This window comes from Lynx rufus, unplaced genomic scaffold (assembly GCF_022079265.1).
Source record: "Lynx rufus isolate CCGP_SWC_20201006 ecotype Redwood Valley unplaced genomic scaffold, mLynRuf1.p SCAF_47, whole genome shotgun sequence".
Taxonomy (NCBI): domain Eukaryota; kingdom Metazoa; phylum Chordata; class Mammalia; order Carnivora; family Felidae; genus Lynx; species Lynx rufus.
Genome location: NW_025814864.1, coordinates 162,698 through 384,440, shown reverse-complemented (window position 1 = coordinate 384,440; position 221,743 = coordinate 162,698). Strand labels below are relative to the sequence as shown.

Here is a 221,743-nt window from a genome sequence, read left to right as displayed (position 1 = left end):
GCTTGGGATTCTCTCTCTCTCTCTCTCTCTCTCTGACCGCCCCCCCCCCCCAGCTCATTCTCTCTCTCTCCTTCTCTCTCAAAGTAAATAAATAGGTTTTTTAAAGAGCTTTTCTTTGGTGGTTCATATTCCCATCACTTCTCTACCTGAGCAATGTTTACATACACTCCACACGGCTCTTTGGGTAAGTTGAACGACCATGGGGCCTTTCCTGTGCTGGCGGGAAGGGCTCTGGCAGCAGAGGACGTGCCCCGGAGAGGCGTCCCTGTTGAGAGGTGCTCCTCCTGACCAGGACCATGACCACGGGCACAAGCAGCGGGCACCCACCCAGCCAGCCTGTGTACACACGGTGACTGGTGCGTCTGCCTCGGGCTCCCAGGAGGACACACGTGCACACGCGGAGGGCTGAGCCAGGAGAGGGGACCTGAAAAAGCCAGGGGGCACGAGGGCCCGCCCCCTGAACATCTCCACCCCTCGCAGGCCTGGGAAGGCAGGGGAGGGATGGGGTGACCCGCGCCAGACCTGTCACCCACCCAGCAGGGATCCCCGTGACCCTCGGCTTAGAGGACCAGGCCTGCGGAACAACGGAGGGCAGTGGGCTCACGCGGTGAGTGACTGAAGCCCGTGGGCGGGTGCCGTGTGCTGAGAACCCCACAATCTGGGGGAAACACAGACCTGTACTCGAGCACTGGATGGGGGGGGGGCTCTGTGGCTCGTCCGCACAACAGGGAGCCGTCAGCAACTCAGAACCACAGTCTTCCTCTGTGGAGACGTCCTGTGTCACCTCCACAGCTGGGACTTCACCCCATCCCCCCTCCTGAGCCCACTGCCCTCTGTGGGGACCCGCCAGTGCCCCTCCGCCACCTGACGCCCGGCTGACCTGCCCGCCAGGCAGGAACAGGCCGTGTCAGTTTGTGGTCTGAGGTCCTAACTCTGCTGGTCTGGCTGCTGCCCGCACCCCCCAGCAGATGCGGGGGCCCGGAAGGAGGCGTCTTCCCAGATGAGGTGACCCTTCCTCATTTCTTCCCTCGCAGGCCCACAGCCCTCTCCCTCCGGGGCCACCTCACGTGCCCGCAGGTCCCCACGCGGCTCTGTGCTCCTTCCTGTCCTGCTGGCTGGGCTTCACGTCCACGCTGGGCAAGTCCCTGCCCCTTGGGCCCCAACCTGTGTGCACACTCAGCACCCGGCACAGGCAGAGGCCGTGCCAGGCACGGAGAGACCCTGAGCGCGTGTCCCCACCGGCAGGACAGACAGGCAGGGGTGGGGTAAGAAGGTGTGGCCGGCGCCCCTACTAAGCCCCTGGGAAATATCTGTGGAGCAAATGAATAACCAAGGCACCTCTGGGGGGGGGGGGGGGGACAAGGATCCTGCCCGGGGTCCTTCAGGCAGGCATCTTCATTCTTGCTTTGTGTTTGGGGGTTTAGTAAACACGTGTTCAGACTCTACCCAAGATACTTAATACTCACCCCTCAACACGGAGAGTTTCTGATGAGGGAGCGGAAGGCAGGCTGCCAGGCCGAACCGCCCCCCCTCCCCAGGTGGGATGTACGATGTCCCTGGACTCTCCTCGCTGCCCAAGAACAGAGGGAAGGGGGAAAACAAAGGGTTGCCCATAGGGATCACAGTCCTGCAGGACCCGAGTCTCCATCTATTTACAGATATCTTAGTAAATCTCAAGAAAAGGCAATCTTATCAACAGCCTCATCTCCAGAGACCCATAGACTCCTGGAGCCCCAACATCACCGTCCGCAGCGACGTGGGAACAAAGGCAGGAGGAAATGGCAGGGGGAACTCAATGTCCCTACACCTGCAGCCCATTGGCAAACACTGGAGGTGGTGTCTCAATGCTGATGCTTCTCTAGAGGGAAAACCACCTTAGCCTGACAGTAGCCAGGCCTGCAGGATCCTGGGAGTCTTCTTTAGCATTTGAAAACCTCACTGGAAACTTCCCTGGGGGGAGGGGGGCTCACCTCTCCCAACCCCCAAGTATGTAACCAGTCTCTCCTCACGGTGCCCTGGGCGGCTCTTCCTGCCCACGGTCCTGTCCCTGTGCTTTAAGAAAACCACCTCTTTGCACCAAAGACGTCTTCAAGAACTCTTTTCTGGCCGTTGGCTCTGGACCGCACAAACCCCACCATCACCCCAAACACCTCACCATTTTGACGACACAGAAAGTCACTTGATCTGAAGTTCACAGAGCCCTTCCCTCCACGACTAGGTCGTGAGGTTGCTTGTAGAGGTGACCCTTGACTTGTCAAGGGCAAAGTGGAAAGCTTCGGGAAATTGAGGCCTCGGAAAGCACGGCAGAGTGCAAGTCCCCAGGAGGAGGAGCAGGTTTGGGGTGGCTCTTGCAGCCCTCACGTGGGAGTGACTGAGAGCATCTGGTGGGTGTCCCCCTCCCATTTTGGCAAAAACACTGCCTCCCCGACCAGAAGCGTTCTGTGCAATGCCGAGCTGAGCAAGCAGTTAGCCAACAGAGGTGAAATCATTATTCGGCCTTGCCAGAAATGCCCCGTAATCCTTTAGGATAAATTAATCACTTCGGGAACAATAGTGTGGGCCGGGGCGGCCGTTGACTAATGCACACAATCACTGCCCGCGATCACTGTAAACAGCCTCGTCAGCCTGCTGTGGAGTGAAGGAGGCTATTTTATGAGAAAATTCGAGCGCCCTCCTTTGTAAAATCAACATGACTTCAGAAGAGTCCCTCTGTCCAAGTAGCACAGCCGCTGACTGTGTCTGAACTGTGAACTCCCGCCTGGAGTCAGAACTGGGAGGTTCTTGCCTCCTTTCTGCCTGAAGGGCCCCCTTCCTTCCGACCGGCTGGGACCGGGCAGCCCTGAGGCACAGGCCCAGGGCCAGGTCGAAGTGTCTTCCTATGGGAAGCCCTCCCGCCAGCCAGACAGGTAGGGCGCCTGGTGCCACCCAGACCTGCTTCCGAATCCACCTCTGGAGGCTATCAACTGCCCGACTTTGGACACACGGGGCCTTCAGAACCTGGAACCCCATTCGGGGGCAGGAGTTGCGTGCCCAGGAAGCAAGGATCCAGGTTTGAGCGTGTCATGGGGTGGGTGTCCTAACAGGAGGGGTCACCGGGGCCCATGCTCAGCTCTGCCAGCCTGGACTTTTCTCAGGAGTTACTCCTTCCTTCCCGGCTAAGGGAAGAGACACCCGATGGTTTTGGAGGGGAGTCTAGGTCCCCTGTGTGTGGGCTGAGCTCACATTCGTGAACTCCCAGTCTATGAGTCACTGGTCCAGACTGGTTGGCCGGGGGCCCCTAGAGCTCCAGAGGACATGGCCTTCTATGGTCACGGTGGTTATCGTGACACGGAAACTTCGTGATTTCATCCCCAAACCACACTCCACTCCACAAGGCAAGAAAACCACAGTGGGAGAGAAACATAAACACTGTTACAGGCACTTAATACTTAAGTTCCTGTGTCTGGCGGGATCAGCGAGAGAGCAGGGTGATGCCGTCCATCTGGCCTTACCTCCGGGGCAGGACCCCAGGCTCGCCCCCTGGTCACACAGAGCTGCGGTCACATTTGGGAACCAGAATGGCTGGTCCGCGGGCAGACCCTGCAAACACGGGTTGTGAGCGTAAAGCTCTCTGTGCGTTAACCAGATGGCTCAGCCTCGTCCTGTTTTCCTTCCTGATAATTGTGTCTCTGGAGCTACGTGGATTGGAGCCTGAGCGTATTTCGAGAGTATACCGTCTGAACTACTGTATGGAAAATGATGGGAACAAAGACATTAATACAAAGCAATTTTTGCCAAGAGTTAGCTTTTCTCCATGGCCTGGCCTCCAAACCTCACACGTAATGTCCACCTCGTAAGTCAGAGGTTCAAGCTTTTCTATTGTTTTTCCTTGTCACTCTGATCCGAGAAACAAGAGGTCAGAGTGATGGTCAGTGTCATTTCAATTTCCCAGGCAGTTATTGTGGATTTCCACAGTGGCTTATTTAAGCGTCTCTGCAGCCAGAGCCGTAAGGACGTAACGTTGGTGATTTCGGACCCAACAAACGCCGGGGCTACGCGTCGCACCTTCAATGAATTCACGGAGTTTCATTGGGCAGGTGCTGTCCTGGGACGGGGACCCTGGCAGGCTGGTGGGGGTTGCACTGTGTCCCCAAGAGAGGCGTGTTCAAGTCCTAGGATGGCTGCCTGAGGATGTGACCTTATTTGGGAATAGAGTCCTGCAGACGCGGTTGGGGTGAGGCTGGAGGCCAGCAGGGTGAAGCCTCCTGCTCTTACAAAAAGAGGAAAGTGTCGGGAACAAAGACACCCAGAAGCGCCCTGTGGCCGGGGGAGGGGGGCCCAGCGCAGCTACTGACCGCAGGAGCCCAGTGACCTCAGTAACACCTCAGCTGGAAGAGGCAGGAAGGGTCCACCTCTGGAGCCTTCAGAGGGAGCGGGACCCTGCCCACACCTTGATCTTGGACTCCTGTCCTCCGGAGCGGAGAGAGGATTCATTTCTGTTGTTCGAAGTCACCCAGCAGCCGTGGGAGGTCATCCTTGGCCCAGAGGGCTGTTCCAGGTCTGAGAACAGCCGCGCCCTGGCTGTGCGTGGGGGATGGGCCGGCGTGAGTGGGCTCTTCTGCTGGCCTTCCCTGGACTCTGCCTCCCGCACCTTTACGTGTTGCTGATTTCAGTGTGTCCTTTCCGGGGCGCCCGTCCTTTCGGGGCCCCTGTCCTTTCCGGGGTGCCTGGGTGGCTCAGTCGGTTGAGCGTCCGACTTCGGCTCAGGTCACAATCTCATAGTTCATGAGTTCCAGTCCCACGTCGGGCTCTGTGCTGACAGCTCGGAGCCTGGAGCCTGCTTCGGATTCTGTGTCTCCCTCTCTCTCTCTGCTCCTCCCCTGCTCACACACTGTCTCTCTCTCAAAAATAAATAAACATTAAAAAAAAATTTTTTTTAATCAGTGTGTCTTTTCCCTGAAGCGAACCTTAGCTATGTGTGACAGCTTCTCTAAGTTTTAAGTCCTAGGAAATGACTGAACGCGAGCACGGTCTTGTGGACCCCCACCTGCAGTGCAAGGGTCTGGGACAGCCCTGGGGGAGGCCTACCCCTCGCTCCGTGTGGCCCAGAGCAAGCACACAAATGGAGACTCGGGTGGGGCCTGGTTTATGTGTCCCCTCCCAGCCCATCATTGAGCCCCAGCACACCGGTCCCACCTGCAACAGCCACCAGGTAGCCTAGGACTGCTTGCTCGGCCCTTCCTTTGGGAGAGGGTCAAGAATTCTTAGAACATGGGGCAGGGCTTAGACTCCGGCTGGCACGTTCCTTGATCTGTGTGTGGCCCCTTTTTATGGAAGTGCACCCTAGAGAGGGCAGGAGTCTCGGGGGCCCAGGCTGCAGCAATACTGACGGGAGGCATAACTGTTCATAAAATGGTCCACGGGGAAGACCGCTTGGGCACACGACTTCACAAGGGCGAGCCAATACAGGGTCACTGCCACCCCACCAGCGGGCCCGGGTATGTTGGGGCTCAGCCAGAGTCTAGCCTGTTCTTGTTTTGTTTTTGTTTTTTAATGTTTATTTTTGAGAGACAGAGACAGACAGACAGACAGACAGACAAGCATGAACAAGGAAGGGGCAGAGGGAGGAGACACAGAATCCGAAGCAGGGTCCAGGCTCTGAGCTGTGGGCACAGAGCCAGACGCAGGGCTCAAGCCCACGAACCATGAGATCATGACCTGAGCCAAAGTTGATGCTTAACCGACTGAGCCACCCAAAGCAATTCTGGCCCATTCTTTTTTTAAAGGTCAATCTTTATTTAAGCTAGCTCTAGATCCTTCCAATTGTTAGGCATTCCTTCAAAACCACCAGCCAGTTTTTCACTTAATAAACTGTAGGATTGATAAATTTAGGCTCTTCTCCCCAGTCTACAGATTGACCCCATACATATTAGGGATGGGCATTCCTTTTCATCATGTTGAGTCATGTCCCCCCAAAAGAGAGGTTGAAGTCCTAACCCTGGGAGCTGTGAGTCGACCGTGCAGGGAAATAGGATCTTTGCAGATGATCAAGGCAAGACAAGGTCACAGGGGTGGCCCTGACACCCGGAGACTGGCCGCCTATTAAGAAGGGACACACAGGGCTAAGGGGACCTGGGATGATGAACGTGGAGGGGTGGAGGCGGAGGGGCAGAGATGGGCGGGCGAGTCTGCGAGCACCTGGGGGCCCCAGAAGCAGGGAGACTCAGGAAGCACCCGCCCTCGGGGTGTGGAGGGCGCACTGCCCTGCCTGCCGGCGTGGGTCTCAGACCTCCCGCCTCCAGAACTGGGAGAGAAGACGCTTTTGCTGTTTTAAGCCAACCAGTCGTGGCACTTTGTCCCGACAGCCTCAGAAAAGTCGCACTACCACCGGTCGTAACTCTGTGCTCTGTTGGAACGATTATTTAGGAACCACAGCCCCGGGCCCTGTTTTATCTCTGGATAAACGTGCTCCCCTTCTTTCAAGGCCCGTCTGCACACCCCCACTGCGGGCGAAACGACACCACTGTGAACACGTGCGTCATTTTATTGAGAAAACCAGGTCACTCCATGGACAAATGGGTCCAGGGTGGGTTTTTCCAAAGTCCAGGTTACTCCTTTTGACAAAGAGACCCCCCCCCCACCGCACCCTGCCCTTACCCCAGCCAAGCTGCCTCCTCATTCAGATGAGCACGACGCCATGCTTCACACCAGATCATCCAAAGGCTCTTTTTAATTTGAATTTCGAAAATGGGGCGGATGACGGAATATGCCGGCTTAGACTCAGGTCAGGGCAGCCGGGCGTGTGGCCGAGTTTCCTGCTTGTCGTCTGAGCGCGTGCGTCTTGGCCGGGCGGCTCCTCACGTAGGCTGCGTGGCACTCGGCCCACGTCCCCGCGGGTTCCTCCGTTCGTGAGGTCCCTGGTCTGGACTCGCTCCGCCGTCCACACCGGGGAGGCCTTGTAGCCCACGGTGACAGCACGTGGCCGCTGCCTGGCGGGCGGTGTGGGGGCGCCTGGGCCCACGCGCTCAGCACTGGGCGTCCTGAGTCGGTCGAGTCTTGGTCGTCTTTAGCTCAAAACAGCCTACAGGCCGAGGTGGCCCGTTTTGGGGTGCTGTGCCTTGCTCCCCTCCATGTGCCCGAAGACAGATCCTTTGGAAGGAACCCAACGTCATTCCCTCCCTGCCATCCCCCCCCCCCCGCGCCCCAGGAAGACAGCCTGCCCTCACAGGAGACAGAGAAAGGCCTGGAGGTGCCCCCCCCCCCACGCAGCCTGCCACGGGGCCACGGACGAGAACTGGCTTCCTACGTGCACGTGGTGTTTGGAGTCGGCGAGGAAGGAAGTGTCCCCACGGGAGCCTGGAAGGCGCTGCTGGTGCCCTGACCCCACTTCCAAGGGTGGCTCTTGGGCCCTCGAGCTGCTGGGTCTGAGGCCTGCGCGACCCTGACAAGGGTTTTCACCCCGACGTGCAAACAAGGACAAACGCAGGAGTGCCGGGGCGGAGGGAGATGGGAATCAGGCCTCGTGCTTTCACTCGCCTGTGCCCCACACCGGGAGCTGGTGGGCTGGCTGGCGTGGACCTCCCGCGTTTGGGTGGAATGCTCTGCACCCCTCCCTGCCCGGTCACCGGAGGAATGTTCCAGAAGGAATGACAGGAGCCGGAAGCACCGTGGGCTGTGGATGCGGGAGCACCGGTGGGGGCGTGGAAGCCAGGCCCCACGCGTGGAGAGGTCAGAGCCAGCGTCTCCCTGGGGTCGGCTGCCCGCCTCACTGTCTGATGACATCTCAGTGGCTCTGGGCACCAGGGCCACCGTCTGCGGCAAGGATCCAGCGACCCAGCAGAATTTATCCGCGTCTCCTTAAGTAGTGCTTTCCTGGACTCGCCGTCGGAGTGGCCACTCACCCTGATTGTTCTGGGGTTCGAGCACGTAGCCTGTTTCCATAATAGGGGAGAAAGAATGATGTTCCCTCAGCCCTTCATGTTCTCGGCTGGGGCCGCGGCAACGAGACAGAGCAACAGGAGAAAAACAAGTTACACGTACCCCTTAAATAACAGGAGCCACGCAGGGAATCCTGCACGGGTAAGAATCTCTGGTGAATTTGGGGCGCCTGGGCGGCTCCGTCGGCTGCGTGTCTGACTTCGGCTCAGGTCGTGATCTTTCGGTTGGAGGGTTCGAGCCCCGCGTCGGGCTCTGTGCTGACGGCTCGGAGCCTGGAGCCTGCTTCGGAGTGTCTCCTTCCCTCTCTCTAACCCTCCTCGGCTTGTGCTTTGTCTCTCATTCAAAAATAAACAAACATTAGACAAAAAAAAAAAAAAAATCTCTGATAATTTAGAATCATCCTTCTCGCCCAGCTTGGAGAGGGAGACAAACGGAGATTTCCCCGATCATCGTTAAGTTCGCTGCAAAAGGGAAACGCGGCTCTGTGGGTAGAGCTTCTCCTGGGTCCCATGTTTCTCAAAATATTCAGATCGAAACGATCCTTGTGATGAGGGAGCATAGGGCAGGCTGAGGGCCCAGCACAGGCTAGCAGCCCCCCTCCAGGTGGGATGTGTGTGACATTCCTCAGCCACTCCCGGTGACCAAGGACGAAGCGGAGGACGGAAAACAAGTGGCCAACTGACAGAGATCACAGTCCTGCAGGGCCTGGGTCTCTATCAGTTTACAAACGTCTTGGTAAATTACAAGGAAGAGGCAATCTTATCAATAGCCCAATCTCCAGGAACCTATAGACTCGGTTTCCAGGAGCCCCAACATCACCCTCCACGGTGGGAACAAAGGCAGAAAGAAATGGCCGAAGGAACTCAATTTCCTTATACCCTGCAGCCCACCGACAAACACTAAAGGCTGCAGAGTAGGAGGTTCCTCCAGAACTCCCTGCTGTCTTACTGCTGAAGCTTTGCTAGAGGGAAAACCACCTTAGCATGACAATAGCTAGGCCTCCAGGATCCTGGGCGTCTTCTTTAGCATATGAAAATCTCACTGGAAACTTCCCCTGGATTTGACCCTCCCTGACTCCATAGTATGTAACCAGTCTCTCCTCAGGGACTCCTTATGATAAGAAAAGATAGGATAAAGTAAACAGAGAGGGAAAGGTTAAGACCTGAGGTCCCCGGGTGGAAAAAACACGCACTTTGGAACAATGCTGGGAGTGTCTGACCACAGCAACCCCCCTCAGGCATAAGGCTTCTCTTAAGAATGTTAACAGACCCCACCTACTCCCCTTCTGGTTTCCCTCAGGCATTTGAGGAAAGACCTAGGTGTGGCCACAGACCACCTCTCACAGGATGGAGTCAAGCCCATCAGGAATGGACATGCCCTGGAGCCATCAAGCCAATAAGGGTAGGACCCGAGAAGGGACAAGCGGTGGGGGTGGGGGGATGGCCAGAACCTGGTAAAACGAGGACCCTCCCCTATAGCCGGGCATTCACTTGCAAACGTCCCCTCTCGGTAAAGAGAGCTTTCCTTGATTCTTCTGGTCTGATACTCTAATAAACTTCTCTGCTGCTCCGTGTGTCCCCTCTTCCCTCCGAGCTGCGAGACAATGAACCCCGGGTATTGAGGTAAAGAATCTTGCAAACTCAGCGCAGTTCATGCCCACGGGTCCTGTGCCTGTGCTTTAATAAAATCACTTCTTTTGCACCAAAGACGTCTCAAGAATCGTTTAGTGGCCAATGGCTCCAAACCCCAGCATCACCCCAAAAAAGTCTCATCAGGACTTCAATACACTTTCCCATCGGTCCTGTTTCCCACATGGTGTCACTTAGGCCAAGTCACCAAACTGGGCCTCCAAACCTGACCTGACTGCAGTTTCAGCCTCGCCTGAAAACAGAAGTCTTGATGGGTCAGACAGAAATTTTCTGATCAGCACCAATGAAGCCGTCCCTCTGTCCATCACTCAAGATGGATTCTCCATCCCCACCCACCCACCAAGGAAGTCAAGGTCACACGGGCCTTCTCCACCCCCCCCCCCAAAGGAAGTCAAGGTCACACGGGCCTTCTCCATCCCCCCCGAAGGAAGACAAGGTAGCCCAGCTAATGGGGCCCCTGCCCTTCCCCCTCAGGGAAGGTGACCTAATAACTTCCTTGCCCACCCTCCTCCCCATAAGACCTTCCATTTTGTGCAAGTGCTCCCAGCCCCCTGGACCCGCCTGATGGGATGAATCCCTTGACCGAGCCAAGTGGATGCGCACATTTACGAGGCTGAGTTTTGTTTCTTCCCAGTCTGTATCCTTCTGCCCTGAATTTGCACAGGCACCCCCCCCCCCCCCGACCCACAGAAGCCAGGCTTGCAAGCTCATTCTACAAGCAGCCAGTCTTGGGAAAGGCTTACTAAGGCCCGTGAACCTAGTTTTGTACCAGGAAGGATGAGGCGCAGGAGGGATAGGGGGACAGAGGACACCCATCTGGCGGCCGACCGAAGGTTAGAGGCGGTGCAGCCTCAGGTGGGGCTAAGAAATGGAACCATCTCGTTTTCAGCGAAAGACACAGATCAAGGTTCAAATCCAGACTTCAGGAAGGCCTTTTCCATCTGGAAAGTGAAGGGGGATTCTCCCTTTATTCTGCAGGAATAAAAGAATTTAAGAATGTGGCCATGGGCTAATCTTCTGTGCTGTGCATCTGAGAAGCCTAAAGCATGTGAGAATATTTTGGAATCCACACTTAACTGGATTATCCTTGGGAAATACTTGTGGCAGCATAGCGACTGACAACTTGTAGTTCAGGAGCAATGGCATGTGTGTCCCTGAAGGGATTGTGGGACCTCCAGCTCTGGGGGGGGGGCGGGCTGTGGGACCTCCAGCTCTGGGGTGGGGGGGGAGGGCTGTGGGACCTCTAGCACTGTGGGGGGCGGGCTGTGGGACCTCCAGCTCTTGGGGGGGAGACGGGCTGTGGGACCTCCAGCTCTGTCGGGGGCGGGTTGTGGGACCTCCAGCTCTGGGGTGGGGGTGGGGGCTGTGGGACCTCTAGCACTGTGGGGGGCCGGCTGTGGGACCTCCAGCTTTGTGGGGGGCGGGCTGTGGGACCCCCAGCTCTGGGGTTGGGGGGGCGGGCTGTGAGACCTCCAGCTTTGTCGGGGGCGGGCTGTGGGACCTCCAGCTCTGGGGTGGGGGGGGGGAAGGCTGTGGGACCTCCAGCTCTTGGGGGGGGGCGGGCTGTGAGACCTCCAGCTTTTGGAGGGGAGACGGGCTGTGGGACCTCCAGCTCTGGGGTGGGGGTGGGGGCTGTGGGACCTCTAGCACTGTGGGGGGCAGGCTGTGGGACCTCCAGCTCTGGGGTGAGGGGGGCCGGCTGTGGGACCTCCAGCTCTGGGGTTGGGGGGGCGGGCTGTGAGACCTCCAGCTCTGTCGGGGGCGGGCGGTGGGACCTCCAGCTCTGGGGTGGGGGGGAGGGCTGTGGGACCTCTAGCACTGTGGGGGGCGGGCTGTGGGACCTCCAGCTCTGGGGTGAGGGGGGCCGGCTGTGGGACCCCCAGCTCTGGGGTTGGGGGGGCGGGCTGTGAGACCTCCAGCTCTGTCGGGGGCGGGCGGTGGGACCTCCAGCTCTGGGGTGGGGGGGGAGGGCTGTGGGACCTCTAGCACTGTGGGGGGCGGGCTGTGGGACCTCCAGCTCTGGGGTGAGGGGGGCCGGCTGTGGGACCCCCAGCTCTGGGGTTGGGGGGGCGGGCTGTGAGACCTCCAGCTCTGTCGGGGGCGGGCGGTGGGACCTCCAGCTCTGGGGTGGGGGGGGGAGGGCTGTGGGACCTCCAGCTCTGTCGGGGGCGGGCGGTGGGACCTCCAGCTCTGGGGTGGGGGGGGGAGGGCTGTGGGACCTCTAGCACTGTGGGGGGCGGGCTGTGGGACCTCCAGCTCTGGGGTGAGGGGGACGGACTGTGGGACCTCTAGCACTGTGGGGGGGGGGTGCTGTGGGACCTCCAGCCATGATGGAGGCTGGGTCCCGGCCATCGAGGCACATCACATTGGTGCTGGAAAAGGTGGCACCACATGGTCTAGGCTGAGATGCTCGGGGGAGGATGTCACAGCAGCTGTGGGAGTTGGGCTCCAGACGACGTAGCTCTAAGGGAGCGGGTAACATCTATGAAAACCAGCCTCTCGTTTTCTAGATCCTTCTGTTGCTAATCTAGCACCTTCTTCAGTGTCTTTGGTGTCTCTGTGATCAGGAATCTACTTTGGTTTAATGGAAAAAATGTTCAGCCGGTCCATTACTTTTCCCAAATCTCTCTGCCTGCCCCAACTCAAACCAAAAATGAGTTACAAATCGTGTCATCTGAGCCTTTTTGCACAGAGGGACGTTGTGTGCCGTCCATACTCAAATCAAAAAGGAAAATTCCTCATTATTGCAAAATGCCTGTGGTTATTTTAAGACTGGTCTTCCGAGAACTTGGAGAGCTTTCCTTACGGTCATTCTGTGTGTGGAATCACTACCAACTCATCTTACAAAGAAGGAAGTCCGCAATTTTTGTTCCGACAAGTGTCTGTCGTGTCAGTTTGGGCCGCAGCTATAGACTTGGGGCTCAAACAACAGAAGTGGATTCCTCACGGTTCTGGTGGCTGGAAGTCTGAGACCAGCGCCTGACTGGTCCAGTGTTGGGGAGAACCCGCTTCCTGGCTGGCAGATGGCCATCTGGAGGGAGCCTCATGTGTTGGAGAGAAAGGGAGAGAGAGAGAGAAGGAATCACATCACGAGAGGGCTAATCCCATCACAGGGTCTGCGTCCTCGTGACCCAACCGCCTCCCCGAGTCCCCCTCCTCCCACCATCACACCGGGAGCTAGATTTTCAGTGTCAGAATTTGGGGCACACCCATTTATTCCATGGTAATCCCCAGCAGACAGTGCGACCCACTAATTCCAGAAAGTGGGAGAATGAAGCGTCTTCTGAAGGCCCCAGCCCGTGCCGGGGAGCAGACTCCCTAGACTCTCCAGCCTCTGTCCACTCTCGCTCTCAAACTTGGGTTATGACGGTGGCGGCATCGGATGGATCCTTCTATCGATTTGTCCTATGCCTGGAACAAGTTGCTGACCCACCCTAATGTAACTTAATGAATTTGAAGAATATCGTATGGAAACTAGGACAGGAAATGCCAGAGACCTTCACCAGCCTCCAGAGGGGAAGAGACAAAGCGCCGGGGGAGACGGTGTCGCGGCATCAGCACATCTGTCACCAGTAGCAACACCTTCACGACCTCCTTTTCGTGTGTGGTGTTCTGGCCAAGGGTTTAATCTCTGCTCCCGCCCTGGTCCTGCCATGGGCCCCTGTCCCGGTGCCCCTCCAGGGACAAGCGTAGGAGCACGTGGAGAGGAGAAAGCCCACATCCGCCTTCATCTGACCTTTTTGACCCTTCTGTAATCTTCCCTCCCATTCCCTTGTTTGAAGTTATGTCTGAAAGGGGGACGTATATTTACCAGGAATGAATGTTTCCAGCAAAGTAAACTTGCACACATTAGAATTTAATAGAGGGTAAAATAGAGGCCTGCTTTCTCAAAATTTGGAAGTAATAATTTAAAAAAAATTTTTAAAATCTTTATTTTTGAGAGAAAGAGAGAGAGAGCATGAGCGGAGGAGGGGCAGAGAGAAAGGGACACACAGAATGTGAAGCAGGTTCCAGGCTCAGAGCTGGCAGCACAGAGCCTGACGTGGGGCTCAAACTCATGAACCATGAGATCACGACCTGAGCCAAAGTCAGAAGCTTAGCTGACTGAGCCATCCAGGCGCCCCTCGAAATGATAACTATGTCTTTAAGTACGATGCAAATAAATTCTATAAACCCATCTATTTTTCTCCTCTGTCAGCCAAGTCCTTCCATAGGTATGAATCTCAAATGTCGCACTAAAAATACACATTTGTTGGGGTTCATCTATTTTTAAAAGACACAAAGCCATGCACTGTCACTAGTAGTGATTTATGCTCATTTTCATCGGGGGACGGATTTATTCTTTCAGCAGCCAGAGCTCCAGCTACGTGTCCTGTGCTCACGAACTTTCCCGGTTGACTGAGAAAACCCGGGCACTCTCTGCCCTTTAGACAGTTTAGCAACAAAAGGTAAAAGTCACGGCAACAGCTGACTTTAGACAGACAAAGGCCGAGCGCGTGGGCCTCTGACCCGAACCTGAGCTAGTTACCGCGAGTCACCGCAGGAGCAGCTGACCACCCAGGCCCCGGGCGGCGAGATGCACCTCCTCGCCGAGTGACCGGGTGACCGTGCTTTGCGGACGACACGTCCTCCCAAGGCCGTTTTCCATCCCCCTGCGTCCAGGTCCAACCCTCGAGGCGGCCCCCCGGCCCGAAGTGCGGGCTGATTGCCGAGACACCGGCCTGGTCCCTCCCGGCCCCGTCTGGTTTGGGTTTAGCCGCAGGGCTGCTGAGCCCCGGTCTCCGGGCACCTGTGGCCAAGCCGCTTTCCCTGGCGTCTCCCAGGCGGACGTGAGATACGCCTGTTCATCAACCTCAGCTTCTTTTCCTGTGGCTCCTCTGTCATTTGTTACAGGGCCCCCCAGCCCAGAACCCAGAGGGCAGAGTGACAATTACGTCCCCCTCCCCTGCGTCAGCCGCCCCTTCCTGGACCGTGTGGTGCCTCCAGGCACCTCCGCGGGAAGCTGTGTTCTCGTCCTCAGACCTTGACCGGCGCTCGTGTCACGAGGGACCTCGCCCGGGAGGGAGCCACACTCCCCTTGGCCCTCCGTTCTTGACCGGCCATGTCTCATCAGCGACCGGGATACGTCCGCCAGAGCTGTAAGGCCTTGGGGCCGCACCTCGTCCGTCCCACCGCTCGGAAAGGGGGGCCGGCCGGGCCAGGGCGGGTCTCCAGGGTGGGGGTCCAGAGCGGGGGGCAGGTTCCCCCACAAGGCTCCTCAGGGTGCTTCCCGAGACCTGCTCCCACCTCAGCCAAGCTGGTCCTGGGGTGGATGCTGCCGGGCCTTTGTGGGGACACGCGCGAGCGTCGGGGGGGGACGCGTGCTAGGTGCCAGTGGCCCTTCCCCCCCTGCTCCCCAAAGGTCTCTGGCAAACGAACGCCTCCTGTTACAAAAAGAAGCTAGTCCCAACCCTGAGAACACGCACGCTGTGACTGCTGGCCGTTTTATCAGATGCTCAGCCTCTTGGCGTTCGCTGCCTGTGTTGCAGGAGCGCTGCTGGGCTGGGGGCTTGTGGGGGGGTTGGCAGCTGCCTGGGGCTCACAGACCTGTTGTCTCTTATTTCAGATCTAGGGGCAGAGGGGTGAGCAGGTGTGAGGCGGGCGAGGGGGGTGCTGGCTAGGACTGACCGCGCCCCTGGAAACAGCGCTGAACCCGGCCCGCTGTTGCAGTGCTGGGACCTAGGACAGTGCAGTGAACACTCTCATGTCCCAAGCCCTGGGGACAGTTCCTGCACATTTACCAAATCCTAGCTGGTCCCCACCAGCTGACACCAGCTCCCTCTTGACGCCCTAAGGTGTAATTCTTGTTTCCCGACTCATCTGTACTCTTCTCTCTTCCCTTTAATGTTAAATTAACGTTCTGTCTTTATCATGCTCCCCCCCACCCCTATGTTTGTGCATAATGATGAGGTTCAGAGCATGCTTTCCCAGAACATGGCACTTGGGCACACTGGGTATTTTTTAAAGTCTTTTTATTAAATTTTTAAATGTGTATTTATTTTTAAGAGAGAGAGAGAGAGAGAGAGAGCAGGGGAGGGGCAGAGAGAGAGGGAGACACAGAATCCAAAGCAGGCTCCAGGCTCTGAGCTGTCAGCACAGAGCCCGACGCGGGACTCGAACCCAGGAACCACGAGATCATGACCCGAGCCGAAGTTAGACACTTAACCGACTCAGCCACCCAGGCGTCCCTTTTTAAAGTCTATTTTTATTTGTTTTGAGAGAAAGAGAGCGAATGCATGCAAGTGGGGGAGGGACAGAGAGAGAGAGGGAGAGGGAGAGAGAGACAGAGAGAGAGAGAGAGAGAGAATGAGTGAGGGAAGGGCAGAGAGAGGGAGACACAGAATCCGAAGCGGGTTCCAGGCTCTGAGCTGTCAGCACGGAGCCCCACACGGGGCTTGAACTCACGGTGAGATCATGATCTGAGCCGAAGTCGGACGCTTAACCCACTGAGTCCCCCAGGCGCCCTTGAGTATTGAGTATTTTAAAGTGGAGAAATTTGGGGACAGCCGTCTCAGGAAGGACTCTACCCCCCGCCCCCAGCGGGTCGGCCCCTCAGCGAGGTGCTCACCACGTCCCAGCGAAGACGCACCCTCGTCTCCAGGCAGAGGGGCTCAGCGCAGTGCCCCCTGCCGGTGACTCAGCCTGTAACAATACTCTTCTCTGGTCTTCATTTCCTTACTCAGGCTCCTGGGTCTTATCAAACTCCCATTAAATGGATTTGTAGGTGTTTCTCTTTTCAATGTCTTTTCTTGCAGAGGCAGCTAACTTAGCCGGGAATGTAGGGGGGTGGGAGGGAAGCTACCCCCCCCCCCAATGTTTAGCTTTGTTTATTTTCTTATGTTGTCTTGCTCAAAAATTATTTTGAGACAACGTAAGGCATGTGCACAATCACACAGGAAGAAAGCGGGTGTCGGTTAAAGAAAGAGTGGAAAGCGGAGGGTTCCGAAGGGCACACGGGGCCAGAGACCAGAGAGGACCCTGATGTGCCGGGATGGGGTCCCAGCATGCTCCCCGAGGCCGGCCGGCACAGGCCAGGTCCTCTGGGGCCGCCTCGTCCCGGGCTCGGGCCCTGGATGGGGGACAGGTGTGTGTGTGGGGGGGTGGGGACACGTCTGCTCTGTCCGTTTGCAAGGAGGTAGCTCCAGGGCGTGGAGGGCTTTGTGCTTAAGTTCACGGTGTTTTTCCACTTTTGTTCAGAGTCTGTGCAGTGACCCATAACTTTTTTGGGTGTCATGTGATGGAAATATAAAGACAAAGTACAGAAGCTAGAGTTTTCCCTTAACGTGTATTTTAAATCTTACCCCTGAGACCCTGGCTCCCCGCCTTGCTCTGCTGTGCTGAATGTCTGTGGCCAGGGACCCTGGAGGTGGCGGGGGCGGGGGGGGGGTAGGTGCGGGGAGCTGGGAAAGCCGGGCATCCTCTGTGCTTTGGGCTGGGGGTTCCTTGTGTTCTGGAGGGTGGGGAATGGACAGTGGGTGTCCAGGAGGGGACTGAGCAGGAGTCTGGGCTCCGTCTGGGGTCTGGGGGGGGGGTCCCTAGGGGCCCAGCCCTAGAGCGGCCTCCTCTCCAACCGGCTCTCCTGCCCCTCCCCCTCTGCCCCTGTTCTGTGTCCTCCCGCTTTTAACACCCTCGGGGCAGCTCAAGACCTTCTAGAAACCTCACTACACTCAGGCTTTTTATTTATTTACTCAAAAAATTTTTGAAGTAGGCCAGCTTCAGACAAAGGGGCCAGAGAACAAAGCGTCCCCGACATCTCTGCCCACTCTCTTCTTTGCCTCCAGGCCCCCGGAAGCCCGTCATTCCCCCAACCTCTCCCTCTGCCTCCAGTGTCCCCCTCCTCCCTCTCCCTGAGGCCGGCCCCCCGCCGCCCACGCAGGGGTGCGGCTCACCGGGTCACCTTGACGGACCCCAGCCTCACTGCCACCCAGGTGGTTACCCTTCTGTTCCCTGCACTATTCACTTGTAGCATCACAAGCGTCTCACTCGTGAACCTTTGTCACCGATGTTTCACGGCTCTGTAGCATCCTAAAAAGTGCACTTACCACGAATTGTTCAATCGTTCCTCCAAAACAGGACTTATAAGTTACTTTCATTTGCCTCGGTGCCTGTATAATTGCAATTGTTTTTGGTGTTTTAGGATAGACCTCTGGAATTATTGGGCCAAAAATGTGAATCTCATAAGGTCTTTGACATGACTGCTAAAGTGCTTCCCGAAGTGTTGACAACAGTCCCAGCCACGTTGCTCCTCAGGGGGAGTGGCTTTCTGGTGACAAGATGACAGACTTAAGTCACGACAGCGGCTCACGGACATGCCACCTTCTGCGTCAACTTCGTTTGGTCCTTGGGCAGGGCCTTTGACCGAGCTGCACCTGCTGAGGGAGACCATCCCTCCTGTCCTGGTCACTCCATGAAGCTGGCCCAGATGTCACCCGTGAGATCTCAGACAGCGCCAGCCGGCCGGGTGGGTGCTCAGGTGGCCCTGATGCTTGAGGACGTAGAGGACCCCCCACCCCCTCCCCGGGATACAGTTTGGATTTAACAAAGATCACCCGGCCTCTTCCTCAAATGTTGTATTTTGGGGGATTTTGTCTACATAGGAGGGCGTTTCTGGAATTTTAAAGGGTGACTTTTACCAGCATAAGTGAAGGAAAGGGGGTGATGCAGTGACGTCATGTCTGAAGGGCAACTTGTCTTATGGGTGGTCCTTGCCAGTAGCTTGAAGTTAAGAGTGGGTGACTGAGCAGCAGGGCCGATCATGGGGGGTGACACAGTGCCCACGGAAGGGAGCTGCAGGGGCGCACAGGGCATCGCTCAGAGCACCTGCAGGGGTGCGCAGGGCATCGCTCAGAGCACCTGAGCCGCTGGGCCGTGGCTGTGAGGCTAAGCCAACCTCGGCAGGGTCTGCAAACCCACTGCCCTGGACGCACTGCCCTGCCCTGCCTCCCGGGAGGCAGAGGGCGGCCCAGGGCCGCGCAGGAACACGGCCGTCAGGCCCCAGAGCAGGCTGTGTCCCTCAGGGTGTGGGATAAGGGAGAACCGTAAAGGAGGCTGTCGGCTCGGCTGGAACGTGTGGATACGGTGCGAGGAGGACGTCGTATCGCGTGTGGTAATCGCGCTGTGGTTGTGCGGGACAACGAGCCTGTCCTGGGAGACACCTGCGTGCAGACGTGACGTGTCCTCACAAGAGCGAGGACAGGAGCGGAGGCAAACGTGGCCCAGCGGCCTTGCGCAGCAGCAAGGGGCAGGGAGCGTCCTCAGCCGCGCGGACGGCTTCGAGAAACCATCTACGGGGGAGCCCTCGCGGAGGGAGGCGCCCCCCTAGAGAGGCCGACACTGAAGCCACTGGCTCTGGGGCCACACGCTCCTCGTGGGCCCAGACGCCGCTTCCAGACCCAAGTGAAGACGCGGACCCTGGGTAGAGATCCATCGTGCTACAAATGTGGCAACACCGTTTTTATTTAGAGTAAGATGTGTTAACATCCAGCATGACAAAATTTGTACAAAGTTCACAATTTAAAAATGAAGTATCACTGCAACTCGTGATTCCACACATTTATAGCAAAATGAAAGTGTCAACAAACCCATGCCGTGTAGTACAAAAATAAATCAAACTTCAGTTCCACAGAGAGCACAATAAATATTTGTACAAAATTCTGTCTTCATAAATGGTTACTTAAATTAACTCAGAAATGAATACGAACAATAAGTTATAATAAATAAACTCTGATGACTCACAATAATTCTGTATGAAAGGTCAGCATTCTAATATGTGAGACTTTGTGATCCCTATATAATAGTCACAGATAACTCTTGATTGGATATTATGTACCAACGTTAGATGAGCAGCAGATTTGTGCTTAAAACCCCTTTCCATTGTACATAGGTGATAACGAGAAGAATCCAGAACTGATACTAGCTATTACTCTACTAAAAGCATTACTATATTGGCAAAGAAGCTGCGGACACATCGCGGCAGGGAAACGCATTCGCCCACACGAACGGCAGGGCCCCCCCGGGAGCCCAGGGCCCCGACGGTGTATATGGCATCGGGTGACCGAGAAGCACCTCGCTTCAGCTCTCGAAAAGGCAATTCTGAGCACGGCAGCTACAACTAATCGCACAACAGAAAGAGGGCGCTCTCCAGGGCGGGCGCTGCAGGGCCCCGGGAGGTCCGTCATCTTTCCCAGCTCGTTAGTAACGTCCTCGCGGAAAACTGTGAGCGTTTGTACAGTGGACAGTATAAAGTGCCGCTGGGGGTGTACATATATTTATACACATATATATACCGAGGTTGAGTATTGTATCAGTATTTGCTGTGAGATCCCTGTAATCTCCCTTAGCAACATCGTCGGGTCAGCCGTGAGGGCTCCTGTCATCTTTCCAGGGCCGGCCTCGCGAGGCTGCTGACCCCGGGAATTGCACACCTCCGTACGGATATATAGGACAAGGTAAGTGCAAATAGTCGACTGGCACGTTGTGGGGACAATGACCCTGTAAGTCCTGTTCTGCTAAAAATATTTTTTTTTTATTTTTACAAAACCCATCTTTTTTTTTTTTTTTCATAACAAAATTTTAAAGTACTTCTGTACTTCCTGCATAACATCAAGACATGGAGGGAAGAGATGCCGTCACATGTAACTCAAGTCAACACCAGAAGACACAACACGCCGTCCTAGGGACTACTCGGAAGGGGAGGGCGCAGCAATCAAAAGTGGTCTTATGCATACATATAGTGCAGTCATTGGAAGAAAACAATCAAATCTCCAAGTATAAGCAAGTCTAGGATGATCTAGTGTAAAGCAAAAAAGTGCTGAAGTATAGGTAATTACTCTTAAAATCTGATTGCATTCGTTCTTAGAATAGGTCGTGACAAATCAAAGAGCAAGGCTCTGCAAAGGCCCTGTGGTCGCCGGGTCTCCAAGGGAAGGTGGAACAGAAAGGCCCGTGTGCGGGCACTCGGCGTCGGGCGTCCCCGCTGAGCTGCGCTCCGCCGCCCAGCAGAAAGCGCCCCGCGGTAGGACTCCCGCCTCATTTGCCTTATTCCCCGAATGTGAGGTCATAGTAACAGCAACAACGACAGTAATAATTTCTAAAGGTGGAAAGAGGGGAAATAAATACTCTGAAATTATCTCTGAACTTAAATTAGAGCACACAGGTTCTGTGAGACAGACGCCATTGCAAGGACAGACGCTTCAGAGGGGCACACAGCTCTCGGGGAGATAAGGGGAGGTTGCTCCAAAGTCTACTGACACTGGAAAGGGAAATCTTCGCGCTGTCCACCTCTCATAAGCCCCTGTCTTAACTGCAGTTCCCAGAGGCACACCATGTAATGCTCAGGAGTTAATTTAAAAGTGCTGTTTAAGCTGCTTTGAATCTTCTGCCAAGTTTCCATGGCTTGATGTTGTCTTACAATAAATTACTTATCTCATTTCTTACAGTTAATCCATATGCCATTTCCTTGGAATGCAAAAAACCTCATTTATTGCCCCCACCATACACCATCCTCCTAAAACAAACAAACAAAAAAATCACATAATATTTCCAAGCATTGTTCAAAAATAAAGCATTTTTTTGCAACCAATTCTTGCTATGAAACAATATGCACACAAAATGTTATTTCTTAAATTCCATAAAATCCTCCAACATGAGGCAAAATGATAATGTCTAAAAAGTGGCTGCGGGGTCACCACATGATCATTCAAAGCTGGGTTTTTTTTTTTTTTTTGTTTTTCGTTTTTTGTTTTTTTTGTCCATTTCAGTTCAAAATACTAAAACATTTAATCACTAAAGCATTAAAAAGAATTTACACTCTATTTATTTTGATCCGCTTACCTCTTCAGAAATATATATACCCCCAAATGTGCATACATTAGCAGCTATAAACATTACATGGCATATCACACTATGTCAGCTTATATGAAAACGTACAAAATGTGAATGTATTGAAAACTATTCTGCAGGTACTATCTTTAAAGCAAGACATAAAATCATTATGAAGTCTTGTAAGCGTCACACTGTTTCAAACAGAAATAAATATAGAACACTTTCTGGTGAATCACAGCAGCAAAGAACAACAGGTCTCCTTTTAAACAACATCCCGTCACCTACAGCAGCTGCTCAGACCTGAATTCCTCTTACAGCTTGCTTTATATTTTCCAGTAGGGCTTTATTTTCTGGGCTCTGATAACGATCTTGATTTGTATACATGTCCGTCAAAGTAGTCACGTATGCATCAAAATTTTGTTCATTGATTGGATCCTACGAGATATTAAATAGTAGTTCATACACAACTTTTACTTTCTTAATAGGATATTCACATCAGCATAAAATAGTATCATAGCATAGGGCCGCCGTCTTTTCGCTACTTAAAAGGCCTACTCAGAGCGTAAGGACTTAACCTTACGGGGAGCGCAGGATCTGCCCCACCGGTGCTTCTAGCCGCTAGCGCTACGGTTTTGGGGACGGTGAGCGCAGACATCCAAAGTGTGGAGAACCATGAGCTTAGGCACAGAAGCAGACAGCGACTGCCTGTACGCCCGCCCTCAGTCACTTACCATGTGCGGCAGCTGGATGTTGGCTAGGCTGTGGATCAGGGACTGGCTCAGGTTGGCCAGCTCGTGCAGGAGAGACTCATTCTGCTGCTCGATTACTTTGTTCTCCTCTTCAATGGTCTTCAGGCTGCTCTCCATCGTGGTGATCTAGAAGGCACAAATTTGTGTGCCATGTAACAGGAGGGCGGGCCGTGGGGTGCGTGTGCCCCCACAGCGGCAGGCCTCGGCAGCCCGCCACCCAGAGGCCTGCTTCCCCCAGAAAGGCTTCGACGGTAAGAAGCGGTCGTTTTAAGGGTCCCGTTCTTACGCTTTTGATGCATTACCCTCGAAAATTTGCTAACTCGGCTACGGCAGATTGTCTTTCCGGGGAGGGGCCGATGGGCTGGGCCGGCTTTTATTCTACGTTTTCACAGCTCTGTCCTCAGGCAGGACTATCACCGAGGACCTCTCCCACGAGGACGTCTCCAGCGACTACTCTGACCCCAACAACGCTGGGGCCAGCTCGTCCGGTTCAGCCTGAATCTAATTCTGCCCCCGGTTAAGTCCTAAACTGTAAAGTTACTCGTGAGGCAGGTGGCTGCCTGGTCCACGGGTGGCAGTGGGCCCTCGTCCACCTCCACGGGCGATCGCTGCCCCCTCCCCCCGGGTGGTACGCGGTAGGCGTTCTCCGCATCTGCAGGTGGAGACATGACCGCCTTCCTGGACTACCTGAGGCCTACCGGGCTTCTCTTAAATGAGAGGCTCAGGGGCCTTAGCGCCCCCCGGCCCCGCCTCCAGCCCACAGCCAGCGCTCACTGACCCAGCCCGAGCCGCCCCCACCCGCCTGGGCTGCTGGGCGTGCACGCAGCCCGGGCGAGGCAGGCAGGGCGCGCGGGCGACCCAGGGCACAGTTAGGGCCCAGGAAAACGGGCACCTGAACCCGGTTCTTCACGGGGAAGCCGCCTTCGCCCCTGAGTTACTTGCACCGCCCCTCAAACTCTGCCCCCCCCCCGTTCCTCACGGAGCCCTTCCCTGCTCCCGTTAGCCTGCCTGCTGCTTCCTCGGAGAGCCAAGACCCGGGGCCTAAGGGGGGCCGCGGGCCGCAGCGGGGCGGGGGTACACGGGAGGGCTCTGGAAAACACCCACCCACGAGGCTCTCCTGCAGGGATGCGCACCGTGTTCCCACAAGACCTCGGTTACTCCCGCACCGCTCATCAGCTCGGGCCCAAACTAAAGTGACCCGCCCCGGAAACACGTGGAGTTGGCCGCAGGTCAGGCTGCTGAGCAAAAGCAGGCTCCAGCCCCGCCCACCTGCCCCAGCCACGCCTAGCTGCCCCAGCCCCGCCCTCCTGCCCCAGCCCCAACTTCCTGTCCAGCCCCGCCCTCCTGCCTCAGCCCCGCCTAGCTGCCCCAGCCCCGCCCTCCTGCCCCAGCCCCAACTTCCTGCCCCCGCCCCACTCTTCTGCCCCAGCCCCGCCCCCTGCCCAGCCCCGCCCACCTGCCCCAGCCCCAACTTCCTGCCCCCGCCCCACTCTCCTGCCCAAGCTCCGCCCCCTGCCCAGCCCCGCCCTCCTGCCCCAGCCCCGCCCTCCTGCCCCAGCTGTCTGAGGGTGGGGCTCTCCCCTGCTCTGGGAGGGGCTGTGGAAGAGAAGGAGGCGGAAGCGGAGACCTCCCCAGTCCGTCCTGGAGCCAGTAGGGAAGCGGCTGTCGTGGCAACGCCCAGCGGAAGAAAGGCCAGAGGTAACTCTGGTAGAAGGGGCCTACAAACCAAGAGGCCTGCACTGGTGGGGGTTCCAGGACTGGGGGTTTGGGCAGCCGGCCAGCAGCCTGGTTCTGCTGCCCATGAGCCATGTGGTCTCGGTCCCCTCCCTGTCCTCAGCTTGGGGACAAGGACACAGGTGTCCCTATCTGACAAGCACATCCTCTCTAAATGCTTGGGGAGCATCTAGTCACTGTGGCAGAGCTGGGAGGCGCCGGGAAGGCCTGTGTGTGTGCATTCAAAATCTAGACAAGACTTGAGTGAAAAATGAGATTTATAAGCAAAATAGACGTAGCTAAGAATCACTGATTTGAGAATATTAGAAACATATGTAAGTCTTCATACTGTTCTGACCATTTCAAATGGAGAGACCGCCACTTTCGGTCTCCAGTTCTGGACCTGGGACCTGGGGAGAGGCTGGGGTCAGACCCGCCACCCAGAAAATGATCGGAAGCAGCAGAATCTCTTTCCACGCTGAAGACTTGCACGCAGCCCCAGCGTACGAACAGGCGAGGCAGCACTGGGCCCAGAGCCGCGGGCTCGGTCCCTGTCTCTCCGAGTCACCTGGGCAGGGCCTCAGGCCTGGATTTGCTGGGTCGGGGAGAACAGCAGGGAACGGACCATCTCAGTGGTTCGTCCGCTCAGACTGCTGGGCTGTGTCCCCTGTGGTGTCTCCGTGCGGCCTGGTGGCCCCGGGAATGCTTGCCTTTACCTCTGGTCACTGACAGGGAGTGAGGGTGCCAGGGGTCATGGGAAACCCAGGGGCAGGACCACCAACCTTCTGGCACTTTCCAAGACAAGGTTGGGAGGCTAACTGTGCCATGGCCAAAATTTAGAAGGCAGAGGCACTCAGGGGCTGCTGGGTAGCGGGGCTCTTGTGGCCACAGCCTCATTTGTCCCTGAGCGCCGACTGGGGGCGGGAGGCTGCCAGGAATGAGCACGTATGCCTTCCTCCTGAGGGACACCAGGTCCGGGCTGCTCCCGGGCTGCTGAGTGCTGTCTCCGTGGCCGACTGACCGTGTCACCATTCAGCTGACCTGCCCTGCACCCTCCAGCCCCGGAAACCGTGGGCTCACGGACCCTGGCTCAGCGTGCTGCAGTCTCTTGAAGACACCGGGCTTGCATTCCAGAGACGAGGAGCCACCGAGGGACAGCAGCCAGGTCAGTGGGATACATGTCGACCCTTAAATTCATTTTTGACGCTGGAGGCGCATGGACGCCTCCAGGAGCACACGTTCCCACGGGATGTCGGAAAGCCCCAGGTGGGCAGTGGCAATCCACACGGGGACAAAAGGACCGGGGAGGGGTGAGACGAATGTGTGCACAGGGGCCTGTCTCTGCTCCGGATGTGCGGGGCCGCTGGGAAGCTCGGGTCTGGGGGCGCCCAGCGCCTGGCCCTCGTCCCTGCACTGGCTCCCGCTGCTGGGCCCCATTTCCAGCGTGTGAGGGCCCGGCCCCTCGAGCAGACACACGGGAAAGCTGCGTTTCCACCGCAGGGCTGGCCGGGCACGGAGGTGGGCAGGAAGGAGGCCTTCCAGCGGGACACGAGTGCGTTTTGTCAGAATGGGGCCCGGCCGGCTGCGGCTCACCGCCCAGGGCCGGTGGGGGGTTCTGAGTCCTCGGGATTACGAGCGCGAGCTGGGTCGATCAGTGTTCAGGCTTCCACCCGTGGGAGCAGAATACAAGTCCGGGAAGGTGCTTTCATTGGACCCAGTGAAACAAGTCACTGCAGGTGGGCGGGCTCACGGGGGCCCCTGTGGCCCTAGAGTCCTCCTGGGGCCCTCACCTGCTTCGGGCCTCTGACCTGGGGCCGGGCACGGCCCTGCATGCGGATTGGTGCTAAGGACAACGCCCAGCTGGTAACCAGAGCGAGCCCTGGCGAGGCTGCCGTGGGCCAGCAGGCTGGCGTGGAAACGGCTCAACAGAACAGTCGCGCCGGAGAGAGGACGCCCCCGCTTTGCGCTTCCTTCCTACTCAGGGGCACCCGTGGGGTCCCCCTGGGCGCTCCGGTGGGGACACAGCCTCCCTGGAGGTGCGATGCCGCCACGGACGGAGCCAGCCCGCTGCACAGCAGAGCTGTGACCCCTACCCGATGTGCCACAGGCCCGCTCTGTAGGCGGCCAGGAGGGGGCCGCAGGGGGAGGGCGTGCAGCCCTGGCTTCCTCCAGGACGGACGTGCCTCGTTGCAGCTGTGACGGCAGCACCCACGTGCGCTCCCAGAGAGGAGGCAGGGCGCCTGGGGTGCCGCGTGGGTGCCGCGTGGACTCGGGGACGGGGCTCGGAGCTGCCGCGGACGGGCCATTGGCCTCGGCTCAGCCAGTCATGTGTAACGGGACAGTGATGACACTTACCCCGTGGACCACTGTGCGTGCAGTGGGACTATACACCACGGCCCCTGCAGCCAGGTATCCAGTAGGTGCTCGATAATGGCTGCTCCTTCCTTCCTTCCTTCCTTCCTTCTTTCCTTCCTTCCTTCCTGACACTGGGCACCTGGGCCTAGGACCCCATGAACGGGCAGCCTTCCTCCCTCCCTCCCTCCCTCCTTGCACTGGGTACCTGGGCCTGAGACCCCACGAACGGGCGGCCTTCCATAAGACCCTGGGGCCAGGCTGCTCCTCTCCGGGAATTATGCTGTCTCCCTAGGTAACACAGTGACCACAGGACATTAGGGCCTGCCGTGTCTCGGGAGGAAAGCAGCTCACGTGCAGGAACGGGAGACCCTCGGGCAGGACTGCTCGCAAAGGGCATTTCACTCAAGTGTGTGTTGGGGCAGGAAGCAGGGGGCTGGCGGTCACTGTGCACCAAGGGTTCAGCCACCAAAACAGCCCACATCAGCAATCAGGACATGGGATGAAAATGGGGTGGCATATAGGGGGAGGGGAGCACGTGACCTCGGCCCGAGCACTGGAGCGTCCCCGGAGCCCCAAGGCTGAGCGCTGGCCTGTCCCTAGGCCCAAGAGCTGGCACGTCCCCGGGTCCCCGGGTCCCCGGCCCGAGCGCACACGGTGGCTAAAATTGAGGGCTTCAAAAACTGTTACCTGAGTCCTGAGTTTGATCATGTCGGCTTCCATCTGGGAGTTGGACTCGTTGAGCTCCTTGATCTCTTCATCCAACTGCTTGATTTCTTCATCGTTTTCTATGCCTGTAAGGACAGAACTGCGTTCAAGCATCATGCGTGTAGACACAGTCACCGTTTTGAGTTTTCTGTGCTCTTTTTATGTTTGGAACTGGGTTTTCTGGAAGAAGAGACTCTTGGGTTTATAGAATAGCCCAGTTTGCATGTTCTTCCAGCCCTACAACCGAGGCACACAGACCCCTCTCCACCGTGAGGGGGCCCCTCGGGGACAACCGCCCAGGGCCCCGCTGCCCCGTCTCTGTCCTGGAGGTGGGCTCACCCCCCTCAGCCCATTTTCAGTCTCTCCCTTGTCACACCATGGACACATCCGAAAACGAGACCAACAGCGTCCCTGCCCTCGCCAGGCCCCGCAGAGCCGCTGACATGTGACCACGCCTGCGGCCCGAGTGTCCGGGGCCCCCTCCCGCCAAGACTCGTGGAGGCTGAGGGGGACTGCGGGGGTCGTCCCCAAAGGGCTCTCTGCACACGGGCCACGTAACTGACACAAACAAGAAAATGCTAGAAAGCATGCATCTGCTGCTGGGACTGCTGCGGCTGCGGGGCGATGGGGAGTATAGGCTGCACCAGCCGCCCGCCCCGCCCTGGGTGCCCTGGGACCGACCGTCAGCTCTGGCCTCGTGGGGCGCCGGGGCCAAGTTTCTAGCTCAGTTGGCTGCTTGCTGGCAGTGGAAGGCGCCAGGGCGGAAAGATCCAGACCCTTTTTCATTCTGGCCTGTGGGTCTTTTAAGGCTGAATGTAGTCGAGGGAAGAATGGTAGGAGTCCCACAGAGACTCCCACCCTTGACAGCCCAGGACTCGGGATTGCCATCCCATGGTCACATAGCTCAGCAGTGGAGGCTGACTTAACGCTCCGACAAGGCGCGCAGCCCAGGCCTCGGGGCCAGAACAGACGCCCTTCTCCAGTCTGCAGACAGAAGGGGGGGCGGCCACCCTGGGAGGGAAGGCCCGGGACACCTGGGGCCCTGGCCCACCCGGCCTCCCCACCAACGCGTCCGAAAGACAAAGACAGAGTGGTGGGATCCACGGTGTCGGGTCTCAGTTGTTGATTTTAGTGAAATGGAAAAGAAAATGGACATCGGAACAGTAGGCGATCTCCCTGAGGTGAACCACATGCGCACGTCTTGGGGGAGACGCGGCCTTTCCTCTGTACAGCAGAGAGAACACGCATGTTCAGCTTGATTTCTGGGTCCACCACCCTTCCTTTCCAGTCTCCTCCACAGACCCACCCCGGGGGCTAAATTGCAAACAAGCAGATCTTGAACCTGTGGAGCTCCCCTCGCCCCCTCCCCCCCCCCCCCCCCCAGAGGGACCAGCTGTGGCCCGCTGACCCCAAGGCTGGGTCTCGTGGCCCTGGCTCCACCATAGAGGCCTCAGCATGTGTCCCCAGCCATGTCTTACAGGGTCCGGAACGTCACCAGCAAAGCCTCCCTGCTCGCCATCCCACGTATCTCCCAAAGCTGTTCACGGGTCCAAGAGGAAATCCTTCCAGCGATTTGAGCTGTTACATTTCCCCCCTTTTTAATCTGTGACCAGACTTCCTCGGCAAGTCTCTCAGCCGGGGTAGGCTGATTGAGTCACCGCATGTGGTCCTGAGCACACAGGAGGGCTCAGCCCAGGGGTGGCTGACGACATTATTGTTTCTGGGGACGTTCGGATGCGCCTGGAGATAAGAACACGGGTGCGTAAGAATCCTGATTTGTAAAGCAGCTAGACTGTGAAGCAGTCTATCTGCTAACACGGATTGGCCACGCCAGCAGCCCAGGCGCGCGGAGAACATCTCTCACACAAACGGACCTGGGGACCTGTGTACCGACGGCCCTTCCAGCCTGTGTCTGAGCTGGTGGATTTCCAAAATGAATTTCGGTTCAGGTTTCTGAGCAAGTGCTTCGTGTGATACTTTCTGTGGTTTTTTAGGTCTGAACAAACTCAAAACTTGGCTTTTTCGGGCTGTATGTCATGTTTCTGTGGATCCAAACACTGCATCAGCGTGAGTGTGGTCTCGTTTCTAAGAGGCACAGGGAACCTTCCTGTTTTGTCCCGACCCCTGAGGGACCCCTGAGGTCTGTCTCATCCAGATTCAGCTGACTTCTGAAAGACACCGTTATTCACGGCGAAGCCTTCTCTCTGGTGCTTGCAGGGAAGGGGGTGTCTCCCCGAGTCCCTCTGGTAATGAGTCTCCGTCCTGTGTGCACCGTGCAAAGGAAGAGCCATCAGCGAACAAAACAACTGGTTTCTCTTACACGTCAAATGAAAGGTCTAGGTTTTTATTTGTGTGTGGTGGCTAAAAGTGTGGAAGGCTAGACCTGACCGTGTTTCGCGGTGGAGCCTGTGCGGGAAGGCTGGTGTAGCTCTTCTTGGGGACCCGTCCTGCGTGGACCCTCAGAACTGTTTGGTCACGACGTCTGACTCTGGACAATTCTTGATAAGAAAAGGACGCTCTGCGCACCTGCCCGTTCCCAGCATCAGCGTGGCACGTTTCCGCTGATGGTGTCGGAGTGGAATTGTGACCGAAACAACTCATCTGAGGTCAGGCGGGTTGAAGATGACCGCGCTGTCACAACGCCCAGAGGACTGTGGGGAAAATCGCACTGGCTTGTTGGAGGCGATGTCAGCGGTAGCCAAATTAAGCTGAAGTTCGTAAAACCCCCCGACGTGTCGACATCTTTCTCGTGGGGCTGCCTTCTAGCAAATGAAAGCTTAGAACAGTTTTGAGAAAGCTCTGAGGAGAGAACGTGGTCTCTGGAAAACGGGTGACATCTTGGGGGCGCTTTTAGTGGTTTGAGTTTTTACAAAAGAGTGTCCAGCATTTCCTACTTTCTACTTAACTTTCCTGGGACAGCCGCAGAGACCACACGACCTGAGATATTTCCCGGACACTGGACGCATTTCTGACCCGCCCCGCTGAGGGGTTTGAGAAGCCACGGCTGTAGAGCCTGGAATTTGAAACGTGACAAACCCGGGACCTAAGTCCGTGTCTTCCCACGGAAGAGTTTGGTGATGAGTCATTTTTGTAGTCCTAAACTTCAAACTCCTCCATGGCAAAAATGGTCCCTCTCTGACACAGTGGTTGTTAAGAGATGAATTAATCTATAAAAGACGCGGGAGTCAGACTCGAGCGGCGGGGGCTAAAGGAAGCGGCTGGATAGCAAGTGTTCCTTGAGAAGCCAGCGTGGTCTCCGTCCGTGGTCACCTGTCTTCAGTGAAAAGTGACAGAGACTGGTTTTTCCTGCTGACAAATAATTGAAGGGAAAAGGAAGAGTGGAAATACCGAGTGTGGCCTAGCGCGGTGGGCTTCCAGTTCTGCTGAACTGAGGAATCAAAAGCGAAAATTCCTTTTTAGAAGTCTTAACTTGGTCCTCTAAGTGTTTTATTGCAAGTTCAGTTTCCAAAGATATGTATTTTCAAAATTGTATGCTGTGGAGCGCTTGAAATAATGGCCATCAGAGCCTTGGACCAAAGAGTTTAGGCCGTAAGATTTGCGAGCGACTTGCACTGCACGGACCAAGCGGCAACTCAGGCGTCATCACCAGAGCGGCCTGCGGGTCAGATCCACTTTCTGACGGAAGTCATATCGTTTCACGTCCAGTAAAAATGCGGCAGGGGCCCTGTGCTGACCTTCCCATCTCTGAGTTTTCTTCTAGGAGCGCGGGATTCACGGACGGACGACTGTTAGTGCGTCTGTGAGACAGGGTGCCTGCCGCGTCTGTCCTGTGCGCTTGGCCGGGCCCCGTGTGCCCGGGCGGTTCCCCCGCAGCCCAGCATCCCGGCCGCCCCGATAGCGGACATTCACCGGTGAGGGTGGCAGGGACAGAGTGGGGGGAAGGTGGACGGGATCTCAGTCCCTTGGGCTCAGGAGAGAGTCCAGAGAATTCCAGCGTCTGGAAACAAATTTCCTCAAGCTCTCCCCATACGCCTGCCCCTGGGACACCCCCGAGGCCCCAGGTCATGGTGCGGTGCCCGCTTCTGCAGACGGAAGAGAGCGACCGGGGCGCAGCGTGCTTGTCCGTATCTCAGGGCAGTGGCACCTCTGCTGGGTCCTCGCCTGCAGGGAGGCTGAGCTTAGGTGTGTCAGCGCCTGCAGCGGGCAGCGGGGAGAGAGGTCCGCCCGCGGCCTCCGTGTTCGATAGATGTCGCAGCCCCTTCCCGCAGCCTGACTTCTGTGACAATCCAGGGAGGAAGAAGGAGGGCTGCCTCATTTCCTTCTGTCCTTGGCAAGACGCGGACAAAGATCCAACAACAACAACAAAAGAGCAAAATCAAAGGCGGGGACAGCTGGGCTGGCGGCGGGGGTGGGGTGGGGGGGGTGGGGAGCTGCCTGCTGAGGGGGCAGGGGGGGCTCTGCAGAGGGGTCTGAGCAGAGGCCACACCTCCTGCTGCTTTGAGAGCCGTTCTGGGGGACAAAGAAATCATGGCGACCTTTAAGTTTGAAAAATAAGGAGAAGGGCGGAGGGGGAGGAAGAAGAGGAAGGAAGGAAGGAAGGAAGGAAGGGGGGGCAGGGTCCCAGATTTCCGCGCCAGAAGGGAGCTTCAAGGACACTCAGAAGAGCTCCTTTTCACTCAGGTGAACACTTGACGGAAGGTGCTGGAATCCCAGCACAGGAGTAGCTCAGCCAACTGAACAGTGGTCTCCTTGAGGCCTGCGCGCTCACGGAAGAGCCGGGCGTGGAGGGAGGGGAGCTTCTGGCCACGTTACCCGCGAAGGTGTTAGAGCATCGTCAGGCCAGGTTGCACTCAAGATATTCGAGAAAAGAGACAGAGACAGACTGTTTTCCACATCTCAGCGGGGGCAACGCCGCGACCAGATCTCTGCACGTGGCAGGACGGGGGCGATCCTTGTGGAAAACGGCGTGTTCTGGCCCGTCCCCGGGAGCGGCAGCGCGTTCCCCCGTGCTTGCCCGCGGGTCAGCGGCTCAGGGTGATGCCCGACCATCCTCGCCTCACGACGCAGCCTCTGCACCGAGAGGAGTGTCCCCAGGGGTCACTAAGAGGTGACTCTGGTCCTGGCACGAAGAATGTCCAGACAGATGAGAAACTCGGGCTCAGGAGGACCCGGGTCGGTCCAGCTCCCACCTCTCATGGCTGCGTGACCCGAGCCGCCGCACCCTGGCGAGAGCACCCGGATCCCGCCTGCCTCCCTCCGCATGGCCCCTCCTCGGGTCTGTTTTCTGTCCTTTCCTTCTCTGCACTGACCCCCAGCCCGCTGCTGCTCCGTCACCGAAGAGTGTGGACCGTCACAGGCCCGACCCACCGGCGGGGGGTGGCTGCTTGACCCCCAGGGCGTCTGGTCAAAGGTCACGCTGAGTGTTTCCGGAAGGGTGGCGGTGGTGGTTTCTTCCCGGTGGCCGGCACTGCTGTTCACGGCCGAGAGGTGTGACGGCAGCGGGCCTGGCACCTCCCGGCGCCTTCCCCACACGGCCTCGGGCCTGCGGGTGACGGTGCGGTTCCCGAAGCTCCGGGAGGCGGCGCTCCACGTGCTGGAGCTCTGTGCCTGTGGCCCCGAGCGTGTGTCCCACAGAAGCGGGGAGGCCAGAGCCCGAGCCTTCCAGACGCACGCATCGTGACCCTGGCCGTCTTCCCGGCAGTGACGGCCGCGTGTTAAGGACCGCGTGGTGCAGGAGGCTCGAGGACGCCCCGGAGCTGCCGTCGGGACCTGGAATGAGTGGTCGGGTGACCGTGACCGTGACCGGCGGAGGCCTCGGGGCCCTGGCCCGGCCGGCCTTCCTGCGGGGGAGGCGGCCTCAGGCAGACCCCAGCAGAGGGGGCCAGGTCCCCGGGGCCGCAGCTCCAGGGATGGGCCCGGGGACTGGGCTCATGTGGGCCCACGTCTTGCACTGCTGGCCGCTGCTCCCAGGGGCCCAACCCGATGGCGGTGCCTGCCCAGGACCCCTGCTTTGCCAGCCTCGGGGTCGGCCCTGCCCCGGCACCCTCCTCGCAGCATCCTCTGAGGAGGGGCCCTGCCCCTGCTCTCCGAAGTGGCAGTTTGCCGAGTGGTCGCAAATACCAGGCGCCGTAATCCCTCGAGTCGTGTTCTACCAAGTCCCGCCAACACCGAGTCAGCCGTCAGGGCAGGCGCAGGTCAGAGGCTGCGGGCCCTGCTTACGTCCCAGCAACCATCGGGCTGGAGGCTCGTTCTACGCGTGTTTCTGCTGAAAGACACCTGGATGCTCGTTGTTGGTTCGTCAGCGCTGACCTCACGGCCACCGGCACACGACGGGCGTGGGCGGGGCTCACCTGACACACGCGTCACTCGCCGCACCGCGCCTTCCCAACAGAACTCCCCCCCCCCAAAGGCTCAACAACTCCGAAAATGCCCCTCTAAAAAGACTGTGAAAAGGAGCCCGTTTGCAGCATGAGCGCGGTCTTGTCCCCTCAGCCTGCAGAGCCACACTTCTCCCGCCACATCCCCAGGGGCCACACACGCACCGCGATTTGCAACTCTGCTTGAACTCGTGAATGAAGGAGGAAGCTGTGAATACTGGAGAGGCTGGGCTGCTTCCTCGCCCTCCCTCCCGTGGCACCCCTGTACTCCCGGCTCTGGCACCCAGAGGTCCTTGCAGGTGGACGGTGGGCCAGCTGGGAAGCTCAGCGTGGAGGGGGCAGGAGGGCGGCTGTCCCCAGCCCGGCCGCTCCAGGAGGGCCTGGGGCAGAGGCACAACGGGGGCAAACTGCTGGGACTGCTGGGGACACTCCCCCTGACCCCAGACGGATGGACTGGCCTCTTAGATGCGGCCAGAACTATCCCGCCCCGGCAGAGACGCTGCGACTGTCTCAGGCTGTGGTTACGCCAGAGGACAGAGCGGGGCCGCAGCTCCTGCCCCCCCGGGCAGCCCGTGGGGTGGTTACCGTTGCTGGCCCGCTGTCGGATGGTCAGCATCTGCTCTCCTGACAGCTTCGCCTTCTTCATGGCTGACGTGGCTCGCGGGCATCCCGACAAGCTGGGGACAAGACACGGGTGGCATTAGTCACGGGCCTCCGGGACCCCCAAAGCCCTGCAGAGAGAACAGTCGTGAGCCACGAGCGGGGCGTGTCGCCGAGTCATTTCGTCAGACTGGTTGCCGGCCACAGGCTTTTTGCGAATGGGAAACAAGCCAGAGCAATGGGTTCCGCGTGGCCCAGTCCCCGCGCACGAGGGGGGCTGTGTCTGCCTGTGGATTCGGGGACGGTTCTGCACGGGGCCCCGGGCCAGGTCGCCGCTCGCCCCCTTCACCGTGTGCCTTCTGGGGCCGCGTGGCTGTCTATGGAGCGACTGTCTGGCTTTGGAAAACTTCCTTATTACAGAAGGTGTCAAACTTACAGGAGGCCTGAATTAAGATCTGATTTTAAACGTACGAAAGCGGAAAGAGCCGATAACGAGCTCACCCCCACATTCACCGTTCCGTCTCACGGCACATCGGGTCCTCCTGCACCCGCCCTGCCTCCAGTAGAGTACTGGGGGCGATCGCAGTTGTGAAAATGGAGCCCCAATATCATGATCTCAGTGGAATGTTTAAAACCCCTTTGCCACTGACATCAAATGTGTGGCCTCTTTGCAAACTTCCCATCTGCCCCCTGACGTTGCTAACACTCTGTCCCCTCCGGGTGCATGTGCAGAACCGGGAATCTGGCCCCTGTGTCTGTCTGACGACCGTCTTCCCAGGCGGCTCCCTCCCTCCTTCTCTTTCTCACTATGTAAGCGTTGAGGACAATTGCATCCGACACGTTCTGTGGCCCCGAGCCTGGGCCTCCCCACCCTTGCCCCTTGGGGGCTCACTCTTACCCGCCACCGTCCGGAGGGACCGACACTGGGGGCCCCCGCACTCGTGGTTCCCCTGGCACTTTGTGTGTGGATGAAATGGAAACTGTACGTGTGTATGCACCTGTATGTCCAATGTCACATTATATTATATCACGTATGTATAATGTTGTATTTCACCCATAATTCAGGGCCAGATGGACCCTGTTCACAGCCTAGTGATGCTGTGAGGGCTTTACCTGTATCTGTGTCCATCCGACACCCGGTGACAGCGTGGCTTACGTGGTTATTAGCAATACCATGTAACGTCTGTGTTCATGTCGGAGGCTTTCTAAGTGTCTTCACACACTTTTCTCACACGTTTTCTGATGGGGATTAGCACCGTTTGGGGGAAGACGTATCCTTGTACGTCACATATTTTCACGGTCCTGCGTGGTTCACGCCGACGTCCAAGCGGTCTTTGGTCCGCTGTCTGTGAGACGTTGGTTTTCGGTGCCGTGCAGAGTATTCGTGAGAAATCACCACACCTGCTGCTCTTCCTGGGACCTTCCCTCCGTGAGCCGTGTTTGCCGATGGTGTTTCCGGATTTTTGGGGCGTGAGCTCCCAGGGAAAATGCCTCTGGGCCCCCGATGGCATGGCGGGTGGGGGACAGGAAGGCACTGGAGGGTCCCCCGGGGTTTAGTCATCTTGGGGGGGGGGTCCATGCTCCTGCCGGGGACGAGCCTCGTGTGTGTTTGTTCCCCACTGTCTGTCACCACAGTGGCCCGTGACCGTCCCTTCACGGAGCCAGGCCCTCAGCTTGGGTCGTGCCTGTTCAGCCCACTGTGGACGGACCACCGCCCTCCGGCTTCTCCAGAGCAGTGTCCCAGCGGCCGCCTCCACTGTCTTTTCGGGGCTCCGCGTCCGATGTCGGCAAGCGCGGTTCGTCCTGCCTGTGTCCGCGTCTGCCCCGCTGCTAGAAAGCGGGCCCGGCCGGTCACCAGCCCCCGGCTCTCGCATCCTGGTGTCCTCTCCTGTCCCCGCTCAGCAGGGCTGTTCAGAGGCCAGCTTGTTGCCGGCCGAGTCTGGTGGCTCCTGGAAGCCGCTAGCACCAGTGTGGTGCCCGCTGGGTATCTCCCCACCCGAGTTCCCCTGCCCTGACGATAGGGTGGTGGGAACTAAGCCACGCGGCAGTGCGCGGTCGCAAAGCAGCGAAGGGGAGGCATCAGCAGAGTAGACCCACCGGGCGTCTCCGGGGGTGCCTAGAACGCTGCTCCCAGACCCGAACGTGCAGCGGAAGGAACACGTCCAAATTCGGACTCCTCGCCCACACTGCCTTCATCTTCCGAGGCTTCTCCTGGTTTTCAGTGACGCGAAGGGCCAGCTGGGGATGGCAGGCCACCGCCCTGAAGCCGGGAAACTGAACCGGGACTCAGCACCGCAGAGTCATCTGTTTTGCTCAGGCCCACCCACCCGCGCACGGGGACCGCATGACCTCATGGGTCAAATTTGGAAGTGTCCCGTGGCACTGAGCTGGGTGCGGGGCGGGTCCGCGGATCTGGTGGCAGCTCACGCTGGCCTCACTTTGTGGCATGTTGACTCCTGGGGGCCCGGATTGCTGAGGACTCAGGGGAATGTCCCACGCCCGCTGCCTGCAGGGAGCGGACCTGGGGGTCTCGGTGTGGCTCCCACGGGGCCCAGTGGGCCATCATGGGAACACCTCTAATTACAACCGCATCGCTCTGAGTGGGGGTTTGGAAAGTCACGGAGTCTTAGTTCTGGCCGCTCTGGGCATCACTTAACTTGTTGCCCACCCAGCTTGCTGCCTCCCCCCCTCCCCCAGCTCCCCCAGATGTCAGGCACAGGGACAGCACCAGGAAGCCCAGGGTGGGTCCAGGCAAATGCTTCAGAGGGAGGAGGGACATTCGGTCAGGACATCGGCCCCAAACGGACGTCCTTCAGGAGAATCTTACAGCTGAAAATAGCTAAATTAAGGGAAAGGCTCCGGAAGGTACGGCTGAAAAGACCCGGGGGCGGTGAGGGTGGGTCGTGGGAGGAGGACAATAAGAGCCTTGTGGGCAGGTGGGGTGTGCTGCCCAGAGGCCCAGAGAGCGGGGGCGGGGGGCCGAGCATTTAGGGACGGAGGACTCTCGGGGACCCGCACGCGGGGCTGTCTGTGGCTCAGAACTCGGCCCGGAGGCACACACCCAGATGCAACCGGCCTCTTTCCAGCCACGTTTTACCACCTGGACACTTGATTTACTATTTGCTGTCTCACCTTGCTGAACGGCCCCCTTCCTGTGTGACTGTCACCTGAGAGAGAGGAGATACACTCAGTAACGGGGCCTGCAGTGTGGACGGTCAATGGTCACAGCCATCCCCACCCCCGCTTCTGCTGACTCACGAGCAGGAGGCTTCGTGTGGGGGGAGGGGCACCAATGTCCCCGCTGAACTGCCTACTGGGCTTCCTGGCTCTCTAGGGTTTCTAGACCACCTGCCCCCAACGTGCGGGGAGGGGGTAGGAGGCTGGTACACTGCCCACGGGAAGGCTGGCCGCCCCGGGGCAGGATGGTCACCCTGGTAGGAGGGTCACCCCGGCAGGAGGGTCACCCTGACAGGACAGTCACCCTGGCGGGAGGGTCACTGCGACGGGATGGTCACCCCAGCGGGACAGTCACCCCGGTTGGAGGGTCACCCTGGTAGGAGCATCACCCCGCAGGAGGGTCACCCCAGAAGGACGGTCACCCCGACAGGACGGTCACCCTGACAGGATAGTCACCCTGGCGGGAGGGTCACCGTGACGGGATGGTCACCCCAGCAGGACGGTCACCCCGGCTGGAGGGTCACCCTGACAGGACAGTCACCCTGGTGGGAGGGTCACCATGACGGGATGGTCACCCCAGCAGGACAGTCACCCCGGCTGGAGGGTCACCCTGACAGGACGGTCACCCTGGTGGGAGGGTCACCGTGACGGGATGGTCACCCCAGCAGGACAGTCACCCCGGCTGGAGGGTCACCCTGACAGGACGGTCACCCCGGTTGGAGGGTCACCCCGGTAGGAGGGTCACCCCGGCAGGAGGGTCACCCTGACAGGACAGTCACTCTGGCGGGATGGTCACCCCAGCGGGACAGTCACCCTGGCGGGAGGGTCACTGCGACGGGATGGTCACCCCAGCAGGACGGTCACCCCGGCTGGAGGGTCACCCTGACAGGACGGTCACCCTGGTGGGAGGGTCACCGTGACGGGATGGTCACCCCAGCAGGACAGTCACCCCGGCTGGAGGGTCACCCTGACAGGACGGTCACCCCGGTTGGAGGGTCACCCCGGTAGGAGGGTCACCCCGGCAGGAGGGTCACCCTGACAGGACAGTCACTCTGGCGGGATGGTCACCCCAGCAGGACGGTCACCCCGGCTGGAGGGTCACCCCGGTAGGAGGGTCACCCCGGCAGGAGGGTCACCCCAGCAGGACGGTTACCCCAGCGGGAGGGCCTGGGTCTGGGTGCTGGGTGGCCACAGAGCATCGGGGGCCCTGAAGCAGGTCTCTGGTCCTGGCTCTGCTGCTCTGGGGGAGACTGTGGGGCACGGTGTCCCCTCCACGGCTGCTCTCATTCCTTCAGGACGCCTTCTCTAAACTCAGCAAGCGCAGATCTGAGCCGAACCCCCTCCAGGCTCGGGGACCTTCCCCTGGGTGTGTGTCCCGCTCTTCCCTCGGTGATTTTCCTTCTCCTGTTTTCTCTCTTTTCCTACCTTCGCAGATCCCTGTGAGCTCCGTAGGAAGCGTCTCGATTCTTTCTCTGTTTTGTTAAATTATCTTCTTTTCTCATGTTTGTAATTTAAGAGAGATTTCCTCGACTTTATATTCTGACCTTGTAACTGAACTTTTTATTTCGCTTGTCTTTGTTTTAAAAAGATCTTTCTTGTTCTCTTAATTTTTCTTGGATTAGGAATATAATAATTTGTTACATTCTGTTTATTCTCCTTTTCTGATGACAAAATTTAAAAAAAAATCTCCTCTTTCCAGAAATGCCTGTTTTCTCTGAGCTTTTCTTTCTCTTTATGCAGTTTCTCTCGATTTCTGTTACGTTGCTTAGCGCTTTCCTTAACCAGTTGGTCGTCCTTGGCTGTTCATTCCCATGGCCCCAGTATTGCCAGTTGAGGCCTGTCTTTGGGGCCTGCGGATGTCTGTCTGGAGGTCGCAGGGGTTGCACACGGGCTGACGCGGTGGCCACAGCAGGTTGGGAGCAAGAGGCGGAGGGCCCCACGCCCCCCTCCATTCCTGCTTCCCACGCACCTGGGACCCCGTCCCTTCTGCTGGGGCGAGGGGCGCACGAGGCCGGGCTCCTGGAGCCCCGCTCTCCTTACAGAGATTTCCACCTGGTGCGATTTTGGAGCCCGCCCCGAATCCCGCCGCGGGGTCCGTGGCGCCCGCGGGCCGCGTGCTCACTTCTGGTCCCCACCTTCCTGGGTCTGTGCACCTGCGTCCGCCGCCTCCACGGCTCCCGCTACTCGGTGCGAGTGACGGAGCCCTGTTCGCTTTCTGCGTTCCCGCTGTTTTTTTCCTGGGTTTGTAAAATGAGAGCAGGTCGTTTCAGCAGAGTTTTGAGATGGTGCAGTGACCGGGATTTTCCCTGGAGGCGGCTGCTGAAATCGAGTGCAGGGAGGACATCTGTCCGTCCGTCCGTCTGTACGGAGTGCGCTCTTCTCTTCTCTTCCTTTCTGTGGGTCACAATGGCCGGGAGCCCGGCCACTCTTCCTCCTCAGCGAGGAATCCGGTGTGATGAGACCCCAGGCGAGGCCACGGGTGAGGAGGCCACAGGAGGACGCCCGGCCCAGGGGACGGAGGCAAACGCTGAGTGGGTGCCCAAGAGACCGCGGCCCCCAGCCCCTCACGGGGACAGAAGGAGCCCCCGAGAGGAGGCGCGGAGTGTCCCGATGGTGCAGCAGCAAGACGGGAGCCGGGATCTGACGGCCACAAGCCGCCACTCGGAGAGACACAGCCCCTGTCCCCTTGTCCCCTTGTCCCCTTGTCACCTTGCTGAGCCCGTTGGGTTTTGTGGTGCGGGAGCTCATCCGAACAGGCGGTGAGGACGCCGTTGTCTTTCTGTCTGTCCTTCTGCTCACTCTCAGGAAGCTCAGAGCGAAATCCGGCAGAGTTATTACTGTGGGTCAGCGGTCCCCTCAGAAAGATATGCTCATGTCCCAGCTTCCAGAACCTGTGAGCAGGGCCCTATCCGGACCTTCGCCGATGTGATCAGGCTGAGACAACGGTATGCCGGCCAGTGACAGGTGTCCCCTAGAAGAGGGACGTGCCCTGTGCCCGTGGTGCTGGAGCGGCCGGGAGGACAGCCCGGAGCCTTTGGAGGAAGCCCTGCCCGCATCTTGGTGTTGGACCCCTGGCCTCCAGGGCGCGAGAGAACACACGCCTGCGGCCTCGGGAGCGTGTCAGGGCGGCCGCGTGCGCGAGCTTCTTCCGTGTTCCCACCCCTCCCTGTTCCGTGGACGGGAGCTTTCCCGAGTGGGACACCGCAGGGGGCAGGCCGGCGCTCCGGCGACACGGGGACGCACCTCGGGAAGGGCCGGTGGCCTCAGTCCAGGGAGGGGGCTGTGCGCGTCCTACCCCCGCTGAGCCCGCACCGGAGGAGGGACGGCGGGAAGGCACCACTGCAGCAGCTGTAGACGAGAACCCCAGGGTGGCTCCAGGGTGCCCCCACAAGGGGCTGCACGTGGGTCCGCATGTAAACTCAAATCGTCCGAACCAGTCACACAACAGAGGCAGGGACCCTGCGGGGAACCGCACCGATGGCTCCCAGCCCCACAGGTTGGTGGCCACAGGCCTGGGTGCCTGTCCCCAGGGTCCTGGAGGGCTGGTCCTCCTCCTGGGCAGCTGCCAGGAGGCTGTGGGGGAGGAGAGGGCACAAGGGGTGTCAGTGGCTCCCGGGAGGGAGCAGGACCCCCCCCCCCCGCCGCCGGCTGGGAGCCCCGAGTGCTGGGTGTCCATGGGGCTAGCTCAAGCCGGGCAGGGAGGGCTGAGGCCAGGGGTGGTGGGTCCCAGAGACCCCAGGACACAGGAATTTCAAGGGACAGAGAGGACAGATGTCTTTGAGCACCGGTGGCCACTGTCAGGTGGTCCCAGTGCCTCTGCCGAGGACGGAGCGCGCGGACCGCTGGAGGCAGCTGGTGGGGCGCAGGGGCCACGAGCAAGGACACCTCGCCCCCGGGCGCAAGAAGTGTGCCCTCGGAGAAAGCAGGGGGTGGAGGCAGGACCCCAGGTTACGTGCTTGCCTCGCGGGGAGGAAGCACGGACACGAGCACAGTCATAGAAGACACACAGGCTTGTAGAACTGTGCAACACAATCACATTCACAAAACTGCTGTATCCCCAAAACCTGCGGTTTGCTTACGGGTTGAGGGTCGTGTCGCGCTGGTCAGAAGTGGCTGGAGACAAGAGGGTCCGCGGGGGCCGGCTGAGCGGCGACCTCTGACCTAGAGCTCCGAGGTCTTTGTGCCGTTTGGTTTTGTGCTGTTCTGTGTTGGTGTTTTAATTCAGATTCACTCCCATCCTGGGACTTTAAAGCTTTTAAGAGTTCCGTTTCTTCGTCTGTTTATTGGAGATAAAAGCGAGCTCGTTTGCGTTATCGGGTTTTGGCTTGCACGTTGGCTTTCCCTACTCAATCCTAACAGGCTGCGTTTCTTGAGGCAGAGACGGTAGGAGAGATTTGTTTCTCTAAAGACCCTGGCGCCGTGGCCCCGACAATATGCTGGTGGGGGCCGAGCGCTCAGGGGGACCCTGGAGTCCCTGCCCCCGTGCCTGGGCCCCTGTCGACCCCTCCCTGGGTGAGCGGTGCTTGCAGCAGGTGGCTGCTCCTGCGGCCATCAGTCTGGACACGGGGGTGGGGGAGGTGGGGGGTGGGGGAGGTGGGGGAGGGGCCTCAGTCCCGGAGCCTCAAGGCACGGGATTCTGCCAAGACCCCGAGTGAGTCTGAGGCGGACAGTGAGCTCCAGGTGGGGGCGCAGACCTTGATACCTTGATTTCAGCCTGGTGAGGGCCCGGCAGGGGCTCCCGCGGCCGGGCAGGTGTCCCGCGGGCAGGAGCAGAGCCGGGAGCTGGCTTTACGGCCCGGGCTGCGGTATCTGTGGCACCGGCTGCTGGTCAGGCCGCCTGGAAGGGAAGTGAGCCTCCAGCAGCCGTCGAGTGCGGACTGGGCCCGGGGGCAGAAAGATGTGGTGCGGGTGAGACGTGGGTCCAGGAGGGAGGGCCGAGCACCCCCCCCCACCCCCCCAGCAAACACTGCACGTCTCCCATCCTCTTCAGGCCGAGGAGGCCACAGGCGTGACCTCTCCCTTCTGACTCTTCACGGGGCCCGTGGGGCTTGCGGTTCCGGGTAGGTGCTGGGCCCACGTTTCTCCCTCTCAACTGCTTCCCGTCAGACACAAAACGTGGAGATTAAGATACAGGAGTCAGACGACAGGGTGCTTTCAGGGGACAGGGGTCAGCACGGGGTCGTGCAGAGGGGACCAGTCCCCCGGGGCGCGTCCGGACCCGGGCCCTGGCGGCCGGCCGCTCAGGGCCCTGAACTCAGATCTCCCGTGCGGTTAGGGGACCGGCCAGGCCACCTGTGCGGGGGGTTCGTCGTGTGCCCCAGTTGGGTCCTGCCCGCTGCTTCGGGGTGTGTGCAGGAGGAGGCTGTGTGGGCGGCTCTCGCCAAGGGCACGGGGCCCACGGCCCCGCGTGCGTCCCCGCAGGGGAGAGCGGTTTCCTCAGCGCGGCCTCACGGTACCCCTCTTGCCGGGGAGCCCCGGCCCCGCGAAGGACAGGTGCCCTGCAGGGTGGACGCTGCCTCCCGGCCTCCTCGGCCAACAGAGCAAATCCAAGGCCTCGAGCAGAACAGAGCGTGGAGGCATCTTTCCGCAGATGACGCCACCGGGTGAGACGGCCCCGTGGTGGCCAGGGGGGCGTGGGGGCACGGCTGCCTTCCCGGACGCGGGCGGGGGTCCAGCAGATCCCCGTCCCGCCTGGCAGGGCACCTCCTCCTTCCAGAGAGCGGCCACCTCAGCCCCTCCTTCCCTCCTCCCCTGGGACAGAAACCTGCAAGTTAGGGGACCTCTCTTCTCATGCTGTAAAGAAAAGCCTTCAGTAAGCTTTTGTGACCCCGAAAACCCCGGCCACGGCCTCCCCGTTTCCTCCTGTGGCAGCAGCGGGGGGAGGGAACTCAGACAAGTGTCCTTGTGACAAGGGTGAGGGCCAGGGGGCCGGGCAGAGTCCAGAGGGAGCATTCCAGAAGCGACAGGCCCCCCGGCTTCCTCCACACCTTGGATCACAGTTACTAGACCCGTGAGTTTTCATTCCTCCAAGCGGTGGAAAGCGGTGGAAGTTGGATTTGTCATCGAGGAACCTCCTTGCGGGTCCTCTGTGCACACGTGTGGTCTTGGAGGGAGGGGCGAGCTCTCAGCCGTGAGATGGCTCGCTGCACAGGCCGCCACCTCCGGCTTGGGCACGGGCAGGGCCGTGCCAGCTGCTGACGCCCCCGAGGCGGGAGAGGTCTGCCCCGCTCCGCCTCCCCCGTGCCTCACGAGGAGCAGGTGTCTCGCCTACGAGGAAGCTGAGCTGGCCAGGTGGCCGAAGTGCTGTTCCCAACGCCTGCCAGGGTTCCCGCACTACAGGCGTCCCGGGCCCGTCCTGCAGGTATACACGACGGTCCCCGCGTGATGCCCCGGGCGGGACCTTCTCCTTCCTGGCAGCGTGCCCGCCGGAGAGTGCCTTCCCTCCTTGGTGTTGGTTGTCTGACCTCTGAATCTCAGGGTGCGGTGGCTCAGTGATACGTACGTTTGTAAAAAATTTAGGGCTTCTCAATACCCCATGGAAGCCGGATAAGGATAGAGCTTTCCTCCTCTTGGGCTCCTAGACTCCATCCCCCAGCGTCCCTTGGGGAGACTCCATCTCCCAGCGTCCCTTGCATCTGGTGATGCTATGGCCTGGGTCTCCCTATGGGATGGATGTGGGGGAGGAGCTGGGTCCTCCTCCGGATCGTGGCGGGAGGTGACTGAGTACAAGATAACTCCGGTAGGAAGCACTCAGCACGGGGAATGATTTTTAATGCAATTCTCTCGGGAAGTGCCAAGCAAAGTGAAATTCTGAAGAAAGCCAGCTCCCTGTGTGGGATGGACTAGAAAGAAGCTGAAAATAAAATAAATCAGGTTGTCGGATCCAAGTGGGAAAGTTTAAGAGGGTCTAGGGTGTGATCTTTTTGAAAAAAAGTTCATTTTGGTCAAGCCCAGTGAAAGATACGACTTAGTTCCAAGGTTGCGTATTTTGTTTCCAGGGTTAGAACCAGTGACTTTAATTCTGTAGACTCTTCCACTGTTCCTTGAAGGGCAGTAAGGTGGAGGGGATACTCACACACAGAGAAGCAGGTTCAACAGCTAGGGACACCCACCTTCCCCCCCCCCCCGCCCCCGGCCTCCCGCACCTGTGCCCCAGGATGCACAGTGGCCTCCCCAGGCAGCGGGGCCCCCGGCAGAGCTCTCTCCCTGTGCCCTGCTTTTCCACCTCATGCCCCTCACCCCCAGACCGTGCTGGAACCTCTTGCCTCGGGACCCGTCACACCTGGAAAGCGTTCCTGTCTCGGAGGAGGCCAGGCTGCTCGGTGCACCCAGTGAGCCCCCTGCTGCCTATTTTCACCAGAGCTCTGACCACCTCAGAAAACGTATTCCGTCACTCACGGAGGCGGGAGACCGTTTCCTAAATGCTGGTATGCGGGGACAAGTGAGGTGCCCTGGATACGTAGAAGGGGGAAGAAGCCGTTGCAACGGAGCAGGGCAGACCCTGCAGTTACCGGGGAGCGGGACACACAGGGCACCCTGCGTGGACAGGGGAGTCCGGCCTGTTTCACCACCTGGATACAGAGGCTCAGGGTGAAGGGGAGCCGCACAGCTCGGAGGAGGGGCCCCGGAATGCAGGAGGCAGGCTGCCTGGGTTCGAGTCCTGCCCCGTCACTTAGACACACAAGTACTTAACTCCTGTGGCCTGAGTTCTGGTCTACAGACCAGGAATGTTTACAAACCGGGCACGTTATGGGGCCTAATTCCATGGGTTCTTATGAAGATGACGAGGGTTAACATCGCAAGGTATTTCGAACTCTGCTTGGCGCACGACGAGCCCGACATCATGTTGAAGGACGAGGAGGCCTTCGTAGGGCAGGTGGGGAAGTGGAGGAAAGAGCATTGTAGGCAACGGGAAGGCGCTCAGAGGCGGAGGGAATGGCACTCAGCAAGGCTGGCAGGGAGGGGAGCGAGGTCCCCGGGCGGAAGCCCAGGCACCAGGTGGGGGGAAGGCGGGTGCCGGCTGGGAATTGTGTCGCTACCGCCGGGTCAGCGGGCTCCTCCCGGCCTCCCCGCCCTTCCCGGCCTGCCTGCACCCCGCTCCCAGTCACCCCTGGGGCCCGTGCCCGGGCTGTGCCAAGCTGCTGCCTGCTTTCCCCTCCCGCACCCTGCTGGCTGCTGGGACAGGGCGTGCCGCCCCTTTGGGGCCCCCTGGGCCGCCGTCCGCTGCCCACCCACCCCTCCTCCTCCTGCCCCACTTGTCGTCGTCCTGGCCGGGCTCCCACCTCCCGCAGCCGGCCTGGGTCTTCAGTGTCTTACTGTCTCCCCCATTTTCCCCTTCTGGTAACACATGGATTCTCTCTTCCCGAGGCCATGCCTCGATCATGGGCCCTGGGGAGATACGTGTCTCCCTCCTGAATCTCTTCTACCAGTGGCCACATCCTCACTCCCCACCCTGACACCTGCCCTCTGCCCTCTGCCCTCTCTCAGGCTGGCTTTGGTCCCAGCTGTCCCCATCCAGGTTTTCTGGAACCCTCTCCACGGCCCCCTGGGAGGTGCGTGTGGCCACTGCTTCGGGTGACAGCACTCGTTTGGCTCACAGCTGGCCTTCGAAGTGACGACGGGGAGAGCCGGTCCGTCCCGGATGCTCGAGAAGCATCTACAGATCACGAGGGCCTGTGCCGCATCGTCAGAAGACAGCGACTTCGGCTTCCCGTACTGCTGGAGGGTTCGCAGTATGTCCTGATAGAAATGTCTGATTTACATGGGAAAGTATCTGGGTTTTCATTCTAAACACTGCTGTTTTAGGAAGACTCGACCAATCCTGAAGAAAAATAAGACATTTCCTATGCCCTTTACATGAGCTCTGCTGGGGACACGGGCTGGAGCCCCCCACCCTCCCTCACAGGGTGGAGAGTTTGCCTCCAACGGTTTCGCGGCAAGCGGGAACTGTGGGGACTGTGGCGCGCAGAGCCCCTGGGGCTCTGACCGTCCCTGTCCCGGGGTGTCCGCGGGCTGTGACCTCCCAGAGGAGGAAACTGGGGAGAGCGACTCGGAGGGCCTGGAGGCCACAGACGCGTGTTCCCGCTCGCCCGGTGCTTCTGTCCCGGCACCGTTAGACATGATCTCTTGTCACCTATGAAGGCTGCCACACTTTGGAGGAAAAGAGGGATAACGGGAACTTTGTGTTTTCCCAGCACAGGGGGTGTATCAGGAACCCCACGTCTCAATGCGCCAAGGCCGTCTTTCTGGAGACTCCTCCTCGCTAAGACCTTAAAGGTTTGGGGCGACAGCTGGCCTGTCACCCCACGAGGCCGGGGCCACAGCCTCCAAAGGCTGAGCCTTCAGACACTCTGCTCAGCTAACGTCTGCACGCTTTTCCAATTCTCGCCCGGGAATTGTCCAATTCTCGCACCTTCTGGGAATCGCATTTTGCCTACCCGATAAAATAAATGAGCACTTGTTCAGCAGATAAAAACTGCAGGTCAATAGACAATAGGGTGTGATTCAGCCTTAAAAAGGAAGGACATTGTGACAGCTGCAACACACGGTGAATCTTGGGGACGCTGTGCTCAGTGAAATCGGCCAGACCTAGAAGGACAGACACTGGCTGATTCCACTCGTCATACGTCCCTGGAGTCGTCTGATCGTGGAGGCGGAGGGTGGACGGTGGGCACCGGGGCTGGGGGAGGGGGTCAGCCTCGGTGTTACTGGGGACAGAGCTGCGGTTTGGGAACACGAGAAGCTTCTGGAGATGGTGGGACGGTTGCACAAGAACCTGAGTGGCCTTTCTGCCGCTGAGCTGTGCACGTAAAGGTAGTTAAGACGGTAAGACGTGCGTTTTACCTCAACGTACACACACCAGTTCAGCTCTGCGCTCGGTTCTGTTCGTCCCCTTTACCCGCGTGCCGCCACCCTGTTCCTGCACAGACGCCGAGGGCCTGCAAAGGCATCTTAAGCGCCCGGCACCTGTGGGGGCAGAGCGGCGCCGACAGGCACGCCGACAGCCCTCTTCCTCCTCGGGGACGACTGAGACGCCAGCTCACAGCGCGAGGATTCGGCCGCCGTGGGAGCGCGAAAGGCAGGGCCCCTGACTCAGCGCCCTGACGCGTCCCCCCTCCCAGGTCCTCTGGAGGCAGGGTCATGGTGGCCAGCGCCATAGTCTCAGCCTCGTGCAGCAGGGCTGGTGGCCCTCAGGCTGGGTGGGCGTCATGGGTCACATCCGGGACCCTCTGTGGCTCCTGCGGGGACCTGGGCAAATGGGCAAAAGGGGGCGCCTTGGGGTCACTGCCTGTCCTGGGTCCCAGCGGACCTCGGCGTAGACCCTCGTCCCAGTAGCGGGAGTGGGGTCTGTCTGTGCACGGAGGCAGAACGGACGCCGTGTGGGCCCCGAGCATGTGAACGCCTGCAGGCTGTGGGGGCCCCTCCGATCAAGGCCAGCCTCTCCCAGGAGACACCAGGCCGCTGGCCTTGGGCCGTAGGCTGAGAGATTCGGTCAAGGAGAGCCATTCGTGTTTCCTCTCTGTCCCCTGACCCTGTGTGAGTTCCTATCACGGCAGGATTCTCTTTCACAGTGAAAACGTAACCTTCCTTTCAAGGGGCATCGAAAGGCTCCGATCCACACGTTCCTGCACATGCCGTGACCCCTTCCTGTTTGCGTGGAGGCTTCTGTTCATTCTGGCCTGGACACGGCTTACCGCATTTCCCCTGGCGTCCTCCAGCCTGCTTTGCAAGAAGCTGGGGACACGTGGCCCGACCGATTCCACTGCCTCCGCGATCTGTCTACACCACCCACCCCGACTCTTCCTCGCAGGGCCCACCGAGTGGCATTTGACTCAACAGAATAGGCCGCTTCTGCTAAGACAACCTAACTGCACATATTTCTTTTAAAATTAAGCGAGTACAACTTAACGGGTTGATTGGCTGTTCTGGAAATGTCCTGATCCCCTTTTGGCCCGGGCATGCAACATGAGGTCCCTGTGCTAAAAACCATCCTCCTTCCCGGAGTGAAGGGCCTGCCTGCAGTCTCTAGGCCAAACGAACAAACCTGCAGATGCGCGTGTGTGTGCAGCTACAGCGTGCGTCTTACTGTGGATCCCTATCCGGGACTTTGGTAAACGCCTGTCCTGAGGCAGAGATGGGAATGAGGCGAACGTCTCAAAACACACTCGAGGGTTTTCCTCTCTTTGCCTCAGGAGATCATGAGTTGGTGGCACCTTTGCACCTTTTCTCTCTAAACGAGCCTCGCATCGTGCTGGCCGTGACCCGGGACAGGCGGCCACTCACCTCCGGTGTGTGAGGAAGCTGCCGCTGACGTGGCCCGACCCGTCACATCCTGGCGTGGGACACGACATGCCCTCCGTCTTGACCGACTTCCAGGAGAACTGGGAGCCATTGAGGTATCCGTCCTTCTGTCTCTTGGCGGCCAAGGGACATCCTGACGCACTGCGGTGGGAGGCGTACTTCCCGGTTATGTGGCCCTGGCCGTCGCACCCAGGAACGGGACATCTGGGGAGCAGAAGACACGCACGTGATGGTCGTGCCACCATATGCCTGGTGGCCTCCACAACGAGGTCGGAAGAACCTGGCTTGAGGAAAAACCCATCAGGCTCTGCTCCAGCAAAGGAAAAGGACAGAGAAAAAGGCCCTGAAAGTGCCACCTAGTGGAGAGCCGAGGTAATTCCTCGCGTGGAAACGCCTGGTCAGCCACTGACCCCAGGAAGGCGGTTTTGGGGAGAATGTCTGTGTTGGGGAGGAATGTTGGATGTCGCAAGTGAGATGCAGGCATCTGTTGAAAAGACCCCCTTTCGGACAGAATCACAGCTCTTTCGGTGGAGGAATGCAAGGCCAAGGAGAAATTGCAGGATTGGTTTTTAAAGGCGATTGTATAAACCCGTGGTTTTTCTCAAGAGCTAGAAAGCGCGTTCTGTTTGGCTGTGTTCTCCCGGGGCCATAAAATAGCCTCCAGCCAGAGAGGGTGTTAAGCAGGAGGCAGAGATTTTAATTAAGTCTCCTGGAACGGTGTCGGCACGTGGTACCCCATCAGTACCTTTTGGGGAATAGGTAGGAAAATCATTGGCTGCAGCTGGAGGTCAAGGGCAGGCTAACCCCGCTCCTGAACCTCCCCGGGGCAGTGACGGCCGTGGGGCCGAGGACGCAGGCAGACCACCAACGGTTACCGCATGGAGGTGCGACTTCAGCGCGCCTCACCGGCCCGGGCCGGCGGGTTTCGCATGCGTTTTTTTAACGGCAGAGTTTACATTCTACAAAATTAGTGTAACCTGATTACTTTGATACGTTTTATGTAATTTTTATAATAATTTTCATTTTTATTTTTTTAATCAATTTCTTTTTTTCTCCAAAGGCCCTGAGATGAACATCGCAGGGAGACAGCCCAGGTTTATCTTACGGAGTTTTGGGACCGGGCTCCGGGCTTCCGTGTGTGGCAAACACCCGGAGGATGTGCTGGAAGCCCGGGGTGCCTGCCCGCCGCTCTCAGGTCCTGCCAGAGAACCGGACAGGGCAGCTACGTGGTTTCCAGCGGACATTCGCCATCGGTGTTACCGCTAACACCTGCCTCTCCCCGCCAGCGCCACCGCGACTCCCACCGAGGGGCAGAGGGACGTTTCCTGGCTCCGCTTCCCCCAAGCATCAGGTGGCTGGAGGTTCCCTATTTACGTGGTGCTCCTGACCGGCAGGTGTGCTCTGGGATTGGTGCCCCATAGGTGGCCTTGCAGGTGCCTGGCGTCCCCTCCCCCTGCCCCCACCGCCCCCCTGGGCTCCCCCAAGGGCTCGCTGCCCTCTGCCCGACCTCCGCGGGCCCTCTGCCCGCCCTCTGCCAGCCCCACACGCGCACCTGATGGGCTCCTGGTCTTCCTTGTCTTCCTTGCTCTGTGCCACCCTGATGCCACTTTTCTTTGCTCTCGGGCAACCTGAAAGACTAAAGAAGGGACACAGCCTCAGGACGCGTCCACCGTGGCGTGGGCAGGCCCCTCCCCGCTGTCGCTGCTCAGATTCTGTTTCTCCAGAAGCTGGAGCTGCTCCCCGTGAACACAAAATTATTCCGGGAGGAGGGACCTTCCGGGGACGGCCCCGCGTGTGCTCTCCAAGTCTTTAGACCCCGTCAGTCCCCTGGCGAGGGGGAGCGCTGGGTGGCTGGGAACACCAGAGAGAGACTGGGTGGCGGGCCCAGAAAAGGGGTAACGCTGAGGAGAAAACACACGCTCCCTCCGTCTCTTCCTCGGCGACCTGTTGTCTGCAGCCCGCTGCCCGGGCCCTGCCATCTGGGGACAATGACACCCGGTGGTCTGATTCCTCTCAAGTGCAGACTTACTGTGAGTCTGCAGAAGGTGCAGAGGAAGTTGAACATGATTATTTTATTCAGTCGTCAAAATTTCGGAAATAGAAGCTCACGCTTATCTAAAGGAAGACTTCCGGCTGGAACAGAAAACTACTCCTACATGTCTGATCGTGCACGTGGGCCAACATGTATGAACTGCACATGTGCTAACTTGCATGAGGGTGTACACGGGCTAACAATAGGCTGTGATATGAGATTGTGCACGAGAACGTACAGAATAAATGCGATTCTTGTGCAAAGACTGAAAAACCAGAAACTAGGCCATTTACGGAGACGCGGGGACACACGGGTGCAGACTCGTCCGGTGCCAACGTGCGGCCGTGGCCCAGGTGGGTACCCGTCACCCCTCCTCCGTTCCTGAGCTTGTGCCGTGCTTCCCGGTCAGTCCTGGCTGACCACGCTGAGTCTCAGGGTCCCCTCACCCATCGCTGCGCTCTGCCCCCCCACCCCAGCATCTTCCCTCCTTTCCTCTCGGGTAAGAAGCAGCACCCCACAGGCAGAGGGCGGGTGCCGGGGTTGGGGCTTCGGGCCCCGGCGCTGCCCCTCCTGTCTCCGTCGACCGGTGTCCCAACCCCTCTGGAACGTGGCCCGTCTGCTACGTCACCGTCTCCTTTAATAGGAATGTGGGAAAGACGAGATGTGCCCGGATCCTCTCCTTCCCGCTGCCTCTGGTCCTCCGTTTCAAGCTAAAAACTTGGAAAGTGGGTGTGCCGCTCCGTGGCTGTCCCCACTGCCGTCCAGCTCTGATCTCTTGCCAGGAAGAGCGCTCTTTCCGGTCACCATGATCTGGAGCCGGAGGGCGCCCGTGGCCTCTTGCAGGCGATGCTCCTCCGAGCCTGTCGGCAGCCTCGGCGTCTGGAGGGCCTGTGTCCCGGGAGGTCGGTGTCGTGTGCTGCCCTCGCTTGAGGCCTGAGCTCACACGTCCCTCGTGCTCCTGAGCCCCCGCCAGGCCCTCTCCCCGCACGTCCTTCCCTTCCGGCAGAGCTCTCCTGAGCCCTCTGCCATCCACGACAAAACTCAAGCCGTGCGTCCTACGACTCCTGGTCACGTCTCTTTGGGCGACGCCCTTCATTCCCTCTAAAGGTTAAACTCCTCGCCCTCAGTTCCCTCCACGTCTCGTGCGCTCCTCTCCGTGGATGGCATCGGCGTCTGCTCCCCGGCCCGAGACGGAACTGAGCTCATCCTTGGCCTTACTTGCCCGGGGTCCTGCTGGTTTTACGTCCCCCGTACCTTCGGAACCATCCCCCTTCTGCCTCCGCGACGCCGTGTCGGGACGGGCTGGCGTCAGCTCCGAGCTGTGTTAAGCCGCTCCGTTTAGGACCTTCCGGTGGCCCACCACCAAACGCCTCGCCGTGGGCACCGTGGGCCGGCCCCGCCCCCGGTGTCTGCCGGCTCTCCCGCCTGGCGCACGCCTGCGCCCTCGCGCGCTCTTCCGGCGCCACTGTCCCCGCCGTCCGCTGGCGGGCACATCCCTCGAGGTGTGTTCCTCGGTGTGGGCGCCCTTCTGACAACCGGCCCTGGGAGCCCGCGGGGCCCCGTCCCCTGCGGGTGTCACTCGCGCTGTGCTGGAAGCTGTCCGCCCACCCACCACAGGCTGCTGAGCTGCGAGTTCCGGGGGCGCGAGAGCCATGTGCTCGGTCGCCCGCGTCCAGTCCCACACCGTGTGTCCAGCCGGGGGTCTGCGTGTGCCCGCGGCCCTTCCTGGCTTGGATCCGGGGCCCTGCGGCCCGCGTTGCTTCCTCCCGGCAGCGGCCATCCCCTCCTGGATGTGCCCGTTACTTCCGAACGCGGCTTTCGGGTCCTCCCTGCGCGGTTTCCTCACGTGCAGCCAGGACACAAATACTAGTCCCGTAGGACAGCGAGACCACACAGGCAACGTGTACAGCCGTGCTCGTGGTACACAGTACGTGCTCGACACATGCTACCTTTGCCATCAGGGAACATTCTGGAACCCTAAGCGAGCAGCTGCTCTCTGAGCCTGGGAGGCTGTCCTGGGGAGCCAGAGTCACGTGGTGGCTTGTGACAGCTCAAGGCTTTGGCACTCTTGCTGCATGTGAGCCATGGCAGGTCACAGGGATCAGGAGCTCCTCGGACCGAGTGCTGGGACCACGCTGGCTGGGGGTGGGGGGGCCGCTGCGCTGGCAGGAAACGGCCAGCCTGGGAAGGGCCAGCTCGAGCAATGGATCCTTGTTGTCCTTGTGGACAGGGCCGTGGCCTCTGTGGACCCCTCCAGCCTCACCTGGCAGACGCGGTCCCTCTTGTCACTGAGGACCGAGGGAGGCAGCACACGTGACGGTGGGCTGGGTCGTTTTTTTTTCTTCTTTTAAGTTTATTTATTTTGAGAGAGAGGGAGAGACAGAGAATACCAAGTAGGGGCTCAAACTCGAACTCAAAAACCGTGAGAGCAGAACCTGAGCTGAAATCAAGAGTCAGACGCTTAACCGACCGAGCCCTCCAGGCATCCGGTTTTGTTTGTTTTGTTGTCGACGGAACCCTAGAGACCGCCAGCAAATATGGATTGTACTGAATTCAGGGAAGCGTCAGAGCTGGTGCAGAGATGAGAAAATCGCACCATGAAAACGGAAATGGAGTGTGCACAGGCCAGAACCTCTCCCACCCAGAGCCGGGACTGGGCGACCTTCGGGGCCCTTCTGGGCGGGGAGGTGGCCAACTCTGAACCTGTTTCCTCCGTGCGAGAGGACATGACCTCACCTAACACCGGCGTGGCCCTGAGAGCCATGGAGGACAGCGCACTGTCCCCGGCTGCCGGCTGAGAGGGGCACCTGGCCTCTGTGCCCCAGTCAGGAGGGCGGCCGGCCCACAGCAACGCCCCAGGCAGGGCCTGACCGCCTGCTTTTCCTGGCGAGGGAGGGGGGCTCGGCATCCACGGCCCCCATTCTGGGCCCCTGCTTCCTGGGAGACCCGGGACGGCAGGAGGGCTGCGTGGGCTCATGGCTGCCTGAGTTGTGGCACCGTTTTAAAGACGTTTTCTCTGTTGTTTGCTCATCGGTGACATTCCTCGCGTCCCTGGGAAGCGACAGTGGACGGTTAACCCTGAAAGCAGGTTCTCTCCTTGTGTTTGGGCCTCGTGAGCGGCAGGCCCGGGGGGCTCCGCGCCAGCCTCTCCTTCCTCAGTGGCCGCCCGAGGGAGCTGCCAGCCGTGTCTGTGCTTCCCCGGGTGGTGGCCTCAGCCAGTGGGACAGACGGCATGGCCCTGTGCGCCGCTTGGACTTTCGGGGCGCTCCTGCGGGGGGGGGGCGCTGGCTGTGCTCAGCTTTGCCGGGAACCGGGTCAGATTCACGTGCCCGGGCTTGGCTTTTCAGGAAACCTGGGCTTTGTGACATTTTATTCATAGGTTTGTGCTCTATCAATACCCCCCTCTCTAACCTAGAAGCTCAGGGAATAAAAATGGGGAAACTGAATTAATACATTACGTGTCACCAAGCCCAAAGAGAAATCAGTAGCAGAACACGCATTTGGACGTGGAGTGACCACCAAATGTCCACTTTTAGCTGTGCAGACACCGTGCTGGGAGTCGTGGTCACGTGAGGACACGGACATTTCTTTTCAAGATAAATTAAAATAAAGGGTAGCGTAGAATGTGCTTGGCGTTTCCCACTTAACTGGAGGGTTTACTTTCACCGAATTCACTCTGGACCAGTGACTTCACACTGGCGGTGTGTTTGCGGGTGTTTTTTCCTGCTCTGCACCCCCCTGACCGCGGCGGGCTCCAAGCTGCCCCCCAGCTGCTCCGCCCCCTGTGGTCCTCGGGGTGGCTCCGGGAAACATTCGGTGACGTCCAGAGACTTTCCGCAGCCATCACGAGCCACGGCGGCGGTGGTGCTGGCGTCTGGCGGGCAGACGTCCCACCATGCGCTGGGCAGGGCGCCGTCCGGCCCCCAGTGTCCGCAGGGCCCAGGCGGGTGCCCCTGACGTAGAGGACGCATGTGAGGAATCCTCCCGGGACCCCACCGTTCAGTTCTCCATTCCTAAGCTGCGCTTTTCACAGATCTGAGCGGCTGAGGAGTGCTCCGGAGTGAGCCCGGGGAGCACGGGGCACGCGGTGGGGTCCCGATGAGGAGGCTGCATCTGCCCTCCTCCAAACCGGGCCGGCAGCCGCTCAGCGTCCCCTGCTCTGACCACTGGCATCTGACCACTCGGGCGGCCACGGGCAGCACACGATCCACCGGCAAGCACCCTCCCTGTGCTGGGTGGCCGGCGGCTAACTCTCATTGTCAGGGGCCTCTGCACCCCCGTCCCCCTGTCCCCCTCTCTGCCCCTCTCTCCTCCCTCCCCCTGTCTCCCCCCTCCCCCTCCCCCTCCCTTTCCCTCTCTCCCCCTCCTCTCCGTCCTGTCTTTTTTGTTTCCTCGTGGGAGGTGCATCCGAAGCCCAGATGCTCATCCACTTGGGGACCGCCCACTTTATGCTGGGAAATGCAGACAGTGACCCAGCAGCAGTGTCAGTCTCTGTATTTGCAGCACCACCTCCCACTGTTGGATGGGCCTTAGCTCCTGAATTCCTTGTCCCGACCTTGGCCTTGCCTGTTCTTGCTCACTGAACAGGACGAGAAATTGGTGCGGTGACCCCAGGTCTAGATCCACTTTTGTGGACCCAAGGTCTCCAGAGTTTCTTTCAGGTCACTTCCAACGCCTGGCCCGGCACCCAGGAGGGAGACTTCAGGCTGCCCTTTGGACAATCCCTTCCCCTTGGGAGCAGCAGGGCCTGTGACGAGTCGTGTCTTCAGCTCTGCTACTGGGGCTCAGATTTTCATATTTAGGAGGCCGGCTCCCAGCGGTGTTGGAACGCCTGCCTCTCAGTGGCCGTCCCAGGGACCTTATTCTCTGCCAGCGACGGTCCTTTTCCCCGTCCTCTTCTGCTTTAGAACGGCTGCTGCTGGGTGACCCGAGGAGTCTCTCACAGGCGGACGCAGGTGCAGGACAGGTGGGGCGTCGGGGGGCGGGCGGTCTGGGGCTGGGAGCGTCTGCCTCCCGTGAGGACCCCACGGGGAAGGCGCCACGTGGTGGTCTGGCGTCTGGTGCATCGGCGGGTGGCACGGAGCGTGCACCAGAGCCTGCTGGAGGCCTGCGCCCGCGCGGCGGGACAAGGAGCGGGGCCGTGCAGGGGGACGGGCTCGTCACGTACCTTCGATGAGAAGCGTAGTTGCCGGTGATGTGCCCAGAGCCGTCGCAGCCGGGGGTCGGGCACCTGCAAACACAAATGCAGATCGGCCAGTTGACTTGAGAGAAATCGACCCCCTCAACACGTCACGTCCTTACTCATCCAGAAAGCATACTCTCAATGCTTCACCTCCCTACCAGAGAGAGACGAGCGGAGCAGGAAGCCCCGCGGCGGGGAGCGGGCACCTGTGCCCACCTAGCGCACCACCAGATACCAACCTTGGCCACCTTCTTCCTTCCAAGCACAAGGACGCTTTCCGGAGCATCAGGCCCTCGGTACCTGCCTCGCTCACAACACCCCCTCGGGCTTGGGCTCGAGGCTGTTGAGTCCAGAGACTCTGACCCCTGCAGACACCCCCCGCCTGCTTCCCTCCCGCTCATGTGAGCCTCGGGGAGGGAGGGGTCGGTGGGACTCAGCCACAGCAGTCGTCCACGAAGCAAGCTTCGTACATGGCGGACGTGCGCAGGGACTGCTCTTTGTCTACACTTGAAACACCGGCACTAAATCGGGCTCCCATTAAAGCTGGGCCACCTGGCTGACCCGAGTCCAGTGAGGGCGGTGCCTGGGCCTGAGCCGTGGGGACTCCATGAGAGCGTCAGGCCACCTCGAGTTGCCTTAGAGCCCCGTGACCTTAACCGACCCGCACGGAGCCCGGATCTCTTGGTCCAGCAGTCCCCATCAGCCCAGACCCTAGAGTCCTTCTGGGACCTGCACCGGCTCTGTGTTGGCCTGCGTTACGGGACACGGCGTTCTTTAAGAACGGTTTCGTCATCACTGCCCTTCCTATGACGTCCTAAGTGCACTGTCTCAAGGAAAGTCAGGTGCACTGCAGACACCTTGCATCTCAAGCTACTCTGGTTGCCATGTGGCCACCGGGACTGTAAAAAACAAGGACAAAAATTAAGAAAAAATTCTTCTTTCTTTCCAGATAGCTCGTAACTCTCAAAAACAACAAGGATGAAGGGACTTAGTAAGAACATCACGCTTGGGTCAGCCCTGTGCCTCACCCCCACTCCGTGAACACCCGAGTGCCTGGTAAGGACAAAAATCACAAACTTCAAGTATTTAACCAGTGTCTGCTGCTTCTGAGGGGTTTCACGTGGCTTTCCGCTCAGAGTCACCGGGGACACCGGATGCTGAGACGGGGGCCAGCAAGTGACTTGTCTGGAGCAGGACGCGGTGGCCCCGCTGCCCCCCCAGCACCGCCGGATGCCGGCGGAGACGGCGGTGGGTGTCACAAGCCAACACTCGGTGTCTGTCTACATCTCCTTCAGTCCTAAGAGAGGGGTCCGTCCTGGCTCTCACGGTGCGCTAACGGCTATTTGCCGTGTCATATTACAGGTTAAAGTTCCGTTTACGGCCCCTGCTGTGAGAGCTTAAAGAGGCAAACGGATCACGTTTGCCACGTCGCCGGTGTGGACACTCAGAACCAGGAGTTTTAAAATATGCGCTTGTGGTGGAACAATGAAGTGTGTGCAGAATCTGTGTGTCGAGAACCACCACCGAAATCTGACTGTTGACCTGAGTTTTGTTAGAGCGACAGCTGTTTGTGTGCAATTAAAGTCTGATTGCGAGGCTATTCTGCCAATGGGTAAGTATTTATTTTCTAAATAATAACTTAAGTGACCGAGCTGAACTGCCTGGTTCCTCTCATGGATGGTGCTTCGTGTGGACAGGCACCCCGCTCTCCGCAACCCCCCCCCCGCCCTGTCCCCGCCCACAACATGCCCCGAGGGAGGGGACTCTGAAGGCAATAAACCTCATTCTGTCTAAGAAAAGCTCATCTTCGTGCAAGTTTCTGTTTTGAAAATGTATCAAGAAACAGAAATGTTTCCTACTAGCCAATAATACACACTTGGCCTTGCTTTTTGCTTAAAAAAAATTCTTCAAACTCTTCCTAATTTAAGCACTCAGCGCAAATTTATTTAAAATTTATTCATTTTAACACGAGTAGAGAATTTTCAATGTGCCTTTTTTGGTGAGGGCTGGAGGAGGTTGACATATTCTGTTCAAATTTAAAGTGAACCATTATAACCAAAATAATGCAAATGAAAATCAGATTTTACTAATTATAAAAAAAGAGAGAAAGACTTTCAGAGTAGATTTTGTGTGTTTAAGCCATTTACAAAGGCATCATCTGATAAAAAAAGAGGTGTTTAAAATGTCCTTTATCACCATGAAAACAACACACAAAATATTGATTTGGCCCGTTTCCGCTGTGTTGGGAAAGAAAAAACGTTTCCAGAAAGCGTCCTCTTGGCCTTCAACGTCAGCCGGGCAGAGGGGGTGGAGCCCCAGGCCTGCCTCAGGCCCTGTGACCCGAGTCTGCTCCCCGAGGGCCACACCTCTGCGCGGGGGCACCGAGGGCGGCCTCGTGGCCTCCACCTGCCACACGCCGGCCGCGCGGCAGCCCGAGACCTTGGCCAGGCCAGGCGGGGGTGTGGGACGCCTTGCTCGCTGCCTTTCTTTGTTCGCTCCCCGTGACGCAGCCAAGGCTTTTGGGGGGAGGTGATTCAGCCTTTTCACCTTTAGGTGGTGCTTCCGGACCACGTAAGGCAGCCCAGAAAGGTTTCTGTCTTGTACCAGCTCTTCGTGTTCATTTTTCTGTTGCTGCTCAAGACTTTAAGGCTTTTTTAAACTCCTGGATTTACATGCCGATTTCCTAGCTTTAAGAAATCTCAGCACTCAAAAATACAATTTTCTGAAGTCGGTGAATGAGGGAGTGATGATTCACCTAACAAAAGGGGTCTTTGCTTCCCAAGCGAGCCAGCTCCAGGACCCTTGATAACGGGGCGGTGTAAAATCGATTTACCAAAACTCGATTTGCATCTACCCATCTAAGAGCACATCTTTTCCATGAAAGGAGGCCCGTGTGGGATAATCAAAGTCCCCCGTGGATAAAATCAGACAGGAGCATGTGCCGCACAGCTTGGGTTTTGAAATGGCAGGAGAGATTGACTGGGTTTCCATGGAAACTCCCCAGAAGGCAGGCACGGGTTCTCTGCGCTGGAGTAGTCGGCCGCCCTCCCTGCTCCCTGGCAGTTCCCGGGGACAATGGCACCGAGTCTATTTTAGGTTCCTGTACTTGGAGATGCAAAGTTCTGTGACATAAAACACTTGCTTCACACATCGCTTCTCTTTCAGTCCAAGGGACTTTTGGTGGCGATAGTCTGAGCAAGCACGGGTGCGGAGATAATCTTAGAGCTCTCCTTGCCACCCGGGGTGGGGTGGGGGTGGGGGATGTTCGAGACAAAAACGTTTGTGCCTTATCTGTGATCTTGCATTTGCCTCGGGGTCTCAGTGATACCAGGAGAAAATGATTTGGGGTTACCGCATGTTATCATCTGGCTGGAAAAATTGGTCCGAAAAAGACATTTAGAAATGGCAATGGGGCGGGGCCCCCGGGGTGGCTCAGTCGGTTAGGCCCGACTCTTGATTTTGGCTCAGGTCATGATCTCACGGTTTGTGAGTTTGAGCCCCGCGGCTGACAGTGTGGAGCCTGCTTGGGATTCTCTCTCTCCCTCTCTCTCTGCTCCTCCCCCCACTAGTGCTATTTCTCTCTCAAAATAAAGAAATAAACATTAAAAAAAAGAATGGCGATGGGAACATCATGCTAACATGTTTTAAAAGGTGTTTAGGTTTTGCAGAATCCAAGTATAATCTGGAAAAACATCAGGACCACTCACAAACTCCTGGACTTCTGACGTCATGGACCCGCTCCTTCTCAGGTGGGAGCAGTGTGGGTTTCTGTTGCTTTTGCAGATCTAAGACGGCAAAGAGACCTGCGAGCCCGAACCTCCCAGAATGCCCTGTGCTCATGGCTGCACTGAGCTATGTACACCAAAACAAACATTCTGTTTGGATCTACACAGGAACTATCACTGATCACAGCCACAATGGGGGTCATAGGATGTATGCCCTAATGTCAAAGCACAACTTAATGTCTCTCCATTAAAATACATAATCCTGGACACCATAAGACTTTGCACTGGCACACGTCCCAGGAATGTCACAGCCTCGTGTCTGCCCTGATCTGTTCCTCCGCGAGACATACACCTGTTACAGTGTCGTCTTCCCGCCCATCTAAAACCCCTGTCCTGAGACCGGGTGGGAGCAATGGAACTCATCAAACCCACGACTGAAGTGTCATCGATTCGTTATTGGTAAGAACATCTTTAAAGTGCCTCCTCCAAGGCGCTATTGTGCCCCTCTCTTTTGAAAATAAATATGAGGATTTGGTAAAGAGTTCTATTAAGAAGGACATCTAGGGGCGCCTGGGTGGCGCAGTCGGTTAAGCGTCCGACTTCAGCCAGGTCACGATCTCGCACTCCGTGAGTTCGAGCCCCGCGTCAGGCTCTGGGCTGATGGCTCAGAGCCTGTTTCTGATTCTGTGTCTCCCTCTCTCTCTGCCCCTCCCCGGTTCATGCTCTGTCTCTCTCTGTCCCAAAAATAAATAAACGTTGAAAAAAAAAAATTTAAAAAAAAAAAAAAAAAGAAGGACATCTAAAATAGGGCGTTTTCTTGCAGTTAAACGGATGCCTGCATCAGAGTGCATGTTACTACACGTTGTGATCTGAGACTGGTGAACCGCTGTGGCTTCTGCCCCCCTGGCGACACGTCAGTGAGGTGCAGGGCGGGTTCCACGCACACGAGCATTTCTTCCTGGGGACCCCAAGGTGCTGCCCAGGCGCCCTTGCCCGGTAGCAGGTGGCTAAGCCCCTGACCCCACAGGGCCAGCCCCTCGCCGTCTACCTGGGGGGTGACGCCGCCCTGAGCGGTAACACACCCTGGGTGCGGCAGCCTCTGTGACCTTGTGCCCGGCGTCCCCCCTCGCTGTGCTGGCAGAAAGACCCAGCTCGTCTCCTGCGAATCAGCTTACAGCAAAAAATATCTGAAGGTGTCTCAGGCTCTCTCCTCCTGGTAAAAGTCCATCACTTATTTTTAAAAGCCTTCTACATAGAGGCAGAAAGAACCGTGGGTGTCTCCGGGCTGCACCGGGAGAGTCTGTGGTTGACCCGCCTCCGTGAACTGCCCTGCGAGGCTGAGGACAGTAGCTAGAAATCCACAGAAACAGACCCTGAGGATCCAGGGTGACCATACAAAATGGTCCAAGGGGTGCACTGGAGTTCTGGGAGGATTTCGTGGAAAGGCCCTCGGCCACGTTTCTTGCTCATTTCTTTCGTGGCAACTCTATCAAGGGAACGTAATTAAGTAAAATGCCAAGTATTAAAAAATATGTAATTTTTTTCTATTGCCCTCAACTTTAAAAGAACTCATAAAAATGTAAGATTAGGCCTCGTCCATAATAGCAAAATATGTTTGTAAATTGGAACGATTCAGGCCACATGTACAAAAGTCTTTGCTTTATTTATATAAAAAGTTCAATTCAGAAACTGCTTTTTATTTTATTTTTTTTGCTTAAAGAGATACGGTTCTAAAAATATATTTATTTTGTTTTTTTCTGTCACGTAGACGGGAAACAGTAAAGAAATTCAGAGGAGTGCAAAATAAAGATATTTTCAATGGAAAAATGACATACACTGATTCTTACGCTACATGTCTGTGATTTTTCTCCCCAAATGCAAAGAGAACAGGTCACTTAAAAGCAACATACATTACTTCTGCCCAATTTCTTGGATATATTACCTGAAGCTCAAGGAAAGACAAAATCTTGCAAACCATTTTTTAACCTGTAAGACATTCATTAATTTTCCCTTTTTTTTTTTTTTTGAAATGCAATATTAAGTATGCATACTTGAGCTTTCTGCAGCCCAGACACAGAGGCCCCACGCTGTCGTGTGGCACTCTCCAAGCGTCCCCCGGCCCCAGCCACCCGGCAGAAATAGCTCACGACACAGCCGAGCTACAGAGTCCGAGCTGTGGGCTGGAGCCCCGTGGACGCTGCAGGGCTTGGGGAGAGGCGGGTCGGGCCCCTCAGCCGTCCCACCTGCGGAGAGGTCGGCTGGGGCGCCGGTCCCGCCTGCCAGAGCCCCTGAGCGCCTGTCCCCCCCGGGAGGCAGTTCCGGGGGAAGTCCCCGATTTGCTTCCCGCTTTGGTCCCCTGACACCTGGTTTCTCCCCATCCCCCTTCCTCCTTGAGGGTCGGGCGAGGGGCTTTCACGTGGCCGTGTAGGACATTCTAGCTTTCTGGAAACCTACATGTTTCAAAGTGTGAAGCGGCCACCCCGATATTAGAAGAATTTAGTTGGAAAACTTGCTTGCTCCCTGATTGTGTGTCACATTTTCGTCCGAGCACTTTTCTCTTTAAATTACACTCAAAAACAAACCAACAAAGGAAACAGACTGTTAGAGGTACTCTTAGCATGATTAAAAAAATTCATTTCGGTCGTTCAGGTAACCTTTCTGAGTGGGTCAGGCCGCAGGTGCGAGTGCGGCCGTGCGGGGCGGGAACCCTGGGCCCCGGGTGGACAGAGCGTCCCGGGAGCTGTGCGGTCGGGAGAAGCAGGGGGACGTGGGTGGAGAGTTAGGGCCGCATCGGTTCCGCGGTGCCCAATAGTTGTGCGGGCCACAGCACGCGGTGCGTGCGGTCAGGTCCAGGGGGCTGGTTCTTAGCCTCAACCCATCCACAACCGGGATGCTTCTAGCGATTTTCATCCTGACTCGGAGGCCCGCGCGCTGGCCGCCAGGCTCGGGTCCCCTCCACCCTGACGTGTGCTGTGTGAACCCCCGTCCGCCCTCCCCCGACCCGGGCCCCCGGGGCGCCTCCCTGGCTTTGGCCGGGCCTGCGGGACCACACGGGCCCCCCCGCGGAGCTGAGGCGGAGTCTGGGCCGTTCCGGGCCCGTTTGTCCGGGGGCCGCGGGAGCCGCTGGGGGGGAGGTGCAGCCTGTTGTTCATGCCGCATGCAACTCTTAGTCCTCTCCACGCATGCAGCCTCCGGGTCTTAAGCTCTAACTCCTCGGTCGGTCATGCTGCCTCCTCGTCCGGGGGGGGTGGGGGGGGGTGGGAGCCTGACTGGGGCCCTCGCCGCCACACCGCACCGCCGCCCGCGGGGTGGTCCCGGCAACGTCCGGGAGTAGGCTCCTGTCCGGTGCGGCCGAACGTACCTAGCACATCCTGGCGTCCCAGTCACTTAACGGGATGTGTCCATGGGGACTGCTGCCAGAGCACATGCACGTCCAGCAGCAGTGAAGCGGCTAAACAAGAGACTGGGCAGCCGGAGCCACAATTGGAATTGGACTCGGAGGACCCATGCAAGAAAAAACACACAAAAGGTGACTGGTGCGGCTGAGCGAAGGCAACAGAAACCAGCATTCCAACGTCCTGTCCCACGCGGGCGTCCACGTGCACCGCGACCTCGGGATGCGGGCGGGCTCCACCCTGGGCATGCAGGGACCTCGCGCGGGGCCCTCGAGGAGGCACTCACCTGTGGCCGACCGCACTGAGCTCTTAGGCAGTCAGTGTCGTCTAGTGTAGGGAGGGCGGTTGGCAAGGCCTGGGGCGCCTGCCGGCCGCGGGGCGGGGCTGAGATGCGCGACGGGGGGCGCCTCTACCCGCGAGGCCCGCACCAAGGGGCCCGGCCTCTGAGAAGGGGAGGGCGCTGGGGACCGTATCCCCTCCCCCCCCCCCCGACCCCCCGGCCTTGCTGGTGAACAGCCAGACGTGGAACCACGAGGACCGGCCCGCCGCCGGGGGCCGCTGGCTGGGGAGGGGCTCTCTGCGGAGGCCGGCGGCCCGGCCACGCCGCTCCGCCCGCGTCACGAGCCAGGCGGGCCGCGCCCGAGACAGACGGATGACCCAGTGTGACCACGATGGCACCCTCGCGGCTGCACTACCACTACCACCCGCGGTGGGCACGCGCCAGCCCACGCCCCGGCTCTGAGGACAGACGGGGGGACCCGGGGGCGGCCGCAAACCCGGGGCAGCGCAGACGCGGCGTTTGCGCGTCTGGGGACACCGAGGCCCAGAGCGGTCTGCTGGGCCACGCGCAGGCTTCCGTGGCCAGCGGCTCGGGCTGTAAAAGCCACAGTGACTGGGGGACGTGGGTTCCGTTTCTCTGTCCAGAGACGGTTTGAAACTGCTTTTGAGTTCAATGAGGAGAGGGGCTTGGGTGGTTTACAAGCAGCTGCGTTTCCTCAAGCTTCCAGACGTTAGCGGGAGAGTCAGGTCTTCGGGACAGAGGAAAGGAAAGGCCCGGGGGCCACGGAGCCGGGAGCAGCACACGCTCTCCTGGTAGCTGAGGTCGTGTTCCTGCTCCTAGCGTTCTTTCTAGTTTTGTTTGTCCCGTTTTTCCCCTGTTTGTCATGTTTGGGGGTCTTTTATTTTTTGAATCTCTCTTTTGTCTGGAGGAAGTGTGTTTGGTCCTAACCAGGAGACGAGAAAACGGCCTGCTGCCTCTGCATCCTGTGTTGGCCTGGGCCTCTCCGTCATCTCTCACAGTGCCACCTTGTGTTCCTCTCCTGCCGTCCCCAAACCCTGTCTTCTGCCCAGCTGCTTGTTGCTAGCTACCTGGTCTTAAGCTATTTTTTTAGTTTATTTTCTGCTCTGTCATCCCTCACATAACAAGATTGAGTTCCAGCCTTTTCTCCCTTCTTCCTGGGGGGCCTGCCTTGTTTCGTACCTTGGTTTTTTTTGGGTCCCGTTTCTAAGTGATTTCAGAGACTCTTAAGTTAGCATGAGTTCTGAGAACTAGGTTGATCAAATACGCTTATTTTACAGGCAAAGAGACAGACCTAAACAGGTGAAGTATACTGTTTAAATTGGCACAAAGAGCCTCCAGGTCAAGATGAGAACAGACATGCCTTCGGACCCAAAGCTCAGCTAGACTCGCCGTAAATGTCCCCTGGTGATCAGTGGCTCCTACCCTACCAAGCCGCCCCTCATGCCGGGCTCATTTTGTGCTGCAAGACAGAGATCACTTGTTCGTCTGTTCGCGATCCCCAGTGATCGATCTGCAAGGACCCTCGTGTCTCCTAAAACAGGGAGAGTGGAGGGGATAGCAGGAAAGTACAATGAATTGCTCTAGACCTTTGTACCGAGGAGGTAGCCAAAGCGGTTTCTAAGAGTCACACTGTCCGCCGACCGTGTGGTCCCCTTCCGGTCACGAGGGGCCGAGCAGAGAGCAGGGGGCTCAGTGCCCGCACCCCTGAGGCCGGAAGGTCTGACCCCGGTGCTGGTTCTGGAGTCTGCACAGCACGTGCGTTCCACTGAGGACAAGACGGGAACCAGCGAGAGCTGAAGACGGGGACACCAAGTCCAGATGGAGAGACCAGGGCAGGCGCAGAGGAGGGTGGCAGGAAGGGGGCCGAGGGCAGCACAGGCGTCCACAAGACCCTGCAGCCCCTGCACACGGGCCACTGTCCCGGGCGGGTGTGGGGCCGGGAGGCCCGGGCACCCCCGTGGTGCCTCCGAGCTCGGCAGCCCGGCCAGACGCGTCCTGTGGCGGGGACCCGAGAGCGACGGGGCTGCCCTCGCCCCGACCCCTCAGCCCCCAGGAGAGAGAACCAGGGACCCGTTCCTCCACAGACGCCCACACCTTGTTGGGGAAGCCTCAGCTGAGGGTCGGGAGCTTGGGAGAAGCGAGGACGGTGTGCCGTGCGCCAGCCGGTCTGCGGAAGGGACGCGGTGGTGACGCGGCAGAGGGGACACAGAGGCCGTCTGCTCAGCCCTCGCCCGGGCCCCTGGGGGAGTTCGGGGTCTGTCCCACCCGGACCTGCCGGACAAGTTAGAAGAGACGGAGCAGAGAAGGATGCTGAGGAAACAAGACGAAAAGCCGTGATAAACCGAACGGACGTGGAAGACGCTGCTGGGCAGACGGCCTCCCTGGACACCTGCCCGCCGCGAGCCTGTGCCGTGCCCTGACTCTGCAGGGACAGGAGCTGCCTTCCGGCAGGGACCGGCAGGCGACCAGGTCACCTGAGAGAAAAGTCAATACGGCATTCGGAGGCGTTAGCTTGGAGAAGACGAGACGGCAGGAACCGAAGTCACCGTCCTCACAACGGGAAGGGAGGAGGGACACTTGCCCGACTGTGCCTAAGAGCCCGGGGCCACGCTCCTGGGGGGTCCTGCCCCCAACACGCGGTGCTCAACAGCAAGGTGGGGCCCCCTGGGAGCGTGGCAGTCCCTAGGGCGGGATGGACTGGCGCCTGCTGTGACCACCCCAGAGGCCTCCCGGGGCTGAGGGCCTGGGCTCTGTGCACAGCCCGAGGCGTCCTCCCTCTGGGGGACAGGCCGTGCCTTCCTCTCTGCGGCCCCCACGTCTCTGCAGGTGACTGGACGCCTGGGCCTCCCTCCTGGAAAGCTCTGCCTCAGGGCCCCCAGTTGTCACGCGGCCTTCCCGCCCGCGAGGGGCTCCTCCCTCGAGCAGGCCCTCTGGCCTCCGGCTTTTCGTCCTGTGTGTCCAGCCTCCCCGAGCCTCACGTGAGCCGAGCACTGCGCCTGGCTGTGTGCCGTCCCCTCTGACCTCCCAGAACCTTCCTCTCCTGCCTGCCGTGCCCAGGAGCTGGGGTGCCTTCCGGGTGGTTTGTCACTCTGAGCACAGGCTCTGGGGAAGGAGGGCGGAGCCCGAGCGGTGACACGGCCAGCCCAGGGCACACCCTGCTGGGGCCCAGCGTCTGGTGGTTTCGTCGTCCTCTCTGTCTGGTGTGGTTCTTGTGCCGTTTGGTCTTCCCGTTTGCAAACTAGGTCCTGAGGGTCACAGAGCAGGTGCAGATGCCTCAGAGCTCCGGCGTGTGGCCCTGAGTGTGGCCTGTCTTAAATGTCCTCCTCGTTCTCAGCAGGACGTTGGCAGCTAGGGTCACTGCGTCCTAGGTATTGGGCGTGGCCCGCCGTCCCCAGGGTGTTGTCCCCAGCTGCTCTCAGGGGAGGCTGGCCTGAGGACCCCGAGGGGGTGTCGGCGGGTTGCCCAGGGGGGACCGTGCTGTCTGGGTGTGGGGGGCTGGGGGGTGTCGAAGGGGACTCTGCCCAGAAGGTGAGTGCGTGCAGCCCCACTCCTGCCGGGAAGTCGACTTGGAGGTGGAGGGGCCTTGCCCATCTCAGGCGCCCAAACCTGCCCGCGAGTGCTCGGCTCCCTGGGGGGCCTGAGAGCTGAAGCCGGGAACTCAGAGCTCTATGACCTGCCGGGCTACAAAGATCCTCATGTCCTGGGGGCGGCTGACCGTCCGTCCCCCACCTGGTGGAGAAACAGGCGACCGCCCTGCGCCCATCTCAGTTCCCGGGGGCACAGTGTGTGCTCTGTGGCTCTCCGGGGAGGGTTGATGAGGACAGCCTCTCCTACCGACCGGTGACACTCCAGGCGCTCGGGTCCTCGGCAATCACGCTGGGGGCCCGGAAGGTCGCCGTGGGCATTGCGACGGTGTGCCTGCTCTTCACGAACACCCTGTGCTCTGGGTCCTGCCCCCCATCAGTCCGTGTCACCGACGACACAGGCCCAGAGATGCTCACACTGTGCTCACACAGCAGGAAGTGGCAAAGAGGCTTGATTCCCACCCACTGGCGGCCTGCTGTGTGCGTCAGAGACGGGGCATGCTCGCGGGAACGCGGGGCAGGTGCGGGAGCAAAGCCAATGCTCGTGGAGTGACTGGGGTCCCCAGAGGGGCGGTGGGAGGGGAGGGGCACAGAAGGAGGTCCTTGGTGATGTCTAGAGAAGAGGGCTCCTTCAGAGCGGGGAGGGAAGGTCGGACGACGTGCAGAGCGAGGGCCCACGACGAGAGGACAGTACAGACACACGCGGCAGCAGGTGGCGGCGGGTCCGAGGGGACGGGAGGGGAGGGCCTTACAGCGCCGGGTCCCAGCGGGAGCAGAGGAAGGACCCTTCGCACCCCAGCCGGGTGCCGTCCGAACAGGGAGGGGGCTCTCGTCCGGGCCGGGGGCTCTGGTCGGAAGGGATGGCCTGCGGTGACCCTGGCCGGCCACACACACGCCATGTGCGAGGGCACCCTGCCTTGGCGATGGTGACGTGGGTGCTCCCGTGGACACTGTGTGGTTTCCTCCGTCCCTGGAGCCGGTGTGAGCGAGCCGGGCCTTCCCGACTCCCAGCCACCACGTCCAGACAAGCATCCACTCCTCGGGCGCATCTGGATCTGCCCGCGGAGAGGAAGCAGCAGGGGACGTCGGGCGATGACAAGTGACAGTTGTGGTCCTGGGTGGTGTCGCTGCTGCACGAGGGCGCGGGCGGTGGAGTCTGGAGGTTCCGCGCTCATTTCAGGTGCAGCTGTTTCTGCCAAGAAACACACCCGCGCCCAGTCAGAGCCGCGGGGTCTGCTGCTTGTGGAAGTGGGAGCGTCAACGCCGTCCATCTCCGTGTGAGCGAAAGCAGCCTTGGGTCCAAGTTTGAAGGAAGGAATTTTAAGATATGGTTGTTCCACAGCGAACTTTGACGGAAACTTCAGTTGCCTAACATCAAAAGGGTGTTTCTTAGGAAAAGATTCACATTTAAAAATGATCTCTGGGGGCGCCTGGGTGGCGCAGTCGGTTAAGCGTCCGACTTCAGCCAGGTCACGATCTCGCGGTCCGTGAGTTCGAGCCCCGCGTCGGGCTCTGGGCTGATGGCTCAGAGCCTGGAGCCTGTTTCCGATTCTGTGTCTCCCTCTCTCTCTGCCCCTCCCCCGTTCATGCTCTGTCTCTCTCTGTCCCAAAAATAAATAAACGTTGAAAAAAAAAATTAAAAAAAAAAAAGATCTCTGTTATGTAAGCTATAAAAAAGGAATAGGAGGGGCACCTGGGGGGCTCGGTCGGGTAGGCGTCCGACTTGCGCTCAGGCCATGATCTCACAGCTCGTGGGCTCGAACCCCGCGTCAGGCTCCGTGTTGACAGCTCGGAGCCTGGAACTGCTTCAGATTCTGTGTCTCCCTCTCTCTCTGCCCTTTCCCTGCTCACGTGCTGTCTCTCTCTGTCTCAAAAATAAACGTTAAAAAAAAAAAACTAAAAAAAAGGACTAGGAAAGACTTTCTGGAAAAGGAAGGGAGGGAAAAGAGAAAGAAAAACAAAGACAACTTTTATAGCTGGGAAATCTCTTAGGGGTCAAGGGGCTTTGGTGATTTCCAGTCTTCCTGTGTCAGCAGCCGTTGTGCGGGAAGGTCTCTGGGGGCCGTCCTTTGGCTCAGAAGACAGGGCCAGTGTCAATGTCCCGCGAGGGGGCTCCTCAGAGGCCCGTGAGGGGTGGGGAGGACATTCCTCACCCCCACCCCCGGCAGACCTGTCATGGGGTGGGGGGGGGGCTGGGTGAGGAGTGAGTTGCCATGGCAACCCACCGTTTCCCCCACCCCCCTCCCCGCCCCCCTGCCTTGCTGCAGGTTCTATAATGCGCAGGACATTCTGAGCAGCAGGGCACGGAGGGCGGTGGGGGGGCAGGGCGGGCCTTTCAGCGGGCACTAAGGGTCTCTCACCCGGATGAAGAGCCCTGCGGATACACACACCGGCCTCAGTGCTTGGTGAACCATGGCCCTCGGGGCCTCAGGAGGCTCCCCTGCAGCCAGGATGCCCCCGGGGCCACCAGGGAGACTCGGGTCACGTGCATCTCGCTGTCCTAAACCGTAGATCAGGGCCGCGTGCGCCACAGTCCCTGAGCACACGCTACCAAACACGAAGCAGGAGCCTCGCTAGTTTTGTGTGTGAGCCCGTGAGGGACTAGGACGCGTGATCCTAGAAGCAGGGTCCGGGGAAGGTGGTGCAGCCTGGTGGCAAGGGCATCGCGCCGGGCGTCTCGAGCCCGGTGCGTAAGAGGCCAAACCCGAACGTGGACCAGTCTGTGAAAGTGGGGAGCCTGGGTTTGCCCATCACTGCACAAGGGTTTTCATTTCTTTTGTCAGGAAAGGAGCCATTGGCCTAATCAGCTCTTTACATTTAAAGTCCGTTAAAAACAAAGAAACGTCCTCCGTTGAATGTCCAATTGGCTTCTCGAAGGGTGATGAGCCCTCGCGTCACATTTTCTCAGGCCGAGTAGGGAAACATGGAGGGTTCTCGTTCTGCACGAGTAGGTCAGCCCCTGCGGCGCTCACGGGGTTACCCAGTAGCGATCCGAGTACGTTCCGCGGGCGTCCGCCGACCGTGCTCCCGGCTCCACCGCAGACCCGCTGCTTTGCCGGGAAGGTGCGCGACTCCCGGGGCTCATCAGGCTCTTTGCCCCTTCCCGCCAGCGGGAGGAAGCGTGACAAGGCTCTTGTACTTGCTGGCGGGGACTGGTCCCTCTATGGCTACTCCCTGCTCTCGGGGGGTGTGGAGAGGTCACGACAACCCGCACCCGGAGGTCTGAGACGGCCCTCCCAGGGGCTCCAGGCGCGGGTGCGCGTGGAGGCGCCGCGTCCTGCCGAAACCGTACCTCCGTCTCTGGTCTCTGGTCGTCTCCTCAGTTGTCTCTGGACCAAAGCACGCATTTCAGAAGAAGGTGAAAGTGTGTTCCTTCCTCCTGGACCAGGGCACCAGCAGAGCTCAAACGCTAGACAAGGTCGGCGGGTCCGATCCACCGTGAGCGCCAAGGTTCTGGCCGGGATCTGGAAGGAGGGTTTTCCCTTATGGCTCAGCACAGTGGATGTGTTGGTCAGTACTGACTTCTCCTCTAGTTAGAAGACAGGACCGAGTCTTGCCCGCGTGGGAAACAGCTCCGCAGCCGTGGTCCAAGTGCAGAACTCACGTTCAGAGGTCGCAGACGGTCGGTGTGTGGTCCCCGCGTGGGAGCAGAAACCCCCACCCATGGCGGGTTTCAGGCTGTCAGCCCTTCTCCGCTGGCCAGCGGTCTCTCCCTGGCTTCAGCCCTTGGCCACTGGAAGGGGCACGTTGCGTATTTTGAAGGCATCGCAAAGTCTCCTCTGGCGGACCGTGAGAGGGGGTGGACATCAGAGAGGGCCACCGTGGGGGCCACTGCAGACGGGCTCTCCCAGCATCTCGGCCACCTCCAGGCCTGGCTCATTCCCCACAGTGTGTCACTGAACCTCGGCAGAAAGCCAGGATTCGGACGAACTGAGAATCAGCTGACTTCGGGGGCGGAACTGAGTCCTGCTCTGTGTTTACCCTTTAACCCTTAGTGAGTTGGAAATCCGCAGGTGTCTGCGTGAGGGCGGCCGGGAGGGGCTGAGGCCAGGCCCCGGGCGACTTAGAGTGAAGCTGTGATTCCAGAAAGTCTCTGGGCACGTGATCCTGATTTTTCCAAATAAGAAACATGAAGTTCAGAACTTTGGTTGACTTGCTGGGGGCCACTCAGCGAGGACACGGAGTGGGTCTGAGACGATCCCGTCTGACCCAAGGTGGAGCCCCTCTTCCCGCGCCGCACGGGCCCAGCCACATGGCCGCCCGCCTGAGGGCGCACCTGTCTGTGTCAGGGTCGGGGTCGGGGTCGGGGTCAGGGTCGGGGTCGGGGTCGGGGTCGGGGTCAGGGTCGGGGTCAGGGTCGGGGGAAGCCTGCTCAGCGGTGCCCCGCAGGATGCGGCTTGGCCAGAGGGAGGCTTTGGGCTCGTGCCGAGACCGTCTTTCCCGGCTCTGCCTGGCGCAGAGGTAACTAGCGTGCGGCCAGGAAAGCGGAAATCTAACCTGCGGTGCAGTGGGCTCGGGGTCTGGCCTAGATCTACGAACGCAGGAAAGAGAAGCGTGTTTCTCTAGGTCGTCTGCGCCGCTCTGACCCGTAAGGCTGCGCACTGAATAACAAACGCCTGCTTCTAAGCGGTTCTCATCTTAAAATGCATGTCATCCAAATAAGGCAAGGGAACTGAAGCAAGAATCCGAGATAGTTTGAAAAGTAAAGAAACGACGGAGAATGGGACGATCAAAATATGCCAGTTGGGAAAACGGTTTTGTGCGGGAGGCGGGAGCCGAGGGGGGGTCGCCGAGGGACCGGGGCTGCTGGGGAGTCTGATAGGCTGACGGACACCTCCAGTTGATGGTTTTAAGCCTGATTTGCAAGTCTGATAAAAGTGTTTAAAACTCTACCAGATCAGACAAGAACGAGAAAAGACATATTAGGAAAATGGAATCCTTTCATCTTTGAAATATTTTGATCTCGGTTGTTGGAGTTTGAAATGTAAGAAGTTTTCTTTCGCTCGCTCGTCGCTGGAATCGGGTCAGACTTCGGGCGTTGATTGCCTGTCTTTTTGTTCCAGGGCCCCCTCCCCCGCTCAGTCGGCCTCATTCCTGCCCGAGCCCGTGGCCCGACCCACCTGGCTGCCACGGGCTGGCTCCTGCCCCCGTCTTGCCTCAGACCGTGCTCTTTCATTAACACGGATTATTATGTCGACTTCTCTGGGCACCAGGTGCTTTTCCGAGCACTTGACAGACACAAACCCCTCAGTCCCGGTAACGAACTGCCAGGGGGGTGCCGGAACCGCCCCACTTTGTGGATGGGCTCAGAGAGGTGAGCAGCGTCTGGGGAAGGCGGCCCGGTGTGGGGGTGGAGTGCGTCGGGAGCCAGGAGGCCCGGGCGGAGGTCCACACCGCTAAGCCTGCTGGCCGCCCCCGCCCCCGCCCCCGCAGCTCTGGGCCGGACCAACCACCCCCCCTCCGGACGTCCAGGACGCGCAGCCCCCGATGCTCGCGGTCTCCCGCGGCCCGTTCTTCGAGACCCGGGGACATTTCAACGTCTCTGGGCCTTTGAGGAGTCTCTGTGAATGCACTAAAATACCCCGATTTAAAAAATAATTTTCTAAGGAAAACAAATAGATCTAGACTACCTGGAGTGAAACATTAACCCCAATTTAATTATTTCTACTTGGCCTAGAAACTCCCTCCAGTTGGTATCCCTGGGGCTTAGAAGCCAGAGACGGGCGTTTTCAATGGCAGAAGTTGCTGTCAGGACATGAAAAGGAGAAGTGCAGAAATACCTCAGGGAGAAGCCAGGCTTCCCGTCGCCGTCGCCGTGGGATTATCTGACAGTGAGGGAGGTGTGACTGAGAAAAGCTGAGCGCCCCTCTGAAGAGCCAGAATTAATCACGGCGACCGGAAGGAACGGCTCAGGTGAGTGCACTCAGCGCTCGGTGTGGCGTGGGAGTGGGCGCCGGGCGTGGACAGGGCTGCCCACGTCCACACGCCCGTTCAGCGGGTTTCGAGGGGCCCTAAGTGCACACGTGGGGCCTCGCTGGGCCAGGAAAACTGAGCTGACACGTCACACGTTTAACTGAGAACAAGCAAACACAGAAAATCCAACACGTATACATCAATATACATACTTCCTCGGGAACGAATACACTTTGGAGGGGAGCGTGTGCTCAATGCTATGTGGCCTAAAAACGCCCTACTGGAAACTGGGACACTGTCTCCTACCCTCACTCTAAGTCAGCGTCTCGGGCGTGGGAGAGGGTGGCCCGTGGCGGCCCAGGGGCTGGGGCCGCGGGAAGTGCTCTCGGGACCAGGAGGAGCGACAGGCTGTCAGGCCGGGAAGAAGGAAGCGGAGAGGGGGCTGGGCCACCCGTGAGGCGCCACACACGCGCCCTCCGAGGCCCCAGTGGAGAGGCCCACGCCCCAGATAACCGGGCCTGCGCCTGCTTCCCTCCACGAGCAGCCCAGGGCTTGACAACAGGTAAAATCGTTTTTGTCTGAAGACGAGATCTAAACGTGCGTAAGCGGGTGCACACGGACACGTTCCATGTACTTGCTGCAGTGAGTCCTGGGACCCTCAGCTGGCAAGTGGGGCCGAGAAGGGACGCCTCCTCTCCGTTCTCTGCTCTGTCTCCAGTCGGTCCTGCGTCGGGGGACGAGGCTGCAGCCGTATCACCTGCGTGCACCTCCGCGAGGCTGGACAGACTGCACGAGCCTGGAGCAGCCGACGACGGACGCCACTCACCGCGACGGTGGCCTCGTCCGCGCTCCCCGCGCGCGAGGGGACGACCTCGTGAAGCTCACACGCCATTCCCGCCTTTCCACCCGGGGTGCAGAGTTTCCAGGCTCACTCTTCCCCGGTCAGCTCGCAAGAGGGCCTCCCTTCGCAAGGGGGAGGCTGGAGCTCAGAGCGAGCCCCCTGCTGACCCCGCCGACCAGCACTGACCCCACTCAGGAGCCTCCCTTCGACTCCCGGGCTCCTTACACGGCCCGTTGTACAAGCAAATGATTCTGACTCGTTCACGAACTCATTTACTTGACGGCTTGGCTGCCCAGCGGCGTGCAAAACGCCCGTGGATGCTGCAGGGGAGCGGCCACACATTGGGGGCCCAGGTCACACCCTCCAGGAGCCTCCCTTCCCATGCACGACACAGGTGACCAAATACCCACAGCGTGAGGGAGGGCGTCATCGCCGCAGTAAGAGGCTGGTGCGTCGCCGGGTCCTGGGTGTGGAGCGGTCTGTCCGTGCGTTCAGGGACTCTGGGAAGGGCTGACCTCGTTCCGTGGCCGGGCTTCCGTGGGCACAAGGTCAGGGAAGGTCATTGCAAGGGAATGTGCCTGTGCCACAAGGGTCACGTATTCTTTGTGCCATGAACTGTGCATACGTTTGTAAATGCTTATTTCAAGAAGAAATACGCAGTGAACGATCTCTTAAGCCTCAAGGTGCAACGGTCTGCAAATCTATGCGAATCCGTGGTGTTTCCTTCCCATCAAGGCGTTTCTCCCCAAAAGGCCCAGCTCCCCAGGGACAGCCGGCCTCACTGCTCTCCTGCCCCCGCCTGGAAGGCTGTGCTGGTGGGGTCTCGGGGAAGCCTGGGGGCAGGTCCCCCGAAGCGCGAGTGGAAGCCCGCCGCCCAGGAACAATCTTCACAGACGTTCATTTTAACTCTTTCTCGACCAACGCGTCCCCTGCGCCTCAGCGCCACCGGCCCAAGGATTCCCTCCGGCCAGAGGACGCCTGCCCTCACAGCCGTGTCCTGCCTCTTTGATCACGCGCCACGGAAAACTCGTCACTGGAGTCCTGTCTCAGTGATCCCCACAAAGTCATACTGTCTTCACGAGTCAGCGGTACAGTTTTGAGTTTTGAAATCTCACCCTGCTAAGCACACGCTCTCGGTGAGGTCTGCAGGCGCCCACCACTGTCTGTAACCTGGAAACCTCTTATGCTCCCGCGTGCTCAGGGCCGTTTCCTACCGGTGGGACGGAGGGATGCTGTCCTCTGGGGTCAGCCGGACGATTGGAGGGAGATTATCTGTGACAGGACTTCCCAGCTTTGTAACCGTTTTCCCTTCCAGGACACGATCAGCTCATCCGGGCCCCTCCTGCCAATGAGGGAGCAGGTAGCAGCCCAGGAGCCTGGCCGGCTGGGTTTCGCGTGGGTGAGAAGGACGGCCCTGCTCTCTTTGTCCACACTCGCTCCTGGAGCGTCACCTAGCCCGCCGTGGAAGTGCCCGACTGTCCCCCCCAGAGCCCCACGCTTGCTCTGGCCTCCCCCGGAGTCCTGCGTGGACGTGCAGCCCTCAGCACGGGCACCCACACGACCTCCGCCTGCCCCGCCCCACCCCGCGTGTCCCCTGCCCCTCCTGCAGCCGCAGCCCCAGGAGAGGGCAGCCTCTGGGCGCCTCTGGGTGCGTCTCACGCCTACGTCCAATCCCCCCTGCAAACCGGCCGTTCTGCCCACAAAACGCCCAGAACTGGCTGCTTCTCACCCCTGCTCTGCTCCCGACCGCCTCTAGCCGGGACTGTCACCGAGACCTGTGCCCGCCCTCCCTGCGCCTCCTGCCACACTTCACGCTGTCCCCTACGTGGCACCTGGCGTGGCTGTGGGAACACGTCAGATCCCGTCACCAGTGCGCAGGTGGTGGGGGGCGGGGGGCTCCTCTTACTCAGAAGGGAACTCAGAGCCCTTATAAGCCCCTGTGGGACTTGACCCCTGCAGCCAAGCTTCACGCTCCAGAACATCCCTCCGGCCGCTCCTCTTCTGAGTGTGCAGGCATTGTGCTCCTGCCGTTTCCCCCGCTATCAGGAGGCAGGGAAGGACAGGGAGTGGGGTCGCTGGCTACCTGCCGGGGACCGGAGCAGCGGTCTCACGCAGCAGGCGTTTGTAAGCAAATCACCGTGAGCAACGTGAGACTTTGCCTGTCGTCCTTTTCTAAAGCTTAGACAAGAATACTTGAGTTGTCATTTCTATGAAATAAACTACACACGTGCAGAATATACCGTCACACTTTATAAAGCACTTTCACATCTGCAGTCCACCCCCGCTGACCTTGACCGTGTGAGGGGTCTGCCCTAGTCCCCAGAGGAAGAGCGCCCCGTGGGCGGTGCGCGCTTCGGGCATGCGGGCTCCCGGCGCTGGGGGTTTGCTCTTGCTTTGTGTGTTGAATGGAAGCCACAGAAACGCCTCCCCACCCAGAGATACGATGCGGCTGTTAAATAAGATTACCCGAGCAACGTGTTGAGCAAAAAAGCAGGCTTCAGGATCACAGAGAGATTGTGGTTGAGGAAAGCCTTACCAGATGCAGTACAGAAACGAAGGTACAGGGTTTCTTTCCCTCCTTTTTCAATTTCCGGTGGCTTATGTCTAAAACCTTCCTTGTCTTGTTTTTTCTTTTTTTTTTAAATTTTTAATGTTTTTATTTATTTTTGAGAGAGAGCGAGCGAGCGAGCACGAGCGGGGGAGGGGCAGAGAGAGAGGGAGACACAGAATCTGAAGCAGGCTCCAGGCTCTGAGTCATCGGCACAGAGCCCGACGCGGGGCTCAAACCCACGAACGGCGAGATCATGACCTGAGCTGAAGTCGGACCCTCCACCGACTGAACCCCCCAGGCGCCCCATAAAAGCCTTCCTTGCCTTGTTAAGAGCACATGCCCCCGTCTGACGTAAGAGGATACCTCTGTCCTGGGAGAGGGTGATCTTACACGTGACGCACATTGTCAGCTGAACAGAATGGACGTACGCGGGAAGCACCGCCAGGACTTGAGCACAGAAGCAGAAAACAAGGAACACGGACCAAGGAGATGAGAAGTAGCCACTCCCACACCTGCCCCGGGAGCCAGGGCAGAAAGGGCACACGTCCGGGGCTCGTGGTCCCACGTCCTCGAGCGCGAGAGCAGAGAAGGAGGGCCCTCTGGGGGCCCTGAGAATGAAGTTTGGCTGAAACAAGTCACTTGCGTGAACCCGGGTTGTGGAAAGGGCATTGTAATGACGCGTCCAGGAAGCAGGCGCTAACGTAACTGGAACAAGGGAAGGACTGACGCTCCCCTCTGTGTAGCGAGCTCTCTAACAGCGGGCTAATGAATGGTCTAAGCAGGCTTGAAAGAGAAATATTTAAGATACTAATGGCAAACAGTCTTCTAACAACCTTAAAGCCCCAAGTGTTAATAATGTATCTGCTAATTATAAGCCCGGTTTATTTAGTCACTGAAGAAGGTGGCCTAAGGATCTCTCTTTGATAACATCTGCTTAATGAAATTTGAATTTCTGTACAAGTTTGAAAGTAATAAAGCGGAATATACTTTTAAATAACATAACAGACTTTCTCCTAACTTCTAATGAATGCTGCTCTCATGGCCCACAACAGTGAGGTCCAGGCAACACGCAGGTATTCGAGTCTGAAAAGTTACACTGTGAAATTTATATCGTATTTAATTCTAATCTGTCTACAAATGGCATTAAATTAAAAAAAGAGGCCAGTATGTAAATATAAAAAGACCTCCCCTCCATTTGTCTATGGCCTAGTACTAAAAAATGTTGAGTACCCAGATGCTAAAAAGAGTCATAAGCTTTTCAGTTGTAGGAATAAAATATTCCTGAATGTTTATTAGAATATGGTAAAAAATATCTTTAAAGAACAGTACAAACCGAGTCTGGGGTTCTCAGTGGCACTGTCCTATATGGACATCCGCTTGATAGCTGTGACATTTAAATTAGCTTTGACAAAATGGACACCCTGGAAAGTGCATTCCCCTGGCGGCCAGGGCGTGGTGCGGCGCCCAGGAGGCGCGTGTGGCTGCGGCTGCCGTACTGGACGGAGCAGATCTAGAACATTTCCAACTCCCCAAGACTTCTGTTGGACGGCCCTGAAAGACTCATCTCACAAAGCCGAATTGAATTTTCGTTTTGGTTATTAGAAACTATTTGCACCGAAAGTTTTTTTCTTAAAAAGAAAATCAGGCGAGACTGGGATTTCTCACGTCTTTACGCTATTACAATCTTCACGGACTCTACTGGAAGGCCGACCACATGCCACTATTTCCTAACTGTGGGGAGAGGACACTACTGAGCACCTGTGGAGCCTGGAGACTTTGGCCATGCGGAGAACCAAATGGCAGTCACCAGGGCCAGGGTTGTAGCTCTGTCTGTAAACAGGCAGCCGCAGAACTGCACCCCCCGTAAGGGGGCGGGTGGGATTTCCCCTGAACGGTCACTCCCGGGAGATCACAGGTCGTGTTCTGGGATAAAGACCTGGGCAGGTGGGGTTGTGAGCCGTTCTACTCCTGGGTCCACCTGCAGATACTTCAGCCCTTCGGGGTCCGTCTTTCTAATCAAGAAAGAAACCAAAGAGAATGGTTCTCTCTCCTGAAATTGTCAGGAGAAAGTGTCCTCCAAAATCCTTGTCAATAATTTCCCAGAAGGAACATCTACTGTATTTCCAATTTTGTTCATTTTGCTCCAGGGAACTGTAAATTAGTGAAGTGTTTACTGAAATAAAACCTCAAATTTATAATTAAAGGCCGATGAACCCGGTCCTTACTGGCCACACGTCTTTCCCAAGGAGGCTGGCCTCTCGCCCTACTCAGCGCCAGTGTGGGGCTCCCGTGATGTTGAAGGGAGGTCCACGCTGAGAATCACCCCAGCGGGGCCAGGCATGACAGGAATACGAGACCAAACCCCCGGGAATTGCGAGAGGCCAGAGTCAACTAGACGTAGCATATAAAGCAGACCCAACGACAATTTGATGTGCTCTGTGACAGGAAGCGTGCCTAGCTCTGAATCCTGGCCTGAAACCGCGGACGACAAAGCCTATAGGTTCACACACACACCCGTGTGTGTGAATACATTAATGACATATCTTCTATGCAAACGTGTATGCATATATAGAATACCTGTAACACTGTAATATTTGAAATTGTAAGGACAGTAATGTTTCCTTTGTCTGGTGCACCAAGTATGCTGCGTATTTATAAAGAGAAGTGAGTAGTCCGGAAGCGAGGTCTGTCGAAAACGTCTGACTGTGAGTTCCTTGAGGGCAGACACTGCGTCTGTTCTCCGACTACCGATTACAAGTGTGTAAATAAATAAGTGAATGAAGCAGTGTGGCTCCTGGCTCGTGGACAGGCTGTGGTGTGTGCTCCCATCCAGAAGTCTCTGGAGGGTCCAGACTGCCCCCCTCCGAAGGGCTGCGCGCTGTGAGCCAGAGGCGAGCGCGGGGACAGCCTGGGCATGTGCGTTAAGTGACGCGCGCGTACCTACAGGCTCCAGAGGGGCTCCCCGGACCTCCTGCCCAGTGTCACCAGCAGGGGCTTTCCTGTTTGAATTGGAGGACACGTGATGTCCTCCACACCTAGAGGCTCACTGACTACGGGGTGACTTAAGGTTCTCAGGATACAAAGTCATTCAGTAAATGATCAATTAACTTGTACATTCTCCTCCTTTCAATTCTGGTTAATACTTTCACAAAATCCAAATTTTAAAAAGAGCTATGTGATTTTTGTGCATTGATAATAATGTTCACTGAGCGTCCTCTACGTGCCTGCTCCCAGCACGGTCCCATTTCACAGGGGAGGACACTGAGGCACCAAGTCCGAACGACAGTGAGGCCCACGCAAACACCCGAACCGCATCCCAGATGTTGCCGGAGAGCCCCGGGTGTGCTTCTGGAAAGCACAGGTCACTTCCTAAAGGGAATGGGACACTGAAGTTTGCTTCCGGTTTTGTTTTGGTTGGTGTGTGTGTGGATGACCTCCGGTGAGGTTAACGAGATGTACGCCCACGTCCAAACACCTGGGATGCCCACTGCACAGTCTGGGCGTGACGTTGACCACCGGGAGAAGGAAGTGGGGAGGGGGCTCCCTCGCAGAGACTGAGCCCAGGACGCGGGGCAGCGAGCCCCCTCCCGCGGTGCTGACCGTGGCAGCGTCCGTGCTCCCGGGAGAGTGGAGGCTACTCTGGTTGTCCTCCCCGTAAGCGAGAGTCTCCGTGAGCCGTGAGCTGAGGAGCACACAGCTTTGCTTTACCTGTTATGTGTGTGTGCTCCCCCGTGTGTGTTCATCCGTGTGTGTGCTCACCCGTGTGTGTTCATCTGTGTGCATATCAACGTGTACATCTGTGTGTTCATCATGTGTGTGCTCACCTGTGTGTGTGCTCATCTGTGTGTGTGCTCACCCGTGTGTGCTCACCCGTGTGTGCTCACCCGTGTGTGTGCTCATCTGTGTGTGTTCACCCGTGTGTGCTCACCCGTGTGTGTGCTCATCCGTGTGTGTTCATCTGTGTGCATATCCGTGTGTACATCTGTGTGTTCATCATGTGTGTGTTCACCCGTCTGTGTGTTCATCCGTGCATACATCGTGTGTACATCCATGTGTGTTCACCGTGTGCTCATCTGTGTGTGCTCATCTGTGTGTACATCCATGTGTACATCTGTGTGTTCATCCATGTGTGTCCACCTGTCTGTGTGCTCATCTGTGTTCATCCGTGTGTACATCTGCATATACGTCTGTGTGTTCACCTATGTTCATCCATGTGTACATCTGAGTGTTCGCCCGTGTGTGTTCACCTGTCTGTGTGCTCATCCCTGTTCATCCGTGTGTTCATCCGTGTGTGTTCACCTGTCTATGTGTTCATCTGTGTACATCCGTGTGTACATCCATGTGTGTTTACCCATGTGTGCTCATCCGTGTGTGTTCATCTGTGTGCATATCTGCGTGTACATCTATGTGTTCATCATGTGTGTGTTCACCTGTCTGTGTGTTCATCTGTCTGTACATCCATGTGTGTTCACCCGTGTGCTCATCCGTGTGCATGCTCATCTGTGTGTGCTCTTCTGTGTGTGTACATCGTGTGTACATCTGTGTGTTCACCCATGTGTTTCACCTGTCTGTGTGTTCATCTGTGTACATCTGTGTGTACATCCGTGTGTGCTCACCTGTCTGTGTATTCATCTGTGTGTGTGTGCTTGTGTATGCCCGGAGTCATCCTCAAACATTCTCATTTTCGGTTTGCTACAATGTGCTTACCTATAATTCTTAAATTTAACTTATTTTAAATTAGTCCTACTTACGATAACATAAGAAGATCTACGTGCAGCCAAGCGTGTGTCTTAGGGTATTTTTGGAACCCGCTGGGGAGTGGACGTCCTAGACCTTGTACAGTTGTCGCACCCTGAGGCCTGAGGTACGTTCTGCAGGGGGAGCGGTGGGCACGTGCCCCGGACAAAACCCGAGCTAGGGGCGTGTGTGCCGGGACACATCCCCAGCTGTGTGTGCTGCGTGTGCACAGGTCAGCAGTCCTGGCTGGTCTCCAGTGCAGCCCTGGGGGGCTGGGGGGGGTGGCTGCTGTGCGTGTGGGGCTGCCGGTGGGACTGAGCCGTGCACTCCCACTGCATTGCCCCTGATCTGAGGAGGGCCAGCGCCGTGTGCAAAACCCACTCGGTCTGAGCGCTGTCACTGCCCCCTACAGCCCGTGGGTCTAGGCCTAGCCACCAAAACACCCATCCCTCAGCGTCCACACCCGGAAAATGGGCCGAACCCCTCCAGCTCTTCTCTCCGGGGCAGTGTGTGCAGAGGCCCTCTGTGAACCGTCAGACACCCTGGGCGGGGGACACACCAACCCATCAGCTGCGCTCTTGTAGGTGCGGTGGGGAGTGGGGGCTCCTGAGCTCCTCTCAACCCCAGTGGGCAGAGCTCTGCTCTCGCACCAGGGGCCTGGTGGGGCTACAGCCCTGCCCGACCCTGCCACCACCAAGAAGCTGGACTCACACAGCAGTGGCCGCCCCTCCGTGGGAGAAGCCAGGCCCGCGTGGAGGGCAGCTGTGATTCACCAAGCCCTGTGCATTCCCTTTTGTAAACCGTGAAGACAAACCATTACAGAACTGAGGGTTACGTACGGGAACTGGTGCCTAGGGAAAGTGCATGCCGGACAACAGAAGCCTCAGGACGAGCCTCCTGCATCAGACCCCAGTAAATAATCCTCCTGCTGCCTAAAAAAAACCAGCCCTAGAACATTCTAGAAACAAGCAGCTTGCAGAGCAAAATAATATCGTGGCCAAAATTCAAACTTTTAATTCTTTGATTTAAATAAATTGTGGCATATGTAGGGGTTACAATTCCTGTGTACCTAGGACAGATGCCCAGAGACGCCAGGAAATGCAGGAAAACGCAGGGCCCCCACCCCATGGTGCTGAACCAGAAGCTCCAGCATCAAGAAGGACGGGTGAGCGGCCCCCACAACCCCCTCTCCCACCACGCTCACGAACGGCAGGGACGGGGGCTGCTAAGAGAAAGATCCAAATAATGAAGAGGTATCTAAATTTGGCCAACCAAAGTATAAATGGAAGCCAATTTGGGGGCCCGTTTTTAGAGCTAATTGCCTCTGATTGAAATCGGTTTTGATTTGGCTCGAATTGGAGGCTCAGACGGCTACGGCACCTACATGCCGCCCGTGTCTACAGTGATCGCGCATCTGGAAGCGGACGGCTCCCGGTGGGAGGACGCGGCTTCGCAGGAAAGAGGCGGACAGCGATGTGAGGCGGCTTCCAAGCTCTTCCCCGTTGGTCCCTTCGGGTCCTCTTGGCCATGAAATCTTTAGAGAGGGGACTTCCCTTCAGAATGAGAACTCGCGTTAGGCAGAGTCCTCACCAAAAAGTCTCTTTGATTTGAACAATTCTATCTATCCTCCCCCCTACTTTCAGCCTGGGGTCCCAGTGAGTGTCACGGCCGGTGAGGCAGGTTCGCAGGATGTGTATGTGACACACGGCACATCGGCCCAAAAGTGTGTGCACGTGGCACGCGGGCTTTCCTGGGCTCACCCCTGCTTCCCTCCTGAGCCCCTACGCTGTGCTGTCTACACTGCACGGGCTGGGGACCAGGGCGAGCAGCCCTTGAAGAGTGCGAATGGTAGTCACGTACAGGTTATATTTTAATACATTTTCAGTTTACATATTGCACATAATTAGACATAAAATTACCCACTTCTTTTAAAGAATATCCCCAATGTGTTGCCCTGGGTAAGAGCGGAGCAAAGTGTTGTCTCAGGAAGTTTAAGACGCTTGAAGATCCAAGACCAAGAGTTTATCTGGCACAACTCATCTTTCCATGATCAGAAACGTCCTGTTAATGGCCAACAACCAAAATTTCAGTGTCAAGTGTGACAAGAGGAACATTTCCAGAAAGTTCCACACTAGAGGATCTTTGGGAGGGTACTGGGACCTCCCGTCTAAGGTCTTTATGAAGAAGTAGAATTGTGCGCCTACAATGAACGGTGTGATCTCACTCTGTCACGTAAGCGGCTGCCGCAGCACAGACTGACCAAACCTTTTGAAGATTTGAAGATGTATGTGATCTGTTGAGGGGGGCAGGTGCGTGAATTGTTCTAGAGAAAGCTGCTGTAGATCTTTAAGGAATCAACCTACACTCCTATGCAGGGAAAAGCCATCCCCAAGGCCCTCGTGACTCAGACTAAAGGTAACAAGTGGAGGGATATCATCGAATAAGACGTTACAGGACAACAGATATTGTATTCTATCGTTTCCTCAGGTGGGAAAGACTTATCATCAAGTAAAACTCAGTCGCTGAAATATTGGAGTTTTTATAGCAGACATTTAATTGGAACCCGTAGTTCTGAAGATCCACCGATAAAAATGGGCCATTTTAGAAAACTGGTCAAGTTTAGATTTCCCAGAAAGGATCGCTCAAAATGGCATTTAGTTGTTGCAAAGACACGCTGACAAACGAGCGTGGCTTTCAGATGAACCACAATTAGGAAAAGGCCATCACTCCCTGAAGATCAGTTCTCATCCAGGAACAGGCAGCGTGGAGGGAACGGACCACTCCAACACTGCCCTGGAGGACGAGGAGGGCGGACCGCCTGCCTCTGAAGACCGCGGATGGCGAGGACCCTCACCCACCTTCCGAGACGAAAGAGAAGAAGACAGTGCGGACGGAAGCCAGAGAAGTGGCGGCTATGCTCGGAGCTTCGGGGCAGCGTAAACTGAGCCCAAAGTCAAGGGATGAACACCCACAACACCTAGGTCCCTCAGAAAACTACTCTGGCCTCTGGGGGTGTGGAGACGCTAACCACTTAGAAGCAGTCCTAGATACAAGCCGTGCAGAGGCCATTTCTTGTTTACGGCTGGCCTGCTGGAACTGCATATACGTATGCCAGACTTTGCAAAGCATTCCTCATCAAGAAATTCAAAGGAAAGGTGCCATGGTCTGATGTGTTGGCCACGTTCCATGTGCAGTTAGTCACGTTTTGATCATGAGGGAAATACGGTTTTAAGCCGTGAGAAAGGATGTCTTAACAAAGTGGGTTGAGGTGTTCTTGCACCTGTCCGTTCTGAGGTTCTAAAAGCTATTTGTCCATTAGGCACTGCGTGGATGACACTAGACTTTAAAGCCGTTAAGCAAGAGGATGCCCTCCGGGTGTTTACACGCCATGAAGAAAACGCCAAGAGTCTCGTGACGGAAGGGCTAGTTCAGGAGGTCACTGAACATGAGCAGGTGATCTATGGCGCTAGGGCCTTGGACAGGGATCCTGCAAAAAATGACATGATGTGAAACAGAGCCCTGCACTCTGAGCCAGCCCTGGTGTAGCACAGTGGGACACGTGTGGGGTGGGATCCTTGGAGAAGGAATCGTGTCTCCTCCGACCAGAGCGCCGGAGACTTTCACGCACTCTCTATGACTTGTACTGACTCCTTCCAAAACTTGGGTCGGAACTGAATGTGGTTCTGCATTTTCAAAGAAGAGAAATCTTAGTCTGGGGAAATAAATGTGAGTGATCAGATTTATGCTTAAGATATAGAAAGAGTTACAGGCACAGGGGAGAGGGAGAGCGAGCGGCTGGAGGGGTGTGTGCCTGAGTGCTGGCGAGCTCCTGGCTGGACCCATCGGTGAGGTGATGCTGTCCTAGAGTCCTTGGAACTATGACCACAGCATGCCTAGGGAATTGGCTACTGTCGTGGTGAGTTCTTGTCATCAGTGCTATTTAAATGCCCATATTTTAAATGATCGTATTAACTAGTGACTGCTAAAAAACCAGTTTTTCATCTTTTAGGTTATAATCATTTCCTAAAAGCTTGAGTACCTCTGTCAAACTTCCTTTCCGTGTGCATGCGTATCAGGAGAGAAACTACTTATGCCTGAGAAAATTCAGGACAGAAAGGCTATGGCATGAGAGAGCTAGAGACAAATGAGAAGCAAGAGGCAGAGAGACTGTGCGGAAAGGTGACCGAAATCCCGAGGACCCGGTCGTGTGTGCTGTCCAGGCACTGCGGGCGCAGGTGATTTTCTTAAAGACACTTTCCTTTACATGTGACACACCCATTTCGTTACTACTAGGTGCAGAGATTTTTAAAAGAATGATTTTCGTTAAATCTTACTTGAGTTCTTGTGAGCTGGTAGCCAGCATGCTTCGAATGCTTTTGTCAGCGAGGGGGCAGCCGGACAGACTGTAAGACAGGCCAGAGAGTCAGGTGAGTAGCGGCTCCCGCCAGCTTACGCTCCCGGACAAACACAACATAAAGTTGAAACTAAAAAGTTTAATGCAGAAAAGCGATGGGGCAAGTGCTGTATATTGAATTTTTTTTTTTTTTGGTATAATTAACTTGGCGTATGTTTACGTCTTCATTGAAGAAAACAGGTCTGTTAATAAACGATTTTTGAAAAAGAATACGAAATGTTTGCGCTCTTTGGTTTAAATGTTTGTAAAGAATTTTCCAAATCGAGGTGGTTTATCCGAATGTAAAAGACACTATACAACACGTAAATCAAGCACGATTTTATAGGTCAACATAGAGCACTTAGAGGGTTGACACGTAATTCGACGTTTTTACTTTGACAGCATTGTTGAGGTAAGCTGAAAACAATAAATTGAAAAGACAGAATCCACCATGAGAAAAAATGAAGTCACACCTTCTATGTGAGGCGTAATTACCAGTCACATGACCACTCCCATCACACCTTGGTGTTGGACATCTGCCACCAAACAAAAACAAAAACAGCCAAAATAGTAAGTAGGTTTAAAAAAAAAAAAAACTTTAAGAAAGTTTCATTGTTTCCAGTTTAGCTGCAATGTCTGTGAGGGGGTTAAGCGCCCTGAGGGAAGCTGCAAAAACGGCACGGACCAAATGGTAGAAGGCGTCTCCATCACACAGAGCGTCCTGGGAACAAGCAAGCCACGCGGCTTCTCGCTCCACTGAACTGGCAGTTTGAGACATTTATATGCTGCGAACGTCGCATGCTCAAACGGCAAGGCATGTACAGATCGGTTTTTAAAAATAAGCCAAAGAAAGGGACAGTCGAGAAGAGCAGGCATCTCGCCTGGAGTTATGCTTACGTTATTAAGTCCTTTTTGCTCTCCTTGCACTGGGGGTACTTGGGCTTGGGGCTGGGGATGGTCACCTCTCCCGGGTACCTTCTCTCCTCCAGAGCCTCCTGGAATGGGTCCAAGTCTTCCGGCTGCGGGCAAAACACAGCTTCAGGGCCGCACGGACGACAGTGTGACAGACCGACCGCAGACGCGTCCCGCCGGGGCGCCGGCCGCCTCTGCGTTTTCCTCCCCTCCCACCGCTGTCCCTTTAAAGGTATTCCACGCCTTTGTCCGGATGAGGCCCCTGCCGCAAGCGCGGAGCGGGGCTCTGTTCAAAGACTATCGCTTTCGGAGCGGACCGTAGCCGCTCACCTACCGCTCTAAACTTCTAAATTCACGGTCACCTGTCGGCGGGCAGGGCCTCACTCGATATTTCTGTTGGGGTACTAATAAGAGGGACAGACACATGGTTCGGAAACCAGAGACCCTGTTTCTTCGTTGGCCTTCCTCACTCGATGCCCAGCAAGCACCTGTTGCTGTCCGGCACCCGTGTCCGACACTGACCTGCTAAGCTTAAACACTGACCCTACACGTGTTCTGGAACGAGAGTTATTCCGACCATCGGTGAGCATTCTGCGCGTGTGCGTTAAGTCCCAAGGCGGGGGAAGACCAACTGAGATTAATGTTGTGGTTCTCAGTTACTCTTATGCAACATTTTCTTTTTCAACGGAAAGTGTCTCCTCCTGGGTAAGCGGGTCCCCTTGCGCTAACTAAGAAATGCCTATAGATGGCAATACTCAGCAAACGTGTCTTGTGAGTGCTCGCGAGTACTTTTTCCTTCTGGGACGGTCTGTTTGATGAAAACACTTCTGTCGGTTTAGGAGGGCTTAATTTTAATTAAAATAAATTCGGAGACTCAACCATCACGCCTTATTTGGTGGTAATGATTTAACACCGTAGGAGAGAAAAGAATACTTTGGAATTTAGCTTTTGCCCTCAGACTCTATTCTTTGGCAACGCGTGGCTTCAATTTAATCAAGTTTAATCATTTTTGAAGAATAAAGACGATAGGCTTTGAGATGAAATGGCCTTATAACCGGGTGCCTTTTCTGCCAATCCTTACAAATTGCTAATGTTCCCTTTTTTCTGCACTACCTTGTTTCCCTAAGAAGCTATTGCTTTGATGGTGGTCTCCCTCTTGTATTCAAAAAGGGTTTTCATTTTCCAGTGACTAAAGAAGATGTCATAATTTTCAGAACTGAACACTGGAGACAAAGCCGGGACAATAAAGAACAACCTTTTCTTCGCTTCTTTTCTCAGCTTCAAGGCTATTTTCACGACTCGGGGAACTTGAGTGTGAACGTTGTGACTACAGGTCTCCCCCACTTGGCGAAAGCGCACGTCACACCACTTTGCTCTCACGAAAGACCCACATTAGTACCTGCTTCTGCTAACAGAAAGAAACCAAAGAGGATTCGTGCTTCTAGGAAAAGAGGCGAGAAACGCAACAGCGCTCAGTGTTGGTTTTGCGGAGAGCCGTCGGAGCGGCGGCTCGCACCCGGGCCGCGCGAGCCGCCCCGACGGGCACGCACCTGCCCCCGAGGGCCCACGCAGCAGCGTCTCAGCGCCCGGCTCCAGGGCCCCGACCACTGAGAGGTGAGCACCTGGGCTTCGTTTCAGGCCGTTTCCCTCTCGCAAAGTGTGTCCTCGGGTTGAGAAAAGCCTGAGAGGTTATTTTTGGGGTCTGGGGATGCTGAAAATACATTCCATGTAAATTACTGGTAACTGCTTCTGCACTTTGTGCCATTTGGCTTAGGAAAGTCTCCACAGGAGAGCTACAATCTCCGGTCACCGTACTTCAGAAGTATGTTCCTGACAGAGCTGTTTTAGCAATACTGCAGCCAAGGAAGACTTAGGCGATTATACTAAAGCGACTTCTCAGGGCCGGAATATACTCTTCTGAATATTTTAGGTTTCTCTGGGAATAGGCACGAGCTTCGCTTCAAAGAGCTAGCTAATCAACAGCACACAATTAACCATTTAAATACTTAACACTCTCCTTGGGATTCTCTATCTGCGGGGAAAACCATGCATCGTAGCAACATGTCACCCAGAAAAAGGGACGGGCTGGCTGGCTGTTGACGTCTTTTCTCGGAGAAATCGTTTGTAACTAAACGCACTTGTTGGAAAATAAAATTCACGCTCGAAAAGAACCCGTGGTTTGTTTCACCGAATCGGTGTTAGTGACAAATCTCTCCCTGGCCCACGAGGTGTGTGGTCAGCCCTAGTCAGCTGAGGTCATCCCGCGGGTGCCCGCTGACGCCCGACCCCGCGCCCCGAGCCGGCCGGCAGGTGAGGGGGACGTACGGGGGCCTCGCTGGTGTCGCCCCCGTCCGCCCTGCGGGGCTTCAGCTTGGTGTAGTCCACGGGCAGCTCCCAGCAGTCGTCCTCGCCCAGCTGGAAACACCGGCCGCCCATCACCGCCTGCTGCTGGGGGGACATGGGCTCCAGGGGCGTCAGGACCGGGCAGCAGCTCTCCCGCGGCCGTGGCTTGTTCATGCTGAGGTCCAGAGTCCCGTTCTCGTCCACCTCCATGTCGGGGTTCTGCCGGACAGAGAGACATGGTGACCGTGCGGCCCCACCGCCAGCCACAGCCCTGCCTTCGGCCAGTGCAGAATCCAGACGCGGATTCCTCCCGGGGTCTCCCGCGCATGGGCTCCCGAGGTGAGCGAAGCGGTGCCCTGGGGACCTGTCTGCTGTGCCGCACTTAGCCGCGACATCGGATGGCAGGTGCGTGCATCTATTCGCCTGTCGGTGACCTGCGACCTGTCCATCTAGCTCCTATTTATTTGTCTACCACTCACCACTTCTCTTTAGCTTCTCTTTTCTGCAGTTCCCCTCTGCTTTTTTTTTTTTTTAAATTTTTTTTTCAATGTTTTTATTTATTTTTGGGACAGAGAGAGACAGAGCATGAACGGGGGAGGTGCAGAGAGAGAGGGAGACACAGAATCGGAAACAGGCTCCAGACTCCGAGCCATCAGCCCCGAGCCTGACGCGGGGCTCGAACTCACGGACCGCGAGATCGTGACCTGGCTGAAGTCGGACGCTTAACCGACTGCGCCACCCAGGCGCCCCTAATGTTTCTTTATTTTTGAGACAGAGAGAGACAGAGCATGAACGGGGGAGGGGCAGAGAGAGAGGGAGACACAGAATCGGAAACAGGCTCCGGGCTCTGAGCCATCAGCCCAGAGCCCGACGCGGGGCTCGAACTCACGGACCGCGAGATCGTGACCTGGCTGAAGTCGGACGCTTAACCGACTGCGCCACCCAGGCGCCCCTCCCCTCTGCTTTTAGAAATAAGCCTGGCCGGAAGACAATCATGCCTAATCTCCACTCTATTCCAGCTCAAATACCGTCTGAGAGATCAGAGATAGATGTGTGTTTACGCTTAAAAATTCGCCTTCAGTTTCACTGATGCAAATACTTCGAGACCGGGAGAGGAGGAGAACAGACCAGTCAGAGGCATGGAGGGCGAGGGAGAAGGAGCCAGAATTTACTTTCCAACAAGAAAGGCTGCGATGAACGGCCTTTTCCACCTTAAGGGAGGGAGGTGTGCAATCACAGCTCAAATGACCTCTCGTCCAGTGATTCCAGTCTGACCTACTCTGCCTTTCAGCAAGCCCGAAATTGAGACAACCGTCTTAAAAAAACAAAGAAGTACAGGGTGAGGGTTTTTTGTTTTTTTTTTTTAAATGATGCTTTGAAACAGACGAAGGAGTCTTCAGACCTTGCCGCTCCGGAGGAGGGAGGCAAGGAAGGACACATGAAGGGCAGAGCGAGAAACACCGCCAACACCCTCCGCTTCCGTTCCCGGAGAGTTACACTCTCTTGAGCAAAATTCGGGTTTCAGGCTGGCGGGAAAAGCTCTCTCCTCTGGACGTCACAGCGGAGGGAAGCTGCGGGGACGTCGGCCCATCCAGGCTGCTACCTTGACAAGTTACCGAGCGGGATTCTGTCTGTGCCCTTCCTGTCCGTGAGCACTCCAGCTTTCAAGCTCTCCTACTAATTTAGCCTTCATAATGTTGGAGTTAATTCTCTCAGTCTTAGGTTTAATAAAGTGAAACAAAATCCGAAGGGGTTACTGTCTTTTTTTTTTTTTTTTCCTCCTTGCCAGGGAAGCCCGTCCATGCTAGCCGTGAATTTTAGCAGCCCTGATCACCACAGAAATCACACGCCCCTGACACTTCTCCATAATCGTGGAATAAAAATATTAAGAGTAAAGAAAGCAGGGAGCCTGGGTGGCTCAGTGGGTTAAGCGGCCGACTTCGGCTCAGGTCATGATCTCGCGGTCCGTGAGTTCAAGCCCGGCGTCGGGCTCTGTGCTGACAGCTCAGAGCCTGGAGCCTCAGGTTCTGTGTCTCCCTTTCTCTCTGACCCTCCCCCGCTCATGCTCTGTCTCTGTCTCTCAAAAAATAAATAAACATTTAAGAAAAAGAGGGGCGCCTGGGTGGCTCAGTCGGTTAAGCGGCCGACTTCGGCTCAGGTCATGATCTCGCGGTCCGTGAGTTCAAGCCCGGCGTCGGGCTCTGTGCTGACAGCTCAGAGCCTGGAGCCTCAGGTTCTGTGTCTCCCTTTCTCTCTGACCCTCCCCCGCTCATGCTCTGTCTCTGTCTCTCAAAAAATAAATAAACATTTAAGAAAAAGAGGGGCGCCTGGGTGGCTCAGTCGGTTAAGCGGCCGACTTCGGCTCAGGTCATGATCTCGCGGTCCGTGAGTTCAAGCCCGGCGTCGGGCTCTGTGCTGACAGCTCAGAGCCTGGAGCCTCAGGTTCTGTGTCTCCCTTTCTCTCTGACCCTCCCCCGCTCATGCTCTGTCTCTGTCTCTCAAAAAATAAATAAACATTTAAGAAAAAGAGGGGCGCCTGGGTGGCTCAGTCGGTTAAGCGGCCGACTTCGGCTCAGGTCATGATCTCGCGGTCCGTGAGTTCAAGCCGGGCGTGGGGCTCTGTGATGACAGCTCAGAGCCTGGAGCCTCAGGTTCTGTGTCTCCCTTTCTCTCTGACCCTCCCCCGTTCATGCTCTGTCTCTCTCTGTCTCAAAAATAAATAAACATTAAAAAAAAAAAGAGTAAAGAAAGCATTTGCAAAACATGAAATTACTGGCCTGTCTCCATTCATACGCATCACAAGTACTCGTAACGAGTCCCCTCAGGTCTGAGTGCTCAGGGTGCGTGGCCGGCCGCGCTAGTACAGGAGAGGGGGTGACGGAGTGGCCCCCGCCAGGTGGCGCCCTCCGCTCTGCGGCAGCCCGAGGGACCGTCCTGCCCCCACGCCAGCAAGGTGACAGACCCTGCGGGGACACACGTCTCCGCACTAATGAGAGCCAGCCGGGATGCGTGGCAGTCCCAGCGGAGACTGGATTTCTACTTTCTTTCTTCCCTGATACTAGTGACCCACTGGGAGCGAAGGGACAGTCCTGTGCTTGATTTGACAGCGGGGCCACCGGACCCTCCTGGTGTTCAGGGTTCCGGGCACGTGGCCGCTTCAGTTTCCTACTGTCCCTGTGGCCATTGAACCGACGTGAGGGCACTGGCTGTCCCGTTTCCAGAACCGCCCCTGGGTCCTAAGGGCAGGGTCCACGCACACGTTACTCTAACAGGCCTGCGCGTGTCCCCCCCCCCCCTCCCCGCCCCCCCGCGTCAGAGAGCCGGTCGTCCCGGGACGCGTGCGATTGAAGCCGCTCCCAGCAAAGCCACGCCTGGGGCTCCGCTAGGTCGCGCGCTTTGTGGGGGAAGTAGCGCCGGGGGCGCGGGCTCCAGGGGGCGCGGCCCCGGGACGCGCGCGCGCTTTGTGGCGGGACCTGCCGGGGTAGGAGCGCCGGGGGCGCGGGCTCCAGGGGGCGCGCACGGCCCGGCAGGGCGGGGGGGGGGGGGGGTCGCGTACCCGCGCGGCGCACAGGTCCTGCGGCTTGGTGGACAGGTTCTGCGGCATCTCTCGGCAGCGCGTGGACAGGTTGAGGATGGCCGTGGCGGCCATGTGCGCCGCCTCCATGTCGTGCGCGTAGTCGAAGCTGCTCTTGCTGCACGTGCTGCTGGCGCTGCTTCCGCCCCCGCAGCTCAGGTTGCTGCTGCTGCTGGGCGCGTAGCTGCTGGTGGTGCTGCTGCTGGGGCTGGCGTTCTTGCAGTACCGCTTCGCTGGGGAGACACGGGGACAGGGGTGACTCGGGTCCCCGCCAACGGGGCGACGGCAGAGCGGGGCCCCGCGCCCCGCCACCCGCACCGCTGCCCTCCCGCCGGCCCGGGGCACACCCGCGCCAGCGGCGGGGGAGGGGGCCGATCGGTGGAGAAAAGCCCACGTGGCCTTTCCCCTGTGACCCTGGGAAGTTGGCGGGGACAGAGCCGGGTGTGGGGGGCGGGGCGGCAGGGGAGACGCACGCGCCTCTCTGGCAGGCCACACGTGGCTGCGGTGGCCACCACCCGGTCCATTTAGAGGCGCACACCTGGTTAGGATTGGGTCCCCTGATGTCAGGGCGTGGCCAGCGCGCCGGCCTGCTCGAGCCTGGAGGAGGGGTGTCCCGGTCATGACTGCCCATGGGCTCAGGGGGGCCACGGGGACCCCACAGACCTCATGGCTCCAGAGACTGGCCGCTCCTTCCGGCCGGGAGGGGCCTCAGTGGCCACCTGGGGCTCGCTGTCTTGTGTGCAACCGCACAGCCTGGTGGGGGCCTGTGTGCTTTGGGGGGTGGCCGTCTGGCTGAGCATGAGGGACCAAAACACCCCTTTCCTCAGGAAAAGCCTGGTCCCGTGATTCTAATAAAGGGCCACACGGAGGAACCAGCAATGTCAAGGGACAGACGATGGCACAGGCCGTGGGCTGAGCCCAAGGTGAGCAGGGCAGGGCGGCCACGTGCATGCCCCACACTGGCCCTCCTCCTCGTCGGGACGGCCTCCTGTCACCTGCAGGGAGCCTGGCTCCCAGGATGCCCTGGTGAACAACCCGCGCCACCCACGGCTCAGCCACTTGGGAGCAAGTGTTGCTTTTGTTCGTTCGGAATCTCTGGCACGCGGGTGGGAAAACGTTTGTGGGTTATTCGTCCGGGCCCTGTGGCCATTGCCAGGGGCGGCAGAGCCACACAGGCTGTCTGTCCACCTGCAGGCTGTCAGATCTCCCCCGGGGTCCTGGGCGGTGAGGGGTCACGCAGGGCGAAGCTGGGGGCGCGGGAGATGCCCGCGGTCCTCTCCCTCACGGGGTCCTGCGCTCCGTCCTCGAGCGGCTCTTTCCCGACCCACCCGCACGTTTGCGCGTCCTTTCCAAAGCGACTCGGCCGGCTCTCCCCGCGTGTCCAGCGCTGGCAGCAGCGGTCCGTACCTGGAGCCGCTCTCTGCGGAGGACACGCGCAGCGCTTTCCTCCCGGAGGGAGGGGCACACCCGGCGATGTGACCAACGGACCCCCCCTCCCGCACCGGCACGGTCGGTCATCGTGAGCAATGGCACGAGGGTGCCCAGAACACCTCATTCGGATACAAGTGGCAGAATAAAGAAGGCCTCACGGTTGAGAACTTGCAACTTTGGACCGAAGGCCACTTTCATCTCGTCCCCGGGTCGCACAGCGACGCTGGCAGAGAGCACGCGGGCCCTGGGGTGCGGAGGGCCACCAGGCCCCCCCACGGCCCCCACCGCGAGTCACAGAGCCGCTGCACAGACAGGTGGCCGTTTGAAGTCCCCTTGCGTGGGCCAGAGGGTGACTGCACGCACTCGGACCCGGCACGAGAGCGGGCCAGCTCTCTCTCCTCGAGGACTCGTCACACACCTGTTGGCGTGTCTGCGGTGTGACCTTCCTTCCTCTTTCTTCTGCGAAGGCAGCTTGTCTAAGCAGAAGACGGCACAGTGGGTGCCAGTGCCCTGGGGGGCTGAGGCAGCAATGCAGGGGCACCCGACAGAGACCCTCCCTGGAGAGACAGCCCCCCGTGCCAGACCTGAGCATCAGGCACAGGGAACCACGTGACACAGCAGCTTGGGGTACGCTCTGCCTGGGCTGAAGTCGTGGCTTTACACCATTTACAATTTTGACACAAAAACGGGACTATCGGGGCGCCTGGGGGGCTCAGTCGGTTGAGCAGCTGACTTCGGCTCGGGTCATGATCTCACGGCACCTGAGTCGGAGCCCCGGTCGGGCTCGCTGTTTTCAGGGTGGAGCCTGCTTGGGACTCCCTCTCTCTCTGCCCCTTCTCTGCTCACGCTGTCTCAAAAATAAACAAAAATAAGGATATAAAAATTGTAGGAGAAATGAAATAGTATTTATCAGGGTTCCTGTCCCTAGCGAGGGTTAGCCGCTGGCTCAGGAAAGAAATGTGGTGCACGTACGTGAGAGAAAAGGCCACTTTGGGGTGAAAGGAGCAAATTTCAATTTCTGAAAGAAAGTAAGCAGGACACGTGTTCATACGGCAAATGGCAGCAAACTTTTGGGAAAGTGCGTGTACCGCAGCAAACGTTGGAATCTTGAATTCTGGGGTCAGGCAGAATCCTAGCCGTGACTGACCTGGGGGCCACCTGCCGATGGGCCTGACGCAGGAGAAGTCCTGGGGCAGGCACCCACGTCATGTGCGGCCTCCTACTCAACGTGACCCCTCCTTCCTCCTTTCATTCAAAACGAAAACAAGAGTGTGGACTTCAAGTCTTCCGGGTAACGTGGCTCCTACTCGTAGGATGCTCGCAAAGCCGGCGACACTGACCGCTGACCACGACCAAATGCGCTCCCCTTCCCAGTCAGCAGACAGAATCTGTCAGTGTCCCTCCGCGTGTCGGCCTGTCACTGGAGGTTATGGGGTGCACACTTTCCCACGAGACTGCCATCACCACGCGCGGCAACCGCGGCAGCCAGCCAGGCCCCACCCCGCGTTGAGACCCCTCTTCAAGGATTCTGCCCTCTCTGGCGGGACAAAGAAAGACTCCGCGGGATTTTTACTGACTAAATATGACAAGTTGGAAAGTAAAAGCAACCAGCTTCCAACGAGAGCCTTCTTGTGACCCTGTGCTAAGTGAGTGCCTCCTTCCTCCAGGAATGCCCACCTTCTGATGTATTGACACAAGGGAACAGACCGATGCGTCCTTACGAAAACCAGACATAAAGAGCCTAGTCCAGACGTTCGCCTCCTGAGGCTTCACCCGCGGGCTGGGAGCCGGCAGCCGGCAGCCTGGTTGGGTTCAGGCATCCGCACACCCTGATTCACGGCGCTGACTCTCACAGTGTCCACGTAAGTCGGCGTCGTCTTGAGCGCGTGGAGACAGACGCAGAGGATACGCGGGAAAGGAGCTTTTTGGCGAGAACCCGCTAGAGGAGGTCTGCCCGTCATTCGCTCACGTTACTTAAAGCATCGGATCCCAGTCGGGACTCTCCATTTTCCCGCTCACCCATGCAGTCAGGTGGTGCTCTCTGCATGGCTCCGGTCTGCCCGGCCGGCCCCGGCACTGTGAGGTTTGAATCGGGACGGGCGCTTCCGGTCCAGTGGGAAGATCAGCTGTTTACCCTGAACTGCCACGGGTGGGGCCCAGAGCTGCGTGTGGGCCGAGGACAGTTGTCCGGTTCTGCACAAGCGACCTCGTGAAGTTAGGAGGAGGGCTGATTAGTGCCGGCCGGGTCGAGTCAGAGCGCTGAGAGCCTGAGAGGCCCTGGGAGCGACGGGCCCTGGGGCAGCCCGCGGCCAGGCGCCGGCAGGACGGGGGCCTTCCGGGGAGAGCTGGCTGGGGGCAGCAGCGAGGAGGCCTGGAGGGCCCGGCTCCTGAGGATTCACCCCAGACGGCCGTCCAAGCAGCTCCGCCAGCCGGGGGGCCCAGGCAGGGTGGAAGGCGGGAGGTTGAGCACATTGGGGTGGTACTGAGTCTGAGGAGCAAAGAGAAAGTCCAGTCGATCACTAAGCGCTTAGCTTGGAGGATTTGGGAGTTGGCAACGATACAAAGGGAGGCTCGTGGTGGGAGCCCGCGGGGGCTCTGGCGACTATGGGTTTGGACAGAGCTTGGGGCCGTGAGAAGTTGCCCAGAGACAAGAGTGGAGATGTCTTAGCCTGGGGTTGGCAGCTGTTCCTGTAAAACACCGGACAGTAGTCGAGGTGTCATGGGCCCCACGGTCTCCGGCAGAAGCACTCAGCTCTGCCGTTGTGCGAAAGCGGTCACGGGCCAAACAGATGAGGGTGGCCAGGGGCCCGTACAGCTTTACCTATGAATGCCGAAATTTGAATGTCACATGATTTTTAGATGTCACAAATTCTTCCTTTCCCCCCAACAATTTAAACATATTAGAGCCATTCTCAGCTCATGGTAACAAACAGGTAAGGGGAGATGCCAGCCTGGTGCCCATGGGAGAGGGCAGGGCCGACACACATGTGCAGGAGCCCCACATTCTTTCCCACTTTCCCTCCTTGAATGCCCTGTACGTAGACTTTCAAGCCTTATGAGAGAGAACCCCAAGCTCCTTGGCACAGTGGGTGATACACAGCCATCTCGTCGCCCTCTCCACAGTTGCCTGTTCCTACTTTCAGGCACCTTGCCAGGCCACTGGCCATTCCTACCAGCCCATGGGGCTTCTGTCTTTGTATAACTTCTACTCAAGCTCATGATCAAGCGTAAGGTTTGCCACTTCAATAAAGCTCATGCTAATTCCTCCAGAATGGATTCCTTCCTTCACTGCCTGCATGAGTGTGTGTTTCACTGCCTTCCATTTGTTCTCAAGCTCTTCCTTGAAACTTGACATCCAGAGGGAAAGAAGAGATAGATAGATGATACATGATAGACAGATGAGTGGATGAATGTGGATGGATGGATGGATGGACGGATGAATGGATGGATGGATAGACGAATGGATGGATGGATGGATGGATGAACAGACGGATGGATGGATGGATGAACAAACTGATGGATGGATGGGTGGATGGGTGGATAGACAGATAGAAAGACAGATAACAACTAGCCAGTGTCTGGAAGAATGCAGGCAACTACATCAATGTGTGTTGAGTGTTTTTGATCACAGGTGGTGGGACCTAAGTCATGATATCCAAACACTGGAGAGAAAGGTCCTACTCTTTTTTCCTGTTTGGCATTTCCATGGTCCTGCCCCTTCCTCCCACATGTTATGCTTCCCCTCACAATAGGCTCATTTCATGGTTATTCTTCAAGAGCAATGACTCAATTCTCTGCACCTGCAGCAAGTCCCAGGGAGGACGCTCTTGTAGGGACCACAGACTACAGTTGCTCTGTGGTGCAAAGGTCCAGGGAAGGCTCTTCTCAGCTCTATCCCATCAAGAAAACTGACCTGTCTCATCCTTAATGGGCACTTTCTTTGATGTTTTAAAAGTCTGTCAGATGAATCTAGTGTAAGGAAAACATGGAGTCACCGATGCTTTTCTTGGTAAATTGTGGTGAAAGACTGCCTTTCTTTTGCTTTTTTCTCCTTTCTTAAAGACGTAATATTGAAGTTTTTCTTCTGTATTCTTGCTTCTTTGTGGGCCAGCTGAAGAGCATGGCTCAGCCCTGGGGTTTCCGACAACAGGTGTTTTCAGGGTCGGTGAGAATGAATGCCAACGATCGAATGTCTGTCCAACTCTCTAGAGCTGTCAGCCAATTCTCACAACAGCTCTGTGAGGTCCATGGGGTGGACCACTAACTCACGAACTAACCACTAACACCCAGGAAGATTATCTGCCCCACACCACGCAGCTCCTAAACGGAACAGCCGAGAATACGCCCAAGTAGGTTTGACTTCTGGTGCAGGAAAATGTTCTCTACTGGTCGTGACCTCACCCAAAGTGCAACCATAACTATGAGGTTAAGGAAATCAGGCCACACATAACAACAGGTGTGGCAAGCAGGTGCGGGAAGACAGGCTTCCAGAGGAACTCCTTCTCCAGTCACCGTGAGATGTCACTGAATCGGAAATCGTGTAAGCGGAACCCTGATGATGTGGGTTCAGTTTTTTTGATCCTTCCTTTGCAATCACATGGATAAAATTCTCACAAACCAGAAATTGGCAAATCATTTGGATAAAATAAACAGAACAAAAATAACTATTTTCTGTTATACCCTAAGACACTCCGTTTTCTCCACCTACATTTTTCTTCCTCTACGTTGAGAATCGATACGCACGAGGATAATCAATATGCAACACATCTAGGAAATACTAAATTTCATTCACTATGCATATTAATTGTTATTAAGGCAAAGAATGACTACCATAACTTAGAAACATGCGCTGCTGCATGAATTGTAAAGAGGTTTTGGAACTCCCCAAGCGTTCAATCGAAATGAACTTTTTTGTGTGCTGTGATTTTAATTAAAGATCTTTTTCAGAGAGGAGTTAAAAGATCTTTAAAGGCCCATCTCCTTGCCTCCACTACAGAACACCAAGATAAGACTTATAAGTCATCAGAACTCCTATAACCCACATCTTAGTCGGAAACGCTTGCCAACTCGGTCCATATATATCCTAGAATTCCAAGCAGAGTCGCGGTCGGATAAATACGTGGTGTCAGAGAAACGCAGCGGTCCCTCTCTGGTTCAACGACTTACCATGTTAGCAGTGGGGACCGAAGGCAACTAGTTCACGCCCCTGGCGGAGGGCCCAGAACCCGCGAGAGGAAGGAAGCTGCCCCCTCCTGAGGAGGTGGCATCTCATCTGTTCTACCTGCTCTTTGTTTCTGGCGGATGTGTGGTCGCTAGGTCACAGGGGGCGGCCCTGCCTGGCCCCACTCGCGGTGGAGGAACAGGCCAGGGCCGGTGCCTGCTGGAAAGAGGCTGGGTGACACCGGTAGAAATCGTGTGCCCTTGGATGCACCTTGGAATCACTGGCAACTTAGAAAATGTCACCACACAGGCAGCGCCCCCGGGGATTCCGGTCTAATCGGTCTGGGGTGCATCCCAGACAATAGAAGTTTTAAAATCTCCCCAGATGAATCTAATGTGCATCCAAGGTTGAGATGACTGCAGAGTGCTGGTGCTGGGGGCTACTTCCGGCTCTCCCAGGCTTCTCTGCGTTGGGGCCATCGACTAGAGGAAGTTCATGAACCTAAGGACGCGGCAGCAGCACAGCCGAATGCAGACCGGCCAAAGGCTCGCTCTGTCCGCATCTGAAAGGGGCCAGAATGCGTTGCCTTGGAAACCCCGAGGGAAGGGCGGCTTTCTCCCTCCCGCAGGGCTCCCGCTCACCCACACCCGTGAGCACACAGGTGCGCCCAGGTGGGCATGCTTTTCTTTGGTACCCAAGGGACCACATGCTCGACCAGTGTGCAGGGAACGGATAGACACAACAACAACATTATTAACGGCAAGCGTGACTCTCGTGTATAAGAGTGTGCACCTCCTACCATCATATCCTTTGGGGGATATATCCCTGGTTTGCACCTTGGGGGCTATGGCCCGCTTGCCGTAAGTATGGCTGTCGTAACTGTTGTACTCAAACGAGGTCTTGGAATATTTCTCTAGCTCTTTGGCCAGGTTGGAGCGAGGCGTGGTCGTGGGGACGTTGTTTCTGTAGCCGTAGTGAGGGATCTCGAGCTGCTTGACAAAGCACATTGGCCTACGAGCAAACAAGAGATAACCGGTAGTTTACTTTCTCGCGGCGGCAGGGAAGACACGGTTCACATCGAAACGAGGACACGTTGCTCAAATCCCACCTTCCCGAGCACAGACCACATGTGCCGGGATTTTATAGCACCGCATAAGCCATCTGCTGACTTTCAACACGCCAATAAAGAGAACGAAAGCAAGACCTTTAACTTTTCCCCTTATTTCTTTTTTGGAGTCCTAGCCGGCTTGATGAACATGGGAAAGACCTCACTTCCTTTTCCCAGTGGCTTCAAAGAGTCACAGCAAAGGAGGTGGGCTAGTAAGACCTTTTCCTCAAAGGAATAAGCGGAGGGGCGCCTGGGGGGCTCAGTTGGGCGTCTGACTTCGGCTCAGGTCGTGATCTCACAGCCCGTGAGTTCGAGCCCCGCATTGGGCTCGCTGCTGTCAGTGCAGAGCCTGCTTTGGACCCTCTGTCTCCCTCTTTCTCTTCCCCTTCCCCGCTTGTGCTCTCCCTCTCTCCTCTCTCCCCCCACCTCTGTCTCTCAAAAATAAAAACAAGCATTTTAAAAAAAGAAGAAATCAGGGAAATATGAGGTGAAAGGGTAGTATTTGCTCAAAGACTAAGCTATTACAAGTTTTTTGATAAGCTTCATCTTTATCTTTTCAAATATTGGGCACAGGGGCACCTGGGTGGCTCAGTCGGTTAAGTGTCCTACTTCGGCTCAGGTCGTGATCTCGCGGCGCATGAGTTCGAGCCCCGCGTCGGGCTCTGTGCTGCCAGCTTGGAGCCTGGAGCCTGCTTTGGATTCTGTGTCTCCCTCGCTCTCTGCCCCTCCCCCGCTCATGCTCTGTCTCTGTCTCTCAAAAAATAAATAAACATTTAAGAAAAAGAGGGGCGCCTGGGTGGCTCAGTCGGTTAAGCGGCCGACTTTGGCTCAGGTCACGATCTCACGGTCCGTGAGTTTGAGCCCCGTGTCGGGCTCTGTGCTGACAGCTCAGAGCCTGGAGCCTGTTTCAGATTCTGTGCCTCCTTCTCTCTCTGACCCTCCCCTGTTCACGCTCTGTCTCAAAAATAAATAAACATTAAAAAAAATTAAAAAAAAACATTTAAGAAAAAGAATAAGCGGAAATTAGAGACATACCCTTAGGGACATGGGCTGACGCAAAACCGGATGTTAAAACAGAGCATGTGATGTGTTTTGACAAACACCAGCCTGTGCCTCCCGTGCTTTTATGGGTAGTCGTTCAGCTTTCCAGACTCTCGAATGAAGTATTTATTTTTTTTTTTTTTTTAATTTTTTTTTTTCAACGTTTATTTTATTTTTGGGACAGAGAGAGACAGAGCATGAACGGGGGAGGGGCAGAGAGAGAGGGAGACACAGAATCGGAAACAGGCTCCAGGCTCTGAGCCATCAGCCCAGAGCCTGATGCGGGGCTCGAACTCACGGACCGCGAGATCGTGACCTGGCGGAAGTCGGACGCTTAACCGACTGCGCCACCCAGGCGCCCCTCGAATGAAGTATTTAAATGGAGACGCACTCAGTTCCATAGGCTCATCACTATTCTGCCTTGTGCTGTGCGTGTGCGTGCATGTGTGTGCCCACCTATTTCCTGATCTCATGGGTGGGATTTTTAAACTGTTTTGGGACATCACTTCAGATTTACAGGCAAGTTGTGCAGAGGACTCCTTGCATTCTTCACTCAGCCCCCCATCATGCTAGTATGTTACCAGATCATCAACACATTTATTTTGGTTTCATTAATTCAGCGTCTTCTCGTCAAATTAACGAAATAATGTGGTGATTCGTGGAACGCCTGTTATTGGAGGCCCTTTTCCAGGTAACGCTTGGAGGTGCAGAAGTGAATAAAACTCGTGGCCTTGTCTTCCAAGAGCAGCAGAGTGTGACATTAGTTTATGAGTCGAGGTGTGAGGTCAGCTGTCCAGGTGGGTGAGTGGTCCAGGGGCACAAGTGCAGGGGTGAGAGGGGAGAGGCAGGTGCGGCGACAGCATCACTGGGGGCTCTTGGGAGGCGGGTAGCATGGGGCCGGGGGAATCTGCTCTGCCTAGGGGGCAAGGCGGGGAAGCGTGGTCCCCAAACCTTCAAAAGTCTAGGCCCAGCTCAGAAGCAGCGGCGCCTGGAGCAGAGGCATCGGAGAGAAGGTGGCACTTGGTGACGGACAGAGGCTGTGACGGAGGCCGGCCCCCGCGGCCGGGGAGTGGAAAACTGGGACAGAACTGGAAACACTAAGCCCTCCTGTTGGACACTCTGCTTGAAGACTTTTCAACTCTTAGCTAAGTAAGTGTAGGTTTAAGCGATCTCTTTCCTCCCTTCCTGTCTCTTCCCTCGCCCACTGAGTGAGCATCCCCGCATGGAGACACCACAGGGAGCGCAAAGGTGGCCCACCTGGGAACCAGGTCCCCCAGATCGTGCTCCTAACTGGGACGTCAGTGCCTGCGGTGAGCCGTCGGGAGCTGGGGAGCACGGGGAGCCCCGGAGGCCTGGCCCGTTTGCCAGCCTGGAGTTAACGCCTCTGGAGAGAGCCCCCAGTCCCCACGGCCCGGGCTGGCTCCCCGGTGTCTCCCGCTATGGTGGCTGAGGGTCCTTCCCTCTGTGGCCCCTCCTCGCCAGGCCCAGCCTGGGCATGTAAAGAAAGCCTACAGATGCACCATTTGTGGCCCACAGTCGTCTCCTCAGGAGGACGGGGCCCGAGGGGGCAGCCATTCGCCCCCTGTCTGCTTTACCTTCTGGGAAGAGGGCACACGGAGAGGTCTAGAAGGATGCACACCAACATTTGTGGAGGGCTTGTTTCTAAATAGCGGGATTATAAATGATTTTTATTTTTCTTATTTTTGTCTATTTCAGTATTTCTCATTTTCCATAAAGACTTTAACTTTTCTATTGAGGGACAAAAGGGTGTTTAACGACTGTGGTAAAATCCCTTCAGAATGCTTCAAAATAATACACAACAAAACCAAGCAGGTGTTCAGGCCATTTGAACAGTGATTTTTTTCCAGGTGATTTATCCCAAAGAAAGAATTGGTAATTGAACAGAATCAAAACTGTGTGTGTGTGTGTGTGTGTGTGTGTGCGTGTGCACACATGCGCACGAACCTATTGCTTCCTCTTTAACAGCAAGACTTGGAACCAACCTAAATGCCTCCGAGGGAGCACCTGTTTTCTGTGCCAGTGACCTCCCACTGGAGAAGGTCTGAAGCCACCACGGCCACCAGGGCCGCCTTTGTAAGGACACGGGGCGTGTTCCCACTACCACGTCCAATGAAGAGTCAGAATCCCCGATGATGGCCACACAACCCGGGGTGTGCGGGGAGCAAGCGGAAATGAGCTGGTGGGTGGGTCCCGTCTGGGATGAAGTTTTCTCTCTCCACCCCCTCCCGAGAATCCTTCTTTTCTAAACTTAAGAAAACAGTGGGTGGGGGCGCCTGGGGGCGGGGCTCAGTCGGTTGAACGTCAGACTTTGGCTCCAGTCATGGTCTCACGGTCTGTGAGTTCGAGCCGCGCGTCGGGCTCTGTGCTGACGGCACGGAGCCTGCTTGGGATTCTCTCTCTCCCCCTCTCTCTGCACCTCCCCCGCTTCTGCTCTCTCTCTCTCTCTCTCTCTCTCTCTCAAAATACATAAACATTAAAAAATCACAAAAGAAAACAGTGGGCTGGACCAGGTGATCTCTGAGGTCTTCCTGCTTGGACCATCAGGGACTGAGCGGGTTCACGTGAGTCGCTTGGCCGCTGTCGGGTTCTCAGTCGGGTGGCTGAGGGTAGAAGGCCCCCTGAGGGCTCCCGTGCGGAGAACGGCTTCCGCACCCACCGGGAGGGGTGCCGGGCTGCGGGCTGGCCTCCCGCCCTCTCGCCCACATTAAGATAAAACCACTTCGGGTGACTGTCTCATTCACGTGTAGAGCTCCCCTCCCTGCCCCCACATTCAGAGAGTCACCGAATACTTTCAAGGCCGGAAAGAAAACCAGAACCAACCCTGTCCACCGACAGCAGGCGGACGGAGGCCCCGACCACCGAAGCGACCCCCTGCCCTCACACAGCCCTGCGGGCGAGGGGTGGGCCGGGGGCTCGGCTCTTTTACCCGCACCGGTGACCGCGTGCCCGCCTGCCGCGGCGTGAGCCCGCCCGCCCGGTCCGGACCCCCACATGGCCTGGCGTGCTGGGCACGCGCGGCTCTCACGAGGCGACGCGCTCGGCATCTGGTACCTTAGCACGCGGTCTGAGGCCTGGTTGGACTTGGACACATCGCAGCTCTGGTGCTTCTCCTGGGCCTTTGCCAGTTTCTCCGCGGCAGCAATAGGACATCCAGAGAGGCTGCAAGGACAGAGAGGGGGCTGAGCTGTCTCCTCCAGCGGCTTCACGGCACACCGACCCCGTGACCACCTCCCCCTCTCCCCTGGTCGGCGCGAGAAGGCTTCAGCGCGGGTTCCCACACCTGCCGTGGGATTTCCTGATGGGACGGGTTAGAGAGCAACAACTGCGGCTGCACCTTGCACGGGCTCCTCTGGGTCTCCGGTGGACGGTGCTGAGGGCCAGGCCGTGCACCAAGGGCACGCAATCCTTTCCAGTGACAGCAAGCCAAGTTCCGTGTCATTCAAGAGTACAGGAGCGAGTTGAAATTTCAGACACAGATTCCATTCCGGGATGTTTCTGGAGACGAGGATCTAGCCGTCTGGGCCGGATGAGCCCAAGAACGGCAGGTCTCTGACCGGCACCAGAAGGCGAGCTCTCGGCTGACCCCGTGAGCGCCACCGACCCCAGCGCTCTGGTTTGTCACTGACCAGCTCGTTCACGCCCTCCCCGGGGGACGAATGGCATTGGGGAGGAAGCAGGATAGTCTCTAGGACCACCTTTCAGTGGGTTTTGGAACTAAATGCTCATGGAAGAGACGGCAGGTTGGCTCTCTTGTGTTTGGGCTTATTCCTCATGAACTCACCGTGTCTATTCTTTGTGTGTCTGCATATGTATCTACACACATGTGCGGACGCTCACCCCACGTGTGCGTCACGTCTCAAAAATACACGACCCCGCCCAGGTTTGAGGAGGGGGCTGATATTGTAAAGACCATATGGAACAGTGCTCGGCGTGAACTGAACCGACCTACTGATCATCCCTTTCTTCGGCAGACTGAGGCCTGGAGGATCTCTGAGGGCACAGGGTCGTGATTGGTTTCATGGTAAACTTCACACAAGTAACAACATTTACCAGTCAGGCAAGCAGAGATTAAGATGAAACTCATAACCGTTTCCTCCACTTAGGCATAATTGTACGTGCGCTTTTGAAGCTGAAAGTATAGGCCATGAGGCGGACCGTAACAGAATCACTCCGCTATTGATAAAGAAGTATTTGATATGATCTGAATATCACGAGCAACTTGGTAAAAGTCAGAACAGGGGAGGAAAGAGAATTGGAACTTGTCAGAGCAAAAGTGTGATTCCGGGTACGCCTACGTACCTGGCTCACGGTCGCGCCAAATGCCCCCCAACTAGCGCTTTTGGACACTTGATAGTGTTTTCTGTCCACACCGTGTCCACACTGATGACTGGGGTTTCGGCAGAGTTTTAGGGGCAACTCGGTTGGGTCGCAGACCCCCCAGCCTTGGTGCGCTGGAACCCTTCCCTGCACGGTGCGCACAGGAGAGCTTCTCCCCACCCGCGAGGGTAGCTGAGCGTTCCCCACAGAGGGCTGTGGATCCGTTCCTCACACCAAGGAGGGCGCCTTCTAGAGGACGCAGGACGAATGAGCGGAACAAGTAAAAAAGTCCACGCTTCGAAAACGGTTCTGCGGATTTGCTTCCCCATGCACCATGCACCAGTACCCTCCGCTCCCAGAGAGCGACCCAGGAGGGGGAGGGGTGCAGGGGCGCACTCCCTCCCGAGGGACGGGGATGGGGCTGTCGGGGAGCCGCCTTCCCCGCAGCGTGGGGCGCAGGACGCTTTGCTTACCTTCTGTGCGAGTTTCTGTTGCTATTTACATGCCCTCGCCCTGTGCAGCCCGGAGTAGGACACTTGAGAACATTCTCATGCATGGCAAGAACTTGACAAGGGAGAGGCAGAGAAGACAGCCCAGCGTTAAAACACAGAAATGGTCCGGATACGAGTACGCGATCATTTTAACAAAGGCTGGGTTGGTTCACAATGGACAGTCCTACACACACTTGTGATGGGCATGGTCGGGAACACACACGTGGAAAGAAGAAGGTTCTCTCAACCTTAGTGTAGTGGGCATGCAGAGCAGGGAGCGCTGGGCGGGGGCCGTGGGGGTGGGGAGCGTTCCAGATGGGGCAGGGAAGCAGGGCCTCCCTACATCTCCTGCGCGTCAGCCCTGAACATCGGTTGGCCATGTAACAGCACATACACTGGTGATTTGTAAGACACGCCTGTACTCTCTGGAATCACATGGTATTTATTAAGAAGGTGGTCACCGGTGAATAGAGAAACCCAAGCCTGATTTTTAAATAAAATGGATTAAATAATGACTTTTCATCTGAGAATCAAGTATTTTGTTATTCTTCCAATGGAATGAGCTAGAATAGTAAGTGAAGTCAGCACGGAGACACGGCAGGATGTGGTTCGGCAGCACCAGGAGTCAAGCGGCCCGTTGCTGGGACACAGCGTTTGCGTTTACACGTGTCGGGAACAGGCCCTGACAGTTTGCCTATGTCATCCTCTGTCTGGTCCTCCGTGAGCGGCCGCTACTCTGGGGAAGCGGGAGGGGGTGACAGGTGCCGGTGGGAAGCCAGGAGGACTGAGCCACAGCACCTGCCCCCACACAACCGTCCGCTTCGAGGCAGCAAGACCGGGGGCGCTTTCCCGGCCAGCGAGGTTCACCCCGCGGTCGAACCACGGAAAGCAAAGTCTGCCCGAACTACTTCTCTATTTTCTACAACTTTCCTCTTTCTCTAGAACGATCTCTCTCTTCCCTGACGTTTACATGCTATTCCCATAAGACACTGTTCTACTGGAGCCTACGAGAGCCTCCTCACTCCTGGCCTGTTTCTCGAAAAGGGAGTATATTTTGGTTTCATCTTTACGGTCTCACGGCTCCCGCGTCATCTGGACGTCCGCTCAGCGCTCGGTAAGCACCGACCTGACAAGGGTGAGTCAGCCTTAGGCTCCTTGTGTGCTGGGGAGCTGGCCAGAGTGGGGTGTCAGGAGGCCTTCTCCCCGGGCACCCCTGCACCCCCACCCCGCCTATAACCCCCCACCGTGTCCTCTGAGCACAAGGAGGCTCCTCCTGCCCCTTCTCTCCTCCACTTGGCACAGGGCATCCCCACCCCCGTCTATGAGGACTCCGCCCCCTCCCCCCGCACCCCCCCCCCCCCGGCCAGTCTCCCAGCTTGGGTGCTCCCCTCCCAACCCAAGGCTTCCTTCTGTGCTCCTCCCTGGCCCCAGGCCTCCACTCCCCGCCAGGGCCTGGGTTCACCCACATCAGTCTTTATTCAGTAGGGTGCTCCCGTCTTCCTGTTACAACATCACGCGCACTCTTCCCAATGTCCTCTTTCCTGTCTGTTTATCCACACTTGCCACAGCTGGGTCCTCACGGCAGATAGCAGACCCCTCCGTGCTGGTCTGCAGCTCGGTCTTGCCCGCTGCGTGCGGCCTGGACCCCTCCCCAGCCAGCGGTCGGGGGGACGGCCGCCCTCTGCTGCCCCCCCTTCTGCCCCAAATCCTGTTCCCGTCCCAGGATCCTGTGCTCCTGCCGCCCCCAACCCCCATCCCCCCTCGCTCTGCCCCTGCTCCTGTCCCCACTCCTGTCCTGCTCCTGTCCCCTCCTGTGCTCCTTTGGTCACGGCGAGTGCCCTCCAGGTCGTCAGGACCCACCACTCCCTTACTGTATCCCCAGGACTGAGGCTGAAGGTCAGATGCCTTCCATCATCCCTCGTATACTCTCACTTCATTTACAAAAAGGAGCCTGGTTGTTATAAGGTGTGTGTGAGCTCTTAAGCCTGACTTAAGAGCTCCCCTTACCCTCCCCTGCTCCTGCCCTCCCCTGCTCCTGTCCCCACTCCTGTCCCCACCCTGAGCCCCCTCCTGTGCTCCTGCTGCCCCCTCCCCCGCTGCACCCCCATGTTCCTCAGACTTGTGTTGCATCCACGGTTCCCGCTCTTCCCCGCCGCCCTCTGCCCTCCCTTAAGTGTCAGCGACAGGTTTTGCTTAAGCCTGGTGACCCCGGGGTCTGGCCCCCCGACACGTGCGGATCTTTCCAGAACAACCATGCTCTCCTGGCTGCTTGTATCCGCTCTTCCTCGGCCCCACGGTCTACACACTCGTGTCCCAAACTCCTGTTTTTGGCTCCTGTCCATTTCCGCTTTATGTCTCCTCTCCAGGCAATTTCATTCCCGGTTTCCAGCAGCATGGCTGGGAAAAGAGGCTGGGGAGCCGCCTGTGTACCTGACCCTGGACCCTCCTCCAGGCAGCCTGTGGCAGTGCCACCCAGCGCTTCCAGGGAAGATGGCAAATCCGAGCCTCTGTTCCTTCTGTTACATGGGGCCCTGTTTCCCCATCACATCTACTCCTGGAGTCCGTGTTCTTACGTGCCAGGCGGGAGTTCTCGGCGTCACCCCCACCCCCTCCCTCTCCCCTCCTGCACGCCAGCCTGTGTCCGGAACGCGTCTTGAACTTGTCCCAGACCCTCCCTCCCTGGCCACTGCCTCCGTCACGCCTGGTCTCCCGCGTGGACTACCGCAACAGCCTTCGGACAAGCCGTGGACCCCTTCTCTCTCCCTCAGGACCGGCTCAAGTGCGACCCCGGTGAAGCCTGCGGGCCCTTGGGAAGTCTGATGTCTCAGGTGTGAGTCACCCACTGTCTTGAGCACGCGGCTGTCCTTGGCTGGGCTGGGGCTCTTGGAGGGCCAGAACCGTGTCCCATAAGTGGGATGTCCTCGTGTTCCTAGCACAGCGTGCTGCAAACTGGGGTGTGCGACACTCTAATGCCTTCGGCTGGACAGAAAGGATGATTAGGGGAGCCTAGCCAAGGAAAAACCGGAAAAAACACCTAAAAACTAAAAAAATAAGACATGCCCTTTGAGGAGTCTCATGTTTTTCTTTTAAAGTTTTTATGATTCTACAAAGAGCTATACACAAGTATTTAGAAACAGCTTCCTACAGATGCTCTGGAAGGCGTTTGGGAGACGGGTGTCGAGCAGACCTCCGGCCTCCTCCCGGCAGAGGTGAGCCCAGGTGCGGGCTGACCCGTGGTCTGTGGGAGCACGTACACCACGCAGCCGGTCGGGGCGCAGCCCCCGTCTCTACTACATGTAGGCTCTTCCTGTGAAAACGAGTAGCGTGGAGAATTTCTCAGCCACGGAAGGGAACTGATTTTCCACTTCGGAGGCGAAAACGTGTGCCTTCGGGAAAAGTCGCGTCAGGAGCCTCTCTGTACCTAAGACAACGCGTGCCACGATGTCCTCGTGCCCCAAGCTGGGGATAAGGAAAGTGGGGTGTGGAGGGCCCGTGGCTGGCCCGGTGTCTCAGCTCGTGGGGACTGGGGCAGGAGCAGCAAAGCCAGGCCTCGGCAGAAACACAAGCTTGGGGTTCCGACAGGTAGAGTCTCCAACTCAGCCCTGCTCCCTGCTCAGGCGGGTTAGTACCTGTGCAGATCGGGGTCGGCCAGACACCGCGCTAATCCCCCAGGAAGAGAGGGTGAGGGCATCGGCTCCCCACTTTCCTCATCTGGGAAACAGGGGCTCGCCAGGGAGTGAGGGAGGCAGGGAGGCTGGAGTGCGCGGAGAGGCCGGCACGGACGGTGCTCAGACAGGAAGCCGCTGCGGTCAGACCATGCTGTCTCCCTGCTCATGTAACACACGGGCACGGCCATGCACTCGAATTCGTTTCTTTCCATACCCTTCAGGTTTGCTCACAAGGCCGTTACAAGAAACACGGGCTGCTTACTTTCAGTAGCCGTTTGAAAACCTGGAGGCACAGTAGTTTCTAAAAAGATTTCATCGGAAAATGTTCAGCCAAACCCGTTTTCTAAGCCTCAGCGACTACCCTGAATTTCTCTTTGTTCTGACAGATTTGTGTCTCAAGAATTCCAAAGTTACCCATTTTAATGGGACAACCCTCAAAAACTCCTCTGAACCGTCACCTGGTCATCCTGACGAATGTCGGCCAAGCGATTTCATTTTCCCTGCTAGAAACTGTGTCTCAGCTAATGAGGAAAATCCTTCACATACCTTAGGCTCAAAATCGGGATCTTAAACTCATGTTGTCATTTCTGAAAATGGGCCTTTTCCCCTGAGCAATCAATTCTAATTGTATTTAAATAGCTGGCATACTTTATGTGCTGAGAGGAAGATAAACAGAGAAGGTGCATACCGTTTCGGTCCCGAATTAAATTTAGTTGTGTTCGTAGATAAATTGCACACTCTCACAACCTAACTCATTAAAAGGAATGCGTAAGATCTAGACCCACCCGATTTTAGCCTCCATAGCTAAGGTTTTGTTGTGTGGAAAAGTTGGGGTAGCTGTGACACGAGACAGACTCTGGACAAGCAAAATGCAGTAAGATACGAAAACAAATATGGGTTCGTATAGACAGAAGTCTACGTAACTGGGCGAGAGGAGGCTCTGGGACCTTTCTCTCGGGGACTCATAGGAGGTTAGCCTTGCAGGGGGCGGTGGTCTTAGAGACCATCTCAGTCCACTGCTATGATTTCTGAGAGATGCGGGGACAAGTCACTTGCCCGAGGGCCCGAGCGAGTCAGAAATGGAAGCGGAGTGGAGTCCCGGCTGGTGAGCTGCCGTCCTGGGCCACCACGGAGCAGGAGTGACCGGGCCTCGAAGGGGCCGCCAGTCCTGGCCGAGCGGCCCGTCAACACAGGGGAGGGCCAGGGAGACAAGGTTGGGCTGCACTGAGATGGAAATGACAGAGGCACGTGGGGTGACACAAACAGATCCCCGGGGCTGTGCTCCCACGGGTGTTGGCGAAACACGGACTTACTTTCCGGAGGGACCCTATCTTTGTGCGGGCATCCAGACAAACTGCGGTGATGTGGGTAAAGCCCGGTTACGTGGCCAGTTCCGTCACACCCCGGGGTGGGACACTTGCTCTCTTTCTTTTCTGCTCTCGAGGGATCTAAAAGCGACAACAGGTGTCAAGAGAATGAATTTCTTTACCCATTGAAGACAAATGTGATAAATTAACAACCTGAAGAGACCTTGACAAATAAAGAAAAAAAGCAGGTGTCAGGGGACAGGCTGTGACATAGACTTTTGCGTAGGTAGTTCTGTGGTTTTGGGTGATTTTTTTGACCTGAAACACTGCAATCATGAATCATAAAATAATTTACTTTCTATGAGATAAAAAAAAGACTAGCCCTACCGTAGCTCCTGATTAATTGCTTTCCCGTGTGTTACATGATAAGCTGTGTTGCTCAAAGAAATCAACGTAAATACTGATGGGACAGTGACCTTCTCAGAGAGCAAAACCGCCCAGCGACCCTCAACAATCGCTCTGTGAAATCCAACCAGGGGGCACAATGCCGTTAAAACACTGCTCAGTGCAGCGTCTGTCTCTTCTGGTGCTCTAATCGGATACACTACTAGGTGCAAAATTTTACTGGTGGTGGAATTTTTTTATCTTTATTTTTTTTTAACTTGCAACGATGTTCCATAGCACACCAATTCAGAGACTTTTCTGAAAAGAAGCTGAACTCTTAGAAGGCACTGTAAGCAAATGACCAGAATGGTGGAAATCCCACCCGATGGGGGTGATGGGCAATAAAAAATGTTTCAGAAGCTGCTGGAGCAACCATTTCTTTTGATTTCTTCATCTGTCCTTGGAACCAGAGGAAGGATCTTACGATGCTGTGCATGCGTACACAAAATTAAGAGGGAATGGTTTTATACAGCCCTGTTGGCTCTCTGCAGGGAGGCGCAGAGCAGACCTTTGGTCAAAACTTGAACGCCAGATGCCAGAAATGCAATGCTATTGTTAATAAAATTATTTCTCTATCCAGAATTGACCACAGCTCATCAATGTGCAGAAATATTTCTAAGATAAAGCTCAGACCAAATAGTAATATAAGTGTGCAAAAAAATTATTTTTGAGTCAGTTTTTGAAAACCGGTTGCACAGATCATCAACAGAGAGTGACTACGGTGGTTCGGCCCAGGGAGTGTGTGCTTAACATTTCTTTAGGGGTGTAACACTTTTCTATCCGTGGCTGATTAACCGGGCCAATAGTGACAGCTAGAAAATACATGCTTGGTTCAAGTTTTTTGAATTCTGATGGACTTTCTTCTTAAGTCATTCATGTGAACTTGAAACGGACACAGGAGTCACAGGAATATGTAAACGCTTTTACGTTTGTATAAAAGGCTCACCTCCCCCCCTTCCTTTTTTAAGCTAGCATTTTAACCTAGGTAATACATCTTTCAGGTCCTGGATCGCTAAACGGGGGCTGCTGTTGACGGGCCTGTATCCTGGATGCAACTGTCAGCTACTTCCTACAGGTGTCGAAGATCACGGTTTCCTGAAACACCTGAAACTATGTTGTAGCTTCACTTTCTCAGTATCTTACTGGAGCTTCCCTTACACATATAATCAAAAAGCCTGGAGTTTTATTGCCTTTTGGGTAGTGTTGTAATAATATCAGCATCATTTACTTAATGTAAATATAAAATAGTAAGTGCACAGTAACAGTTTCAGAGCAAAATACTCATTATTTAAGATCATAAGCTGAATATAAATAGCATTTTAAAGGTAAAAACCTAAATTTTAACTATTATTCATCATTAAGTGACGCTTTCATCAGTACACTTGCAGTTTCCTAACAAGTGCTATCATTTCATACATTTCCAAAGTGTTCTGAAGTTAAGTGCAGATCTGTGTAAAAACAAGTGGCTCAAACAATTTCAGTTTTGGAGGACACAAGGGTATACTCTCCTCTCGATGCCGCTCGCCTCCGCCATCGCCTCCCCGTGCATGCTGATTTCCGGGAATCTCAATTCATCTTGAAGGTAAACATTCAGACAAACCCAAAACAACCAAGCAAGCAAACAGGCCAGTAACTCAACCGAAAACCCGGCAAGGATGTCTAGAAAAAAAAAAAAAATTGCACGCTGGGTTTAGCTTTGCTCCCCTTCCTCCCTTTCGAGTGGATGCTTGAGGAGGAAAAAGGTAGAGGAGTTTCATGATGAATGTCTTTTGTTTTAGCTCAAGATTTTGGAAGAGTCACTCATGTATAATTCAAATCATTTTGAGAAGATCGTGTTTAAGTGAGAACTGATGCAATAAAATAACAAAGAAGCTGGAAATGAAGATTGTTGACGTGCTGTACGGTTGTAGGAATTGTCCATTGGCTATGTTGGTAAAATGCCACATAATTAATCGTTTTAGTAAGGAGGGCATTAATCTCCCGGCCCCACTGGGGGTCCTTGCTTGGCTTTACTGATTTGGTCCTGAACATGCCCACAGACATCTTGAGAAGGGACCCGGGAATGAAGCAGGACACACATGAAAGTGGACAAGCCTTGCTCGGAGGAAGAAATCTAGAGAAACTGGTCCAGTCAGGAATCAAAGATTTCTGACTCTTTGGGAAGGTCCCAACCCCAACCCTTCCCCCATTTCAGGGAAAAGCACATCTCGGGTTTTACTGTTCCCACCCCTGCCCCGTCTGTTGAAGGGGAGCCAGCGGTTTGAATTCCATTTCTTGCCCGAATCAAAATAAGACCAAATAGCAATAACAAAGCAAAATGAGTAAGAATCTACAGAAAGCTGCTGGGCTTAAGGGAACCACAGAAGCCAAAGGAGCCAGGGGCACACACTGCGTGCGCCGCCCCGGGAGCCCACGTGTTCCCACAGTGCTCTGCCGCGTGCCTCGCTGCCCGTTCCGCGTGAAACCCGGTCTGCAGACGTCTAACACGTAAGCCCAATGTGTATTCGCCCCACCGAGCCGCCCTGTGAGAAAGGACACTCTTCCTTCCTAAAAGCGTTTAGCTCCTCTCCGCCTCTCAAACGTCCAACTAAAAGGTCCTGATAGATCGCGCTACGGGTATGAACGCATGTGCTGTTTCCCAGTCTTCACAGCACCAACGCAAGCCTGATGCTGCACTGAGCTAGAGCCTGTCGCCTTTAAGAAACAGCCCCTTCCTCATATGCCGCCCCTCCGGAGGGTCTCCCTGCGTCGCCCGAGACGGCGGTCAGCGCTCAAGCACCTGCCAAAGCAAGAACCCGAGGGGCCTCTGGCTACGGTTCGTCCCCTGTTGGGCTGTGGTTACAGCGATGCCACAGAGTTCTGTGCACACATTGAGAGGAGAATACACACCTATGTCACAGCGGGAGAAAGAGGCTTTCTGATCGGTTTTCAAACCAGATTCCTGAACCTCACCATCAGATCCACGGTGGGGAAACTCAGTCTTTATAAGGAATACAATCGAATACAAGACAAAAGTTCTGTTTTTGGTCCTGATATGGAAGGATTTAAGGAATTACCAATTTCATTCTTGAAATTGCTTATTTAGTTCTGAGAGAATCTTGTAACCGAAATAGCCACAGCGTCAAGGTTCTGCACGAGGTTAAATCATGACCCACCTCATATCACAAGTGGACACGGTTGTTACTGCAAACATGAAGTCAGTCATTCATTCAGTGTGTATTCATACTCTTAGTGGATATGGTGACTACACATGGGAACGATTAAACATACACATATATGCAGATACGTGTCAATGTATTTTATAAGTGAAAATCTGTTAAAGCTATCATGTTGGATGGTTTTTTGAGTGTTTTATAATAAAGTAAGCACCATAACTGTTTCCACCATGGGATGGAATCAGAGAGCGGGAATGAATATACTAAAGAAATTACTATTGATCTCAGCTTGGGATACACCATGCCTTGCATAGCAAATGGCTCCCATTACTTACTATCTTAGGATAATTAATGTGCAGTCACTGCCCTTGTCTTACGTTATCGGTCATTCTGTTACTGTTCAATTTCTATCAGGGATGTTTTTTATGGGGGGGGGTTCATCAATAACCGCCATTTGATGATAATTTTATAAATCATGATGCCACCTACCCAATCCAGTATATAAAAAATGTGCTGCCTCCCTGATTGGCTAATTGTTGTGTAAACCCTTGCCACTCCACATAGATCGTGGCTCCTTTGTAAGAACACAGGCTCGTGCTAGTGGTTTCTATCACGCGATGCGTGTGTGCGCTAGCCCTGTCTTTCCGAGGCAGGCGTCTCCCGCTGAAATATCGTATTACTCGTCTGCTCTGATCATAGGGCATTGAGCTGCTTTGTGTATTTCCCAGACAAATATTTTATTTGCTGTCCAGCAACATAGTCACAAAACATAATCGTGTAACCAACTCTGAGAAATCTGCATTAGTGACATGACTTAGTGCGATGCGCACTTCGCTTGTGGACTATCCTCGCATCTTTCACCCTAGCTCCTGCTTGCGTGAGGCAACTTACGTTAGGTAGAAATATTACCTTTACCATAGTATGGCTTTTTGACATGGCTGTCACTGGACTTAGGCTTTCTCTCCTCCCCGGGAAGCTGTCTTGGCGACTGCTCTTCATAGGACCGCGCATTGTCCCGCCTTCCGGCCTCCATCGCCATCTTCTCCCTCATGGCCTTCGCCCTTTCTGTCTCCAGAGCGATGGCTTTCTCCAGGAGGGTCAGGTTCCCCTTGGTCATGTCAAACACCTCCTCAGACCTGTCCGAGTTCACGGAGGTGGTGTCGTCATCTCGTTCGTGATACCCGTCCTCCTTTGCACAGCTGGAGAAAGTTCTAGACCTGGGACTCAGCTGCTCCTCGAGCCGCATGAGGTTCATCATGTCGGAGTAGCTCCTGTCCGGCGTCCTCCCCGCGAAGTCGTCCTCCTGACGGGCGTGCTGGCGGATGTTCATGTTGGGGGGCTGGCTCCGGTCCTGCGGGTTCGTCTCGCTCAGTTTCCGGGCCAGATCGAAGCACTGATTCCTCAGGCACTCCAGGCTGCTCAGACACACCTCCTCGTCGCTCTCCTCCACCATCTTGTCCACGAGCCCGTTGTTCATGGGCTTGCCCAACATCACGTAGTTCATGTTCCTGCTGTCCTGCTGCGACAGAGAGTCCGCATACGCCCTGTCGCCGAGGTTGTCTGCGAGCACCACACCGTGTCCCTGCGCCAGCAGCTTCAGGGAGTCTACCGTCTCTCTGACCACGTCGCTGTCCAGATCCAGGCTCAGCTCGCTCTTCCGGCCCAGCGTCTCGTTCCTGTCGCTGCCGTCGTCCAGGCTGGTGGACGTGTTGCTGTTCATCTCCGACTCAGTCCTGGCCCGGTAGGCTGCGTCCTCGGCAATCTTGCCGAGGTTCAACAAGGACTTGGCCACCAGCTCATCGTAATTATCGTACTCATCATTATTGTTATCATCCTTTTCTGCGTCTTGCATTATTCGAGTATTGTGACAGTTCATTTGATGGTCTTCTGCAAAGAAAATAAAAAAAAAGGACAAAAAAGAAAAGAAAAGAAAAAAATGGCTAGAACTTGAAGTTTAGTTGCAACAGCATGGAAAGCAAGTCAATGGCATGTCAAACCCTGTTCACCACGCACTGGAGACTTAGGTCCCGCGTGTGGCTCGGCGGGCGGTGTGGCTCAAATCGAGCGGGCTGCTCTAAAACCAGGAGGCCACAGGAAGCACTTGCTAGAAACTATCAATTTCCTTAATTCTTCTGAAAATAAACCAGTATATGCGGTAAATGTAATTTTAAAATATTAATTTTTCATTCTAAATTTTACGAGTGACTTTTATTTTTTATCCGCTTTATTTATTTACAGCCCAAACAGATGCATGATAATTACACTCATCATATTACCAGGCTTTCTAAGAGTTCATGAACTTTGCTTGTTACCAACTCTTAAACAGATGTTCGCAGCGATTGCTTTTAAATGGTTTGTTTTCGCAGTGACGCTCAGGCAGCACAGTGCAAGGCCTCGGGCTCACGCAGCGACGCCACTTATGCTGGGCGTTCAGCATCAGAAGCACATGTTTGGGCTGAATTAAGCTATTTGGAATTTTCTACCTTACAGACAATTCATTATGATATGCAGCGAGGCAACAGGAATGCACGTAGAAGTTTAGAAGCTAAATCTAATTCGTTGTGGTTCCCGCATGCGTGTCTCAGCAGGATTGAGAGAGAGGGGGAGGAGTGTGCAGTGACCAAACGCCCATGAAATGCAGGACTGAGGTCAGTTGGTGCCACCGTGGCCCGTACGATGTGTCATTTAATGTGACCAGTGCACCCCTGCGTTGGCCTGCCTCCCAGCCTCAGGAGAATTTTGGTGAGCTGCTAGAAATAACACCCGAATGAGCATTATGTTCAATCGCAAAAAAGCATTTAGGAAAATCTGCTGAAAGAAGGCCATGTTAAAAATTACATAAAAGCCCTATGTTTCACCCGAAATGTATCCTGTTTAACGCTCAAGGAATGTTTGGGACGCGCATCTGTCTCCACCGGGCTGCGTAATTGCTGGCAGGTATATTGCAAATACAGGTAACGGTATGTGTGGATTCTAAAGAGCCCCTCCCCCCCAGCCCTCAGACTGGACTTTGTTACCTCCATGCCACTTTCACACCTGCTTTTTGTTTCTTTGATTAAAAAAACAAAGAAGGATTGTTCAAGTTTATCGATGCACTGAGGAAATTAGGAGAAAATACCTGTTCGCTAACAGCTGAGTCAGGGTGTCCCCGGGGGCCTCCTTTATGGATTTCATGCTGTTCCCTCAGAAAAGACTTTTGTTGGTAAAAGAGGTCTGGGCACCAACATATCAATAGCAAATCAACACATTTTTAAAAATCTAACACATCTTTCTAAACATCAGCAAGTCAGACTTGCCGTACCTTAGTCATAGAGCGTCACTAATTGTATAAAACAAATATCGTCTCTTTTCTGGATAGTTCCTACAAATACTTTTCTTTAGTACAGAGATACATGTATTCCCAAAGAGCGGCAAGAGGACAGAAACCTGACCCAGTGAGTACAGTCGGGAAGACTGTGGAAGGATCATGCACCGTGCCCTTGGCCCAGGGTTCAAGGTGATACGAGTTGAAGGCGACCCTGTTCTACAGAATTCTTGCAAATATAAAAGTTATATTCACCTCTCAATTTACACACTGCGTGTTAGGTTCCCGGGCCGTGATTGGAGAAGCAGGCCTCCAGGCGGCCGCTGCGTCTCCGTGGCACCGTGACTGGCCACCTGGAGCCCAGCACTGCTGTGCCCGCGAGGGACTGACCGTGACATGAATCTATACATAACGTTTGAAAACACGGAAGCACAGGCAACATCTTGGGGCATTTTCCAAGCTGAGTCCGAAGAGAGACCGCATCAGGTGAGACTTATTATTTTTGTGATTTTCTCTGAACTTCTTGTGAAACACATCCCATCACCCTCAAGAGCTTGGGGAGGAGGAAACGATGGAGGGAGCAACCACGGAAACAGAATGCCCCTGTCACCGCCTGGCTCTTTCTACACCCACGAGAGAGGCTGCCCAGAACATGCCAGCGGTCCATGGGTATGACCTCTGCACCTTCCTATCACGCTGTAGTTGTAGGGAACTTCAGTTAATTCTTCACACTGTAAACCGTAGGATTATCTTCAATTCATTTGTCCCGAGAAGGAAATCGTTTTCGCTGCATTTCTGAGCTTGCGGCTGCCCCTCTGCCCCCCACCCGGGGAAGGAGCCCAGGCAGGTGCCTGGCTGGAAACAGGCAAGGGAACCCGCGTCGGCGCCTGGCTACCCGGCCAACGGCAGAGCGCAGCTCTTCCTCCGGGCCACCGTGCTCGGCGTCGTCTGAGATTGCGTGACCGCCATCAGTAAAGGTGGCGATGGCTGGTGCAATGGTGCCAGTGGCCACAGATCCTTGCAGGTTAATGGAATTTCTCAAGTTACTGGCATTTAACTGTTTGGAAGCATATGTGCAATAAAGTCTGCTCTTCATTATGTGGACTAGTGGAGGGGGACAGTCAGTGCACCCGTCACCAAGCAGGCTCTAAATATCCTCCACGCACCAGCCTCCTCCAGGATTCAAAGTCATTTACAGAATTCTATCTCTGGTTTTGTGTTTTCAGGCAATTTGCTCTACTTACGTTGTGCTGAGGCGAATAATGAAATGGGTCACAGGTGAAAGCAGGTATGAAGAAAGGGCGAGTGTTTTCGGTGCCGATCCGGGGTTAACCGCGTGGCACCAACAACAGTCCACACACTGAACGTCCCACTGCAGGGACTTCAGGAGTCCGCTGGACTAGTTCTTCACGCAACCCACGTTCTGTCAGACAGGGACAATGTGTGCTGAAGAAAAGGGTTTTACCTGAAAATCATATTAAAGTATGGGTTCACATGCTAAGTAAAAGACCATAACTATATAGATGGGGGTTTCAGGAGGAGACCCGAGGACCTCAGTTTCCTTTTTGTGGTTTTCTGCTGCGATCGTGGGCCCAGCAGAGCTGTGAAGTAACGGACACGAGTCGGAGCCACAGCAGGTGGGTGTCAGCGCTGGCGTCCTCCCCTGGGGTGGGGTCGGACTTGTCACAGTGGGGCATAGGTGAGGGAGGCCTGGCCCAGCCACTTCCAGGGTGGAGTCCGGGCCCAGAATGCAGAGGCCACTCTGGCTGGGCCCAAGGGCCCTTTCGGTTTCTACGTGGGTGTCCTGAAATGTTGTGGGTGTGAATTTTATCTCCTTTGAGTCAGATTGTTATAAACAATTTATACTCAATAGTTACAATTTGAAAACACAACAAAAAAACCCACCCAAATTCTTAAAACCACAGGGCATTTCTTTTCCACCTTGATGACTATAATTTGATGTGGTTAGAACTCTGGGGATTACAACTTTATAATTACAAGTGCTATTTGTTTTTTTAGTGCGTTGTTGCTAAAAAAATACGATTGAGACACAATCTAGATTGAGACCCAATTCAAGATCTAGTCCTGATTGTGTTACTATTGTTGTTTCTAGACATTCAAATAAACTATGGGCAAGCAAGTACACAACTGATGAAAAAAAAAAAAAAAAGAAAGAAAGAACCCAGAAGAACAACGAGAAATGAGAGATACTACTTCAAAGCAGGAATTGCTCTAGACTTTTCCAGGTCATAGGAGATGTGGTCGGGGAGCGCCCCCCCAAAGGGTCTCAGGTAATGAAGTGCATTGTTGCAGCATTAGATGGGTGTTTCTTTTTGATTACAGACACGAATCGTCAGCTTCCTCAACCTGCCATGTCCTGGGGCCTGGCCAACGAGTTACACCCTTTCAGACAGGCAGAGGAGGCTGGGAAATTAGGGGAATCCTGGACTGATGCTCAGGAGGCCGCCGGAGTCATGAGGTCATGTTCCTACAGAGCACGAGGGGACTGGAGCAGGTGGGAAGGTAGTGGACGCCCTGGTGAGGCCATTGGGGGGCTGGGCAGGGCCACGGGCAGACGGAGACCGCCTGGTTGCTCTGACGGTGACGACCCTCTCCTTCCCTGTGACCTCTGCAGCCCCTCCCTGAGCCCAGGTACAGTGACCTGAGTTCACATCCCTCTGCCTTCATCCTTGTCAAATACTCCGGATCTGCTCTGGGACAAATGTGGCGTCTTTCCCTCTGAGGTAGAGAAGTCTCCCACCTGCCTAGGAGCTGGTCCGGGCCCCCGGCACCCTCCCCAAGGCATCACGCTCTGTCCTGACAAAGAGGGGCCCCCGGAGTCCCTTGTTCCACAGGGATGAGAGGGGAATGTCTGAGTTGAGAGCCAGGAGACCCCCGTTCGTCACCCTCTAGACTCAGCTGTTGCGTTTTCTAATCACAGTTACTCAGCGATGTTGTTTGTCTTATTTATGGGGAACTTTTAGGCTAGGTCTGCTCATATTCACAGTGACAGCAATTATTAGAGGCTAAAATTATCCAAGCGGAGATGCGCTGTCATGACCCTTGTCAGTGTGAGTATGGTGAGGGATGCCCAGTCTTCTGGAGCCCCGAGGCTGCATTCTTAGGATCGCAGAACGTTCGTGTGGGAGAGCGTTCCAGGTACAACTCCATCAAGACTCTCCTGTGTGAAGACGCGTGGGTGAGTCCAGGGAGTTGAGGTGGCCTGTTTGCAGCCACGTGTCTTTGGGCAGCGAGTCCTTCGTCCAAGGTCACCAGGGCTTCCTGCCCCACCCATGACACTTCCTTAACTCTCCAGAACTTGCAGAGATTCTGGGGGTTAACTAATGGGCTAATCTCAAAGATCAGTTCCCAGGAGATAAGAAGATCCAAGAGAAGACTTGTCGCTGCTTCCAGTGGGAAAGGTGACTCCTGGCCCCCACGAGTCTGCGCGGGTAGGTGAGCAGGCTGGTGAAGGCACAGCGGGCCCCCCCAGCTGGACGGCACAATGACTCACGAGGAGCCCCCAGCTCCCGGGCTTCAACCGGTGGTCGGAAGGGTCACAGACTCTAGGCTGGGGGGGAGGGGGTGGGCACTGAATTCACGGCTCCTAAGGGAAGCTCTGACTCCTGAGCGTCCTCCATTCTTCCCAGGGGCTGGGAGGGTGTAGGGCCATCTCAGGACAGAGCTGCACGCTGGCTCTCCAGGCCCCCCCCCCCCACCCCCCAGGTCGCCGAAAGAGCCCTCTATGTTTCCGTAATTAATTCGCTTCTCTTTTGCTCAGCAGATGCAGATATGGTCTGATTCTACTTTGCCTTGTTTTTTCCTTTCTCTTCCAAATGACGAGACGTTTGTCTACCATAACCAGCTGTCTGCGGTCCCGAAACTTCAAGCACCAGATACGCACGTGAACGTGACACGGGCATAGGACCCGTCCCCGGGCGGCTAATGCTGCTGTGGGTGGCATGAGGTGCCGGCCACAGCCACGTACCCACCAACTCTGTGGCCATGATGAGGATGAGGATGTGTTTGAATTTGTTCATACGGACTAATGAAATACTCAGTCTCTTTCAATTAAACGTTTCAAGTGAGTCACTGAAATCTGATGTTCGATTTCCCAGTTGATTGTGAAAAAATATTTAGAAGTAGTTGGATTTTGCTTTTAACTAAGGAAAGTAGATACTGCATGCCCCAAATGATCTTCCCGCACTGTGTAAACGAAGCAGGGTGGCCCCAGGCCCACGTGGGAATCGGCAGTTCCCGCTGAGTTTTTGGGTTGGGTTTTGGTTGTTTCTACTGTGGGAGGCTGGTGCTGGCCAGTGCGGTCTCAGGCTCTGGTGCTCTGTGTGGCCTGTCTGGGGGACCTGCTCTCGTGCGCCCCCAGCGGAGGGCTGCTCACGGGTCCCAGAGGGGACCTGCTCTCGTGCGCCCCCAGCGGGGGGCTGCTCACGGGTCCCAGAGGGGACCTGCTCTCGCGCGCCCCCAGCGGGGGGCTGCTCACGGGTCCCAGCGGAGGGCTGCTCACGGGTCCCAGAGGGGACCTGCTCTCGCGCGCCCCCAGCGGGGGGCTGCTCACGGGTCCCAGCGGAGGGCTGCTCACGGGTCCCAGAGGGGACCTGCTCTCGTGCGCCCCCAGCGGGGGGCTGCTCACGGGTCCCAGAGGGGACCTGCTCTCATGCGCCCCCAGCGGAGGGCTGCTCACGGGTCCCAGAGGGGACCTGCTCTCGCGCGCCCCCAGCGGGGGGCTGCTCACGGGTCCCAGAGGGGACCTGCTCTCGTGCGCCCCCAGCGGGGGGCTGCTCACGAGTCCCAGAGCTCAGGGGGCGGGGGGTCCCCCCAAGATGGCCTCGTCCTTGCTGGCCTGGCGCGCTTCCTCACCTGTGAGCTGCAGGGGGAGAAGTGGACCGACGCTTCTGGTCTGGGTCACGGATGGAGCCTCCTAGGAATCTTGGGCACTTTCGAGGGGCCCCGTCTGACTGGGCTTCACTCTGGGTTCCTCCAGACAGCGGTTTCTCTGTTCCAGTTGGTGCTAATCACCGGTGAGATGATTTCGGTGAACTACCTGCCATCAACCAAAATGTGTATTTCCAGCCCTTTTTTTCCGAACTGCGTGTTTTCCTTCTGGGGCTGTTTCTGGGCCGTGGCCTCATCCCCATGAACGTCTGTACATTGGCTCTGCGCCTTGGTGTTTGCCGCCGTCCGTTGCTTTTGTCTTCGCGGTCGGTCCGCTCTGAGCAGCGGGAGCAGATGCCTCCTGCACCCGGTTAGGTCGTGCCTGCCGCCTGCCGGCTGGGGTGCCACGCGCTCTTGGCTCCTCCCCTTCGTGAACACGTGCAGGCTCCCCGTCAGGTTATGAGTGTCTAGGTTTACTGACCTTGGCTCCTGTCACTGCCCTCAAGCTTTCCTTGGGACTGAATGACAAGCATTTCCTGTGCCCCCACAGATGTCCGAGGCACAACCTAAGGGTGACCAGGTGGTGCCGACTCTGGTGGGGATTTGGAAGTACTGGTACTCGGGGCCTGGGGGACACAGACCTGTGTTGCTTAGTGACTCATTCAGCAGCTACTTATCGAGCACTTTGTAGCGCGGAACAAGGGACCAGAGCCTAGTCCTGGCGGCCTGAAAGTGACACCGCAGGGGAGGTAAGTGTGGGCCATGGTGTCGGGTCGGGGTCTGTGGGATGAAGAGGAACGAGGCCTCCCAGGGGCAGACGGGGCCAGGGCGCGGCGTGCCTTAGGTGCACAGTCAGCAGAGACCCTGTGAAGCTGAGTTTGCGCCAAGATTGGAGGAGAGGAGACAGGTCACGGGATGGGCCCCGAGGACGAGCGGCCAGCGCGCAGGCTGCTGGGACCCAGGAAGCACGTTTTTAACATTTTGCCATTTAATTAATTTAATTTCATACTTAGTAAATTTGACTTATGCACACATAAATAACCATGTTTGGCTACGGGCTGCCATGTTGGCAGCACAGGGTCAGAACACGGAGAGTCAGCGGGAGCTGAGCTCTGATTTCCATCTTCGCAGCATGCGCACGGGCACACCTCGTTTTCTTGGGCTTCCCTTTATCGCAGATACTGCGGGTTTTACAGATCCGCGGCCAGCGTGTGTCGGGTACCTCCGTCAGCACCACTGTCCCAACAGCATTCGCTCACTTCCTGTCTCTGTCACATTTGGGTAATTCTCGCAATATTCCAACCTTTTTTGGGTCATTATTATGTTTGTTATGGTGATTTAGAAGCACAGATGACAGCTAGCGAGTTTTAGCAACAAGGTATTTCTTAACTGAGGTGTGTCCTTTGTTTGTTTAGAGATGCTGCTCTTGGACACTTAGCAGACTACCGTGCGGTGTAGACACAACTTGTACCTGTACCGGGAAGCCACATGGGTCCCTGGGCTCGCTTTATTTTAGTGGTCTGGAATGGAACCCACAATATCTCGGAGGTGTGCCTGCGTATACGTGTGTATCTAATTTATACACATACTTACATAACACAAATTTTACACGAACCATCTACTGGCCGATCACCGTGTATGCGCGGACCAGTTCTGATGGGTCTGCAGGCCTTGCAGCGGCTCCGTGAGCCCTGGACCCTGGATTGTGATGGATACTCTGGTCCTGGGCACGAAGCCCGAGAAGCGTTCACTGCTTGTCGCCCTGACTCCCGGGGGCCAGCGCTAGGCTTGTGATTTTTGCGAGCAAACCTCCAGTGCGTGCAATGGGGCCTGGAATATAGACGGGGCTCCAAGAACGTTTGTCACCCAGTGAATGAAGTCAGTGAGGAAAAGCAGAGCTGGTGGGCAGACCCCTCTCCCGATCATCACAGGGCTGGCCCTGGGGCCCTCAACCTGTCTGCTGTGGGCTCTGCCCCTCATCCTGCCTGTCAGAGAATTTGGAAGTCCCGGGTCGCACCTGAGGTCTCGTGTTGGATCTTGCGTTAGACGGCGAAGCCGCCCCACGTGCTGGCAGGCGGGAGGGGTGGGAACACAGGTCAAAGCACCCATTAAAAATCATTACAAATTGTCTGAGGACTATGGCTGTCTCATTAATTCTGAATGCTGTCCGTTCTTTTTTTAAATTTTTTTATTTGAGAGAGAGGAGAAAGCAAGTATGAGCGGTGGGGGGGGGGTGGTGGAGAGAGAGAGTTTTAAGCAGGCTGCATGCTCAGTGCAGAGCCTGATGCAGGACTCGATCCCACAACCCTGGGATCATGACCTGAGCCAAAAATAAGAGTTGGACATTCAACCAACTGGTGCCCCTAAATCTTGTCTATACTGCAAGTGAAACCATGATTGGAAAATTCCCATTAAGCTAAGTGAGATAAACTGAAGGAAAAATAAGTTTTCACGAGGGACCCAACTCACATAACTTGTAGAAATCGTGAGGTAGGTTTCTTTTTTAGAGTGGTTGTTCCTGAGGATCTGAGAGAGTGGAAAATGGAAGAATGACGCTTTGAGGGCCTTTCTACCTGACGACATTTTGGGTATCTGGCTTATCTAAATTTCGGCTTAAAAATAAGGTAGTCCTATCGGCCCCTCCCCACCAGAGAAGCAACTATAAGAAGTCAGTATCTCCCAGACTGAGACAGACTGACACATATTAACCACACTCTCTCCCCTCTCTCCCTCTCTGTCTCTGTCTCTCTCATGCTCATTGACACACACACACACACACACACACAGAGCTCACAGAGTTTCTAAATTTTACAGAATGGGCTGGAAACTTAAAGGTACTGTTCCAATTGGAAGGTTTGATTGGGACGGAACCTGAGAGTCCCTGTTCTCTGTTCCTACTCAACCATGGTTAATCCCCACTGGATGGAAATAATCTGGTCTGTTTGTAAAGGCCCTTGGCAAACGGCACGACAGCTTTCCAGGGACCTAAGTTCCACAATCTTCAGCGTCTGGAAGTTTTGTTGTTTTGGGCCAAATCTTTAAGGCTCCACCTCAGCACGCGACTTCTAATTCTGCCATTTGTAAAGAATCGTAATTTATAATTTTTCACGGATGCACTCAGGGGACCCCATGCACGTCTGGATGTAGGGAAAGCACATACGATTTTTTGTAAGAGGCTGTCACCGTGCCGGGAGTCCCTCACATTAACACAGTCCTGATAGGCACAGTAGGCTTGCTACCCACAGCCGGGACCTGGGGCGCAGAATCATGGACGAGCCCGAGAGCGTCCCTGGGGCCCAGCTGCTGCGTGTAGCTCTGAGCTGCTTGCCCTCTCAGGACTGCACCTTCTCTCTGCTTCCAGACGAGATAGCAAGGTGAGTGATGGGCCAGCGTCAGCCCCCGAATCCTCGGAAGGCCCGCTGACAGCCAGTGGGGGCAGTGACCTGCCTGGTGCGATAGGGTCACCAGGGCTAGAAAACACCCCTCACCCCCTGGGCTCTTTTCTACGCTTTGAAAAACTGGCGTTTGTAATAAAACTTATGTTAATAAGACAAAACAAATATGCTGGCGATTTCTTCAAGTGGACCTTAAAACAAACCGAATGAAAACCTATTAAGTCTGTTGGCTCATATCTTTTATTCCTCCTTACTATGTAAAGACAGGTTTTTCCCCAGTACGTCACGCATGTTGCTGGCATCTTAAACATACATGACGTTACAACCTCAGCAAGATTTGTGGTTGGGATTTACTTGTCTGCAAATTCATGAAATATAAGCCCTAGTTATATTTTATACTTGTGCAAAATTAGCTTGAATGAGGGAAGTTTAATTTTTGTCACCGACTTCTACCTGCAAATGTCTAACTCTGTGCTCACTCATTTCCAAGTTACAGAGCCACACCCTCCCGTATACCTGCGTGGGAAGCCTCCTAAAATAAGGCTTTCAAGGATGGAGAGAAAGATTAATTTTTAAGATGATATAAAATCATCATATTCTTTCTCCCAGCTCTGTCCACAGCCGTTCTCGAGTTGAAACCTTGCATACTAAACACATCATCTTTGTTTCTATGTTGGTCTCAGAACTCATTGCTTTTTCTGCTGACTGCAGTGGAAAACTGGTTTGCTAATTCTGATTTTCACAGTCTGTCTGTATTTCAACTTGCTTCCTCATCAGGGACATTTCCCCGAGAACGATGTAAGAGGATAATTGGCTAATCAATATGAGAACAGCCTCCTGAAGGGAGTTTGGGGAACTCAGCGGCCACAATATAGACCCCTCATCACCTTCCTTCTGCCTTTGTCTTAGAGAAATTCAAGCCCGTCTATTGCAAATTGTCACGATGTTCTAACAATGTGGGGCCTAGTGCATGATCCTGTTTGAAAGAGAAAATACCTTGGAGACTTTGCAATTAAAAAACAATGTTTCTTCGAGGAGGAATTTATATAGGGTGGGTTTTGCTTTGGATTCCCTTCGAAGAAAGTGGAGTTATTGCATAGAATGCTCTGTTAACAGCTCAACTGTGTGCAGGACAGTTTCACGTGAGGGTGGTGGGAACAGTCCAGAGCCAGACGTGAAAGGCTCTGACCACCAGTGCGGCGTGGCGATCTGAGCAGAGGCCAGAGGAGAACCACGTGCAAGCACCCTGGTCAGCTGTGCACCTGACACAGTCATTCTGCACGTGGTCCGCTTGCTTCCCCTTGCCTGCAGCGATCAATCGCACACCCAGGAGGTTCTCACCACCATTACTCACACTCCCTCCAAACCACCCGGTTCCTCCCTGGCTGTGAGCTCTCGGGACCGCCACGACCCATCTGTAGCCAACCACGTGCAGAAGAGGGGCTTTGGGAGCCAGACCACCCTCACGGCAGGAAGGCATTTGCGGTCTGTACCATCCGATCCAGTGGCCAAGTGAATCGTCCCTCAGAGGTGAATTGTCCAAGGCAATCCCAAGATTCAACCAAGAGTAGCACAGAAAGGACTCTATTTACTTACAAATGTATTTAAGAAACAGAATGTTATGAGACGGTTGTGTTGGAGACGGCCGTGAATGCGAAAGTTCTCTCTAGTCTTGGAAGCAAATCGCTACGTTCTTCCCCATGGGCAGATCCATATGAACTCCTAAGGATACACATATGCACACATTGACTGTACACACACATATGTGTGTGTTTATTCTTTAAAGCTGTGTTCTTTTTAGTAGGGTGACCTATGAAAAAAAACCGTTAACTTGTTGGGCATTAAATGACCATTTGATCTACATTTCCCAAATCATAAGAGTCTGAAAAGATATTTACCCCAAGATCTGCAAAATCTGCTATGAGAAAAATCTATGACCCCTGAACAATAACTTTCTTACTTCTAGTATAACAAGGGGGCGTTCATTTAACGAATGCAGATTAGACCATTACAATGTATTGTGAACATAAAATTCTCCATGCAAAGACCAGGCCACCTGGACAAAATATAATTTTGATTAATCAAATCTGAATTTAATGTAATCTGAAATGAATGACTCAGATATTCTTTCCTGTTGTTCAAACAAGCAACAAGTGATAGAAAGAACATGAGCCCCTGGTAAGAGAACACCTCAGGAGAATCGGACTGCGTACCCACCACTTACTGGAAATCGTCGAATCTTTCTGAGTCTCACTTTCCAGGGAGCACGACAGTGAAATGGTATCTACCTGTCTCACGTAATCACTGAAGATCCAACACAACCCTGTATGTTAACACACCCGCTGGAGGTGTACCTTAGAGGCAAGATTTTGTTCATACGTAACTACAGTGCCAGAGGCTCCTTGGATTAAAACAGATATCTAATTCCCGAGTTATAAATGATGGTCCTTTATGGACAATGGGCTCCTCTGTAATAATGTGGGGTTGATATGCGTTTATTTTAGCTAAAACAAAATCTCTCAGAGGGCACAATGCAGCTTATAATAGAGATGGGATTGCCACACTGGATGAATGCATAGTGGCATCCCACTGGGAGAGATGGAGACTTTGCACCTGCTCACAGGGCTAACATCAGCCCGTTTGGTCCATGTGGCCCCATCATGGTGCCCTGCTTTCTTCACGTTAGATGGTGGTCTGCTACTTGTGGACGTGCTCATGTGTGAACCAGCCTCCTGGCACCGTCTGGAATGTTCTCCTCTCACTATGGCATGAGTGCTTTGCTTCTCTGTTAACTTAAGTCACTGTCTGTGCTTCTATTTGCTGAGATAAAGGCACAATCCGCCTTGGAGGGAATATGCTGACCGCTCGGGGATATAATGGTCACCCAGTAAAGCATGGGACATGAAAGGTTGACTTCAAGATGGTGACCCAGAACTCTGGTCACCAGACAAAAAAGGTACACCCTGTTCCTAGCTTTTCACAAATGTATGATTTCTGCCAAATCCATTCAAGGAGTGGACAAAGGCATACAATGTGGGATGCCCTGTGCTCGGACTGTGTTTCTTATGGTAGAGATGTTGTTATCATGGCAGGAGCTCACGTATGTCGACAGCGATTTTGGCATTAAATTTACCAGCAAGGTAAAACAGAATGTATTTGGTAAGTGAGGACATGAAAACAGGAAGTTGACAGACATATGCCTTTCAGAGTCCTGTTTCACTGAATTAAACATAGCTCAGAGTTTGATCATGTAAAATGAGTGCTTGCTCAGCAAAGCACCTGGCTAACCGGAGTCTTGGACCATGTATTATGGGGGTGCGTCCTCCAACGGAGACTTAAACTGTATAATAGAGAATCTCGGTGAAGCCGTCTCTAGATATCAGGCATCTAAAGGGATTTCTCAGGAAAGATACTCTGGCTTGGCTCAGAAATCGAGCAAAGCGTTTGGTGCTTTCCTGCAGAGAACCAGCAGTGGTCAGAACCACAGTGGAAGGTCCTTCATGTGGACCATCACGGTTTGGTCGGGGCGACTCCTCGGGACCGAGGATTTGTGGGAGAGCCCATCTGAGAGGGGGTGGGTTGTTACACTTTACTGCCGAGAACACTCAGTTCATCGGAAGTATTTGTCTTACAACGAAGCGGATAGTCTAACGATCTCGTAACGCTTCACTGTGGCCAAACCCTTCTTTAGTGGTTCCAGGGGATTCCTTTGCAGTTTACACATAGATGATTCTAGAAGGTGCTTAGCTGGGGAGCTGGATGCTGAATATGAATTCTGAATCTATGAATCCAAAAATTGATTATTTATCCTCTTAATGGGCATTTGCTTTCCAGAAGCCAATTCCTTGTATGCTTCAGATTCGGACTTGATGTTTGCTGAACACGAGGGTGCCAGTCACCGTGCTAGGTGGGTTGTGCAGTTAACCACTCTGGGGCTGCGATATACTCATGCGGCTGTTCATTTCGTGTCTCCATCATACATCCATTTATTATGCCCACTTACTTGACCTTTTCTAGAACAATGTCACTAGTTTTGACCTACTATCTCACTTTTTAAAAAACAGTTATGTTCTAGGCATTCAAGTTAGAATAGTAATTAAAAAAAAACTCCATCTAGTCACATTCTAAAGCTATTCCAGTAAGGCTCTACTCTTTCAGAATATGTCACTTTGTACTTTTAAAAGTAGATTGTTTAAAAAATGACCCTAAGTAAGCTAGAATTGAAAGTTTCATTGTAGCAAACGAAGACAGGACCTAAAATCTGGTTCAGACCCTTGGCTAACCGCACATGTGCGAACCTCTCCTGCCCGACCCTGTCACACACAACAGCCGTACCTCGGACACTGATGCCTGGCGCCGGGCAGCGCAGCCTGGGCACAAGGAAGAGCGGGGCTGTGCACCATCTTTATGAGAAGCCACAGTCAAGTTACAAACCATTCACCAGCTTCAGCAGATAAGGATTTCGCCCCAAACTGCACACGTTCCCTACAGCGTCCATAAGCAATTTGCCAAATTCATCTATTTTCCAACGTCCCACACACTGTGTTACATGGAGCCCCTGTCTGTCATCCTCCGCACGCAGCCCTGGTCGTCAGGTCAGTGACACTGGGGCGTGGGCACGGCGGGGCTGCTGCCGGCATGTGTGTGTGTCCCGATGCGCCTGCTTGGACCGTCTCCACGCCTGCTCTGTGATGCCACAACAGGAGCAACAGTCTGGGAGCCCACGTTGCAGTGTGTGTGTGCGTGTGTGTGTGCACATGTGTGCACACAGGCATACATGGACATGTTCGCGTGTCTATGTACCTGGAACAATTGAGGATTACTTCCTAAAATCCAGGTTTCCCGGAACAGACTGTTCCTTCTGAAGGGGGAGCGTGAATTTCTGTCCGCCACGTGGGATTAACAACAACGGGCTCACACCCCCCTGGCCTGAGACAGCTCCCCACACTGGCTGTCCAGCGGTCCACTATACCGAGAAATTTGCTCCCCCCGAATTCAGAGTTTTGAGGAGCTTTGATCCCAAGGAAGAAGCGTAAGAGAAGACACCCCCTTTACTTTTAAACACGTTTGGCATTTCTCTGAGTCAAACTCTAGGCCAATGAAGACTGTATGTATCTACATTCTTCAGAAGCTTACTTTTTTCTGGAAAAGAAATGAGTTTTATAAAATGATTATCTTTGATGTCATAGTTTGAGTCTGACCCTGACAGAAAATTGGGTATAAAAGCAAAAGCACTTAAATTCGTCGCCCGAAACACGTTCAGCGCCCCGTGCGCTGCGCCTTTTCAGGTACGTCTCACGGGAGCCGGACACCTCAGGTCAGAGACACGGGTCTCAGATGCGAAGCAGATGACGGATCGATCAACTATTTCAGCTCAGCGGTATCTATTCCCACCCTGGCCCGTGACGAAAGGTAAAGCCTCGGTGATCAGCAGACAAGCCTGACTCCGGCAGCTGGCGCCCTAGAGGGTCTTGCAAAGCTTCCAGCTGCTGGGAAGGCAAGCGGGTGAGCCTTCCCGGCAACGGTGGGGCTACTGTCACTACGTGCTGGGAAGGGCATCCAAGAAGATGCCGGATGGAGACGGGGTGCGCCGCCCTAGGTTCCCGGACGAGGGAGCCAAGACAAGTTAATCAAGCGTGCGCACCGTAAAGGCCACGGCACATGTCAGTCACGGGCTCTCTGAACCGTAGCTCGGGGGAGTCGGCAGCTACCATCTAGCAGGAAATGGAAAGGGATTCTTTAGAACCAGGGTAACGACACGGGAGTGGTTGTTTCTCTCAGCCTTGACCAGGCAGACTCAGCAGGCGAGCAATCGGGAGTGAGTCCTGAGCACTTGCTCCCGCGCCTGTATCTGCAGCTTCACCTGTGCCTGCACCTGTGCCTGGAACTGTATCTCTGTCTGTGCCTGTGCCGGGGCCTGCACCAGCGCCTCCACCTGCACCAGCGCCTCCACCTGCACCTGCGCCTCCACCTGCGCCTCCACCTGCGCCTGCGCCTCCACCTGCGCCTCCACCTGCACCTGCGCCTCTACCTGCGCCTGTGCCTCCGCCTGCGCCTTCACCTGCACCTGCGCCTCCACCTGTGCCTGCGCCTCCACCTGCCCCTCCACCTGCACCTGGGCCTCCACCTGCGCCTCCACCTGCACCTGCGCCTCCACCTGCGCCTCCGCCTGCACCTGCGCCTGCGCCTCCACCTGCGCCTGCGCCTCCACCTGCGCCTCCACCTGCACCTGTGCCTCCACCAGCGCCTGCGCCTACACCTGCGCCTCCGCCTGCACCTGCGCCTCCACCTGCGCCTCCGCCTACACCTGCGCCTCCACCTGCGCCTCCACCTGCACCTGCGCCTCCACCTGCGCCTCCACCTGCACCTGCGCCTCCACCTGCGCCTGAGCCTCCACCTGCGCCTGCGCCTCCACCTGCGCCTCCACCTGCACCTGTGCCTCCACCAGCGCCTGCGCCTACACCTGCGCCTCCGCCTGCACCTGCGCCTCCACCTGCGCCTCCGCCTACACCTGCGCCTCCACCTGCGCCTCCACCTGCACCTGCGCCTCCACCTGCGCCTCCACCTGCACCTGCCCCTCCACCTGCGCCTGAGCCTCCACCTGCACCTGCGCCTCCACCTGCGCCTCCACCTGCCCCTCCACCTGCACCTGCGCCTCCACCTGCGCCTCCACCTGCGCCTCCACCTGCACCTGCCCCTCCACCTGCGCCTGAGCCTCCACCTGCGCCTCCACCTGCGCCTCCACCTGCACCTGCGCCTCCACCTGCGCCTGCGCCTCCACCTGCCCCTCCACCTGCACCTGCGCCTCCACCTGCGCCTCCACCTGCGCCTCCACCTGCACCTGCCCCTCCACCTGCGCCTGAGCCTCCACCTGCACCTGCGACTCCACCTGCACCTGCGACTCCACCTGTGCCTCCACCTGCGCCTGCCCCTCCACCTGCACCTGCGACTCCACCTGCGCCTGCGCCTCCACCTGCGCCTGCGACTCCACCTGCGCCTGCGCCTCCACCTGCGCCTGCCCCTCCACCTGCGCCTGCGCCTCCACCTGCGCCTGCGACTCCACCTGCGCCTGAGCCTCCACCTGCGCCTGCCCCTCCACCTGCACCTGCGACTCCACCTGCGCCTGCCCCTCCACCTGCGCCTGCCCCTCCACCTGCGCCTGCGCCTCCACCTGCACCTGCGCCTCCACCTGCGCCTGCCCCTCCACCTGCACCTGCGACTCCACCTGCGCCTGCCCCTCCACCTGCGCCTGAGCCTCCACCTGCGCCTGCCCCTCCACCTGCGCCTGCGCCTCCACCTGCACCTGCGACTCCACCTGCGCCTGAGCCTCCACCTGCGCCTGCCCCTCCACCTGCACCTGCGACTCCACCTGTGCCTGCCCCTCCACCTGCGCCTGCCCCTCCACCTGCACCTGCGACTCCACCTGCGCCTGCCCCTCCACCTGCGCCTGCCCCTCCACCTGCGCCTGCGACTCCACCTGCGCCTGCCCCTCCACCTGCGCCTGAGCCTCCACCTGCGCCTGCGCCTCCACCTGCGCCTGCCCCTCCACCTGCGCCTGCGCCTCCACCTGCGCCTGCGCCTCCACCTGCGCCTGCGCCTCCACCTGCGCCTGCCCCTCCACCTGCGCCTGCGACTCCACCTGCGCCTGCGACTCCACCTGCGCCTGCCCCTCCACCTGCGCCTGCGCCTCCACCTGCGCCTGCGCCTCCACCTGCGCCTGCGCCTCCACCTGCGCCTGCCCCTCCACCTGCGCCTGCGCCTCCACCTGCGCCTGAGCCTCCACCTGCGCCTGCCCCTCCACCTGCACCTGCGACTCCACCTGCGCCTGCGCCTCCACCTGCGCCTGCGACTCCACCTGCGCCTGCGCCTCCACCTGCGCCTGCCCCTCCACCTGCGCCTGTGCCTCCACCTGCGCCTGAGCCTCCACCTGCGCCTGCCCCTCCACCTGCGCCTGCGACTCCACCTGCGCCTGCGCCTCCACCTGCACCTGCCCCTCCACCTGCGCCTGCGCCTCCACCTGCGCCTCCACCTGCACCTGCACCTGCGCCTCCCCAATGACACACTGGCCCCCATCACCACCGGACGCGTCACTACTATTTTAAAGATTACCATTCTCGTCCTCCTCCTCGTCGTCCTCCTCCTCCTCCTCGTCATCCTCCTCCTCGTCCTCCACGTCCTCCCCATCCTCGTCGTCATCGTCCTCCTCCTCCTCTAGCTCCTCCTCCTCCTCTCGGTCGCCTTCCTCATCCTCCTCGTCCTCCTCCCTGCGCTCGTCCTCGTCCTCCGAGTACTCCTCCTCGTCCTCCTCCTTGTCATCCACGTCCTCCGAGCCCTCGCTCTCATAACACTCGTCCACCGAGGAGCTGTCGGCTTTCACGGCGAATGGTTTCCGCTTGGGAGCAGGCTCTTGGGGCTGCTTATCCTGCGTTTTTCTTTTTTTAGCCAAGGGGCAGCCATACACGCTGTGTAGAGACAGAGAGAGAAGACCTGTGTCACTATCTTTGGAGGTTAGAGCATGGGTGCCCTGCGAGAGAGCTAGGGCTTAGTGTGAGTGCCACCCACACAGGCGCGGGCAGGGTCTTGCACACGCTCCTGCGTGTGCACAGCCTCGGTGCCAATGCTGCAACGGCGACAGAGCTCCAGGCACCTAGTCACCACACACACATGCCACCTCCCAGCCCCTTGTCCCGGCCATCACGTAGGGATGCACACCCCATGGTGCTCAGGAGGACGGTTTGTGACACCCCTCACAATCGACAGTCGACCGCACAAATTCTCTTTCTTAAACATCTTGCCAGATACACATTACGTATGATGTGTTTCATGAGAAGAATTAGTTCATGCACAGTATATTCACATATCCCCTCTTCTGTGAAATATGACAATATATGTGTTGTGAGAAAGCTTTGGATGTGTTTGTATCTGTAGATGCTGCCGACAAAATGGTATCTGTAAGCTAACGAGCTACTCATAGAAGATGAGCCACAAATGCCTGCTGGTGAGAACAGCCGCACAGTTTAAATTGATGAAGAACATTGTCAGTCCCAACGTTATGGACAAAAGTCAGTGTTGTAGGCAGCCATCCCTAAACCCTGCTGAAATCAGTCCAAACTTGGGCAAGACCCCCGGACCAGGACCTGTGTTCCATAGAGGGCAACTTTCCAAAGTGACTTTGCTATTACGGTTCTTATCTTCCTGGAGACCCCACGATACGCCGCAGGAATAAGGGGGAGAGGCACAGAGCACGGATGTTGTGGGCACCTATTCCATTTGTCGAAAATAAGACGTGTGGTCTCTGGTGCTGACTGAATGCTTTGGGAGCACTATGATAGGCTTACGTTTAGACCTGAGATGAGAAGTATCCAGTCTCTCATGGACCATCCAGTACATGCTTATTTGGGGAGGATCCTTGGGGCTGGTGCTGGGCCCTGGCGGATTCAGAGGGGAGAGGCATAGATATGGACCGGTGAGGAAGACTGTGTTGGAGCCACTCAGCACAGGTGACATGTGTGCCAAACACATGGCATGTCACGGGCACACAGTAAAGGGCCGTTGAGTGGATAGGTGATGTGTGATAAATGCTATGATAAGTGCATGTTGAGGGCGTCCCGTCGAGAGGGTCAGGGGGTCAAGGGAGCTTGGTCATGCTCCAGACAAATGAGGCTGGGGCTAGGCTTGAAGATTGCATGAAGCTATGGAAACATATTTCAGGCAAAACAGAGACTTTGTGGGGCATTTGGGGGGCTCAATCGGTTGGGCGTCTGACTTCGGCTTAGGTCATGATCTCACCGTCCGTGGGTTTGAGCCCCGCATCGGGCTCTGTGCTGACAGCTCAGAGCCCGGATCCTGCTTCACATTCTGTGTCTCCCTCTCTCTCTGCCCCTCTCCCACTCATTCTATGTCTCTCTCTCTCTCTCAAAAATAAATAAACATTAAAAAAACCCAGAGACTTCGCAAAGACGTGAACACAACGAAGAGCATGATCCGTGCAGAAAATGGAAACAAAAACCAAACACAGGGTTTAGAGTGTGCAATGGTGGGGCCAGTAGGATTGTGTCTGGCAAGGTTTAGGAAGGGGCAGACCGGCCTGGGGACCCGTCCAGGAGGGGGAAGGAAGGGGAAGGCGAGGCAGTCACCGTGCTGACCTGATGTCCGATGAGGGTCCCCAGAGCCTCTGCTGGACACACAAGTCCCTGATAGGCACCGTCCCTCCCCGCGGCGAGACTTAGGTCCATGGTTGAGGGGTGGGATGGGCAGACAGGATGCACTGTGTCTGGAAGATCATGTGTGTGAACGGCTTGTGGGAGGTGTCACAGAGCGAGGGGCTGGGGAGACATTTGATGTTGTACTCCAGGGTCCCCAGCTGTAAGTGCACATCTCACACACTTGCTTTGGGGCTGGAAGGGTCACTTCTGTAGAGAGGTCAGTGCTGGGCACACACGCAGTACTCATAGTTGGTGCCTGCTGTTGATTATCATGGCGATTTTTATTCTTACTCAGGAATTGGGTGCTCAGCAGGCATGTCCCTCTGTGTTTTGGACACTTACTGTTGTGCTGTTTGTCACTACCGTCAACAGTCCCCAGACCATCTGGACGAACGGCATGAGCGAAGGGGTGGCCCTGACACTGTTTCCTGGAGAATTATTTCTTCTGGTTGCTTGGGTGCATCTCATAACTCTAGTAAAGACAACGCCATTCATCGGGGGCCCTGGAGGTCGCTGGCATGCACTGGCTCCCAGAACGGAAGGACTTCATTCCTATCCAAGTGTGTGACCGCAGTCAGTCCCCTTTCCAGCGTGGATGTCCCTTTCTTTCTTCATCGGTAAAGCGAGGGCCACTGGGTGATCGCCAAGGCTCCACCAACCCCAGAATCCCAGCACGATTGGTCATCTGCCTTTTGAAACTAAGCATCTCTTAGAACATAATAATCAAAGCAAGAATAATACTTATAACCCGAAAAAAACCTGAAGAGAACATATATTGGTCTCTGTAGCATTTCTAAAATGAAACAGATTTCTGAGCTTTCTTTCGTGCGACTCTTTCCATGGACCGGGAGACCGGGTCAGTGGCCTCAGACACACAGGCCCAGCCGCCCCCACCTTGCTGTCCACCTCCTCGTGCCCAACGACCCCCTGACAGTGCGTCCAGCCCGAGCTCCACACCAGCCAGGCTTCTCGGGGATGGCAGTCGGGAGACTCACTCATGGGTCCGGTCTGTTTGTCCAGATAAAGGATCAGCGGTAGGTGCTCGTGCCAGGTTGGCCCACGATGTTCCGGAGCGTAACGACCGTTGTCACCTGCCCGTGAGGGAGCTCTGTTCTGCACCAGTGCTACCCGCACAGGGCACCAGGCCTCTCTCTGACCGTCTCTGACCATCTCAGGTTCATCCGGATTGCTAGGAAGTGACGTAAAACCGGCCGTCTGTGCTGTTCAGCGAAGCCACCCACAATGTTCCGCTCCAGCTGGCGGTGGGGACTCCTTCAGGTGGGGTGAGCCAGCACTGCGGCCGGGCTTCGTGCCCTGTCCCCCGCCCGTCCACACACACCTACCCGCCTCAGATCTCCTGGGGGCCTGCCTGCTGCTCAGACCTTAAATGGTAGGGCAGCAACGTTCAGAGCGGGCAAGTGGGTGTTATCCTTAAAACGGATGCTGCGGTTAGAAGCGGACACAACTGGCCTTGGCTCTGCCCAGACGGGCCCCTGGGGTTGTGGGAGGTGGCGAGTCTGGCCAAGAGGACACCTGAAAGTGTGGGGTCTGAGCTGGAGGTCGGGGGCTCCACCCCGAGGGGGCCATCTGGCCCTCAGGACAGCTCCTCCTCACACGTCTGCCCCATTACCCCTGCAGGTGCAGTGGTGACAACGGAACCACGGCCAGGCACCCATCTGCCAGTGCCCACCGTGGCCCCCTCTCCTTTAGAGCCCTGCGGGGTGGCCAGCGGGGCAGTGGAGGAGAGAAAAGGAGGAAGAGTAGAAAAATCGCAGAGGATAGACAGTGGGAAGCGTGGGGGTGGGGGCGTCAGGGCATAATGAGAAGGAGGAGGGAGTCGGCCACATTTGTGCCCCATCACACCTGTGCCTCACACAGCGGGCTCTGGTGTCAGCGTGTGACACATTGCGCAGACAGCCTCGGTGCCGTCAGGGAGGTGACGTGGAGAGAACAGCACGTCCGGAGCCCCGTGTTCCTGTCTCGGCTTTGTTAACGCCTGGATGGGCTCCTGGACTCTGGCTGGGCCTCCGTTTACCTATCTGTGCAATGAGGGGGTTGCCCGTCCCTTTGCTGTTCTATAGTTTTTATTGCTCAAACTTCCTGAAGGATTTCCTTCTCATTGTGGTCTGCTCATCTACTATTTAGTTCCTTGTGATACATTTTTGAAACCGTTTCAACTAAATTCCTGACTGTTGGAATTAGCTGGCCTCAAACGTCCGGTGCCTTCTGCTAATTCACATGGCTCGATGCTCAAAGCCTTTTCCTCCGTCCATTAGCATGAACCGTAGGTCAAAATCACGCTTACCGCAAACACATTCCGTTGCCCCGTTCCCTAAGTGCCCACTTTCAAGGTGAGAGCAAAGTCCCAGCCCATAAGACAGATTTCACTCATGCATCAGGCAGAAGCAGGTGGCCCAGATGCCCGGCCTATGGGACCCAGTGGCTTGGAATATCCCTCCACCGAAAGAGAGAGTCTGCACGCACAGGAAGGGCAGGTGCTGCCCTCCTCTACCCGGCAGGTGCTGTGGAAGTGAGCTTGTTCCACAGCCGTGTTGTGCTCCATTCACCCGGGCTCATGCCTATCAGCCATGCGAGTCTTTCTAAGAAGACAGCAGAAACCACAGTCCTGGAATGTCTCCAGATTGTGGACACCAAACGGGATCAACGGTGGAGTCCTGGGGGTAACTGAGAAGCTGACGCCGAGGTGAAGCGCCAGTTACGTGAACGCAGCAGGTGCACGGCCGGCCCTTCCTCCACATCGCCACACGCGGGAGGGCCCGAGCTCAGCTGACTGTGGGGTTCATGTTGTTGCTTTGGTCCCCGATTCTGTTCCTCAATAGGACAGGTGGGCCTCCACCAGCTGTGTATTTCCCATGCTGGCCAGCGGAAGCTTGCTGCTGACGGTGGTCACGGAATATTGGTTGAATGAACAAACCATGGTCTCCTCCATTTATTAAAAATGAAAGCACTTACTGGGGCCCCTGGTTGGCTCAGCTGATTAAATGTCTGACTTGATTTTAGCTCAGGTCATGATCTCATGGTTGGTGAGATCGAACCCCAAGTCGGGCTCTGTGCTGGGTGTGGAACCTGCTTGGGCTTCTCTGTCTCTCTCTGTCTGCCCCTCCTCTGCTTGTGCTCTCTTCCTCTCTCTCTGTCTTCCTCTCTCTCTCTCTTCCTCTCTCTCTGCCTTTTTCTCTCTCTCTCTGCCTCTCTCTCTCTCTCTGCCTTTCTCTATCTCTCTCTGCCTTTCTCTCTCTCTTCCTCTCTTCCTGTCTCTCAAAAGAAAAAATGAAAGCACTTATCACGTACTAGTGTGATTATGGGTTCTCCTTCACGACACTGAGAAAATGTCCTGTGTTTAATTGATTGTTTTATTCAGGGCTGCAGTATCCGATATAGTAGCCCATAGTCATCTGCAGCTATTTAATTAGCATTAAAGAAAATAAAAAAAATGGACTCCCCGGCCACACTGCTCACATTTTAAGGGTCCAGTGGCCACAGGTGGGTAGTGGCTGCCATATTGGTGGTTTCCATCACCACAGAAAAAATTCAGTGGACAGATCCGTGACGGCCATCTGGGACACAGTAGGTGTTCATCAGGTGTTTGTTGAGTGAATAGTGGCCACTGGCTACTGCAGGGAAACAGAGCAGGACGGGGCAGGAAGGGCTGAGCTTTGGGAGGTAGCTCAAGATCCCAGAACTCCAACGTCAAGAAAGCTCATTCTTCTCCAGTCGCTCAAGGGAATGTGTTCGGTGTCACTGTAGCAAAATCAGATGGATCCGTCTATGAGGGGCAAGGCCGATCCGGGTGGAGATCCCAGCGATGCCTGCAGACGCCTCAAAGCAGAGCTCCCTGCGCGCTCTGGCAGGCGCAGCTAACAGTGACCCTGGACGCCAGATCCCCGTCTGCGGGGTGTCGACAGGCTCTGTATCTCCTGCGTCCAATCCTACTTTACAGAATCACAACCTTTGGAGATGGCGACGGATGCTTTTCTGGTTTTCTCCCCACAGTCGAACCCTCAAAGCACTAGTAATGTGGTGACTCAGGGTGATGGTAGCTCATGTGTTTGAGCCCCGCCGAAGGCCTTGAAGTTGCAGAGGGAAGAACCGTGTGCCGTTAGCGGTGAGTTTCCCGGGGCCCCCACGTCCTGCGAGCCTCGCTGTGCCGCTCACGTATGCCCGGAGCGTCTCCGCCAGTGCAGCTCTTACGATCCTTTGCTGTTAGCTTGACGTAAGCCATCTTGAGTCTTTCCTGTCACGTTATTCTAGCAAATTGGTTACCTGGCCGCAGTGAACACTTACATTTAAAATGTTGTGTGTTACAAGCTCTCAGGGCTGGTTTCTGTGGGGCTTTCAGTGGCCTCTTGCTTGGTGTTTTCATTTATCTGATTTTAATATAAACAGAAGGTCAGGTCTCAGTAACTGGAAAATGGGCTTGGCGGCGTGTTCCTGCTCCGGCCCTGTCGCATGGCCTCTGATGAGAGAGGAAGGACTTGGGCAGGAAGATCACGTCTCCCAACATCGAGGGGAGGCTCGCGAAGCCACAGCCGCTTCACAGACGCACGGTCGCTGTGTATGATCGCTGTTTCACGGGTGACACCTTTCTTGTATTGCCTGAATGGCCTCGGTTGTGTCAGGGCTAAAATACTTATTTTGGAATCATGTAAGTAATATTTGCACATGATTCTGGAGCCCTGAGTTCAAATCCCAGCTTGGCGAATACGGCACGACTCACAGAGCCCTTACCTGCTGTTTTTTAACATCTTCACAAAAATGAGCCCGCTAAGCGCTCATGGCGACGGTACATGACGACGGGATAGAAATGATTATAATTCCCTTTTTGTGGGACGGAGATCGTGAGGCATCTTCTGCAGGTCACACGGCTGAATAACATTGAACAAAGTACTTGAGAGTGCCTTGTCCCCACATGTTGCCTTTCTGGTCTCTAAGGACCAAGAAACCCTGTCCCACTTTCTTATGGGGCTGTGGTCAGGATCCATTAAAACAATCACACACCTGTTCCTCTAATGTCTATCACACGGTGAGCAAAAAATACGTTTTGCTGAATGAATTAGACAGAGTGGCTCCTTTGTGCATTTGTTCCGAAAATGTTTCACTGAGCAGCACGGACACAGTCCCCAACTTCACAGGACGTGAGCAGAGAGTTGCCTGATGGACCGGACGGGCTGTGGGGCAGGAGACAGACAGACAGGCACCTGGGAAGGATGGGCCACACCCACACGGATGGAAGAGTTCAGGCCATGTACATGGAGAGGCGTGTGGACAGCCGCAGATGCGCAAAAACGCAGACAGTACGGGTCACACGTGTCCCTACTTCTCACTCTCGATGCCCAAACTCTCCTTCGGGGGGTCAACTCTGCACACATTGCACTCCGTTAGGAACCCCCCACCTCACCCTGGAGGAAGCTGTCCTGGACTTGTCTAGCCTGCTCTAAGTGTCTGTCCCTAGACCTCTGTCCCCCTGGGAGCCCCAGCAGCCTCCTCCCGAGGACGCCCTTCCCTCCACCGGTGCTGGGGACGCCCTCCCCTCACCTGTGCTGGCTCCCCTGCTTCTGGACCCAACATCTCTGTCCTCTGCTGTCTCGCGTGGGTGCAGCACATGGTCCAGGAGCTCACAGAGGAGGCATGAGAAAGGGACACGTGTGAGACCCTGGCACGTGTGCAGGTGTCTGTGTGCTGCCCGCAACCGATGGTCCGCCCGGGAATGCAATTCTAGGTCATGTGGCATTTTCCTCGGTACGTCTGCCGTTTTCTTCCTTGCGACCTAGTTCCTTGAGAGCCGGTCAAGAAGTCCAGTTCTGTTATGAGTTTTGATCCTCTGTATGAAGCTGGGCTTCTGAGAGTCTTTGCCAGTTTCTCTGGCGGGGGATACATTCCCACGTTCCGGGCCACGCGCTGCTCTGGAGTCCGTTCAGGGAAATTTTTTACTTACCTCCAGCGCTATTTTATCCTTACTGTTTTCTCTGGTTCTGTGCTTCCGGAGCCAAATCTCGTGTTGTCTTATCTTTTCTCTGTTTTCCCCCAGGGTTTTGTCCTTCTAACTGGACAGTTCCTTCAACTTTGCTTCCAGTCCTTCTCTTGAGTTCTATTTCTTGCTATCTTTCATTTTTCTGAGTTTCTTTGAGGTCCTAATTGGTTTCTCATCTTCCTGTTTGAGAATATTACACCTTTGCAGGGAAGATTTTCTCTATTTTCTCCGGGTTGTTTCTTCTGTTGTGCTGTTTCATTTTAGAGGCTTTCCCCCGTGCCTGGTCCTTGGACGTCCCCCACAGGTGGGGCAGGACTTCGCTGACTGCGGGTCTCGGGTGCGGCTGGACCAGGTTGCTTCCTCAGGTGGTCCGGCAGGATGCGGCCGTTCCTCCCCGGCAGGCGACGTGCTGGGAATCCAGTGTGGAGACTCCAGGGTCTCGGCACTCCGTGCACAGATGCCCACGCAGCCCTCCCCCCAGCAGACAGTGACCCCGTGGCAGCGACCGGTGACCTCGGTGACAAACTTTGCACTTCATTCTCTCCAGAGAACAGTTTTTTAAGCTGGTCAGGTCTCGGGGGTGAAGAGTTGGCTCATCGGCTCCGGGCCCGGAGCGGCACATTGGGGTGGCTGCTTCTACCCACGCATAAGACCAGTTTCCCCGCTGTCAGGTCCATTGTCAACACGTCCAGCCATGCCTGGTGCCATCAATTCTGGAGTTCTAGAGGATTCCAGGGTTCAGGTTTCGTCAGGGCCACCTGAGGTTCACCTGTTGTTAGGGGCCGGGCGTCTGCTAGATCTCACAGTACTCAACTCTCTGCTCCTTTGCTCCAAAATTCTGGTGCTGTTTCTCCTTTCCCATTATTTTTCCCAGTGTCCTTTTGCCTTTAAGAACCAGACTCTTGGCCACTGTTTTAGTGAGGTCTGCAAGGCGGCCCGAGCTAACAAGTGTGTTCAACTCTTTCTGGAACTTGGACATTGTCTACTCAATTTAAGTTTATTTATTTTGAGAGAGAGAGAGAGAGACAGAGACAGAGAGTGAGTGAATGGGGGAGAGGTAGAGAGAGACAGAGAGAATCACAAGCAGGCTCCACACTGTCAGCACAGAGCCCGACAAAGTGCCTGTTCCCACAAACCGCGAGATCACGACCTGAGCTGAAATCAAGAGTCAGATGCTTAATCAACTGAGCCATCTTGGCTCCCCTACTTAATTTTAAAAAACTTAAAAAATATGGCTCTGTCCTACCTATGTAATTTTATTTTGTTTTTATTTTTTATAATTGGCTGCTTTTTCTTTTCTTTTCTTTTCTTTTCTTTTCTTTTCTTTTCTTTGTTAAAGTTTACTCATTTGTTTTTGAGAGGGAGAAGGTGTGCACATGCACACGAGCGGGGGAGGGACAGAGAGAAACGGAAGAGAGGGTCCCAAGCAGGGTCTATGCTGTCAAGCGGAGTCCGTGAACCGCGAGCTGAAACCAAGAGCCAGACGCTCAGCCGGCTGAGCCGCCCAGGCGCCCTTCCCGTGTATTTTAGATCCCACCACATGGCCCTGGAGCTCTGGTGGTGGCTGCCCGTTTCCCCCCACTCTCCTCCCGCAATCCCATGCCCACCCATGACCGTTCCCTCTTGCTGACCCTTCGAAATCCGTCTTGGGGTCCACCCTCCCCGTAAAGTCACTCCTGACCAGTCCAGAGTTCAGGACCCTCTACTTTTAGGAACCATCTGATACCTCGCACCAATCTTGTAAACCACCTTACTGTGGTCTTGACTTTTTGAGATGCATTTCCCTTATCATCTCGATTCAACTGTTTTCTCCTTGGCTAAGGGACTGTGCCGTATAGTTAATTGTTCTCAATCCTCGCTGTGCCAAATGAAGGAGTGGGTCTTTGATATGTCTGTTTCTATCGATCAATATTATCGGCGCTTTCGGAACGGGCCCCCCAGTCTTAGACTTGATTTTACCAGCATCTGGCTTTCAACGAAATGTGTGCTCTCTCCTCTCCCTGTACAAAAACAACATTTACTATCTTTGTCATTGACGAGACTAGAATGTTGAGAATGTTAGGATAAAATTACCCCAAGAACCAGGCTACCTCTTGGCAGTGAGATTAGAAAATTAAACCACTTTGTAAATACACATAGACTTTTTCTATTTTAGTTAAAATGTCAAGCGGTTGATAAGGTTTCCAGAAGGGGCTGGTCCATCATGAGCTAGTGAGCTGCGTGCGAGGAGGTGCTGCTGACTACGGCAACACCCTCAGAGCGGTAGGGTCTGGAGGAGGTAGAAGCCTTAGAAATCACCAAATCCATCTTTCAACCTAGAAAATGAAGAAACCGAGGCCACAGGGATTAAGTGGTGTGCAGGGGCCGACGCGTGGGGTGGCATCAGACCAGACTTTGTCTGCGAGCAGCTCTTCTGTCGGGCACCACGCGGTAGAGGCTGACGCCAGCCAGAAGCAGCACCTCCGTGGGGGGCTCTTCCGCAGCCCGCAGGCATCCCGCCCGCACCGGCCAGAGGAGGGTGTCCCCGGAGAGACCCGCGCACGCAGATACCAGCGTCGGCTTCTCTCGACAACGCGGCAACTTCAACTTTGTCTTTCTGAACATTTACAGGCTGACGCCGGCCCTCTTGGTCTGAAGGGCGCCAGGTCACACGGAACATTAGCCACGGAGGCCACCCGGTCCGCATTTAGTCCAGATGAGGAATTTAACGCTTGAGGTGGCAAGTGTGACAACTCTGTTAGTGAGTGGCTGTTCCGCGTGGTACCGCCACGGGCACTCAGTGCCGTGGTAACGCTTAATGCGGCAGGAAGACTTGGCGCCTGGCGCCACCCACACCGGAGACGTGAAATACGTCACACTGACACGGCCGTCCCAGCTTCCGTGAGCCGCGGTCAGTAGGATACGCAGGAAGAACTGAGAAGCATGCCACTTGCATGATGGCACCGGGGACAAGCGTGTAAGAAAAGGCATAAAACAAAGGGCTAAAGATGTCCTTCCGTCTCTTCCCCAAATACATGCTAGATTATTCTCCTTCAGGCGCGGTAGGACACGATACTTTGTCTTCACGTGGTTGGTAGGAAATTGCTCAGTTGCGAAGTATTTAAAATTCTGGTAGTTGAGGGATTGAGTTGTTTACAGATTTAGTGTGGGAATGCAGGTGATGCACATGAACGTCCGTGGCTCGTGTCTATCATAGATGTACATTTTATGTACACACACGTGCACACGCATGTGCTCGCACACGCATACATATGCACACACACATGCTCACACACATGGATACACATGCACGCATACAAACAGGCACGCACACACATGTGCTCACACACATGCACACATACCCACACACACCCACGTGCACACACATGCATACACACACAAGCACATGCACACACATGTACAATGCTTGCCCGAGATGCACATATGCACACATGCACATACACACATGAACACATAATGCACACACATGCACAGACATGTGCACACACATGCAACACACAATGCCTGCCTGCACACACACACAAGCATGCACACACATGCACGCACACGTACACATGAGTGCACACATGTGCACAGTGCACATATGCGCGCACACGCACATGTAACCAAGCCTGCATGAGATGCACGCATGCACACAGACGAACACATAATATGCACATGCGTGCACACGTGCACGTGTACACACGTGCACACACATGTACACACGTGCACACACATGTACAACGAGCACACACGAACACATAATGTGTACGTGTACACACGAGCACACACATGTGCACACACACACGCACACACATGCACACTCCAGGCAAGATACGCCTTTGGTAGAAATTTGAAGCTTCTTAAATATGCATTTTCTAATAAGCAAAATATATAAGCTTTTACTCCACATAGGTTTTCAAAAGCTGCTCTACAGTTTCATCGACAGCAGGCTACAAATGATGAGCCTGAAAATCTGGTCGTTACAAAGACTTGAGAATGTTTTCTTCATAACGTAGCCTCGATTGTAGTGTCTGTGGCAACGGCTAGTTACAAGCTGTCGCCGCTGCACATTTTTGCCGGAGAGCAACCTTATCCCCAGATCCATCTGCGTTTGGGGCTCCGCCCCCGGAGCCGGATGATCTCTCAGCTGAACGCAGCTATGTTTATTCCCGTTATTTCCGTCTCCAAGTCCAGGAGGCGTGCTGGGCCTGAGGAAGCACACGGCGGCTTCTTTATTGCGTGACTGCCCTGCTCACGACCCGGCCCAGGGTGTGTATGTGGCGCAGCCACGTCCCCGTGCGGGTGACTCTCCGTCGCGGAGCACCACACGCGCGGCCGTGGGCCCGCCACTCCTCCTACCGCCTGCTGTCCTCCCTGAACTCAGACGACGAGACGTGACGTTCTCTGTGGCATGCTGCTCTCTGCTTGGACAGGCAGCCTGCGTGCACACGGTAGCCGAGTGAGAAGCGCTGGGGGGCACCCTGTTGGTTTCACACGAGCCGGAGTGGAATCTCACGGGAAGGGTGCTCCGAGGACAAATTCGGGGCCTCCGCCGTGCCCCTCCTCTCAGGACCTCTCCTGGATCCCCTGAATGTGGCTTCTCTGTCCCGTCTACCTCCAGCTTGCTTGCCTCTGTGAGCAGGGAGGGGCCCTCAGGGGACACGGGGGTGCCCTGTGTGGCTGCGCTGGTGGCTGTGGTCTTTCAGAGTCCCCAGCCAGAAAGGATGTGCAGAAGTGGCTGGCGGGGGAGGCGTGCTGCACGGTGCAATCACACTGCTTTATTTAGGTGTGGTGTCCCTGGGAGTCTTGCTTGGGTGTGAGGTCCTGGGGTGTGTGTGTATGTGTGTGTGTGCGCACATGTGTGTGTGTGTGTGCGTGAGGCAGTTCTGTCTCTGACTTCCTACACAGCGGTCCTCACTTCTCTCCTCCTGCTTTGAAGCTGCTCATGTGTTTAGGCAACAAGGAGGAGGACTATCTTCCTGGGCACACCTGGCTGGGTAAGTCCTTGGTGTGGTTTACCTACTTATGTTTGTTTTATTGAGCACTTGGCTCATTTGCAGAAAGACACGGGATTTTTGGTAGCAAGGCTCTAACCCTCCCCGCGGGTCCCCCACGAGCGCTAACAAGGGTAGGAGGCTTCCTCATCGCCCCCAGCACTTTGCCCCTCCAAAGGGGACAGGCTTCCGAAGCCACCTTCAGATGCAGCTGGACCCGCCGAGTTCACTGCATTCAGGGTCTCATCCGGGTTGTAGAACTTCTTTCTTTTTTAAAGAAACCATGCTTTTGCATGGTGCAGACACCCTGCTGGGGCCTGGGGAGGAGGGAGCCGCGCGTGGGGAACGCAGGAGAGGCGCGCGCACTGGCCTCCGACTCCGTACTAGGTTAATGGAAACGGTTCTGCCACGAGGCACTTAAATCTGTCTCCATTTTTAACAGTAAGGAGACAGGAAGTTTTTCCAAACTGCCGACCTCTCCTCCCTGTGAGCAGAAAAGTAAATCTTAGTCGTACAAATGCAAAGGTTCTGAGACTGTTTGCTCCAGAAATGGATGCCGGTCTGGGACCAGAAAGCTCTTTACTGACGAGTGGGTCTGTCCTTAACTAGGGTCTGCGAAAAGAAGGCACCGATCAGATCCTCAGCACTTTCAGAGGCGTCGTCTGGAGCCGGGGGCCACAGACCAGGTGTGTCCGGGGGTCTGGAAGCACCGAGGGGGCTGTGTCGGGGACGCCCTTGTTCCCTGTGAGACTCTTGCCGGGCCAGGGGGTTGGGAGGTTGCTGAGGCCCCTTCCTTGTAGGATCCCGTGTGTTTCCTTGAACAGTTCCCACGTCAACGCGGTTCCTCACATGTTTTATTGAAATAAGTCTCAAAAATGTAAAAATCCCCAGCGCTGAAAAGAAACGAGTAAGGGCCGGTGTGTATAGCACGGGTCTGCTTGGGGATGAGTTTCCCAGAAGCTGAGACGCGGCAAGAGAGGTCAATAGCGTGACATCAACTTATTGCAAGAAAAATAAACACAAAAACCAGAACCTGAAGCAAAAAGGCCGGATCCCACAGGCCGTTCAGAGGTGCGGCTCCAATGTGATGTGCCCGTGGGCTTCCTGGGCCGCACACAGCACGACGTGGCCCTGACCCAGTGGCAGCCCCGAGGGAGAAGCCTGAAGCCAGACGACCCCGCCTCTGCCCGTATCCGGCCCTTCCCGGGTCAAGGGCTTTGCCGTCTGAAGGCTGGCTTGGAGAGGGCAGAGGGGGCTGGCTGACAGTCCTGGGCGTCCACCACACGGTCTCAGAACGGTCCCTGCAGAGGCCGGGCCCAGGACTCCCCGAGCGGGGACGTCAGATTCCAGGACCACAGCAGGCCGGTCAGCCTTTGGCTGGAGACAGAGAACCCAGAGTAATTCCGTTTCTCTGGAAACGACTCTCGTATAAAAACAATTTCTCGCCGCTGGCCGAGAACAACGCATGGGCTTCGCTGCTTCTGGTCCTTCCGCCGCCTCGTGATAAGAAAACGTAGGCCACCAGCAGATGAGCCGGTGAGCTCTGTGCTGGGCAGGCCGGCGGGGCGTGCACGCGATTACCCGGCGGTGCGGCCCCGCTGGCTTCCTGCCCCCGGCGAGGGCAGTGACCCTGCCGCACGTGGGAGCGCCGAGGGGCCGAGCAGGGCCGCCCACCTGGATGTGCTCACTTACCTTCTCAAAGATGCCCGCGTGCCCCAGACGCGAGTCAGTGTCAGACGCGGGACAGGCCCGCCATTACAAGGGGCGTCTGCCCTCAGGTACCTCCACACGGGCCGGAATCGCTAAACTGGGAACGGCAGTTGGGCTAGCGAGTGGCCGCCTGCGAGTCCCCGTGCTCTGAGCATCACCGGCTCTGTTCCCTGCGCCTTCGCGGCGAGCGGAAGGACCCTCATACGTAGCTCCACTTCCTGGGCCGCGTGGGTTCTGTGAGCCACCCCTGAACCCCAGAACCTCAGTGCCGTCAGATTTCCGTTGAGCTGGAAACAGAAGGCACCAGAGAAGGGCACGGGGCGCAGGTGGGAAGGACTGAGCCCGGAGCCGGCGCACGACTCTGGTCCCCGGGCCCCGAGCTCAGTGTCTCCAGCTCCCTGGGGGCGAGAGAGCCTTCTGGCCAGCGTGCGAGGACGCCAGGCCGCAGGTGCGTCCAGAGTCCCCTCGCTCTACAAGGCTTTGACGTCACGGCAGAAATGCTCCCAGCGGCGCGGACATTGGCACTGACCCTGGCGCCTCCTCCAGTCCCCTGGCCAGTCCTGGGCCGCGCACCTGGGAACCGCTGCCCTGAGGCCACGCTGGGCCCTTCCCCGCCTCCCCCCCCCCCCCCCCCCCCCGCAGGCTGTCCTCACTCTCCACCCTGCTCCTGACCGCAGTCTCGGCTCACGATGTCTGCTCCTGTCCCGCACGCCATCCTGAAGCTGGGGCTCCGACCTCTCCCTGTCGGCACACGGGAGGCCCCTCACCTGCTGTCCTCCGCACCCCTGCCCTGGGGGACGGCCTCGGTCCCCGCGGGGAACTTGCTTTTCTGTCCTCACTGGGCTCCCGGCCCCCTGCCCCACCTGCCTCTTCGAGGGCTGACTCCCCCTTGCGCTGCCCCGTCCTGGGCCTCGGCTACCTGGTGGGCGGCCGCCCCTGCGTTCCGAGTTCGCACCCGGGCACTGGAAGAGCCGCCCACCCTGGTGGCCGGGGGGCCTCGGCGCTCAGCACGCAGCTACCTCGTCACTGGGGCGCAAACGCTAGCTTCGCCGCCCGGCTGGCGGGCTGAACGAGTGAACGGAAATGTGGAGTTTCCCCACGGGCCAGGCCTCATCCTGCATTGCCTCCCTCTGCCTGAGCACCGCGGTCCCCCTCGCTCGCCGGTGGGAGGCTCTCCCCGCGGGAGCACCCACCAGCCCAGGAGGGTGCGTCCACGTTCCTCTGTCCCACTGCCCCTCGACGTGACTCCATTACGGCACCGGGGACGCTGTGCCCTACGTGTGTTTCCACAGGGAGGAGCAGGTGCCGTAGGGAGAGGTGCTTTCCTCCCCGGGATGTGCTCCAACATGCACAGCAAGTTACTGACGCTCGTGCAGAGGCAGTTAGCATCCGGGTGGCGCCCCTGGGCCTTCCTCCGGGAAAGGGCACAGTGTCTTACTATGGACGGTAAACCGAGGCAGTGTCATCTGCTCACATGTAGAAGTCGCTCTGTTTTTCGACCGTTTCCCTTATTCAGGGTCTTGCATTTCGCCGGTAGCTTCCCTTCTGCAGGCATGTAGTGAGGGCCCCCGGGGAGCCCGCGCTGTAAGGGGGCCCACGGCGAGGCAGACGGAGAGGCTGTGTCCCAGGGATCGAGGGCCATCCGTCTGGGAAGCAAAGTTTCCCCACGGGCAGACGCAGCAATAGTGGAGGGGCGTGTGCAAGCATGTGCTTGGCGAGGTTGGCATTGGTGACACGTGTTTGACGTGTAGAAGGGAACCCGGTCTTCAGAGGGTCGTGACCACTCCTTGCACAAAGTGAGAGCCGTCGGGCAGTGGCTGAGGCGGAATGTGGGCCGAACCGGGGGTTTGGCGTCCATCTGTGTCCCCCACCTGCCGGGAGGTGAAGTGAATTGTTCCAGACCCTTCTGGTAGCTGGAGCCAGAGCTGGGACAAAAAAAAAAAAAAAAAAAAAAAAAAGTCTTCCAACTTCCAATTCCAAAATGTCACATTTGGAGATCTGGGTCCAAGTCATTTCTTAGGTGAAGGTCACCAGGAACAGCGCCCGGTGCGTTTATAAGTGAACGAAAGAGATTGAAAGTGACCTGGCCTCCTGTTCAGGCATTTTGGGGTGCACGGCAGAGCTCGTGTGGAAAGCCAGGCCCGTGGCTGGAGACGGGTCTCCGTGGGCATGCCTGTGTCGTCCCGGCCTCCTCCTCCGGCAGCCCTGGGCCGCGGCCTCGCGATCCGCACCTCCGGACGCGTGCCTCCCTGTCAGTGCCGCACAACACAGGTCACAGCTGCTCCCAGGGCGGGAGGCGTCCCCCCCACTCCCCTCCAGGTATCCTTTCTGCTGGACAGCGAGCCCTCGGCCGTCAGCATCGCGGGGCGTCCCTCCAGCAGTCCGTGACGTCACATGGTCTCGCCACCTGCCTCTAGGCCGCTCCCTACGAGCCCTGTGATTTCTGGAGGAAGCGACTGGCAGAGTCCTCGCGTCGGGCTGGAAATGCAGCCCGTCCATCTGCTTGCCCCTGCTGGGTCCCTGCTCCTGGGATGACATTCGCAGCGCTGTGCTGATGTCTGTCCGCCCGGTTCCTCGGTGCGTGTGTCCCGGGGCTGCGGCCAAGGGCAGCTGCCCCAGAAAAGGTTCGCCGGACCCCCGGCAGCTCGCCCCAGCCACACCGTCGGGGTGGGTTCCCAGCAGCGGCACGAAGACGCGCAACGTGCGGGAGCCTCTCATAACCTGCAGAGGCCCCGGGGTGGCGGCAGGAGCGGGAGAAGGACTCACCTGGATGGAATCTCTACGCCTGTCGCCTGAATTCTGATCGTTTTAAAATCTAAAGACATTTTTGTGCAGTGTTCACACCTGGAACGGCAGCAGTGGAAAAAGGTAATCTACGAAAATGCTCTCCAAGTACTCCACAGTGTTTCTTGTTTTCAGGAGAAAACAGATGACAATTTATAATTTAAGTAGATCTGTTCTGTAGAGTTATACATTTGTAAGTGATATAAAGATAAAAACAGCCTGTGTGAAGGGATTAAAACTGCTGGTGGTTTCAGGGCGTCAGGGCTGAAGGCCGAGCTCCAGCGTGCGGGGCGCACGGCATAGGGAGTGGGTGCCGTGCGTGCGAAAGGCTTACGTGAGGCTGGTCGCGTGTGTCCGAGGCAAGAACCCTGTTGTCAAGGAGGCTGGGGCCCGAGGCCACAGGGGTCGGGGGCAGGCCTGGGCGTGCTAACTCGCCATCAGTCCCTGTGCTGGGAACACTGCCGGCTTACACGATTTACTCCAGTAACTCGATGGAGACAACTGTGGGATCTCACGTACCGTCAGTTTCCAGAAGACTAAGTTAACCACCTTCTGGTCACTGGCAGCCCTGTCTGTGCAAAGGGACGGAGGCCATCCCGGAGCTTGCAGCGACCGGCCAGAAGCAGGAGCAGTCCAGGGTCGGCCTCCCACGCACCAGATCAGCTCTCACCATCAGGAAGGGACACGTTTGGCCAGAGTTTATCCAAGTGCATGGAATGATGGAATGACAGGGTCACGGTGAACGGGGCTGTCCCCAAGTGTTTGGCGGGTATAGATCACTATCAGTCCCGAGCATGCAGACGCAGCACAGGGAGGGGACCAAGCTCACACCCTGTCTTCCCTTCCCTGTACAAATGAAGCCAGGACAATGTAAGTGGTTGCCTTGCTGTCCTTCGGCATTGCAACTGGTGACAAGAAGAAGATTCTCTAATCTTCCTGAAGTTAAATCATGAAGACACGTGACAGACGGAAAGGAACGTGTCTGGGCACGCTCACCAGCTCAAAGTTAAAATGCAGCAGCATTGGTGGGGGGGGGGGTCCTGCTCACTCGTCGGCTGATGGGAGCACAGAGACGCCCGGGGCCTGGTGCTGTGTCCACGGTGGCAGGAAAAGGACTTGGGGGGAAGAGGCCTCCAAGAAACCCAGGCGACGACAGGTGCGCCCGTGGATGTGCCTTGAGGAGGTCAAGGTGACTTTCCACTTTCTCGTGTGCCCTGTCCCTGCACAGACACACTTGTGCTTCAGGCTTTGTTGTCTGGTCACCTGCCTCCTCTTCTGAATCCCGTGCTTGCCGTTCAAGGCTGGGCTGGTGGCAGGGAGGGGGGGGTGAGCCGGGTGACCATGACAGAGAGGAGAAGGTGAGTGTCCTTTTCTGCCTGGCGCAAAGCATCGGCCCCTCTGCCTTTGTCCGGCTGTGGAAAACACTGTCCTAGGCTGTGGGAGGGAGGAGCGGTCTGGGGGGCCAGCTCGTCCAAACAGTAAGGGGGATCATTCTCAGGCAAGAAGAAAGCGTGGCTTTCATGGCTAAGCATGCCATTGTCCGGAATTTTCCGGAAAAGTTGAAAATAATGATCAATCTTTTAAAAATGGGTCCTTTCACAAATACTATAACTCTTTTTCCAAGAAGAAGGAAGTATTTTAGAAACAATTGCATCCCCTATTGTGTGCAATGGGGTAACATCGCATCCTTCTGCTGGTGGGAACGTACGAAGATTCCTTTTGCTGGAAAGAAACTTAAAAGAACAGTTCCTGTTTTCCTGCTCTCCAGCCCCATGCTTCTCCTTATGACAACATGCACCAAAGAATCAAAGTCGTAAAAAGCTATCTGTAAAGATACTTATCACACATTTTTCATAACACGAGAAAGTTTCAAAAAACTAAATTATTTCTAACAATAAGAGTGGAGTTGGAAGTCAGCCATGAAAGTCAAAATAAAAGTCTTTACTGATATAGGAAAAGGCTCATGTTACAATGTTCAGTGAAAATAAAAAAAGAAATACAAATTTAAATCCTGAGACTGATTTGAATAAACAGCAAAAATGCATTAAAATCAAAGGAAAAACCCAGCAGCAGTGGTGGCTGACATCCGGGGCAGATGTCACGCAGTGACCATAACGCAATCAATACTCAGAGAAGGCTGTCCCCATTTCCGTCCTTTACTCTAAGTCACTCTGACTCCCTTCAGCCTCTCTGGTGAACAGAGGCCCCTGGAGAGTCAGTTAAGAGCATCTGAAAAGCTAACCCCTTTTTATCTTTCCAAGTTCGGAAGCGTTTCAAAGACTGCGGAGCCCTGCGTGTGCACGGTCCCTCCCCGCAGACCTGGTGCCAGGCGCCGTGTCGCGTGCCCCGTGACTCCCAGTGCCCCGATGGCCTCGGGTGGGGACGAGAGCCACCGGACGCGCATCCTGGCTGGGGAAGGGCTGTGAAAGCCCCCCCCCCAATTCTCCTCTTCTCAGCCTGCACCACACCCCCTTCTTTTCGTGTATTAGAAGTCGAATAGGATAATTTAAGAAGTGTCCCCGATAAAGGCCATGCCCGCTTCGCAGGAGGGGCTGGCGCTGGAGGGGACAGAAGTCCACCCGGGTGTGGACAGCAGCCCAGGACCACGGAGCTGCGCTGGTGGCCAGTGCCACCACCCACGGGCCCAGGACTTGTAAACTATAAAGTGCTTCTCGAATAGTCCTGCCGCTGTCGTTACTGTTACAGGCATTACAGGGGCTTCCTGTAGGGAAGGGGGGAGGGGCTACAGCGGCGTTCCCGATGTCTGCTGGCCAGGACCCTTCTTGGCGGCCACCGTCCCACCACGCTGCGTCCCACCTGTGAGGCCTGTGCCTCCTTTAGCCACCTATCCTTGGAGAGAACTCCGTCAGCACCCACCCTGCCTGTCCCCACCCCTGGGCCCCCACCGGGAGGGGGTGAATCGAGAAGACACGAGGAGGGGCCTGTGCCCATATGTGGCCCCACCAGGACGGAGTCTCTGTTCCTGACCCCATGCTGAGTAGCTGCTCTCCACGTGACGGGCCAGGTCTGCGTGAGCAGGGACCGGAAGCATCCACGAGACCGAGAGCGCACGACCCGCGGTTGAGGCCTCTACTCCAGGACTGCCGTCTGGCGGACCCTTCCCCGGATGGCGCCTCTGCCTCCCGCCCTCTTAGCTCAGCTGCTCTCTGGAGAAGCACACGGCACCGCTGGGCCCGCTCCCCTCCAGCCTGTCCTGCCCACCTGCTCTCCGGGGAGCACAGACTCTCCACTCACAAGCCATTGCGCTGGCCGAGGGGCTCACAAAGCGGTTCGGGCGCATCCCTGAATCGTTATGCATTATTTACGAATGGAATTTCTTCCAAGATGCTCATTTCCCTGCTCTCGCTCCCTGGAGTTTTAGGAAATGCATCCACTTGTACGTGAAGCGTATCCCTGGCGATGTTAAATATAGCATTAGGTAATATTCACAGCCCGGAGAGTGGCTACTAAATTACAATGAGTGGATCTTTCAAAGTCTGTTGAATCATACAAATGGAGTGCAGCGCTCTCCCTTAGCGGGAAAGGGAAGGTGCGTTTATCTTGAGGATCCACTCTAAGCCCACAAGGGCTCGATGGAGACTGCCGGGGCCCAGGCACGCCCGTCCGAGTCAGGCTCCACACAGTCTCCAGGGCGTGTCCGGCTCTCCCCCCAGCCCGCCCGCCCGGGCCCCGCATCCCTGCGTGCTCCTGGCTGCCGCGCTCTCTTCGGGCCAAGGCCGTGGGGCAGAAACGGCCAGGCGGCCGCAGCGCCTGGCTCTCAGACGGCACGCTGGCCCAGGGCCTGGAGGGGGCTCCGAGCAGCCCTGAGTCCCTGGACCCCACCCGTGAGTGCAACACGAAGCCCGGAGATGGCTCTGGGGGGGTCCCAATCCGGGACGGGGCTGAGCCTGGCGAGGCCGCCTGGTCTGCCCTGACCCCTTCCCAACCAGGCCTGCTCCCTTGATTCTGCCGTGGGAGGAGAGCCGGATGCAGGACGGCACTGTCCCCAGTTGGGAGTCGTCCTCCACGGCCACAGGGAGGCCTGGGGAGCGAAGGTCATGGCGGCACCACGGGGGCATGGCTGGGGCTGCTGAGGGGACAGCCCTCCTCCCCAGCTCCTGGGAAATGCCGGGACCACGTCATAGTCACAGGCAGGGCTGAAGTCTGTGAGGTGGGACGCCAGGCTGTGGCCTCGCGTCCGCCGAAGTCTGTCCGGCCGGGACCGAGACGTTCCCGGGCCGCCCCCCACCCGGGAGAGGGGAGGAGGACAGATTTGTGAGGCAGCTTCTGGCACTTGGGGTCTTCGGGGCGTGGCTTTTGTCACCACCCAAGATTTTTCAGATTCGTACCCGCTCCTGCTAGATGCTTCTGCCCAGAAGAAGTCTCCTTCCTCTGTTACCTGCAGACTCCCTCTGACCGGGTGCCTGCCTTGTGTATACACAGACCTGTTCCTTGGGCAGCGGTTGTCCATCTCAGGGAGCATCAGAATCCCAGACCGCGGGGCCCCCTCCGCAGCGTCTCGTCCAGCGGGTCTGGAGTGGGGCCCAAGCACGTGCTGGCTTCCCAGAAGGTTTCCAGGTGGCACTGATGTTCCAGGTCACGGAACCCTGCTTTGAGAACCCTTGCCTTAGGGGCACTGACCCCGCCTCCAGCTCCAGGGGTGGGCCCGACAGTCAGGGGGGCGATCAGGGAGGGCTCGCAGGTGGCTGGAGACCCAGCTGGAGCACTGGAACAGAGGGTGGTGTTGGCAGCTTCCCGGAAAGTTCCCCCTTGTGTTTCCGCGAGGTCCTAGAAGTGACCCGTCCGGTGTCTTCTGTCCCGTGACTCGGGAGAGCTTTGCAGCAGAGGGGCCGGTGATGGGGCAGAAGCCCCTGAGGGAGGGGGGCTCTTTGTTGCCAGTTCACGTGAGATGGTTAATTCTGCATTTTGTAAGCCCGTCGGACGAGGGTTTTCCATTTACCGCAGCTGGCGACATACTTAGTCACACAGAAACTTTTCACACGAAAGCACTAAAATCTCACTGAACGAAAGCGTTACCGCTAAGTGTGCACTTCCTCCCTCCGTCTCTCGCTAATTCAGGCAGGAAGAGGGTACGGTTTCAATCGGGTCTTGGGGTCTGATGTTTGACACACCGTTTTCTCTTCGGGACACAAGATCAGAGAACGAGGAGAAGGGAGTCCTCACGGGGTCCTCAGGGTGTGGGTACAGGTGAGCGCAGTGTGACCGCTCTCCAACACGGATTTAAGGAACGGGCACACAGTGGGGCTCACCAGGCGGTTCCCCCAAAACCGTTCATTGTGAAACAGATTCCGGGCGCTGGGAGCCCTTCCTGGAATCCTCACCCGTGTGCACGCTGAAATCTGGTGGGGGGTTCCCCACCCGGAGATCCCCTCTCCCCCCGCCTGCAAGCTCTCATGTGGGGACGTGCACCTTGCAGCGGGAGGACCCTGGCCCCTCCCGTCCCAGGGGGAAGAGTTGTCAGCACTGTGGGTCCCACAGCGGCTCAGCACCCCCGACCTCAGGAACCCTCCTGTCCGCGCATCCCACGGAGAAAGCAGCTGCCGTAATCCCGGTGCACGTGGTGGCGGTCAGAACTGAACTTGGGGAGAACCCGAGATGATGCCTGTTGTTCCCACCAATTGCTGAGGAGTAAACACTCTGTTGACGTTTCAAAGCCATGTTTATATATTCTCATCATTAGTCAAGAAATGAGAGCCAGGTTATAAATGCTACGTCTAGACTTGACCAATCCAGACTGTGAATGCCACCGAGTGTCCGCGGGTATGCTTACGGACGTTCGTAACTGCCTGAAAATGCCCAAGTTCCTTCTCTGTGAATGTGGAATTATTTGAAACATATATAGAATTTCGTCAACATCAAAAGTGTGCCCCAAATGCGTTACGTGTTTTGTTTTCCAGATTTAAATGCACCGAATCAGTCACGCTGAGCTCTAAGATACATAATGAAACAGGCAACGGCCAGAGACCTGGCCATCTGGGCAGACGTACTACAGGCAGCAGGCAGACTGCTTTTCCAGGATAATGGCCAGGGAGCTTTGTATTTCTTTATTTATTTTTTCAAATAAAGGATGTATTGTGACAATAAAGGTTAAGTGTCGTCTCGGTCTGAAAGGACTGTGCCTGCATTTCGTCTGTCTGCACACATGTGACTAATGATAAGCTGTGAGCGGCGAGTCCGGGAACCCTCCTGCTTTGATTCTACTCCATACAAATAAGTCCCCAGATCTCCAAATTTCTGCCCCCCGTACCGTCGTGCAAGCTACCAAATTGATATTAAAACATATGTGCCCTGACTTCTGGTTTATAATGCCAGTGACGAACGGTAAAAAGGAGAGGCGTGCCATAGGGTTCACGGATGGGGTGATGGCGTGCACAAGGACGGCTCGGAAAGAACGAGGGGGGAGTTCTTGACTCTTGCGGGTTCGTGAAGTAAAACACCGATAGCCTGGCTGAGTGGCTTCGTGCACAGAATTTTTCATGAGCGTCCCACGGCGTGCCCTGCTGTATGGCATCCATACATTAATTAGAGCATTCAGCAAACACTGCAGTGTGCCCCATGCACCCGAGTGAATCTTCATTTTTCACATGCAGGCCCTTACTAATTAAAATCAGCTTTGCAATTAAACGTGGAAAATTGTGTTAAACTTTCAAGCGTAGTTAGAAAAAAATGCAATTATGCTGGGGTGTTTTATTTTAATGCAAATGAAATTTCTATCAGTGTGAAATGGGTAAAAGGGACGTGCAGGGACCCCTGTTTCTGCTTCCTCCCTGTTTCTTCCTCCTCTTCTCTTTCTTTCTTTCTTTCTTTCTTCTTCTTCTTTTTTTTTTTTTGGATTATAGATGCTCTTCTCTGTTGCACATTGCAATGCTCCACTCCACTATCTCTCGCCAGTACCTGGCTCTGTTCCAAGGCTTTTAGTGAGTGCTCTCTGCCAAGGCATGAATAATACAGCCCCCAGGCTGTTGGCAGAATCCAAATGAGGCATGCGTACATCAGGAAGCAAGCCCTCGACTTCAGCTCCAGAACAAGCTCCAGTGAAGACAGGCAATTATTCACCCGCGGCTGCCGCCATGGCAATCACACTGGCGGGTGCAGAGGTATACGAGATGGGAAAAAAATCTGAATACGGAATGTGCACAACAAGCCAGAGAGAATCCAATAATTTTCTAATGAAAAAGGAAAGCTACCATTTGGAGCTTTTAATTTTAAAATTTCAAGATCAATTGACTTGACTCAGAATTTTCTAAGTTGGGGAGGATTGAAATATGATACTGATACCCATCACCTAGCTTTTGGGTGCTTGTTGAGTGGGCAAGACTCTGAAGGTAGATTTCAGGTCAAATATTCCATCAGAACCTTATGCCCAACAAACACATACTTTTAGAAACTGAAGTGAGGGGTAAATATAAATGAAATCCACTAAATTTCAGAAAGAAATCTGGAGAGGTCACACAACAGATGAGTGAGGAATGAATCCAAGTTAGGGGTTTCCTCTGTCTCTCTGTCTCTCTCACTAGAGGCTCATACAACAATCGCTATTCAGAAAGAATCCAACAATTCCAAATGTTCCAGGATGTACATAACTATTACAGAAAAGGCTACGATTCAAATTCCTCTACACTGGTTAGTATTAATCTGTAATAGATATTGATATATTTTTTATCATTCCTATTTCTAATTGGCATTGGTGAAATTTCTAAAAACTTTAAGAATAGTAAATTGACCACAATTTTGGCAGTAAACTTAGCTTGCAGAGATATACCCCTTTCTAAACATTATTTTGCTTTAACACAAACAATATTTCATATCAACAGGGGGAGAAAAAACATACATTGTGAATATAAGGCAGCAGAGATTTCAATCTTCATTAAATGTTCGTAAGTAGATTTTTTGCAGAAATGCTTTGACATTTGGCATTTTGCTCCTATCTTAGTATCCGTTCTTGCAAAGCTCTGGATTAATAACCACATCTCTCCGTCGTGTGGCTGAGCGGCCACAATGATTTTACATAAGAAGTCATATGTGAGGCTTCTTGTCACCATGTCCCCACCCTTCCTTGAGATGTCTATCTTTGGCCGGGGGGACGTGCAGCCTGAGGCGCCCCCGCCAGCTCCGGGGTCAGGCTCAGCAGCCACGGACACCCTGCGCGGTGGTGTTGCTCCCTCCGCGGGCCTTGGCGACGTCTGCACACTTCCCACCTGGCCTGGCCCCTTCTCCGCCAACACATTCACGGGCCGGCAACTCCCTGAATTCCAAGGGTGTGGCTTCCACACATTCCGTTTTCTCTGCCACCTTCCCACCGCAGAGATAGCTGTGGACACGTGGGAAACCAGTGGTTTTTCACCCATGGGCGTCTGACATGCTTACACTCTGGGAAAGGAGGTGATGCGGAGGAGAGCAGAGGGGGCTCAGGAAGCTCCTGTCCCTGAACTTGGGCATCTAAGACTTTGGAAAACCCACTTAAGATAGATAGTTTTGGGGCACTTGGGTGGCTCAGTCGGTTGAGCGTCTGACTTCGGCTCAGGGAATGATCTCACAGCTTGTGAGTTTGAGCCCCGCATCGGGCTCTGTGCTGACAGCTCGGAGCCTGGAGCCTGCTTCGGATTCTGTGTCTCCCTCTCTCTCTGCCCCTCTCCTGCTCATGCTCTGTCTCTCTCAAAGATGAATAAACATTGAAAAAGAAGTGAGTTTTCCCATCTACAGAGAAGCCCTGTAGTTGGACCCATGTTTGAGATACACGAGGGTCTCTAGCTGCCTGTAAGTATCGCTAAGAAAAGTCGTATGCACTCAGGGAGGCAGAATTCACTGAGCCACGTGTGAGGCTGTGTGACAGTGAGTCCAAAGGAAGAGGTCAGCTCACTGCATACAGAAGAGGCTATGTTAGTGCCCTGGTTCATAACAGGAGACTTATTTCTGCCCTGATTGCCAAGTCCGTAGTGTTTTTGTCAACTTGTATGGTGGTAACACGAAACCTCAGGTGGGAAAAACAGAAGTCAGACTCATGTGTCCAGATACTGACGATGCTTCTGAAGAGAAACGTTTCTGATGTTGATTAGCTTCATGAGGGGCCTGGTCCTTATTCTGTCTTCCAGGGCACAGAGTGTTGACTGAGCCTGGATCCCTGCTGGTCACTGGATGGCAATTCAGATGTGTTTACCTCCGGCACTAAGGGACTGATGTACCACTTGCACCAGGTAGTGGAACTCTGTCTTTCTTTTTTCCCATTTTTGCTTCGGCTGTCCAAAGACTCAGAACAAAACGCAATGCTCTGCTCAAACCCCTGATACATCCTGGGTTTCTGGTAAAAGTATGCTCCTGTTTCCCTCATGTGCTTCCTAATTTACATCTTTGATCCAACTTTTAATTGTGCAGAGTTGCACGCGTGTTTACCAGCGACTTCAGACTGTTTATGACCCATGAACATAAACAAATGCCCGTGGGGGCACCTGGGGGCTCAGGTGGTTGAGCGTCTGACTGAAGCTCAGGTCAAGATCTCACAGTTCATGAGATCAAGCCCCATGTCAGGCTGTGCACTGACAGCACAGAGCCGGCTTGGGACTCTCTCTCTCCCTCTCTCTCGCTCTTTGCCCTCCCCTTCCCTTCAAAATAAAGAAATACACTTAAAAGAAAATAAAAACATACCCATGAACAGACTGTCTTTTGTTCAAGCACAGTATAGATTTCCCACACCTGCCTCGAATTACCTTCTGCGTGTTCAAATAAATAGATGTGTCCACATACTAAAGTACCTTTTTACTTGACTACGAACTGACATGATATACGAATAAAATGAAATTATATCCCTAATAAAATGAAAATACATTCCCTGAATATCATGTTGCTAAAATACCAAAAGGGTGGGCAATTTCATCAAAACCAAGACCCAGGCTGCCACTCTTGTCACACTGGAAGAGGCTGGGTCTCGTTGGGGATGGAACAGCAGAGAAGTCAAGGCCACACCTGTGCTGTGGGTACGGAGGTCAGGGCCACACCTGGGCTGTGGGGTGCGTGCAGACACTTATGTACATAAATAGCTGTCAGAGGGGAGAGACTTCGGTAGCAGGGAATCTTTTAAAGCCAGAAATAATTGAAATGTTACAGATTTGAAATAGCGCCAGTCACAAGATATTAATGTATACATGAGTCTCATCTACTACGAGAAGCACCTTTTCGGTTTAAGTAGTTCAAATGTCATCCCTTAGTTAAAAATTACCGATAATATATAATCACTGGGGAAATGAAAATCAAAACTACAATGAGATATCACCTCACACCTGTCAGAAATGGCTAAAATCAACCACGCAAGAAACAAGTGCTGGCGAGGAGGTGGGGAAAGAACCCTCGTGCGCTGTTGGCGGGAACGCAAACTGGTGCAGCATCACCGGAGACCAGGGTGGAGGCTCCTCAGAAAACTGACAACAGAGCTACTCTATGATCCAGTGGTTTCACTACTAGGCATTTACCCAGAGGGAACGAAAACACTAATTTGAGAAGCTCTATGCACCCCTATGTTTATTGCAACATTAGCTATAATCACCAAGATATGGAAGCAGCCTGAGTGTCTCTTGGTAGGTGAGTGGAGAAAAACCACGTCGTATGTGTATATATATGTAGGAATATTATTCAGCCATAAAAAGAAGGTATTATGCTAAGTAAAATAAGTCGGAGAAAGGCAAATACGTATGGGGAATCTAAAAAAAAGCCAAAGAAACACACAAAAAGCAGAATCGGACCTCTAGGTACAGAGGACGAACTGGTGGCTGCCAGAGGGATGGAGGTGGGGAAGGAGGACGACGGGTGAAGGGAAGGAGGAGACACAGGTTCTGGTCACGGAATGAGTGAGTCACGGGGATGAGAGGCAGAGCACAGGGAGCACGGTCGGCGATACTGTAACGGTGTCGTACGGGGACAGATGATGACTACACTTGTGATGGTCACAGCCCAACGTATAGAGCTGTCAGATTATTGTGCTGCACACCTGATGCTCATGTAACATTGTGTGTCTACCATCGTAGAGAATTATTGACAACATATAGACATTAAAAATAAAATGGACAGCCCTGACAGTCTTGTTGAGAAGCGGCTTATGTGGTCACATGAGTTCTCAATGGTGATTAATTCTACATAACAAAGTCTGTAAGTATCTTATTCAAAAACTGAGGAAATCGAAGTCCTAAATGTTCAGTAATCTGTCCAACGCCCCTCGCTGACTCGTGGCGCCATGGTGCTGGAGGAAAGTCCTTCGTCCGCCGCCACCACATTAACTATTTCTACCAAAATGTTAGAAATTTTAACAATTACGTAGACTATGACTTGTGATAAAAATTATGACATTATTTTAAATTCAATTAGAAATGGGTTGAAAAATTGTCTAAAATTGGATGTTTCCGTGACCCTTCTCTAAAGTGCCGGCCCCATCACTCCTGGAAGATTCCCACGCTCTGTGCTCACACCCGCATCGTGTCCCAGAGGAAAATGCAGGCTGGCGGTCTTGAGGCCACCCCCAAGCTAAGCGCTGAAGTTCTGTGCACGCGGGGAAAGAGACCTCACAGGCAGGTGTGCACGCCCATGTCACGTGGGGACGCGGACACACCGGTTGATGCGCCTTGGGTAAGAATGTGTTTCAGAGGATTCTTTGGAAACGTCATGGGTTTTCCTGACAAACCGTGGTGATGAATTGTCTAGCTAGCATCTAATTCAAACTTTCTAGCCAAATGTAATCACTCCTTCCGGTAACAGTATGATAAATTTTAACTATTGACTAATCAAGAGAGGAATAAGGGAAAACCTTGATTTCATTCGTGGCTTGCTAACTTGTTTTTCATTGAAAACATAAGCAATGTGGTTTTAAAAACCTTTAGATTAAGAATTTACAAAATAAATTCTTATAAAATAAAATAACATACTTTAAGTGAACTAATTATTTAACTTACATACTCAGTAATTTACTATAATATACAATAACAATAATAATATGATAAATTGAATTTAGGTTTTAAATCGCCAGATTCCCTTAGAAACGACCTGTCGTTCCTTTGGTATGTAGAGAAGTCTGATAACCATTTCATCATGGATGCTTGTTAAAAATTCCCCGTCTCCTTAGATGCTAGCATGGGGGTTTGGGGAGTAATTTGTAATTTTCCCCTTGATTTTACTGAAGGACAATCAAAATAATTGCTTGATTTCACCCATAAATTAATGTTCAGCTGAAGAGGAAATGAAACGTAGGGCAGCGCAGGCAGGGTCACCCTGAGGTGTTTCAGGCACACCTGGTCGAGGGTCTGAGCTTTCATTACGTGGGCTTCCTTCTTGATGGTTTGTTAGGATGAACGACCTTAGTCCTCGCAACCTAATTTGTGAAAAATTAGCTAAAAATTTATTCTAGCCTGTAAACATCTCCAACTCCTCACGACCAAAATCTTCCCTTGAAAGGTATTAATAGCACAGGGAAGAAATTCCTTATGCAAAAGTAAATCTAAAGATTGATCTCTTCATGACTCTCAGCCCTAGATGTGCAATACAATTCTGCCGTGATGCGTTTTTAGCGATAATTATCTAGCCACCTGATCTCCTGGATGTTCACACCCAGTGCCGTTACGGACCTAAACTCCAGTGTTGGCAAGAATAATATAATCGTTTAAGCCCCAAAGTCTCATTAGTGTGATCTGTCCTGGACGTTAATCTCCTGCCGGGACCTCCCCCAGCAGCTGCCCAGGTGCCCACCTGGGCTTCCTTTCCCAGGACAGATAAATTATGGAAGCTGAGCTCCTCCAGAAGGATCAGGAAGGTCACACTTTAATTTACCATCCGTGACTTGCCACCCTGCAGCTACCAGAATGAGCACGTGGGCACGGACAAATAAGCTGTCCCAGTGAGGCAGAGGGAGGCTCTTAGCAGGTGCCCTGTGTGTGTGGGAAAATGAGTTTAAGGCTGGTCTTAATTTGTGTCATCTTATGTATTATCGTGAATTCTGCCCACCCTCTGAGACCCTGTCCGGGAAACCAAAGGCTGAATTCACAGCAGAGGAGTGGAGGAAAAGACAGCACTCACTCTTTTCCAGGAATACCCCCCACTCATTTTCGTCCTTGGGTCTGGGTCCCTCAACAAGCCACTGTAGACCGTATATAGTGAAAAAGGCGGCCGTTACCTTCTGTGTCTTGCGTATTTGCCACTGACGTGACCGCTGCCATCACAGCCCGGCGTGGGACAGCTGCAACGGGAAAGAGGTAATTACATGGGGGCTTCGCTGCAGGCGGGTGGGACCGAGCGCTTGGTGGCATCGGGGGAGGGGCACACAGAGGGACGGAGAGGAGGCAAATCTGGAAGGAGGGAACAATTAGGGCTGCTTTTTCTTAGCAGGTCTCAGGGAGTTGCCTCCATCAGTGCAGCAGGGTAGGAGCAAGCCGCCGACAGACCGGGGGCGGGAGGGGAGCGGTGTGCCCATTAAAAGGCATGGGTTCTCTACACGGCTTCTGGGGATACATCGTGCGCACGGAGTACTAACCTGAAGGGCTCCTGTATGGCTGGTTCCACGGGAACTGCAGAGAGATGGGAAACAGAGATTTATCATCGATCACACGCGCCCTCTCCCACAGAAAGCTATCGAGAGGGTGGTGTCAGAGCAGGTCTGAGTGACCCTCGCACCCTGCTCTGTAGGACGAAGGGGACCCTGAACGGGGCCTCTGGGGGCTTGGAGAAGCACGGACCTACCTCGAACCCCTTTGGACCGTGTCCGATGGCGCTTCTCCTCGGCGTCCACCTCCATCTGTGGATAGACGAGCAGGCGGTCAGTTTGGTCAGCAGTGCATATGGCCAAACACGGGCGTCTTAGTGGCTATGGGGCAACCCTCTGGGAGGCCGACATGGGGGGAAAGCACCAGGCAATCTAACTGTGTCACTTAACAAAGCAAAGCGGACCTTGACCTTGCAGGGGACGCAAGGTCAGCGGGAGGCCCCACCCTCTGTAACGGGGTGGGGGGGCTTTGATGAAGCTTCAGCACAGCCTCTTTGCCCTTTTCAAAGACCGATTGGGAGACCTCGGCGTGAGTTCCGAGTCGCACTTTGTAGCCAGCACCTGAGAGGTAGCCCTTATGTTTGCAGGAAGGTTCATACGTGTAGGCTGGAATCTCCTCGGAACCCAGAGTTGAATCCAATCACACAGTTAAGGGGGGCGGGCAGGTGTGGCAGGACATGTCTAAGCCGGGGGCTGATGCCGTGTCATCTAGTTCCGGGTATAATCACCGTCCACACTGCTCCAAATCATTAGGATGCTTTCCAGAGACGAGGCCCTTTGCTCATGGTAACCAGCCCGTTTCACAGGTCACAGACTACCGAGCATTTTTGTGTGTTACCGTGTCTGATCCTCACAATTTTCTAAGAAAGGTATCTTTACATCTGTTTTGTAGATGGGACTTGCCCAAGACCGTCTAACTAGGAGTTTTGGTTCAGGGCCCTAAATCCAAGCCACCTGTCTCTACACATCTTTTTTTTTTTTTTTTAATGTTTATTCATTTATTTTTGAGAGGGAGGGAGAGAGAGAGAGAAAGAGAGAGAGAGAGAACACGAGCCAGGGAGGAGCAGAGAGAGAGGGAGACAAGACTCTGAAGCAGCTCCAGGCTCCGAGCTGTCAGCACAGAGCCCGACACGGGGCTTGAACCCACAGACCACGAGATCATGACCCAAGCTGAAGTCAGATGCTTAACCGACTGAGCCACCCAGGTGCCCCTACACATCATTTTTAAGCCAAGGGACCAGTGCTGGAGGGACGGATGTGTGCTAGTGTATTGGTACACCCAGTATTTCCACATGTCTGGATAATTTATACACGCAAAGTCGCATAGTAGGAGAATTTCACTCAACAAGACGGGGGCTGATGGGAGGAGAGCGGTAAGAACGGTCCGTCTGATCGTGAGGACAGGAAATTTCAGCCCCATCTGTGATGTCCTTGCCCACCCAAGCTACCAGGAGGCAGAAGACAGGGGCACAAAGTGTCCTCTCCTCCGTGCATGGTTTGCCTGCCCCGCAATTTAGGACGAGAAGGTCGCAGCGGGGCACAGAAGGGTCGTAAGGGCATGTGGTCGGTCAGACTCCCACGAGGGAGAGAGCAGGGCAGGTCTGCTGTCACAAGCAGCTGCCGGCGAGGGGTGGCTCTCCGCGGACGCAACGCTCAGGCAGTGCGACACCAGGCTCCTGAGTTAGTGTTCCCGCCGACTGACCGCCAGACCCTCATTCATTAATACTGTGTGCTGAGTATGGCGGCAAATGAAACACACATACAATAAAAAACATAGCTCATTTAATGAGTGTCATGCCTTTTAACGGAAGACATGTGTGTGCAGATGTAGGGCTGTAGATTCAATGAGATACGGATCTGAGAAGGCGAGCAGCCGTAGTGAGGCGGGTCACGGAGAAAGGGCTTCACAGGGGAATCTTCGCGGCTGAAGCACTATCTGAACGAAACAAGAAACAGGTCGTGTTTTAAGCCTGTATGGAGACACGAGAGACCCAGTCGTGGGCGAGAGAGAGGGAGTGGGAGTGGGTGGGTGTGTTTCCTGGGAAGCTGGCCGTCACGGAGCTGGTGCCAGCAAGGTCGGTCCTGACGAGCGGGTGGGGGCTGGGGGCCGCGGCCTCGGGGAGAGTGGGGGGCACGTCGAGGGCCTGGCACACCCAGAGGGGGCCCTGCTGCCCCGGTGGGTGTACAGCTGCAGCCGACCCTTGGGCACGGGCACGGGGCTGGGATGTCTCAAGTGTATTGTCGAAACAAATTGATTCGGGGGGGTTGAGAGCCTGTGGTGGGAGCAAGGGGGTGTCTGCAGAGACGGACGGTGCTGGGAGAAGGAGCCCCGTCGGGGTGGTGGCTCCCTCCTGGAGTGCGGTTGTCCGGAACAGAGACGCGAGAAGACAAAGATGGCCGTGAGGGACGTTTCAGGAACAGTCAGCGTGATGCAGGCTCCGCTGTGCGCCTGCCTTCCCGCCCATGCTCTGGCATCGCAGCTGGGGCACAGGGTGCGAGATCCCCGAGGGCAGGCACGCTGTGCGGGTTCGCGGTGTGAGTCAACAGCACCTCGGGGTAACACATCGATGCTCCAAAATTGCTTCCCTACGTGGCAACATTTTCCAAACACTGTGGAAAGCTGGCAAGGCAGGTGGGGCCCATGTGACCCAGAGCAAGAGTGGGCTAACCCTCAGGAGGTGATGGAGAACGTACCAGGCCACGTTCTGTGGAAATGCTGTGTTTCCTGCCACGTGGCCCGCCAGGCCGTAGGACTGCGGATGCAGCGATTGTGGGGTGAAATCCTACTCTTTAAGGAGTTCAACGCCGAGCAGCAGCTTTCCGCTAGGGTAGGTGACCTGAAAGCCGTTCTCACTGGGGCACGAGGACGTTGGGACGCGCTGCAGCCAACCCATTCTGGGAGGGCCAGGGGGGCTTTCTGGGGCGGGGTGGAATCTGATCTGAGTTTTAAAGGTTAATTGCTGGGTTTAGATTAAAAGTGGGTGGGGTGCTCATGTTCCAGGCAGAGGGAATGGGATGTGCAAAGAGGTCTGCGGGCTTGGGGGTGCGCTCAGGGCACCCGAGGAGGGGAGGGCGGGCTCAGCCCGCTCCCTACCCCCCCAAGGAGCACATGGGCCACTCACCCTCCGTTCCTGACACTCAGCCTCTGCAGTCTCTGATGGGAAACCCGCCTGTTGCTTAGGACAGACCTTGCGACCAAAGGGTGTGAGGCTGGCATCCCTCTGTGGGTATTAAATGGAAAAACTCAGCCTCATTTGCTAACTGCTCATATAGTTGTGTGAGGATTACTTTATTTTTTTACGTTTAAATTTTTAATCCATACTTTACATATAGAAGGACGATCTTATTTCCTTCCAGGAGAAGTGAGCTCTGCCGCTAATCCCTCGTTACACGAACCTCACTTTCCCGCTACGCCACAGTACCCCTCTCGCTGATGTTACCCCTCACCCAACCTGGGTCTACCTTGGGGCCATCGCACGCCACTCTTGTACGTGTTTGTCACAGCGCTGATCCCGCTTGAAGTTCAGGGCTCTGTGACACGTTCTGCTCGCTGTCAGGGCGACTCGGGGTAATTTGGCAAACATACGGGAGGCACCAAGCACACGGGGGCTCCCTGTTCTTTCTCCTTCAGCCAACGACCCCGAACGAAGAGCTCGAAATGGTTTTGCATTTTACTTGCGCTCAGATGTGTCAGTGCGCAAAGCGCCGGTGAGGTTCAGGTTAAGCAGAAAGCGTGCGATTTGTCACCCAGAGTTTGAGGAGCGTGTTCGTGTCCTGACGTTTACGCCTACGAGCGTGTGGTCGAAGGTGAGCTGACAGCACGAGCTCATTCACACACCGGCTCCTGTGGGACCCTTCTCACCGCCTTCTCACCTCCTCGTCTCCTCCTGTGGCTCCCCTGAGGCTGGCGGCTGCCCTCTGCGCCCGGTGGACCGTGGTACCCACTTAGTTCCTCCAGTGCCTCTGAGGCATCAGTGGGTGATGCCACGTCGGGGTCATCTCAGGTCTGTCCCTCCCCGGAGCCCGCGAGGGGTAACCCTGCCGTCATCGCCTCACCGCGTTCCCATCCCTCTCCAGCAACGCGCATCTGGAAAGCGGAGCCTCAAAGCCGCACTTAGCAGGAACGCTTTTGTTTCTAAGTCGGGCGCTCAGTTTTAAAATAAGGAGAGGTTTTTCTTAGGAATTTTAAACGGTTTTATTCTTAAAGAAAAGGCTCAAACGTAAGACATTTACTTTGGAGCCAACAAAAGCGATCACACTGATATGCTGAAGAGAGAGTGAACTGGTTTGTAACACGGGACGTCACCCTTGGAGTCAGGACGCTTTTATGATTTTCCCTCTGTTGTCGCCCCCACCCCACAAAGTGCACACTTCCTTCAGGTTGAGGCTCCGTGAAGATCGTAGAACATTACTGATATCGAAGCCTCACACGCTGCTCTCTGGTCCCTCCAGTCCTTAGAGGCTGCTTTCTGCAGGAAGGTGCTCATCGGGCCACAGCAGCGAACCCCAGGGAGGGGCGCGGGGGTCCCCACTGCCGGCCACCCCGCGCTCCGGCGACCTGCGCCTTCCGGCGGGACCAGGCCGGGAAGGACGGGGTCACAGCCTCCCTGGTGCACAGCTCTGCTCTGACTGGACACAAGCTGAGCCCGAGCTCCTTCCCCCAGAGACGCCCCTCAATTATTCAGGAAGCAATTACCTATGTTGTCAATTAGCCAGACCCTGTCTTTCACCTCCCGCTGCTCAGCACCGGGTCCTTTCACTGCTCATTAGCACCGGCAGGAGGAGTGGGCTACACGCGCCCAGAGGCGGGTTCATTTACCGAGCGGTGTGGCAGGTGAGAAGGTCTGCGGACGCTACTAATGGAGAGAAACCAGAGTGGCCGGCAACCTCAAGTGTGCGGATCAAACTGCGCGCCCACGTTTTCTGTGCACTTTTGTTCCCGTGAACCCTTGCCCCCCAGGCAACCTTGGCCCCCATGGCCTCCGTGTCCCCCCCCAGGACGCATGGAAGTCTTGGCTCATAAAAACCCATCGGTACAGACCAGCAAGGGTCAGAAATTATATGTTGTTGGCATCCTTGAATTGTGTTTAGAATAAATACGATTGCGGTTAAAAGTCGTTTCCCGGGAGGGCTGGGTGGCTCAGTCGGTTAAACGTCCGACTTCGGCTCAGGTCGTGATCTCGCGGTTCACTGGTTCGTGAGTTCGAGGCCTGTGTCGTGTTCCATGCTGACAGCTCAGAGCCTGGGGAGCCTGTTTCAGATTCTGTTCTCCCTCTCTCTCTGCCCCTCCCCTGCTTGCGCTCTGTCTCTGTCTCAAAAATAAATAAAAACATTAAAAAAATTTTTTTTAAAGAAGCAGGTTTATAGGGGCACCTGGGTGACTTAGGTTAAGCTCATAGCTGAGTAGGTTAAGTAAGTAGGCTCAGCTCATGAGTTCACGGTTCATGGGTTTGAGCCCCACATCAGGCTCTGCACTGACAGCTCGGAGCCCGGAGCCTGCTTCGGATTCTGGGTCTCCCTCTCTCTCTGCCCCTCCCCTGCTCGCACTCTGTCTTTCTGTGTCTCTCTCAAAAATAAATAAACATTAAAAAAAGTTGTTTTCCACACTATGACAAAATGTTCTGCTTTTTAGTGAATTTAATGTGGTGCAAATACATTACATTTTGGGAGTTCTGTTCGATGTTTACATTAAGTGACAGGACGGCATGCTGTTAAGACGTTGCAAAGTTAGGAGAGACAGAAGTGTCTCCAGCTCAGGCCTCATGGTTCCAATGGTTTCAGTTTTAGGTCTCCAACCTCACAGGCTGGAAATGAGGAAAAATTGGGCAAATACAACAGTTGCAAGAGCCTTGTTTTGTCTGCTCCTACTTTCCTCTCCCTTCCCAACCTTTCTCAGCAAGGACTGGTGGCCCCTGAAACCAACCTCCAGGGAAGGCGGCCCATATCCCGGGGGTTCTCCACCCTGACTGATCCCGTGACGTGTGCTTGGGGCCAACAGGGGCAAAGAGAGAGGAAAAGAAAAGTAGGAATTATCTGGGCAGAGAAGAAAGTGAGGGTGCGGCTATGCCCCCACCCCCCCGCCACCTGGGACCACGGTGCACAGCGCAGTACGGTGACCCAGGGGAGCCACGTCACACACTTATCAGTGACGGAGTGTAGGACAATATAGGAATGAGCATATTTTTATTAAATGTTTATTTGTTTTTGAGAGAGAGAGAGAGAGTGAGCAGGGGAGGGGCAGAGAGAGCCGGACACAGAATCCGAAGCAGGCTCCAGGCTCCGAGCTGTCAGCACAGAGCCCGATGTGGGGCTCGAACCCACGGACCGTGAGATCATGATGACCTGAGCCGAAGTCGGACGCCCAACCGACTGAGCCCCCAGGTGCTTCAGAAATGAACGTATTTGAGGATCATTTAAACGAGGAGATTTGGAGGCTAATTACGTTGCAAACTTGTGAACAAGTTCAAGCAGGTGGCATACACAAAAATTTAGAAACTCGTTACAAAAGCGTGGCGTGCCAGGGCCTGACCCTGATGGGAACGGAGGAGGGAGGCTGCACCCTTGCTTTGCTTGTGGATTCCTCGTCATCAGGCCCTAAGGAGGCAGAAGCGTTTACGTGTCCGGTTAAATGTTGACCTTGAGTGTCATACTCTTCTCGGACTCTTGTCACCGACGATGGCTTTCCGCTAGCTGTTCCCCAGACGGAAGCCCTGAACGGTGGGCACAGACGCCCAGCTGTGCGGCAGGAAAACGCGGAACACAGAGAGCAAGCAGGCGAGTCTGTGACCCCCTGGGTTTCTCGTGGTCTTGAGAGAACTCTGGAAACTCCTCGTCGCTGCAATGTTCCGGGCGCGCCCCGTCCACGGTGGTGGTGGTGGTGGTGGTGGGAGCGGTTTGAGTGCCGTGGGGGGAGTGGCCACGTTTCCGAAAGAAGCCGTGTGGACTGGTGGTCTGACCCACATTTACGCTGTGTCCTGGGGCAAAAGCAGGCTCCAAAGCCAAGTTACTGGAACTCGGGGACAGGGAGGGAATCTCTGGCACGCCTAGATAGGACAGCTGAAATCACCCGGGAAGCATGCTTGCCCTCAGGGCTCGGGACTGTCACATGGGCTGATGCGCCAGTATCATCGGGGAACCCCGGGAGGTCACCCTTCCAGGCAACACCGGGGAACCCTTAGTAAACCAATGCATGTAGTTTGGGACTTAAGGCTTTAAGAATAACGCGACGAATCCTAAGAAGAACCCTCAGGAAACAGCAGTCAATGGAACAGCGGTCGGCCATGCCAACGCCCTGTAACAGGGGCCCTCGAAGGGAAATCCGTCCTCTCGACGCAGTCACTTGGAGAGCCAGGTGCTGGGGATGGTGCTGGTTCAGGCGCCTGCACAAGGGGGCCCCACGCTGACCCCCGATCCCCGCGCACGGACCTTGTCTCTTTACCCCAAGGCCTGTGTGTGTTGGGGGGACAGGGCTCGGTCCAGCAGAGGCAAGAGCGCGGCCACGAGGAAGTCCACTCCACTCCAGCCTCTGAACGTAGGAAAAGGAAATTGTGGGGAAAGAGAAAATGATCTTATTCTTGAGGTACGCGGACAGGTGACCGCGGGCGTTGTGGGTTCGTGAGCGAAGGAATGAATGAAGGGAAGAGTTACAGGCGCTGATGCTTCGCTTGCTCAGCTCCACTGTTCAGTGACTACTGATTAGTAACTTTATTAGTGCTTTAGAACTTTGTGATCAAACGTAAGGCTGCAAGGGAAACGCGCCCCCCTCCCCCAGGCCGGCAGGCTCTGCCTCTGCTGCAAGCACGCGGGCGGCCACGTCCACGGAGGTCTGCACGTGCCCGCTGACTTCACGTTGTGGGTGGGGGCTGCGAGCTCTGAGGAGCCTTTCACAGTCCGGAGGATGGGGCCCCAGACGGCTTCCTCACAGGCATGTGGGGGCCGGGGACCTAGAGGAGCGTTGGGGACCAAACCCAAGTTTCGAAGGTGACTCCAGGGTGATGAAGGCAGTGGCTTTTAACAAAATGACTCCCATTCGGTTTCGCTCCTATTTGGGTGACCTGGTGATCTTACATCCGTAAACAACCCTCTTCCCAATTTATGTCGTCCATCACGGCCGTGGTGACACCGACATCCCAGAGGTGGTTCTGGGGGGCAGCGGGTGGGCAGAGCCCATATTTCACTGCTGTTTATGGTCACAGTGGGGTCTTTACTTTCAAGTGTGGGACAGCCGAGCAGGGACGGGATGGGCGCCTGCTTCCAGAGCTTTGGGTGAAATGCCGAGTCAGGAGCCTTAGTTTTTGTAAGACCGCTAGTGCTCTTTTGGCCCCGAGTGAAAGCGTAAGAAAAGACGCCCGCGCCTGCACTGATCGAGTTCTCTGACTTCAGGTGTGGCCCTATCACCGCACCCCTTTATCCCGCCAGCAAGTTCTGGCAGAAAATGCCGAGAGTCAGAATGCAGGATCCGGGCCCAGAATGGTTCTGCTGGGCTCTCAGAGCTTGCCCCGTGGAGCTGACACCCACAAATCCGGGGCTTTATATGCGATTCTGCACTTCTGATTTTTCTGGAAAAACAGGAGGATCTGGAAACACCGCGCTCGGTTTCTGTCAGCCACAGCCGGCGAGACGGGCAGGTTTCCCCCGTGGCCGCCGTCGCCTGAGTCCTCATCCATCCCGTGCCTGGTGGTGACAGCAGCCCACTGCGGGGCATGTGACGATTCTCTCTGTCCACTGCAGCAGCTTCTCCTGTCCCTGCCCTGGGGGATACCCGAGTCCGAGGAAACATCTAAGTTCCGGGGCCCGGAGAGTCACACACGTGGTAGGATCTCAGGGAGTTTCATAACGTGTGCTGTTCCCATCCTGGCTCTCAAGACCCGGGTTGTCGGCCGAGGCCTCCGTGGGCAGCGCAGCCGGGCGTGCTGGGAGGGCACGCGTGGCCTCGAGGGCCTGCTGGACAACTCTGGGTTTGCCTCGCAGGCCGCAGCCAGGGAGCGCGGTCCCCCGCCAGCCGGCCGCCCAGATGGAAGGGCTGGCCGCGTCCGGGCCTTCTGTGTCGGCAGTGCCCCTGGCTCGTCTCCATGGACGCAGTCTGGCCCGCGGTGTGACGGCAGGCTCCACGTTCGCTAACTGCGCGAGGCCGGGCAGGGTCCGGTCTGTGGATCACGGTTCTCTCGTCTGTGAAATTCCTGCTTATCTCCCTGGGCGGCCGAGAGGCTCGAACAGAACGACTCCATGGGAGAATCCAGCATGGCGCCTGTGCACCAGAAACACTTCCCTCCTTCCTCCATTTTCCAGGTGTGGCGCGTGTCCCCAGGGGTGCTGGCAGCAGAGGAGCTCACGGCGTCCGAGTTATGGGCACACGCGTCACTTGTGATGCACGTAGGATGCTGTGCTCCCTGTATTTTTAATCACCTTTGCTAACACCAGCATTTTATTGGCCTCTGAGTATGTGAACCAGTTCAGTGGTGCACAGCTTGGGAGGGCAGTCTCCATGATGACCCCGGGCCAGAAGTTCAGTGTGTGTGTGTGTGTGTGTGTGTGTGTGAGAGAGAGAGAGAGACTCTTGGTCACCTCCCTCAGTCCAGCTAACATTTCAACGGGGCTGGAGAATCATCGCTCCCAAAGCCTGGCAGCAGGCACATCTTCCGAGAAGCTGGCGTCCCGGGAGCCTGGAAACAGGGCATCGCACCCAGGGCGGCTCTCCGTGGCTCCCAGGGCTGTGGGAGAAGCTGGCAGGGGCAGCCCCGCTTGGTGCCTGGCCCAGAACGGTTGCTTGATAAACACTGGCCGAGTTGTGCTAAAAATAAAAATATCACAATCCCCTTAAAGGTCACGCGGATGTCGGGCAAACTTTCTTGGAAATATGGAAAGAAGTTCTACCGAGTAGAGAGGAGGACAGCAAAAGTGAACTACTTTCTAGAAAGGAACATTCCTACCTTGAAAGGGGCCATTCACAAGTATGAAGAAGGAATATTCAAAACAGGATCAGTGTGGTGGCTGGTCGTTGGTGTTTCCTAGACAAGTATGGTCTGAAGTAAAAACCGTCAATCTCAGCCCGCGGGGCTCCAATGACGCCAGTGTCCTGCCGGGTCGTGGCGTGGTCGAGGGGAACCGGCAGGGCCCCTCCTGTCCCGTCCGCTCGGGGCGCGGAGAAGGGGAGCCCGTGCTGCAGGGGCTCCGGGGAACACACTGTGGCAGCGGCCCCCGCACCTTCTCCTGAGCGGTGCAGGTTACAATTTGCAAACTACTTATGACCAGCCAGTCGCTTTCGAGAGCAGGACCTTTATTCTCTCAGGGGGCCCTCTGTGTTCGTGCCATTTCTTGTAAATAAAAGACCCTTAAACAGCTGCCAGATCAAGCAAGGACAGACACGCAAACAAAACACTGTAAGACAAGGTCAAGTGCCGACATACGAGACGGCCGTGTGGCGTCACTGGAGGCAGTGCAGAGCGGGGGGCAGCTGCCGGGGTCCTGGAGCTGAACCCCCGGGCCCGTTTCTTCGTCCCCCGCAGCCGCACGAGCTTGGACAAGGAGCCAGCCCGGTGCGTCCCCGGTCTCTGCTCCCACGCGGAGCCCGGGGTGTTGGGAGATCAGAGGAGGACACAGCTTTGTGAGCTCTCGGGGAAGAACTAGTCCCGAGTAACCCAAGGGCGCTGGGGTGACGGGCCAGGTGTCGCCCGGTCTGCTGAGCGGCCGTGCGCGGTACGGACCCAAGTCCCGGGCTCAGGCCGCATCACGCACAGCAGTGCGGTCGGCACAGGCCTTCCACGGGCCGCACGGGTGGAGGCCGGCTGGCGAGGGGGAGCGGCACGTCCGGCACCCCTGGTCTTCCCGTCAGGAGGGCCACCTGGCTGCCACCGTCCTGAGGAGCGTCCCCGCTCGTCCCTCACAGCAAGCCGGGTCACCCATGCACACCTGCCCGGTGTCTGCTTTGACCCCCATCCAGCCCGCCCCGCATAGAGAAGTCTGCCTTCCGGACGCTTCTGGCCACCCCCACGTCCTGACTGCGGGCGAGTGCTGTACCACGTGCTCCCTGATCCCTACATCTCTGTGTCCTCTGCGTCCCTGCGTTCCCTGTGTCCCTGCGTCCCGGCGTCCCTGCGTCCCCTGCGTCCCTGCGTCCCGTGGGTCCCCTCTGGTAGCGGCCCTTGAAGGTGGCAGGTGGCAGCACCAGGACTGACGGAGGCTGGGAGCGCCGGGCCCACGCTAGCCATGCAGGACACACAGCAGGGCTGGAGCTCACGTCCGATTCCTGCCCCGGGCCTCACCGGGGATCGCGATCTTGGAGATCACTTTCCTGTGAGGTGGGGGATCCCTTCTTTCTAGAATGTTCCATCTGCTCTCACCTGGCCCTCGTGCTTTCCGTTGGGCTCAGGTCCCCTCCACCCTTTGGCTTTGTTGACCTTTAGCAGGTGCCACGCCCCTCCTTCCTCTGTGGCCAGGCTGCTCCCACAGAGGCCTCCAGGTGGTTTGCACCTGTCGGGTGTCACTTCAGGGGCCACCAGTGGCCACGTCCTATAGCCACAAAGTCTCACGGAAGCTCATGCCTCAGGAAAGCATGTGGCGCCCGACTCCCCTGCTCCCTCAGGGCTCTGTCCCCAGGCCACACCCACTGGGGACACGGCTGCACCACCCTGGCCGCACATGGGGCGCCTGAACTTGGGTCAGCCTCAACCTCACGACTAGCGGCCCCCAGAGCGCGCCGGTCACTGTGAATCCACCCCAGAGCCACGTTCAGTGTTCCCTTGCCACCCGGGGTCTCCTGAGCCGAGTCCCTGCTTCCTGTCCCCACGTCCATCGCTGTCGCCGCTCTCCTCCCTGCCACGCGTGGACTCTCAGTCGTGGGCTTTTCTGCCTGACGGTGGAAGGTTTTCCTCCCTGTGTCGCCGGGTCTCTGGAGGAGGGACCTTGTCACAGCCCAGGGTTGGCCTTCCTGTGATTGACTGAATAAAGGAAGTGCTCCGAAACCTTATCACATTTGACTTCTGTCCGCCGTCCGTCCCCTCCCTCCGTGCCTGGTGGCTGTCACGGCCACCCCTCCCACCGCTGGGGGAGGCGCTACCTCACGCCCTGACTGTTCCGACGCCGGACCCTCCGAGGGGCTGTGGGCTGAGACACCGCTGGCCCGCGTCCCTTGCCGAGTCCCCAGAGCCCTCCGTGCTGCCCTGCTGCCCCCCTCCCTCACGTCTAAGCAGCGACGCCCCCTCTCTTTCCCAGGGCAGAAACGGTCACGACCAGGAGCGTAGGAGCCTGCCCGCTGGGTAGCGGGGCATGGCCGTCTCCTCCCTCCAGCACCTTCCACGTGCAGAGTAGCGCTCTCTCCTCCTAAAGCATCATTGTGAACACACACTGCACTGTCCCTCGGTGTGTGGACTATTGACAACGGCAGACTCTGTGCTACGCGGACTTTTCTGTGAGTTGCTATTTTCACTTACTAGGAGTCACAGCTGCCTCTCCAGGCCAACGCCGTGGACTCGACTCCTTTGAACGGGTGCGTAGTATTCCCCAGAACTTGTGTCCTATGGTTTATCCAAGCATCCCTGTAAGCTCCCCCACTAATGGACATTTACGTTGTTTTACTTCAGTTATTTGTCTCATTCCACTATAAAAAGAAGTGCAATAAATATCACACACATCTTTGTGCGTATCTCCATAATCTAGTCCTCTAGGGCGATATCTTCGGTACTTCTGGAACACGTACAAAGCTGCGTGCTTTTTGGTGACGTGTGATGGTTCTTCTAAGAGCTTTCCCACAGTGCACCACACAAGTGTCACTTTTCCAGAGGGAAATAGGTTCGCTCACTAGAGCTCCCACCTCTCTTCCCCTGCCCAGGGGTGAGCGTCCGTGCCTTCTCACGTGCTGGCCTCTTGCATTCTGGCCGCTGAGAAGCCCTTATTCTCACTCTCGGCCTGTTTTTGAAATGTTCACAGCGATTTGCAATAGCTCTTTGTACATTTAAGGCATTAATCCATTTACCCATCTTATCCGTTGGGAGTATGTTCTGGTGGCCTTTTCCCCCTTGGCTGGTGGTGTCTCCCCCAGGATATGTGAAAGGTGTCGGCGACCCAGCCAGGACCTTGGGAAGAGCCGCAGGCTCTCCGGCTCGGCTGCAGTTTCCGAGTGGCTCCCCGCCCTCCTGCCAGTGCCCTGTCTCCCGGGGCCGGCCGTGTGCGGCCTCACGCAGGTCCGCCCCACACCCCCGAGACGTGTCCACGAGCCCACCCAGCCCCTCCTCTAATGAACACCTGCTCCGCTACATGTACCCTCAGGTGGCAAGGCCACGAGAGGCCACACCTCTCCTTCTGAAGCTACAAAAACCCACAAATGTGACCCAAGAACAGCTTTTAATAAGTAGTAGATAATGTGCTATATTCATAAGCTCAGCTACGTGCTCTCCGAGACTATGTTCAGTCTGTATTCAGCATTTTCTACCTTCACTTCTCCCAACCCAAATTTTGATAAAGTGGCACCAAAAATAAAATTCAAAGATTCAAGGGGCACCTGGAGGGCTCAGTTGGAACAGCATGTGACTCTTGATCTTGGGGTTGTGAGTTCAAGCCCCATGTTGGGTGTAGAGATTACTTACAAGTAAAATGTGTAAAAAAATTTCAAAGATTCAAATATGTTTTGACCCGGAAAAGTACTGATAGAGTTGTCTATTTACTTATTTCAAATTACCCGACTGATTTTCTAGTTTGGAATTTTTGAATTCACTTTTTCATTTTAAATTAAAGTATCCTCACCACACTCCATATCAGCTTTGGTGCACGACACAGTGATTCAACATTTGTATACGTTATGAAAGGCTCGCCACGGTCACCATACAATTGTTGTAACACTTTTGACTATATTCCCTTTCCTGTACTTTTTATCCCTGTGAGTTATTTACTTTATAATTGGAACTTTGTACTTTTAAAATCCAGTTAAAAAAATGTTTTGCTTGTTTTTTAAGGGGAGAACAAAGTTAAAAGAAAAAACAGAAGAATTAGAAAAGCTTATGTCTACATGTAAAGCATGTTTGTGTTCAGGGGAGAGGAACACCATTCCCAAGAAGATGTTCAGAAATTATGATATTTCAGAGATCAGTAAATGGGAGATATTCATGAGTTTTGGCGAGAAGGGGCTGGGCTTGGAGTCTTAAACATGAAGTTGAGTTTTTTCTACTTACTGTGTCTTTGCCCCTTGAGCCCCGTACAAATGGTACAGAGAGGACGATGTCCCCGGGCACTTCATGGGGTGGCCAGGCGGGTGTGCAAGCACATAGTAGGTCCAGAGGAAATCCGTAAACTGTGTGGCACCCGCTCTGCCCGTGTGGCGGGTGGCACTATCCCCGGGTGTCCCTACTCTGGTGGCTGTGTGGCTGCTGTCACGGTGCTGCCTGCCCTCACCAGGCTGTCACTGTGGGACACCTGTTTGTGTGTCAGCATTCCTTCTCAAGGGGAGACTCACCGCCCCCCACCTCAAGGGGCTCTCAAAGGGCAGGCAGTGGGGTATGGCACATTGACAGAAGATGACGGGACTATTCAAGTGATGGGAAGGACACCTAAAGAAACAGCACTGAACAGAAAGCAAGAGAGGAGAAAGTTCTAGAAGGGGTGTGGGGGAGGGGAGGAAGGTGCATTCAGTTGTGACCACAGGATTTTGAGGGGGGAATGTTGCGTGCAGTTCATTGGTCCCACCTTGACCCCCACTGGGAAGTGGTCCAGTGTGGGTGGCATTGCCTCGCTGGGGTCCGTGCTGGATTCATCCACTGGATTTTGGCATGTGGGTCTGCCTGGTGCTTAAAACCCTTTCTACCCTGACATTGTTTGGAACAGGTGCTCATGAGATCCAGGTGGGATTTGAGAGAGCGGTTTCAGTGGGAGGGGGGGCGGTTTCCACGAACCTCACAGCGGACGGGCAGCAAGGGAGGCCAGGCAGAAGGTCGAGAGACTGCCCCGGAAGGACCAAGATAAGACAAGAGCTTATGGGGGCTGAAGAAAGTGTCTCTCGAACTCTTTTGAACTCCCAGCATGGAGTGTGTCTGCCCTCGGAGAGGGAGAGGTGGTGGATAGAACGAGAGACGGGGTGGATAGAGAAGGCAGGGACACTCTGATGCGGGAGGAGGGGAGGGCGGGGCGAGGGCCCAGGAGGGGTGAGAGCTGCTCTCACAGAGGGAGGATGTGTTCCTGACACTGGTGGTCCAGGCGACGTCCCCCCAGGGCGGGCCGCACGCACCCTGGGGCGCAGGGGCCCACAGTACCTTGCGGGGCGTCTTCTCTCCTAGGAAGGGAGGCAGCGTGGCTCCGTGGGCAGGACGCGGGCCCAGAGTCAGGGTCCCTCTACGTTCTCTTCCTGGTCCTCCCCAGCTTGGGACGGTGGCAAAGTCACTTAATTTCCCTGTGCCTCCATTTCTCCATCTGCAAAATACGAACCACCGTATGAAGTGCCTCTGATTTCGTTAGCACGTGAGAAGGGGACATACATACATGGAGAACACCCTGTGGCAGCAGCAGACATGGACCCTGTGTCATCTGTCCTGCCTGTGGACGAGGGTTCCCCTGGGAAGCACTCTCCCGGACCTGGGACTCTGGGAAAGGGTCTCCCCAGACACTTGCAAAGTCGGCTCTGCAGTCTGAGACCTTGTGCTGGACCCAAGAAGGTTCTAGAACTCCCGTCCCTGTGGTCCAGGATCCCTCCAGGCACCCTCGCAGAGATTACAAGATAACACCGACAATTCAGTTAACCAGCTTCACATAGATGCCACATAACCCTTCCAGCAATAAACTATCATATCAAATTGCTTTGTTTGAACAACAGGCAACTAGGTTCTGGGGTTAAATAAAAAACAAAGGTCATTAGGCCATTTTCCTCAGAACTCAGCAATTCCTTCCTGTCGTCTGGGACCCGGCATCCCTGTCTGCTGCTGTTGACCCTTGGGGACAGAGCTGTAAATCCTTTCCGGGAATACTTCTTCTCAAGGAGTGACTTCACCCACACAGGCAGTGAATAAGTGTTTGAGCACGCTGTCTTGCCAAAAACACAAGGATGTAGACCACAGGAGATTTAAATCATAAATTCCCAGAAAGAGAAAGCATTTGTCTTTTCATTTTCAACGTTGCCACTTAAAACAAGAGAACTTCTGCCCACTTCCTCCTGAGGGTTTGATAATCTCCGTGAAACCTTACTATGAGCTCGCCATCTGTCTTGTGTGCCAAGCCCCTGGACGGTGCATCACTCGGGGCAGGGACAATTCTACCTGTTTCTGTATCTTGGCTGCCTACACCCCGTGGTGGGCAGTGTGGGTTTGTTGATCCAAATGACAAGAGGAAAGAAGGAAGGGAGGGAGGGAAAGAAAAGGAGAAGGAAAAACAGAAAAAAGAAAAAGATCGCACTCCCACTGACAGGGGCAGGATGAATTCTAAGTGATTGGATTAGGATATACAAGTAAAATGTGTTATTTTATTTTAATTTTTAATGTTAATTTATTTTTGAGGGAGAGAGAGAGAGACAGGGAGACACAGAATCCAAAGCAGGCTCCAGGCTCACGAGCTGTAGATCATGATCTGAGCCGAAATCAAGAGTCAGACACTCAACCGACTGAGCCCCCCAGGCTCCCCATGAAATGTTCAACAGTTAAAGGATCTAAAATCAGGCTGACTTGGGTTGCTAAATCATTACCAGTTATCACCTCATGACCTGAGCTTGCTGTTTTATAAGCATTACATTTTCCAGAATTTTTCAGTCTCTAGAGAAGACTGGATACAGAAGGGATCTAGCATACTGTACGTAAAGGCTCAGGATGGTGTGGTATGTTTACATATGACCATCGCTACATTTATCATCACCGGTTTACTTACGCACCTGCATAACGTCTCTGAGTTTCAGTGTCTCACGTATGATCACGATATTGTGAACGGCAACAAAGCCAGATGCAAAGAATTCTGGCCAAGAACGAACGCCTTCAATGAATTCAGCCATATTTACCGAGGGCTCGCTGTTCGGAGCTCTGCTGGACTCTGACTCGTTATAAAGCAAGGTGAATAAGATATTCCTACACACATAGGGGAGGAGTGAAAGAAACGACACAGGGAAGTTGGGATCGATCTAGTGGGAATCTTAAACATGTGAAAAAATAATTTGTTTGGGGTATGAAGAAAAACGGAGAACGTGAAGGAACAGAAGGAAAAAACAAAGAAAAACCAGTCTGTTTGGGTAAAATAGAAACCCCATGGCCATCATTAGATGTACTAAAAGAAGTAAAAAGAGGAACCCCGATAATTGAGAAAAATACAACACCATCTACCGGAGCAAAAGGTGAAACGATACATTGCCAACGTGTTCGGTGCTGATGCTGTGACAGAGGCAGGTGTTTGACTTTTGAAACAGATTCTTTTCTCCATTCATCAGTCGATGGACGTGTGGACTGTCTCCACACTGTGGCTGTCGTCAACAGCGCTGCTACAAACATCGGGTGCCTGTGCCCCTTCGTGTCAGCATTTTTGTTTTGCTTGGATAAATACCTAGTAGTGCAGTTGCTGGGTTGTGGGTGATTCTATTTTTAATGTTTTGAGAGCACTTGTCGGGAGGAGCACCGGGCGTCGGACGTAAGAGGTGAATCACTGGGTTCTACTCCTGAAGCCGAGACTCCACACTGTGTTAACTGACTTGATTTTAAATAAATAGACTAAAAAAATAAATTCTTTTATGAAACCATAGTGGTGAAAGAAGCATTTGCCAACGGCTAATGTTCAACTGAACGTTGGTAATATTATCAAGAAATACACACATGAATAGCTCATAATGTTTAAGAATCCAACAGTTAGATTCCATATTGACGAATGACAGGCAAACTATTAATTATGGTTCCACTCATGTTCTTAGCGTAATTCAACTGAATTCGAGATTCCGGTTTCTGCCGGTTGTTACACACACCTGAAGCGCCTTCGCCTGTGGGTTTGTGTTTCGTTACCAGCAAAGGCACAGAAGACGATGCCCTTTACAAGAATGAATGGACAAGCAGGACCGATGGTGGGTTCATCCCACGCTTCCATCAGAAGGTGGCTCTCGTGCTCAGGAGAGTGTTCGTGGGAGGAACAGGGACAGGTGGGTCCCACCACCCCAGGGGCCCCTCCTCTGACAACCAGCTCTTTTTTCAAGAATTTTAAATTTTTTACTTAAAAAAAATTTAATGTTTATCTATTTTTGAGAGAGAGAGAGAGAGAGAGAGACAGAACACGAGCAGAGGAGGGGCAGAGAGAGAGGGAGACAGAATCCGAAGCAGGCTCCAGGAGCTGTCAGCCCAGAGCCCGACGTGGGGCTCGAACTCACGAACCACGAGATCATGACCTGAGCCGAAGTCAGACACTTAACTGGCTGAGCCCCCCCAGGTCCCTCTGGGTCTTTTTATTATTATTATTATTATTATTTAACATTTATTTATTTTTGAGACAGAGAGAGAGAGAGCATGAACAGGGGAGGGTCAGAGAGAGGGAGACACAGAATCTGAAACAGGCGCCAGGCTCCGAGCCGTCATCACAGAGCCCGACGCGGGGCTCGAACCCACAGACCAGGAGATCATGACCCGAGCCGAAGTCGGACGCTCAACCGACTGAGCCACCCAGGCGCCCCAATATTTTTTTTAACATTCAAAGTGTGGCAGAAACCCCTCTGGGAAAATTATTTCAGGAAATCAAGGTCTCAGACCTAACGTATTTCTGTTTATTTGCTTTAGAAAAATGTGCATTCACAGTGTCTGAATGGCTAGCCTGACAGGAAAGAGGCAGACTGACTCGGGGGTGCAGCGGTCACGCCTGGGCCCATGGTGGCACCTGCCTGCTGTTCCAGCTTCTTCAGCCCGCGCCTGACCCCTGAGGGCAGGGCACAGTCCCGGCCCGGATTGTGCCCCTGGTGTATTGACCTTCCTCCCAGGACAAGTTCCTGCTGAGGCTCCCCTGGGGAACGTCCCTCGCTGTTGGGCATGTGGCCGCGGGGTACAACATGTCCTGAGACCACGGAGTCACGGCTACCGACACACCGCCCACCACTGAGGCCGGTCCTGTCACGGGCGCTCGCGGTCCCCACCTCGGTGGCTCGTGGGGCCTTCTTCACACAGGCCGACCCAGCCAGAACTTCCTTCTCTCTTTGATGATTTCTCCCTCTTTATGTTTTTTCCCTTTTTACTGTTTTGGGGGTGGGGAGGGGAGGATTCCCCCTAAACGGATTTGCATTGTCCGCATTTACCCTCCAGAGATCTTTGTTTTTGTATTTTTTAAATCTCTTTTTCTGTTTCCTCTACCTTCTGGGAGATTTCTTCAAATTTATCTTTTAGTTCTTCAGCTGCATTTTAAAATTTCAAGAATACTATTTTATTTGCCACAGTTATACATTTGCATTTACTTTGGTGATTATTCAATCTTTTCGAGAAGTTGGGGGCTATGTGTCACTAATATCTCACACACCATGGCATATAAGGAGCATTGGGTTAATATCTGATGGTGAACTGGAAGTAGGAAGGAGGAGGGAGGAAGGGAGGAGGTGGGAAGAGGAGAGGGGGGAGGAGGGAGGAGGGGGAGGAGGGAGGAGGCAGGAGGAGGAGGGAAGAGGAGAGAGGAAGGGGGGGAGGGAGGGAGGAAGGGTGGAGAGAGGAGGTGGGAAGAGGATGGGGGGAGGAGGAGGGGGAGGAGGGAGGAAGGGTGGAGGGAGGAGGTGGGAAGAGGAGGGGGGAGGAGGAGGGGGAGGGAGGAGGTGGGAGGAGGGAGGAGGTGGGAAGAGGAGAGAGGGGGAGGAGGAGGGGAGGAGGGAGGAGTTGGGAGGAGGGAGGAGGTGGGAAGAGGAGAGAGGGGGAGGAGGAGGGGAGGAGGTGGGAGGTGGGAGGGAGGAAGGGAGGAGGGAAAGGGTGGAGGAGGTGGGAGGAGAGGGGAGGAGGGAGGAAGGGAGGAGGTGGGAAGAGGAGAGGGGGGAGGAGGGAGGAGGGAGGAGGGAGGAGGGGGAGGAGGTGGAAAGAGGAGAGAGGGGAGGAAAGAGGAAAGAGGGAGAGGAGGGAGAAGGGAGGAGGCAGGAGGAGGGAGGGAGGAAGGGAGGAGGGAAAGGGTGGAGGAGGTGGGAGGAGAGGGGAGGAGGGAGGAAGGGATGAGGTGGGAAGAGGAGAGAGGGGGAGGAGGGAGGAGGTGGGAAGAGGGGAAGGGGGAGGAGGAGGGGGAGGGAGGAGGTGGGAGGAGGGAGGAGGTGGGAAGAGGAGAGAGGGGGAGGAGGAGGGGAGGAGGTGGGAGGTGGAGGGAGGAAGGGAGGAGGGAGGAGGTGGGAAGAGGAGAGGGGGGAGGAGGGAGGAGGTGGGAGGAGGGAGGGAGGGAGGAAGGGAGGAGGGAAAGGGTGGAGGGGGTGGGAGGAGAGGGGAGGAGGGAGGAAGGGAGGAGGTGGGAAGAGGAGAGGGGGGAGGAGGAGGGGGAGGAGGCAGAGGAGGGATGAGGAGGGAGGGAGGAAGGGAGGAGGGAGGAGGTGGGAAGAGGAGAGGGGGGAGGAGGAGGGGGAGGAGGCAGAGGAGGGATGAGGAGGGAGGGAGGAAGGGAGGAGGGAGGAGGTGGGAAGAGGAGAGGGGGAGGAGGAGGGGGAGGAGGCAGAGGAGGGATGAGGAGGGAGGGAGGAAGGGAGGAGGGAGGAGGTGGGAAGAGGGGAAGGGGGAGGAGGAGGGGGAGGAGGGAGGAGGTGGGAGGAGGGAGGGAGGAAGGGAGGAGGGAGGAGGTGGGAAGAGGAGAGGGGGAGGAGGAGGGGGAGGAGGCAGAGGAGGGATGAGGAGGGAGGGAGGAAGGGAGGAGGGAGGAGGTGGGAAGAGGGGAAGGGGGAGGAGGAGGGGGAGGAGGGAGGAGGGGGGAGGAGGTCTCTTCGGGAGAGGAGCCCCCCCCCCCCCAGTCACGGGCAGCAGCGGGGCAGGGACTCCCACGCCCAGCTGCCCAGGAAGGCATCTCTGGTGTCCCTGCTCGTAGCTTGGGTGCTGACACAGCCCGGATCCCGGGGGAGTTCAGGACCTTACTGGGTAGGACGCACAGGGTGTACTGGGGCCACGGGGCACCCGCAGGGCAGGGTGGGTGGCAGGGAAGCTGCCTGGACGCCGGTGGGGGGAAGTGACTGTCCTGCCCCTGCCAGCCCCACGCAGGCCCGCGGGGGATGTGGGGCGAGGCGCACTCAGATTCCGAGTCTGGAGTTCTCACAGGTGCCAGCACACTGCTGGCTCCCCTAGGTGTCCGGGGGGGCAATTCCTCGGCCGCACAGCACCGTCCGGAAGGGAACGGGAAGCAGCACCCGCAGTACCGCTCCCTGCAGCCGCCGGTGGGCGAGGCCGCTCCCGGGGAGACGCAGGCGATGGGCAGAATTTAAGACGATCAAAGGGGAGTAACGTTTACGAGGCAGGAAAGAATCTGGCCTGCGGGATAAGAAAGGCTAACAGTACGTAGAACACACACACGTGTGCGCACCTGTCTCCATCTAGACACACACACCCATACGTATGCACGTGCGCGTGTACTCGTCCGCGACATGGGGACACGGAACCCCACAGGACTGACGGCCACGTGCGTCCCTGCGACTCCTGTCCTGCCCATCGCAGCCATAGTTCGGGCGCGTATCCACCAGGTTACATCTAATTAAAGCAGACCTAATCTCCAGGGATGGAGTTGGCGACACAGATAGCAATTAAAAAGCATCTCTCTGCTTAAATTACGATTTAAAGGAGGTGATACTAAATCCCTGCTAATAATCGAGTCCAAAGGCCCAGCGACAGCTGTGCCTCCTTCACTTCAAGCAGCAGGGAGCAGAGGCTGGGTCACCCGGGGCTTGGAGGCAGCCAGCATCACAGGGGCCGGAAGGCAGAGGGTCGGGTCCTGGGCTCCCACGACCCCAGGGTGCCTGAGCGTCCTTACGGGGCCTCGCTCCAACCTGCCCCTGCGCAGGGAAGGGTCAGCTGCCTCCGGGGCTCCTGGCTGTCTCTCCTTCCCTTACCCGTCACCTCCTGAGCCTGGCACAAGTTACTCGGGAGAGTGGAAACCGGAAAACCGTGTAAATAGCCCACGCCACGGGGAGGCTGGGGGATGTACCAAATGTCCAGTTCCTGGTGTGAAAGCAAAGACCACTGATCTCTGGTGAGCGGAGCCGAGTTCTGGCCTGACCAGCTGCCAGCCAGTCCTGGGTCCGATGACCCGGCAGCTCGGAGTCCCAGGCTCTACACAGCAGGGGAGTCGGAACTCCTGCCTGATGGGCCGCTGGGCAGACCAGAGGGGAGAGAACGGAACTAACCCAGCACACGACCAGGGCCCGGCCATCGGGAGCCCTTCTTCCCCAGGTAACACGAGTGGTTATGAACACCTGGAGGCAGTGTCTTAAGTGCTAATGATGTACTTTTGAAGTGAATACTGGTTGCACAGTTAAAAGCACAATATGCCAATAACCACAAACACCCCCACAGTGAACACGAACAAATATAGGTAAGAAATAAATCCAAGTGTGGATAAGGCCTGTGATGGTGGGGGTGGGATTTTGGAATATGTGCTCTTTAGCCCACACTTTCTCCACCGTTGTGCTCTGAGCTGCTATTTGTGAGGACAATGCTCGTACCCTTGACGCGGCCCCGAGACGTTAAGTACATATCCCAACCGCTACTAAATTCTTAGGACAAAAGGACACTTGTCATTGGCCAGGCTGACGGTCTTTAAAAATACTCATTTAATGGTGATTTTGGCGATCTTTGTTTTGTTCTAGTTACTTCCCCAGCGAAGAGGAATGAATCGTGGCAGGAGACGGGAGTTAGACCCAACCGAGTCCCCAGTCAGGTAGCCAGGGCGGGGCCGGGACAGGGGAAAGTCACACTGTAAGGGGGGGAGGGCTCCGCGGCAGAAAGAGTCAGGCCGCGTTGTGGACTCTGTGTTAGTGTTGAGAACAAGAAGGGCCCAAGCACGGTGGTCACAGGAGGTCTCCCGAGCAGCTCATCTGACCCACACTCTTCTGCCTTTTATTGTAATGTGCATGCTGTAAAACAACGCAAAGTCAACGAGCAATTATTTGCCCTTCAAACCCTGGATTAGTGGGAGTGAGGCCAGAGCAGGGAATGTTCCAGAGTCAGGATGGCCTTTCCTGCTCACGTGCCATTTGGCTCGGAGACCACGCACCGTCCCCGACGCGAGCCTGAGGTTTGTACACAGGCTGGAGGAAGGTGCGGTTTCTACACTGGTTGGCGGTCTACACTGGCTGGGGGGTGGTGGCCAGCACCGGGCCGGGCAGCTGATTTGCGGCTTAGGCAGGTGCAGAGCCTGGGTTTTGACCTAGGTCAGAAACAGCAGCTGGCTTCAATTCCATATTTGGTGCTGACTTCACAATCTCCACTTCTTACACAAAGGAATTAATTTTGGGAACTTAGACGAGGTCAAGCAGCATGCCCCAGGTCACTCAGACAACAGAACAGGTTTTCTCTCCAAGCCCAGGGGTCCTGGCCCCCTAGCCACTGCTGCGAAGTGGGACACAGATACATTCCCCGTGTAAAGAATTCGGAAGTCACAGGTCACACCCAAGTACCTTGGACTGGACCTCCCGCCTCGTTCCCTTCTCCGGAGCCAAGTGCGTTTAGCAGCTCGGTTTGTCTGTGCCGTTGCCGTGACGCTCATCGGGGCACGCGCACGCGCCAGCTCACACGCCATCCGCCTGGGCGTCACCAGCTGTGCCACATGGAACAGGGCAGAAGGACCCCGTTTCTAAGCATAAATGCTATTATATTTTACACATCCTTCTCCAACTTCTTTTTTCAATTGAGGCTGGAAGCATTTCTACGTGAACGTGATAAGCTATACTGCAGACTTCGTAACCGGTGGTTATGACGTCGTCGCCGGGCGGCACGGACCTTCCGAAACTCTCCAATACCTCAACACAGCTTCAGATTGTTTCCTGTTTTCACTGAGCCAACATGCTCTGATGAACGTCCTTCTGTGTCTCTCCTCCTCACACACGTGCTTAGATTTTTCAACATTTACAACGTTAGCACACAGCAGCAAGCCGCCCTTCGAGGGGCCGAGTCCGTTCACAATCAGCAAGCGTGTGGACGTGCATGTCCCCCAACACTTGTGCCAGGACTTGGTTGCAACAAACTTCCTCTGACAGCATGTTTGTTTTATAGACTCTCTGTGTCTGGACTTCCTGCTTCCCGTAGCCTCTTCTGTCTCCTCCTCTATGATTTGCTGATTGCATCATTTACCTTTTTTTTTAATGTTTATTTATTTACTTAGAGACAGAGAGTAAGGAGGAGGTGCAGAGGGAGAGAGAGAATCCCAAGCAGGCTACGCGCCTTCAGCGCAGAGCCCGACGTGGGGCTCGAACCCACGAACCGTGAGATCATGACCTGAGCCCAAATCAAGAGTCCGACACTTAACCGACGGAGCCACCCCGGCGCCCCTGTTTCCTTCCCCTTCTTGATTGCGTGGTCTGCATACACGTGGGCTATTTGTTGTTTCCTGCTGTTCAGGCGGCAAGCCCCCCGCCCCGGTTTGTCACGGGATCTCTCAGCTTCCTGTACAAAGTGTGGGATGGGAGGCGGCCATCCTCCTCAGTCTTGGCCTGCAAAACCTCTACTTTCTACGCCGCATCTAGGAGGGACTTCCTCCAGGATTTGCTCCCACATCCCCCTAAATCACAGTCGCTCAGTCCGTCTGCGGGTGTGCAGCGGGGGCCTGGCCCGGGGTTGCGATTCCCGGGACCGCAGCTGCCCAGAGCAGCAGCCCTTCCTCAGCGGGGTCCTCCCCCAGACAGCCCTGCATGCAGCCCTGCCTCCGATGGACGCAGGCCCAGGACAGACAGAGGTCCGGGACAGAAGGATGGGCAAAAGCAAGAGGTGAGCAGCCTCTGAGAAAGGAAGGGGCCGGCCGGACCTGGGCGGTGCGGGGGGCTTCTGGGGGCCACCGGTACTCTGGCTCTTCCAACATGGGGTGTCGGGTTTGATGGGAAGGAGGAGACGGGTGGCCGAGTGAGAAGCAGTGAGGATGTTTCCAGGCCAAGGGCAGGCCCAGGGGGAGACCCAGGTGTCGGCAAAGGGGCCACAGGCAGGCAGGCAGGAAGTGCCTCAGGGGATCCTGCTGCCACACACGGGCTCTCGGTTTTATTCTGACCGCGGCAGGGACTTTTCAAGGGGCTTGGAGTGCTGGGGGCAAGTCGTCCAGAAAATTTTTCATTGGGCCGGCCCCTGAGCCTGGCCTTCTGTGTTCTCTGGAAACCAGAGAGTGGGGAGCGAGGGCACACGCGCGCTGTCTTGGGAAACGGGCCCCGTCCCTGCCTGAGACCCGCAGAGATGGCGCCACTTGGAGGGGACACGGGACATGTGCTGAAGCGTAGGTATGTGGAGCCCCCACCAGGACCAGGACTCCGTGTCGGTGCAGAGCGGGGACCGCGACAGTGAGTCCCAGCTCCAGAGACGCTCCAGGTCTGTTCCGCACAGACCAGGCCCCCCTCAGGGCTGAGCGCGTGCACCCCAGACCTCCCGCAGACGCCTCTGGCCCAGGGTACTGCGCGTACGGGGAACACAACCTCACGATACTGGTGACCGAGGGTCTCACTTTGCCGTGGCCCCCAGCACACGTCTGCTGACGACGTGTCGGGTTCCTTCCAAGTCTACGGAGGCGTTTCGCGGGGACAGGCTGGGGTCCTTCTGTTGCGCAGTCGCATAAGTGCACCTGTCCCGCCCCGCGAGCACACCTACCTCCAGGTGCTCTGACAAACTAGTTTAAGCTCTCAGTTGCTTAACAGCTTCTCATATAAATTTAAATGCCCTTTATCTTATAGGGTGGTAGCTTTTCTTTGTCAGATGCAGAGTTCCGTAGCAGTAATTTTGAATGGTTTTTAAATAAAAAGAATCACAGGTTCGGCCAGGTACAAGATGAGGGAATGCGAGAGATATTTCAATTTTTCTTTTCCTCTTGTGAATGTGTTGGAACGTCTCTGGGGTCAAGATTATGTACAAGATGTTGATGTATAAGGTTAACCTTCATCCTGATTTATCCATCCAAAAATATCATTTTTCAGCTGCAGGCTCGACATGGCCAAATTGGTTAAATGTGATAGGAGATGATCATCCACCCACGTGTGACCAAAATGACAGGGACATTTCATCTTAAAGGATTGCTCCTGCTGAGAATTGATTCAAGTACTCGGGGGTTACTGCCTCCAAAGTCAGTCGCATCCGGGTTCACTGATGTGGCTCAGGACTGGGTAATTTTCTCCACCGTTTAGAAAAGAGACGGCGTCCACGGTCATTGTTGGAATAGCCTCCTGTACGACCAAAGGAGCATTATCAACATTCCTGCGAATGTTGTGTTTCACTAGCCTAATTGTTAAGGGCTGAATTGCATCTCTCAAAAATTCACACGTGGAGGTGCTAACCCAGGACTTCAGAATGTGACCTTATCCGGAAATAGAGTCACTGCACACAAAATGAGTGAAGATGGGGTCGTACATAACAGGGTGGGCCTTGACCCGCCGTCACTGGTGTTCTTACAGAAGGGGGACACTTGGACACGTGCACAGGCGGGGGGATGCTTTGTGGCCCTTCGGCGGAGATCAGTGACGCCTCCGCAGGCCGGCAGACCCCAGAAGCTGGGGACGGGCTGGAGCAGAGCATCCCTCATGGCCTCTGGACCTGCCCCACCGATGGCTTGCCCTGGGACGTGGGCTTTCACCCACAGACTGTGGGACTGTGAGCCCCTGTCCCCTCTCAGGGACACCCCAGCCCGTGGGGTGAACACCACCTACTGGGCCGAGGCCTGGCGTCCTCCTCACTGCACCGCTGGGTCTCATTTCACGGCCCCCGACGGCCTCTTTTGGGCAATTCACTTGGATGGCATTGAAGGCCAAAGGTCATGGCCACACGTGCAAGGTGAGGCCAGTCACTCTGGTTCAGCCTTCCTGGCCGAGGGGCCTTTTAGGCAAATGTCAACCTGCTCTATTCTCTTCACACGGGGAGAGAAACTGTCCAGTTGTCTGTGGGAAATGGGATGTGATGCATGAATGGAGACTGGTTGGGGTATCACTGCTCAGGCTTCCTTGTCACCAGCCCCTCATGACCCGAACGGGAACTGACGTGGCTGCGGTTGGAACCCAGAATTAAGATAAATGAGGCGATTTAGTGTTCTGGCCTCCGTAATAAGTCCGGAGTATCTGAAGGAGGACACAGGAGGCAGGCACGGGATTCCAGTCATGGTCAAGGGCTAGAAGGAGACTAGAACGTGAGCCGGCCTCTCACACCTCGCCCGAGGTGGGGGGACGGGGTGCTTGCCCCCGGCTGGGAGAGGAAAGAGGGGGAGAAGGGAGGAGGCAGTGGGGCCAAGGTGGCCCGGGCTTGTGCTCTGGGGGTTCCAGGCTGCCGGACGTCAGCGGCCTCATCCCAACACGGGCGGCCGACCTCACCACGGTTGTGCACACGACTGCCATTAAGACGCGGGGAGCCTCGCCAAGGGCCGCCTGCATATTGCCTGTGGGTGGGTTGTCCAAGGTGCGGCTGGACTCCATGCCAGACCTGCGTGGGCGATCCGTGCCCGGCTTCCCCGATTCCGGCCCTGGTGCGAACCCCTCCCCAGCAAGGGTGTGGAAGGGAGGGTCCCAGCAGAGGAGACACCCGCCCTTGCCGCCTTCACGATCTGCAGACCCGGTGCGCCGTCTCCTGTGCTGACTGCGCGGGGGTCTGTTCCACGTGTCAAGCCGCGGCGGGCGAGGACCAGGGAGTTGGAGGGGAAGGAACATACACGGGCCACCCGAGCGGGGCGGGGCCCCTTCAGGCGTTCCCATCTTGGACGATCTCATCTGGGATCTAGAGAAGCATCCAGACTCTCGGTAGCACACTCCTTTGGCGCAAGCGTTAAAATCAACACGGGATGCGTTTCCTGGGTGAGATTTTCCTTTGAAGAAAAATATAAATCGGTGATGAGATCGGATATGGTTCACGGCGTTAGGTACTTTTGGAATCGCCTGATTTTATTTTATTATTATTATTTTAATGTTTATTTATTTTTGACGGCGGTGGGGGAGGCAGAGAGAGAGGGAGACACAGAATCTGAAACAGGCTCCAGGCTCCGAGCCGTCAGCACAGAGCCCGACGCGGGGCTCGAACTCACAAACTGCGAGATCGTGACCTGAGCCCAAGTCGGACGATTAACCGACTGAGCCACCCGGGCAGCCCTGGAATCGCCTGATTTTAAAGTTCCTCAATGAAAAAAAAAAGATTCAGGGTAAAAACGATCTTGCCAGCCTGCTTTCTTTATATCCGGAAAACTTGGACTCTCTTCTGAGAAGATATTTTACATTGATTTTGAAATACTTCCCTCAAAGCAAATGCCAATTTCAAGTAATTCTGAAGGTTTTCATCCTGACTACAGTCTTCTTCTGTCTTCTTTCTCCCTTCCGCCTCTGCTCCAACGACAACATCTTCCGAATCCAGGAGGGCTTCCCGGTGCAGCGTCTGACGTGCCTGGGCCTTTCATCGCTCTGGAAGCCTCTTCCCGATTTTCACGCGGCCCTGTCCCCCAAACCAGGGTGCGCCCAGGGTTCCGAGCGGGCCGTGGTGGTCTTCGAGCCCCGCACACGCTTCGCTTTTATCTGTAGTTCAACCAGTCGTGGAGCGTTACCGCCAAGACCGCTGCTCCCTCATACCTCCTGAACGTCAGGCGTCGTTTCTCCAGCCAGACGCCAGTGGTGCCCCGGCCCGTGCTCCTGCCGCCAGCCGCCCACCGGGGACCCTGCCTCGGACCCGTGATGCCCGTCCAGCCACGCTGTCAGCACCGTGCCCGCCTCATCCCCCCTCTCCCCGCTCTTTCCGGCAGGTTCTCAGTCGGTACAAGGCTCAGAAGCCCTTCCACGGCGGCTCCGACACGACCCGTGCCTTCCTGTCCCCACTGCCCCTGCCCGCGTCGGGGCCGCGTGTCAGAGCCTCTGCGGCCTCCCTACGGGCTGAGCCGTCCTGAGCCGTCCTGAGCACCCGCGGTTTTTCCGCCTGGAAATCTTTCATTTTTAGAGTCTCATCTGGAAACCGAACACGTAAGATGGATGGGAACTGGGACACCCGGGGTGACGTGGGGGGACGGGCTCCCGACTCGGCCGCTGTGGCCCTGGAAGCCCTGGGCTCGGCAGAGTGCAGCTGGGCACAGGTCACAAACGCTCCAGATCCTGGGTGGTCCCCCCAGGCTGACACATAGCGCTCCCCACCCGGGGTCCACCCGCGCGCGGCCAGCTTCCCCGGCTGCAGGGTGCCCCCCGCACCAGCGGCTGCCTTGTGTTCACCCGGCACAGTGTCTCACAGAAACGTGCAGAATGGTGGTTACCGAACTGAAGTCGCTTAAAACCCAGCACACGTAAGAAACATCTAGGCTGGTTCTTGTGTAAAAAAGACACAGATAACTTGAAAGATCACCAGTGTGATTTTCCTCATCAACTCGAAAAGTCTGGGGGAGTTTTGGGCTCTTCTGAGAAAAGCTGCCAGGTTGTTTGCGACAGAGCAATAAATATGCTCCGGCCGTCCTGAGCGCGTGGGGAGCGCGGGCTCCCCGGTGCACGAACCCTCACCTGGGGGCTGCAGTGGGACATTAGCATACATTTACATACATTTACATGTAACATTCCTGGCACCCTCAGCTCCCAAACCTGCACTCTGGATAAATTTTTTAAAAAGGCAGTGTGACCTATGGCAATTATATTCCAGCCCAACATTCAGAACAAGACGCACGAAGCGAAACAAAGGCCTAAGACAACCAGTTACGTGCCTGATTAGGATAAAGACGGGCGGAGCCTCAGCGAGAAACGGAAAACCAGACGGAGAGCCGAAGTCTGAACGGGCTTTCCAGAAGCAGCCGGCACGCGCCTGCGCCCTCACCGTCCTCGCTGGTTTCAGAGACGCTTCTGGCTCCGCGCTGAGCGGGGCTCCGCGTTACGAGTTCCCTGTTTGGTCTCCAGCTTCATCACCGCACCGAAACCGTGGGCTGGGTCCCACTGCCCCACTGGACCCGTCCCCTGCCTGTTTGAATAAACATCTGTTGAGGCTCCTCTGGGTGTGACATGACATCACGTCTGTTTCTACCGTTGTCCCCACAAGGGTCTGGAGACGGTCTGCTGGTCTTGGGTCCACGCCTGCCTGCACCAGAGGGGTGTGGAGAGGCTCGGAGAGCACGGCACGAGGCTGCCGACCAGGCAGCAGACGGAGGGCATGGGCTGCAAGGCCCTTAGGTGGGCTGAGGGGTCCTGACCGGGACACCCCCCGCAGCCACTGGAAGCCCAGTGCGCATGGCCTCCCAGGGCTGGTTCTGGAGACCAGTTTTTCTCCCTGAGCCAGGGCTCGGGGCGGGGGGGGGGGGGGCCCTCTGCCGACTACCGACGCTCGCCGCCACCTGGCTCCTGAGGCCGGGACGTGCAGAGGACCCCTGTGTCCTTGCTGGTGGCACTCAGCTAGAATGTTCTTGAGTGCCGCCCTAGCCCTGCTGCTGGCCGGCCCCTCAAGGCCAGCAGTGGTGGGTTTTTGGGAACCAGCTCCACTGACACCTTGCGGGAGACAGAGTCAGCCTGTCCATGAAGCGGTTTTCACTGAGGGTGAGTGGTCAAGTCGTGGCCGGCACGGCAGAGAGAACAATGAGCCGGAGGCAGACAGAGAACAGGGCACATCCGTGTCGTCACGTGCCCGACGACGCTCGCCGTCTCCAGGGAAGGGGCTGAAGCTGCAGGGGCGGGGGGCGGCAGAAGGGAGATTACGTGGGGGTTGAATCTTCAGACCTGTCTGAGACCTTTCAGGGGTGTGCACCCCAGCACTGCGCAAGGCGCCTCCGTGGGGCAGGCGGGCATCTACCCGATTCAGGGGACTCGGCAGCTGGACAGGCAGAGCGGGGCCGCACGGGGCCAGCCCCCAGCTGGGGTCAACGGGTGCAGCGTCACTCAGTTCAGCTTAGCAGCACCGGACAGACACAACACAGTGTCCCCGGTATAGCCTAGAAGAGGTCTACGCTTGCCCTGGACTCCGGCATCTGTTGGGGTGCTTCTGCATCGTTGGGAGTAAATTACCAAAAGGGTAATTAAATAATGGGAAGTTTGGCCGGTGAAAAGTTAGGAAAGCGCATGACAAGTAACAAAACGTCTCCAAGAGCAGGGGGCAGCCCGGAGAGGGCAGATTTCGTGTCCGCTCTACACGTGAGAGGATTGTTTAATTGAAGAGATACTTGGTTATAGCGAGAAAACGAGCGCATCATGGCTCCAAATATTGCTCTTTTAACATCAAGATTAGACTTTGTAGGGGCACCCGGGGGGCTCAGTCGGTTGAATGCCCGACTTCAGCTCAGGTCATGATCTCACGGTCTGTGGGTTTGAGTCCCGCGTCGGGCTCTGTGCTGACAGCTCAGAGCCCGGAGCATGCTTCCGATTCTGTCTCCCTCTCTCAATCTGCCCCTACCGGCTTGTACTCTGTCTCTGTCTCTCTCTCTCAAAAATAAATACACATAAAAAAAATGATTAGACTTTGTTGGGAGACACGGTTACTAACCTTGACTTTGTTAAGGGAAACTTCCTTCTTTGGCTCCCCACCTTTTACTGGGAATCGTCTGTGAGTGGTGGGCCAAGGCCGGCTATGAGGATACAGGATGGAGCCCTCAAACCTTCAAGGATCCTGCAGTCTAATGGACTAGACCAAAACCAAACTGCCAGCCAACCATGTTTAAGGGGCAGAGAAGAGGCCCTTTTCTGGCACTCGAGCCAGAAAAAATGGGGCTTACATGTTAGGGAAGCACTTGAAAAGGAGGGTGATTAATTTTTTTTTTTAATGAGACTCTTGGAGCTGCAGTTTTCTTATCTATAAAATGAAATACGAGAATAGACACTCCTCAAAATTCTTTCCAACTAATGTTCTAGAGTTAAAAAGAAACCTTCTAGATGTTCAACAAATCAGAGCAACGGACTCTTCTAAATATGCCAGAAAGAGAAAGGTAACTTGTATTGACGTGTAATGACACGGGCAATCACTCCTACTTTAGGCTCAAGTGGCCGGTAGATTGCATTGCTGACTGACCTATACATGCCTGTGTCCGTGCACACACACGTGTTATTGCTTGGCTGAAACAGCTCTCCGTGCGTGGTATGATTTGGAATTGGAAATATGTTTGTGCACATAAAATAACCCAGGCCCCGTTTCATTAAAAATAAATCTAACGTTATCTTCAAAATTCCTAACTGAAGAATTTGCACACAGTTGAGAACATTGTTGGCATAAGTCAATTGTTCGTGTGTCCATGTGTGTTGACCAGATATGTATTTTTATGTCTAAGATGATACGAACATAAACACACGCACGGCCACCATGATTGAGTTGTTTTAAGCTAATGTTTCACCGATGTTCATTTGCATATTTCATAATTTAAGTTCGTCACTCCTTTTCCTGTAAGACAACGGTTGGCAAGAACCAATTATAATCTGGTAGAGTGCCCGTTACAGCAATGATTGGCTAATGTACAATTTAGCATGTTTTCAAGTATACAGATTCGTATTTTGTGTCTGAAGCATTGATTCTTACCTACCATTCATTTGCTCACTCATCCATGCATTCTTTTGCTCTATAAATACAAATTGAACGCCTACTACTTGCAGGCTGTTGTCCTAGATGCTAAAGATTCACAAAATGAGGGGCGCCTGGGTGGCTCAGTCGGTTGAGCATCCGACTTCGGCTCAGGTCATGATTTCACAGTCTGTGAGTTCGAGCCTCACGTTGGGCTCTGTGCTGACAGCTTGGAGCCTGGAACCTGCTGTGGATTCTGTGTCTCCCTCTCTCTCTGCTCCTCCCCCACTCGAGCTCTCTCTCTCAAAAATAAACAAAAATGAAAAAAAAAAAAGATTCACAAAATGAATAGGAGAAAGCAAATGACTTAACTATAACTTAAAAAAGTGTAAGTCTTTAAGATATTTTACTTTTAGCTTCATTAGGCATGTATTTGTAAGCTGAATGTATATCCTTAGAAATTATGCAGGGCTCACAAACGTAGATTGCTTCTGGAGTATACTGAGGTAACATTTCATTAATTTGGAAAAATCTCCTCAAAAGTATAGTGTGATTTATATATCATTTTAGGTATATATTTGATAAGCTTTAAGATATGCCTGTTTTGACTTTCGAATTTTTTTTAATATTTATTTTATATTTGAGAGAGAGAGAGAGAGAGAGCATGAGAAGGGGAGGGGCAGAGAGAGAGGGCGACACAGAATCCAAAGCAGGCTCCAGGCCCTGAGCTGTCAGCACAGAGCCCGACGCGCGGCTCGAACCCACAAACTGTGAGATCACGACCTGAGCCGAGTCGGACACTTAACCGACTGAGCCACCCAGGTGCCCCTGTTCTGACTTCTAATCAGAATGACTGTTCAATATGGTGCTTATGTGTGCTTGGTTTAATCGTTTTTCACTTACATCAGATTAAGTCCATCTTACATGCTGATAAAAGCATTAGTTTTTAACATCTCGCATCATGAGGACATAGTTACTTCTTAAATATCTCGTACATGTATAAGTACTTGTGTGACTTAGTTTTTAAATTGTGTATGTTTCATCACCGACTCGAATAAAAGCATGTCTACTAATTTCCAACAAAACAACCCTTTCACTTTAGAAATTAAAATTTATTTTTCCATAAATTTGAGAGACCTGGCCTGTCAATATCACTGAACTCTGGGACGCCTCGGACCTCTAGGACTGTCCGATGTCCTGATGACATCATGTCTGATGCCCTGATGATGTCACGGTAGCTATGACACCAACACGGAACAACAGGCAAATGTCACGAAGCGTGGCATCAGGGAGACGTGTTCAAGACTGAGGGTCACACTGGACCCAGTTAGTCGCCTCTTTCAGAGCTCCTGGGAGAGACGGTGCACTCGAGAGACTGAGTGCATCGCCCATGGCCCCATGTCATGACAGCCACGGAGGCACTGGCAGGAAGGCCGGCCACCAGGTACCCTGCAGCGGCCCAGCCTTGGCCCAAGGATGCGGAGCTGTGGACGCGGCTCTGTTCACGGTGCTCCTGCCCGATAGGCATTTGGACATCGAGGGGAAAAGAACCTCGTGTTTCAGTATTCGCAGAGAGCATCAGAGATTAGCGTTAAAAAAAAATCCAGGTTTGCACCTTGCTAAAGAAACTGCTTTTCATCATATTCTGATAGGGATGGTCCATAGTAGGGAGACTACTATACAAACCATCCAAGGAGGCGATTCACCGCCCTGCTGGTTTGTCCCCCATTCCAAATGGCTTCAAGGACACGGTGATTTGATCGTTCCCAGGTGGTGTCACTTTGTGTCCTGGACGTTCTGTTTCCAGGAGCTTCTCCCGGCAGCTGAGTACCACACGGTGTCCCATCGCGTTTCAGTCCACCGTCTCATGGCGGTGACAGGAGGGTGTTTGCTACGGACAGGTACACACACTGGCATTCCCAGAACCTAAGCGGTGGACACACGCAGGGTGAGGGTCTGGGTCTGCTCTGGGCTCTCATGGAAGTGACTTCATGACTGGAGAGAAGTCATTAAATTTCTTGTATTTCAGGGGCGCCTGGGTGGCTCGGTTAGTTAGACGTCTGACTCTTCGTTTTGGCTTAGGTCACTATCTCCTGGTTCGTGAGTTCAAGCCCCACATCGGGCACTGGAGCCTGCCTGGGACTCTCTCTCTCTTTGCCCCTCCCATGCTCGCTCTCTCTCTGTCTCTCTCAAAGTAAATAAGTAAACTTAAAAAAACCAAATCTCTCGTATTTTAAAACTGCAACAGAAGGATTCAATGATTCTGAAGTTCTCGAACTGTGGTTTCCAACTCAAAGAAGCCCCGAGGGGAGATTAGCTCAGACCAGGGCATTGGTATCAGCACAACTCAGATGTTCAGATCGACGCTGAACGTTACGTCCAGCCTCCACAAGTACCCGGAATGGGACTCCTGACTCCTGCGCACAGTCTCTACCCCCCGAGGTTTTTTGTGCGTGGAGGGGAGCCCCCCCCGGAGTGTTGCCCACGTCAGAAACATGGGAGCTGGCCTCAGTTACTCGCTTGCTCTCAGGAACCCACGTCAGCACGTCCTCACGGTCCATCTCCATGAGACATCTCACGCCACGTTTCCTTCATCAGGACTGACTAGTCCAAGCCACGTCACCTGTCACCTAACGAAGGCAGCGCTTCCCACGTGGCTTCTCCATCGCCACCGCGGCCTCGAACAGTCAAGTCCACAATGTGTGTAAGAACCAAACTTAAGACACAAATGTGTTCCCAGCACTATCATGTTTGAAACCCATTGGTCGTTTTCCCATCGTGCCTCATCTTCAGACTCCTCGTGGTGGCCATGGGCTCTCTGGGGAAATAGCTCCTTCCTTTTAGGTCTCATTTTGTTCCACGTTGTCCTGCAGCCCCTCAGCTCCAGCAACAGTGTCTTACTTTGGTTCTATCAGCCCAGCTCAGTTCTGTCGCGGGGTCTCTGCTGTTCCCTCTGCTGAAACATTCTCCCCACACTTTTCCTGGCACCAACCCTTCCACCTGAAGCCTCGGCTTAACTGCCGTTTTCCTGGGAGAGGCGTTTCCGAGTCACCACACGGGGAATATGCCTGCCTTTGCCCCTAGAACGAGACACCTTCTGCAACTTGTAGCCATTTTACGTGTCCACGTGTGGATATGATCCCTATCTGTACGCTCTGTGGCTGCTGGGACCAGGCCTGTCCCCATTGCCTCCACCACGTGGCACAGAGCGTGGCCAGAAGTGCTCTGGTGAGACCGAAGGCAGCTTTTCTCCACTTACAGTGATGGCCCTCTTGCCCGGCATGGCAGTCGCTGGGCTCGGGCGGTACAAATTACTGGTGGGAGCCCCTAATCACTATGCACCTCTCGTGCCCTGAGCATTGATTCTGCACGGCCTCAAAGAGCAATTATTTTGTGTGACTGTCTTGTCTCCTTGTTAGGTTAGAAATGCTCACTCCTGGGTCAGGCCTTGGTGGACTGTGAGATGCACGCGGGTCTAGCGTGGCCATTCGGACGGGGAATGTTTACAGGGAATGGGATTAGGGGAGTGTTTCCCGGTTGAACGATGCTACTTCCTGGCACGCACACGTCTTGGGGGAACGTGAGAGTTGCCTGCACTAAGATTCACTTTTTAGGAAGCATGGCCCTTTTCATGACCTATCATCCCACCACAACTGAACTCAATGGGCAGACTTCTGAGATGCCTCTTAAGTCTAAGATTACACTGTAGAAACCTAAAGCGTGTCCTTAGCGGAGCAGAATCTCCCACGTTCGGGGGTGACCATTACCGTTCTCGCTCTAGGGAATGGGATCCCCATCTGACCAAAGGTTGCAGGTAGGCCCTTGGAGTCCTGCCTGCTCCGGCTTGCTCTCCACCACGGGCCTGCTTCCCTGATTCCACAATGGCCGTCGATGCCCAGTGTGTATCTCCATTTGCCTGTTTCTGTCCACCCTTCCGACCGCCATTGTCAGGGTGCCATACTTATCTGTCTGTGTCCCAGAGTATGTCCTCGTTGTTCCCGCCACAAAGACACCTCCTTCGGGTCAACTCTCCATGCTGTGGTCATGAGTCACACACATGGCCGTGGTCCTCGTCTGCCTCCGTGTCTCCGGTCCATTCTCACGGCCCTCAGAGCAAAATCCGAGCTCCCGACACCTGCAGAGTGGTGGGGAGGCCCAGCTCGCTCTGCACAGGACACGCCGTCGCACTGAATCACAGCTCCCTGGTTTCTGCTCGTCTCCTGCCCGCGCTGGCCCTCGCGGTCTCCAAACCTCTCTTAGCTACCCCATCCTCATTTGGGGCTGACACTCAGGTATCACCATTTGCACCTCTCCCTGGACCCGTCCTCACCTGTGTGCCTGTTACGACCACAAGTATTGTGACGTCAGTCGTCTCCCAGCCACCCTGCCGACACCAGGCTCTGCAACATGCCAGCTCCCGACTTTCCGGGTCTCACCCTTCCCCACATCCCGGTGCCCAGAGACCGCCAGCAAGCACTGTTGGATGTGTCGGACCTCAGTGGGCACAGCTTTCCTGGTGCTGAGACGTAGGGGTCGTGCGGCCCCATAGGGCGCACGTCTCCCCCACGCATACCGCGGCGTCAGCCCTGACTATATCACAACGGCCATTCGGTACAATTCTGTGCCCGACCTTTATGTATTCTACGACAGACTCCCGGTAAATACGTCGTCAACTCATCAGAATCTCCATTCTCTAACTTATGGGACGGAGAGCTTACCATCGGAAGGAAGGTTCAAGATGGAGTTTCTGAACGGGGGATGTGTGAACTCTTACGGGAGAGCCGACGAGTGAGGACTGTGGACCTAGACGCGGGCCTCCACCCGGGTCTGCTATAGCCGTCCCGCTGGCCCTGCTCACGGTGCCGGGCCCGGGAGTCCCTCGGGGGTGCCGGTTGGTGTTGTCGGGCGTGCAGAACAAGGCAGGCTTTCCTGGGGGGTGACTGCAGGCGCGGGGGTGTGAGAAGGACTGAGCAGAGCTGCTGTTGGCACCCCGGCCGAGGAGAGACATGCACGTGAAGACACAGAGTGGAGAGCCAGCCAGCAGAGGAAGAGAGGGACAAACCCAGGCGCGTGTGTGTGAGAAACAGAGCTACGGGCAGGTTTGGGCCACACCTCTGCCTGCAGGGGCCGCTCTGCTGTACGCGGATGAGGCCTGGGGCCACGGGTCCGTGTTTCCATTGCAGCCCCATATCGTTCATCCTGGTCCCTGGGTTTAATGAGCCTTGTCGGCCGGTATGTTCAGGGACCAGGGGTCCAGGCCCCCCGAGTGACGGTCTGTCCTTGTCCCTTGAGACGATGTACTCCGGGTCCTCGGTGAGTGAGTGACTTTGCAGGGGCGCATCTAGCTTGTCCGGCCACACGTCCTCAGGGACACGTGGGGGCTGGACTCTGGGGCGGGAGGGTTGGTGGAGGGATGCCGGAGGTGAAGCCCCACGGAGGACCCGTCGACACCGCGGGCCCCGCGCGGCCCGTCTTCCCTTGGGTGCGCGTGCCTGGAGCAGGAGACAGCTTTGCCAGACTCTGGGGCATCCCTCTGCCCCAGAGCTGAGCTGCGCATTTATAATATGGAGCTGTGTGTGTTCAGGCAGGAAAATTAATTAAAAGTGAAATTGTTATTTACATTTTCAAATTCTGGAAGGAACTTAAGACACATTCTTGCAGAGTCGCTTGGCCTCCTTTCAGAGAGAATTAGAAAGATGTGACACTTATTTGGGGAAAATACTGATATTCTCTCATGTTCTGTCAGCTCCTGAAGAGTGAACCCCTCCGGGGGGCTGGTCAGTCTGCAGCTGTTAAGTGAGAGTGTTCCTTCTGAGGGAGGGGTATCGTCTCTTTTACGTTCAACTTCAACATACGTCTCTTTCACGATCAACTTCGGGTCCGAAAGCGCTCAGTGACGGGCTGATCTCTGCTGAGCACCCCCACACGACCGAGCATTTAGAAAGGGGAAAACGGACACAGCCAAATAGGACAAAAGGAGAAACAAGATAAATCACGGTGAAGGAGAACCCAGTATTGATTGTCCCGCCTTCTCTGGAGAGACATGTTCGCTTGTAAAGACGTATTACCTAAAAACGCAAGCTACCTGAGGTTTTATCCTATGAAAGTTGACACCGTAGGTGAGCATAGAAATCTCCTGCCCCTGCATCAATCATTCTGTTGCTGGCCTTTTTAATCAAATTAAAGCTTTGAGGAAAGTAGGAATTAAGGTCAGTCACGTGGCATAAACCTGTCATTGCTGGGGCCGATGCAGGCCGTGGAGACGCCCATCTGGGTTTGGTTGGGGCCGCCGCACACGCAGCACGACGTGTTACCGTCGGGGAGGAGCCTGTGTGGGGCCCGGTCCTGCTCCCGTGGCGCCCGGACGGCCCTGCAGGCAGTGTGTCACCCGAATCCACTGAAAATCGGATCACGCTGTAGCCACCTTCTTCTGCTGAGTGTTTCCTCGACCAAACACGAGAAAAGCCCACGCAGCCCCTCATGCTCCGAGCAGAGTTGGGGTGTCCTCACCGCCCGGCCCCGGGTCATTGTCACGGCCTCTCGGGAAGCCGGCGAGGGCTCCCGGCACGGGCGAGGTGTGGCTCAGACGCCCGTCACGCGAGCCGGGTCCCGCCGGCGTGGCTCACGACGACCGCCTTCCCGCCTGTGACCACGCACGTGGGACCTCGGAGCTCGAGGCTTCTCTGGCCACGAACACAGCTCCGTACTCATTCTCTCCCTCCAGACGTCTTACCAAACAGCCTTCCGTTACGTCACCCGCATTTTCAGGTTCTGTTTTCGCGACGGTGACGCTACAGCTGTGCCTTGGCCCTGAATAGCACTGACAGGGCAAACGGTTTAAAATAACCCGTGTGATGCAGGTGACGTCTTATTAAGCAGTTAAATGAGTTTTGTGCTCCAAACTGCAATGTCATATATATTACGTTTACTCCCACTGGCTCGTGTATTTTCTCAGGAGCCTTGTTCTAATAGATTATCTGCGATCAATGCTGAATTACAGTGGGGGTCCATGGAATCGCTGTCATCTGTCCATCGCCACCACCGGCAGAAAGAAGGGGGCCCGGGGACCACACAGAGCGGGCCGCCCGGCTCCTGACGCGGGCACCCGAGGTCGGCACCGCTGTGGACCTGCCCTCAGTGTCTGTGCCAGTGGAGCTCAGGTTCTGGGGTCACCCCCTGACCGCCGACGTCCCCGTTCTGCCGCACCCCTCTCTCCTCCTGCTGGAGACCATCGGTGGCGTCCTCTGGCTTTGGGCCGGCAGCTGCAAACTCCCGTCCCCTGTGCGCTCCTCACAGGTCTCCTGCCCGCCTCCCCTCCGTGGCAACAGAGCCTTTGGGCACTGCACTTTGGTGGCCCTCACGTGGCAGCCAAAGGGACATGTCCTCCACCCCCCTCCGCACTCCCTGAGTCCCCGCAAGGCCCTGCGGTTGGGTCTCAGCTGGTCCAAGACAGAGACTCCCGGTGTCACCGAAGCCCAGGGCTCTCAGCACGTCCTGCCTGGTGACATCCCCCGTGACTTCCGCACCAGGTCACGGACCCCCAGGCCGGCGTCTGGCCCAGCTGCCCCCTCTTGTCCTTCGGTCCCGCACCCACTTTGGCACCTCGGGTCTTTCTGGCTCCGTCCCTCTGCTGCTGGGGTGCGCATGATGTGGCCTCATGCAGGCCCTTGGCCTCCGCCACACAGCAGCCCCGCCTCCCTTCGGGCGCGGACACACCAGAGACATCACACGGCAGGCACCGCCTCCCCCTCTGCGAAGCTGCCCAGCTGGTCTCTCCTCGCACTATCCCCCCGGCAAAGCCTAACCCCAGTCTGGCCCCTCTGTGCCCCCCGCTGTACCCCGCCTCGGAGCACAGCTGACATGGCCTCACGGGGTCTCTGGTGATGCAGGCTCCTCCGCGGCCCCGAGCCCTCTTCCCTTCTCCCGCTCACGTCCCCTCCACACCCCATCCCTTCCCTCCTTAAGTTCAGGGACGACCCTCCTCTCTCCTCAAGGAAACAGACACGATTAGAAAATGCTACTTGAGCTCTTACAACATCTCTGTCCTGTCGTTGTCATGAATCCCTGGGGGGGCGGGGGCGCTGTCCCTGCTCCTGTTAGAGGTCAGCAGTCCCTTCTCTCGTCAGGGCCGTCCCTCCAGGAAGCCTCCTTCACTCCCCTGCATCCTGCCCTTTCCTTCCTCACCCACCGTCCGGAAAGGTGAGGGCAGGATCTGTGTCCCGCTCGGTCACGACTCCGGCCCCAGGACAAGGCCGTCCCTTCACGGGTGCTCTGTCACGTGTGCCGAACGGACGGACGTGTGGTGGGGGACACACAGCCATCCAACTATCCCCACAGTAGCCCAAGTGACCATCAGTTTAAAAAATCAGCTCTATCAAAAAGACTGTACGAATTGAACCACAGGAGAATTTGATTACAGAGGAGGACACAGTTTTCATCATTTTGCTTACAATGAGACTGATTCCATCAAATGGATCTTTTTTCCTGAAAAAACTGGGTAATGAAGGAAAAAGCTCGGGAAGGCACCTTTCTTCACTGAGGTGTTGCTTTCCTGGATCAAACTGTTCAAGTTCCTGTTTCGTGACCCCTCTCCTCTGTGACCGTCCGTCCGTCCGTCTTCTGCTCGTCTCACGCACACACTGGTCCTTGTGACATGTCACTGTGTGGGGCACCTGCACGCGGATGGTGCTAATGCGATGTCTGCTGTCACTATGCTATTGGAGTCACGGGGACGAGGTCACTGTCGCCCACAGTCGTGACTCACCATCAGAGCGGGATGATCCTGAAGTTATCACGGTCAACTTTTTTTTTAACATTTATTTATTTTTGAGACAGAGAGAGACAGCGCATGAACGGGGGAGGGGCAGAGAGAGAGGGAGACACAGAATCAGACGCAGGCTCCGGGCTCCGAGCCATCAGCACAGAGCCCGACGCGGGGCTCGAACTCACGGACCGCGAATTCATGACCCGAGCCGGAGTCGGACACTCAACTGACTGAGCCACCCAGGCGCCCCCATCATGGTCAACTTTTATCAGCAGCCATGCACGCGCACGCTGGCGTATGAACACGGCCAGACCCCGCCTCCCGCCGGCCGCGGCCTGACCCCCAGCCCAGGGGCCCGAGGCCCTGAATGCACCACCACATGGTGGGCACGTGGCAGGTGCTCGGAACACCTGGTAACAGGAAAGTATCCGACTGGTTCCTGAAAACTGCTGGTGCCCCCCGTTCAGACGCAAGGTGAGTCAGGGTCTCAGGTGCCCCCAGAGACAGCCGGCCCCAGTTCTTCTGCAGTCCTCGCCTCGACATCACAAATAGACCCACACTTCACGGGCCTGAGGACGGGATGGCCCTCGAGCGACTCGGCCGAGGGCAGCCTTCCTGCCCCTGGACACAGTCCTCGCTTCACAGACAGGCCGGCGCTTTAAAAAGCACCAGTATCCGTAGTCACTTTAGGAATAATTCAGTGCACAACAAGGACTCCCTGTCCCCATCCCTCTACCCCCTGCCTCTATTTTGGGATGCAAGCCGCGTTGTCACGGAGCAGAATGACACTCGCAGCAGGTACAACTGACACGTGGAAATACGCTGGATCGGCCGCACTAATTGGATCTCTGATGGGCACAAGGAGGAGGTGTTGCAACATGTGAGCTCAGAGCCCTGTTCACGGTCCATTTCCGTGTAAATGAAGAGTGCCAGCCGCCTAAGTGCAAGGCACGCGGTAGCACACCGGAGCTGGCCCCAGACTGGAGGAGGGAAGCCTTGAGCCAGAGAACCCACAGAGGCTGCGAGGAAGCTGGCTTTTTCTTACCTTCCGCGTGTAAGATTTATGCAGGCGACTCCCGTTAGCACTAATGAGAGCTGCGCATGTAAATCTCCCATGAAACGATGGGAGATGAGCCTCATCCATCACTGTGAGGGTGTTACAGCGTCTGGGGCCGGTTTCTAGCCGGCAGGCCGGCTGGCGGGAGGGATAGTGCCCGAAAGTGCTGGTGTGGCGGCCTCGGGGGGCTGGGGGAAGGTGCCCGCACGGCAGCGCAGGGGTGAAGGCTGGGTATGCGAGCGCTGGGAACGACGCCGAGGCCGCCCTCCATGCCACCCGCGTGCTCGTGACCCAGAGTCCGAGAAGGGTGAGACTGAGAGCCCCCTCCACGTGGGTGGGTTCTCTCCCCCCACCTCTGCTCATGCTTACACTTGCTCCTGGGCGCGCGGGGGAGTGCTGTGAACGAGTTCCCCGCAACTGCCCCCTTCTCCCTGTCCCTGCTCAAGTGGTTGCACCGTGCACACGTCAGAAGTGAGGCAGACTGGCCCTTTTCCACATAAGGCCCACGTTTTCTTGCCACGGTGCTTTTGCTCATGCTGGCGGACATCCTGTCTCTACTACTCTCACATTTATTGAATTGTCAGCATCTCTGGGACACCTTCTCCTTCCAAGAGCCTCGCCTGTCTCTGAGTTGGGTACGGACATTACCCTACGCTCCCCTTTCCCGTGACTGCGTCCCTGTCCACTTGGAGCCTTTCACGGAGCCACCCGAGCCCTGTGGGAGTGTCAGCTCCTCCAGCCACGGCCGTCTGGCATCTCTTTGGGACACTTTACAGGTTCTACACGGTGGCGCGGGCACATTTTAAAGAGGAACACACGTGTACGTGGGACAACGTTCTTCCTCCCCACAGAGGTGCGTCCTAAACACGCTCCCAAATCTACTGGTGGCAGCACTCTCCACACCTGCGTTTGTACCCTGCGATTTTTCACTTCACAACATATGCTGGGCTAAGTCCACGTAAGCCCCCGCCTTTAAGAATATTAATTCATACCGTTCTGTCGCGTAAATATATCATAATTTATCTAATCAGCGTTTTGTGGGCGAGTAAAGAGCTCCTTCCCCAAATCCTACTCCCACAGGTAGGTCCGCAACGTGCGTCGTAAGGTAATCGACTCTCCTAAAATGCTCACTGTGCGACACACGCCATTTAATTCATCCAGTCCTTCCCCAGCCGTCTAAGGTAGACGTCGGGTTCCTGACACACCGAAGAGGGAGGCGAGGCCTGCAGAGCCCACAGAGCTCGTCGGAGCTCCCGGAGCCGGTCGGGGGCCAGGAGAGGCGCCCGCGGGGGCCGTGCTCACGGGCCGCAGCTCTATGCACACACGTTGCTTGTGCACCTGAGCATCCACACGCGAGCCTCTGGACTCGCTAACACGAAGGCACGTCCTTCCTAAGCTTTGGAGATACAGTGATACTGCGAGTCGTCGTTTAGGCCTCCTGTTCCTCGCCTCTGCCGCCGTTAACCTGCGGGAGGGTCGCGGGTCGAGAGGCCAGCAGTGTTGTGACGCTGTGACTCGGCGGTGAACTTACGATGCTGATGAGGCTGAGCCCCTTTCCTCGTATAAAAGCTGCTGTGTCCTCTCTGAGATATCTTCCCAGATCCGCGGTCCTTGTTTTGCTTAATATTTTGTTAAATGTAACATGCCAGTAAGTCGCCGTCTGCCTGCGTCTGCCATATTCTAATGGGTTGTTTCCTGTGTGTTTGTTTGGTTTATTAACGCAACACGAAAACAATTCATGCCCTAGAATTTCCATATTTTAGAAGCGATTTTGATGAGGGAAGATTTATTCATTTAACTTCTATATTATCTCTGTGTAAATTTAACACCCCTTTCACGACTGGAATATGTTATTCATTATGCTTTAGCAAATGTCTACTAATTTCCAGCCATGAATTTTACATTGGATTTAAATTGCTCATGAAAGCTACCAGTGAGATAAGGGCTAACGTGATTTTTATCCTGGTCAAATTAGAACGAGTCTACAAGGCAAAGGAAGATGATATGCCCAAGGATAATTGTATTTCCTCCCAAAGAGGAAAAAGAAGGACGAGTACCTCCGATGGCCACTCTAGAACCTAACGTGTAGTTCCATCAACAGTGTCCTCTAGGATCGAGGAGGGAGACCCCACCTCGCTAACAACAGTATCCTCAGGCAGAAGAACTGTACAAGACTCGGGGTATTGAGTCATTACAAGTTTCCATCGTTTGGAAGGAAATTTAAAAGCTCAACACACCGCTTCTTTCTGATAACGCAGCTTTGGCTCAGTACACACAGAAGGAGCTGTTGACATTAGCAGACAAGAGGTTTAATTATGAGAAGCGTCACCGGAAGGCGCCCCTCGTTATTTAGGCGGAATGTGCTTCTCCAGACACACTAACAGCAGATCTTTGTAACTAAGACGGCACACGATCTTTTTGTCACACAAAAATTAAGGCCAAGGGAAGGACATCAAGTATTATTAAGGAAGAGATATAAAATAGGAACCGAAGTCAGTCTTAAAGCACCAGAACAAAATAGCCCACCAAGGTGCCAGGGCACACACTGCTTATGAGACGCAGAGTGTTAGCAGATCATTGCGGTTTCCGTCTCCACGGGTATTTGCGAAGGTCCCTGCAGTGAGGTGTGGGGCCTCCTGGGGACACCGTGCAGTGTGTCGGACCCTGGACCGGAAGCTCCCGTAAGGCACAGGCCACAACACGGGTCCGAATGCTGTACGCGCAGCACCTGCTCTCGTGGTGTTTCTGCTTTTGGGTTTTTTTTTTTTTTTTGAGAATTTTGTGATATACAGCCTGATGTTCCAAACAGTTGGTACCGGTGAGCACAGGGACAGTGTCAGCACACTCCACTAGTGTTTCCCTCATTCCCCCAAGCTCGTAGAATGGTTTGAGAGGTCAGGACCTGCAGCAGCCCCAGCGGCGTCGCTGATGTGAACGCTGTGCTCTCTCCCGGCATCTCTGGGCTTGGAAGGCACCTAGTTCACTCCCAGGGTAGAAAGCAGCAGGAAAGCGTTCTCCATCTCTGATGCTCATGTGCGGAAAACCCAAGTCGTCCCAAGGTGTCCGTGGACCTGTGGGGCGTTAAGGCATTGCTGGGACCCCCTAATCTCATCACACACAGTGAACAAGGAGTTCATGGAAGGTGGCCCCGCGGCTGACCTCCCCTCACGGCCTGGGCCCTCCAGCGCAGAGAGAGCTCCTCTCTGGTGATCGCTCCCCCCGCCTGCCAGGTGGACCCGGGCTGACTGAAGCCCTTTGTGATAGATGCCTGCCCCTAGATCTGAGTCCCTCAGTGATCTACGGTCCCACATGACCTTGCCTACTTCCCAACCTTGCTTCAATCAAAACGCCCACTGACTGAAGGTGATTGTTCTCTGTTGGGAAGAAAGAAACCTCATGATTTGCAGTTTCTGTCACACTGCGGGGGAAGGAAAGCAGGTGTCAGCAGTTTGTATCCTACTTTCCAAGAGAGTGGTGGTCCACGGCTTTGATACCAATGATGAAAAATGCGTATTTCTACTCGTTCCTGAGCTAAATTCCAGAAAAACCAAAGCTCAAGCACCTTCGTTTAGTTTTTACTATCCACAAGATCTCGTAGCATCACATTTAACAAATATTGTTAAAATGGGGAGTAACGAAAGTCACGAGAATTATTTAAGCAATGTGCATGAATTGTCGTGAAAACAGTCGGAAGGCACCATGTCATGAGTTAGAGCTGATCCTTGACGAAGCATGACTCAGATTATGTGGTTGTTTTCTGGGGAAGCATGTCTGACAGCGGTGAACTGAAGTCATATTAGCAACGTCCTACCGTGAGGCACAACAGGGTGATCGAGTAGCAACACACGGCAGTTTTGCAAATTCTTGGCGTGTATGCATACACACAGGGTGCGATGTGTATACACATAACACATTGTGCCTGGATGTGGGATAGACACCAGAATGACATGTGTAATATCTGCCTAGGCTTTGGAGACAGGACAGAGACAGGCCCCAGTAAAGAATGTTGGTGGGGAAGTTAAATACCTACCCAGGTCTGAATTCCATCTGTGCCACTTACTAACTGCAGAAGTTATTTAACGTCTCTGCACAGTAGTTTCTTCTGATATAAATCATGGGCAAGAATATGGATAAGAACGGTAACAACTCTGTAGGGTCCTTTGAGGACTAAAATGGCCCACGTTGAGTAGCACTCGGTACATACTGGAGACTTCATATATATTTAGCTACAGTTATCATCACTTGGTAGTTTACATTACTTTCATGTAATCCAACTCATTTGATTTAACCCTTTATCCTTATTTCACAGAAAAAGAAAGATTTGATGTGATCTGCCCAAAGGCATACAAATGGTTATTGGCAGTGCTAGGATGAAGCCTAATGGTATTTGTCAGTTGTTTTAAATAAATTCGTTTCAATGGGTCAAAGAACACAGATTTATAAAGTTTGAACTATTTCAGCAGATTCTTCCTTCTGGATACACAATACACTTTTCTTTAAAATAGTCGCCATTCAGAACACAATTCACGACGTTTTTTGGGAAACAGATATTGATTTTATTTTAAGTAAAGTCTTTAGCATGGAAATTGGATGCAGGGTGTGATTTTCTCTTTGGGTCTAGTTCAGAGGAAATTGGATTTCCTAGAGTGCCAGCTGCAGAGACGCCACAGGTGTTCATGGCTCAGCAATCACAGTGGCTAATTGGGACACAGTAGGACAAAAAAACGGCCCTAAATCTAAATCTTGTTCTATGGCACTTTCATTTTTCCCATAGGAGCAAGCCCCAAAGTCCTTCTTCACTGGGGATGCTAAAGGAAGCTAGCTGCCGGAACAGGAGATATGGCGCATGGAGGGGCAGTGGCGGAATCACAGGTAAGGAAGGATAGCCTCTGCTTAGCAAGGGCGGTTGGTCCCAGGGTCCTTCCACCTGAGTTTTTCCAACAAAGAGTAGGATCAACAAAAGAATAATCCTGAGAACCTGTAGTTCAAAGAGCTGTACAGATGCTCGTTAAACTAGAATCTGCTCAGTTGAGTACAATAATGTTGGGTGCTAGAGGTGGGAAGAGTGGTGGGCAGATGACAGACAGCAGTGGTCAGTCTCTAGGGTTGAGAGCAAGAAGGCATATCCTTAGAGTGGACCACTCTATACCCTCCCTCTGAATGGGAAGGGAGATACACCACATCACATTGCCTCTCTTGTGGACCACACAAATCGTACAGCACGCAGACTTGTTTTACGAACACCAAACACAAGTCACCAGGAGTGAAGAAGCCCTTTTGTCCTAATATGTTGCTGTGCATACCAAGTGACCCATACCCATATCTGTGCCTTGATCCCACCTCTGGGTTTTGTATTTTTCCACCCTGTAGCAAAGCCACTCCTATATTTGTACATTTATTGAGCTAACCTTTGAAGACCCAGGTCTGGGGTCACCTCCTCTAGAAAGACATCCTTGGGCTCTCTGGTCAGAATTAAAATCTCTTCCAGACCTCGTAAATCACCTCACCTTGACCTTGTCAACTCGACAGGAGGTGACCGAGTGCCACACAGGGTTCAGGGCAGGTGGGTGCTCTGGAGGGCAGAAGGAAGCCAGGTGCATGCATGGTTGAGGAAGCACTGTGCGGTCTGGTCTCACAGGTCTCACCACGCCTTATGTTGGTTCCATATCTGAACTCTTGGAGGACTATGACCATGCCTCCCTCATTTTTGTACCTCCAGAGACCAGAGGGATTCCCAGCACAAACTGGGTACTCAACAGTGTTAGAAATGAGGAACTGATGAAAACATGGATTAACACACACTTGTTCCTTCCTTGGTACCTGTGCCAGGGAAGCGTGGTTGGAAACAAAGCCTTTTCTGGGAGTAATTTTTTGTCTTATCCTATTCTAATGCTAACTTGGCAATATTTTTATTCAGCTTGGAAATAGGCTTGGATTAAACATTGAAGTGTAAAGGCTACTTGGAATTAGTGATTCATGTTAAATCTGGATTTCTTAACAAAATTCCCTTCTCTCCCCTTGTAGACCAGGTACCCTCTTGGCCACTTAATAATGTCATCCTAGGATGGATACTTAAGTTCACTAATCTTCCCTTTACTGGCCTTTAAAATGGGAAGAATAATCACTTAGACTTGGGGACTTTGGGAGGAATTCAGGGCTTGCCCAGGGCTGGTGTTCAACATATGGCTCAGGCTCATGGTTTACAGGCTTCCACCCCGGGGTGGGGGTGTGGTGGTGTGAAAATGACACCGAAGAACCCAGTGCTTCTCCCATCATTAATAGTGACTGTCGTCTTGGATGATGCCTCATGATATCTAAGTTTCTGTATCTCTTATGGTCTTATTATGAACAAAGAACTCTTGAATGCCGGACAAGCTTGCCTTCGATGGCAGATTGTGTGGAACATTCCATGACATTAGTGGCTTTCCACTACAAAGTAACTGCTAAGGGGAAAAAGCCTGTGAAATGTGGAGTTTTAATAAATTAAACAGAACCGTATCTTCATCCTCCGCAAAGATTTTTTATTAAATGTTGTATTTAATGTTCTTTGTAAATCCTCGTGGTTCACCTGACCAGCCTCCAAAAAAATAGTAATAAAATCTGAATTTTTTTCAAAGTGGAAAAAAGAATTTTTAAAGATAATGGTACATGCTGAAATGGGATATGGAAATCTACTACTAAAAAGGATGAAAACCCCCATTTCTTTCTGATTAAGATACTTAGCCATATGATCTACAGATTCAATGGAATCCCTGTCAAAATCCCAATATCATTTTTTGCAGAAATAGGTCCATCCTAAAATTCATATGGCATCTAAAGGGATTCCCAAATAGCCAAACAATCTTGAAAAAGAACAAATTCAAGGTTTCATACTTTTTGATTTCAAAACATACTACAAAACTACAGTAACCAATCAGATGCTTGTAAAAAAATATAGACACATAGAAATAGAATAGGAAAGAGAGCCAGAAAAACTCCCCCCATATGTGGTCAAATGGTTTGACAAGGGAGCCAAGATCATTCAGTGAGGAGAGGACAGTCTTTTCAACAAATGGTGCCAGGAAAACAGGCTATCCACATGCAAAAGGGTGAAGTTGGATCCCCAACTTATAGCACAACAAAAATTGACTCAAAATGGAATCTGAGCCTAAACAGAAGAGTCAAAACTCCTCAGCCCTTAGAAGAAAATGCAAGGGAAAACCTTTATGATATCGGAGTCTGCAATGATTTCTTAGAAATGACGCAAAAGGGACACACAAATGGCCGCCGAGCACAGGAAAAGGTCATTAGCAAAATGCAAATCTAAACCACACTGAAGAACCACTTTCCACCCGTGACGATAGCTCTTCTTAAACAAATAGACAACCCAGAAAACAGAAAATAACAAGTGTTGGCAAGGATGTGGCGAAATGGGAACCCTGTGGGTTGTTGGTGGGAATGTAAAATGGCGCAGCCACTGTGGAAGCCAATAGGGTGGCTTCTTAAAAAATTAAAAATCGAGCTACCATATTACCCAGCAACTCCGCTTATGGGTATTGACCCAGGAAAACTGAGAGCAGAGGGACTCAGATATTTGCACACGCGTGTTCTCAGCAGCATTATTCACAATGGTCAAAAGATGGAAACAACCTGTGTATCCACCTATGGACAAACAGGTGAACAAATTGTGGTCCGTCCATATGATGGAATATGATTCAGCCCTAAAAAGGAAGAAAATTCTGACACCTGCTACCACAGGGAGCTTGAAGCTTGAAGACGTTGTGCTCCGTGAAACAAGCCAGACACAAAAAGACAAATCCTGTGTAATTCCACTTGTATGAGGTCCCTCCAAAAGTCAAATTCACACAGACAGAAAGTGGATGGTGGGTGCCAGGGGCTGGGGGGAGAGGTTGGGGAGCAAGGGCTTAACGGACATGGGGTTTCAGTTTGGGATATGAAAAAGTTCTGCGCACGGGTGTGCTGATGGCTGCACAGCTTTGTAAATGTATTTAATGCCACTGACCTGCACACTTAAAAACAGATGAAACGGTAAATTTATGTTATATGCATTTTACCACAATTTAAAAAAATTCTTGAAAAGCAAACTCAGCCACAACCTGAAATTTTGTCAGGAACATGGCTCTCAATGTCCACAGTGGCACCGAGGAGAGGTTTGTCAACAGCAATTGACAGCAATCTATAAAAAGGCCTTGGGCAATGCAGATTAGGCCCTAATTAAAGACATGTTTATTTTACTTAAAGATAAAATGTCCCCCGAATAGAACTGATAGTGGAAATACAGATCTGATTTCAAAAAAAGCTTTACACCAAGGAATCTCTGTACAACTGCCAAAGAGTGACCAGACCCGTCAATGTGGCTATGAAATTATTTGGGGGTTAATGTTGTAGTCGAATAACAGGAGACCCTCTGAGTCTATGTTTAGTAATAGATGATAAATTTTGACTTTAAATGGAGCTTGCTTGTTAAAGTTAATGGACATTATGGTCTTTAGTAAATAAAAAACCCATTTACAAGCCTATCTTTATGCTTTTTCAAAGTAAGATGGTTTAAGATAAATATATAAAACATTTTGCTCCATGTAGGTCGTAAAGTATGACATAGAACCGGTACCTTTATGTGGCTTCTTGGACAGCCATACGTCTGTGGCACCGACCAGAACCTTTCTTGACCCGATGTGGTTGATAATTTCAGAGACACAAACAGTTGATTGGATTCGATAACTACATTTTTTCCTTCTTCCAGATGTAGTCACTCTAGAGGAGAATAAAAGGCAGAGAAATGAGGTTGACATACATAATGAAAGAAAAATCCTACCTGAGGGATATAATTATCAGGGAGGTTTGCTTGTTTATAACGCACTTAAAGGGAAAGGGATGAGAGTAACCAGGCCAAGTGCGCAGACACAGGATTTGTCGCGAGTGGGGACAGCGGATGGGACCACCTACTATCACGAGCGAGTAATCTATTTTATTTTACTTTATTTTTTGAGAGAGAGAGAGAAAAACGTGAATGGGGGAGGGGCAGAGAGAGTGAGAGCGAGAGCAAAAGTGAGAGAGAGAGAGAGAGAGAGAGAGAGGGAGAGAGAATCTTAAGCAGACTCCACACTCAGTGCAGAGCCTGACGCGAGCTCAGTCTCATGACCGTGAGATCATGACCTGAGCTGAAATCAAGAATCAGACACTTAAATGACTGAGCCAACCAGGCACCCCACAAGCGATTAGTTCTTGATGAATGATTCATAATAGAAAAGTTCCTTTAGAAAACTAAATTAGTGTTTGTGATGTGCAAATTACACAAAACTGTAAACAAATTCTTTTTCTTTTTAATGTTTATTTATCTTTGAGAGCGGGAGAGAGACACAGAGCATGAGCGGGGGAGGGGCACAGAGAAGGAGACACAGAATCCGAAACAGGCTCCAGCCTCCGAGCTGTCAGCACAGAGCCTGACACAGGGGTTCGAACCCACAAACCCTGAGATCATGACCTGAGCCGAAGTCGGATGCTTAACCAACTGAACCACCCAGGTGCCCCAACAAAGTCTTATAAAACTGAGTGTGAGAGTTGTTTTGCGACTGTGTCTGGAAAGTATTAAGACAGTGTGAACGATTCAGGGCTAATTGCAGAAGCAAACGTAATGTTTCTGCCCACGCGCACACAGCTCATTTCATCAGGCGCCCGTCACGTGGGTTCTTATGTTTGTCCTTCTCCATTCAAAAGACACACACAAAACCTGCAGTTCTCTCCATAGAGGAGATTTTACAACAGCATGCTTTCTGCTAACTAAAAAAACAAAATACAATCCTAAGTGATAATTTAAATTTTGTATTTGCTATGGCTATAAAGTTACACCCAAATATAGTGTTTACAACGGGCCTTATGTACAACCTTCTATGATCAGTATTTATGTAGTGGGCACAGTTATTCTGAATACGTTCTGAGATGCTACTCACTAAACTGGCTAAGAGTAAGCTGGGCAGTATTCAGTACAGTGGTTTTATGAAAATGATGTTTTTTCTCACCAAATGAGGAATGTCAAATAGACAAATTTAAATACATCTTATAAATGAACCAACATAAAGCAAAACAATTAGGCGGTTGAAAATATGTGAATAGGAAAGGACTTTTAGGATCAAAGACATTCCATCCAATGTATTGCTGGCACTTTGTTTAAAAATCACATTTTCAGAGGTGTCTGGGTGGCTCAGTCGGTTGGGTGTCCGACTTCGGCTCAGCTCATGATCTCACGGTTCGTGAGTTCGAGCCCCGCGTCGGGCTCTGTGCTGAGAGCTGGGAGCCTGGAGCCTGCTTCGGATTCTGTGCCTCCCTCACTCTCTGCCCCTCCCCCACTTGTGCTCTGTCTCTCTCTCTCTCTCTCAAAAATAAATTTAAAAAATGTAAAAAAATCACATTGTAATAAAACATTATTAAATTGATTTTCACAATATCCCACTCTTCTGGGAACGCCAGAAATTCACCTGTATCACTCTAAGCATGTACTGTCGTTTTGGGGGAACCCTTGTGGTTCACAGAAGGTCACGGGAGAAAGACCTGGACAGTGCCGTGGCTGGAGAACTCTGACCACACAGGAGTCCAGAAATGGTTGGGGGGAGGTTTGTCATGAAAGTGATGAGTGTCTACAAAATGGAGTTTTGTGGACAAGATGACAGGTTTCTCTCGGCAGGTGCTGCATTCTCCAGGAACACGTTCAGAACCCAGGGCGGTGAACCCCCGCTTTGTCCCCTCCCACACAGCTCCACTCTGCACTCAACCTTTTCTCCATCAAGTGTCACTGTATCTGTCCTCCCTGCCTCACCGGATGGGGCCACTGGCTCCTGTCCTGGGCCCTGAGCCCCGAAGGGGCCGGGGCTGCACAAGGCAGAGACACCCGCTCCTTCCAGAAGAAAGGGAGGCCCGGGCTGTCAGTGTTTTCATCTGGGCCGTTACGAGATGTGGATTAAAAAGTCACTGGCGAATGGCTTATAGGTTAAATGCCCTCGAAGGGAACTTGAAGCTTCTTACTAAATGAATATAAACATTGTGATTGAAGACAGCTGGCATGTAAAACAGAAATTTCTTCTTAAAAACAGAAGTTAAAAAAGAATGAAATGAAGTGACATGACTGTTCTTTGAGCGACACACCTTTCGCTACATGAGAATTCCCGGAGGACCCACTGATGAGTGACTCCCTCAGGGACGCGACCTTATAAGGCATCAATCACCTTTTCCCAATTGTTCAGCGACAGTAGGGGGATTAGGCACCTATGGCTCCTGCCGCTCACGGTTTTCCATCACACCTGCTGCGTGTGATAAGTTACGACGGGATCCCCAGGATGAGCTCTTAAGTGGGGTGTTTAGCAGAGAACTTGGCCGAAGATACCAATGACACTGGCCAGGTAGGGGGTGGCCTCAGACTCCCGGCCACACTTCGCCCTCAACCAAAGCTCTGCTGGCAATGTCCTCTCACCCACTGTCACTCGGATGAGAGCCTGTGGGGCTTTCTTTATGGCATTTGTCACTATGTGAAATTATACTGTACATTTTCTTTGTTAAAAAAAATTTTTAATACTTGTTTATTTATTTTTTTGAGGGAGAGAGAGAGAGCACGAGCAGGGGAGGGGCAGAGAGAGAGGGAGACACAGAATCGGAAGCAGGCTCCAGGCTCCGAGCCGTCAGCACAGAGCCTGACGCAGGGCTCAAACCCACGGACCGTGAGATCATGACCCGAGCCGAAGTCGGACACTCAACCGACCGAGCCACCCAGGCGCCCCACGCTTTTCTTTGTTTTACGTGTTTTGAAACATTTGCAGACTCGTGTGCAGCTGAACAGATGATGTCGCCATGCCCCGTACTCGTTACCCCGTCCTCATCCTGCAGAACCGTAAGACGTTACCCCCAGTGGGACGTTGATTCATTCCACTGATCTCAGCTGGACGGCCCAGGTGTACTTGTACCCACCAGTGTGTGTGTGCACGTGCATCATCCGCGTCACTGTGTCCCCTCCCTGCGTGTGAGCACGTGCCCCCCCCCCCCCGCCGCAGCCAAGACAGGACGTCCCTCCCCTAAGGGTCCCCTGTGCCGTCCTTCGTAACTACACCCACTTCGACCTGCAGCCACACATCCGTCCTCCAGTTCCGTCCTGCTGTCATCTCAAGGATGTCTGTGGTCTTTAGAGACTGGCTTTTTTCCCTCGGCCTCAGTGTCTGGAGACTCAGCCAGGGTGTTTCTGTACCAATAGCTGGCTCCTCCTTATTGCTGAGGGGGCTCCACGATGTGGACAAACCACTGTTCACCTGCTGAAGGACATCAGCGTTGTTCGCGGTCTTGGGCTACTGTGAATACAGCTGCCGTAAATGCTCGTGTACAGATTTTTGCATGACTACAAATTTCCATTTCCTTGAGATTATTGCCCCAGAGTATAACTGCTGGGCCATATGGTAACAGCATGTTTAGTTTTATTTTTTAAAGACACTGCCCAACGGTTTTCCATGGTGACTCCACCATTTTGCCTTCCCACAATCCACGTGTGAGGATCCAGCTTCTCGGCCCCCTCACTGAATTTGCTGTTGTCCCGACTTTTTTCCCACTGTTCTGATGGGCGTGTGGTGGTCTCACTGTGGTTCTCCTCTGCATTTGCCTCACGGCTTATGAAGCTGAACATCTTTTCATGTGCGTACCTGCCGTGTGTGTATCTTCTTGGTGAAATGTCTGAGTGTCTGTGTCTTTTGCCCATTTTCTAACTGGATTTTTTTAAATGTTGAATTTCTGAGAGTTCACTGAATATTCTGGATACTAGTCCTGTGTTGAACATGTGGTTTTCAAATACCTTCCCAACCTGTTGCTTGTCATTTCATTGTCCTAACAGGGAACGTTGTAGAGCGAAAGTGTCAATGTTGATGACGTCCAATTAAGTAGTTTTCCTTCATGGATCATATGTTTCTTTCTTTACACATTTATTTTCTGTCTTCTTCCACTGAAAACTACACTCCATATGGTGGAGACTTTGCTGTCCAGTTTATTTCTATGTCCCCAGAGTCTAGAACCGTGCCTGGTACCCAACATATGTAGAGTGAATTAAAAAAAAACAAAACAAAACGAAAACTAGGTAAAAATTATTTTAAATAAGTTCTTTTTCTAACACTTGGAAATAACAATAGTAAATAATGTCATATTTCTATTCTGTAAAATGCCTTCGAGCACATTATTATCGTGGGATGTTCATAAGCTCCTGTGGAGAAGGCAGGTCAGGTGTTGGTCTGCTGTTTCAATGGAGCTCAGAGATCGTGCGCACAAAGCCTGAGTGTGTTTTCACTGTGGTAGGTGGCTCTCCAGTGCTCTCCTGACATTTAAGGTGACCACAGATGAAGAGAAGGAAGCACTAATTCGTACAGAAATAACAAAACTATAGAAATGACAACCTTGAGTGAAATATGAATTGAAACCAAAATAAGCTTAGTCACAAGTCATATAAACTCATGAACGGTTGCCCCTCACCTGGTGTCTAAGTGTGGCAGGAATTCACCTAATCTTAGCAGCACAGCCGTCCGGCTGTCCGCCGAAGATCCGCGCTGTCCCTGAACTCTGGGGCCTCCCTGCTGCTCTGGAGCAGAGGCCCCCCTGGCTTAGTCGGTAGGAAACCGGCCACACTCAGAGCCCCGGCTCCTCACGGTGAGTCGGGCACCAAATACCAAAAGGGCATGAAATGGCCTTCTAAATAATTGCTTTCTGTTCCCAGGGGACTCTTTACAAAAGCATCCTATATCTTGCCCCATGCAACAAAGAACATCCACATCACGGGCACCCACAGGAAGTCACCTGAACGGTCTTGTTTTCCAGTCAGTGTAAATGGGTAGAGCCTTCTAGAGCCACCAGCTCACTGCCCAGTGCTGGAGGCACTTAATTCCTGCTCAGGGTGCCAAGTCCACACCGTGGATGTCACATATGTCCTCCACCAGATGCCTCACACCGAAAAAGAAAGAAACCTTGTCTGCCGCTCATCGGGGCACTTAGTGGGTTCGTGACACTTCTCCTGAAAAGTCCCTTTCTTGGAATTCTTAATAATTTTCTCTTCTTAGGCTCTTTACCTTTCAGAAATATTGTTGTTAAAAAAAAAAAAAACAAGAAAAAGAAAATATCCAGAGTGCACAGAAAGTAACATTGTTCTTCAGGTGAATATTGAGAAGTTCATGATTCTCACTGGAGATGTGGTGAATTATCCAGAAAGAATTTTCCAGAAAGTTTTGGAGGCTGTAGGCCATCTCATGAGCTGTATTGTGGACTTTCTGCCCAGCATCCTGACTCCACTGTGTGCCTTTGAGGGCTGGGACCACAGTCTGTCAGGCTCTGTGCCCTGCACTGGACTGAACTGGACTGAACCGGACTGGGAAGACGCAGAACACGTGCTGAGCAGGTTTGCTACAGTGAACGACTCAGCAAAGACGCACTAGCCTAACAGGTGCTTGCCCACCGCTGCAGGACCATCAGGTAGTGCCACGCGCAGGGGTGAGGAAGGGCGCGCCTTCGGGGAACAACTCCTAGGCTGGGCTTCGGCTGATGGCCTGCCCTTCTCGGATAGTCAAATCACTTCCTCTTTTTAACCGAAATATGGTAAATAAGTGATTTTAAGTAAAAT

The 221,743-nt window shown here is 55.1% G+C and overlaps 1 protein-coding gene and 1 long non-coding RNA gene across 5 annotated transcripts; one reads left to right on the top strand and one right to left on the bottom strand.

The window, feature by feature from the left end:
* Nucleotides 1–19,050: 19,050 nt before the first annotated feature.
* On the bottom strand, nucleotides 19,051–165,032 carry MYT1L (myelin transcription factor 1 like). 4 transcript variants are annotated; one of them, XM_047098342.1, is made up of 20 exons: nucleotides 164,978–165,032; nucleotides 164,772–164,805; nucleotides 164,415–164,477; nucleotides 133,692–134,044; nucleotides 114,903–115,880; nucleotides 110,401–110,535; nucleotides 105,402–105,492; nucleotides 103,663–103,770; nucleotides 99,241–99,452; nucleotides 91,832–92,082; nucleotides 88,258–88,494; nucleotides 85,918–86,039; nucleotides 84,962–85,030; nucleotides 55,566–55,628; nucleotides 49,919–50,002; nucleotides 48,349–48,570; nucleotides 33,874–33,965; nucleotides 26,933–27,036; nucleotides 22,160–22,303; nucleotides 19,051–21,863 (listed from the first exon to the last, which is right to left on the bottom strand). In XM_047098342.1, exons 1-20 carry the CDS (start codon nucleotides 165,030–165,032, stop codon nucleotides 21,723–21,725), a joined length of 3,558 nt encoding a protein of 1,185 aa, XP_046954298.1. In that variant the 3' UTR covers nucleotides 19,051–21,722. The 4 variants fall into 4 exon arrangements, with proteins under 4 accessions (XP_046954298.1, XP_046954300.1, XP_046954299.1 ...); XM_047098344.1 differs by having other exon boundaries at nucleotides 19,051–21,111; nucleotides 26,927–27,036; nucleotides 114,909–115,880; XM_047098343.1 differs by having other exon boundaries at nucleotides 114,909–115,880.
* LOC124525760 (uncharacterized) lies at nucleotides 23,824–57,323 on the top strand. Its single transcript, XR_006965556.1, has 4 exons — nucleotides 23,824–23,875; nucleotides 24,863–25,055; nucleotides 49,427–50,751; nucleotides 56,530–57,323. It is a non-coding gene; the product is annotated as an uncharacterized LOC124525760 (long non-coding RNA).
* Nucleotides 165,033–221,743: the final 56,711 nt, after the last annotated feature.

What these genes read in the sequence shown, in the direction of transcription:
- MYT1L (XM_047098342.1), bottom strand. Translation starts at nt 165,032, where the DNA reads ATGGAGGTGGACGCCGAGGAGAAGCGCCATCGGACACGGTCCAAAGGG. An exon ending in ACGGTCCAAAGGGGTTCGAG is followed by an intron (nt 164,806 to 164,977) that starts GTAGGTCCGTGC and finishes ATCTCTCTGCAG; the next exon opens with TTCCCGTGGAACCAGCCATA. An exon ending in AGATAGGGTCCCTCCGGAAA is followed by an intron (nt 105,493 to 110,400) that starts GTAAGTCCGTGT and finishes TCCCTTGTCAAG; the next exon opens with TTCTTGCCATGCATGAGAAT.